Here is a 288,358-nt window from a genome sequence, read left to right as displayed (position 1 = left end):
TAGTTAATTTTTGATGGCATGGATGCGTTTTAGGACAGAAAAGAAATTTAGGAAAGGTGCAATGACAGTGTTATCTTCACTTTTTTTTCTCACCTATATGGCTGTATACACTGCATTGACATACAATGGAATGTTGTCCATGTAGCCCTAAAACCAAAAGACTCAAAGAAAGCAATTATATGATTCAAACGCTTGCATTTGGCATTTAATAAACAGGCATATTAACAAATAAAGTCAAAATTTATGCTGTATCCCTCACTCCTAGCCTACTATGAGCCTGAAACCATGCTTATTGAGTGCACAATTCAGCCTAACATTCAAATTACACAACACTTGTCAAAAATAGAATTTCACCATAGTTCATGCATTCCCTTTGGTTGGGTGAGGTTGCTTAGTCATTTCAGGCAAATATTTGCATTTCGTGAAGTATATTTTCACCTAAATTAGCAAGGAATTGTGGAACGTCTTTGAACAAATTCTTAACCCTAACCTAAGTAAATCCCAAGCTAGGGTTAGGGTTAGGATTCCCACAAAACGTAGTCAATTTTTCATGGCATGGATGCGTTTTAGGACAGAAAAGAAATTTAGGAAAGGTGCTATGACAGTGTTATCTTCACTTTTTTTTCTCACCTATATGGCTGTATACACTGCATTGACATACAATGGAATGTTGTCCATGTAGCCCGAAAACCAAAAGACTCAAAGAAAGCAATTATATGATTCAAACGCTTGCATTTGGCATTGAATACACAGGCATATTAACAAATAAAGTCAAAGCTTATGGGGTATCCCTCACTCCTAGCCTACTATAAGCCTGAAACCATGCTTATTGAGTGCACAATTCAGCCTAAAATTCCAATTACACAACACTTGTCAAAAATAGAATTTCACCATACTTCATGCATTCCCTTTTGTTAAGTGAGGTTGCTTAGTCATTTCAGGCAAATATTTGGATTCTGTGAAGTATATTTTTACCTAAATTAGCAAGGAATTGTGGAAAGTCTTTGAACAAATTCTTAACCCTAACCTAGGTAAATCCCAAGCTAGGGTTAGGGTTAGGATTCCCACAAAACGTAGTCAATTTTTGATGGCATGGATGCGTTTTAGGACAGAAAAGAAATTTAGGAAAGGTGCTATGACAGTGTTTTCTTCACTTTTTTTTCTCACCTATATGGCTGTATACACTGCATTGACATACAATGGAATGTTGTCCATGTAGCCCTAAAACCAAAAGACTCAAAGAAAGCAATTATATGATTCAAACGCTTACATTTGGCATTTAATAAACAGGCATATTAACAAATAAAGTCAAAATTTATGCGGTATCCCTCACTCCTAGCCTACTATGAACCTGAAACCATGCTTATTGAGTGCACAATTCAGCCTAAAATTCAAATTACACAACACTTGTCAAAAATAGAATTTCACCATAGTTCATGCGTTCCCTTTGGTTGGGCGAGGTTCCTTAGTCATTTCAGGCAAATATTTGCATTCCATGAAGTATATTTTCACCTAAATTAGCAAAGAATTGTGGAAAGTCTTTGAACAAATTCTTAACCCTAACCTAGGTAAATCCCAAGCTAGGGTTAGGGTTAGGATTCCCACAAAACATAGACAATTTTTGATGGCATGGATGCGTTTTAGGACAGAAAAGGAATTTAGGAAAGGTGCTATGACAGTGTTATCTTCACTTATTTTTCTCACCTATATGGCTGTATACACTGCATTGACATACAATGGAATGTTGTCCATGTAGCCCTAAAACCAAAAGACTGAAAGAAAGCAATTATATGATTCAAACGCTTGCATATGGCATTGAATACACAGGCATATTAACAAATAAAGTCAAAATTTATGCGGTATCCCTCACTCCTAGCCTACTATAAGCCTGAAACCATGCTTATTGAGTGCACAATTCAGCCTAAAATTCCAATTACACAACACTTGTCAAAAATAGAATTTCACCATACTTCATGCATTCCCTTTGGTTAGGTGAGGTTGCTTAGTCATTTCAGGCAAATATTTGGATTCTGTGAAGTATATTTTTACCTAAATTAGCAAGGAATTGTGGAAAGTCTTTGAACAAATTCTTAACCCTAACCTAGGTAAATCCCAAGCTAGGGTTAGGGTTAGGATTCCCACAAAACGTAGACAATTTTTGATGGCATGGATGCGTTTTAGGACAAAAAAGAAATTTAGGAAAGGTGCTATGACAGTGTTATCTTCACTTTTTTTTCTCACCTATATGGCTGTATACACTGCATTGACATACAATGGAATGTTGTCAATGTAGCCCTAAAACCAAAAGACTCAAAGAAAGCAATTATATGATTCAAACGCTTACATTTGGCTTTTTATAAACAGGCATATTAACAAATAAAGTCAAAATGTATGCGGTATCCCTCACTCCTAGCCTACTATAAGCCTGAAACCATGCTTATTGAGTGCACAATTCAGCCTAAAATTCAAATTACACAAGACTTGTCAAAAATAGAATTTCACCATAGTTCATGCATTCCCTTTGGTTGGGTGAGGTTGCTTAGTCATTTCAGGCAAATATTTGCATTTCGTGAAGTATATTTTCACCTAAATTAGCAAGGAATTGTGGAACGTCTTTGAACAAATTCTTAACCCTAACCTAGATAAATCCCAAGCTAGGGTTAGGGTTAGGATTCCCACAAAACATAGTCAATTTTTGATGGCATGGATGCGTTTTAGGACAGAAAAGAAATTTTGGAAAGGTGCTATGACAGTGTTATCTTCACTTTTTTTTCTCACCTATATGGCTGTATACACTGCATTGACATACAATGGAATGTTGTCCATGTAGCCCGAAAACCAAAAGACTCAAAGAAAGCAATTATATGATTCAAACGCTTGCATTTGGCATTGAATAAACAGGCATATTAACAAATAAAGTCAAAGCTTATGGGGTATCCCTCACTCCTAGCCTACTATAAGCCTGAAACCATGCTTATTGAGTGCACAATTCAGCCTAAAATTCAAATTACACAACACTTGTCAAAAATAGAATTTCACCATACTTCATGCATTCCCTTTGGTTAGGTGAGGTTGCTTAGTCATTTCAGGCAAATATTTGGATTCTGTGAAGTATATTTTTACCTAAATTAGCAAGGAATTGTGGAACGTCTTTGAACAAATTCTTAACCCTAACCTAGGTAAATCCCAAGCTAGGGTTAGGGTTAGGATTCCCACAAAACGTAGTCAATTTTTGATGGCATGGATGCGTTTTAGGACAGAAAAGAAATTTAGGAAAGGTGCTATGACAGTGTTATCTTCACTTTTTTCTCACCTATATGGCTGTATACACTGCATTGACATACAATGGAATGTTGTCCATGTAGCCCTAAAACCAAAAGACTCAAAGAAAGCAATTATATGATTCAAACGCTTGCATTTGGCATTGAATAAACAGGCATATTAACAAATAAAGTCAAAGCTTATGGGGTATCCCTCACTCCTAGCCTACTATAAGCCTGAAACCATGCTTATTGAGTGCACAATTCAGCCTAAAATTCCAATTACACAACACTTGTCAAAAATAGAATTTCACCATACTTCATGCATTCCCTTTGGTTGGGTGAGGTTGCTTAGTCATTTCAGGCAAATATTTGCATTCCGTGAAGTATATTTTCACCTAAATTAGCAAGGAATTGTGGAACGTCTTTGAACAAATTCTTAACCCTAACCTAGGTAAATCCCAAGCTAGGGTTAGGGTTAGGATTCCCACAAAACGTAGTCAATTTTTGATGGCATGGATGCGTTTTAGGACAGAAAAGAAATTTAGGAATGGTGCTATGACAGTGTTATCTTCACTTTTTTTTCTCACCTATATGGCTGTATACACTGCATTGACATACAATGGAATGTTGTCCATGTAGCCCGAAAACCAAAAGACTCAAAGAAAGCAATTATATGATTCAAACGCTTGCATTTGGCATTGAATAAACAGGCATATTAACAAATAAAGTCAAAGCTTATGGGGTATCTCTCACTCCTAGCCTACTATAAGCCTGAAACCATGCTTATTGAGTGCACAATTCAGCCTAAAATTCCAATTACACAACACTTGTCAAAAATAGAATTTCACCATACTTCATGCATTCCCTTTGGTTAGGTGAGGTTGCTTAGTCATTTCAGGAAAATATTTGGATTCTGTGAAGTATATTTTTACCTAAATTAGAAAGGAATTGTGGAAAGTCTTTGAACAAATTCTTAACCCTAACCTAGGTAAATCCCAAGCTAGGGTTAGGGTTAGGATTCCCACAAAACGTAGTCAATTTTTGATTGCATGGATGCGTTTTAGGACAGAAAAGGAATTTAGGAAAGGTGCTATGACAGTGTTATCTTCACTTTTTTTTCTCACCTATATGGCTGTATACACTGCATTGACATACAATGGAATGTTGTCCATGTAGCCCTAAAACCAAAAGACTCAAAGAAAGCAATTATATGATTCAAACGCTTGCATTTCGCATTGAATAAAGAGGCATATTAACAAATAAAGTCCAAGCTTATGGGGTATCCCTCACTCCTAGCCTACTATAAGCCTGAAACCATGCTTATTGAGTGCACAATTCAGCCTAAAATTCAAATTACACAACACTTGTCAAAAATAGAATTTCACCATAGTTCATGCATTCCCTTTGGTTGGGTGAGGTTGCTTAGTCATTTCAGGCAAATATTTGCATTCCGTGAAGTATATTTTCACCTAAATTAGCAAAGAATTGTGGAACGTCTTTGAACAAATTCTTAACCCTAACCTAGGTAAATCCCAAGCTAGGGTTAGGGTTAGGATTCCCACAAAACGTAGTCAAATTTTGATGGCATGGATGCGTTTTAGGACAGAAAAGAAATTTAGGAAAGGTGCTATGACAGTGTTATCTTCACTTTTTTTTCTCACCTATATGGCTGTATACACTGCATTGACATACAATGGAATGTTGTCCATGTAGCCCGAAAACCAAAAGACTCAAAGAAAGCAATTATATGATTCAAACGCTTGCATTTGGCATTGAATACACAGGTATATTAACAAATAAAGTCAAAGCTTATGGGGTATCCCTCACTCCTAGCCTACTATAAGCCTGAAACCATGCTTATTGAGTGCACAATTCAGCCTAAAATTCCAATTACACAACACTTGTCAAAAATAGAATTTCACCATACTTCATGCATTCCCTTTGGTTGGGTGAGGTTGCTTAGTCATTTCAGGCAAATATTTGCATTCCGTGAAGTATATTTTCACCTAAATTAGCAAAGAATTGTGGAACGTCTTTGAACAAATTCTTAACCCTAACCTAGGTAAATCCCAAGCTAGGGTTAGGGTTAGGATTCCCACAAAACGTAGTCAATTTTTGATGGCATGGATGCGTTTTAGGACAGAAAAGAAATTTAGGAAAGGTGCTATGACAGTGTTATCTTCACTTTTTTTTCTCACCTATATGTCTGTATACACTGCATTGACATACAATGGAATGATGTCGATGTAGCCCTAAAACCAAAAGACTCAAAGAAAGCAATTATATGATTCAAACGCTTGCATTTGGCATTTAATAAACAGGCATATTAACAAATAAAGTCAAAATTTATGCGATATCCCTCACTCCTAGCCTACTATGAGCCTGAAACCATGCTTATTGAGTGCACAATTCAGCCTAAAATTCAAATTACACAACACTTGTCAAAAATAGAATTTCACCATAGTTCATGCATTCCCTTTGGTTGGGTGAGGTTGCTTAGTCATTTCAGGCAAATATTTGCATTTCGTGAAGTATATTTTCACCTAAATTAGCAAGGAATTGTGGAACGTCTTTGAACAAATTCTTAACCCTAACCTAGGTAAATCCCAAGCTAGGGTTAGGGTTAGGATTCCCACAAAAGGTAGTCAATTTTTGATGGCATGGATGCGTTTTAGGACAGAAAAGAAATTTAGGAAATGTGCTATGACAGTGTTATCTTCACTTTTTTTTCTCACCTATATGGCTGTATATACTGCATTGACATACAATGGAATGTTGTCCATGTAGCCTGAAAACCAAAAGACTCAAAGAAAGCAATTATATGATTCAAACGCTTGCATTTGGCATTGAATACACAGGCATATTAACAAATAAAGTCAAAGCTTATGGGGTATCCCTCACTCCTAGCCTACTATAAGCCTGAAACCATGCTTATTGAGTGCACAATTCAGCCTAAAATTCCAATAACACAACACTTGTCAAAAATAGAATTTCACCATAGTTCATGCATTCCCTTTGGTTGGGTGAGGTAGCTTAGTCATTTCAGGCAAATATTTGCATTTCGTGAAGTATATTTTCACCTAAATTAGCAAGGAATTGTGGAACGTCTTTGAACAAATTCTTAACCCTAACCTAGATAAATCCCAAGCTAGGGTTAGGGTTAGGATTCCCACAAAACGTAGTTAATTTTTGATGGCATGGATGCGTTTTAGGACAGAAAAGAAATTTAGGAAAGGTGCAATGACAGTGTTATCTTCACTTTTTTTTCTCACCTATATGGCTGTATACACTGCATTGACATACAATGGAATGTTGTCCATGTAGCCCTAAAACCAAAAGACTCAAAGAAATCAATTATATGATTCAAACGCTTGCATTTGGCATTGAATAAACAGGCATATTAACAAATAAAGTCAAAGCTTATGGGGTATCCCTCACTCCTAGCCTACTATAAGCCTGAAACCATGCTTATTGAGTGCACAATTCAGCCTAAAATTCCAATAACACAACACTTGTCAAAAATAGAATTTCACCATAGTTCATGCATTCCCTTTGGTTGGGTGAGGTTGCTTAGTCATTTCAGGCAAATATTTGCATTCCGTGAAGTATATTTTCACCTAAATTAGCAAAGAATTGTGGAACGTCTTTGAACAAATTCTTAACCCTAACCTAGGTAAATCCCAAGCTAGGGTTAGGGTTAGGATTCCCACAAAACGTAGACAATTTTTGATGGCATGGATGCGTTTTAGGACAGAAAAGAAATTTAGGAAAGGTGCAATGACAGTGTTATCTTCACTTTTTTTTCTCACCTATATGGCTGTATACACTGCATTGACATACAATGGAATGTTGTCCATGTAGCCCTAAAACCAAAAGACTCAAAGAAAGCAATTATATGATTCAAACGCTTGCATTTGGCATTTAATAAACAGGCATATTAACAAATAAAGTCAAAATTTATGCTGTATCCCTCACTCCTAGCCTACTATGAGCCTGAAACCATGCTTATTGAGTGCACAATTCAGCCTAACATTCAAATTACACAACACTTGTCAAAAATAGAATTTCACCATAGTTCATGCATTCCCTTTGGTTGGGTGAGGTTGCTTAGTCATTTCAGGCAAATATTTGCATTTCGTGAAGTATATTTTCACCTAAATTAGCAAGGAATTGTGGAACGTCTTTGAACAAATTCTTAACCCTAACCTAGGTAAATCCCAAGCTAGGGTTAGGGTTAGGATTCCCACAAAACGTAGTCAATTTTTGATGGCATGGATGCGTTTTAGGACAGAAAAGAAATTTAGGAAAGGTGCTATGACAGTGTTATCTTCACTTTTTTTTCTCACCTATATGGCTGTATACACTGCATTGACATACAATGGAATGTTGTCCATGTAGCCCTAACACCAAAAGACTCAAATAAAGCAATTATATGATTAAAACGCTTGCATATGGCATTGAATACACAGGCATATTAACAAATAATGTCAAAACTTATGGGGTATCCCTCACTCCTAGCCTACTATAAGCCTGAAACCATGCTTATTGAGTGCACAATTCAGCCTAAAATTCCAATTACACAACACTTGTCAAAAATAGAATTTCACCATAGTTCATGCATTCCCTTTGGTTGGGTGAGGTTGCTTAGTCATTTCAGGCAAATATTTGCATTCCGTGAAGTATATTTTCACCTAAATTAGCAAGAGTTGTGGAACGTCTTTGAACAAATTCTTGACCCTAACCTAAGTAAATCCCAAGCTAGGGTTAGGGTTAGGATTCCCACAAAACGTAGACAATTTTTGATGGCATGGATGCGTTTTAGGACAGAAAAGAAATTTAGGAAAGGTGCAATGACAGCGTTATCTTCACTTTTTTTTCTCACCTATATGGCTGTATACACTGCATTGACATACAATGGAATGTTGTCCATGTAGCCCTAAAACCAAAAGACTCAAAGAAAGCAATTATATGATTCAAACGCTTGCATTTTGCATTTAATAAACAGGCATATTAACAAATAAAGTCAAAATTTATGCTGTATCCCTCACTCCTAGCCTACTATGAGCCTGAAACCATGCTTATTGAGTGCACAATTCAGCCTAACATTCAAATTACACAACACTTGTCAAAAATAGAATTTCACCATAGTTCATGCATTCCCTTTGGTTGGGTGAGGTTGCTTAGTCATTTCAGGCAAATATTTGCATTTCGTGAAGTATATTTTCACCTAAATTAGCAAGGAATTGTGGAACGTCTTTGAACAAATTCTTAACCCTAACCTAGATAAATCCCAAGCTAGGGTTAGGGTTAGGATTCCCACAAAACGTAGACAATTTTTGATGGCATGGATGCGTTTTAGGACAGAAAAGAAATTTAGGAAAGGTGCAATGACAGTGTTATCTTCACTTTTTTTCTCACCTATATGGCTGTATACACTGCATTGACATACAATGGAATGTTGTCCATGTAGCCCTAAAACCAAAAGACTCAAAGAAAGCAATTATATGATTCAAACGCTTGCATTTGGCATTTAATAAACAGGCATATTAACAAATAAAGTCAAAATTTATGCTGTATCCCTCACTCCTAGCCTACTATGAGCCTGAAACCAAGCTTATTGAGTGCACAATTCAGCCTAAAATTCAAATTACACAACACTTGTCAAAAATAGAATTTCACCATAGTTCATGCATTCCCTTTGGTTGGGTGAGGTTGCTTAGTCATTTCAGGCAAATATTTGCATTTCGTGAAGTATATTTTCACCTAAATTAGCAAGGAATTGTGGAACGTCTTTGAACAAATTCTTAACCCTAACCTAGGTAAATCCCAAGCTAGGGTTAGGGTTAGGATTCCCACAAAACGTAGTCAATTTTTGATGGCATGGATGCGTTTTAGGACAGAAAAGAAATTTAGGAAAGGTGCTATGACAGTGTTATCTTCACTTTTTTTTCTCACCTATATGGCTGTATACACTGCATTGACATACAATGGAATGTTGTCCATGTAGCCCGAAAAAAAAAAGACTCAAAGAAAGCAATTATATGATTCAAACGCTTGCATTTGGCATTGAATACACAGGCATATTAACAAATAAAGTCAAAGCTTATGGGGTATCCCTCACTCCTAGCCTACTATAAGACTGAAACCATGCTTATTGATTGCACAATTCAGCCTAAAATTCCAATTACACAACACTTGTCAAAAATAGAATTTCACCATACTTCATGCATTCCCTTTGGTTAGGTGAGGTTGCTTAGTCATTTCAGGCAAATATTTGGATTCTGTGAAGTATATTTTTACCTAAATTAGCAAGGAATTGTGAAAAGTCTTTGAACAAATTCTTAACCCTAACCTAGGTAAATCCCAAGCTAGGGTTAGGGTTAGGATTCCCACAAAACGTAGTCAATTTTTGATGGCATGGATGCGTTTTAGGACAGAAAAGAAATTTAGGAAAGGTGCAATGACAGCGTTATCTTCACTTTTTTTTCTCACCTATATGGCTGTATATACTGCATTGACATACAATGGAATGTTGTCCATGTAGCCTGAAAACCAAAATACTCAAAGAAAGCAATTATATGATTCAAACGCTTGCATTTGGCATTGAATACACAGGCATATTAACAAATAAAGTCAAAGCTTATGGGGTATCCCTCACTCCTAGCCTACTATAAGCCTGAAACCATGCTTATTGAGTGCACAATTCAGCCTAAAATTCCAATAACACAACACTTGTCAAAAATAGAATTTCACCATAGTTCATGCATTCCCTTTGGTTGGGTGAGGTTGCTTAGTCATTTCAGGCAAATATTTGCATTTCGTGAAGTATATTTTCACCTAAATTAGCAAGGAATTGTGGAACGTCTTTGAACAAATTCTTAACCCTAACCTAGATAAATCCCAAGCTAGGGTTAGGGTTAGGATTCCCACAAAACGTAGTCAATTTTTGATGGCATGGATGCGTTTTAGGACAGAAAAGAAATTTAGGAAAGTTGCTATGACAGTGTTATCTTCACTTTTTTTTCTCACCTATATGGCTGTATACACTGCATTGACATACAGTGGAATGTTGTCCATGTAGCCCTAACACCAAAAGACTCAAATAAAGCAATTATATGATTAAAACGCTTGCATATGGCATTGAATACACAGGCATATTAACAAATAATGTCAAAACTTATGGGGTATCCCTCACTCCTAGCCTACTATAAGCCTGAAACCATGCTTATTGAGTGCACAATTCAGCCTAAAATTCCAATTACACAACACTTGTCAAAAATAGAATTTCACCATAGTTCATGCATTCCCTTTGGTTGGGTGAGGTTGCTTAGTCATTTCAGGCAAATATTTGCATTCCGTGAAGTATATTTTCACCTAAATTAGCAAGAGTTGTGGAACGTCTTTGAACAAATTCTTGACCCTAACCTAAGTAAATCCCAAGCTAGGGTTAGGGTTAGGATTCCCACAAAACGTAGACAATTTTTGATGGCATGGATGCGTTTTAGGACAGAAAAGAAATTTAGGAAAGGTGCAATGACAGCGTTATCTTCACTTTTTTTTCTCACCTATATGGCTGTATATACTGCATTGACATACAATGGAATGTTGTCCATGTAGCCTGAAAACCAAAATACTCAAAGAAAGCAATTATATGATTCAAACGCTTGCATTTGGCATTGAATACACAGGCATATTAACAAATAAAGTCAAAGCTTATGGGGTATCCCTCACTCCTAGCCTACTATAAGCCTGAAACCATGCTTATTGAGTGCACAATTCAGCCTAAAATTCCAATAACACAACACTTGTCAAAAATAGAATTTCACCATAGTTCATGCATTCCCTTTGGTTGGGTGAGGTTGCTTAGTCATTTCAGGCAAATATTTGCATTTCGTGAAGTATATTTTCACCTAAATTAGCAAGGAATTGTGGAACGTCTTTGAACAAATTCTTAACCCTAACCTAGATAAATCCCAAGCTAGGGTTAGGGTTAGGATTCCCACAAAACGTAGTTAATTTTTGATGGCATGGATGCGTTTCTAGGACAGAAAAGAAATGTAGGAAAGGTGCAATGACAGTGTTATCTTCACTTTTTTTTCTCACCTATATGGCTGTATACACTGCATTGACATACAATGGAATGTTGTCCATGTAGCCCTAAAACCAAAAGACTCAAAGAAAGCAATTATATGATTCAAACGCTTGCATTTGGCATTGAATAAACAGGCATATTAACAAATAAAGTCAAAGCTTATGGGGTATCCCTCACTCCTAGCCTACTATAAGCCTGAAACCATGCTTATTGAGTGCACAATTCAGCCTAAAATTCCAATTACACAACACTTGTCAAAAATAGAATTTCACCATAGTTCATGCATTCCCTTTGGTTGGGTGAGGTTGCTTAGTCATTTCAGGCAAATATTTGCATTCCGTGAAGTATATTTTCACCTAAATTAGCAAGAGTTGTGGAACGTCTTTGAACAAATTCTTGACCCTAACCTAAGTAAATCCCAAGCTAGGGTTAGGGTTAGGATTCCCACAAAACGTAGACAATTTTTGATGGCATGGATGCGTTTTAGGACAGAAAAGAAATTTAGGAAAGGTGCAATGACAGCGTTATCTTCACTTTTTTTTCTCACCTATATGGCTGTATATACTGCATTGACATACAATGGAATGTTGTCCATGTAGCCTGAAAACCAAAATACTCAAAGAAAGCAATTATATGATTCAAACGCTTGCATTTGGCATTGAATACACAGGCATATTAACAAATAAAGTCAAAGCTTATGGGGTATCCCTCACTCCTAGCCTACTATAAGCCTGAAACCATGCTTATTGAGTGCACAATTCAGCCTAAAATTCCAATAACACAACACTTGTCAAAAATAGAATTTCACCATAGTTCATGCATTCCCTTTGGTTGGGTGAGGTTGCTTAGTCATTTCAGGCAAATATTTGCATTTCGTGAAGTATATTTTCACCTAAATTAGCAAGGAATTGTGGAACGTCTTTGAACAAATTCTTAACCCTAACCTAGATAAATCCCAAGCTAGGGTTAGGGTTAGGATTCCCACAAAACGTAGTTAATTTTTGATGGCATGGATGCGTTTCTAGGACAGAAAAGAAATGTAGGAAAGGTGCAATGACAGTGTTATCTTCACTTTTTTTTCTCACCTATATGGCTGTATACACTGCATTGACATACAATGGAATGTTGTCCATGTAGCCCTAAAACCAAAAGACTCAAAGAAAGCAATTATATGATTCAAACGCTTGCATTTGGCATTGAATAAACAGGCATATTAACAAATAAAGTCAAAGCTTATGGGGTATCCCTCACTCCTAGCCTACTATAAGCCTGAAACCATGCTTATTGAGTGCACAATTCAGCCTAAAATTCCAATAACACAACACTTGTCAAAAATAGAATTTCACCATAGTTCATGCATTCCCTTTGGTTGGGTGAGGTTGCTTAGTCATTTCAGGCAAATATTTGCATTCCGTGAAGTATATTTTCACGTAAATTAGCAAAGAATTGTGGAACGTCTTTGAACAAATTCTTAACCCTAACCTAGGTAAATCCCAAGCTAGGGTTAGGGTTAGGATTCCCACAAAACGTAGTTAATTTTTGATGGCATGGATGCGTTTTAGGACAGAAAAGAAATTTAGGAAAGGTGCAATGACAGTGTTATCTTCACTTTTTTTTCTCACTTATATGGCTGTATACACTGCATTGACATACAATGGAATGTTGTCCATGTAGCCCTAAAACCAAAAGACTCAAAGAAAGCAATTATATGATTCAAACGCTTGCATTTGGCATTTAATAAACAGGCATATTAACAAATAAAGTCAAAATTTATGCTGTATCCCTCACTCCTAGCCTACTATGAGCCTGAAACCATGCTTATTGAGTGCACAATTCAGCCTAACATTCAAATTACACAACACTTGTCAAAAATAGAATTTCACCATAGTTCATGCATTCCCTTTGGTTGGGTGAGGTTGCTTAGTCATTTCAGGCAAATATTTGCATTTCGTGAAGTATATTTTCACCTAAATTAGCAAGAAATTGTGGAACGTCTTTGAACAAATTCTTAACCCTAACCTAGGTAAATCCCAAGCTAGGGTTAGGGTTAGGATTCCCACAAAACGTAGTCAATTTTTGATGGCATGGATGCGTTTTAGGACAGAAAAGAAATTTAGGAAAGGTGCTATGACAGTGTTATCTTCACTTTTTTTTCTCACCTATATGGCTGTATACACTGCATTGACATACAATGGAATGTTGTCCATGTAGCCCGAAAACCAAAAGACTCAAAGAAAGCAATTATATGATTCAAACGCTTGCATTTGGCATTGAATACACAGGCATATTAACAAATAAAGTCAAAGCTTATGGGGTATCCCTCACTCCTAGCCTACTATAAGCCTGAAACCATGCTTATTGAGTGCACAATTCAGCCTAAAATTCCAATTACACAACACTTGTCAAAAATAGAATTTCACCATACTTCATGCATTCCCTTTGGTTAGGTGAGGTTGCTTAGTCATTTCAGGCAAATATTTGGATTCTGTGAAGTATATTTTTACCTAAATTAGCAAGGAATTGTGGAAAGTCTTTGAACAAATTCTTAACCCTAACCTAGGTAAATCCCAAGCTAGGGTTAGGGTTAGGATTCCCACAAAACGTAGTCAATTTTTGATGGCATGGATGCGTTTTAGGACAGAAAAGAAATTTAGGAAAGGTGCTATGACAGTGTTATCTTCACTTTTTTTTCTCACCTATATGGCTGTATACACTGCACTGACATACAATGGAATGTTGTCCATGTAGCCCTAACACCAAAAGACTCAAATAAAGCAATTATATGATTAAAACGCTTGCATATGGCATTGAATACACAGGCATATTAACAAATAATGTCAAAACTTATGGGGTATCCCTCACTCCTAGCCTACTATAAGCCTGAAACCATGCTTATTGAGTGCACAATTCAGCCTAAAATTCCAATTACACAACACTTGTCAAAAATAGAATTTCACCATAGTTCATGCATTCCCTTTGGTTGGGTGAGGTTGCTTAGTCATTTCAGGCAAATATTTGCATTCCGTGAAGTATATTTTCACCTAAATTAGCAAGAGTTGTGGAACGTCTTTGAACAAATTCTTGACCCTAACCTAAGTAAATCCCAAGCTAGGGTTAGGGTTAGGATTCCCACAAAACGTAGACAATTTTTGATGGCATGGATGCGTTTTAGGACAGAAAAGAAATTTAGGAAAGGTGCAATGACAGCGTTATCTTCACTTTTTTTTCTCACCTATATGGCTGTATATACTGCATTGACATACAATGGAATGTTGTCCATGTAGCCTGAAAACCAAAATACTCAAAGAAAGCAATTATATGATTCAAACGCTTGCATTTGGCATTGAATACACAGGCATATTAACAAATAAAGTCAAAGCTTATGGGGTATCCCTCACTCCTAGCCTACTATAAGCCTGAAACCATGCTTATTGAGTGCACAATTCAGCCTAAAATTCCAATAACACAACACTTGTCAAAAATAGAATTTCACCATAGTTCATGCATTCCCTTTGGTTGGGTGAGGTTGCTTAGTCATTTCAGGCAAATATTTGCATTTCGTGAAGTATATTTTCACCTAAATTAGCAAGGAATTGTGGAACGTCTTTGAACAAATTCTTAACCCTAACCTAGATAAATCCCAAGCTAGGGTTAGGGATAGGATTCCCACAAAACGTAGTTAATTTTTGATGGCATGGATGCGTTTTAGGACAGAAAAGAAATTTAGGAAAGGTGCAATGACAGTGTTATCTTCACTTTTTTTTCTCACCTATATGGCTGTATACACTGCATTGACATACAATGGAATGTTGTCCATGTAGCCTGAAAACCAAAATACTCAAAGAAAGCAATTATATGATTCAAACGCTTGCATTTGGCATTGAATAAACAGGCATATTAACAAATAAAGTCAAAGCTTATGGGGTATCCCTCACTCCTAGCCTACTATAAGCCTGAAACCATGCTTATTGAGTGCACAATTCAGCCTAAAATTCCAATAACACAACACTTGTCAAAAATAGAATTTCACCATAGTTCATGCATTCCCTTTGGTTGGGTGAGGTTGCTTAGTCATTTCAGGCAAATATTTGCATTCCGTGAAGTATATTTTCACCTAAATTAGCAAAGAATTGTGGAACGTCTTTGAACAAATTCTTAACCCTAACCTAGGTAAATCCCAAGCTAGGGTTAGGGTTAGGATTCCCACAAAACGTACTTAATTTTTGATGGCATGGATGCGTTTTAGGACAGAAAAGAAATTTAGGAAAGGTGCAATGACAGTGTTATCTTCACTTTTTTTTCTCACCTATATGGCTGTATACACTGCATTGACATACAATGGAATGTTGTCCATGTAGCCCTAAAACCAAAAGACTCAAAGAAAGCAATTATATGATTCAAACGCTTGCATTTGGCATTTAATAAACAGGCATATTAACAAATAAAGTCAAAATTTATGCTGTATCCCTCACTCCTAGCCTACTATGAGCCTGAAACCATGCTTATTGAGTGCACAATTCAGCCTAACATTCAAATTACACAACACTTGTCAAAAATAGAATTTCACCATAGTTCATGCATTCCCTTTGGTTGGGTGAGGTTGCTTAGTCATTTCAGGCAAATATTTGCATTTCGTGAAGTATATTTTCACCTAAATTAGCAAGGAATTGTGGAACGTCTTTGAACAAATTCTTAACCCTAACCTAGGTAAATCCCAAGCTAGGGTTAGGGTTAGGATTCCCACAAAACGTAGTCAATTTTTGATGGCATGGATGCGTTTTAGGACAGAAAAGAAATTTAGGAAAGGTGCTATGACAGTGTTATCTTCACTTTTTTTTCTCACCTATATGGCTGTATACACTGCATTGACATACAATGGAATGTTGTCCATGTAGCCCGAAAACCAAAAGACTCAAAGAAAGCAATTATATGATTCAAACGCTTGCATTTGGCATTGAATACACAGGCATATTAACAAATAAAGTCAAAGCTTATGGGGTATCCCTCACTCCTAGCCTACTATAAGCCTGAAACCATGCTTATTGAGTGCACAATTCAGCCTAAAATTCCAATTACACAACACTTGTCAAAAATAGAATTTCACCATAGTTCATGCATTCCCTTTGGTTGGGTGAGGTTGCTTAGTCATTTCAGGCAAATATTTGCATTCCGTGAAGTATATTTTCACCTAAATTAGCAAGAGTTGTGGAACGTCTTTGAACAAATTCTTGACCCTAACCTAAGTAAATCCCAAGCTAGGGTTAGGGTTAGGATTCCCACAAAACGTAGACAATTTTTGATGGCATGGATGCGTTTTAGGACAGAAAAGAAATTTAGGAAAGGTGCAATGACAGCGTTATCTTCACTTTTTTTTCTCACCTATATGGCTGTATATACTGCATTGACATACAATGGAATGTTGTCCATGTAGCCTGAAAACCAAAATACTCAAAGAAAGCAATTATATGATTCAAACGCTTGCATTTGGCATTGAATACACAGGCATATTAACAAATAAAGTCAAAGCTTATGGGGTATCCCTCACTCCTAGCCTACTATAAGCCTGAAACCATGCTTATTGAGTGCACAATTCAGCCTAAAATTCCAATAACACAACACTTGTCAAAAATAGAATTTCACCATAGTTCATGCATTCCCTTTGGTTGGGTGAGGTTGCTTAGTCATTTCAGGCAAATATTTGCATTCCGTGAAGTATATTTTCACGTAAATTAGCAAAGAATTGTGGAACGTCTTTGAACAAATTCTTAACCCTAACCTAGGTAAATCCCAAGCTAGGGTTAGGGTTAGGATTCCCACAAAACGTAGTTAATTTTTGATGGCATGGATGCGTTTTAGGACAGAAAAGAAATTTAGGAAAGGTGCAATGACAGTGTTATCTTCACTTTTTTTTCTCACTTATATGGCTGTATACACTGCATTGACATACAATGGAATGTTGTCCATGTAGCCCTAAAACCAAAAGACTCAAAGAAAGCAATTATATGATTCAAACGCTTGCATTTGGCATTTAATAAACAGGCATATTAACAAATAAAGTCAAAATTTATGCTGTATCCCTCACTCCTAGCCTACTATGAGCCTGAAACCATGCTTATTGAGTGCACAATTCAGCCTAACATTCAAATTACACAACACTTGTCAAAAATAGAATTTCACCATAGTTCATGCATTCCCTTTGGTTGGGTGAGGTTGCTTAGTCATTTCAGGCAAATATTTGCATTTCGTGAAGTATATTTTCACCTAAATTAGCAAGAAATTGTGGAACGTCTTTGAACAAATTCTTAACCCTAACCTAGGTAAATCCCAAGCTAGGGTTAGGGTTAGGATTCCCACAAAACGTAGTCAATTTTTGATGGCATGGATGCGTTTTAGGACAGAAAAGAAATTTAGGAAAGGTGCTATGACAGTGTTATCTTCACTTTTTTTTCTCACCTATATGGCTGTATACACTGCATTGACATACAATGGAATGTTGTCCATGTAGCCCGAAAACCAAAAGACTCAAAGAAAGCAATTATATGATTCAAACGCTTGCATTTGGCATTGAATACACAGGCATATTAACAAATAAAGTCAAAGCTTATGGGGTATCCCTCACTCCTAGCCTACTATAAGCCTGAAACCATGCTTATTGAGTGCACAATTCAGCCTAAAATTCCAATTACACAACACTTGTCAAAAATAGAATTTCACCATACTTCATGCATTCCCTTTGGTTAGGTGAGGTTGCTTAGTCATTTCAGGCAAATATTTGGATTCTGTGAAGTATATTTTTACCTAAATTAGCAAGGAATTGTGGAAAGTCTTTGAACAAATTCTTAACCCTAACCTAGGTAAATCCCAAGCTAGGGTTAGGGTTAGGATTCCCACAAAACGTAGTCAATTTTTGATGGCATGGATGCGTTTTAGGACAGAAAAGAAATTTAGGAAAGGTGCTATGACAGTGTTATCTTCACTTTTTTTTCTCACCTATATGGCTGTATACACTGCACTGACATACAATTGAATGTTGTCCATGTAGCCCTAACACCAAAAGACTCAAATAAAGCAATTATATGATTAAAACGCTTGCATATGGCATTGAATACACAGGCATATTAACAAATAATGTCAAAACTTATGGGGTATCCCTCACTCCTAGCCTACTATAAGCCTGAAACCATGCTTATTGAGTGCACAATTCAGCCTAAAATTCCAATTACACAACACTTGTCAAAAATAGAATTTCACCATAGTTCATGCATTCCCTTTGGTTGGGTGAGGTTGCTTAGTCATTTCAGGCAAATATTTGCATTCCGTGAAGTATATTTTCACCTAAATTAGCAAGAGTTGTGGAACGTCTTTGAACAAATTCTTGACCCTAACCTAAGTAAATCCCAAGCTAGGGTTAGGGTTAGGATTCCCACAAAACGTAGACAATTTTTGATGGCATGGATGCGTTTTAGGACAGAAAAGAAATTTAGGAAAGGTGCAATGACAGCGTTATCTTCACTTTTTTTTCTCACCTATATGGCTGTATATACTGCATTGACATACAATGGAATGTTGTCCATGTAGCCTGAAAACCAAAATACTCAAAGAAAGCAATTATATGATTCAAACGCTTGCATTTGGCATTGAATACACAGGCATATTAACAAATAAAGTCAAAGCTTATGGGGTATCCCTCACTCCTAGCCTACTATAAGCCTGAAACCATGCTTATTGAGTGCACAATTCAGCCTAAAATTCCAATAACACAACACTTGTCAAAAATAGAATTTCACCATAGTTCATGCATTCCCTTTGGTTGGGTGAGGTTGCTTAGTCATTTCAGGCAAATATTTGCATTTCGTGAAGTATATTTTCACCTAAATTAGCAAGGAATTGTGGAACGTCTTTGAACAAATTCTTAACCCTAACCTAGATAAATCCCAAGCTAGGGTTAGGGATAGGATTCCCACAAAACGTAGTTAATTTTTGATGGCATGGATGCGTTTTAGGACAGAAAAGAAATTTAGGAAAGGTGCAATGACAGTGTTATCTTCACTTTTTTTTCTCACCTATATGGCTGTATACACTGCATTGACATACAATGGAATGTTGTCCATGTAGCCTGAAAACCAAAATACTCAAAGAAAGCAATTATATGATTCAAACGCTTGCATTTGGCATTGAATAAACAGGCATATTAACAAATAAAGTCAAAGCTTATGGGGTATCCCTCACTCCTAGCCTACTATAAGCCTGAAACCATGCTTATTGAGTGCACAATTCAGCCTAAAATTCCAATAACACAACACTTGTCAAAAATAGAATTTCACCATAGTTCATGCATTCCCTTTGGTTGGGTGAGGTTGCTTAGTCATTTCAGGCAAATATTTGCATTCCGTGAAGTATATTTTCACCTAAATTAGCAAAGAATTGTGGAACGTCTTTGAACAAATTCTTAACCCTAACCTAGGTAAATCCCAAGCTAGGGTTAGGGTTAGGATTCCCACAAAACGTACTTAATTTTTGATGGCATGGATGCGTTTTAGGACAGAAAAGAAATTTAGGAAAGGTGCAATGACAGTGTTATCTTCACTTTTTTTTCTCACCTATATGGCTGTATACACTGCATTGACATACAATGGAATGTTGTCCATGTAGCCCTAAAACCAAAAGACTCAAAGAAAGCAATTATATGATTCAAACGCTTGCATTTGGCATTTAATAAACAGGCATATTAACAAATAAAGTCAAAATTTATGCTGTATCCCTCACTCCTAGCCTACTATGAGCCTGAAACCATGCTTATTGAGTGCACAATTCAGCCTAACATTCAAATTACACAACACTTGTCAAAAATAGAATTTCACCATAGTTCATGCATTCCCTTTGGTTGGGTGAGGTTGCTTAGTCATTTCAGGCAAATATTTGCATTTCGTGAAGTATATTTTCACCTAAATTAGCAAGGAATTGTGGAACGTCTTTGAACAAATTCTTAACCCTAACCTAGGTAAATCCCAAGCTAGGGTTAGGGTTAGGATTCCCACAAAACGTAGTCAATTTTTGATGGCATGGATGCGTTTTAGGACAGAAAAGAAATTTAGGAAAGGTGCTATGACAGTGTTATCTTCACTTTTTTTTCTCACCGATATGGCTGTATACACTGCATTGACATACAATGGAATGTTGTCCATGTAGCCCGAAAACCAAAAGACTCAAAGAAAGCAATTATATGATTCAAACGCTTGCATTTGGCATTGAATACACAGGCATATTAACAAATAAAGTCAAAGCTTATGGGGTATCCCTCACTCCTAGCCTACTATAAGCCTGAAACCATGCTTATTGAGTGCACAATTCAGCCTAAAATTCCAATTACACAACACTTGTCAAAAATAGAATTTCACCATACTTCATGCATTCCCTTTGGTTAGGTGAGGTTGCTTAGTCATTTCAGGCAAATATTTGGATTCTGTGAAGTATATTTTTACCTAAATTAGCAAGGAATTGTGGAAAGTCTTTGAACAAATTCTTAACCCTAACCTAGGTAAATCCCAAGCTAGGGTTAGGGTTAGGATTCCCACAAAACGTAGTCAATTTTTGATGGCATGGATGCGTTTTAGGACAGAAAAGAAATTTAGGAAAGGTGCTATGACAGTGTTATCTTCACTTTTTTTTCTCACCTATATGGCTGTATACACTGCATTGACATACAATGGAATGTTGTCCATGTAGCCCTAACACCAAAAGACTCAAATAAAGCAATTATATGATTAAAACGCTTGCATATGGCATTGAATACACAGGCATATTAACAAATAATGTCAAAACTTATGGGGTATCCCTCACTCCTAGCCTACTATAAGCCTGAAACCATGCTTATTGAGTGCACAATTCAGCCTAAAATTCCAATTACACAACACTTGTCAAAAATAGAATTTCACCATAGTTCATGCATTCCTTTTGGTTGGGTGAGGTTGCTTAGTCATTTCAGGCAAATATTTGCATTCCGTGAAGTATATTTTCACCTAAATTAGCAAGAGTTGTGGAACGTCTTTGAACAAATTCTTGACCCTAACCTAAGTAAATCCCAAGCTAGGGTTAGGGTTAGGATTCCCACAAAACGTAGACAATTTTTGATGGCATGGATGCGTTTTAGGACAGAAAAGAAATTTAGGAAAGGTGCAATGACAGCGTTATCTTCACTTTTTTTTCTCACCTATATGGCTGTATATACTGCATTGACATACAATGGAATGTTGTCCATGTAGCCTGAAAACCAAAATACTCAAAGAAAGCAATTATATGATTCAAAGGCTTGCATTTGGCATTGAATACACAGGCATATTAACAAATAAAGTCAAAGCTTATGGGGTATCCCTCACTCCTAGCCTACTATAAGCCTGAAACCATGCTTATTGAGTGCACAATTCAGCCTAAAATTCCAATAACACAACACTTGTCAAAAATAGAATTTCACCATAGTTCATGCATTCCCTTTGGTTGGGTGAGGTTGCTTAGTCATTTCAGGCAAATATTTGCATTTCGTGAAGTATATTTTCACCTAAATTAGCAAGGAATTGTGGAACGTCTTTGAACAAATTCTTAACCCTAACCTAGATAAATCCCAAGCTAGGGTTAGGGTTAGGATTCCCACAAAACGTAGTTAATTTTTGATGGCATGGATGCGTTTTAGGACAGAAAAGAAATTTAGGAAAGGTGCAATGACAGTGTTATCTTCACTTTTTTTTCTCACCTATATGGCTGTATACACTGCATTGACATACAATGGAATGTTGTCCATGTAGCCTGAAAACCAAAATACTCAAAGAAAGCAATTATATGATTCAAACGCTTGCATTTGGCATTGAATACACAGGCATATTAACAAATAAAGTCAAAGCTTATGGGGTATCCCTCACTCCTAGCCTACTATAAGCCTGAAACCATGCTTATTGAGTGCACAATTCAGCCTAAAATTCCAATAACACAACACTTGTCAAAAATAGAATTTCACCATAGTTCATGCATTCCCTTTGGTTGGGTGAGGTTGCTTAGTCATTTCAGGCAAATATTTGCATTCCGTGAAGTATATTTTCACCTAAATTAGCAAAGAATTGTGGAACGTCTTTGAACAAATTCTTAACCCTAACCTAGGTAAATCCCAAGCTAGGGTTAGGGTTAGGATTCCCACAAAACGTAGTTAATTTTTGATGGCATGGATGCGTTTTAGGACAGAAAAGAAATTTAGGAAAGGTGCAATGACAGTGTTATCTTCACTTTTTTTTCTCACCTATATGGCTGTATACACTGCATTGACATACAATGGAATGTTGTCCATGTAGCCCTAAAACCAAAAGACTCAAAGAAAGCAATTATATGATTCAAACGCTTGCATTTGGCATTTAATAAACAGGCATATTAACAAATAAAGTCAAAATTTATACTGTATCCCTCACTCCTAGCCTACTATGAGCCTGAAACCATGCTTATTGAGTGCACAATTCAGCCTAAAATTCCAATTACACAACACTTGTCAAAAATAGAATTTCACCATACTTCATGCATTCCCTTTGGTTAGGTGAGGTTGCTTAGTCATTTCAGGCAAATATTTGGATTCTGTGAAGTATATTTTTACCTAAATTAGCAAGGAATTGTGGAAAGTCTTTGAACAAATTCTTAACCCTAACCTAGGTAAATCCCAAGCTAGGGTTAGGGTTAGGATTCCCACAAAACGTAGTCAATTTTTGATGGCATGGATGCGTTTTAGGACAGAAAAGGAATTTAGGAAAGGTGCTATGACAGTGTTATCTTCACTTTTTTTTCTCACCTATATGGCTGTATACACTGCATTGACATACAATGGAATGTTGTCCATGTAGCCCGAAAACCAAAATACTCAAAGAAAGCAATTATATGATTCAAACGCTTGCATTTGGCATTGAATACACAGGCATATTAACAAATAAAGTCAAAGCTTATGGGGTATCCCTCACTCCTAGCCTACTATAAGCCTGAAACCATGCTTATTGAGTGCACAATTCAGCCTAAAATTCCAATAACACAACACTTGTCAAAAATAGAATTTCACCATAGTTCATGCATTCCCTTTGGTTGGGTGAGGTTGCTTAGTCATTTCAGGCAAATATTTGCATTTCGTGAAGTATATTTTCACCTAAATTAGCAAGGAATTGTGGAACGTCTTTGAACAAATTCTTAACCCTAACCTAGATAAATCCCAAGCTAGGGTTAGGGTTAGGATTCCCACAAAACGTAGTTAATTTTTGATGGCATGGATGCGTTTTAGGACAGAAAAGAAATTTAGGAAAGGTGCAATGACAGTGTTATCTTCACTTTTTTTTCTCACCTATATGGCTGTATACACTGCATTGACATACAATGGAATGTTGTCCATGTAGCCCTAAAACCAAAAGACTCAAAGAAAGCAATTATATGATTCAAACGCTTGCGTTTGGCATTGAATAAACAGGCATATTAACAAATAAAGTCAAAGCTTATGGGGTATCCCTCACTCCTAGCCTACTATAAGCCTGAAACCATGCTTATTGAGTGCACAATTCAGCCTAAAATTCCAATAACACAACACTTGTCAAAAATAGAATTTCACCATAGTTCATGCATTCCCTTTGGTTGGGTGAGGTTGCTTAGTCATTTCAGGCAAATATTTGCATTCCGTGAAGTATATTTTCACCTAAATTAGCAAAGAATTGTGGAACGTCTTTGAACAAATTCTTAACCCTAACCTAGGTAAATCCCAAGCTAGGGTTAGGGTTAGGATTCCCACAAAACGTAGTTAATTTTTGATGGGATGGATGCGTTTTAGGACAGAAAAGAAATTTAGGAAAGGTGCAATGACAGTGTTATCTTCACTTTTTTTTCTCACCTATATGGCTGTATACACTGCATTGACATACAATGGAATGTTGTCCATGTAGCCCGAAAAAAAAAAGACTCAAAGAAAGCAATTATATGATTCAAACGCTTGCATTTGGCATTGAATACACAGGCATATTAACAAATAAAGTCAAAGCTTATGGGGTATCCCTCACTCCTAGCCTACTATAAGCCTGAAACCATGCTTATTGATTGCACAATTCAGCCTAAAATTCCAATTACACAACACTTGTCAAAAATAGAATTTCACCATACTTCATGCATTCCCTTTGGTTAGGTGAGGTTGCTTAGTCATTTCAGGCAAATATTTGGATTCTGTGAAGTATATTTTTACCTAAATTAGCAAGGAATTGTGAAAAGTCTTTGAACAAATTCTTAACCCTAACCTAGGTAAATCCCAAGCTAGGGTTAGGGTTAGGATTCCCACAAAACGTAGTCAATTTTTGATGGCATGGATGCGTTTTAGGACAGAAAAGAAATTTAGGAAAGGTGCTATGACAGTGTTATCTTCACTTTTTTTTCTCACCTATATGGCTGTATACACTGCATTGACATACAATGGAATGTTGTCCATGTAGCCCTAACACCAAAAGACTCAAATAAAGCAATTATATGATTAAAACGCTTGCATATGGCATTGAATACACAGGCATATTAACAAATAATGTCAAAACTTATGGGGTATCCCTCACTCCTAGCCTACTATAAGCCTGAAACCATGCTTATTGAGTGCACAATTCAGCCTAAAATTCCAATTACACAACACTTGTCAAAAATAGAATTTCACCATAGTTCATGCATTCCCTTTGGTTGGGTGAGGTTGCTTAGTCATTTCAGGCAAATATTTGCATTCCGTGAAGTATATTTTCACCTAAATTAGCAAGAGTTGTGGAACGTCTTTGAACAAATTCTTGACCCTAACCTAAGTAAATCCCAAGCTAGGGTTAGGGTTAGGATTCCCACAAAACGTAGTTAATTTTTGATGGCATGGATGCGTTTTAGGACAGAAAAGAAATTTAGGAAAGGTGCAATGACAGCGTTATCTTCACTTTTTTTTCTCACCTATATGGCTGTATATACTGCATTGACATACAATGGAATGTTGTCCATGTAGCCTGAAAACCAAAATACTCAAAGAAAGCAATTATATGATTCAAACGCTTGCATTTGGCATTGAATACACAGGCATATTATCAAATAAAGTCAAAGCTTATGGGGTATCCCTCACTCCTAGCCTACTATAAGCCTGAAACCATGCTTATTGAGTGCACAATTCAGCCTAAAATTCCAATAACACAACACTTGTCAAAAATAGAATTTCACCATAGTTCATGCATTCCCTTTGGTTGGGTGAGGTTGCTTAGTCATTTCACGCAAATATTTGCATTTCGTGAAGTATATTTTCACCTAAATTAGCAAGGAATTGTGGAACGTCTTTGAACAAATTCTTAACCCTAACCTAGATAAATCCCAAGCTAGGGTTAGGGTTAGGATTCCAACAAAACGTAGTTAATTTTTGATGGCATGGATGCGTTTTAGGACAGAAAAGAAATTTAGGAAAGGTGCAATGACAGTGTTATCTTCACTTTTTTTTCTCACCTATATGGCTGTATACACTGCATTGACATACAATGGAATGTTGTCCATGTAGCCCTAAAACCAAAAGACTCAAAGAAAGCAATTATATGATTCAAACGCTTGCATTTGGCATTGAATAAACAGGCATATTAACAAATAAAGTCAAAGCTTATGGGGTATCCCTCACTCCTAGCCTACTATAAGCCTGAAACCATACTTATTGAGTGCACAATTCAGCCTAAAATTCCAATAACACAACACTTGTCAAAAATAGAATTTCACCATAGTTCATGCATTCCCTTTGGTTGGGTGAGGTTGCTTAGTCATTTCAGGCAAATATTTGCATTCCGTGAAGTATATTTTCACCTAAATTAGCAAAGAATTGTGGAACGTCTTTGAACAAATTCTTAACCCTAACCTAGGTAAATCCCAAGCTAGGGTTAGGGTTAGGATTCCCACAAAACGTAGTTAATTTTTGATGGCATGGATGCGTTTTAGGACAGAAAAGAAATTTAGGAAAGGTGCAATGACAGTGTTATCTTCACTTTTTTTTCTCACCTATATGGCTGTATACACTGCATTGACATACAATGGAATGTTGTCCATGTAGCCCTAAAACCAAAAGACTCAAAGAAAGCAATTATATGATTCAAACGCTTGCATTTGGCATTTAATAAACAGGCATATTAACAAATAAAGTCAAAATTTATGCTGTATCCCTCACTCCTAGCCTACTATGAGCCTGAAACCATGCTTATTGAGTGCACAATTCAGCCTAAAATTCAAATTACACAACACTTGTCAAAAATAGAATTTCACCATAGTTCATGCATTCCCTTTGGTTGGGTGAGGTTGCTTAGTCATTTCAGGCAAATATTTGCATTTCGTGAAGTATATTTTCACCTAAATTAGCAAGGAATTGTGGAACGTCTTTGAACAAATTCTTAACCCTAACCTAGGTAAATCCCAAGCTAGGGTTAGGGTTAGGATTCCCACAAAACGTAGTCAATTTTTGATGGCATGGATGCGTTTTAGGACAGAAAAGAAATTTAGGAAAGGTGCTATGACAGTGTTATCTTCACTTTTTTTTCTCACCTATATGGCTGTATACACTGCATTGACATACAATGGAATGTTGTCCATGTAGCCCGAAAAAAAAAAGACTCAAAGAAAGCAATTATATGATTCAAACGCTTGCATTTGGCATTGAATACACAGGCATATTAACAAATAAAGTCAAAGCTTATGGGGTATCCCTCACTCCTAGCCTACTATAAGCCTGAAACCATGCTTATTGATTGCACAATTCAGCCTAAAATTCCAATTACACAACACTTGTCAAAAATAGAATTTCACCATACTTCATGCATTCCCTTTGGTTAGGTGAGGTTGCTTAGTCATTTCAGGCAAATATTTGGATTCTGTGAAGTATATTTTTACCTAAATTAGCAAGGAATTGTGAAAAGTCTTTGAACAAATTCTTAACCCTAACCTAGGTAAATCCCAAGCTAGGGTTAGGGTTAGGATTCCCACAAAACGTAGTCAATTTTTGATGGCATGGATGCGTTTTAGGACAGAAAAGAAATTTAGGAAAGGTGCTATGACAGTGTTATCTTCACTTTTTTTTCTCACCTATATGGCTGTATACACTGCATTGACATACAATGGAATGTTGTCCATGTAGCCCTAACACCAAAAGACTCAAATAAAGCAATTATATGATTAAAACGCTTGCATATGGCATTGAATACACAGGCATATTAACAAATAATGTCAAAACTTATGGGGTATCCCTCACTCCTAGCCTACTATAAGCCTGAAACCATGCTTATTGAGTGCACAATTCAGCCTAAAATTCCAATTACACAACACTTGTCAAAAATAGAATTTCACCATAGTTCATGCATTCCCTTTGGTTGGGTGAGGTTGCTTAGTCATTTCAGGCAAATATTTGCATTCCGTGAAGTATATTTTCACCTAAATTAGCAAGAGTTGTGGAACGTCTTTGAACAAATTCTTGACCCTAACCTAAGTAAATCCCAAGCTAGGGTTAGGGTTAGGATTCCCACAAAACGTAGACAATTTTTGATGGCATGGATGCGTTTTAGGACAGAAAAGAAATTTAGGAAAGGTGCAATGACAGCGTTATCTTCACTTTTTTTTCTCACCTATATGGCTGTATACACTGCATTGACATACAATGGAATGTTGTCCATGTAGCCCTAAAACCAAAAGACTCAAAGAAAGCAATTATATGATTCAAACGCTTGCATTTGGCATTTAATAAACAGGCATTTTAACAAATAAAGTCAAAATTTATGCGGTATCCCTCACTCCTAGCCTACTATGAGCCTGAAACCATGCTTATTGAGTGCACAATTCAGCCTAAAATTCAAATTACACAACACTTGTCAAAAATAGAATTTCACCATAGTTCATGCATTCCCTTTGGTTGGGTGAGGTTGCTTAGTCATTTCAGGCAAATATTTGCATTCCGTGAAGTATATTTTCACCTAAATTAGCAAGAGTTGTGGAACGTCTTTGAACAAATTCTTAACCCTAACCTAAGTAAATCCCAAGCTAGGGTTAGGGTTAGGATTCCCACAAAACGTAGACAATTTTTGATGGCATGGATGCGTTTTAGGACAGAAAAGAAATTTAGGAAAGGTGCAATGACAGCGTTATCTTAACTTTTTTTTCTCACCTATATGGCTGTATATACTGCATTGACATACAATGGAATGTTGTCCATGTAGCCCTAAAACCAAAAGACTCAAAGAAAGCAATTATATGATTCAAACGCTTGCGTTTGGCATTGAATAAACAGGCATATTAACAAATAAAGTCAAAGCTTATGGGGTATCCCTCACTCCTAGCCTACTATAAGCCTGAAACCATGCTTATTGAGTGCACAATTCAGCCTAAAATTCCAATAACACAACACTTGTCAAAAATAGAATTTCACCATAGTTCATGCATTCCCTTTGGTTGGGTGAGGTTGCTTAGTCATTTCAGGCAAATATTTGCATTTCGTGAAGTATATTTTCACCTAAATTAGCAAGGAATTGTGGAACGTCTTTGAACAAATTCTTAACCCTAACCTAGGTAAATCCCAAGCTAGGGTTAGGGTTAGGATTCCCACAAAACGTAGTTAATTTTTGATGGCATGGATGCGTTTTAGGACAGAAAAGAAATTTAGGAAAGGTGCAATGACAGTGTTATCTTCACTTTTTTTTCTCACCTATATGGCTGTATACACTGCATTGACATACAATGGAATGTTGTCCATGTAGCCCGAAAAAAAAAAGACTCAAAGAAAGCAATTATATGATTCAAACGCTTGCATTTGGCATTGAATACACAGGCATATTAACAAATAAAGTCAAAGCTTATGGGGTATCCCTCACTCCTAGCCTACTATAAGCCTGAAACCATGCTTATTGAGTGCACAATTCAGCCTAAAATTCCAATTACACAACACTTGTCAAAAATAGAATTTCACCATACTTCATGCATTCCCTTTGGTTAGGTGAGGTTGCTTAGTCATTTCAGGCAAATATTTGGATTCTGTGAAGTATATTTTTACCTAAATTAGCAAGGAATTGTGGAAAGTCTTTGAACAAATTCTTAACCCTAACCTAGGTAAATCCCAAGCTAGGGTTAGGGTTAGGATTCCCACAAAACGTAGTCAATTTTTGATGGCATGGATGCGTTTTAGGACAGAAAAGAAATTTAGGAAAGGTGCTATGACAGTGTTATCTTCACTTTTTTTTCTCACCTATATGGCTGTATACACTGCATTGACATACAATGGAATGTTGTCCATGTAGCCCTAACACCAAAAGACTCAAATAAAGCAATTATATGATTAAAACGCTTGCATATGGCATTGAATACACAGGCATATTAACAAATAATGTCAAAACTTATGGGGTATCCCTCACTCCTAGCCTACTATAAGCCTGAAACCATGCTTATTGAGTGCACAATTCAGCCTAAATTTCCAATTACACAACACTTGTCAAAAATAGAATTTCACCATAGTTCATGCATTCCCTTTGGTTGGGTGAGGTTGCTTAGTCATTTCAGGCAAATATTTGCATTCCGTGAAGTATATTTTCACCTAAATTAGCAAGAGTTGTGGAACGTCTTTGAACAAATTCTTGACCCTAACCTAAGTAAATCCCAAGCTAGGGTTAGGGTTAGGATTCCCACAAAACGTAGACAATTTTTGATGGCATGGATGCGTTTTAGGACAGAAAAGAAATTTAGGAAAGGTGCAATGACAGCGTTATCTTCACTTTTTTTTCTCACCTATATGGCTGTATACACTGCATTGACATACAATGGAATGTTGTCCATGTAGCCCTAAAACCAAAAGACTCAAAGAAAGCAATTATATGATTCAAACGCTTGCATTTGGCATTTAATAAACAGGCATTTTAACAAATAAAGTCAAAATTTATGCGGTATCCCTCACTCGTAGCCTACTATGAGCCTGAAACCATGCTTATTGAGTGCACAATTCAGCCTAAAATTCAAATTACACAACACTTGTCAAAAATAGAATTTCACCATAGTTCATGCATTCCCTTTGGTTGGGTGAGGTTGCTTAGTCATTTCAGGCAAATATTTGCATTTCGTGAAGTATATTTTCACCTAAATTAGCAAGGAATTGTGGAACGTCTTTGAACAAATTCTTAACCCTAACCTAGATAAATCCCAAGCTAGGGTTAGGGTTAGGATTCCCACAAAACGTAGTTAATTTTTGATGGCATGGATGCGTTTTAGGACAGAAAAGAAATTTAGGAAAGGTGCTATGACAGTGTTATCTTCACTTTTTTTTCTCACCTATATGGCTGTATACACTGCATTGACATACAATGGAATGTTGTCCATGTAGCCCTAAAACCAAAAGACTCAAAGAAAGCAATTATATGATTCAAACGCTTGCATTTGGCATTGAATAAACAGGCATATTAACAAATAAAGTCAAAGCTTATGGGGTATCCCTCACTCCTAGCCTACTATAAGCCTGAAACCATGCTTATTGAGTGCACAATTCAGCCTAAAATTCCAATAACACAACACTTGTCAAAAATAGAATTTCACCATAGTTCATGCATTCCCTTTGGTTGGGTGAGGTTGCTTAGTCATTTCAGGCAAATATTTGCATTTCGTGAAGTATATTTTCACCTAAATTAGCAAGGAATTGTGGAACGTCTTTGAACAAATTCTTAACCCTAACCTAGGTAAATCCCAAGCTAGGGTTAGGGTTAGGATTCCCACAAAACGTAGTTAATTTTTGATGGCATGGATGCGTTTTAGGACAGAAAAGAAATTTAGGAAAGGTGCAATGACAGTGTTATCTTCACTTTTTTTTCTCACCTATATGGCTGTATACACTGCATTGACATACAATGGAATGTTGTCCATGTAGCCCGAAAAAAAAAAGACTCAAAGAAAGCAATTATATGATTCAAACGCTTGCATTTGGCATTGAATACACAGGCATATTAACAAATAAAGTCAAAGCTTATGGGGTATCCCTCACTCCTAGCCTACTATAAGCCTGAAACCATGCTTATTGAGTGCACAATTCAGCCTAAAATTCCAATTACACAACACTTGTCAAAAATAGAATTTCACCATACTTCATGCATTCCCTTTGGTTAGGTGAGGTTGCTTAGTCATTTCAGGCAAATATTTGGATTCTGTGAAGTATATTTTTACCTAAATTAGCAAGGAATTGTGGAAAGTCTTTGAACAAATTCTTAACCCTAACCTAGGTAAATCCCAAGCTAGGGTTAGGGTTAGGATTCCCACAAAACGTAGTCAATTTTTGATGGCATGGATGCGTTTTAGGACAGAAAAGAAATTTAGGAAAGGTGCTATGACAGTGTTATCTTCACTTTTTTTTCTCACCTATATGGCTGTATACACTGCATTGACATACAATGGAATGTTGTCCATGTAGCCCTAACACCAAAAGACTCAAATAAAGCAATTATATGATTAAAACGCTTGCATATGGCATTGAATACACAGGCATATTAACAAATAATGTCAAAACTTATGGGGTATCCCTCACTCCTAGCCTACTATAAGCCTGAAACCATGCTTATTGAGTGCACAATTCAGCCTAAATTTCCAATTACACAACACTTGTCAAAAATAGAATTTCACCATAGTTCATGCATTCCCTTTGGTTGGGTGAGGTTGCTTAGTCATTTCAGGCAAATATTTGCATTCCGTGAAGTATATTTTCACCTAAATTAGCAAGAGTTGTGGAACGTCTTTGAACAAATTCTTGACCCTAACCTAAGTAAATCCCAAGCTAGGGTTAGGGTTAGGATTCCCACAAAACGTAGACAATTTTTGATGGCATGGATGCGTTTTAGGACAGAAAAGAAATTTAGGAAAGGTGCAATGACAGCGTTATCTTCACTTTTTTTTCTCACCTATATGGCTGTATACACTGCATTGACATACAATGGAATGTTGTCCATGTAGCCCTAAAACCAAAAGACTCAAAGAAAGCAATTATATGATTCAAACGCTTGCATTTGTCATTTAATAAACAGGCATTTTAACAAATAAAGTCAAAATTTATGCGGTATCCCTCACTCCTAGCCTACTATGAGCCTGAAACCATGCTTATTGAGTGCACAATTCAGCCTAAAATTCAAATTACACAACACTTGTCAAAAATAGAATTTCACCATAGTTCATGCATTCCCTTTGGTTGGGTGAGGTTGCTTAGTCATTTCAGGCAAATATTTGCATTTCGTGAAGTATATTTTCACCTAAATTAGCAAGGAATTGTGGAACGTCTTTGAACAAATTCTTAACCCTAACCTAGGTAAATTCCAAGCTAGGGTTAGGGTTAGGATTCCCACAAAACGTAGTCAATTTTTGATGGCATGGATGCGTTTTAGGACAGAAAAGAAATTTAGGAAAGGTGCTATGACAGTGTTATCTTCACTTTTTTTTCTCACCTATATGGCTGTATACACTGCATTGACATACAATGGAATGTTGTCCATGTAGCCCTAAAACCAAAAGACTCAAAGAAAGCAATTATATGATTCAAACGCTTGCATTTGGCATTGAATAAACAGGCATATTAACAAATAAAGTCAAAGCTTATGGGGTATCCCTCACTCCTAGCCTACTATAAGCCTGAAACCATGCTTATTGAGAGCACAATTCAGCCTAAAATTCAAATTACACAACACTTGTCAAAAATAGAATTTCACCATAGTTCATGCATTCCCTTTGGTTGGGTGAGGTTGCTTAGTCATTTCAGGCAAATATTTGCATTCCGTGAAGTATATTTTCACCTAAATTAGCAAAGAATTGTGGAACGTCTTTGAACAAATTCTTAACCCTAACCTAGGTAAATCCCAAGCTAGGGTTAGGGTTAGGATTCCCACAAAACGTAGTCAATTTTTGATGGCATGGATGCGTTTTAGGACAGAAAAGAAATTTAGGAAAGGTGCTATGACAGTGTTATCTTCACTTTTTTTTCTCACCTATATGGCTGTATACACTGCATTGACATACAACGGAATGTTGTCCATGTAGCCCGAAAACCAAAAGACTCAAAGAAAGCAATTATATGATTCAAACGCTTGCATTTGGCATTGAATACACAGGCATATTAACAAATAAAGTCAAAGCTTATGGGGTATCCCTCACTCCTAGCCTACTATAAGCCTGAAACCATGCTTATTGAGTGCACAATTCAGCCTAAAATTCCAATTACACAACACTTGTCAAAAATAGAATTTCACCATACTTCATGCATTCCCTTTGGTTCGGTGAGGTTGCTTAGTCATTTCAGGCAAATATTTGCATTCCGTGAAGTATATTTTCACCTAAATTAGCAAAGAATTGTGGAACGTCTTTGAACAAATTCTTAACCCTAACCTAGGTAAATCCCAAGCTAGGGTTAGGGTTAGGATTCCCACAAAACGTAGTCAATTTTTGATGGCATGGATGCGTTTTAGGACAGAAAAGAAATTTAGGAAAGGTGCTATGACAGTGTTATCTTCACTTTTTTTTCTCACCTATATGGCTGTATACACTGCATTGACATACAATGGAATGTTGTCCATGTAGCCCTAAAACCAAAAGACTCAAAGAAAGCAATTATATGATTCAAACGCTTGCATTTGGCATTGAATACACAGGCATATTAACAAATAAAGTCAAAACTTATGGGGTATCCCTCACTCCTAGCCTACTATAAGCTTGAAACCATGCTTATTGAGTGCACAATTCAGCCTAAAATTCCAATTACACAACACTTGTCAAAAATAGAATTTCACCATAGTTCATGCATTCCCTTTGGTTGGGTGAGGTTGCTTAGTCATTTCAGGCAAATATTTGCATTCCGTGAAGTATATTTTCACCTAAATTAGCAAAGAATTGTGGAACGTCTTTGAACAAATTCTTAACCCTAACCTAGGTAAATCCCAAGCTAGGGTTAGGGTTAGGATTCCCACAAAACGTAGACAATTTTTGATGGCATGGATGCGTTTTAGGATAGAAAAGAAATTTAGGAAAGGTGCTATGACAGTGTTATCTTCACTTTTTTTTCTCACCTATATGGCTGTATACACTGCATTGACATACAATGGAATGTTGTCCATGTAGCCCTAAAACCAAAAGACTCAAAGAAAGCAATTATATGATTCAAACGCTTGCATTTGGCATTTAATAAACAGGCATATTAACAAATAAAGTCAAAATTTATGCGGTACCCCTCACTCCTAGCCTACTATGAACCTGAAACCATGCTTATTGAGTGCACAATTCAGCCTAAAATTCAAATTACACAACACTTGTCAAAAATAGAATTTCACCATAGTTCATGCGGTCCCTTTGGTTGGGTGAGGTTGCTTAGTCATTTCAGGCAAATATTTGCATTCCGTGAAGTATATTTTCACCTAAATTAGCAAAGAATTGTGGAAAGTCTTTGAACAAATTCTTAACCCTAACCTAGGTAAATCCCAAGCTAGGGTTAGGGTTAGGATTCCAACAAAACATAGACAATTTTTGATGGCATGGATGCGTTTTAGGACAGAAAACGAATTTAGGAAAGGTGCTATGACAGTGTTATCTACACTTATTTTTCTCACCTATATGGCTGTATACACTGCATTGACATACAATGGAATGTTGTCCATGTTGCCCTAAAACCAAAAGACTGAAAGAAAGCAATTATATGATTCAAACGCTTGCATATGGCATTGAATACACAGGCATATTAACAAATAAAGTCAAAATTTATGCTGTATCCCTCACTCCTAGCCTACTATGAGCCTGAAACCATGCTTATTGAGTGCACAATTCAGCCTAACATTCAAATTACACAACACTTGTCAAAAATAGAATTTCACCATAGTTCATGCATTCCCTTTGGTTGGGTGAGGTTGCTTAGTCATTTCAGGCAAATATTTGCATTTCGTGAAGTATATTTTCACCTAAATTAGCAAGGAATTGTGGAACGTCTTTGAACAAATTCTTAACCCTAACCTAGGTAAATCCCAAGCTAGGGTTAGGGTTAGGATTCCCACAAAACGTAGTCAATTTTTGATGGCATGCATGCGTTTTAGGACAGAAAAGAAATTTAGGAAAGGTGCTATGACAGTGTTATCTTCACTTTTTTTTCTCACCTATATGGCTGTATACACTGCATTGACATACAATGGAATGTTGTCCATGTAGCCCGAAAACCAAAAGACTCAAAGAAAGCAATTATATGATTCAAACGCTTGCATTTGGCATTGAATACACAGGCATATTAACAAATAAAGTCAAAGCTTATGGGGTATCCCTCACTCCTAGCCTACTATAAGCCTGAAACCATGCTTATTGAGTGCACAATTCAGCCTAAAATTCCAATTACACAACACTTGTCAAAAATAGAATTTCACCATACTTCATGCATTCCCTTTGGTTAGGTGAGGTTGCTTAGTCATTTCAGGCAAATATTTGGATTCTGTGAAGTATATTTTAACCTAAATTAGCAAGGAATTGTGGAAAGTCTTTGAACAAATTCTTAACCCTAACCTAGGTAAATCCCAAGCTAGGGTTAGGGTTAGGATTCCCACAAAACGTAGTCAATTTTTGATGGCATGGATGCGTTTTAGGACAGAAAAGAAATTTAGGAAAGGTGCTATGACAGTGTTATCTTCACTTTTTTTTCTCACCTATATGGCTGTATACACTGCATTGACATACAATGGAATGTTGTCCATGTAGCCCTAACACCAAAAGACTCAAATAAAGCAATTATATGATTAAAACGCTTGCATATGGCATTGAATACACAGGCATATTAACAAATAATGTCAAAACTTATGGGGTATCCCTCACTCCTAGCCTACTATAAGCCTGAAACCATGCTTATTGAGTGCACAATTCAGCCTAAAATTCCAATTACACAACACTTGTCAAAAATAGAATTTCACCATAGTTCATGCATTCCCTTTGGTTGGGTGAGGTTGCTTAGTCATTTCAGGCAAATATTTGCATTCCGTGAAGTATATTTTCACCTAAATTAGCAAGAGTTGTGGAACGTCTTTGAACAAATTCTTAACCCTAACCTAAGTAAATCCCAAGCTAGGGTTAGGGTTAGGATTCCCACAAAACGTAGACAATTTTTGATGGCATGGATGCGTTTTAGGACAGAAAAGAAATTTAGGAAAGGTGCAATGACAGCGTTATCTTAACTTTTTTTTCTCACCTATATGGCTGTATATACTGCATTGACATACAATGGAATGTTGTCCATGTAGCCTGAAAACCAAAATACTCAAAGAAAGCAATTATATGATTCAAACGCTTGCATTTGGCATTGAATACACAGGCATATTAACAAATAAAGTCAAAGCTTATGGGGTATCCCTCACTCCTAGCCTACTATAAGCCTGAAACCATGCTTATTGAGTGCACAATTCAGCCTAAAATTCCAATAACACAACACTTGTCAAAAATAGAATTTCACCATAGTTCATGCATTCCCTTTGGTTGGGTGAGGTTGCTTAGTCATTTCAGGCAAATATTTGCATTTCGTGAAGTATATTTTCACCTAAATTAGCAAGGAATTGTGGAACGTCTTTGAACAAATTCTTAACCCTAACCTAGATAAATCCCAAGCTAGGGTTAGGGTTAGGATTCCCACAAAACGTAATTAATTTTTGATGGCATGGATGCGTTTTAGGACAGAAAAGAAATTTAGGAAAGGTGCAATGACAGTGTTATCTTCACTTTTTTTTCTCACCTATATGGCTGTATACACTGCATTGACATACAATGGAATGTTGTCCATGTAGCCTGAAAACCAAAATACTCAAAGAAAGCAATTATATGATTCAAACGCTTGCATTTGGCATTGAATACACAGGCATATTAACAAATAAAGTCAAAGCTTATGGGGTATCCCTCACTCCTAGCCTACTATAAGCCTGAAACCATGCTTATTGAGTGCACAATTCAGCCTAAAATTCCAATAACACAACACTTGTCAAAAATAGAATTTCACCATAGTTCATGCATTCCCTTTGGTTGGGTGAGGTTGCTTAGTCATTTCAGGCAAATATTTGCATTCCGTGAAGTATATTTTCACCTAAATTAGCAAAGAATTGTGGAACGTCTTTGAACAAATTCTTAACCCTAACCTAGGTAAATCCCAAGCTAGGGTTAGGGTTAGGATTCCCACAAAACGTAGTTAATTTTTGATGGCATGGATGCGTTTTAGGACAGAAAAGAAATTTAGGAAAGGTGCAATGACAGTGTTATCTTCACTTTTTTTTCTCACCTATATGGCTGTATACACTGCATTGACATACAATGGAATGTTGTCCATGTAGCCCGAAAAAAAAAAGACTCAAAGAAAGCAATTATATGATTCAAACGCTTGCATTTGGCATTGAATACACAGGCATATTAACAAATAAAGTCAAAGCTTATGGGGTATCCCTCACTCCTAGCCTACTATAAGCCTGAAACCATGCTTATTGATTGCACAATTCAGCCTAAAATTCCAATTACACAACACTTGTCAAAAATAGAATTTCACCATACTTCATGCATTCCCTTTGGTTAGGTGAGGTTGCTTAGTCATTTCAGGCAAATATTTGGATTCTGTGAAGTATATTTTTACCTAAATTAGCAAGGAATTGTGAAAAGTCTTTGAACAAATTCTTAACCCTAACCTAGGTAAATCCCAAGCTAGGGTTAGGGTTAGGATTCCCACAAAACGTAGTCAATTTTTGATGGCATGGATGCGTTTTAGGACAGAAAAGAAATTTAGGAAAGGTGCTATGACAGTGTTATCTTCACTTTTTTTTCTCACCTATATGGCTGTATACACTGCATTGACATACAATGGAATGTTGTCCATGTAGCCCTAACACCAAAAGACTCAAATAAAGCAATTATATGATTAAAACGCTTGCATATGGCATTGAATACACAGGCATATTAACAAATAATGTCAAAACTTATGGGGTATCCCTCACTCCTAGCCTACTATAAGCCTGAAACCATGCTTATTGAGTGCACAATTCAGCCTAAAATTCCAATTACACAACACTTGTCAAAAGTAGAATTTCACCATAGTTCATGCATTCCCTTTGGTTGGGTGAGGTTGCTTAGTCATTTCAGGCAAATATTTGCATTTCGTGAAGTATATTTTCACCTAAATTAGCAAGGAATTGTGGAACGTCTTTGAACAAATTCTTAACCCTAACCTAGATAAATCCCAAGCTAGGGTTAGGGTTAGGATTCCAACAAAACGTAGTTAATTTTTGATGGCATGGATGCGTTTTAGGACAGAAAAGAAATTTAGGAAAGGTGCAATGACAGTGTTATCTTCACTTTTTTTTCTCACCTATATGGCTGTATACACTGCATTGACATACAATGGAATGTTGTCCATGTAGCCCTAAAACCAAAAGACTCAAAGAAAGCAATTATATGATTCAAACGCTTGCATTTGGCATTGAATAACCAGGCATATTAACAAATAAAGTCAAAGCTTATGGGGTATCCCTCACTCCTAGCCTACTATAAGCCTGAAACCATACTTATTGAGTGCACAATTCAGCCTAAAATTCCAATAACACAACACTTGTCAAAAATAGAATTTCACCATAGTTCATGCATTCCCTTTGGTTGGGTGAGGTTGCTTAGTCATTTCAGGCAAATATTTGCATTCCGTGAAGTATATTTTCACCTAAATTAGCAAAGAATTGTGGAACGTCTTTGAACAAATTCTTAACCCTAACCTAGGTAAATCCCAAGCTAGGGTTAGGGTTAGGATTCCCACAAAACGTAGTTAATTTTTGATGGCATGGATGCGTTTTAGGACAGAAAAGAAATTTAGGAAAGGTGCAATGACAGTGTTATCTTCACTTTTTTTTCTCACCTATATGGCTGTATACACTGCATTGACATACAATGGAATGTTGTCCATGTAGCCCTAAAACCAAAAGACTCAAAGAAAGCAATTATATGATTCAAACGCTTGCATTTGGCATTTAATAAACAGGCATATTAACAAATAAAGTCAAAATTTATGCTGTATCCCTCACTCCTAGCCTACTATGAGCCTGAAACCATGCTTATTGAGTGCACAATTCAGCCTAAAATTCAAATTACACAACACTTGTCAAAAATAGAATTTCACCATAGTTCATGCATTCCCTTTGGTTGGGTGAGGTTGCTTAGTCATTTCAGGCAAATATTTGCATTTCGTGAAGTATATTTTCACCTAAATTAGCAAGGAATTGTGGAACGTCTTTGAACAAATTCTTAACCCTAACCTAGGTAAATCCCAAGCTAGGGTTAGGGTTAGGATTCCCACAAAACGTAGTCAATTTTTGATGGCATGGATGCGTTTTAGGACAGAAAAGAAATTTAGGAAAGGTGCTATGACAGTGTTATCTTCACTTTTTTTTCTCACCTATATGGCTGTATACACTGCATTGACATACAATGGAATGTTGTCCATGTAGCCCGAAAAAAAAAAGACTCAAAGAAAGCAATTATATGATTCAAACGCTTGCATTTGGCATTGAATACACAGGCATATTAACAAATAAAGTCAAAGCTTATGGGGTATCCCTCACTCCTAGCCTACTATAAGCCTGAAACCATGCTTATTGATTGCACAATTCAGCCTAAAATTCCAATTACACAACACTTGTCAAAAATAGAATTTCACCATACTTCATGCATTCCCTTTGGTTAGGTGAGGTTGCTTAGTCATTTCAGGCAAATATTTGGATTCTGTGAAGTATATTTTTACCTAAATTAGCAAGGAATTGTGAAAAGTCTTTGAACAAATTCTTAACCCTAACCTAGGTAAATCCCAAGCTAGGGTTAGGGTTAGGATTCCCACAAAACGTAATTAATTTTTGATGGCATGGATGCGTTTTAGGACAGAAAAGAAATTTAGGAAAGGTGCTATGACAGTGTTATCTTCACTTTTTTTTCTCACCTATATGGCTGTATACACTGCATTGACATACAATGGAATGTTGTCCATGTAGCCCTAACACCAAAAGACTCAAATAAAGCAATTATATGATTAAAACGCTTGCATATGGCATTGAATACACAGGCATATTAACAAATAATGTCAAAACTTATGGGGTATCCCTCACTCCTAGCCTACTATAAGCCTGAAACCATGCTTATTGAGTGCACAATTCAGCCTAAAATTCCAATTACACAACACTTGTCAAAAATAGAATTTCACCATAGTTCATGCATTCCCTTTGGTTGGGTGAGGTTGCTTAGTCATTTCAGGCAAATATTTGCATTCCGTGAAGTATATTTTCACCTAAATTAGCAAGAGTTGTGGAACGTCTTTGAACAAATTCTTGACCCTAACCTAAGTAAATCCCAAGCTAGGGTTAGGGTTAGGATTCCCACAAAACGTAGACAATTTTTGATGGCATGGATGCGTTTTAGGACAGAAAAGAAATTTAGGAAAGGTGCAATGACAGCGTTATCTTCACTTTTTTTTCTCACCTATATGGCTGTATACACTGCATTGACATACAATGGAATGTTGTCCATGTAGCCCTAAAACCAAAAGACTCAAAGAAAGCAATTATATGATTCAAACGCTTGCATTTGGCATTTAATAAACAGGCATTTTAACAAATAAAGTCAAAATTTATGCGGTATCCCTCACTCCTAGCCTACTATGAGCCTGAAACCATGCTTATTGAGTGCACAATTCAGCCTAAAATTCAAATTACACAACACTTGTCAAAAATAGAATTTCACCATAGTTCATGCATTCCCTTTGGTTGGGTGAGGTTGCTTAGTCATTTCAGGCAAATATTTGCATTTCGTGAAGTATATTTTCACCTAAATTAGCAAGGAATTGTGGAACGTCTTTGAACAAATTCTTAACCCTAACCTAGATAAATCCCAAGCTAGGGTTAGGGTTAGGATTCCCACAAAACGTAGTTAATTTTTGATGGCATGGATGCGTTTTAGGACAGAAAAGAAATTTAGGAAAGGTGCTATGACAGTGTTATCTTCACTTTTTTTTCTCACCTATATGGCTGTATACACTGCATTGACATACAATGGAATGTTGTCCATGTAGCCCTAAAACCAAAAGACTCAAAGAAAGCAATTATATGATTCAAACGCTTGCATTTGGCATTGAATAAACAGGCATATTAACAAATAAAGTCAAAGCTTATGGGGTATCCCTCACTCCTAGCCTACTATAAGCCTGAAACCATGCTTATTGAGTGCACAATTCAGCCTAAAATTCCAATTACACAACACTTGTCAAAAATAGAATTTCACCATACTTCATGCATTCCCTTTGGTTGGGTGAGGTTGCTTAGTCATTTCAGGCAAATATTTGCATTCCGTGAAGTATATTTTCACCTAAATTAGCAAAGAATTGTGGAACGTCTTTGAACAAATTCTTAACCCTAACCTAGGTAAATCCCAAGCTAGGGTTAGGGTTAGGATTCCCACAAAACGTAGTCAATTTTTGATGGCATGGATGCGTTTTAGGACAGAAAAGAAATTTAGGAAAGGTGCTATGACAGTGTTATCTTCACTTTTTTTTCTCACCTATATGGCTGTATACACTGCATTGACATACAATGGAATGTTGTCCATGTAGCCCTAAAACCAAAAGACTCAAAGAAAGCAATTATATGATTCAAACGCTTGCATTTGGCATTGAATACACAGGCATATTAACAAATAAAGTCAAAACTTATGGGGTATCCCTCACTCCTAGCCTACTATAAGCCTGAAACCATGCTTATTGAGTGCACAATTCAGCCTAAAATTCCAATTACACAACACTTGTCAAAAATAGAATTTCACCATAGTTCATGCATTCCCTTTGGTTGGGTGAGGTTGCTTAGTCATTTCAGGCAAATATTTGCATTCCGTGAAGTATATTTTCACCTAAATTAGCAAAGAATTGTGGAACGTCTTTGAACAAATTCTTAACCCTAACCTAGGTAAATCCCAAGCTAGGGTTAGGGTTAGGATTCCCACAAAACGTAGACAATTTTTGATGGCATGGATGCGTTTTAGGATAGAAAAGAAATTTAGGAAAGGTGCTATGACAGTGTTATCTTCACTTTTTTTTCTCACCTATATGGCTGTATACACTGCATTGACATACAATGGAATGTTGTCCATGTAGCCCTAAAACCAAAAGACTCAAAGAAAGCAATTATATGATTCAAACGCTTGCATTTGGCATTTAATAAACAGGCATATTAACAAATAAAGTCAAAATTTATGCGGTATCCCTCACTCCTAGCCTACTATGAACCTGAAACCATGCTTATTGAGTGCACAATTCAGCCTAAAATTCAAATTACACAACACTTGTCAAAAATAAAATTTCACCATAGTTCATGCGTTCCCTTTGGTTGGGTGAGGTTGCTTAGTCATTTCAGGCAAATATTTGCATTCCATGAAGTATATTTTCACCTAAATTAGCAAAGAATTGTGGAAAGTCTTTGAACAAATTCTTAACCCTAACCTAGGTAAATCCCAAGCTAGGGTTAGGGTTAGGATTCCAACAAAACATAGACAATTTTTGATGGCATGGATGCGTTTTAGGACAGAAAACGAATTTAGGAAAGGTGCTATGACAGTGTTATCTACACTTATTTTTCTCACCTATATGGCTGTATACACTGCATTGACATACAATGGAATGTTGTCCATGTTGCCCTAAAACCAAAAGACTGAAAGAAAGCAATTATATGATTCAAACGCTTGCATATGGCATTGAATACACAGGCATATTAACAAATAAAGTCAAAATTTATGCGGTATCCCTCACTCCTAGCCTACTATAAGCCTGAAACCATGCTTATTGAGAGCACAATTCAGCCTAACATTCCAATTACACAACACTTGTCAAAAATAGAATTTCACCATACTTCATGCATTCCCTTTGGTTAGGTGAGGTTGCTTAGTCATTTCAGGCAAATATTTGGATTCTGTGAAGTATATTTTTACCTAAATTAGCAAGGAATTGTGGAAAGTCTTTGAACAAATTCTTAACCCTAACCTAGGTAAATCCCAAGCTAGGGTTAGGGTTAGGATTCCCACAAAACGTAGTCAATTTTTGATGGCATGGATGCGTTTTAGGACAGAAAAGAAATTTAGGAAAGGTGCTATGACAGTGTTATCTTCACTTTTTTTTCTCACCTATATGGCTGTATACACTGCATTGACATACAATGGAATGTTGTCCATGTAGCCCGAAAAAAAAAAGACTCAAAGAAAGCAATTATATGATTCAAACGCTTGCATTTGGCATTGAATACACAGGCATATTAACAAATAAAGTCAAAGCTTATGGGGTATCCCTCACTCCTAGCCTACTATAAGCCTGAAACCATGCTTATTGATTGCACAATTCAGCCTAAAATTCCAATTACACAACACTTGTCAAAAATAGAATTTCACCATACTTCATGCATTCCCTTTGGTTAGGTGAGGTTGCTTAGTCATTTCAGGCAAATATTTGGATTCTGTGAAGTATATTTTTACCTAAATTAGCAAGGAATTGTGAAAAGTCTTTGAACAAATTCTTAACCCTAACCTAGGTAAATCCCAAGCTAGGGTTAGGGTTAGGATTCCCACAAAACGTAATTAATTTTTGATGGCATGGATGCGTTTTAGGACAGAAAAGAAATTTAGGAAAGGTGCTATGACAGTGTTATCTTCACTTTTTTTTCTCACCTATATGGCTGTATACACTGCATTGACATACAATGGAATGTTGTCCATGTAGCCCTAACACCAAAAGACTCAAATAAAGCAATTATATGATTAAAACGCTTGCATATGGCATTGAATACACAGGCATATTAACAAATAATGTCAAAACTTATGGGGTATCCCTCACTCCTAGCCTACTATAAGCCTGAAACCATGCTTATTGAGTGCACAATTCAGCCTAAAATTCCAATTACACAACACTTGTCAAAAATAGAATTTCACCATAGTTCATGCATTCCCTTTGGTTGGGTGAGGTTGCTTAGTCATTTCAGGCAAATATTTGCATTCCGTGAAGTATATTTTCACCTAAATTAGCAAGAGTTGTGGAACGTCTTTGAACAAATTCTTGACCCTAACCTAAGTAAATCCCAAGCTAGGGTTAGGGTTAGGATTCCCACAAAACGTAGACAATTTTTGATGGCATGGATGCGTTTTAGGACAGAAAAGAAATTTAGGAAAGGTGCAATGACAGCGTTATCTTCACTTTTTTTTCTCACCTATATGGCTGTATACACTGCATTGACATACAATGGAATGTTGTCCATGTAGCCCTAAAACCAAAAGACTCAAAGAAAGCAATTATATGATTCAAACGCTTGCATTTGGCATTTAATAAACAGGCATTTTAACAAATAAAGTCAAAATTTATGCGGTATCCCTCACTCCTAGCCTACTATGAGCCTGAAACCATGCTTATTGAGTGCACAATTCAGCCTAAAATTCAAATTACACAACACTTGTCAAAAATAGAATTTCACCATAGTTCATGCATTCCCTTTGGTTGGGTGAGGTTGCTTAGTCATTTCAGGCAAATATTTGCATTTCGTGAAGTATATTTTCACCTAAATTAGCAAGGAATTGTGGAACGTCTTTGAACAAATTCTTAACCCTAACCTAGATAAATCCCAAGCTAGGGTTAGGGTTAGGATTCCCACAAAACGTAGTTAATTTTTGATGGCATGGATGCGTTTTAGGACAGAAAAGAAATTTAGGAAAGGTGCTATGACAGTGTTATCTTCACTTTTTTTTCTCACCTATATGGCTGTATACACTGCATTGACATACAATGGAATGTTGTCCATGTAGCCCTAAAACCAAAAGACTCAAAGAAAGCAATTATATGATTCAAACGCTTGCATTTGGCATTGAATAAACAGGCATATTAACAAATAAAGTCAAAGCTTATGGGGTATCCCTCACTCCTAGCCTACTATAAGCCTGAAACCATGCTTATTGAGTGCACAATTCAGCCTAAAATTCCAATTACACAACACTTGTCAAAAATAGAATTTCACCATACTTCATGCATTCCCTTTGGTTGGGTGAGGTTGCTTAGTCATTTCAGGCAAATATTTGCATTCCGTGAAGTATATTTTCACCTAAATTAGCAAAGAATTGTGGAACGTCTTTGAACAAATTCTTAACCCTAACCTAGGTAAATCCCAAGCTAGGGTTAGGGTTAGGATTCCCACAAAACGTAGTCAATTTTTGATGGCATGGATGCGTTTTAGGACAGAAAAGAAATTTAGGAAAGGTGCTATGACAGTGTTATCTTCACTTTTTTTTCTCACCTATATGGCTGTATACACTGCATTGACATACAATGGAATGTTGTCCATGTAGCCCTAAAACCAAAAGACTCAAAGAAAGCAATTATATGATTCAAACGCTTGCATTTGGCATTGAATACACAGGCATATTAACAAATAAAGTCAAAACTTATGGGGTATCCCTCACTCCTAGCCTACTATAAGCCTGAAACCATGCTTATTGAGTGCACAATTCAGCCTAAAATTCCAATTACACAACACTTGTCAAAAATAGAATTTCACCATAGTTCATGCATTCCCTTTGGTTGGGTGAGGTTGCTTAGTCATTTCAGGCAAATATTTGCATTCCGTGAAGTATATTTTCACCTAAATTAGCAAAGAATTGTGGAACGTCTTTGAACAAATTCTTAACCCTAACCTAGGTAAATCCCAAGCTAGGGTTAGGGTTAGGATTCCCACAAAACGTAGACAATTTTTGATGGCATGGATGCGTTTTAGGATAGAAAAGAAATTTAGGAAAGGTGCTATGACAGTGTTATCTTCACTTTTTTTTCTCACCTATATGGCTGTATACACTGCATTGACATACAATGGAATGTTGTCCATGTAGCCCTAAAACCAAAAGACTCAAAGAAAGCAATTATATGATTCAAACGCTTGCATTTGGCATTTAATAAACAGGCATATTAACAAATAAAGTCAAAATTTATGCGGTATCCCTCACTCCTAGCCTACTATGAACCTGAAACCATGCTTATTGAGTGCACAATTCAGCCTAAAATTCAAATTACACAACACTTGTCAAAAATAAAATTTCACTATAGTTCATGCGTTCCCTTTGGTTGGGTGAGGTTGCTTAGTCATTTCAGGCAAATATTTGCATTCCATGAAGTATATTTTCACCTAAATTAGCAAAGAATTGTGGAAAGTCTTTGAACAAATTCTTAACCCTAACCTAGGTAAATCCCAAGCTAGGGTTAGGGTTAGGATTCCAACAAAACATAGACAATTTTTGATGGCATGGATGCGTTTTAGGACAGAAAACGAATTTAGGAAAGGTGCTATGACAGTGTTATCTACACTTATTTTTCTCACCTATATGGCTGTATACACTGCATTGACATACAATGGAATGTTGTCCATGTTGCCCTAAAACCAAAAGACTGAAAGAAAGCAATTATATGATTCAAACGCTTGCATATGGCATTGAATACACAGGCATATTAACAAATAAAGTCAAAATTTATGCGGTATCCCTCACTCCTAGCCTACTATAAGCCTGAAACCATGCTTATTGAGAGCACAATTCAGCCTAACATTCCAATTACACAACACTTGTCAAAAATAGAATTTCACCATACTTCATGCATTCCCTTTGGTTAGGTGAGGTTGCTTAGTCATTTCAGGCAAATATTTGGATTCTGTGAAGTATATTTTTACCTAAATTAGCAAGGAATTGTGGAAAGTCTTTGAACAAATTCTTAACCCTAACCTAGGTAAATCCCAAGCTAGGGTTAGGGTTAGGATTCCCACAAAACGTAGTCAATTTTTGATGGCATGGATGCGTTTTAGGACAGAAAAGAAATTTAGGAAAGGTGCTATGACAGTGTTATCTTCACTTTTTTTTCTCACCTATATGGCTGTATACACTGCATTGACATACAATGGAATGTTGTCCATGTAGCCCTAAAACCAAAAGACTCAAAGAAAGCAATTATATGATTCAAACGCTTGCATTTGGCATTGAATAAACAGGCATATTAACAAATAAAGTCAAAGCTTATGGGGTATCCCTCACTCCTAGCCTACTATAAGCCTGAAACCATGCTTATTGAGTGCACAATTCAGCCTAAAATTCAAATTACACAACACTTGTCAAAAATAGAATTTCACCATAGTTCATGCATTCCCTTTGGTTGGGTGAGGTTGCTTAGTCATTTCAGGCAAATATTTGCATTCCGTGAAGTATATTTTCACCTAAATTAGCAAGGAATTGTGGAACGTCTTTGAACAAATTCTTAACCCTAACCTAGGTAAATCCCAAGCTAGGGTTAGGGTTAGGATTCCCACAAAACGTAGTCAATTTTTGATGGCATGGATGCGTTTTAGGACAGAAAAGAAATTTAGGAAAGGTGCTATGACAGTGTTATCTTCACTTTTTTTTCTCACCTATATGGCTGTATACACTGCATTGACATACAACGGAATGTTGTCCATGTAGCCCGAAAACCAAAAGACTCAAAGAAAGCAATTATATGATTCAAACGCTTGCATTTGGCATTGAATACACAGGCATATTAACAAATAAAGTCAAAGCTTATGGGGTATCCCTCACTCCTAGCCTACTATAAGCCTGAAACCATGCTTATTGAGTGCACAATTCAGCCTAAAATTCCAATTACACAACACTTGTCAAAAATAGAATTTCACCATACTTCATGCATTCCCTTTGGTTGGGTGAGGTTGCTTAGTCATTTCAGGCAAATATTTGCATTCCGTGAAGTATATTTTCACCTAAATTAGCAAAGAATTGTGGAACGTCTTTGAACAAATTCTTAACCCTAACCTAGGTAAATCCCAAGCTAGGGTTAGGGTTAGGATTCTCACAAAACGTAGTCAATTTTTGATGGCATGGATGCGTTTTAGGACAGAAAAGAAATTTAGGAAAGGTGCTATGACAGTGTTATCTTCACTTTTTTTTCTCACCTATATGGCTGTATACACTGCATTGACATACAATGGAATGTTGTCCATGTAGCCCTAAAACCAAAAGACTCAAAGAAAGCAATTATATGATTCAAACGCTTGCATTTGGCATTGAATACACAGGCATATTAACAAATAAAGTCAAAACTTATGGGGTATCCCTCACTCCTAGCCTACTATAAGCCTGAAACCATGCTTATTGAGTGTACAATTCAGCCTAAAATTCCAATTACACAACACTTGTCAAAAATAGAATTTCACCATAGTTCATGCATTCCCTTTGGTTGGGTGAGGTTGCTTAGTCATTTCAGGCAAATATTTGCATTCCGTGAAGTATATTTTCACCTAAATTAGCAAAGAATTGTGGAACGTCTTTGAACAAATTCTTAACCCTAACCTAGGTAAATCCCAAGCTAGGGTTAGGGTTAGGATTCCCACAAAACGTAGACAATTTTTGATGGCATGGATGCGTTTTAGGATAGAAAAGAAATTTAGGAAAGGTGCTATGACAGTGTTATCTTCACTTTTTTTTCTCACCTATATGGCTGTATACACTGCATTGACATACAATGGAATGTTGTCCATGTAGCCCTAAAACCAAAAGACTCAAAGAAAGCAATTATATGATTCAAACGCTTGCATTTGGCATTTAATAAACAGGCATATTAACAAATAAAGTCAAAGCTTATGGGGTATCCCTCACTCCTAGCCTACTATGAACCTGAAACCATGCTTATTGAGTGCACAATTCAGCCTAAAATTCAAATTACACAACACTTGTCAAAAATAGAATTTCACCATAGTTCATGCGTTCCCTTTGGTTGGGTGAGGTTGCTTAGTCATTTCAGGCAAATATTTGCATTCCATGAAGTATATTTTCACCTAAATTAGCAAAGAATTGTGGAAAGTCTTTGAACAAATTCATAACCCTAACCTAGGTAAATCCCAAGCTAGGGTTAGGGTTAGGATTCCAACAAAACATAGACAATTTTTGATGGCATGGATGCGTTTTAGGACAGAAAACGAATTTAGGAAAGGTGCTATGACAGTGTTATCTACACTTATTTTTCTCACCTATATGGCTGTATACACTGCATTGACATACAATGGAATGTTGTCCATGTTGCCCTAAAACCAAAAGACTGAAAGAAAGCAATTATATGATTCAAACGCTTGCATATGGCATTGAATACACAGGCATATTAACAAATAAAGTCAAAATTTATGCGGTATCCCTCACTCCTAGCCTACTATAAGCCTGAAACCATGCTTATTGAGAGCACAATTCAGCCTAACATTCCAATTACACAACACTTGTCAAAAATAGAATTTCACCATACTTCATGCATTCCCTTTGGTTAGGTGAGGTTGCTTAGTCATTTCAGGCAAATATTTGGATTCTGTGAAGTATATTTTTACCTAAATTAGCAAGGAATTGTGGAAAGTCTTTGAACAAATTCTTAACCCTAACCTAGGTAAAACCCAAGCTAGGGTTAGGGTTAGGATTCCCACAAAACGTAGTCAATTTTTGATGGCATGGATGCGTTTTAGGACAGAAAAGGAATTTAGGAAAGGTGCTATGACAGTGTTATCTTCACTTTTTTTTCTCACCTATATGGCTGTATACACTGCATTGACATACAATGGAATGTTGTCCATGTAGCCCTAAAACCAAAAGACTCAAAGAAAGCAATTATATGATTCAAACGCTTGCATTTGGCATTTAATAAACAGGCATATTAACAAATAAAGTCAAAATTTATGCGGTATCCCTCACTCCTAGCCTACTATGAGCCTGAAACCATGCTTATTAAGTGCACAATTCAGCCTAAAATTCAAATTACACAACACTTGTCAAAAATAGAATTTCACCATAGTTCATGCATTCCCTTTGGTTGGGTGAGGTTGCTTAGTCATTTCAGGCAAATATTTGCATTTCGTGAAGTATATTTTCACCTAAATTAGCAAGGAATTGTGGAACGTCTTTGAACAAATTCTTAACCCTAACCTAGGTAAATCCCAAGCTAGGGTTAGGGTTAGGATTCCCACAAAAGGTAGTCAATTTTTGATGGCATGGATGCGTTTTAGGACAGAAAAGAAATTTAGGAAAGGTGCTATGACAGTGTTATCTTCACTTTTTTTTCTCACCTATATGGCTGTATATACTGCATTGACATACAATGGAATGTTGTCCATGTAGCCCGAAAACCAAAAGACTCAAAGAAAGCAATTAAATGATTCAAACGCTTGCATTTGGCATTGAATACACAGGCATATTAACAAATAAAGTCAAAGCTTATGGGGTATCCCTCACTCCTAGCCTACTATAAGCCTGAAACCATTCTTATTGAGTGCACAATTCAGCCTAAAATTCCAATTACACAACACTTGTCAAAAATAGAATTTCACCATAGTTCCTGCATTCCCTTTGGTTGGGTGAGGTTGCTTAGTCATTTCAGGCAAATATTTGCATTTCGTGAAGTATATTTTCACCTAAATTAGCATGGAATTGTGGAACGTCTTTGAACAAATTCTTAACCCTAACCTAGATAAATCCCAAGCTAGGGTTAGGGTTAGGATTCCCACAAAACGTAGTTAATTTTTGATGGCATGGATGCGTTTTAGGACAGAAAAGAAATTTAGGAAAGGTGCTATGACAGTGTTATCTTCACTTTTTTTTCTCACCTATATGGCTGTATACACTGCATTGACATACAATGGAATGTTGTCCATGTAGCCCAAAAACCAAAAGACTCAAAGAAAGCAATTATATGATTCAAACGCTTGCATTTGGCATTGAATAAACAGGCATATTAACAAATAAAGTCAAAGCTTATGGGGTATCCCTCACTCCTAGCCTACTATAAGCCTGAAACCATGCTTATTGAGTGCACAATTCAGCCTAAAATTCCAATTACACAACACTTATCAAAAATAGAATTTCACCATACTTCATGCATTCCCTTTGGTTAGGTGAGGTTGCTTAGTCATTTCAGGCAAATATTTGGATTCTGTGAAGTATATTTTTACCTAAATTAGCAAGGAATTGTGGAAAGTCTTTGAACAAATTCTTAAACCTAACCTAGGTAAATCCCAAGCTAGGGTTAGGGTTAGGATTCCCACAAAACGTAGACAATTTTTGATGGCATGGATGCGTTTTAGGACAGAAAAGAAATTTAGGAAAGGTGCTATGACAGTGTTATCTTCACTTTTTTTTCTCACCTATATGGCTGTATACACTGCATTGACATACAATGGAATGTTGTCCATGTAGCCCTAAAACCAAAAGACTCAAAGAAAGCAATTATATGATTCAAACGCTTGCATTTGGCATTTAATAAACAGGCATATTAACAAATAAAGTCAAAATTTATGCGGTATCCCTCACTCCTAGCCTACTATGAGCCTGAAACCATGCTTATTGAGTGCACAATTCAGCCTAAAATTCCAATTACACAACACTTGTCAAAAATAGAATTTCACCATAGTTCATGCATTCCCTTTGGTTGGGTGAGGTTGCTTAGTCATTTCAGGCAAATATTTACATTTCGTGAAGAATATTTTCACCTAAATTAGCAAGGAATTGTGGAACGTCTTTGAACAAATTCTTAACCCTAACCTAGGTAAATCCCAAGCTAGGGTTAGGGTTAGGATTCCCACAAAACGTAGTCAATTTTTGATGGCATGGATGCGTTTTAGGACAGAAAAGAAATTTAGGAAAGGTGCTATGACAGTGTTATCTTCACTTTTTTTTCTCACCTATATGGCTGTATACACTGCATTGACATACAATGGAATGTTGTCCATGTAGCCCGAAAACCAAAAGACTCAAAGAAAGCAATTATATGATTCAAACGCTTGCATTTGGCATTGAATACACAGGCATATTAACAAATAAAGTCAAAGCTTATGGGGTATCCCTCACTCCTAGCCTACTATAAGCCTGAAACCATGCTTATTGAGTGCACAATTCAGCCTAAAATTCCAATTACACAACACTTGTCAAAAATAGAATTTCACCATAGTTCATGCATTCCCTTTGGTTGGGTGAGGTTGCTTAGTCATTTCAGGCAAATATTTGCATTCCGTGAAGTATATTTTCACCTAAATTAGCAAAGAATTGTGGAATGTCTTTGAACAAATTCTTAACCCTAACCTAGGTAAATCCCAAGCTAGGGTTAGGGTTAGGATTCCCACAAAATGTAGACAATTTTTGATGGCATGGATGCGTTTTAGGATAGAAAAGAAATTTAGGAAAGGTGCTATGACAGTGTTATCTTCACTTTTTTTTCTCACCTATATGGCTGTATACACTGCATTGACATACAATGGAATGTTATCCATGTAGCCCTAAAACCAAAAGACTCAAAGAAAGCAATTATATGATTCAAACGCTTGCATTTGGCATTTAATAAACAGGCATATTAACAAATAAAGTCAAAATTTATGCGGTATCCCTCACTCCTAGCCTACTATGAACCTGAAACCATGCTTATTGAGTGCACAATTCAGCCTAAAATTCAAATTACACAACACTTGTCAAAAATAGAATTTCACCATAGTTCATGCGTTCCCTTTGGTTGGGTGAGGTTGCTTAGTCATTTCAGGCAAATATTTGCATTCCATGAAGTATATTTTCACCTAAATTAGCAAAGAATTGTGGAAAGTCTTTGAACAAATTCTTAACCCTAACCTAGGTAAATCCCAAGCTAGGGTTAGGGTTAGGATTCCAACAAAACATAGACAATTTTTGATGGCATGGATGCGTTTTAGGACAGAAAACGAATTTAGGAAAGGTGCTATGACAGTGTTATCTTCACTTTTTTTTCTCACCTATATGGCTGTATACACTGCATTGACATACAATGGAATGTTGTCCATGTAGCCCTAAAACCAAAAGAGTCAAAGAAAGCAATTATATGATTCAAACGCTTGCATTTGGCATTTAATAAACTGGCATATTAACAAATAAAGTCAAAATTTATGCGGTATCCCTCACTCCTAGCCTACTATGAGCCTGAAACCATACTTATTGAGTGCACAATTCAGCCTAAAATTCCAATTACACAACACTTGTCAAAAATAGAATTTCACCATAGTTCATGCATTCCCTTTGGTTGGGTGAGGTTGCTTAGTCATTTCAGGCAAATATTTGCATTTCGTGAAGTATATTTTCACCTAAATTAGCAAGGAATTGTGGAACGTCTTTGAACAAATTCTTAACCCTAACCTAGGTAAATCCCAAGCTAGGGTTAGGGTTAGGATTCCCACAAAACGTAGTCAATTTTTGATGGCATGGATGCGTTTTAGGACAGAAAAGAAATTTAGAAAAAGTGCTATGACAGTGTTATCTTCACTTTTTTTTCTCACCTATATGGCTGTATACACTGCATTGACATACAATGGAATGTTGTCCATGTAGCCCTAAAACCAAAAGACTGAAAGAAAGCAATTATATGATTCAAACGCTTGCATATGGCATTGAATACACAGGCATATTAACAAATAAAGTCAAAATTTATGCGGTATCCCTCACTCCTAGCCTACTATAAGCCTGAAACCATGCTTATTGAGAGCACAATTCAGCCTAAAATTCCAATTACACAACACTTGTCAAAAATAGAATTTCACCATACTTCATGCATTCCCTTTGGTTGGGTGAGGTTGCTTAGTCATTTCAGGCAAATATTTGCATTCCGTGAAGTATATTTTCACCTAAATTAGCAAAGAATTGTGGAACGTCTTTGAACAAATTCTTAACCCTAACCTAGGTAAATCCCAAGCTAGGGTTAGGGTTAGGATTCCCACAAAACGTAGACAATTTTTGATGGCATGGATGCGTTTTAGGACAGAAAACGAATTTAGGAAAGGTGCAATGACAGTGTTATCTTCACTTTTTTTTCTCACCTATATGGCTGTATACACTGCATTGACATACAATGGAATGTTGTCCATGTAGCCCTAAAACCAAAAGAGTCAAAGAAAGCAATTATATGATTCAAACGCTTGCATTTGGCATTTAATAAACAGGCATATTAACAAATAAAGTCAAAATTTATGCGGTATCCCTCACTCCTAGCCTACTATGAGCCTGAAACCATACTTATTGAGTGCACAATTCAGCCTAAAATTCCAATTACACAACACTTGTCAAAAATAGAATTTCACCATAGTTCATGCATTCCCTTTGGTTGGGTGAGGTTGCTTAGTCATTTCAGGCAAATATTTGCATTTCGTGAAGTATATTTTCACCTAAATTAGCAAGGAATTGTGGAACGTCTTTGAACAAATTCTTAACCCTAACCTAGGTAAATCCCAAGCTAGGGTTAGGGTTAGGATTCCCACAAAACGTAGTCAATTTTTGATGGCATGGATGCGTTTTAGGACAGAAAAGAAATTTAGAAAAAGTGCTATGACAGTGTTATCTTCACTTTTTTTTCTCACCTATATGGCTGTATACACTGCATTGACATACAATGGAATGTTGTCCATGTAGCCCGAAAACCAAAAGACTCAAAGAAAGCAATTATATGATTCAAACGCTTGCATATGGCATTGAATACACAGGCATATTAACAAATAAAGTCAAAATTTATGCGGTATCCCTCACTCCTAGCCTACTATAAGCCTGAAACCATGCTTATTGAGAGCACAATTCAGCCTAAAATTCCAATTACACAACACTTGTCAAAAATAGAATTTCACCATACTTCATGCATTCCCTTTGGTTGGGTGAGGTTGCTTAGTCATTTCAGGCAAATATTTGCATTCCGTGAAGTATATTTTCACCTAAAATAGCAAAGAATTGTGGAAAGTCTTTGAACAAATTCTTAACCCTAACCTAGGTAAATCCCAAGCTAGGGTTAGGGTTAGGATTCCAACAAAACATAGACAATTTTTGATGGCATGGATGCGTTTTAGGACAGAAAACGAATTTAGGAAAGGTGCTATGACAGTGTTATCTACACTTATTTTTCTCACCTATATGGCTGTATACACTGCATTGACATACAATGGAATGTTGTCCATGTAGCCCTAAAACCAAAAGAGTCAAAGAAAGCAATTATATGATTCAAACGCTTGCATATGGCATTGAATACACAGGCATATTAACAAATAAAGTCAAAATTTATGCGGTATCCCTCACTCCTAGCCTACTATAAGCCTGAAACCATGCTTATTGAGAGCACAATTCAGCCTAAAATTCCAATTACACAACACTTGTCAAAAATAGAATTTCACCATACTTCATGCATTCCCTTTGGTTGGGTGAGGTTGCTTAGTCATTTCAGGCAAATATTTGCATTCCGTGAAGTATATTTTCACCTAAATTAGCAAAGAATTGTGGAACGTCTTTGAACAAATTCTTAACCCTAACCTAGGTAAATCCCAAGCTAGGGTTAGGGTTAGGATTCCCACAAAACGTAGACAATTTTTGATGGCATGGATGCGTTTTAGGACAGAAAAGAAATTTAGTGAAGGTGCAATGACAGTGTTATCTTCACTTTTTTTTCTCACCTATATGGCTGTATACACTGCATTGACATACAATGGAATGTTGTCCATGTAGCCCTAAAACCAAAAGACTGAAAGAAAGCAATTATATGATTCAAACGCTTGCATATGGCATTGAATACACAGGCATATTAACAAATAAAGTCAAAATTTATGCGGTATCCCTCACTCCTAGCCTACTATAAGCCTGAAACCATGCTTATTGAGAGCACAATTCAGCCTAAAATTCCAATTACACAACACTTGTCAAAAATAGAATTTCACCATACTTCATGCATTCCCTTTGGTTGGGTGAGGTTGCTTAGTCATTTCAGGCAATTATTTGCATTCCGTGAAGTATATTTTCACCTAAATTCGCAAAGAATTGTGGAACGTCTTTGAACAAATTCTTAACCCTAACCTAGGTAAATCCCAAGCTAGGGTTAGGGTTAGGATTCCCACAAAACGTAGACAATTTTTGATGGCATGGATGCGTTTTAGGACAGAAAAGAAATTTAGTGAAGGTGCAATGACAGTGTTATCTTCACTTTTTTTTCTCACCTATATGGCTGTATACACTGCATTGACATACAATGGAATGTTGTCCATGTAGCCCTAAAACCAAAAGACTCAAAGAAAGCAATTATATGATTCAAACGCTTGCATTTGGCATTTAATAAACAGGCATATTAACAAATAAAGTCAAAATTTATGCGGTATCCCTCACTCCTAGCCTACTATGAGCCTGAAACCATACTTATTGAGTGCACAATTCAGCCTAAAATTCAAATTACACAACACTTGTCAAAAATAGAATTTCACCATAGTTCATGCATTCCCTTTGGTTGGGTGAGGTTGCTTAGTCATTTCAGGCAAATATTTGCATTTCGTGAAGTATATTTTCACCTAAATTAGCAAGGAATTGTGGAACGTCTTTGAACAAATTCTTAACCCTAACCTAGGTAAATCCCAAGCTAGGGTTAGGGTTAGGATTCCCACAAAACGTAGTCAATTTTTGATGGCATGGATGCGTTTTAGGACAGAAAAGAAATTTAGAAAAACTGCTATGACAGTGTTATCTTCACTTTTTCTTCTCACCTATATGGCTGTATACACTGCATTGACATACAATGGAATGTTGTCCATGTAGCCCGAAAACCAAAAGACTCAAAGAAAGCAATTATGTGATTCAAACGCTTGCATTTGGCATTGAATACACAGGCATATTAACAAATAAAGTCAAAGCTTATGGGGTATCCCTCACTCCTAGCCTACTATAAGCTTGAAACCATGCTTATTGAGTGCACAATTCAGCCTAAAATTCCAATTACACAACACTTGTCAAAAATAGAATTTCACCATACTTCATGCATTCCCTTTGGTTAGGTGAGGTTGCTTAGTCATTTCAGGCAAATATTTGGATTCTGTGAAGTATATTTTTACCTAAATTAGCAAGGAATTGTGGAAAGTCTTTGAACAAATTCTTAACCCTAACCTAGGTAAATCCCAAGCTAGGGTTAGGGTTAGGATTCCCACAAAACGTAGTCAATTTTTAATAGCATGGATGCGTTTTAGGACAGAAAAGAAATTTAGGAAAGGTGCTATGACAGTGTTATCTTCACTTTTTTTTCTCACCTATATGGCTGTATACACTGCATTGACATACAATGGAATGTTGTCCATGTAGCCCTAAAACCAAAAGACTCAAAGAAAGCAATTATATGATTAAAACGCTTGCATATGGCATTGAATACACAGGCATATTAACAAATAATGTCAAAACTTATGGGGTATCCCTCACTCCTAGCCTACTATAAGCCTGAAACCATGCTTATTGAGTGCACAATTCAGCCTAAAATTCCAATTACACAACACTTGTCAAAAATAGAATTTCACCATAGTTCATGCATTCCCTTTGGTTGGGTGAGGTTGCTTAGTCATTTCAGGCAAATATTTGCATTCCGTGAAGTATATTTTCACCTAAATTAGCAAAGAATTGTGGAACGTCTTTGAACAAATTCTTAACCCTAACCTAGGTAAATCCCAAGCTAGGGTTAGGGTTAGGATTCCCACAAAACGTAGACAATTTTTGATGGCATGGATGCGTTTTAGGACAGAAAAGAAATTTAGGAAAGGTGCAATGACAGTGTTATCTTCACTTTTTTTTCTCACCTATATGGCTGTATACACTGCTTTGACATACAATGGAATGTTGTCCATGTAGCCCTAAAACCAAAAGACTCAAAGAAAGCAATTATATGATTCAAACGCTTGCATTTGGCATTTAATAAACAGGCATATTAACAAATAAAGTCAAAATTTATGCGGTATCCCTCACTCCTAGCCTACTATGAGCCTGAAACCATGCTTATTGAGTGCACAATTCAGCCTAAAATTCAAATTACACAACACTTGTCAAAAATAGAATTTCACCATAGTTCATGCATTCCCTTTGGTTGGGTGAGGTTGCTTAGTCATTTCAGGCAAATATTTGCATTTCGTGAAGTATATTTTCACCTAAATTAGCAAGGAATTGTGGAACGTCTTTGAACAAATTCTTAACCCTAACCTAGATAAATCCCAAGCTTGGGTTAGGGTTAGGATTCCCACAAAACGTAGTTAATTTTTGATGGCATGGATGCGTTTTAGGACAGAAAAGAAATTTAGGAAAGGTGCTATGACAGTGTTATCTTCACTTTTTTTTCTCACCTATATGGCTGTATACACTGCATTGACATACAATGGAATGTTGTCCATGTAGCCCGAAAACCAAAAGACTCAAAGAAAGCAATTATATGATTCAAATGCTTGCATTTGGCATTGAATAAACAGGCATATTAACAAATAAAGTCAAAGCTTATGGGGTATCCCTCACTCCTAGCCTACTATAAGCCTGAAACCATGCTTATTGAGTGCACAATTCAGCCTAAAATTCCAATTACACAACACTTGTCAAAAATAGAATTTCACCATACTTCATGCATTCCCTTTGGTTAGGTGAGGTTGCTTAGTCATTTCAGGCAAATATTTGGATTCTGTGAAGTATATTTTTACCTAAATTAGCAAAGAATTGTGGAACGTCTTTGAACAAATTCTTAACCCTAACCTAGGTAAATCCCAAGCTAGGGTTAGGGTTAGGATTCCCACAAAACGTAGACAATTTTTGATGGCATGGATGCGTTTTAGGACAGAAAAGAAATTTAGGAAAGGTGCTATGACAGTGTTATCTTCACTTTTTTTTCTCACCTATATGGCTGTATACACTGCATTGACATACAATGGAATGTTGTCCATGTAGCCCTAAAACCAAAAGACTCAAAGAAAGCAATTATATGATTCAAACGCTTGCATTTGGCATTTAATAAACAGGCATATTAACAAATAAAGTCAAAATTTATGCGGTATCCCTCACTCCTAGCCTACTATGAACCTGAAACCATGCTTATTGAGTGCACAATTCAGCCTAAAATTCAAATTACACAACACTTGTCAAAAATAGAATTTCACCATAGTTCATGCGTTCCCTTTGGTTGGGTGAGGTTGCTTAGTCATTTCAGGCAAATATTTGCATTCTATGAAGTATATTTTCACCTAAATTAGCAAAGAATTGTGGAAAGTCTTTGAACAAATTCTTAACCCTAACCTAGGTAAATCCCAAGCTAGGGTTAGGGTTAGGATTCCAACAAAACATAGACAATTTTTGATGGCATGGATGCGTTTTAGGACAGAAAAGGAATTAAGGAAAGGTGCTATGACAGTGCTATCTTCACTTTTTTTTCTCACCTATATGGCTGTATACACTGCATTGACATACAATGGAATGTTGTCCATGTAGCCCTAAAACCAAAAGACTCAAAAAAAGCAATTATATGATTCAAACGCTTGCATTTGGCATTGAATACACAGGCATATTAACAAAGTCAAAACTTATGGGGTATCCCTCACTCCTAGCCTACTATAAGCCTGAAACCATGCTTATTGAGTGCACAATTCAGCCTAAAATTCAAATTACACAACACTTGTCAAAAATAAAATTTCACCATAGTTCATGCATTCCCTTTGGTTGGGTGAGGTTGCTTAGTCATTTCAGGCAAATATTTGCATTCCGTGAAGTATATTTTCACCTAAAAAAGCAAAGAATTGTGGAACGTCTTTGAACAAATTCTTAACCCTAACCTAGGTAAATCCCAAGCTAGGGTTAGGGTTAGGATTCCCACAAAACGTAGTCAATTTTTGATGGCATGGATGCGTTTTAGGACAGAAAAGAAATTTAGGAAAGGTGCTATGACAGTGTTATCTTCACTTTTTTTTCTCACCTATATGGCTGTATACACTGCATTGACATACAATGGAATGTTGTCCATGTAGCCCTAAAACCAAAAGACTCAAAGAAAGCAATTATATGATTCAAACGCTTGCATTTGGCATTTAATAAACAGGCATATTAACAAACAAAGTCAAAATTTATGCGGTATCCCTCACTCCTAGTCTACTATGAGCCTGAAACCATGCTTATTGAGTGCACAATTCAGCCTAAAATTCAAATTACACAACACTTGTCAAAAATAGAATTTCACCATAGTTTATGCATTCCCTTTGGTTGGGTGAGGTTGCTTAGTCAATTCAGGCAAATATTTGCATTTTGTGAAGTATATTTTCACCTAAATTAGCAAGGAATTGTGGAACGTCTTTGAACAAATTCTTAACCCTAACCTAGGTAAATCCCAAGCTAGGGTTAGGGTTAGGATTCCCACAAAACATAGTCAATTTTTGATGGCATGGATGCGTTTTAGGACAGAAAAGAAATTTAGGAAAGGTGCTATGACAGTGTTATCTTCACTTTTTTTTCTCACCTATATGGCTGTATACACTGCATTGACATACAATGGAATGTTGTCCATGTAGCCCGAAAACCAAAAGACTCAAAGAAAGCAATTATATGATTCAAACGGTTGCATTTGGCATTGAATAAACAGGCATATTAACAAATAAAGTCAAAGCTTATGGGGTATCCCTCACTCCTAGCCTACTATAAGCCTGAAACCATGCTTATTGAGTGCACAATTCAGCCTAAAATTCCAATTACACAACACTTGTCAAAACTAGAATTTCACCATACTTCATGCATTCCCTTTGGTTAGGTGAGGTTGCTTAGTCATTTCAGGCAAATATTTGGATTCTGTGAAGTATATTTTTACCTAAATTATCAAAGAATTGTGGAACGTCTTTGAACAAATTCTTAACCCTAACCTAGGTAAATCCCAAGCTAGGGTTAGGGTTAGGATTCCCACAAAACGTAGACAATTTTTGATGGCATGGATGCGTTTTAGGACAGAAAAGAAATTTAGGAAAGGTGCAATGACAGTGTTATCTTCACTTCTTTTTCTCACCTATATGGCTGTATACACTGCATTGACATACAATGGAATGTTGTCCATGTAGCCCTAAAACCAAAAGACTCAAAGAAAGCAATTATATGATTCAAACGCTTGCATTTGGCATTTAATAAACAGGCATATTAACAAATAAAGTCAAAATTTATGCGGTATCCCTCACTCCTAGCCTACTATGAGCCTGAAACCATGCTTATTGAGTGCACAATTCAGCCTAAAATTCAAATTACACAACACTTGTCAAAAATAGAATTTCACCATAGTTCATGCATTCCCATTGGTTGGGTGAGGTTGCTTAGTCATTTCAGGCAAATATTTGCATTTCGTGAAGTATATTTTCACCTAAATTAGCAAGGAATTGTGGAACGTCTTTGAACAAATTCTTAACCCTAACCTAGATAAATCCCAAGCTAGGGTTAGGGTTAGGATTCCCACAAAACGTAGTTAATTTTTGATGGCATGGATGCGTTTTAGGACAGAAAAGAAATTTAGGAAAGGTGCTATGACAGTGTTATCTTCACTTTTTTTTCTCACCTATATGGCTGTATACACTGCATTGACATACAATGGAATGTTGTCCATGTAACCCGAAAACCAAAAGACTCAAAGAAAGCAATTATATGATTCAAACGCTTGCATTTGGCATTGAATAAACAGGCATATTAACAAATAAAGTCAATGCTTATGGGGTATCCCTCACTCCTAGCCTACTATAAGCCTGAAACCATGCTTATTGAGTGCACAATTCAGCCTAAAATTCAAATTACACAACACTTGTCAAAAATAGAATTTCACCATAGTTCATGCGTTCCCTTTGGTTGGGTGAGGTTGCTTAGTCATTTCAGGCAAATATTTGCATTCCATGAAGTATATTTTCACCTAAATTAGCAAAGAATTGTGGAAAGTCTTTGAACAAATTCTTAACCCTAACCTAGGTAAATCCCAAGCTAGGGTTAGGGTTAGGATTCCCACAAAACGTAGACAATTTTTGATGGCATGGATGCGTTTTAGGACAGAAAAGAAATTTAGGAAAGGTGCTATGACAGTGTTATCTTCACTTTTTTTTCTCACCTATATGGCTGTATACACTGCATTGACATACAATGGAATGTTGTCCATGTAGCCCTAACACCAAAAGACTCAAATAAAGCAATTATATGATTAAAACGCTTGCATATGGCATTGAATACACAGGCATATTAACAAATAAAGTCAAAGCTTATGGGGTATCCCTCACTCCTAGCCTACTATAAGCCTGAAACCATGCTTATTGAGTGCACAATTCAGCCTAAAATTCCAATTACACAACACTTGTCAAAAATAGAATTTCACCATACTTCATGCATTCCCTTTGGTTAGGTGAGGTTGCTTAGACATTTCAGGCAAATATTTGGATTCTGTGAAGTATATTTTTACCTAAATTAGCAAGGAATTGTGGAAAGTCTTTGAACAAATTCTTAACCCTAACCTAGGTAAATCCCAAGCTAGGGTTAGGGTTAGGATTCCCACAAAATGTAGTCAATTTTTGATGGCATGGATGCGTTTTAGGACAGAAAAGAAATTTAGGAAAGGTGCTATGACAGTGTTATCTTCACTTTTTTTTCTCACCTATATGGCTGTATACACTGCATTGACATACAATGGAATGTTGTCCATGTAGCCCTAAAACCAAAAGACTCAAAGAAAGCAATTATATGATTCAAACGCTTGCATATGGCATTGAATACACATGCATATTAACAAATAAAGTCAAAACTTATGGGGTATCCCTCACTCCTAGCCTACTATAAGCCTGAAACCATGCTTATTGAGTGCACAATTCAGCCTAAAATTCAAATTACACAACACTTGTCAAAAATAGAATTTCACCATAGTTCATGCATTCCCTTTGGTTGGGTGAGGTTGCTTAGTCATTTCAGGCAAATATTTGCATTCCGTGAAGTATATTTTCACCTAAATTAGCAAAGAATTGTGGAACGTCTTTGAACAAATTCTTAACCCTAACCTAGGTAAATCCCAAGCTAGGGTTAGGGTTAGGATTCCCACAAAACGTAGACAATTTTTGATGGCATGGATGCGTTTTAGGACAGAAAAGAAATTTAGGAAAGGTGCTATGACAGTGTTATCTTCACTTTTTTTTCTCACCTATATGGCTGTATACACTGCATTGACATACAATGGAATGTTGTCCATGTAGCCCGAAAACCAAAAGACTCAAAGAAAGCAATTATATGATTCAAACGCTTGCATTTGGCATTGAATAAACAGGCATATTAACAAATAAAGTCAATGCTTATGGGGTATCCCTCACTCCTAGCCTACTATAAGCCTGAAACCATGCTTATTGAGTGCACAATTCAGCCTAAAATTCAAATTACACAACACTTGTCAAAAATAGAATTTCACCATAGTTCATGCGTTCCCTTTGGTTGGGTGAGGTTGCTTAGTCATTTCAGGCAAATATTTGCATTCCATGAAGTATATTTTCACCTAAATTAGCAAAGAATTGTGGAAAGTCTTTGAACAAATTCTTAACCCTAACCTAGGTAAATCCCAAGCTAGGGTTAGGGTTAGGATTCCAACAAAACATAGACAATTTTTGATGGCATGGATGCGTTTTAGGACAGAAAACGAATTTAGGAAAGGTGCTATGACAGTGTTATCTACACTTATTTTTCTCACCTATATGGCTGTATACACTGCATTGACATACAATGGAATGTTGTCTATGTAGCCCTAAAACCAAAAGACTGAAAGAAAGCAATTATATGATTCAAACGCTTGCATATGGCATTGAATACACAGGCATATTAACAAATAAAGTCAAAATTTATGCGGTATCCCTCACTCCTAGCCTACTATAAGCCTGAAACCATGCTTATTGAGAGCACAATTCAGCCTAAAATTCCAATTACACAACACTTGTCAAAAATAGAATTTCACCATACTTCATGCATTCCCTTTGGTTAGGTGAGGTTGCTTAGTCATTTCAGGCAAATATTTGGATTCTGTGAAGTATATTTTTACCTAAATTAGAAAGGAATTGTGGAAAGTCTTTGAACAAATTCTTAACCCTAACCTAGGTAAATCCCAAGCTAGGGTTAGGGTTAGGATTCCCACAAAACATAGTCAATTTTTGATGGCATGGATGCGTTTTAGGACAGAAAAGAAATTTAGGAAAGGTGCTATGACAGTGTTATCTTCACTTTTTTTTCTCACCTATATGGCTGTATACACTGCATTGACATACAATGGAATGTTGTCCATGTAGCCCGAAAACCAAAAGACTCAAAGAAAGCAATTATATGATTCAAACGGTTGCATTTGGCATTGAATAAACAGGCATATTAACAAATAAAGTCAAAGCTTAGGGGGTATCCCTCACTCCTAGCCTACTATAAGCCTGAAACCATGCTTATTGAGTGCACAATTCAGCCTAAAATTCCAATTACACAACACTTGTCAAAAATAGAATTTCACCATACTTCATGCATTCCCTTTGGTTAGGTGAGGTTGCTTAGTCATTTCAGGCAAATATTTGGATTCTGTGAAGTATATTTTTACCTAAATTAGCAAGGAATTGTGGAAAGTCTTTGAACAAATTCTTAACCCTAACCTAGGTAAATCCCAAGCTAGGGTTAGGGTTAGGATTCCCACAAAATGTAGTCAATTTTTGATGGCATGGATGCGTTTTAGGACAGAAAAGAAATTTAGGAAAGGTGCTATGACAGTGTTATCTTCACTTTTTTTTCTCACCTATATGGCTGTATACACTGCATTGACATACAATGGAATGTTGTCCATGTAGCCCTAAAACCAAAAGACTCAAAGAAAGCAATTATATGATTCAAACGCTTGCATTTGGCATTTAATAAACAGGCATATTAACAAATAAAGTCAAAATTTATGCGGTATCCCTCACTCCTAGCCTACTATGATCCTGAAACCATGCTTATTGAGTGCACAATTCAGCCTAAAATTCAAATTACACAACACTTGTCAAAAATAGAATTTCACCATAGTTCATGCATTCCCTTTGGTTGGGTGAGGTTGCTTAGTCATTTCAGGCAAATATTTGCATTCCGTGAAGTATATTTTCACCTAAATTAGCAAAGAATTGTGGAACGTCTTTGAACAAATTCTTAACCCTAACCTAGGTAAATCCCAAGCTAGGGTTAGGGTTAGGATTCCCACAAAACGTAGACAATTTTTGATGGCATGGATGCGTTTTAGGATAGAAAAGAAATTTAGGAAAGGTGCTATGACAGTGTTATCTTCACTTTTTTTTCTCACCTATATGGCTGTATACACTGCATTGACATACAATGGAATGTTGTCCATGTAGCCCGAAAACCAAAAGACTCAAAGAAAGCAATTATATGATTCAAACGCTTGCATTTGGCATTGAATAAACAGGCATATTAACAAATAAAGTCAAAGCTTATGGGGTATCCCTCACTCCTAGCCTACTATAAGCCTGAAACCATGCTTATTGAGTGTACAATTCAGCCTAAAATTCCAATTACACAACACTTGTCAAAAATAGAATTTCACCATACTTCATGCATTCCCTTTGGTTAGGTGAGGTTGCTTAGTCATTTCAGGCAAATATTTGGATTCTGTGAAGTATATTTTTACCTAAATTAGAAAGGAATTGTGGAAAGTCTTTGAACAAATTCTTAACCCTAACCTAGGTAAATCCCAAGCTAGGGTTAGGGTTAGGATTCCCACAAAACGTAGTCAATTTTTGATGGCATGGATGCGTTTTAGGACAGAAAAGAGATTTAGGAAAGGTGCTATGACAGTGTTATCTTCACTTTTTTTCTCACCTATATGGCTGTATACACTGCATTGACATACAACGGAATGTTGTCCATGTAGCCCTAAAACCAAAAGACTCAAAGAAAGCAATTATATGATTCAAACGCTTGCATTTGGCATTTATTAAACAGGCATATTAACAAATAAAGTCAAAATTTATGCGGTATCCCTCACTCCTAGCCTACTATGAACCTGAAACCATGCTTATTGAGTGCACAATTCAGCCTAAAATTCCAATAACACAACACTTGTCAAAAATAGAATTTCACCATAGTTCATGCATTCCCTTTGGTTGGGTGAGTTTGCTTAGTCATTTCAGGCAAATATTTGCATTCCGTGAAGTATATTTTCACCTAAATTAGCAAAGAATTGTGGAACGTCTTTGAACAAATTCTTAACCCTAACCTAGGTAAATCCCAAGCTAGGGTTAGGGTTAGGATTCCCACAAAACGTAGACAATTTTTGATGGCATGGATGCGTTTTAGGACAGAAAAGAAATTTAGGAAAGGTGCAATGACAGTGTTATCTTCACTTTTTTTTCTCACCTATATGGCTGTATACACTACATTGACATACAATGGAATTTTGTCCATGTAGCCCTAAAACCAAAAGACTCAAAGAAAGCAATTATATGATTCAAACGCTTGCATTTGGCATTTAATAAACAGGCATATTAACAAATAAAGTCAAAATTTATGCGGTATCCCTCACTCCTAGCCTACTATGAGCCTGAAACCATGCTTATTGAGTGCACAATTCAGCCTAAAATTCAAATTACACAACACTTGTCAAAAATAGAATTTCACCATAGTTCATGCATTCCCTTTGGTTGGGTGAGGTTGCTTAGTCATTTCAGGCAAATATTTGCATTTCGTGAAGTATATTTTCACCTAAATTAGCAAGGAATTGTGGAACGTCTTTGAACAAATTCTTAACCCTAACCTAGGTAAATCCCAAGCTAGGGTTAGGGTTAGGATTCCCACAAAACGTAGTCAATTTTTGATGGCATGGATGCGTTTTAGGACAGAAAAGAAATTTAGAAAAGGTGCTATGACAGTGTTATCTTCACTTTTTCTTCTCACCTATATGGCTGTATACACTGCATTGACATACAATGGAATGTTGTCCATGTAGCCCGAAAACCAAAAGACTCAAAGAAAGCAATTATATGATTCAAACGCTTGCATTTGGCATTGAATACACAGGCATATTAACAAATAAAGTCAAAGCTTATGGGGTATCCCTCACTCCTAGCCTACTATAAGCCTGAAACCATGCTTATTGAGTGCACAATTCAGCCTAAAATTCCAATTACACAACACTTGTCAAAAATAGAATTTCACCATACTTCATGCATTCCCTTTGGTTAGGTGAGGTTGCTTAGTCATTTCAGGCAAATATTTGGATTCTGTGAAGTATATTTTTACCTAAATTAGCAAGGAATTGTGGAAAGTCTTTGAACAAATTCTTAACCCTAACCTAGGTAAATCCCAAGCTAGGGTTAGGGTTAGGATTCCCACAAAACGTAGTCAATTTTTGATGGCATGGATCCGTTTTAGGACAGAAAAGAAATTTAGGAAAGGTGCTATGACAGTGTTATCTTCACTTTTTTTTCTCACCTATATGGCTGTATACACTGCATTGACATACAATGGAATGTTGTCCATGTAGCCCTAACACCAAAAGACTCAAATAAAGCAATTATATGATTAAAACGCTTGCATATGGCATTGAATACACAGGCATATTAACAAATAATGTCAAAACTTATGGGGTATCCCTCACTCCTAGCCTACTATAAGCCTGAAACCATGCTTATTGAGTGCACAATTCAGCCTAAAATTCCAATTACACAACACTTGTCAAAAATAGAATTTCACCATAGTTCATGCATTCCCTTTGGTTGGGTGAGGTTGCTTAGTCATTTCAGGCAAATATTTGCATTCCGTGAAGTATATTTTCACCTAAATTAGCAAAGAATTGTGGAACGTCTTTGAACAAATTCTTAACCCTAACCTAGGTAAATCCCAAGCTAGGGTTAGGGTTAGGATTCCCACAAAACGTAGACAATTTTTGATGGCATGGATGCGTTTTAGGACAGAAAAGAAATTTAGGAAAGGTGCTATGACAGTGTTATCTTCACTTTTTTTTCTCACCTATATGGCTGTATACACTGCATTGACATACAATGGAATGTTGTCCATGTAGCCCTAACACCAAAAGACTCAAAGAAAGCAATTATATGATTCAAACGCTTGCATTTGGCATTGAATAAACAGGCATATTAACAAATAAAGTCAATGCTTATGGGGTATCCCTCACTCCTAGCCTACTATAAGCCTGAAACCATGCTTATTGAGTGCACAATTCAGCCTAAAATTCAAATTACACAACACTTGTCAAAAATAGAATTTCACCATAGTTCATGCATTCCCTTTGGTTGGGTGAGGTTGCTTAGTCATTTCAGGCAAATATTTGCATTCCGTGAAGTATATTTTCACCTAAATTAGCAAGAGTTGTGGAACGTCTTTGAACAAATTCTTAACCCTAACCTAAGTAAATCCCAAGCTAGAGTTAGGGTTAGGATTCCCACAAAACGTAGACAATTTTTGATGGCATGGATGCGTTTTAGGACAGAAAAGAAATTTAGGAAAGGTGCAATGACAGTGTTATCTTCACTTCTTTTTCTCACCTATATGGCTGTATACACTGCATTGACATACAATGGAATGTTGTCCATGTAGCCCGAAAACCAAAAGACTCAAAGAAAGCAATTATATGATTCAAACGGTTGCATTTGGCATTGAATAAACAGGCATATTAACAAATAAAGTCAAAGCTTATGGGGTATCCCTCACTCCTAGCCTACTATAAGCCTGAAACCATGCTTATTGAGTGCACAATTCAGCCTAAAATTCCAATTACACAACACTTGTCAAAAATAGAATTTCACCATACTTCATGCATTCCCTTTGGTTAGGTGAGGTTGCTTAGTCATTTCAGGCAAATATTTGGATTCTGTGAAGTATATTTTTACCTAAATTAGCAAGGAATTGTGGAAAGTCTTTGAACAAATTCTTAACCCTAACCTAGGTAAATCCCAAGCTAGGGTTAGGGTTAGGATTCCCACAAAATGTAGTCAATTTTTGATGGCATGGATGCGTTTTAGGACAGAAAAGAAATTTAGGAAAGGTGCTATGACAGTGTTATCTTCACTTTTTTTTCTCACCTATATGGCTGTATACACTGCATTGACATACAATGGAATGTTGTCCATGTAGCCCTAAAACCAAAAGACTCAAAGAAAGCAATTATATGATTCAAACGCTTGCATTTGGCATTTAATAAACAGGCATATTAACAAATAAAGTCAAAATTTATGCGGTATCCCTCACTCCTAGCCTACTACGATCCTGAAACCATGCTTATTGAGTGCACAATTCAGCCTAAAATTCCAATTACACAACACTTGTCAAAAATAGAATTTCACCATAGTTCATGCATTCCCTTTGGTTGGGTGAGGTTGCTTAGTCATTTCAGGCAAATATTTGCATTCCGTGAAGTATATTTTCACCTAAATTAGCAAAGAATTGTGGAAAGTCTTTGAACAAATTCTTAACCCTAACCTAGGTAAATCCCAAGCTAGGGTTAGGGTTAGGATTCCAACAAAACATAGACAATTTTTGATGGCATGGATGCGTTTTAGGACAGAAAACGAATTTAGGAAAGGTGCTATGACAGTGTTATCTACACTTATTTTTCTCACCTATATGGCTGTATACACTGCATTGACATACAATGGAATGTTGTCCATGTAGCCCTAAAACCAAAAGACTGAATGAAAGCAATTATATGATTCAAACGCTTGCATATGGCATTGAATACACAGGCATATTAACAAATAAAGTCAAAATTTATGCGGTATCCCTCACTCCTAGCCTACTATAAGCCTGAAACCATGCTTATTGAGAGCACAATTCAGCCTAAAATTCCAATTACACAACACTTGTCAAAAATAGAATTTCACCATACTTCATGCATTCCCTTTGGTTAGGTGAGGTTGCTTAGTCATTTCAGGCAAATATTTGGATTCTGTGAAGTACATTTTTACCTAAATTAGCAAGGAATTGTGGAAAGTCTTTGAACAAATTCTTAACCCTAAGCTAGGTAAATCCCAAGCTAGGGTTAGGGTTAGGATTCCCACAAAACGTAGTCAATTTTTGATGGCATGGATGCGTTTTAGGACAGAAAAGAAATTTAGGAAAGGTGCTATGACAGTGCTATCTTCACTTTTTTTTTCTCACCTATATGGCTGTATACACTGCATTGACATACAATGGAATGTTGTCCATGTAGCCCTAAAACCAAAAGACTCAAAGAAAGCAATTATATGATTCAAACGCTTGCATTTGGCATTGAATACACAGGCATATTAACAAAAAAAGTCAAAACTTATGGGGTATCCCTCACTCCTAGCCTACTATAAGCCTGAAACCATGCTTATTGAGTGCACAATTCAGCCTAAAATTCAAATTACACAACACTTGTCAAAAATAGAATTTCACCATAGTTCATGCATTCCCTTTGGTTGGGTGAGGTTGCTTAGTCATTTCAGGCAAATATTTGCATTCCGTGAAGTATATTGTCACCTAAATTAGCAAAGAATTGTGGAACGTCTTTGAACAAATTCTTAACCCTAACCTAGGTAAATCCCAAGCTAGGGTTAGGGTTAGGATTCCAACAAAACATAGACAATTTTTGATGGCATGGATGCGTTATAGGACAGAAAACGAATTTAGGAAAGGTGCTATGACAGTGTTATCTACACTTATTTTTCTCACCTATATGGCTGTATACACTGCATTGACATACAATGGAATGTTGTCTATGTAGCCCTAAAACCAAAAGACTGAAAGAAAGCAATTATATGATTCAAACGCTTGCATATGGCATTGAATACACAGGCATATTAACAAATAAAGTCAAAATTTATGCGGTATCCCTCACTCCTAGCCTACTATAAGCCTGAAACCATGCTTATTGAGAGCACAATTCAGCCTAAAATTCCAATTACACAACACTTGTCAAAAATAGAATTTCACCATACTTCATGCATTCCCTTTGGTTAGGTGAGGTTGCTTAGTCATTTCAGGCAAATATTTGGATTCTGTGAAGTATATTTTTACCTAAATTAGAAAGGAATTGTGGAAAGTCTTTGAACAAATTCTTAACCCTAACCTAGGTAAATCCCAAGCTAGGGTTAGGGTTAGGATTCCCACAAAACGTAGACAATTTTTGATGGCATGGATGCGTTTTAGGATAGAAAAGAAATTTAGGAAAGGTGCTATGACAGTGTTATCTTCACTTTTTTTTCTCACCTATATGGCTGTATACACTGCATTGACATACAATGGAATGTTGTCCATGTAGCCCTAAAACCAAAAGACTCAAAGAAAGCAATTATATGATTCAAACGCTTGCATTTGGCATTGAATAAACAGGCATATTAACAAATAAAGTCAATGCTTATGGGGTATCCCTCACTCCTAGCCTACTATAAGCCTGAAACCATGCTTATTGAGTGCACAATTCAGCCTAAAATTCAAATTACACAACACTTGTCAAAAATAGAATTTCACCATAGTTCATGCGTTCCCTTTGGTTGGGTGAGGTTGCTTAGTCATTTCAGGCAAATATTTGCATTCCATGAAGTATATTTTCACCTAAATTAGCAAAGAATTGTGGAAAGTCTTTGAACAAATTCTTAACCCTAACCTAGGTAAATCCCAAGCTAGGGTTAGGGTTAGGATTCCCACAAAACGTAGACAATTTTTGATGGCATGGATGCGTTTTAGGACAGAAAAGAAATTTAGGAAAGGTGCTATGACAGTGTTATCTTCACTTTTTTTTCTCACCTATATGGCTGTATACACTGCATTGACATACAATGGAATTTTGTCCATGTAGCCCTAACACCAAAAGACTCAAATAAAGCAATTATATGATTAAAACGCTTGCATATGGCATTGAATACACAGGCATATTAACAAATAATGTCAAAACTTATGGGGTATCCCTCACTCCTAGCCTACTATAAGCCTGAAACCATGCTTATTGAGTGCAAAATTCAGCCTAAAATTCCAATTACACAACACTTGTCAAAAATAGAATTTCACCATAGTTCATGCATTCCCTTTGGTTGGGTGAGGTTGCTTAGTCATTTCAGGCAAATATTTGCATTCCGTGAAGTATATTTTCACCTAAATTAGCAAGAGTTGTGGAACGTCTTTGAACAAATTCTTAACCCTAACCTAAGTAAATCCCAAGCTAGAGTTAGGGTTAGGATTCCCACAAAACGTAGACAATTTTTGATGGCATGGATGCGTTTTAGGACAGAAAAGAAATTTAGGAAAGGTGCAATGACAGTGTTATCTTCACTTCTTTTTCTCACCTATATGGCTGTATACACTGCATTGACATACAATGGAATGTTGTCCATGTAGCCCGAAAACCAAAAGACTCAAAGAAAGCAATTATATGATTCAAACGGTTGCATTTGGCATTGAATAAACAGGCATATTAACAAATAAAGTCAAAGCTTATGGGGTATCCCTCACTCCTAGCCTACTATAAGCCTGAAACCATGCTTATTGAGTGCACAATTCAGCCTAAAATTCCAATTACACAACACTTGTCAAAAATAGAATTTCACCATACTTCATGCATTCCCTTTGGTTGGGTGAGGTTGCTTAGTCATTTCAGGCAAATATTTGCATTCCGTGAAGTATATTTTCACCTAAATTAGCAAAGAATTGTGGAAAGTCTTTGAACAAATTCTTAACCCTAACCTAGGTAAATCCCAAGCTAGGGTTAGGGTTAGGATTCCAACAAAACATAGACAATTTTTGATGGCATGGATGCGTTTTAGGACAGAAAACGAATTTAGGAAAGGTGCTATGACAGTGTTATCTACACTTATTTTTCTCACCTATATGGCTGTATACACTGCATTGACATACAATGGAATGTTGTCCATGTAGCCCTAAAACCAAAAGACTGAAAGAAAGCAATTATATGATTCAAACGCTTGCATATGGCATTGAATACACAGGCATATTAACAAATAAAGTCAAAATTTATGCGGTATCCCTCACTCCTAGCCTACTATAAGCCTGAAACCATGCTTATTGAGAGCACAATTCAGCCTAAAATTCCAATTACACAACACTTGTCAAAAATAGAATTTCACCATACTTCATGCATTCCCTTTGGTTAGGTGAGGTTGCTTAGTCATTTCAGGCAAATATTTGGATTCTGTGAAGTATATTTTTACCTAAATTAGAAAGGAATTGTGGAAAGTCTTTGAACAAATTCTTAACCCTAACCTAGGTAAATCCCAAGCTAGGGTTAGGGTTAGGATTCCCACAAAACGTAGACAATTTTTGATGGCATGGATGCGTTTTAGGATAGAAAAGAAATTTAGGAAAGGTGCTATGACAGTGTTATCTTCACTTTTTTTTCTCACCTATATGGCTGTATACACTGCATTGACATACAATGGAATGTTGTCCATGTAGCCCTAAAACCAAAAGACTCAAAGAAAGCAATTATATGATTCAAACGCTTGCATTTGGCATTGAATAAACAGGCATATTAACAAATAAAGTCAATGCTTATGGGGTATCCCTCACTCCTAGCCTACTATAAGCCTGAAACCATGCTTATTGAGTGCAAAATTCAGCCTAAAATTCCAATTACACAACACTTGTCAAAAATAGAATTTCACCATAGTTCATGCATTCCCTTTGGTTGGGTGAGGTTGCTTAGTCATTTCAGGCAAATATTTGCATTCCGTGAAGTATATTTTCACCTAAATTAGCAAGAGTTGTGGAACGTCTTTGAACAAATTCTTAACCCTAACCTAAGTAAATCCCAAGCTAGAGTTAGGGTTAGGATTCCCACAAAACGTAGACAATTTTTGATGGCATGGATGCGTTTTAGGACAGAAAAGAAATTTAGGAAAGGTGCAATGACAGTGTTATCTTCACTTCTTTTTCTCACCTATATGGCTGTATACACTGCATTGACATACAATGGAATGTTGTCCATGTAGCCCGAAAACCAAAAGACTCAAAGAAAGCAATTATATGATTCAAACGGTTGCATTTGGCATTGAATAAACAGGCATATTAACAAATAAAGTCAAAGCTTATGGGGTATCCCTCACTCCTAGCCTACTATAAGCCTGAAACCATGCTTATTGAGTGCACAATTCAGCCTAAAATTCCAATTACACAACACTTGTCAAAAATAGAATTTCACCATACTTCATGCATTCCCTTTGGTTGGGTGAGGTTGCTTAGTCATTTCAGGCAAATATTTGCATTCCGTGAAGTATATTTTCACCTAAATTAGCAAAGAATTGTGGAAAGTCTTTGAACAAATTCTTAACCCTAACCTAGGTAAATCCCAAGCTAGGGTTAGGGTTAGGATTCCCACAAAACGTAGACAATTTTTGATGGCATGGATGCGTTTTAGGACAGAAAAGAAATTTAGGAAAGGTGCTATGACAGTGTTATCTTCACTTTTTTTTCTCACCTATATGGCTGTATACACTGCATTGACATACAATGGAATGTTGTCCATGTAGCCCGAAAACCAAAAGACTCAAAGAAAGCAATTATATGATTCAAACGCTTGCATTTGGCATTGAATAAACAGGCATATTAACAAATAAAGTCAATGCTTATGGGGTATCCCTCACTCCTAGCCTACTATAAGCCTGAAACCATGCTTATTGAGTGCACAATTCAGCCTAAAATTCAAATTACACAACACTTGTCAAAAATAGAATTTCACCATAGTTCATGCGTTCCCTTTGGTTGGGTGAGGTTGCTTAGTCATTTCAGGCAAATATTTGCATTCCATGAAGTATATTTTCACCTAAATTAGCAAAGAATTGTGGAAAATCTTTGAACAAATTCTTAACCCTAACCTAGGTAAATCCCAAGCTAGGGTTAGGGTTAGGATTCCAACAAAACATAGACAATTTTTGATGGTATGGATGCGTTTTAGGACAGAAAACGAATTTAGGAAAGGTGCTATGACAGTGTTATCTACACTTATTTTTCTCACCTATATGGCTGTATACACTGCATTGACATACAATGGAATGTTGTCCATGTAGCCCTAAAACCAAAAGACTCAAAGAAAGCAATTATATGATTCAAACGCTTGCATATGGCATTGAATACACAGGCATATTAACAAATAAAGTCAAAATTTATGCGGTATCCCTCACTCCTAGCCTACTATAAGCCTGAAACCATGCTTATTGAGAGCACAATTCAGCCTAAAATTCCAATTACACAACACTTGTCAAAAATAGAATTTCACCATACTTCATGCATTCCCTTTGGTTAGGGGAGGTTGCTTAGTCATTTCAGGCAAATATTTGGATTCTGTGAAGTATATTTTTACCTAAATTAGAAAGGAATTGTGGAAAGTCTTTGAACAAATTCTTAACCCTAACCTAGGTAAATCCCAAGCTAGGGTTAGGGTTAGGATTCCCACAAAACGTAGACAATTTTTGATGGCATGGATGCGTTTTAGGATAGAAAAGAAATTTAGGAAAGGTGCTATGACAGTGTTATCTTCACTTTTTTTTCTCACCTATATGGCTGTATACACTGCATTGACATACAATGGAATGTTGTCCATGTAGCCCTAAAACCAAAAGACTCAAAGAAAGCAATTATATGATTCAAACGCTTGCATTTGGCATTTAATAAACAGGCATATTAACAAATAAAGTCAAAATTTATGCGGTATCCCTCACTCCTAGCCTACTATGAACCTGAAACCATGCTTATTGAGTGCACAATTCAGTCTAAAATTCAAATTACACAACACTTGTCAAAAATAGAATTTCACCATAGTTCATGCGTTCCCTTTGGTTGGGTGAGGTTGCTTAGTCATTTCAGGCAAATATTTGCATTCCATGAAGTATATTTTCACCTAAATTAGCAAAAAATTGTGGAAAGTCTTTGAACAAATTCTTAACCCTAACCTAGGTAAATCCCAAGCTAGGGTTAGGGTTAGGATTCCAACAAAACATAGACAATTTTTGATGGCATGGATGCGTTTTAGGACAGAAAACGAATTTAGGAAAGGTGCTATGACAGTGTTATCTACACTTATTTTTCTCACCTATATGGCTGTATACACTGCATTGACATACAATGGAATGTTGTCCATGTAGCCCTAAAACCAAAAGACTCAAAGAAAGCAATTATATGATTCAAACGCTTGCATTTGGCATTTAATAAACAGGCATATTAAAAAATAAAGTCAAAATTTATGCGGTATCCCTCACTCCTAGCCTACTATAAGCCTGAAACCATGCTTATTGAGAGCACAATTCAGCCTAAAATTCCAACTACACAACACTTGTCAAAAATAGAATTTCACCATACTTCATGCATTCCCTTTGGTTAGGTGAGGTTGCTTAGTCATTTCAGGCAAATATTTGGATTCTGTGAAGTATATTTTTACCTAAATTAGCAAGGAATTGTGGAAAGTCTTTGAACAAATTCTTAACCCTAACCTAGGTAAATCCCAAGCTAGGGTTAGGGTTAGGATTCCCACAAAACGTAGTCAATTTTTGATGGCATGGATGCGTTTTAGGACAGAAAAGAAATTTAGGAAAGGTGCTATGACAGTGTTATCTTCACTTTTTTTTCTCACCTATATGGCTGTATACACTGCATTGACATACAATGGAATGTTGTCCATGTAGCCCTAAAACCAAAAGACTCAAAGAAAGCAATTATATGATTCAAACGCTTGCATTTGGCATTGAATAAACAGGCATATTAACAAATAAAGTCAAAGCTTATGGGGTATCCCTCACTCCTAGCCTACTATAAGCCTGAAACCATGCTTATTGAGTGCACAATTCAGCCTAAAATTCCAATAACACAACACTTGTCAAAAATAGAATTTCACCATAGTTCATGCATTCCCTTTGGTTGGGTGAGGTTGCTTAGTCATTTCAGGCAAATATTTGCATTCCGTGAAGTATATTTTCACCTAAATTAGCAAAGAATTGTGGAATGTCTTTGAACAAATTCTTAACCCTAACCTAGGTAAATCCCAAGCTAGGGTTAGGGTTAGGATTCCCACAAAACATAGACAAATTTTGATGGCATGGATGCGTTTTAGGACAGAAAAGAAATTTAGGAAAGGTGCAATGACAGTGTTATCTTCACTTTTTTTTCTCACCTATATGGCTGTATACACTGCATTGACATACAATGGAATGTTGTCCATGTAGCCCTAAAACCAAAAGACTCAAAGAAAGCAATTATATGATTCAAACGCTTGCATTTGGCATTTAATAAACAGGCATATTAACAAATAAAGTCAAAATTTATGCGGTATCCCTCACTCCTAGCCTACTATGAGCCTGAAACCATGCTTATTGAGTGCACAATTCAGCCTAAAATTCCAATTACACAACACTTGTCAAAAATAGAATTTCACCATAGTTCATGCATTCCCTTTGGTTGGGTGAGGTTGCTTAGTCATTTCAGGCAAATATTTGCATTTCGTTTAGTATATTTTCACCTAAATTAGCAAGGAATTGTGGAACGTCACTGAACAAATTCTTAACCCTAACCTAGGTAAATCCCAAGCTAGGGTTAGGGTTAGGATTCCCACAAAACGTAGTGAATTTTTGATGGCATGGATGCGTTTTAGGACAGAAAAGAAATTTAGAAAAGGTGCTATGACAGTGTTATCTTCACTTTTTCTTCTCACCTATATGGCTGTATACACTGCATTGACATACAATGGAATGTTGTCCATGTAGCCCGAAAACCAAAAGACTCAAAGAAAGCAATTATATGATTCAAACGCTTGCATTTGGCATTGAATACACAGGCATATTAACAAATAAAGTCAAAGCTTATGGGGTATCCCTCACTCCTAGCCTACTATAAGCCTGAAACCATGCTTATTGAGTGCACAATTCAGCCTAAAATTCCAATTACACAACACTTGTCAAAAATAGAATTTCACCATACTTCATGCATTCCCTTTGGTTAGCTGAGGTTGCTTAGTCATTTCAGGCAAATATTAGGATTCTGTGAAGTATATTTTTACATAAATTAGCAAGGAATTGTGGAAAGTCTTTGAACAAATTCTTAACCCTAACCTAGGTAAATCCCAAGCTAGGGTTAGGGTTAGGATTCCCACAAAACGTAGTCAATTTTTGATGGCATGGATGCGTTTTAGGACAGAAAAGAAATTTAGGAAAGGTGCTATGACAGTGTTATCTTCACTTTTTTTTCTCACCTATATGGCTGTATACACTGCATTGACATACAATGGAATGTTGTCCATGTAGCCCTAACACCAAAAGACTCAAATAAAGCAATTATATGATTAAAACGCTTGCATATGGCATTGAATACACAGGCATATTAACAAATAAAGTCAAAGCTTATGGGGTATCCCTCACTCCTAGCCTACTATAAGCCTGAAACCATGCTTATTGAGTGCACAATTCAGCCTAAAATTCCAATTACACAACACTTGTCAAAAATAGAATTTCACCATACTTCATGCATTCCCTTTGGTTAGGTGAGGTTGCTTAGTCATTTCAGGCAAATATTAGGATTCTGTGAAGTATATTTTTACATAAATTAGCAAGGAATTGTGGAAAGTCTTTGAACAAATTCTTAACCCTAACCTAGGTAAATCCCAAGCTAGGGTTAGGGTTAGGATTCCCACAAAACGTAGTTAATTTTTGATGGCATGGATGCGTTTTAGGACAGAAAAGAAATTTAGGAAAGGTGCTATGACAGTGTTATCTTCACTTTTTTTTCTCACCTATATGGCTGTATACACTGCATTGACATACAATGGAATGTTGTCCATTTAGCCCTAACACCAAAAGACTCAAATAAAGCAATTATATGATTAAAACGCTTGCATATGGCATTGAATACACAGGCATATTAACAAATAATGTCAAAACTTATGGGGTATCCCTCACTCCTAGCCTACTATAAGCCTGAAACCATGCTTATTGAGTGCACAATTCAGCCTAAAATTCCAATTACACAACACTTGTCAAAAATAGAATTTCACCATAGTTCATGCATTCCCTTTGGTTGGGTGAGGTTGCTTAGTCATTTCAGGCAAATATTTGCATTCCGTGAAGTATATTTTCACCTAAATTAGCAAGAGTTGTGGAACGTCTTTGAACAAATTCTTAACCCTAACCTAAGTAAATCCCAAGCTAGGGTTAGGGTTAGGATTCCCACAAAACGTAGACAATTTTTGATGGCATGGATGCGTTTTAGGACAGAAAAGAAATTTAGGAAAGGTGCAATGACAGTGTTATCTTCACTTTTTTTTCTCACCTATATGGCTGTATACACTGCATTGACATACAATGGAATGTTGTCCATGTAGCCCGAAAAAAAAAAAACTCAAAGAAAGCAATTATATGATTCAAACGCTTGCATTTGGCATTGAATACACAGGCATATTAACAAATAAAGTCAAAGCTTATGGGGTATCCCTCACTCCTAGCCTACTATAAGCCTGAAACCATGCTTATTGAGTGCACAATTCAGCCTAAAATTCAAATTACACAACACTTGTCAAAAATAGAATTTCACCATAGTTCATGCGTTCCCTTTGGTTGGGTGAGGTTGCTTAGTCATTTCAGGCAAATATTTGCATTCCATGAAGTATATTTTCACCTAAATTAGCAAAGAATTGTGGAAAGTCTTTGAACAAATTCTTAACCCTAACCTAGGTAAATCCCAAGCTAGGGTTAGGGTTAGGATTCCAACAAAACATAGACAATTTTTGATGGCATGGATGCGTTTTAGGACAGAAAACGAATTTAGGAAAGGTGCTATGACAGTGTTATCTACACTTATTTTTCTCACCTATATGGCTGTATACACTGCATTGACATACAATGGAATGTTGTCCATGTAGCCCGAAAACCAAAAGACTGAAAGAAAGCAATTATATGATTCAAACGCTTGCATATGGCATTGAATACACAGGCATATTAACAAATAAAGTCAAAATTTATGCGGTATCCCTCACTCCTAGCCTACTATAAGCCTGAAACCATGCTTATTGAGAGCACAATTCAGCCTAAAATTCCAATTACACAACACTTGTCAAAAATAGAATTTCACCATACTTCATGCATTCCCTTTGGTTAGGTGAGGTTGCTTAGTCATTTCAGGCAAATATTTGGATTCTGTGAAGTATATTTTTACCTAAATTAGCAAGGAATTGTGGAAAGTCTTTGAACAAATTCTTAACCCTAACCTAGGTAAATCCCAAGCTAGGGTTAGGGTTAGGATTCCCACAAAACATAGTCAATTTTTGATGGCATGGATGCGTTTTAGGATAGAAAAGAAATTTAGGAAAGGTGCTATGACAGTGCTATCTTCACTTTTTTTTCTCACCTATATGGCTGTATACACTGCATTGACATACAATGGAATGTTGTCCATGTAGCCCTAAAACCAAAAGACTCAAAGAAAGCAATTATATGATTCAAACGCTTGCATTTGGCATTTAATAAACAGGCATATTAACAAATAAAGTTCAAATTTATGCGGTATCCCTCACTCCTAGCCTACTATGAACCTGAAACCATGCTTATTGAGTGCACAATTCAGCCTAAAATTCAAATTACACAACACTTGTCAAAAATAGAATTTCACCATAGTTCATGCGTTCCCTTTGGTTGGGCGAGGTTGCTTTGTCATTTCAGGCAAATATTTGCATTCCATGAAGTATATTTTCACCTAAATTAGCAAAGAATTGGGGAAAGTCTTTGAACAAATTCTTAACCCTAACCTAGGTAAATCCCAAGCTAGGGTTAGGGTTAGGATTCCCACAAAACATAGACAATTTTTGATGGCATGGATGCGTTTTAGGATAGAAAAGAAATTTAGGAAAGGTGCTATGACAGTGTTATCTTCACTTTTTTTTCTCACCTATATGGCTGTATACACTGCATTGACATACAATGGAATGTTGTCCATGTAGCCCTAAAACCAAAAGACTCAAAGAAAGCAATTATATGATTCAAACGCTTGCATTTGGCATTTAATAAACAGGCATATTAACAAATAAAGTCAAAATTTATGCGGTATCCCTCACTCCTAGCCTACTATGAGCCTGAAACTATGCTTATTGAGTGCACAATTCAGCCTAATATTCAAATTACACAACACTTGTCAAAAATAGAATTTCACCATAGTTCATGCATTCCCTTTGGTTGGGTGAGGTTGCTTAGCCATTTCAGGCAAATATTTGCATTTCGTGAAGTATATTTTCACCTAAATTAGCAAGGAATTGTGGAACGTCTTTGAACAAATTCTTAACCCTAACCTAGGTAAATCCTAAGCTAGGGTTAGGGTTAGGATTCCCACAAAATGTAGTCAATTTTTGATGGCATGGATGCGTTTTAGGACAGAAAAGAAATTTAGGAAAGGTGCTATGACAGTGTTATCTTCACTTTTTTTTCTCACCTATATGGCTGTATACACTGCATTGACATACAATGGAATGTTGTCCATGTAGCCCGAAAACCAAAAGACTCAAAGAAAGCAATTATATGATTCAAACGCTTGCATTTGGCATTGAATACACAGGCATATTAACAAATAAAGTCAAAGCTTATGGGGTATCCCTCACTCCTAGCCTACTATAAGCCTGAAACCATGCTTATTGAGTGCACAATTCAGCCTAAAATTCCAATTACACAACACTTGTCAAAAATAGAATTTCACCATACTTCATGCATTCCCTTTGGTTAGGTGAGGTTGCTTAGTCATTTCAGGCAAATATTTGGATTCTGTGAAGTATATTTTTACCTAAATTAGCAAGGAATTGTGGAAAGTCTTTGAACAAATTCTTAACCCTAACCTAAGTAAATCCCAAGCTAGGGTTAGGGTTAGGATTCCCACAAAACGTAGTCAATTTTTGATGGCATGGATGCGTTTTAGGATAGAAAAGAAATTTAGGAAAGGTGCTATGACAGTGTTATCTTCACTTTTTTTTTCTCACCTATATGGCTGTATACACTGCATTGACATACAATGGAATGTTGTCCATGTAGCCCTAAAACCAAAAGACTCAGAGAAAGCAATTATATGATTCAAACGCTTGCATTTGGCATTGAATACACAGGCATATTAACAAATAAAGTCAAAACTTATGGGGTATCCCTCACTCCTAGCCTACTATAAGCCTGAAACCATGCTTATTGAGTGCACAATTCAGCCTAAAATTCCAATTACACAACACTTGTCAAAAATAGAATTTCACCATACTTCATGCATTCCCTTTGGTTGGGTGAGGTTGCTTAGTCATTTCAGGCAAATATTTGCATTTCGTGAAGTATATTTTCACCTAAATTAGCAAAGAATTGTGGAACGTCTTTGAACAAATTCTTAACCCTAACCTAGGTAAATCCCAAGCCAGGGTTAGGGTTAGGATTCCCACAAAACGTAGACAATTTTTGATGGCATGGATGCGTTTTAGGATAGAAAAGAAATTTAGGAAAGGTGCTATGACAGTGTTATCTTCACTTTTTTTTCTCACCTATATGGCTGTATACACTGCATTGACATACAATGGAATGTTGTCCATGTAGCCCTAAAACCAAAAGACTCAAAGAAAGCAATTATATAATTCAAATGCTTGCATTTGGCATTTAATAAACAGGCATATTAACAAATAAAGTCAAAATTTATGCGGTATCCCTCACTCCTAGCCTACTATGAACCTGAAACCATGCTTATTGAGTGCACAATTCAGCCTAAAATTCCAATTACACAACACTTGTCAAAAATAGAATTTCACCATAGTTCATGCATTCCCTTTGGTTGGGTGAGGTTGCTTAGTCATTTCAGGCAAATATTTGCATTTCGTTTAGTATATTTTCACCTAAATTAGCAAGGAATTGTGGAACGTCACTGAACAAATTCTTAACCCTAACCTAGGTAAATCCCAAGCTAGGGTTAGGGTTAGGATTCCCACAAAACGTAGTGAATTTTTGATGGCATGGATGCGTTTTAGGACATAAAAGAAATTTAGAAAAGGTGCTATGACAGTGTTATCTTCACTTTTTCTTCTCACCTATATGGCTGTATACACTGCATTGACATACAATGGAATGTTGTCCATGTAGCCCGAAAACCAAAAGACTCAAAGAAAGCAATTATATGATTCAAACGCTTGCATTTGGCATTGAATACACAGGCATATTAACAAATAAAGTCAAAGCTTATGGGGTATCCCTCACTCCTAGCCTACTATAAGCCTGAAACCATGCTTATTGAGTGCACAATTCAGCCTAAAATTCCAATTACACAACACTTGTCAAAAATAGAATTTCACCATACTTCATGCATTCCCTTTGGTTAGCTGAGGTTGCTTAGTCATTTCAGGCAAATATTAGGATTCTGTGAAGTATATTTTTACATAAATTAGCAAGGAATTGTGGAAAGTCTTTGAACAAATTCTTAACCCTAACCTAGGTAAATCCCAAGCTAGGGTTAGGGTTAGGATTCCCACAAAACGTAGTCAATTTTTGATGGCATGGATGCGTTTTAGGACAGAAAAGAAATTTAGGAAAGGTGCTATGACAGTGTTATCTTCACTTTTTTTTCTCACCTATATGGCTGTATACACTGCATTGACATACAATGGAATGTTGTCCATGTAGCCCTAACACCAAAAGACTCAAATAAAGCAATTATATGATTAAAACGCTTGCATATGGCATTGAATACACAGGCATATTAACAAATAAAGTCAAAGCTTATGGGGTATCCCTCACTCCTAGCCTACTATAAGCCTGAAACCATGCTTATTGAGTGCACAATTCAGCCTAAAATTCCAATTACACAACACTTGTCAAAAATAGAATTTCACCATACTTCATGCATTCCCTTTGGTTAGGTGAGGTTGCTTAGTCATTTCAGGCAAATATTAGGATTCTGTGAAGTATATTTTTACATAAATTAGCAAGGAATTGTGGAAAGTCTTTGAACAAATTCTTAACCCTAACCTAGGTAAATCCCAAGCTAGGGTTAGGGTTAGGATTCCCACAAAACGTAGTTAATTTTTGATGGCATGGATGCGTTTTAGGACAGAAAAGAAATTTAGGAAAGGTGCTATGACAGTGTTATCTTCACTTTTTTTTCTCACCTATATGGCTGTATACACTGCATTGACATACAATGGAATGTTGTCCATGTAGCCCTAACACCAAAAGACTCAAATAAAGCAATTATATGATTAAAACGCTTGCATATGGCATTGAATACACAGGCATATTAACAAATAATGTCAAAACTTATGGGGTATCCCTCACTCCTAGCCTACTATAAGCCTGAAACCATGCTTATTGAGTGCACAATTCAGCCTAAAATTCCAATTACACAACACTTGTCAAAAATAGAATTTCACCATAGTTCATGCATTCCCTTTGGTTGGGTGAGGTTGCTTAGTCATTTCAGGCAAATATTTGCATTCCGTGAAGTATATTTTCACCTAAATTAGCAAGAGTTGTGGAACGTCTTTGAACAAATTCTTAACCCTAACCTAAGTAAATCCCAAGCTAGGGTTAGGGTTAGGATTCCCACAAAACGTAGACAATTTTTGATGGCATGGATGCGTTTTAGGACAGAAAAGAAATTTAGGAAAGGTGCAATGACAGTGTTATCTTCACTTTTTTTTCTCACCTATATGGCTGTATACACTGCATTGACATACAATGGAATGTTGTCCATGTAGCCCTAAAACCAAAAGACTCAAAGAAAGCAATTATATGATTCAAACGCTTGCATTTGGCATTTAATAAACAGGCATATTAACAAATAAAGTCAAAATTTATGCGGTATCCCTCACTCCTAGCCTACTATAAGCCTGAAACCATGCTTATTGAGAGCACAATTCAGCCTAAAATTCCAATTACACAACACTTGTCAAAAATAGAATTTCACCATACTTCATGCATTCCCTTTGGTTAGGTGAGGTTGCTTAGTCATTTCAGGCAAATATTTGGATTCTGTGAAGTATATTTTTACCTAAATTAGCAAGGAATTGTGGAAAGTCTTTGAACAAATTCTTAACCCTAACCTAGGTAAATCCCAAGCTAGGGTTAGGGTTAGGATTCCCACAAAACATAGTCAATTTTTGATGGCATGGATGCGTTTTAGGACAGAAAAGAAATTTAGGAAAGCTGCTATGACAGTGCTATCTTCACTTTTTTTTCTCACCTATATGGCTGTATACACTGCATTGACATACAATGGAATGTTGTCCATGTAGCCCTAAAACCAAAAGACTCAAAGAAAGCAATTATATGATTCAAACGCTTGCATTTGGCATTTAATAAACAGGCATATTAACAAATAAAGTTCAAATTTATGCGGTATCCCTCACTCCTAGCCTACTATGAACCTGAAACCATGCTTATTGAGTGCACAATTCAGCCTAAAATTCAAATTACACAACACTTGTCAAAAATAGAATTTCACCATAGTTCATGCGTTCACTTTGGTTGGGCGAGGTTGCTTTGTCATTTCAGGCAAATATTTGCATTCCATGAAGTATATTTTCACCTAAATTAGCAAAGAATTGGGGAAAGTCTTTGAACAAATTCTTAACCCTAACCTAGGTAAATCCCAAGCTAGGGTTAGGGTTAGGATTCCCACAAAACATAGACAATTTTTGATGGCATGGATGCGTTTTAGGATAGAAAAGAAATTTAGGAAAGGTGCTATGACAGTGTTATCTTCACTTTTTTTTCTCACCTGTATGGCTGTATACACTGCATTGACATACAATGGAATGTTGTCCATGTAGCCCTAAAACCAAAAGACTCAAAGAAAGCAATTATATGATTCAAACGCTTGCATTTGGCATTTAATAAACAGGCATATTAACAAATAAAGTCAAAATTTATGCGGTATCCCTCACTCCTAGCCTACTATGAGCCTGAAACTATGCTTATTGAGTGCACAATTCAGCCTAATATTCAAATTACACAACACTTGTCAAAAATAGAATTTCACCATAGTTCATGCATTCCCTTTGGTTGGGTGAGGTTGCTTAGCCATTTCAGGCAAATATTTGCATTTCGTGAAGTATATTTTCACCTAAATTAGCAAGGAATTGTGGAACGTCTTTGAACAAATTCTTAACCCTAACCTAGGTAAATCCTAAGCTAGGGTTAGGGTTAGGATTCCCACAAAATGTAGTCAATTTTTGATGGCATGGATGCGTTTTAGGACAGAAAAGAAATTTAGGAAAGGTGCTATGACAGTGTTATCTTCACTTTTTTTTCTCACCTATATGGCTGTATACACTGCATTGACATACAATGGAATGTTGTCCATGTAGCCCGAAAACCAAAAGACTCAAAGAAAGCAATTATATGATTCAAACGCTTGCATTTGGCATTGAATACACAGGCATATTAACAAATAAAGTCAAAGCTTATGGGGTATCCCTCACTCCTAGCCTACTATAAGCCTGAAACCATGCTTATTGAGTGCACAATTCAGCCTAAAATTCCAATTACACAACACTTGTCAAAAATAGAATTTCACCATACTTCATGCATTCCCTTTGGTTAGGTGAGGTTGCTTAGTCATTTCAGGCAAATATTTGGATTCTGTGAAGTATATTTTTACCTAAATTAGCAAGGAATTGTGGAAAGTCTTTGAACAAATTCTTAACCCTAACCTAGGTAAATCCCAAGCTAGGGTTAGGGTTAGGATTCCCACAAAACGTAGTCAATTTTTGATGGCATGGATGCGTTTTAGGATAGAAAAGAAATTTAGGAAAGGTGCTATGACAGTGTTATCTTCACTTTTTTTTTCTCACCTATATGGCTGTATACACTGCATTGACATACAATGGAATGTTGTCCATGTAGCCCTAAAACCAAAAGACTCAGAGAAAGCAATTATATGATTCAAACGCTTGCATTTGGCATTGAATACACAGGCATATTAACAAATAAAGTCAAAACTTATGGGGTATCCCTCACTCCTAGCCTACTATAAGCCTGAAACCATGCTTATTGAGTGCACAATTCAGCCTAAAATTCCAATTACACAACACTTGTCAAAAATAGAATTTCACCATACTTCATGCATTCCCTTTGGTTGGGTGAGGTTGCTTAGTCATTTCAGGCAAATATTTGCATTTCGTGAAGTATATTTTCACCTAAATTAGCAAAGAATTGTGGAACGTCTTTGAACAAATTCTTAACCCTAACCTAGGTAAATCCCAAGCCAGGGTTAGGGTTAGGATTCCCACAAAACGTAGACAATTTTTGATGGCATGGATGCGTTTTAGGATAGAAAAGAAATTTAGGAAAGGTGCTATGACAGTGTTATCTTCACTTTTTTTTCTCACCTATATGGCTGTATACACTGCATTGACATACAATGGAATGTTGTCCATGTAGCCCTAAAACCAAAAGACTCAAAGAAAGCAATTATATAATTCAAATGCTTGCATTTGGCATTTAATAAACAGGCATATTAACAAATAAAGTCAAAATTTATGCGGTATCCCTCACTCCTAGCCTACTATGAACCTGAAACCATGCTTATTGAGTGCACAATTCAGCCTAAAATTCAAATTACACAACACTTGTCAAAAATAGAATTTCACCATAGTTTATGCATTCCCTTTGGTTGGGTGAGGTTGCTTAGTCAATTCAGGCAAATATTTGCATTTCGTGAAGTATATTTTCACCTAAATTAGCAAGGAATTGTGGAACGTCTTTGAACAAATTCTTAACCCTAACCTAGGTAAATCCCAAGCTAGGGTTAGGGTTAGGATTCCCACAAAACATAGTCAATTTTTGATGGCATGGATGCGTTTTAGGACAGAAAAGAAATTTAGGAAAGGTGCTATGACAGTGTTATCTTCACTTTTTTTTCTCACCTATATGGCTGTATATACTGCATTGACATACAATGGAATGTTGTCCATGTAGCCCGAAAACCAAAAGACTCAAAGAAAGCAATTATATGATTCAAACGGTTGCATTTGGCATTGAATAAACAGGCATATTAACAAATAAAGTCAAAGCTTATGGGGTATCCCTCACTCCTAGCCTACTATAAGCCTGAAACCATGCTTATTGAGTGCACAATTCAGCCTAAAATTCCAATTACACAACACTTGTCAAAAATAGAATTTCACCATACTTCATGCATTCCCTTTGGTTAGGTGAGGTTGCTTAGTCATTTCAGGCAAATATTTGGATTCTATGAAGTATATTTTCACCTAAATTAGCAAGGAATTGTGGAAAGTCTTTGAACAAATTCTTAACCCTAACCTAGGTAAATCCCAAGCTAGGGTTAGGATTAGGATTCCCACAAAACGTAGTCAATTTTTGATGGCATGGATGCGTTTTAGGACAGAAAAGGAATTTAGGAAAGGTGCTATGACAGTGCTATCTTCACTTTTTTTTCTCACCTATATGGCTGTATACACTGCTTTGACATACAATGGAATGTTGTCCATGTAGCCCTAAAACCAAAAGACTAAAAGAAAGCAATTATATGATTCAAACGCTTGCATTTGGCATTGAATACACAGGCATATTAACAAATAAAGTCAAAACTTATGGGGTATCCCTCACTCCTAGCCTACTATAAGCCTGAAACCATGCTTATTGAGTGCACAATTCAGCCTAAAATTCAAATTACACAACACTTGTCAAAAATAGAATTTCACCATACTTCATGCATTCCCTTTGGTTGGGTGAGGTTGCTTAGTCATTTCAGGCAAATATTTGCATTCCGTGAAGTATATTTTTACCTAAATTAGCAAAGAATTGTGGAACGTCTTTGAACAAATTCTTAACCCTAACCTAGGTAAATCCCAAGCTAGGGTTAGGGTTAGGATTCCCACAAAACGTAGACAATTTTTGATGGCATGGATGCGTTTTAGGACAGGAAAGAAATTTAGGAAAGGTGCTATGACAGTGTTATCTTCACTTTTTTTTCTCACCTATATGGCTGTATACACTGCATTGACATACAATGGAATGTTGTCCATGTAGCCCGAAAACCAAAAGACTCAAAGAAAGCAATTATATGATTCAAACGGTTGCATATGGCATTGAATACACAGGCATATTAACAAATAAAGTCAAAATTTATGCGGTATCCCTCACTCCTAGCCTACTATAAGCCTGAAACCATGCTTATTGAGAGCACAATTCAGCCTAAAATTCCAATTACACAACACTTGTCAAAAATAGAATTTCACCATACTTCATGCATTCCCTTTGGTTAGGTGAGGTTGCTTAGTCATTTCAGGCAAATATTTGGATTCTGTGAAGTATATTTTTACCTAAATTAGAAAGGAATTGTGGAAAGTCTTTGAACAAATTCTTAACCCTAACCTAGGTAAATCCCAAGCTAGGGTTAGGGTTAGGATTCCCACAAAACGTAGTCAATTTTTGATGGCATGGATGCGTTTTAGGACATAAAAGGAATTTAGGAAAGGTGCTATGACAGTGTTATCTTCACTTTTTTTTCTCACCTATATTGCTGTATACACTGCATTGACATACAATGGAATGTTGTCCATGTAGCCCTAAAACCAAAAGACTCTAAGAAAGCAATTATATGATTCAAACGCTTGCATTTGGCATTGAATACACAGGCATATTAACAAATAAAGTCAAAACTTATGGGGTATCCCTCACTCCTAGCCTACTATAAGCCTGAAACCATGCTTATTGAGTGCACAATTCAGCCTAAAATTCAAATTACACAACACTTGTCAAAAATAGAATTTCACCATAGTTCATGCATTCCGTTTGGTTGGGTGAGGTTGCTTAGTCATTTCAGGCAAATATTTGCATTCCGTGAAGTATATTTTCACCTAAATTAGCAAAGAATTGTGGAACGTCTTTGAACAAATTCTTAACCCTAACCTAGGTAAATCCCAAGCTAGGGTTAGGGTTAGGATTCCCACAAAACATAGTCAATGTTTGATGGCATGGATGCGTTTTAGGACAGAAAAGAAATTTAGGAAAGGTGCTATGACAGTGTTATCTTCACTTATTTTTCTCACCTATATGGCTGTATACACTGCATTGACATACAATGGAATGTTGTCCATGTAGCCCTAAAACCAAAAGACTGAAAGAAAGCAATTATATGATTCAAACGCTTGCATATGGCATTGAATACACAGGCATATTAACAAATAAAGTCAAAATTTATGCGGTATCCCTCACTCCTAGCCTACTATAAGCCTGAAACCATGCTTATTGAGTGCACAATTCAGCCTAAAATTCCAATTACACAACACTTGTCAAAAATAGAATTTCACCATACTTCATGCATTCCCTTTGGTTAGGTGAGGTTGCTTAGTCATTTCAGGCAAATATTTGGATTCTGTGAATTATATTTTTACCTAAATTAGCAAGGAATTGTGGAAAGTCTTTGAACAAATTCTTAACCCTAATCTAGGTAAATACCAAGCTAGGGTTAGGGTTAGGATTCCCACAAAACGTAGTCAATTTTTGATGGCATGGATGCGTTTTAGGACAGAAAAGGAATTTAGGAAAGGTGCTATGACAGTGCTATCTTCACTTTTTTTTCTCACCTATATGGCTGTATACACTGCTTTGACATACAATGGAATGTTGTCCATGTAGCCCTAAAACCAAAAGACTCAAAGAAAGCAATTATATGATTCAAACGCTTGCATTTGGCATTGAATACACAGGCATATTAACAAATAAAGTCAAAACTTATGGGGTATCCCTCACTCCTAGCCTACTATGAGCCTGAAACTATGCTTATTGAGTGCACAATTCAGCCTAAAATTCAAATGACACAACACTTGTCAAAAATAGAATTTCACCATAGTTTATGCATTCCCTTTGGTTGGGTGAGGTTGCTTAGTCAATTCAGGCAAATATTTGCATTTCGTGAAGTATATTTTCACCTAAATTAGCAAGGAATTGTGGAACGTCTTTAAACAAATTCTTAACCCTAACCTAGGTAAATCCCAAGCTAGGGTTAGGGTTAGGATTCCCACAAAACATAGTCAATTTTTGATGGCATGGATGCGTTTTAGGACAGAAAAGAAATTTAGGAAAGGTGCTATGACAGTGTTATCTTCACTTTTTTTTCTCACCTATATGGCTGTATACACTGCATTGACATACAATGGAATGTTGTCCATGTAGCCCTAAAACCAAAAGACTCAAAGAAAGCAATTATATAATTCAAATTCTTGCATTTGGCATTTAATAAACAGGCATATTAACAAATAAAGTCAAAATTTATGCGGTATCCCTCACTCCTAGCCTACTATGAACCTGAAACCATGCTTATTGAGTGCACAATTCAGCCTAAAATTCAAATTACACAACACTTGTCAAAAATAGAATTTCACCATAGTTCATGCGTTCCCTTTGGTTGGGCGAGATTACTTAGTCATTTCAGGCAAATATTTGCATTCCATGAAGTATATTTTCACCTAAATTAGCAAAGAATTGTGGAAAGTCTTTGAACAAATTCTTAACCCTAACCTAGGTAAATCCCAAGCTAGGGTTAGGGTTAGGATTCCCACAAAACATAGACAATTTTTGATGGCATGGATGCGTTTTAGGACAGAAAACGAATTTAGGAAAGGTGCTATGACAGTGTTATCTTCACTTATTTTTCTCACCTATATGGCTGTATACACTGCATTGACATACAATGGAATGTTGTCCATGTAGCCCTAAAACCAAAAGACTGAAAGAAAGCAATTATATGATTCAAACGCTTGCATATGGCATTGAATACACAGGCATATTAACAAATAAAGTCAAAATTTATGCGGTATCCCTCACTCCTAGCCTACTATAAGCCTGAAACCATGCTTATTGAGTGCACAATTCAGCCTAAAATTCCAATTACACAACACTTGTCAAAAATAGAATTTCACCATACTTCATGCATTCCCTTTGGTTAGGTGAGGTTGCTTAGTCATTTCAGGCAAATATTTGGATTCTGTGAATTATATTTTTACCTAAATTAGCAAGGAATTGTGGAAAGTCTTTGAACAAATTCTTAACCCTAACCTAGGTAAATACCAAGCTAGGGTTAGAGTTAGGATTCCCACAAAACGTAGTCAATTTTTGATGGCATGGATGCGTTTTAGGACAGAAAAGGAATTTAGGAAAGGTGCTATGACAGTGCTATCTTCACTTTTTTTTCTCACCTATATGGCTGTATACACTGCATTGACATACAATGGAATGTTGTCCATGTAGCCCTAAAACCAAAAGACTCAAAGAAAGCAATTATATGATTCAAACGCTTGCATTTGGCATTGAATACACAGGCATATTAACAAATAAAGTCAAAACTTATGGGGTATCCCTCACTCCTAGCCTACTATAAGCCTGAAACCATGCTTATTAAGTGCACAATTCAGCCTAAAATTCAAATTACACAACACTTGTCAAAAATAGAATTTCACCATAGTTCATGCATTCCCTTTGGTTGGGTGAGGTTGCTTAGTCATTTCAGGCAAATATTTGCATTCCGTGAAGTATATTTTCACCTAAATTAGCAAAGAATTGTGGAACGTCTTTGAACAAATTCTTAACCCTAACCTAGGTAAATCCCAAGCTAGGGTTAGGGTTAGGATTCCCACAAAACGTAGACAATTTTTGATGGCATGGATGCGTTTTAGGACAGAAAAGAAATTTAGGAAAGGTGCTATGACAGTGTTATCTTCACTTTTTTTTCTCACCTATATGGCTGTATACACTGCATTGACATACAATGGAATGTTGTCCATGTAGCCCTAAAACCAAAAGACTCAAAGAAAGCAATTATATGATTCAAACGCTTGCATTTGGCATTTAATAAACAGGCATATTAACAAACAAAGTCAAAATTTATGCGGTATCCCTCACTCCTAGCCTACTATGAGCCTGAAACTATGCTTATTGAGTGCACAATTCAGCCTAAAATTCAAATTACACAACACTTGTCAAAAATAGAATTTCACCATAGTTTATGCATTCCCTTTGGTTGGGTGAGGTTGCTTAGTCAATTCAGGCAAATATTTGCATTTCGTGAAGTATATTTTCACCTAAATTAGCAAGGAATTGTGGAACGTCTTTGAACAAATTCTTAACCCTAACCTAGGTAAATCCCAAGCTAGGGTTAGGGTTAGGATTCCCACAAAACATAGTCAATTTTTGATGGCATGGATGCGTTTTAGGACAGAAAAGAAATTTAGGAAAGGTGCTATGACAGTGTTATCTTCACTTTTTTTTCTCACCTATATGGCTGTATACACTGCATTGACATACAATGGAATGTTGTCCATGTAGCCCAAAAACCAAAAGACTCAAAGAAAGCAATTATATGATTCAAACGGTTGCATTTGGCATTGAATAAACAGGCATATTAACAAATAAAGTCAAAGCTTATGGGGTATCCCTCACTCCTAGCCTACTATAAGCCTGAAACCATGCTTATTGAGTGCACAATTCAGCCTAAAATTCCAATTACACAACACTTGTCAAAAATAGAATTTCACCATACTTCATGCATTCCCTTTGGTTAGGTGAGGTTGCTTAGTCATTTCAGGCAAATATTTGGATTCTGTGAATTATATTTTTACCTAAATTAGCAAGGAATTGTGGAAAGTCTTTGAACAAATTCTTAACCCTAACCTAGGTAAATCCCAAGCTAGGGTTAGGGTTAGGATTCCCACAAAACGTAGTCAATTTTTGATGGCATGGATGCGTTTTAGGACAGAAAAGAAATTTAGGAAAGGTGCTATGACAGTGCTATCTTCACTTTTTTTTCTCACCTATATGGCTGTATACACTGCATTGACATACAATGGAATGTTGTCCATGTAGCCCTAAATCCAAAAGACTCAAAGAAAGCAATTATATGATTCAAACGCTTGCATTTGGCATTGAATACACAGGCATATTAACAAATAAAGTCAAAACTTATGGGGTATCCCTCACTCCTAGCCTACTATAAGCCTGAAACCATGCTTATTGAGTGCACAATTCAGCCTAAAATTCAAATTACACAACACTTGTCAAAAATAGAATTTCACCATAGTTCATGCATTCCCTTTGGTTGGGTGAGGTTGCTTAGTCATTTCAGGCAAATATTTGCATTCCGTGAAGTATATTTTCACCTAAATTAGCAAAGAATTGTGGAACGTCCTATAACAAATTCTTAACCCTAACCTAGGTAAATCCCAAGCTAGGGTTAGGGTTAGGATTCCCACAAAACGTAGACAATTTTTGATGGCATGGATGCGTTTTAGGACAGGAAAGAAATTTAGGAAAGGTGCTATGACAGTGTTATCTTCACTTTTTTTTCTCACCTATATGGCTGTATACACTGCATTGACATACAATGGAATGTTGTCCATGTAGCCCGAAAACCAAAAGACTCAAAGAAAGCAATTATATGATTCAAACGGTTGAATATGGCATTGAATACACAGGCATATTAACAAATAAAGTCAAAATTTATGCGGTATCCCTCACTCCTAGCCTACTATAAGCCTGAAACCATGCTTATTGAGAGTACAATTCAGCCTAAAATTCCAATTACACAACACTTGTCAAAAATAGAATTTCACCATACTTCATGCATTCCCTTTGGTTAGGTGAGGTTGCTTAGTCATTTCAGGCAAATATTTGGATTCTGTGAAGTATATTTTTACCTAAATTAGCAAGGAATTGTGGAAAGTCTTTGAACAAATTCTTAACCCTAACCTAGGTAAATCCCAAGCTAGGGTTAGGGTTAGGATTCCCACAAAACGTAGTCAATTTTTGATGGCATGGATGCGTTTTAGGACATAAAAGGAATTTAGGAAAGGTGCTATGACAGTGCTATCTTCACTTTTTTTTCTCACCTATATGGCTGTATACACTGCATTGACATACAATGGAATGTTGTCCATGTAGCCCGAAAACCAAAAGACTCAAAGAAAGCAATTATATGATTCAAACGGTTGCATATGGCATTGAATACACAGGCATATTAACAAATAAAGTCAAAATTTATGCGGTATCCCTCACTCCTAGCCTACTATAAGCCTGAAACCATGCTTATTGAGAGCACAATTCAGCCTAAAATTCCAATTACACAACACTTGTCAAAAATAGAATTTCACCATACTTCATGCATTCCCTTTGGTTAGGTGAGGTTGCTTAGTCATTTCAGGCAAATATTTGGATTCTGTGAAGTATATTTTTACCTAAATTAGCAAGGAATTGTGGAAAGTCTTTGAACAAATTCTTAACCCTAACCTAGGTAAATCCCAAGCTAGGGTTAGGGTTAGGATTCCCACAAAACGTAGACAATTTTTGATGGCATGGATGCGTTTTAGTACAGGAAAGAAATTTAGGAAAGGTGCTATGACAGTGTTATCTTCACTTTTTTTTCTCACCTATATGGCTGTATACACTGCATTGACATACAATGGAATGTTGTCCATGTAGCCCTAAAACCAAAAGGCTCAAAGAAAGCAATTATATGATTCAAACGCTTGCATTTGGCATTTAATAAACAGGCATATTAACAAACAAAGTCAAAATTTATGCGGTATCCCTCACTCCTAGCCTACTATGAGCCTGAAACCATGCTTATTGAGTGCACAATTCAGCCTAAAATTCAAATTACACAACACTTGTCAAAAATAGAATTTCACCATAGTTTATGCATTCCCTTTGGTTGGGTGAGGTTGCTTAGTCAATTCAGGCAAATATTTGCATTTCGAGAAGTATATTTTCACCTAAATTAGCAAGGAATTATGGAACGTCTTTGAACAAATTCTTAACCCTAACCTAGGTAAATCCCAAGCTAGGGTTAGGGTTAGGATTCCCACAAAACATAGTCAATTTTTGATGGCATGGATGCGTTTTAGGACAGAAAAGAAATTTAGGAAAGGTGCTATGACAGTGTTATCTTCACTTTTTTTTCTCACCTATATGGCTGTATACACTGCATTGACATACAATGGAATGTTGTCCATGTAGCCCGAAAACCAAAAGACTCAAAGAAAGCAATTATATGATTCAAACGGTTGCATTTGGCATTGAATAAACAGGCATATTAACAAATAAAGTCAAAGCTTATGGGGTATCCCTCACTCCTAGCCTACTATAAGCCTGAAACCATGCTTATTGAGTGCACAATTCAGCCTAAAATTCCAATTACACAACACTTCTCAAAAATAGAATTTCACCATACTTCATGCATTCCCTTTGGTTAGGTGAGGTTGCTTAGTCATTTCAGGCAAATATTTGGATTCTGTGAAGTATATTTTTACCTAAATTAGCAAGGAATTGTGGAAAGTCTTTGAACAAATTCTTAACCCTAACCTAGGTAAATCCCAAGCTAAGGTTAGGGTTAGGATTCCCACAAAACGTAGTCAATTTTTGATGGCATGGATGCGTTTTAGGACAGAAAAGAAATTTAGGAAAGGTGCTATGACAGTGCTATCTTCACTTTTTTTTCTCACCTATATGGCTGTATACACTGCATTGACATACAATGGAATGTTGTCCATGTAGCCCTAAAACCAAAAGACTCAAAGAAAGCAATTATATGATTCAAACGCTTGCATTTGGCATTTAATAAACAGGCATATTAACAAATAAAGTTCAAATTTATGCGGTATCCCTCACTCCTAGCCTACTATGAACCTGAAACCATGCTTATTGAGTGCACAATTCAGCCTAAAATTCAAATTACACAACACTTGTCAAAAATAGAATTTCACCATAGTTCATGCGTTCCCTTTGGTTGGGCGAGGTTGCTTTGTCATTTCAGGCAAATATTTGCATTCCATGAAGTATATTTTCACCTAAATTAGCAAAGAATTGGGGAAAGTCTTTGAACAAATTCTTAACCCTAACCTAGGTAAATCCCAAGCTAGGGTTAGGGTTAGGATTCCCACAAAACATAGACAATTTTTGATGGCATGGATGCGTTTTAGGACAGAAAACGAATTTAGGAAAGGTGCTATGACAGTGTTATCTTCACTTATTTTTCTCACCTATATGGCTGTATACACTGCATTGACATACAATGGAATGTTGTCCATGTAGCCCGAAAACCAAAAGACTCAAAGAAAGCAATTATATGATTCAAACGGTTGCATTTGGCATTGAATAAACAGGCATATTAACAAATAAAGTCAAAGCTTATGGGGTATCCCTCACTCCTAGCCTACTATAAGCCTGAAACCATGCTTATTGAGTGCACAATTCAGCCTAAAATTCCAATTACACAACACTTCTCAAAAATAGAATTTCACCATACTTCATGCATTCCCTTTGGTTAGGTGAGGTTGCTTAGTCATTTCAGGCAAATATTTGGATTCTGTGAAGTATATTTTTACCTAAATTAGCAAGGAATTGTGGAAAGTCTTTGAACAAATTCTTAACCCTAACCTAGGTAAATCCCAAGCTAAGGTTAGGGTTAGGATTCCCACAAAACGTAGTCAATTTTTGATGGCATGGATGCGTTTTAGGACAGAAAAGGAATTTAGGAAAGGTGCTATGACAGTGCTATCTTCACTTTTTTTTCTCACCTATATGGCTGTATACACTGCATTGACATACAATGGAATGTTGTCCATGTAGCCCTAAAACCAAAAGACTCAAAGAAAGCAATTATATGATTCAAACGCTTGCATTTGGCATTGAATAAACAGGCATATTAACAAATAAAGTCAAAGCTTATGGGGTATCCCTCACTCCTAGCCTACTATAAGCCTGAAACCATGCTTATTGAGTGCACAATTCAGCCTAAAATTCAAATTACACAACACTTGTCAAAAATAGAATTTCACCATAGTTCATGCATTCCCTTTGGTTGGGTGAGGTTGCTTAGTCATTTCAGGCAAATATTTGCATTCCGTGAAGTATATTTTCACCTAAATTAGCAAAGAATTGTGGAACGTCTTTGAACAAATTCTTAACCCTAACCTAGGTAAATCCCAAGCTAGGGTTAGGGTTAGGATTCCCACAAAACGTAGACAATTGTTGATTACATGGATGCGTTTTAGGACAGAAAAGGAATTTAGGAAAGGTGCTATAACAGTGTTATCTTCACTTTTTTTTCTCACCTATATGGCTGTATACACTGCATTGACATACAATGGAATGTTGTCCATGTAGCCCTAAAACCAAAAGACTCAAAGAATGCAATTATATGATTCAAACGCTTGCATTTGGCATTTAATAAACAGGCATATTAACAAACAAAGTCAAAATTTATGCGGTATCCCTCACTCCTAGCCTACTATGAGCCTGAAACCATGCTTATTGAGTGCACAATTCAGCCTAAAATTCAAATTACACAACACTTGTCAAAAATAGAATTTCACCATAGTTTATGCATTCCCTTTGGTTGGGTGAGGTTGCTTAGTCAATTCAGGCAAATATTTGCATTTCGTGAAGTATATTTTCACCTAAATTAGCAAAGAATTGTGGAACGTCTTTGAACAAATCTTAACCCTAACCTAGGTAAATCCCAAGCTAGGGTTAGGGTTAGGATTCCCACAAAACATAGTCAATTTTTGATGGCATGGATGCGTTTTAGGACAGAAAAGAAATTTAGGAAAGGTGCAATGACAGTGTTATCTTCACTTTTTTTTCTCACCTATATGGCTGTATACACTGCATTGACATACAATGGAATGTTGTCCATGTAGCCCGAAAACCAAAAGACTCAAAGAAAGCAATTATATGATTCAAACGCTTGCATTTGGCATTGAATACACAGGCATATTAACAAATAAAGTCAAAGCTTATGGGGTATCCCTCACTCCTAGCCTACTATAAGCCTGAAACCATGCTTATTGAGTGCACAATTCAGCCTAAAATTCCAATTACACAACACTTGTCAAAAATAGAATTTCACCATACTTCATGCATTCCCTTTGGTTAGGTGAGGTTGCTTAGTCATTTCAGGCAAATATTTGGATTCTGTGAAGTATATTTTTACCTAAATTAGCAAGGAATTGTGGAAAGTCTTTGAACAAGTTCTTAACCCTAACCTAGGTAAATCCCAAGCTAGGGTTAGGGTTAGGATTCCCACAAAACGTAGTCAATTTTTGATGGCATGGATGCGTTTTAGGACAGAAAAGAAATTTAGGAAAGGTGCTATGACAGTGTTATCTTCACTTTTTTTTCTCACCTATATGGCTGTATACACTGCATTGACATACAATGGAATGTTGTCCATGTAGCCCTAAAACCAAAAGACTCAAAGAAAGCAATTATATGAGTCAAACGCTTGCATTTGGCATTGAATACACAGGCATATTAACAAATAAAGTCAAAACCTATGGGGTATCCCTCACTCCTAGCCTACTATAAGCCTGAAACCATGCTTATTGAGTGCACAATTCAGCCTAAAATTCCAATTACACAACACTTGTCAAAAATAGAATTTCACCATAGTTCATGCATTCCCTTTGGTTAGGCGAGGTTGCTTAGTCATTTCAGGCAAATATTTGGATTCTGTGAAGTATATTTTCACCTAAATTAGTGAAGAATTGTGGAACGTCTTTGAACAAATTCTTAACCCTAACCTAGGTAAATCCCAAGCTAGGGTTAGGGTTAGGATTCCCACAAAACATAGACAATTTTTGATGGCATGGATGCGTTTTCGGACAGAAAAGGAATTTAGGAAAGGTGCTATGACAGTGTTATCTTCACTTTTTTTTCTCACCTATATGGCTGTATACACTGCATTGACATACAATGGAATGTTGTCCATGTAGCCCGAAAACCAAAAGACTGAAAGATAGCAATTATATGATTCAAACGCTTGCATATGGCATTGAATACACAGGTATATTAACAAATAAAGTCAAAATTTGTGCGGTATCCCTCACTCCTAGCCTACTATGAGCCTGAAACCATGCTTATTGAGTGCACAATTCAGCCTAAAATTCAAATTACACAACACTTGTCAAAAATAGAATTTCACTATAGTTCATGCATTCCCTTTGGTTGGGTGAGGTTGCTTAGTCATTTCAGGCAAATATTTGCATTTCGTAAAGTATATTTTCACCTAAATTAGCAAGGAATTGTGTAACGTCTTTGAAGAAATTCTTAACCCTAACCTAGGTAAATCCCAAGCTAGGGTTAGGGTTAGGATTCCCACAAAACGTAGTCAATTTTTGATGGCATGGATGCGTTTTAGGACAGAAAAGAAATTTAGGAAAGGTGCTATGACAGTGCTATCTTCACTTTTTTTTCTCACCTATATGGCTGTATACACTGCATTGACATACAATGGAATGTTGTCCATGTAGCCCTAAAACCAAAAGACTCAAAGAAAGCAATTATATGATTCAAACGCTTGCATTTGGCATTGAATACACAGGCATATTAACAAATAATGTCAAAACTTATGGGGTATCCCTCACTCCTAGCCTACTATAAGCCTGAAACCATGCTTATTGAGTGCACAATTCAGCCTAAAATTCCAATTACACAACACTTGTCAAAAATAGAATTTCACCATAGTTCATGCATTCCCTTTGGTTGGGTGAGGTTGCTTAGTCATTTCAGGCAAATATTTGCATTCCGTGAAGTATATTTTCACCTAAATTAGCAAAGAATTGTGGAACGTCTTTGAACAAGTTCTTAACCCTAACCTAGGTAAATCCCAAGCTAGGGTTAGGGTTAGGATTCCCACAAAACGTAGTCAATGTTTGATGGCATGGATGCGTTTTAGGACAGAAAAGAAATTTAGGAAAGGTGCTATGACAGTGTTATCTTCACTTTTTTTTCTCACCTATATGGCTGTATACACTGCATTGACATACAATGGAATGTTGTCCATGTAGCCCTAAAACCAAAAGACTCAAAGAAAGCAATTATATGAGTCAAACGCTTGCATTTGGCATTGAATACACAGGCATATTAACAAATAAAGTCAAAACCTATGGGGTATCCCTCACTCCTAGCCTACTATAAGCCTGAAACCATGCTTATTGAGTGCACAATTCAGCCTAAAATTCCAATTACACAACACTTGTCAAAAATAGAATTTCACCATAGTTCATGCATTCCCTTTGGTTAGGCGAGGTTGCTTAGTCATTTCAGGCAAATATTTGGACTCTGTGAAGTATATTTTCACCTAAATTAGCAAAGAATTGTGGAACGTCTTTGAACAAATTCTTAACCCTAACCTAGGTAAATCCCAAGCTAGGGTTAGGGTTAGGATTCCCACAAAACGTAGTCAATTTTTGATGGCATGGATGCGTTTTAGGACAGAAAAGAAATTTAGGAAAGGTGCTATGACAGTGTTATCTTCACTTTTTTTTCTCACCTATATGGCTGTATACACTGGATTGACATACAATGGAATGTTGTCCATGTAGCCCTAAAACCAAAAGACTCAAAGAAAGCAATTATATGATTCAAACGCTTGCATTTGGCATTGAATACACAGGCATATTAACAAATAATGTCAAAACTTATGGGGTATCCCTCACTCCTAGCCTACTATAAGCCTGAAACCATGCTTATTGAGTGCACAATTCAGCCTAAAATTCCAATTACACAACACTTGTCAAAAATAGAATTTCACCATAGTTCATGCATTCCCTTTGGTTGGGTGAGGTTGCTTAGTCATTTCAGGCAAATATTTGCATTTCGTGAAGTATATTTTCACCGAAATTAGCAAGGAATTGTGGAACGTCTTTGAACAAATTCTTAACCCTAACCTAGGTAAATCCCAAGCTAGGGTTAGGGTTAGGATTCCCACAAAACGTAGTCAATTTTTGATGGCATGGATGCGTTTTAGGACAGAAAAGAAAATTAGGAAAGGTGCTATGACAGTGTTATCTTCACTTTTTTTTCTCACCTATATGGCTGTATACACTGCATTGACATACAATGGAATGTTGTCCATGTAGCCCTAAAACCAAAAGACTCAAAGTAAGCAATTATATGATTCAAACGCTTCCATTTGGCATTGAATACACAGGCATATTAACAAATAAAGTCAAAACTTATAGGGTGTCCGTCACTCCTAGCCTACTATAAGCCTGAAACCATGCTTATTGAGTGCACAATTCAGCCTAAAATTCAAATTACACAACACTTCTCAAAAATAGAATTTCACCATAGTTCATGCATTCCCTTTGGTTGGGTGAGGTTGCTTAGTCATTTCAGGCAAATATTTGGATTCTGTGAAGTATATTTTCACCTAAATTAGTGAAGAATTGTGGAACGTCTTTGAACAAATTCTTAACCCTAACCTAGGTAAATCCCAAGCTAGGGTTAGGGTTAGGATTCCCACAAAACATAGACAATTTTTGATGGCATGGATGCGTTTTCGGACAGAAAAGGAATTTAGGAAAGGTGCTATGACAGTGTTATCTTCACTTTTTTTTCTCACCTATATGGCTGTATACACTGCATTGACATACAATGGAATGTTGTCCATGTAGCCCGAAAACCAAAAGACTGAAAGATAGCAATTATATGATTCAAACGCTTGCATATGGCATTGAATACACAGGCATATTAACAAATAAAGTCAAAATTTGTGCGGTATCCCTCACTCCTAGCCTACTATGAGCCTGAAACCATGCTTATTGAGTGCACAATTCAGCCTAAAATTCAAATTACACAACACTTGTCAAAAATAGAATTTCACTATAGTTCATGGATTCCCTTTGGTTGGGTGAGGTTGCTTAGTCATTTCAGGCAAATATTTGCATTTCGTAAAGTATATTTTCACCTAAATTAGCAAGGAATTGTGTAACGTGTTTGAAGAAATTCTTAACCCTAACCTATGTAAATCCCAAGCTAGGGTTAGGGTTAGGATTCCCACAAAACGTAGTCAATTTTTGATGGCATGGATGCGTTTTAGGACAGAAAAGAAATTTAGGAAAGGTGCTATGACAGTGCTATCTTCACTTTTTTTTCTCACCTATGTAGTGTTTCATAGCCGTTCAGGGACGCCAAATATGTAATCATAGTGGCTCTCTGAAGGCACCAGTTCTGTAGGGTTTGGGCATTTACTGAGACAATTATCAATTGTAGCAGTAAATCACAAAGTTGATTCTTTTGATGGCTTTAGAATCCAACCACGCGACATAACTCAAACAACGCGCACACACAGGTACTAATACACGAGGATAAATTTATTAATACATAGAATATGCATATAAACCTAACAGATCTTATCGAGAGGGTTATCAGAATACAAAAGGTATATATTCAATCAGTTACGAAGTGTTACACATCAAGAGGACATACGTTCAGTATATCATTCATTAAGACCGTTTCGTAAATGAACTTGGTTATAACTTCTACATTAGATACTCAAAACAAGTACATAACTCTTAGGAATTAAATTGATATCAACTGGTTGGGATAACAATTGAATTCTCGAGCTGTAATGCATTGAAGTTGAATACTCATCCAATTTCTGGGGATTCAGATCTCCTGCAGGCACAAACAATCAGCTGCAGGCTTGTTGCTGTCCAATCCGCGCTCTCTGGCTCCGTGCCAGGCTGTGCTGTGCGGCTTGCGACGGTGCGCTGCTGATGCTCACTGACCGGCTAGTTAGTGTTGGCTTTAACTAGCAAAGTTTGTGCACAGGAGAAAAGATGACTGTGGATCCCAGCAAGTCAGGAAGAGGACCGGTTCGTTCCTGATGAAGAGCTAGTTCTGAATAGTGATTCAGCTGTCCACAGTTCTGACCTGTCCACGAGGCCTGCTGCTGGTTACTCTCTGGCAACCTCCACTCTAGACTCTTAGAACAAAGGAAAGTTCTGGCACTCGGACACACTGGCCGTTCCGTGGTTGTCCGGGCTGAGTCTCGGGATGGTCAGGAGGCGCGCTGCGAGAATGTCCTGCCCTTGGGAGCCTTCTGCTCCTGGGCCGTCCTGCCCTGGAATTCTCCTTTGAATTCCCTTTAGAACAGTCCACAGAATCCTCTCCAGAATCTTACTGAATCTCCCGAATCTGAATCTTGTTGAATCTCAATCTCCAGGCCTGTGTTGCCTGTTTTTACCTGGAGGAACTTCAGCTTGTTGATTGGCTGAAAGTTCCATGGGCATCAGAGTCCCACGTGGGTTACTCAGCCCTACCAGTCCCTGATTGGTTGATCAAGGTGAGATATGAGTCACTTAGTCCTGACACTTAGTAATGCAGTCCAGATGTCCATCCGGCACTCCCTAGACTGATAGGCGCCAGTGGATGACCATTGATCATGATAGCCAGACTTAGCTAAGTGCATCCCCCTTTGGGAGCTGTCCTAGGAAACCTTAAATCATCTTGCATGAATAGTTTCTCTGTGGCTGCACCACAGAGATGAACAGAGAAATGGGGCCTCATTTGGGAAGCTCAGAAACACTTAATTCTGCCTTATTATTAAGCCTCGCCGCTACATATCCCCCCTTTTTGAAGGTCACGAGGTCCTGAGGCGTTGTTGCCTTCAAAACAAAACAGAGTTAAGTGATGTCCCTTGCCATTAGAACATTAATCTTAAATGTCTACATTACTCCTCGAGAATTCATACCGGAACCAGCATTGGATACAAACAGGATGAATAACATCTGGAGTATGTATAAAAACGGTAGGAGACATTATCTAAGTCTAGGAATTACACATCAGGAAGTTCACTGTCAATATCTGATACCTCTGTGGTAGATATTTGGGGAGAAGTCACTTCCTTTCTTTTGGCATGCTACCTTTGACTCATTCATGCTACCCGGAGTACATCTTGATGTGAGAGTACAGCATTCAGAGTACATCCAGTCATGATCCAGCTACCCGGCAGTAGTGTTACAATAACAACAGTTCCTGTTCCCAGCCCCCCGATAAACCACAACACCTGTGTTGGGTATCTGCTAGGGTGGTTTGGAGGTTTGTTCCATTAAAGCAAACTAACTACCTGTACCTCTTCAGGGCTTACTGTTTCTTGGATTTCTATCCAATTCCTTAGTGTGGCACCTGAAGGCATCCATGACCTCAAGTTTGGTCTTATGTTGTCTGGTTCTAGACCGTACAGTGTTAAGTTACCATGCTGTACTATGGCCTCCTCAGGAACTTAAAGGAACTGTTTTATTAGGTAGCTGCATCATGCCTGTCACAAGTCACAGTGTCAGTTAAACGTGGTGTGCTGACCAGCCATTTACTTCCCACCTGCTCTTCATGGGGTTCATTAACCTTCCTCTGCTCGTTAGTAGCTTTACACCCTTCATTGGTGAATCGTTTAGACACAGCCAATGGATAGCTTTGGTAGCCATACCCATCTCAAGATTTGGAACCGAATTCAATCTTGGATTGCCTTCTGGGTGAGCTATGAGCGATGGGGTTAATGTCACATACTCCTCTACTGAGAAGAGTGGAATCAAGTGGGTTGGGATTTGTGCCGTGGCTAGACTGGCTACAGTGGCACTAAACTCCCTTAACAGGTCTTGTGTCAACATTCTGGCCTGTTGCACACAAGCATAAACCCACTGTATAACACCAACAATCATGTCCACTGGTTGGGGAATAAGGTTTAACCCTGTTGCATAGGAGGTTGCCTGTAGGATTTTCCCTAAGCTTTCCAACTTTTGCTGCTGTCGATACAGTCTGTCACTACCCTCTGGCCTCTCTGACACCTGCCTTCTTGGGGCAGTCAGGGTGAGAGTGCCAGTAGCACACAAACCTACCAAAAAGAGCAAATGCACAACAGTGGTGGCAGCAATCAGTCCTCCCAAAAGTCTTTTAGGGTGGCTGATCCCAGTCATCTCCTTCTGAGTGACTGTTGCCTTTCTAAGCTGGCGCAGCGTGTACATGGTGTCTTTCTCAGTATGCCATGTGGCATCTTGGGCACCAACATCCTGGAAATCTGGGGAGATCTGACACAGCTGCTGATGCTGCTCCTCCATTTCCAGGGCATCTGCTTTTTCGATTTGTTCATGCCGGTGCTCTAGGAACCCTGCAGGGGGCGGTGCAGCGGTGGACCATGCCTGACCCTCGGCTGAGTGGTCATCTGGAGCACCTGAGTGATCTGGGATTGTTACCCCATTCTCACTGTTCAGGTCCACCCTGCACACTTCCTGATTGAGGAATCCCTCTATCGGCATGTTTACAGTCGTTCGCTGGGGGTAGGTGTAGGACACCTGCTCGCTCCCCCCTTCCCTCGCTAGGGGTTCAGGGAGCTGCCCCAGCACTGGGATAGCTAGTTCATTGTCTTTGAACTTACTATCACCCACCAGGCCCATGTCAGTGCAGGCGGGGATTCTGACACCCCTCTTTGCGATGTCCTGCACTGGCAGGCGGGTGACTTGACCATCCAGCTCCAGTCTGGGTGAACCACTGTTGGTCAGACTCAGACTGACAGACTGAGCTGGTGGCTGTAAGAAAACCGGCTCGGCTTTCATTCCCTGTCCCTTCTGGGGGACTGGGTGTGTTGGCAACCCTGCTGTCGAGGCAGGAACAATCAGGTCAGTCTCACTCACTACCTGGTAGTTGTGAGAAATAATGTTACCTGACTGCAGGTTCCCTGGGTCACAGCAGAGGGAATCGGCATCTGGGATCAGGTGTGTCCACAGCGCAGTAGTCTCAGCGTCCAGCTGGACCTCCTGTCTAACCTGTGAATGTTGCACCAGGGGCACCTGGCGGTGGCCCTGTGACAGCTGCTCAAGCAGATCCTCACTAATAGAGGACCTCTCAGGGCTAAGGGCGAGGGCTACATCACCAACCTGCTCTCCTGCCATCTGGATCCCTTCCACCACTGCAGGGTGGTGGTCCTGACCCCTCTTGGGTGCCAGGGTGCACAGGGAAAGCTCCTTTTCATCGCCAGGTGGGGAGATCTGCTCCTCTTTAGGGATGTAAAAGGTGTGTGCTTTACCTGGTGGATCAGGCGGCTGCTCGGAGCACCGCTCCTGTGGCATGGAGGCTGTTGGGACCTTGGCCAGGGCACGACTTCCCTGTATATCCGGGGAACAAGAAAATATTTTTATTTCTTGTCCAGAGGGAACAGAAGGAATCTCCGCATAGGCTTCTGTGTTCGGTGGGCACTGTGTAAGCACAGTCTGCCTCTTGGCCCCCCTTTCCTTCTGTACAGAAGGCTTAGGAGCCTTGACCTGTTTCCACACTTTGCCTTTCTGGTGATCCACCAAAGGTTCCACTCTGAGTCGCATACCCTTTTCTTTTTCTACCCGTTTGAGCTTGCCGTGTGACATCAAACACCTTTCAACCTCAGTGTCAATCAGTGTCTCACTGGGTAAGACATCTCCCATGGCAGCCTTGAGGTAAAAGCTTCCTGCTTTTCCTCTGTGTTTTACTGCCTGCTCTGTGACTTCAGGGGTGGAGTCAGCACTCGCTTGGGAGTGGCTGACCTCATCCTGGCAGGAACCCTTCCGCTCAATCAGATAGACTGAGGGAGTGAGAGGGGGCGGGTCTCCGCCTCCTCCAGTGGAGAGTATCAGCTCATTCACGCTTCCGGCAGCCTTGGGGAGCGGTTGTCCCTGTCCTAATAAAGCTTGTTCAAGCCTGGCCAGGCGGGCGGCTACTGAATCCTTTTGTTCAGCCTTTTCTAGCCCTTTCCCTTCCCCGGTGTTCTCATGGCACTTAGGACGCTGGGTGCGGTCCTGTGTGAGTGCTTTGGAACGGGGCTTAGCCAGCTCAGGAGCCTGTGCTCCTTCGAGCAGGGGGGAATTAACCCTGCTGGCTCTGACGGCGAACACAGTCGCTTTAGCAGCTTTTTGCTCAGAGCGACTTTGGACATCATACTCCCAGGCTTTCTGCGCGAATCTCTTAATATCAGTCATTTTCATGGTCTGTGCATCTGTATGCATTAAGATCATCTTTCTGACTGACGGGTGGAGATTCGCAATGAATAAACCCTTGAAATGTGTGTTCTCTTCGCAACCCTCATAATTTCGCCCTGCAAAATAAGTTCGTCTAAGTCTCTCGTAATATTCGCGAGGGGACTCTGCTCTCTCGTGCTTAATGTTAAGGGCGGCGGCTATCGCGGCAGTCGGGTCAATAAACGCACTGTATTCTTCGATAAGTGCTTGACATAGCTGCTCAAAGTCATTACAGACTTCTTTCATCTGCCTAGCCATCCACTCATGTACAGCTCTGCTGGTAGTTTTCCTGACCAGAAACACTTTCTCCTGTTCTGTGGCGTTTGGCAGGAACTGCAGGTTATACCTGAGGTCTTGAATATAACTCTCGATATTATTCTCTGACACTGCGGGGTCAAATCTCTCTACGTCCTTCGCTAGCTCTCTCAGAGAATGGAGATTTATTCTCCTAGCTTCTCCGCTGACGGAGATATGACGGAGATCGTGGTCAGACTTGTCGCTGCTAGAGAGAGTGCTTAATAGCGACTCGAATTCAGACCTTTTAGCAACCATCGTTAAACTTAAAGAGTATTACTTTTAAGTACGAAATCACAGTTTTACCACAGAAAACCACAAGATCAAGTATGCAATCAACCCGGTAGATTGCAAAAGATCACAAAACAATCAAGCACTGCTTAAAGAGCAAGGGGAACTTTTTTCCTTTCGGCTTTCAGCACACTGTATTGTCGTGTATGAAACCCGCGGCGTTTTATATTGAATTATTCCGCTTGGTTGATTCATTTCAGTCTTGCCACGCCCACCCAGGGACGCCATAAATGTAGTGTTTCATAGCCGTTCAGGGACGCCAAATATGTAATCATAGTGGCTCTCTGAAGGCACCAGTTCTGTAGGGTTTGGGCATTTACTGAGACAATTATCAATTGTAGCAGTAAATCACAAAGTTGATTCTTTTGATGGCTTTAGAATCCAACCACGCGACATAACTCAAACAACGCGCACACACAGGTACTAATACACAAGGATAAATTTATTAATACATAGAATATGCATATAAACCTAACAGATCTTATCGAGAGGGTTATCAGAATACAAAAGGTATATATTCAATCAGTTACGAAGTGTTACACATCAAGAGGACATACGTTCAGTATATCATTCATTAAGACCGTTTCGTAAATGAACTTGGTTATAACTTCTACATTAGATACTCAAAACAAGTACATAACTCTTAGGAATTAAATTGATATCAACTGGTTGGGATAACAATTGAATTCTCGAGCTGTAATGCATTGAAGTTGAATACTCATCCAATTTCTGGGGATTCAGATCTCCTGCAGGCACAAACAATCAGCTGCAGGCTTGTTGCTGTCCAATCCGCGCTCTCTGGCTCCGTGCCAGGCTGTGCTGTGCGGCTTGCGACGGTGCGCTGCTGATGCTCACTGACCGGCTAGTTAGTGTTGGCTTTAACTAGCAAAGTTTGTGCACAGGAGAAAAGATGACTGTGGATCCCAGCAAGTCAGGAAGAGGACCGGTTCGTTCCTGATGAAGAGCTAGTTCTGAATAGTGATTCAGCTGTCCACAGTTCTGACCTGTCCACGAGGCCTGCTGCTGGTTACTCTCTGGCAACCTCCACTCTAGACTCTTAGAACAAAGGAAAGTTCTGGCACTCGGACACACTGGCCGTTCCGTGGTTGTCCGGGCTGAGTCTCGGGATGGTCAGGAGGCGCGCTGCGAGAATGTCCTGCCCTTGGGAGCCTTCTGCTCCTGGGCCGTCCTGCCCTAGAATTCTCCTTTGAATTCCCTTTAGAACAGTCCACAGAATCCTCTCCAGAATCTTACTGAATCTCCCGAATCTGAATCTTGTTGAATCTCAATCTCCAGGCCTGTGTTGCCTGTTTTTACCTGGAGGAACTTCAGCTTGTTGATTGGCTGAAAGTTCCATGGGCATCAGAGTCCCACGTGGGTTACTCAGCCCTACCAGTCCCTGATTGGTTGATCAAGGTGAGATATGAGTCACTTAGTCCTGACACTTAGTAATGCAGTCCAGATGTCCATCCGGCACTCCCTAGACTGATAGGCGCCAGTGGATGACCATTGATCATGATAGCCAGACTTAGCTAAGTGCATCCCCCTTTGGGAGCTGTCCTAGGAAACCTTAAATCATCTTGCATGAATAGTTTCTCTGTGGCTGCACCACAGAGATGAACAGAGAAATGGGGCCTCATTTGGGAAGCTCAGAAACACTTAATTCTGCCTTATTATTAAGCCTCGCCGCTACACCTATATGGCTGTATACACTGCATTGACATACAATGGAATGTTGTCCATGTAGCCCTAAAACCAAAAGACTCAAAGAAAGCAATTATATGATTCAAACGCTTGCATTTGGCATTGAATACACAGGCATATTAACAAATAATGTCAAAACTTATGGGGTATCCCTCACTCCTAGCCTACTATAAGCCTGAAACCATGCTTATTGAGTGCACAATTCAGCCTAAAATTCCAATTACACAACACTTGTCAAAAATAGAATTTCACCATAGTTCATGCATTCCCTTTGGTTGGGTGAGGTTGCTTAGTCATTTCAGGCAAATATTTGCATTCCGTAAAGTATATTTTCACCTAAATTAGCAAAGAATTGTGGAACGTCTTTGAACAAATTCTTAACCCTAACCTAGGTAAATCCCAAGCTAGGGTTAGGGTTAGGATTCCCACAAAACGTAGTCAATTTTTGATGGCATGGATGCGTTTTAGGACAGAAAAGAAATTTAGGAAAGGTGCTATGACAGTGTTATCTTCACTTTTTTTTCTCACCTATATGGCTGTATACACTGCATTGACATACAATGGAATGTTGTCCATGTAGCCCTAAAACCAAAAGACTCAAAGAAAGCAATTATATGATTCAAACGCTTCCATTTGGCATTGAATAAACAGGCATATTAACAAATAAAGTCAAAGCTTATGGGGTATCCCTCACTCCTAGCCTACTATAAGCCTGAAACCATGCTTATTGAGTGCACAATTCAGCCTAAAATTCCAATTACACAACACTTGTCAAAAATAGAATTTCACCATAGTTCATGCATTCCCTTTGGTTGGGTGAGGTTGCTTAGTCATTTCAGGCAAATATTTGGATTCTGTGAAGTATATTTTCACCTAAATTAGTGAAAAATTGTGGAACGTCTTTGAACAAATTCTTAACCCTAACCTAGGTAAATCCCAAGCTAGGGTTAGGGTTAGGATTCCCACAAAACGTAGTCAATTTTTGATGGCATGGATGCGTTTTAGGACAGAAAAGAAATTTAGGAAAGGTGCTATGACAGTGTTATCTTCACTTTTTTTTCTCACCTATATGGCTGTATACACTGCATTGACATACAATGGAATGTTGTCCATGTAGCCCTAAAACCAAAAGACTCAAAGAAAGCAATTATATGATTCAAACGCTTCCATTTGGCATTGAATAAACAGGCATATTAACAAATAAAGTCAAAGCTTATGGGGTATCCCTCACTCCTAGCCTACTATAAGCCTGAAACCATGCTTATTGAGTGCACAATTCAGCCTAAAATTCCAATTACACAACACTTGTTAAAAAATAGAATTTCACCATACTTCATGCATTCCCTTTGGTTAGGTGAGGTTGCTTAGTCATTTCAGGCAAATATTTGGATTCTGTGAAGTATATTTTCACCTAAATTAGCAAGGAATTGTGGAAAGTCTTTGAACAAATTCTTAACCCTAACCTACTGTAGATTAATCCCAAGCTAGGGTTAGGGTTAGGATTCCCACAAAACGTAGACAATTTTTGATGGCATGGATGCGTTTTAGGACAGAAAAGAAATTTAGGAAAGGTGCTATGACAGTGTTATCTTCACTTTTTTTTCTCACCTATATGGCTGTATACACTGCATTGACATACAATGGAATGTTGTCCATGTAGCCCGAAAACCAAAAGACTCAAAGAAAGCAATTATATGATTCAAACGCTTGCATTTGGCATTGAATACACAGGCATATTAACAAATAAAGTCAAAACTTATGGGGTGTCCGTCACTCCTAGCCTACTATAAGCCTGAAACCATGCTTATTGAGTGCACAATTCAGCCTAAAATTCCAATTACACAACACTTCTCAAAAATAGAATTTCACCATAGTTCATGCATTCCCTTTGGTTGGGTGAGGTTGCTTAGTCATTTCAGGCAAATATTTGGATTCTGTGAAGTATATTTTCACCTAAATTAGTGAAAAATTGTGGAACGTCTTTGAACAAATTCTTAACCCTAACCTAGGTAAATCCCAAGCTAGGGTTAGGGTTAGGATTCCCACAAAACATAGACAATTTTTGATGGCATGGATGCGTTTTCGGACAGAAAAGAAGTTTAGGAAAGGTGCTATGACAGTGTTATCTTCACTTTTTTTTCTCACCTATATGGCTGTATACACTGCATTGACATACAATGGAATGTTGTCCATGTAGCCCTAAAACCAAAAGACTGAAAGATAGCAATTATATGATTCAAACGCTTGCATATGGCATTGAATACACAGGCATATTAACAAATAAAGTCAAAATTTGTGCGGTATCCCTCACTCCTAGCCTACTATGAGCCTGAAACCATGCTTATTGAGTGCACAATTCAGCCTAAAATTCCAATTACACAACACTTGTCAAAAATAGAATTTCACCATAGTTCATGCATTCCCTTTGGTTGGGTGAGGTTGCTTAGTCATTTCAGGCAAATATTTGCATTTCGTAAAGTATATTTTCACCTAAATTAGCAAGGAATTGTGGAACGTCTTTGAACAAATTCTTAACCCTAACCTAGGTAAATCCCAAGCTAGGGTTAGGGTTAGGATTCCCACAAAACGTAGTCAATTTTTGATGGCATGGATGCGTTTTAGGACAGAAAAGAAATTTAGGAAAGGTGCTATGACAGTGCTATCTTCACTTTTTTTTCTCACCTATATGGCTGTATACACTGCATTGACATACAATGGAATGTTGTCCATGTAGCCCTAAAACCAAAAGACTCAAAGAAAGCAATTATATGATTCAAACGCTTGCATTTGGCATTGAATACACAGGCATATTAACAAATAATGTCAAAACTTATGGGGTATCCCTCACTCCTAGCCTACTATAAGCCTGAAACCATGCTTATTGAGTGCACAATTCAGCCTAAAATTCCAATTACACAACACTTGTCAAAAATAGAATTTCACCATAGTTCATGCATTCCCTTTGGTTGGGTGAGGTTGCTTTGTCATTTCAGGCAAATATTTGCATTTCGTAAAGTATATTTTCACCTAAATTAGCAAGGAATTGTGTAACGTCTTTGATGAAATTCTTAACCCTAACCTAGGTAAATCCCAAGCTAGGGTTAGGGTTAGGATTCCCACAAAACGTAGTCAATTTTTGATGGCATGGATGCGTTTTAGGACAGAAAAGAAATTTAGGAAAGGTGCTATGACAGTGCTATCTTCACTTTTTTTTCTCACCTATATGGCTGTATACACTGCATTGACATACAATGGAATGTTGTCCATGTAGCCCTAAAACCAAAAGACTCAAAGAAAGCAATTATATGATTCAAACGCTTGCATTTGGCATTTAATAAACAGGCATATTAACAAATAAAGTCAAAATTTATGCGGTATCCCTCACTCCTAGCCTACTATAAGCCTGAAACCATGCTTATTGAGTGCACAATTCAGCCTAAAATTCCAATTACACAACACTTGTTAAAAAATAGAATTTCACCATAGTTCATGCATTCCCTTTGGTTGGGTGAGGTTGCTTAGTCATTTCAGGCAAATATTTGGATTCTGTGAAGTATATTTTCACCTAAATTAGTGAAAAATTGTGGAACGTCTTTGAACAAATTCTTAACCCTAACCTAGGTAAATCCCAAGCTAGGGTTAGGGTTAGGATTCCCACAAAACGTAGTCAATTTTTGATGGCATGGATGCGTTTTAGGACAGAAAAGAAATTTAGGAAAGGTGCTATGACAGTGTTATCTTCACTTTTTTTTCTCACCTATATGGCTGTATACACTGCATTGACATACAATGGAATGTTGTCCATGTAGCCCTAAAACCAAAAGACTCAAAGAAAGCAATTATATGATTCAAACGCTTCCATTTGGCATTGAATAAACAGGCATATTAACAAATAAAGTCAAAGCTTATGGGGTATCCCTCACTCCTAGCCTACTATAAGCCTGAAACCATGCTTATTGAGTGCACAATTCAGCCTAAAATTCCAATTACACAACACTTGTTAAAAAATAGAATTTCACCATACTTCATGCATTCCCTTTGGTTAGGTGAGGTTGCTTAGTCATTTCAGGCAAATATTTGGATTCTGTGAAGTATATTTTCACCTAAATTAGCAAGGAATTGTGGAAAGTCTTTGAACAAATTCTTAACCCTAACCTAGATTAATCCCAAGCTAGGGTTAGGGTTAGGATTCCCACAAAACGTAGACAATTTTTGATGGCATGGATGCGTTTTAGGACAGAAAAGAAATTTAGGAAAGGTGCTATGACAGTGTTATCTTCACTTTTTTTTCTCACCTATATGGCTGTATACACTGCATTGACATACAATGGAATGTTGTCCATGTAGCCCGAAAACCAAAAGACTCAAAGAAAGCAATTATATGATTCAAACGCTTGCATTTGGCATTGAATACACAGGCATATTAACAAATAAAGTCAAAACTTATGGGGTGTCCGTCACTCCTAGCCTACTATAAGCCTGAAACCATGCTTATTGAGTGCACAATTCAGCCTAAAATTCCAATTACACAACACTTCTCAAAAATAGAATTTCACCATAGTTCATGCATTCCCTTTGGTTGGGTGAGGTTGCTTAGTCATTTCAGGCAAATATTTGGATTCTGTGAAGTATATTTTCACCTAAATTAGTGAAAAATTGTGGAACGTCTTTGAACAAATTCTTAACCCTAACCTAGGTAAATCCCAAGCTAGGGTTAGGGTTAGGATTCCCACAAAACATAGACAATTTTTGATGGCATGGATGCGTTTTCGGACAGAAAAGAAGTTTAGGAAAGGTGCTATGACAGTGTTATCTTCACTTTTTTTTCTCACCTATATGGCTGTATACACTGCATTGACATACAATGGAATGTTGTCCATGTAGCCCTAAAACCAAAAGACTGAAAGATAGCAATTATATGATTCAAACGCTTGCATATGGCATTGAATACACAGGCATATTAACAAATAAAGTCAAAATTTGTGCGGTATCCCTCACTCCTAGCCTACTATGAGCCTGAAACCATGCTTATTGAGTGCACAATTCAGCCTAAAATTCCAATTACACAACACTTGTCAAAAATAGAATTTCACCATAGTTCATGCATTCCCTTTGGTTGGGTGAGGTTGCTTAGTTAATTCAGGCAAATATTTGCATTTCGTAAAGTATATTTTCACCGAAATTAGCAAGGAATTGTGGAACGTCTTTGAACAAATTCTTAACCCTAACCTAGGTAAATCCCAAGCTAGGGTTGGGGTTAGGATTCCCACAAAACGTAGTCAATTTTTGATGGCATGGATGCGTTTTAGGACAGAAAAGAAATTTAGGAAAGGTGCTATGACAGTGTTATCTTCACTTTTTTTTCTCACCTATATGGCTGTATACACTGCATTGACATACAATGGAATGTTGTCCATGTAGCCCTAAAACCAAAAGACTCAAAGAAAGCAATTATATGATTCAAACGCTTCCATTTGGCATTGAATAAACAGGCATATTAACAAATAAAGTCAAAGCTTATGGGGTATCCCTCACTCCTAGCCTACTATAAGCCTGAAACCATGCTTATTGAGTGCACAATTCAGCATAAAATTCCAATTACACAACACTTGTCAAAAATAGAATTTCACCATAGTTCATGCATTCCCTTTGGTTGGGTTAGGTTGCTTAGTCATTTCAGGCAAATATTTGGATTCTGTGAAGTATATTTTCACCTAAATTAGCAAGGAATTGTGGAAAGTCTTTGAACAAATTCTTAACCCTAACCTAGGTAAATCCCAAGCTAGGGTTAGGGTTAGGATTCCCACAAAACGTAGATAATTTTTGATGGCATGGATGCGTTTTAGGACAGAAAAGAAATTTAGGAAAGGTGCTATGACAGTGTTATCTTCACTTTTTTTTCTCACCTATATGGCTGTATACACTGCATTGACATACAATGGAATGTTGTCCATGTAGCCCTAAAACCAAAAGACCCAAAGAAAGCAATTATATGATTCAAACGCTTGCATTTGGCATTGAATACACAGGCATATTAACAAATAAAGTCAAAATTTGTGCGGTATCCCTCACTCCTAGCCTACTATGAGCCTGAAACCATGCTTATTGAGTGCACAATTCAGCCTAAAATTCCAATTACACAACACTTGTCAAAAATAGAATTTCACCATAGTTCATGCATTCCCTTTGGTTGGGTGAGGTTGCTTAGTCATTTCAGGCAAATATTTGCATTCCGTGAAGTATATTTTCACCTAAATTAGTGAAAAATTGTGGAACGTCTTTGAACAAATTCTTAACCCTAACCTAGGTAAATCCCAAGCTAGGGTTAGGGTTAGGATTCCCACAAAACATAGACAATTTTTGATGGCATGGATGCGTTTTCGGACAGAAAAGAAGTTTAGGAAAGGTGCTATGACAGTGTTATCTTCACTTTTTTTTCTCACCTATATGGCTGTATACACTGCATTGACATACAATGGAATGTTGTCCATGTAGCCCTAAAACCAAAAGACTGAAAGATAGCAATTATATGATTCAAACGCTTGCATATGGCATTGAATACACAGGCATATTAACAAATAAAGTCAAAATTTGTGCGGTATCCCTCACTCCTAGCCTACTATGAGCCTGAAACCATGCTTATTGAGTGCACAATTCAGCCTAAAATTCCAATTACACAACACTTGTCAAAAATAGAATTTCACCATAGTTCATGCATTCCCTTTGGTTGGGTGAGGTTGCTTAGTCATTTCAGGCAAATATTTGCATTTCGTAAAGTATATTTTCACCTAAATTAGCAAGGAATTGTGGAACGTCTTTGAACAAATTCTTAACCCTAACCTAGGTAAATCCCAAGCTAGGGTTAGGGTTAGGATTCCCACAAAACGTAGTCAATTTTTGATGGCATGGATGCGTTTTAGGACAGAAAAGAAATTTAGGAAAGGTGCTATGACAGTGCTATCTTCACTTTTTTTTCTCACCTATATGGCTGTATACACTGCATTGACATACAATGGAATGTTGTCCATGTAGCCCTAAAACCAAAAGACTCAAAGAAAGCAATTATATGATTCAAACGCTTGCATTTGGCATTGAATACACAGGCATATTAACAAATAATGTCAAAACTTATGGGGTATCCCTCACTCCTAGCCTACTATAAGCCTGAAACCATGCTTATTGAGTGCACAATTCAGCCTAAAATTCCAATTACACAACACTTGTCAAAAATAGAATTTCACCATAGTTCATGCATTCCCTTTGGTTGGGTGAGGTTGCTTTGTCATTTCAGGCAAATATTTGCATTTCGTAAAGTATATTTTCACCTAAATTAGCAAGGAATTGTGTAACGTCTTTGATGAAATTCTTAACCCTAACCTAGGTAAATCCCAAGCTAGGGTTAGGGTTAGGATTCCCACAAAACGTAGTCAATTTTTGATGGCATGGATGCGTTTTAGGACAGAAAAGAAATTTAGGAAAGGTGCTATGACAGTGCTATCTTCACTTTTTTTTCTCACCTATATGGCTGTATACACTGCATTGACATACAATGGAATGTTGTCCATGTAGCCCTAAAACCAAAAGACTCAAAGAAAGCAATTATATGATTCAAACGCTTGCATTTGGCATTTAATAAACAGGCATATTAACAAATAAAGTCAAAATTTATGCGGTATCCCTCACTCCTAGCCTACTATAAGCCTGAAACCATGCTTATTGAGTGCACAATTCAGCCTAAAATTCCAATTACACAACACTTGTTAAAAAATAGAATTTCACCATAGTTCATGCATTCCCTTTGGTTGGGTGAGGTTGCTTAGTCATTTCAGGCAAATATTTGGATTCTGTGAAGTATATTTTCACCTAAATTAGTGAAAAATTGTGGAACGTCTTTGAACAAATTCTTAACCCTAACCTAGGTAAATCCCAAGCTAGGGTTAGGGTTAGGATTCCCACAAAACGTAGTCAATTTTTGATGGCATGGATGCGTTTTAGGACAGAAAAGAAATTTAGGAAAGGTGCTATGACAGTGTTATCTTCACTTTTTTTTCTCACCTATATGGCTGTATACACTGCATTGACATACAATGGAATGTTGTCCATGTAGCCCTAAAACCAAAAGACTCAAAGAAAGCAATTATATGATTCAAACGCTTCCATTTGGCATTGAATAAACAGGCATATTAACAAATAAAGTCAAAGCTTATGGGGTATCCCTCACTCCTAGCCTACTATAAGCCTGAAACCATGCTTATTGAGTGCACAATTCAGCCTAAAATTCCAATTACACAACACTTGTTAAAAAATAGAATTTCACCATACTTCATGCATTCCCTTTGGTTAGGTGAGGTTGCTTAGTCATTTCAGGCAAATATTTGGATTCTGTGAAGTATATTTTCACCTAAATTAGCAAGGAATTGTGGAAAGTCTTTGAACAAATTCTTAACCCTAACCTAGATTAATCCCAAGCTAGGGTTAGGGTTAGGATTCCCACAAAACGTAGACAATTTTTGATGGCATGGATGCGTTTTAGGACAGAAAAGAAATTTAGGAAAGGTGCTATGACAGTGTTATCTTCACTTTTTTTTCTCACCTATATGGCTGTATACACTGCATTGACATACAATGGAATGTTGTCCATGTAGCCCGAAAACCAAAAGACTCAAAGAAAGCAATTATATGATTCAAACGCTTGCATTTGGCATTGAATACACAGGCATATTAACAAATAAAGTCAAAACTTATGGGGTGTCCGTCACTCCTAGCCTACTATAAGCCTGAAACCATGCTTATTGAGTGCACAATTCAGCCTAAAATTCCAATTACACAACACTTCTCAAAAATAGAATTTCACCATAGTTCATGCATTCCCTTTGGTTGGGTGAGGTTGCTTAGTCATTTCAGGCAAATATTTGGATTCTGTGAAGTATATTTTCACCTAAATTAGTGAAAAATTGTGGAACGTCTTTGAACAAATTCTTAACCCTAACCTAGGTAAATCCCAAGCTAGGGTTAGGGTTAGGATTCCCACAAAACATAGACAATTTTTGATGGCATGGATGCGTTTTCGGACAGAAAAGAAGTTTAGGAAAGGTGCTATGACAGTGTTATCTTCACTTTTTTTTCTCACCTATATGGCTGTATACACTGCATTGACATACAATGGAATGTTGTCCATGTAGCCCTAAAACCAAAAGACTGAAAGATAGCAATTATATGATTCAAACGCTTGCATATGGCATTGAATACACAGGCATATTAACAAATAAAGTCAAAATTTGTGCGGTATCCCTCACTCCTAGCCTACTATGAGCCTGAAACCATGCTTATTGAGTGCACAATTCAGCCTAAAATTCCAATTACACAACACTTGTCAAAAATAGAATTTCACCATAGTTCATGCATTCCCTTTGGTTGGGTGAGGTTGCTTAGTCAATTCAGGCAAATATTTGCATTTCGTAAAGTATATTTTCACCGAAATTAGCAAGGAATTGTGGAACGTCTTTGAACAAATTCTTAACCCTAACCTAGGTAAATCCCAAGCTAGGGTTGGGGTTAGGATTCCCACAAAACGTAGTCAATTTTTGATGGCATGGATGCGTTTTAGGACAGAAAAGAAATTTAGGAAAGGTGCTATGACAGTGTTATCTTCACTTTTTTTTCTCACCTATATGGCTGTATACACTGCATTGACATACAATGGAATGTTGTCCATGTAGCCCTAAAACCAAAAGACTCAAAGAAAGCAATTATATGATTCAAACGCTTCCATTTGGCATTGAATAAACAGGCATATTAACAAATAAAGTCAAAGCTTATGGGGTATCCCTCACTCCTAGCCTACTATAAGCCTGAAACCATGCTTATTGAGTGCACAATTCAGCATAAAATTCCAATTACACAACACTTGTCAAAAATAGAATTTCACCATAGTTCATGCATTCCCTTTGGTTGGGTTAGGTTGCTTAGTCATTTCAGGCAAATATTTGGATTCTGTGAAGTATATTTTCACCTAAATTAGCAAGGAATTGTGGAAAGTCTTTGAACAAATTCTTAACCCTAACCTAGGTAAATCCCAAGCTAGGGTTAGGGTTAGGATTCCCACAAAACGTAGATAATTTTTGATGGCATGGATGCGTTTTAGGACAGAAAAGAAATTTAGGAAAGGTGCTATGACAGTGTTATCTTCACTTTTTTTTCTCACCTATATGGCTGTATACACTGCATTGACATACAATGGAATGTTGTCCATGTAGCCCTAAAACCAAAAGACCCAAAGAAAGCAATTATATGATTCAAACGCTTGCATTTGGCATTGAATACACAGGCATATTAACAAATAAAGTCAAAATTTGTGCGGTATCCCTCACTCCTAGCCTACTATGAGCCTGAAACCATGCTTATTGAGTGCACAATTCAGCCTAAAATTCCAATTACACAACACTTGTCAAAAATAGAATTTCACCATAGTTCATGCATTCCCTTTGGTTGGGTGAGGTTGCTTAGTCATTTCAGGCAAATATTTGCATTCCGTGAAGTATATTTTCACCTAAATTAGTGAAGAATTGTGGTCTTTTAACAACATTTTAACCCTAACCCTATGTTTCAAACTCTTGCATTTCGCATTTAAAACAAAAATATTTAGCACCTATCACTATTTGATTTTGAAATTGTTAAAGTACAGATGAAAGTGTTCTTGGAACCTTTTTCAATTCAGTTTTCAAAAATCCTAACCCTTGAAGGTTTCACTTAAATTTTCTTCACTTAACGTGCTTGACTTCTTATGTTTGTAGTCCCTAGTTGAGGAAAGTATTTCATATGATATTGTGACAAACAGGGTGTTACTAAAAATGAAATGCTGAAATATACAGGACATAAATAATTTCCCACAAATAGTAAAGATTATGCCAAGTGTTTCCTATACACCTTATATGGGAACCCAGTGCATCATGGGGAGCACAGACACACACAGGGGTATTTTAAAGACACTGTTTAACCCGGACCTATAAATATAACTTCGAATAAACAGGCAGCTGAGTTCTTTGTTTATGGCACAGCTTTGGCAAAAAGAGTAATAAATCAGGCACACTGGGTTAAACAAACTTTTAGTAATAATGACAAGAGCACACACTATAAAACACACAGTGCAACATACAGTACAACAAACTAGTTTCTCAATTTACAAACATGGAGTCTTCAAGGCCTGAATCTAGACCCTCCATCACATACAGTAGTACTTCCTTTGCCAATGTCTGACTAAATCTCGGGGGGGCTGTCACTGTTAGTGGATTGGGACAGGGCAAAAAAAGGGTGGTGTCTTATTTTTGTTCTGTTCTGTTTTTGGATAAATGGAAAATCCATTAATAAAAACTGGTGCAGAATCCAAAATAAGTGCTGGGCTGTGCTTCTGTGTCTGTCAGTGCACAAGTGTTTTCTGAATGGTCTGTAGTGTAGTGAATCTTCCATGCCTTCCAGCTACATTACATTTCCTTTCAATCTGACTGGCTTTCGGCAAGAAAACCTCATATTAGACAAAGAGGGCTTGTTTACTTCACTCCCTGACAAAACCACTTTGCAGCTGATTCCCAGGCAACATCCACAAGATCAAACGTTAACATGATAGAGGTGTTTCACAAACAGAGTGACTGAGGGAGCAATCAGGATGCAACTTCTTGACAGCTGCTTTCAATAGGAACTACTGTATTCTCAGACTGCTTGGATCTCGTTTTAAACAAGCGGCAGAGCTTATCTAGAAAATTACCATCTGCTTTCCATTTTTTAGGACATCTGGTGCTCGCATCAAATTGTAACCCAAAGCAAGATTTAATCCTAAATATAAAATGTGTCCTTGCTTCCAATGTTTCAGTCTTTAATTCTATAAAATACTGCATTGTGACAGAAATAGGAGGAGAGGGAACAGGACACTCTTATACTACTTTATTTCTATATTTGAGTAGAAAATAAAAGAATACATATTGTATTGCATGTCAAGTATGTACATAAGAGTCGCTGCAGCAACTAGATTTGGTGGTCCAGTTTGTGAAACCCCCCTTCCACAATTATGAAACCATTTCCCCAGTGTGGTGACAGGCAAGAGCTGTCCAATAGATGAGATGTTAACCTGAGCTTTTTGGACTTTAAAGATCCAACGGCACTGTCCATAAGAGCAAAGCTGTTAACCCTGAGGTCCTGGCTAGATCCAACTCTGGGCTCAAGCATTCTGGCCTCCCTTAAGTTCTCCAACATTCTGTCCCCTAATAAACTACCCCAAAAATGCTTCAATTCACCACTCTGTCCCATAAGATGCGGGGGTCATAATTAGAATGAGGGTTGAATTTTAAATATTTAAAACTTAAATACTGATTGATTTTTACATCGAAAATATTGCCCACAAAATGTGGAGAACACCCTAGACACAGTCCAGTGCACACTCAGTACACAAGCACAAGCATACAGTAACAATTTAGAGGACACCAATTTACCCACCCAGCCGGGACCAAGCTGGAAATATTCTGCTTAGACACAGAGATAACATGCAAGCTCCAGGCAGAGGATGTTACAGCTCAGAATTTAATCTAAGAGCCTCATGTTGAGAGACGGCAGCCCTAACCATCACAGCAATCAAAAACCAGTAAAACCTTTCACAAAGGAAAAGGAGAAATACATTTACTTACATTTCAATAGAACAGAAAATACAGACAACAGAATAATAGTCTCATTAGGTTTTTTCTTTTTGACTTCACACTTCCCTTATATGCAACATCCAGCAAAGAAAAGCTTGCATCATTAAAACGCAATTACAGTATGTACTGTATCAGACAATATCTCATAATGCCAGTATTGCGCCCAGTGTCCTGACTGTCCTTCCCTCCACATTTTATTCTTTCTGCTGATTTAAACAGCCCTCTTGGCTTGTGACCCAACAGTGAAACATAGCCAGCTAATTGATAAACCTGAGTCCCTTTGCGTACGAAACTCGAAAAGCAGCAGATAAGGAGAAAGAGACGAAGGAAAGGATAAAGAGAAAAAAAGAGAGGTGCAAAGGCAAGGAAAAGAAAAACAAGGGGAAAAACCCTTAAGCTCCCAGTGCCCTTATACTGATTGCATTTACAAATTGCATCTTTGATTAAAGAGCAGTGTGTGGGGATGACAAGTATTGATTTCCAATCTCCTTCCAAAATGACTCTATCATTGTGAGTAAGTCAGGCAATTTGCCTCACTTTACTCTTCAGGCCTTTGGGCTTAGATCACCCTGACAGACTTAGATCCCACAGAAGATGTTTAATTAGTAAGGAAATGAAAAAGAATTACTGTAAATCTTCACCATCAGTGTTTAGTTAGCAGAACAGGGAAATTTTAAAGGTTTTCTTATTTGTATGACTAAATTGGCTAATTTGTTCCGTTATCTTTACTATGCAGTTGCCATTGATATTCCAATAATTAAGATCTGTCTCCTCTTTGGATGACGTACTTGCTATTGTTCATTTAACAATTCACTTAGGCCACAAACAGTGCAGTTAGGCTTGTTCATTGAGTGTCATTAAGAGAGCTCAAGCATAAAGGCTGTAATAGATAATGGTGAAATAGCTGTGTGAGTCGGTAATAATACATTAAAGAAGATAGAAGCAGAGTGCACCCATAGGCACTAGATTCTTACTTCATTATAAATATGCGACCAAAGCAATCTTAAGCTTTTATCAAAATGCTCTGTGACAGTGTTTTCTCCTTAAATGCCCAACAAATATGTTGAGATTGGGAACAATGCACAAGCTAGCTTTGATGTTGTTGTATTGGTTTTTTTTTATCATTGTGGTTTAGGAAATAAAGGATGGTAAAAACACAAACTCAAATAATAGTTATGAATAAACGCGGTTTATTGAAAAAGACAAAAAAGTTGGAAATGCGGTGGAGAACAAATTATTTTCCACTTTCAATTCGTGCTAACAATTATGAAAATGAATAAATTAAAGCTATAGCAAAACTGACCATTTAAGCAACTTCGGTGAAATTCACCTTGAGATGTATTAATACATTTACACCCCTAGCCATCCTCAATTATGTCAGAAGACATGGTCAGTGTGGATGTGAACACATTGATAAATAAGTCTTAAGGGCAACCTCTCTTAGATCCCATCTCTTCATCTCTGTCCTCGTTGGTTAGTCCATGCTTTCTTTTCAATCCTCTCCTGTCCGAGATTCCTGGAAGAGCTTGTTGGGCATTCGCAACCGGAGAAGCCTTGGGCTCATTCAGGACCTCCGCTGGGTGGCTGTGAGCATCTACAGACCTTTCAACAGCCAGAGCTACGGGGCGGAAGAAATCCAAAGTGTCAAGATCAGATAAGTTCACCGTTTCCACTGCATGATCCGCAGACCCAGCTGGATCAAAACTAGAGTGGAAAAGCGCATCAGGGAGGGTCAGATCATCCCTGAAGTTGGCAAAGTCATCCACAGAAGGCGCAAATTCTTCCAAGAGACGGGCAAATTCATCTAGAGCCTCTTCAGTGCTGGGGATTTGAGAGTGCTCTTTGTTTGTCTCTGCTGTGTTTACCTTTGAACAGGATTCTTTGTCCTCCAGAGTTTGCTCAGCATGGGCTTCCAGGATTGCAGCCTGCGCTTTGTTATACTGTGATGTCTTTTTGAAGGCAAGTGCATCACTGCCTGTTCTCACAACATCCTCGATTAAGAAATCCAGGGATTTGGCCTGTTCAGGACCTTCAGTGGCATCTGGGGGCTCCACAGGGTTCTTCAATAGACCGGGACTAGTCTTTACGTCTATTCCATTTCCATTTTCATAGCTGGGAGCAACAACAACATTACCAGGTTCTAAGGCATGCTGAGTATTCACAGGAGAATGATCACTTGTAATACACTGATTTTCTTCGAATTGCTTAATGGCAGATGTGAGCTGTGAAGGATGAGAAAGGTTGACTGTTCCGATATATTTTAAAGATACTGGTTCCCTCACTGTGTTTGTGGAAGACCAGCTCTGATGGGGCAAGTGCTTCCCACTGAGCACAGGAAAGACCGCTGGTAATGTGCTTTGTTGCTGTAGGCTGGGATACAACACAAAGGCTGTCGGCGTTGCTTGGACAGTGTTTGGCTTATAATAAAATCGTTGTTGCATCCGATTTTGTGGTAAATGATAAATTAGAGTGTCACCGTTGGGCAGGTGTTGTTGATAAATTGGCTGTGGATATTGGACCAGAGCTGGTTGCCTTAGATCCGTCACTGGTGAACTGAAATACGAGTTCTGACAATAACCCATGGGAGGAATGCAGGAATGTGTTGAAGAGAGATTCACTCTTCGCACACTGGGATCACATTGCAGAACTGCAAAAAACAATTATGTTATTATTATCTGACTAACAAGAACAGATCATAAATTGTTATCTGTTTCATTTAGTCAAAAACCACATGTACATATGGTCTCACCTGCAGCCTCATAATTTGGTTGATCTTGGCAAAATGTTCCTGGAGTCCCAAGTGAGCTTTGCAATGCAGTTGGAGCTGCAAAAAAATGATCAGAGCAGTTAACATTTACAGTAGCTTGGCCAGAACACCAATATCACTTAAATAGGCAACAAAATTATCCTTTTTTTGTTATGCCTCTTCATAGACATTTTGTGCTGGACTCCAAATAAGTAATTGTTTATATAATAGTTATTTATATAATTGTATCAAATTGGTTTATTTTTTCAATGGAATATCATTTAATCATTTAATGGAACCATTAAAGTTAATTTAATAATGCTATAGAATACAGAATAAAACATGTTTATCATTTTTATTTAAAGGAAATTGAAAAATTAGTTCTTCTAAATGATCTCAATAATATTTATTTTCACAACATATTGTATTATAAATATAAAATCATATAATGGTAACGAGTATAAGACATCTTTCTATGGGACTTTTAAAGAATTATACATATGTTCTGCTTTACCTTGTAAGGGTCATGGCTTGAACACAAATAAATATGTTACAAAATTGCTTACCTTTTTGAGGAAAATTACACTGGTAGTTTCCTGAAAGCTCTTGGTAGGCTGGAAACTGAAGCTTATTTCCCTGTATCACTGTGGGTACAGAGTTCTGCAAGCTGCTAGCCGAAAATGTATTGTTCATTTAATCAATGAAGCAAAATGAATGTCTTGGATTGAATGTAAATCAGATAAACTGACCCTTGTCCAGCTTGTCACTTGAACTCTGTAACAAACATGCAGTAAACATTCTAATACTGTTGCTATGCTAATTGTGATGTCATCATTAATAAAAAATATACAATGTCTATAGTAGAAGAAACAAAGCTTCTTGCCTTTTCATGATACAAATCAGGGAAACTGGGAAACATTGAATTACTTGCAGAATACAACAACAAAAAAAACAACACAAAAACATGTACAGTACCAACTGACTCTAAAAGAGGAATTCATTTCACAAGTTAGTAATAAGAAAAAGCTTATGAACATGCTGCTTTTCCACTATCGAAACATAACCTGGCCATATTTCTTAATAAATGAGATTAATTCCAGGGAGAATATTGTATCTTTCATTTTCTTAGCATTACATATTACTACCTAATGGGTTACATGGACCAAATTGTGTAACTTTTCTTATGTTTTTATGATATGAAAACCAGTATTTATGGTTTTAATGTAAAAAAAAATCAGTACTGTACCACAAAAAAGAGAAAATATTTACATGCAAAACCATCAGTAAACCATCAGTCCACCCTGCACTTCCTATATAATTCATTGTATATACATAAACAATGTACAGTATATCAATTACAATTATTATATATACAGTAGCACTGTTTATTTTTACCTTTTTTTTTTTACCATTCCGCCTTATGTAACTTTGACATTGGGTTCATTATGAGAGTGTAACAGTTCTGCAGGGGCTAGCGTCACTGCCTTACTGGGAATTGAACCCAGGGCCCCAGCACTGCGCTGTCTGCATGGGGTTTTCTCCAGGTGCTCCAGTTTCCTCCCACAGTCCAGAGACATCCTGGTGCGTTACATTTCTTCTGGGATAACCGGTCCTGAACTGGCGTGTGTCTGTGTTTGTGTCCGTGTGATCCCGACAAAGGACTGGCATTCAATCCGGGGTGTACCCCACTTTCCGATAAAGCAGTGAGAAAATGGATGGATGGTCTATCATGGTAATTGTTTTCAAAGTAAGTCATCAGCTTAATGTATTTATATTACAGTAGCTCAGCTTATTTAGCTAGTAATCCAAAAAAGACATTAAATATAAATCTCAATGTTTTATGCTGCAGTTGCATTAAACGCAATATTTTATCCCTGAAAGCTTTCATCTAATGCACATTTAAGAATCTTTCTAAACCAAAAAAACACACACAGGTTCTTAACAATGTATAAAGAAGCAACAGTGTTTCTGAAAACACTGAACTATCAAAGGATACCAGGGCGTAGTAAAGACTGGCTTCCAGAAAGTGTAAAAGCAAAACCTATGGGAGTAAGTGTGTCTAAGAAGCAGAGGAAATATGGCCAAGTTCCTGTAACTGAGGCTGCCATGAGGGCTTCTGTATTCCCTTAAGTGAAAGAAGATCCATGAATCTATGCCTGTCTTTCAAAACAAATGACTGTAAAGGTTTATACCTACTGCTGATCTGAATATGTTGTACATATATACAAGATGGACAGCAAGTAAACATCGATGATTATTGTTAACATCTCCCTTGTGAATTTCATGCAATCAAACACATTTTAAGGAAGACAGATTCATAGTTATACTATTTGGATTAGCCAGATTATAAGAAATGGGAACACCTGTACAGGTTCACTGGTGTGTTTATAAGGCAAGTAAGATTTATGAGATAGTAACAATAAAAAGGTAACAACAGTAAAAATATATGGACACACTTCATATATACATACTCCAGTTTTACTTCGGGATAAACTACTGATGGGGATAATATTTAAGTTTTTTTCTATTTACATTTATAATACTTTGCCACATTGCTTAATGATACAGTACATCTTATTCATCTTCTGCCAAAGGACCATGTTCACACATGGAAAAAAAAATCACAAGGTCTTTCAATATTAATTTTTTATTTATAATAATTAATTCTAACAATAAAATACAATGTTTTGAACCAATACTTAAATTTAAGCTACAATACATTTCAGATAGGTTTTATTCAGTCATAAGATTAGGATGGGAATGTGAGGAAGATTAGAAAAAGACAGGAAAAACGTTGGCTTATCAATTAACCTTTGTAAAGAAAGTTTTTTATATAATAATAAAAACTAACTTACTCTTAAATTGTAAAATAAGCAAGTGAAATAACAGAAATAATATAAAATATCTAACATAAATGTCTGGTCACAGACTAAAATTTTATCAATTAACCTTTGTAAAGAAAGTTTTTTTTTATAATAATAAAAACTAACTTACTCTTAAATTGTAAAATAAGCAAGTTAAATAACAGAGATAATTTAAAATATCTAACATAAATGTTTGGTCACAGACTAAAATTTTTCAATCACATTTCCTCTGCTTCACAGCCTTCATTTGTATCCCTGGAAAGGCATTCACTCTATCATTCAGGTAGCTGGCACAGCTGGAAAATCCTCATGTGTAATAACCGTTTCTAATAGTTTTTGTCAACTTCCAGGCCACTACTCTTCTTTCCAGACCCGTTCACTGAGCCAAAGCCGGCAGAAGACGGAGGGTCAATGAAGTCATAGCTGTTTACATCCTGCAAGTGTCCCATTTCGACAGCCAGCTCTAAGACTCCAGGGATGGAAAACAGCTTCTCAAGTAGGTCATCAGGGAGGAGGAGCTCTGGATGTTTGGGTTTCTTGCACAAAGGGGGTTCTGAATCGGCTGTCGCACTTGCTTTGCGCTTCTTCTCCAGCTCTTCCTGAATGTGGACGTCAACCTGGGCAAGTGCTTCCTTGATCGTGATGTGCTCAGACTTCCTTTTCAGATGCTTGCGGTCGAGGGCCTGGTTCAACTTTTTCGCATCATCGGTTAAGGCCAGAAGTGTTGCATTCTTCTGGGGAGCTGGAAACCCCTCACCACCGCCGGCCTCCTCCCTCCTCTTCTCCGCGGACATTAAAGACTTGATGTCTTGAGCCTCGCTCTGCAGAGGAGCTCCGGATTTTGAGCTTTTCACTTGCTCCTTGCTCTCATTCCTCACAGAAGGGATGACAGGGGAATGAAAACTGGCCACTTCAGGCATAATTCCATTGGATGGAATGGGCTCGGTCAAGCCTTTTCCAACACTCGTAGTGGAACCTTCTGTAAGTTTAACGAAAGGAACGTGTGATTGTTGTGGGTTTGACGAGAGGCTGTGATCTTTCAAGCCTTTGTTAATTTTTTCTATAGGAGCACCCTGACCTTCTCCTCCCTCCTTCAGAATGACTTTAGGTTTCTTCGCTGGCAGATTCTCACCTAACAGAGGCTGTGCCTTCTGCTTGATATGTGGTGTAGACAGAGCCGACGCTGGTAGATTTACTGTTCCCACATATGTTAAAGTGATAGGCTCCTGCAGAGTGTTTGCCGAGGACTGATATGCTATATTCCTCCCATAGATGTCATGGAGTATTTGTTGGTTTCCTGGAATTTTGTTTGCTCTTGGGTAACTGCTGGGTAGGCCATGTTGGTGATGATTGGGAAAAGAGAGGATGGGTGCTGGAGCTTGTTGCACAGTGTTAGCCTGGTAATAAACAGTTGGCTGTGCATAATGCTGAGGTAGCTGGCATACTGACATTGGTTTGTAGGGCCAGGCATTTGTTTGTTGGGCAGCTGGTTGCTGTGCGAAATACATCCATGGTTGAGTACCATAGTAGCCATAGTAATAGCCATTGGCATTAATGCCAGGCTGATTTACAGGCATATTCAGGACCTGTCCATAAGGGTCACATTGTAGACCTGTAAACATAAAACCACAATAAACAAAAAGCACAAACCTTTATAAATTTAAATTATCTAACAAGCATATAAACACATGAATAGTACAACATATACTGTATCTTACAATGTACAGTATTGGCCCTATTTGCTATAAAGAGATTTTCAAAAGCTTACAAAACAGAAACATCGTTGTACAACATTTAATAATGAATGTTTTATTAAGCTTGTAAATTTGGAGCCATTAGTCTAAACAACAGAGCTAATGAATAATTGGTGTAACTTACACTTGCTTTATGACATCATTTCATTCTATATGCATCACGGCAAAGATGCAGAAGTAGCAATTTTTGAATTTACTGTTGCCATGGAGATGAAAATTTGATCAAATACAAATAATAAAAAACAATTAAAATTATATGGCTTTTTTCCATTTTATTAAAAAATAAATCATTATAAGTTTTAGCTCTTGTAATAAGTTGTAATACACAAAAATACAAAATAAAATAGATATCTAAAGGTCCTTGTCTATTGTATTTTTCGCAGTTCACCATAACATCTCTAGTAATTTCATTATTTTACTTTTTATGTAGTTATTTTCATATGTAAATATCATCATAGAATGACAATACATTACTGCTGAAATGATCATTACTGTAAAAATAACATTTTGAGTAATACAGTACTTAACACTTAAGTACATATGCAAGTTCTTACCCAGTTGGGTGAGACCAGAATTTCCTGAAGGTGCCACGTAGGGCTGAAACTGAAACTGAGTTCCTTGTGTCGTCATAGACACAGGTTGATAAAATCTTTGTGAATGGCTTCTCATTGGGAAGCTCATGGCGCTCATTTAATGGAAGAAAAAAATGAACGTCTTGCCTTGAGCTGAAAAACACAAGAACTGACCCTTGCTGAAGTTATCATTAGAATTTATGGACCAAATGTTTGATGTAAACATTCCAAGCTTGTTGCTAGAATGTATTATGATGTCATCATTTACATCAAATTAATATTTGATGCCTTCTGTTATAGATATTTATAGTGTTCATATATTTTATTAACTTTGGTAATATATGCAAATTTATGTCTACACTTTTAATGGCAAAACAAATTTCACTATTTAAATGGTTATCTACTGTCATTTTTTAATGCTAGTCAAAGACCCAACTATCCACACACAGCATACTGTATTTGTACTGCTTTTAATTTATTATGTGTATTATTTATTTTAGTAAATGTTAGATGCCATGGCCACCATCATAAAAAACCTTAATTACAACATAAAAATAAGACTGTTGGAGTTAACACTGTATTGTGTATCCTAAATTGTTTTCTGATGCTATTTGAATGGTGATGTTTCCTCTAACTGAGCTGCTGCTGGAAGAAAATTCCTCAATATGTCAAGATCATATTAGTTCCGGCTGATCTACAGTAGGTAGATCCAAAAGCACCAAGCTGCCTTTAACCAAAATAGGGTACTGAAATGTAATTTGAAGACAAAAACTACCAAGAGATTTGTTCTTGAATAACTTGACTTTTGAGAAATAAAAGTTCACAAAGCAATTTTTCCACACATAAATCAATAGGTTTACATTTCTTGTCTTTTAAAATATATGCACACAAGAAAATCTGCCGTGCAACAGTTAACTGAGCTTAACATAATTTATGTAATGGTTTACAACCACAGTGGATATCTCTGATCCCCTGAGAATGCTGCAAAAGCAGAAAGGAATTTCAAGTTTATATCACAGGTCTTCTTCTCCAGTGTCTCTCATTAAGAGCTGCATTGCAACTGTGACCCCACTGAGCTTATGTTAGTGCTACATTAATTACGTTGCACTCAATTATCTATACCAGGATTGAGCTCAGCACGGGAATGCTCTTCAAAAAGCATAACTCTGTGCAAACAGAATTACCTCCAGCAGTTGGAGAAAAATAAAGCCAGGATTATTCAAAACTTCAGCCCAACCCCCAATTACATACTGCAAACCCAATTCCTGATGGCAGGATTCTGTCAAACAAAAGGTCATTAATTGCTTTGTAGGTTTAGAATATTCATAATGGGTGAGTCACAGTTTTGATTTAAAGCTGGGCACAAGCAGAATAGTCAAAAATATTATGCTTGGAAAACCAAATCACCTTAAGTAAACACAAATCATGTTATCTGTATGGTTTATAGTCATCCATCCATTACATATTTCATACGACTTAAGAAACATGTAAAAAATAAATTACAAAAGTACGCAGATGTTTTGTAGAGTTCTTGTTTTTGTCATTTGTTTACATTTCTTTCAACTTGCTTCCATAAGCTGAAGTATTCCGTTTGACTTTTCACAGTAGCAATCATTTTTCGCTTTGCATGTCCTTCAAGCTGCTAAGCCTGCATTTCAATTTGTCCTAATTCAGAATTTAATTGTGCTGGGCTACCAGCTAATTAAATGTTCAGAGAAGTGATAAATTAGTTGGGTCGATCATAACAACTTGAGTAATTAGTCAGATGTGCTTAATCCAGGTCTTACACCCAGTGCATATAAATTTAACAGCAACAGGAGGAGTTCATTAAATCCTCACTCAGTCCTACCGTCAGACTTCAGACACACTTCCAAAATTCCTGGTAAGAATAGATCCATCATCTCCCACTTTTTCATAAAACAATTCTGTCTAGGATCTCTAAGCTGAGAGATATTAACTTTACATTCTTTGTGAGAATAAAAATAACAGGCATTTTGGTAACCAAATTCAAATATCACATGCAAAAGCAGTTCTCATTATACCCTTTCTAAGAGCTCCACAACAGGGCTTTATGTATTGTATGTGAGATGTCATTGTGAAAAAATTGTATTATCAATAGTACTGGCTGCAGGATTCTCCCCTTATTATTAGTAAGCAATGCAATTGCTTTTGCAGAGAATATATTGGCTACCATCAACCCCATCTTCACCACATAAGGAATTTGGTGTAGTACATAACATTATTAGAAGAAATGATGCAAACAAAACATTTTTAGGTGCACAAACTCATTTGAAGTCCAAAGCTTATATTTATTAACATATTCCAGGGGAAAAAAACAAACATTATTCTAATAACAGGCAATTCTACTGTTTCTTAAACAGGTTCAAGCCATATAGGCGAAGCATTATCTTCTGTTAAATGTACCTTATGTTAAAGGGTAAACAGCAAAAATATTGTACAGCCACAAATATTTATTTGACTAGAATTGTCAATTTGCTCCAAGAATGTTTTATTAGAACATAACTCAAGTTAGTGCCGTTACTTTACAGAGAGTGGTCATATATCTTTATATCAGCTTCAGCCTGCATCAGCGAGTGAGTATAATGATGACGGGTGGCATGAATCTTTTGTAGTCTGATGAAATAATGGCCTTTTGCCACCTTCTGTCACTAACTCAAATCTGACTAAATTTTAACAGCATTCTTTTACAGAAAGACAGGCATAAAAAAATCCGTACAAAAACGGTTGATGCAGGGACATAACTTAATAAATTTATGTAAGGATCCTGTACAGTAAATCATCCACAGGACTTATTTAAAGAGTAACAGGTAGGCTTTGGATTTAGTTGAAGGAATACAGAAAAAACAAACAATTTTGGACAAAAAAAATTAGAAACCAATACAGCTGTTGAGTCAGGCTCACGGTATCTGCATTGTTTTTCCATCATATTAAAATAAGGCTCAGTAGACGGCATTTTCTTCCACATGACTGTTTACAATTCTCCACTGTTACTCACCCCACACAGGATGTACTCTGTTTTGAGAGCACCATCCATCTCCTGGGTCATCTCTTCATCGGTGTGCTCCTAACAGCCTGAATCTAAATGCAAATTTGGTTCCTTAGCTGTTAGGGAGTCCTCGTCAGTTGCTGAATTTCCATCAGGTAACTGCCTTGATGAAGCCTTCACATCAACAGGCTCAACTCCTTTCGGGGTTGACGGTGCTTGTCCATTTTCTTCGCACGGTGACTTATGACCAAAGCTCTCTGCTTCCACCCTGGACGTCTCGTCTGGACTTTCTTTACCTGTCCCATCCAAGAATGTCTTTGGGTCAGCTGAAGAATGCTGCGTGTAGTTTTCTGATGTTTTTGGTTTATGAGAAGCCAACTCTTCAGAAACATATTCTTCAAAGGTTTCTAAGTGTTCTTCTAGTGACCGTGAATGGATACCACCTATGCAGCAAATTCATCATATATTAAAAGGCAAGTTGTTGTAATTTACATGTCAGCTACAAAACATACAATATGTGCATTTTCTCAATGCTTGCTGTCTAGACATTGTGCAACAAATGAAAGACTGAATTCACAAACAGTCCTATTCTTCACCTAATAACTGCTTAACCAGTCCTTTTGCCTTGTACAGCTCGAACCAAACAATCACTGGGAATTAGTATGCACGAGCTACAGTATAGCCTTTTTGTGGTAGGTATTATAATTTAGCTCAACAAAGGCTCTTCATCCACAGAGAAAAGCTTGCTGAGTTTTAATTGAGTTAATCACTTTATTAATGTTCAGAGACAAAAGAAGAATAAGCTCTTATCTGTTAACAGCAAAATAATATATGCTCTGCCAAACACATAATAACTGGTTTTTGTTCAAAGAAAAAAAAAATGTTAAGATAGAGGTCTGTAGGGGAATCTGTTCTTCAAATACAATCAGTATCAAAGTTGATCTAACACAAAAAAAATGTTCCTTAATGACTGCTAAATCTTTCATTTAATGTGACACTTCAGATTTTGAGAGATACACAATTCAGGGCAACAAAAAATGTCCCCAGATACATAAACCATTGTTTTTTCATCAAGACAAAGACACACTTTGCAAAAAGTAATTTAGGAAATCATTAAAAGTTCATTAAAGATGGACTCTTGCTTTTAACCTAAACATAACTTACAGTATATTCCAACTTTCTTTTATAAGCCTCCATTCTCTTTCTATCAGCTGTAAGATTTAAGAATCATTTAGTATCCTTACCATTACCATAAACAATTTTAATTATGGGCTTTCATAGACTTGATCAAACTTATAGAGTCATTGTCTATAGACTCAAACCTAGATATTACTTTTTTTCTGTTTTGCAAATGTTTATGTGCTGGTATGTTTTTCAAGAGTTTATATCCCTCCACAAATGTTGTCAAAACGTCACTACTATGAGTTAAAAATCATCATAAAGAATGAGTTACAGTAGGTTGTTTTCTTATTTTTAAGGTCGTGGTTTGTATTGGTATATGGATCTATGGGGATACTAGATCATATTCAATAAAAATTCTGTTCAGGATGAAGCACTTCCTTTTTACTTCAGTCTTTCTGTTCATTAGTCTGCAGACTAATGTTTGTGCTGCTGCAGTCCCTCATGGTTATCAAATTATCCTGTGTTCTCAGATTTAAAAAAAGTAATTTATAAATGAGAAGTGTTTTGGGTGGAACTGTGTACAATAGGAGGTGACTTAAGTGACGTTTTGATGGATAGCCTGTCCTTGTTATAAAAAATGATTACAGGGAAAAAAACAACCCTTTCTTCAGAATGCCACTACTTATTGCCTCCTGGCGTATCCTGGAATGGCTGTATGCAGAATACTGATAGATCCTGCGATGACAGGCCAGCTTTGCTCCCAAACTACTAATCCTCAATGCTTCTCATTAAAACAGCAGAAGTGCTAACACACACTTCACAGAACCTGTCACAGTATCAGCAAAGTCACTGTGCACGGCCCTGGTTTTTCTAGGTCTAGGCCTGTTCGTCAAACTACAAACTTTTGTGAGTGGATGTAAATCACCTCTGTTAAAAGTCCCAAGAAACTTACCAATTTCTGCCAGCTGACTGGATATTCTGCTTGGATTTGAAGTTTTATAAATCTGGGCAGGGATGTTCCTCAATGAACTGAAATAAAATTATTTTATAATACAATTATATAAAAGATGTCCGAGTTATACTGTAAATGCACACATACTGTAGGTACTAAAACATGATCTAAAAATAGTTAATTGTTGCATATTGGGGAAAAAAAACACAAGTAAATTCGTATAATTTGTATAGCTAATAGCTAGTTGGATAAACAGAAATAATAAGAAATGTCAAAGTTAAGGAGAGGCAGAGCCATACTTCACTTTACAAAAAGTGTATCTGTAGGCAAGTGTTTCGCATTATTGAACAATGACTGGCTGCACATCAGAGAAAAACAAGACTAAGCATGTACGTGTGTGGACCATAGTTTTATATCATTTTTGTAGTATTCTTGTTTACAAGAATTGGAGTCTATTTTCAAGAAATGAGGAAAGGCCGCCTTTATTATTTTTTCCCGAGACATATTAGACTTGAAGGCAATAGACTTACGGCAGAGGTGAAAGAGATGAAAGCCTTTTCTGGTTTCTTCTGGCAGCCCATTGGAGCCAAGCCAAGGGTGAGACGTATGGGTAAGTCTTACAATCCAGAATGACTGCTGCTTTTTTTAGATGCCAATACTGAGCAGGCTTGGTGCTTCGGAGAGGCAGCTTCAGAAGGCAACTCTGAAAATCAGTCAAAGGGACAACACAGACAATGTTTCAAGGGTATAATCAAATTAGAAATAAAATGCATATCTGATCTCATGATTTCATATGGATATAGTCCTTTAAGTCCTGTGTTCTAAGCATCCCATGCACAGACGCTTGCAGGGCTGAAGGATATATGGAGGATACTACCATTATTTTCTCCGGGAACTCCTCATTGACCTCTTACAAGGAAAAAACTATTTTTTTTGACAAACAAAACAGTGCTTTCATCAGCCTGTTACATGCCTCGTTTCACTGGGGTTAAAAAAAAAAAAGATTTTGTGTTCAGTGGAGCATCAAGACAAAGAAACTGAAAAATGGAGGCTAAATTCTTTGTGGACTTTTATAATCAAGCTTTCAATGTAAAGAAAAATACTTCTTCAGCTTAGACAAGCAAAAAGTCAGTAACATTGCCAAAGCGAGAGAACAATGACAAATTGAAAAAAGGAGTTTGTGTATTTGTAATACAATTCAAAATGCCCTTTAAAATCACTGTTTATTTTTCAGCCATCAGATTTAATAATAAATCTGTTTGGAGGCTTGACCTTTAAAGTGCTCTTTAAATTTGTCTGACTGCCACTGTTTCATACATCTCTCTTGCTACAGTTCCATTCTCTACAATAAATTAAAACACATGGCACTGATTGAAAGAACAACCAGCAAGAAACACTACCGCTCGGAATTGCCCCAGTGGCTATTTATTTACACAAAGCTTATCTCCTCTCCATTAATCCAAAGTGTAAAAAAAAAAAAACACTACTGGGGAGATTTTCATAACGCAGCATTTTTACAAGCAACATAGGAGTCTTCAAACAATGAATATTCACAGGTTGATAACGCTTTGAAAATAAGTTAATGAGGATAAAATGAATGAATAAATACAGTACTTGTATTTTCACAGGTTATTTACCTTTGTCACACACAATACAACAGGAATTAGGTTCTGGGGTACATAATAGGTAAATTCCCCTGATCATGTTGAATAGATTTTTCTCTCTGGCACTCAGCTCAGTTGGATCATTGCAAACAATAAACTCAGCATTACTAGACTGAGTGTTTTCTGTATTAACACTGTATATGCATTCAGGTGAATGATTATACCTACAAATACATGTCAAATCTGCAAACACCTGCAAATACATAATCCATTTTTATTGTTTTCAATAATTTGCTGAACTGATATCTTAACCAGGGTGACATACAATATAGCTTATTTTATATAGCTAAATTTTAATTTAATTGCAAACTACTGGAGATGCTGCAGTGTATGCAATCCACATTTCAGATAACATTGGTATATTAAAATGTATTAGTATTACAACTAAAATAAGGGAAACAAATCTCATTCAAAACAACAATAGAATAAGCAAGTGTTTTCACACTTTCAACTGCATATACAGAATTTTCTCGGCATTACCTCGACACTTATCTGTTAATAAATTAAAGTATTTAGTCACTGAAAATGATTGAACACAGACAAATCTGAGAACCATGGCAGGAGTCAGGGAATAGTTCACATATGTTTTCTTCCAAATGCTATTCAAATACTGTATGAAGCATAGCGTGCCATTTGCACATTTAGAGAGTGGAATCTTTTCCTGTTTATAGACGTACTCGCATGTTCGAGAGGCTTTTTGAGTGCAGTGTGTGTGCAGCCAATGTCTGCAAATCCAGAAACGGCATAAAACTAGCTTCTGATATATTGACGCTACTCCTTATAAGGTCAAAGACTGATAAGGCAGCTAAACCCTTTTTATCAAGGACACCGTAACCTCATGGATGGTGGAATGGGTGGCAGATCTCTGCCATCATATCACCTGTGACCCCCTGCACTGACACAGAATCACAAGAAGGTGCAAGACCTGAATATGTTGGGCAACACCATGCCCCCTTTCTGAAGCAGAGCCATGAATTTCCTGCAACTTTGCTCAAGTCAACAGCAGCTTCCTTGCCTGGCTGAAATCAAGATTTCCAGTCATCTGGTAAAGCATGCCCTGTTTTGCACGTCCTCTGGCTGGTCACTCTCACCGTCGTGATGAGTTAAATTATTACAGATGCTATTGTAGAAAGGCTGTTATTTTATACACCAAAATTATTACTGCTAGAAAATCTCCCTCTATACTCTTCATTTGTTAATTAGATAACTTTACAGTACTGACCAAGGTCCTATTAAAACATAAGTGCACATCTGAGAGGAGCAATAAAAAAATCCAAACAAGCCCACTCTGATAAAATCATTTCCACACAGGTTAAATACGGAGTAGCTTTGGGCAGATACGCCGGCTGCCTACAGGCTGTTGTCAACTTCCTAAGCTCCATCCCTTCAGAGCAGGGTATAATGTTCCCCGGGGGCTTAAAAGTAACTTTCAAATCAGAGAGACAGTAAAGTCTGTCTAGGCAAAGCCTTAGATCTCCTCCCCGAGAGCCTTACATTGCCCTGGTGTTTGAAGTCTCATTCATTTCCTCAGGCATCATTCTCACCATCACCAAAAACACACAGGTAGTGCACACAAAGCACAAAGCATTGCCTCTGGCTGACATTCTGAATTAGGTGCGAGATAAGCGATATTGACATACCGTAGTTAAAATTACGTGAATACAATTATTTTAATTTTATGTGCCCAAAGGTTACTATAATTAATTCTGTTCACCCTACCTGTGAAATATGTTAAGACACACTGCTGAGTCTGTTGAATTGCTTTTATGTTTCAGTTTACCCTGTACACAGTGCATTACTTATCCATAATCATGATATTACAAGGTTCAGCTTTAGTAAAATACAGCTTAATTCTTTTTCTTAATAAAATGTCTTCGTGAAAAAAATATCCTGTGAGTTCTCAGCTTGTGTGTGCCTTACATTTTTCCTCAAAGACTGCATTTGCTGTTTTAAATTTCTTTAGAAAAACAGTTCTATCTAATTGTTATTTGATTAATTCTGGGATATTTTCCCCAGAACCTTTCTACACAGTGGTCTCACTAAAATTCCGTCCAGCTGTAGATCTTGTTAATGGTTTCTGTAGAAGAACTCCAGGGATTCAAAAATCCAAATCCCATGAACAATAATGAAATGTAGGAAGGATGTAACATCACTTGTGACAACTCCAGAGTCTATCACTGTTCTAGGTATTAAAGTTAAATCAATTTAACCTGGACAAAAGCCAGTAGCTGTGGCATTCACTATGGGCTAATCCACCTTTCATTATTCAGTGTCACTCTGCTACAAGGAATAAAAGAGTTCGCAATCAGATTATACCTGGTACAGGTTCCAGATAACAGCATTATTTGGGTAGGGGATTCTATTTCACAAACCTTTTTTTTTCTGGGATACATGACACCATACAACAAGGTTTTTATTTAAAGAGAGCATGCACAGAGGTAAATTGTGACCGATATCTACAATATAATCATAGAATCTTGACTCTCCTCTTCATGTGACATAAGTTAAGAGGGAAAGTTAATGGTAATTCTTGTCATACCATTTCTAATGCCCATGCATCGGACACAGAGCTTTTGTCATGCTACTACAGTTTGGCAAAATTAAAGATTTCCTCAGAAGTTTTGTTCTATTAAATTAAGCAGAACACAAAATTATTTTTTAACAATAGCAGTTGGGGTTCCTAGCCAGAAATTCACTACTGCTGATCCATTTCACTTCACCATAAAGGAGGATAACCCTTTAATAAAGGAGATAAAGTTGAAATAAATGCTGCTATAACAGATTATAAATTTGCAAAATGCCTGAAAGGATCATTTGTATAACAACTTTAAAATGTTTTAATGAAGAATGGCAAGTTAATTATGGCAAAAGCATCCAAAAGAATGAATAGGTCAAGATCTTGTTTAAACCTTAAGAAACAAAATAACATTTGGAATCCTTTTTCACCTCAGAGAAGATGCTTCCCACAAGTTAGATGTGTGGCTTCCAGTCATATACTGTAGATCAAACAACAGTTATTCTAGTGGACAAGAAACTATGGCTACAGATAAGTCTGTAGACGTGTTTAAAACTCCAGCATTATCTGGAGGGACAAGATGCAATTGAATCTGATCATTTCTGGCATTTCTGGCAAAAAAAAAGCTCTTAAGGCAGCTACAGCAGCAAGTAACTGAAAACTTAAGCTGCTAAATAAAAGCAAAATTGTAACCTTTTTTACTGCTGATCCATTCAAGTATAAAGAGAATCCATTCAGTTTGTACGTGTAGCAGTGTTTATTTTTCATGTTATTTTTATGTATGTGCATACAGTGTAAAACAGGTGGACTTTAACTCTTATTACAGTTGTAGATCAGGAAGCTAATTAGTATTTGTAATTCCAATAGACCTGAATGGCATCTTGATGTTCTCACATGTTTATCTATCTTGTACTAATACTCTATACTATTGTGTGGTACACTTGTCCTTGATAACACCAATTTGGCACAGTTAATCATTTTAACTGTACCCAATACTGCGGTGTGCTTCAACACCTACTGTAACACAGACTCCAATGAAAGCAACATGTTTAATGGAGATTACCAATAAATTAACAGGACAACAATTTGATTAGATTTAGACCAGTCATTTTGCAAGAATGTGATACTTGTTATGGGGTTAGGAAGCCTGTGGAAAACAAAAAGCCACTATCAAGCCCCAGGTGTAAAATACAGTATGTGGGCCAATATACTGATTTTTTTACCAAGGTTTAGATTGACCAGGCTTGTACAGTATATATGTATTTATCAGTCCATCATTGCTGTTTCCAAGAGCCCAGGGTGCAGAATTATTATTTTTTTGCCTTTATTTTTCATAATAGGTGCTAGTGTTGGTTTTGATTGTGTGGACTGTGTTTTTTATTTGTTAGTAATGATCTAATTACTTTGCATGTTTTCATATTAATGCTTAAGTAGTGCCACAATAACATACCACTACAGAATGGAAAGAATTTCTGGCACAATTCAGCTCTGCTGTGGTTCTAAATTGTTGATATTCATTTTCTATATACTGTATACTATATACTATATAGAGTAAATGTAGTCAGAGAACTAGATGTAGTGTAAAGTTTTGTAAAAAAACGGATAACATCATTAGTGCCTATACTGTAGGACATCAGACTAAGCATGGGGCACCCCCTAATTTTAATTGCTTCTAAATTGCCCTCAATGAAATGTAACACTGTTATTTGATGATGATGATGCAATGGTTTACAGGAACTATTACAGCATTTACCCGTACATTTAAAAGGTGATCATACAGTGAGATTTAACACTTGCAGCACCACTGTTTTGTGTGTTGTTAGCACTGAAAAAACATCTCATTCCATTAAAAATAAAAATATTTTTTTCAGTCATGGAAATACCACTTCTTTTTCTTCTTAACATAGGCAAAGAATGTGCCAAAATTATGAGTTGAAGCTATTATTTGGAAGGTTAAAAAAAACCCTGTCAAAGTAATTCATCCTCATTCAACAAATACATTATTCTTATAATTAAAGACCATTTTTTAGCTCTCTTTGTATAAGGCATGTCGTACAATCTGAAACTTAATTAATTTAATTGTATTCTCAGGTTCTGAGGCAACAATTCATAGAGATGCTTGCACAAATAATTCTGACTGTGCTGCCACTGAACACTGATTAAAAAAAAACTTGATGGGGCAAAGAACAGAACTATTGGTGAAAATACTGCTGGCAATGCTGTCTTGTACAAAGAAGACAACAGTTGCACTGTTTTTGTGCATTGTGTAATTTCAATATACAGTAGTTCTGAAATTTGATTTAGTTGTACAGTGCAGTAGTCGTACAACTACTCCATAGCTCCATAGTAAGGAATAAGTAAATGGTTAAATCTGGTCCTGAATTTGTCCTTCAGCCACTCAGAACCTGACTGCAGACACCCTGCCCAGTGTACTAAACAGGGTGGTTAGATTAGGGCTGACATAAGGATGTTGGATAGGTCTTCACAATCTTTGTCCTTGTACGGTGTTTAAGATAAGGAGCACAGCCAGCTATACTGGCCCCAAACATTATTAGCAGTAAACAAATACACATCAGAAGATATTGAATTTTTGCAATTTTAACCCACCACCAGTGTTGATATGACAGCCATATAGTATGACAGGATTTTGGTGTTAAATGATGCAGATCAAAAGCTTTCACACAGAAGGAATCACTAACCTTTCTAGCAGGGGTCATATAAACAGGGCACTCAAAGAGGTCAGCTCTGTCTCCTTCACATACAGCAGCTTTATGCAGGATTGGCCTGACAGTGACGTAGGGAAGGTGTACAAACTCTTCACTGAAAAAATACAAGTCTGGTTATTCATTGGTTATTTGTCTCTGAGTCAGAATGGACACTAATAGGTGCAGGTCACAGCTAAAGGAATTGAAACATTCGACTGAAACAAGGGTACTTTAAATCCTTCAGACTCTTAAATATTATTATAAAGCACTTTTCTAACCATTCTTCCAGTAAGTGCTGCATTAAATTACAAATTTACGATACTTGCAGGCTGTGGGAAGATATCATTCAAGAAAGTATACAAGGTATCAAGCAGTTATTGATTCATGAGACCTACTATATTAGGAGATTATTTTTACAATAAAGTAAATATGTAAAACTAATATCCACATAAAAACAAGACAATGATTTATTTTAAACAGGCAGCTACAGGCTACACATATTGTGCAGAATTCTTTTGCAAAGACAGCAAATAGGATGAAATATGAAATCAGTCTAGAATTCCATTTCATTTCACTCAGGCCCTTAAATTATATGAGATATCTACTTTAGCTAGCTCTTGTGCAGTAAATAGAGCTGAAAGGAAAAAAAATGATGATGCAGTTTCAAGAACCACAAGGATACCCTTGAATATCTACAGTACCATGAGTGGCTTTAAGAAGAAAAATCTACGCGAACAGCACTGTTCACTCCATTTACTGTGAAACAGATTACATAATCAGAAAAAGAACTGTTCAATGTCTTTGGCTCAAAGAATTAAAGGAAGTCTTATATACAGAAGACCTGAATACAGCCAGGCTCTGTCCATGTAAGTTTAGGCTTTATAAAAAAAAATTACACTCAGCAGTATTCTGAACCTTTCGTTAGTGACAAATGTTAAAGATAAAGTAATAAGAAATAGATACATTCTCTCAAAATTAAATTTGTGCAAGGAGATAATGAAAACAGCAGGGGTATGTAGATATAATTATACATTTTTCTAATATTTTATTGTACAATTATATCTTCATCAAAAGATTTTCAACCTATCTGCCTCTAATTGTCCTCTGTGAACTGTATGCTGATATGGATTTTTGAAAGTGCGTGCCTAAAATGATGGAGTAATAGACAAAGAGAAAAAATAACTTAGTATTCCCACTATAATGCATTAGCAAGTTCTAGTGATTAAAAAAGCCTGAAGGAATCTGATGCATGAACCTTGTGACAAGGCAACACCTGTCACTGTCATTCAAAGCTGCAGGTGAGTGTAAATAATAAGAAACACGTCACAACACACATATCAGGAACTGAATACGCTGGAATATATTAAGGAGATGTACCTTGACTCTACAAGAACATTGTTACTGAAGTCCCAAGATGCTCCCTGAAGACAAAGTCCCTCCAGAGTCAAACAATGTGGCTGTATGTCATACTGGTCTGACGGTTCTCGGCTTCTGGAGACATGACAGCGAATTGCAGTCTAAAATCAAAAAGACACACTGGTTTTCTTTTGCAAGCACAGACAAACTTGTGCCCTGACTATCCACTTACAAGGTAGGGAATGATACTGTACTGTATATGGGGAGTGCAAAACTATCTAGCTGCACTTAGTTGAGGGAACAATTAATTGCAAAGAAGGCAGATATTATGATTAAATAAAATCCATGTATTTTTTATCCCTTAGTATAGATATTAATAAAATTTATTTTGAGACTTAAAACAATACTGACAGTTTTACATACATTTACAACCACTTTTTATGCACAACACATTTGGGAAGAGTGACTCCTGCACTGCTCAGAGAAGACACATAGACAGACTCCTTCAACATGTGGTGCCATTCACTATTTGACATACTGGAGCTCCGGGAGCCATATGCCTCTTACCAACGTCAACCTAAAGCGATTCGCAGGTGTCTGTTTTCCGAGAAGCTGAGAGAGCCCTAGCCAACTAACTGTTGGCATACCTCGTTACATACTGTATCTTAAAATATACCAACCTCATCAAGTAAACACATGTTGGCTATTGCATATTCATGCCTCAGGGCCAGGATCAGGCCAGCTGGATTGACCAGGCCCCCAAGCCACACTGAGGTGACTTCATTACTAACTGAGCCCTGAGCTTTGGTTCTTCCACTCTCTTCCACCCACTGTTTTAACTGACTGTGTTTCTTCTTTAAATCTGTGTTAGGGAATAAAATCAGACAGACAGCAACTCAGTACAGTTTTAGATTTCAATAGAGTAAGAGACAAAAGGTTAATTAAGTAAAATGCTGCACCTTCTTTGCGCTATGATTTAATCCCATATGATGACCAAGTGTACGAGTTTGATGACTATCATTTAACCCTAGGCTGACATTAAATAAACTGTTAATAAAGACTGCAGACGACACATTGAGATAGCTCAAGTAAGTGTTCTGAAGCCTAATAAACTGCTAAATGGTAACTATTTATCAAACAGTGAAGGCCAGGCACACAACAGCATTCAGAAAATGGTGCAGTGAGAAAAAACCCTTTTTAAGTCTTTTAGTTCTACAGATTCAATTAAATGGAGGAGAGTGAATTCCTCATCTAGATCCCAACCAATTATTACAAAAAACTAGTTAATTGTTTTGATTTTAAAACGTTAACAGCCAATGAAGGAGTCTGTAAGAGGCCTCTGAAATGCTAGACAACTTGTGACTCCATAAAACAGCCATCACAACATTGTTAAACCATAACAGATGTATTCCTGGTTCACTCACCTTCCAGCCACGTCTGAAGAGATGTGACGCTTGGCTGACAGTTAGGAGGGAGCCAGGGGTGTGGTGCTCTCCCCTTCTCCAGTGCTTGTGAAACCTCAGCAAGATGAGGGGGGAAGGCACAGCCCTCTCTCAGCGTGCAGCTGAAGAGCTCAGTGACCTGCTGTCTGATGTGACACAGCAGACGGTTCATCCATAAGCACTCCTGAAACCAGCATCCACAAAGAAGGAGAATAAAGAGTTTCTAAACTGCACATGCCCTCCTTTTAATACTAGGGAACAACCTTTTGCACAGCAGAAACTAGTTGGCATAATAAATATTAAAACATTTTTTTTAGTGGATAAGAAAGGTTCAACAGAATTTACACTCTTCTTTATTCTTTTTTCCAACAAAAATGTTCACTCACAATTCCATTTTATTTCATTTATTTCTAATTGCAGAAAAATACAAAAATACATTAGCATACACCTGTAAACTTGGAGAAGCAATTTGTCAGTCAGTGAACAACTCGCAAAGAGTGAAATGATTTATCTGGGAAGAGAAAATTAAAGCTGCAGAGCAAAATTAGCAATTGTTTTCAAATCACTGGTTCTAAAACTCATTGCAACACTAACCTTCAAATTATTGTTAAAGTTTTTTTTTTCCAGTGTGAAGTACACTGTGCTGATTTTTTATTCAGAAACAACTCCAATGGAACTGTGAATTTACCTTTAAAAAAGTCAACTGCATACAGTACATGTATGTTTCCCAAAGAACACCTCAATATAATTTAAAACTGTAAGTATTGATACACTGGCAGGAAACTATTGAGAATTCAAACACACTGGTGTGGAAGGAACCCAATTTAAATGCCTACTGTATATCTACTTACAAATGGGACAAAGCCCGAACAAATTGAGGAACTCAAGAGCAAGTTTGCACTATTTAGTGTCCAGAGGAATTATGGTATACAGGTTTCTCTGGTGCACAGGCCTACTGATGAAGGCCCCCTAAGACTACCAGGGAAATGTCCAGTTCAGGGGTCAGCCACTTCAGCCCCAGGTTGTCTCATGGGGAAACGGTGACCATTGCTAATTTAGAATGGGCAGCCATTGATTCTCCTCTACCTCCAACCTACATAAAGCTCACTACCACAAGCCCCGTACTGACATTGGATGATTAAGGGTTGTAAATGCTGTCTCCCAGAATGGCCCTTCTGGAGCCATGTACAGTAGCACTGCCACACTGCAGTCTCCACAGGGCAGTGCAGGAAAGTCAGCACCACCTGCTGAAGCAGCATGCATCTCAATGGCAGCACTGTAAGGTCACAGAATTGGTAAGTCCCAGACACGGTTGCACTGCATGTACTATTAAACCAGGGATACCTGACAGACCTGAGCTTCCCCAAACCTGGTGGCACACAGCCAAAGCTCAGCCCAACAACAGGTTAAATAATAAACGACAAACCTCACACTTCACTCTGATCAAGAACTGCATTAGATTTCATTGTACCGTATGCTCAATGCTAAAGGCCAAAAAGTCAGTCCTTAAACAGAGTAGCAGTCACAGAAAATAATGAACTGACCAAAACCACATGTATCCATGTTTCAGCAGACAGGCCAGAAAAAATACAATTATTTTCCTAGGTTATTTCCCTTAATTATGTCAGTCTGCAGGAGCAGCTCAGGAAGAAAAATGTATCGCATCTATGAGACACGATTCTGACATGCTCCGTAACCCACAATAAGCGACAGAGACATGAGCAACTACAGCTGTTTAAATTATACAGTAGGCTGACACAATACAAGAATGTAAAACACACAAAGTACAGTATGTATTGCATAGTAAATGAACAAGAAAGTTCCTTGTACCTGTAGGTTTATGGTTTTATTTGTCATTTAATAAATTGTAGCACCACTTCACAACATCCTTATTTCAGAGGATTTTCTGTCTATCCTTTTTATCCATATGCTAATTAACAGAATTCTGTTCTGTAGTACGGTGATACTGTTATTGTGTTAGCATCATGTTGCTCAATAGTTCATATTTATAAATCTAAACTGCATTGCATATTTGTGTTCTCTAAAAATTATTAAAAACACATCACATTTTTCTAACTTATTCCATTGCAAACTTTTTGTTTGTAATTGTCGTGTGTCATCATACTGCAGCAGAGTAGGTTAAATCTAATTTGTTACTGTCATAATCAGGCTGGAGTATATGATAATATGGTCTTATAGAATTAATATAATATTATACAAATAGCATTAGAAACAGGCTACAGTATTAGATATCTAAAACTAGTAAAAATAGTAAAAGTTACTGCCACAGAATTATTTGAATAGGACTCATCTATATAGTTGTTTCTTACAGGTTGGGTTATTAAACTGTCTGCTTTTAAAACATATACAGGTACAAATCTCTGTAAGGAACCCAGTGTGCATCCACAAACAAACAAGCCCCAACACTTTCAGAGAACCAGTTCTGATTTACATATATTGCTGTGTACAGAGAAAGAAAAAGAGGACACATCGAACACTACACAGTATATTAAAATGCCCAGATTGTGCCTTGCGTTAATGTAAAAAATAGCAAAACTGATTTTCGTAAAGTACAAACCAAGATTTAAAAAATACAGATGAAGTCTGTTGAATGAAAAATGTCCTTGTCAGATGTGGATAAATAAAGGGGTTCCAGTTGGCTGCAAAAGTACTGGAAGCTCATGGTGAATTAATTTAGGGTGGTTGTCACTACTTGTGTACAATGGTTTAGGGATATAACAACATTCCAGGTAAGAAGCTTGAAATGTTGAAGTACAATCTAAATTCTAATGCAAAAACAATTCAAGGGACTAAAAGGCAAATGTTTCCTTTTATAATCATGTATCATTTGCAGGTATAAAGTGAAAAGACCAGACCCAATTAAGTATTGCTTAATATTAACTGAAACTGAAAATCACGGTTAATTGCTATCGAATCATGAAGCATCAAGACTGACAGGATACAGTGTCTCTACAGAGCTGTATTTTGACAACGTACAGCACTTTCTCAGTATACACAAAGAGAACGGCGTGGTACGGTGATAATCTCTCAAAGGGACATACAATGAGTGCAGTGGAAGTCAAGGCTCTGTTAGAATAAAGTGGTTGACAAAGTAGCATCACTGCACTTTGTACGAGCTTATCTAAATAGAGATATACACCAGGCAGTTCTCTTTTTAACCACTGCAATCTACAACTGATACAGTTTCAATTTATGCCATACAAAGAGCCTTGGCCTGTGATGTCCTCTGCTACAGATGATTAATGGTTTGAGTGCCCACAAGGGTCCTCCAAGAAAACTGCCAAGGGAAGCAGATGCAGCCAGTTTTACATTATCCTGACTGCAACAAACTAATTCCGTGGTGTCAGCGCAACCGCGACGCTCCTGATTATGAAATATGATGCGTGTTGAATTTAATGGCTTTCCTCTGCCCTTCGAGCAAGTTCATTGCTTTCCAATGTCGTTGCCTGCTCTTGTCTGAGTGGTAATAAGAGAGAGAATCATATGGTGTTCCATTGAGTGTGGTGGCTCTATAACCACTGTGTGTTTTACAATAAATTGCGTTACAAGTCTTCGCTTCCCCTGAGAGTATTCAGGGGTGCCAGGAGGTAAACTCTTACTTCTATTATCTAAATATAATATCCTTCTGGAAGAAAAATGATGGGGAAATTACGTAAGGTTTTTACCAAACAATTCTTCGTCACGCAAACCAGGCTTCCTTCTGGAAAATGTGAAAGAATCAATTTGTTTTTCCTGTGCATGAAACTACAAACTACTGCTGTTAAGTGTATTTCTTTTTCAAAGTAGTGGTTTAACTTCAACTGCAACTGACAGACGAGGCTGTGATGAAAATTGTCCAGCAGTTAGATGGTCTCTCAATATGAATTTGAATAATTTGATGCTTAATATGAAAGAAAAACAGATATATATCATGGAAAATTGTCAGTGTATATTCAAAATATACAGTTTTTAAAATAAGTCAGTATAAAATTCACAATTTAGAAGTCTGGCCACATGGCCATATGGACCAGGAAGTTGGATCCCCCCCATGATAAATCAAAGTGGTGCTATATTGGTAGTGGCCCTAGGGATGGAGGAAGGGTGTCAGCATGAAATATCAGGAAAAAATAATCCCATATCCCCTATACCATAGGGAATTACAGACTGGTAGGAATTGGGATTTATTCTTCTCCTTAACGTTTTGTTATGTTTTGTAACACAATAGTAAAATGAAATGTGAAATTGCAAATACTATACAGTTAAAAAGCAAAAACACCTTTGCTATTTGAAATAGAATGTGGAACATTTAAAAGAGATGTATAAACTGATAGAAAGACTAATTACAAAACAATTTCTGTGCTGAATTCATCGTAATGTAATAAACTGTCAGTACATAAGTCAGATTGTGATGGCAATTATCTAAGCTAGCAGGATAAAGACAATACTAATAAATACATTCGGATAGAAACTACCAAAGCAATTAGATGAGAATTATACTGTATATAACAGTATATGCGACTACATTTTTTTTGATTACCTTTTCTCATCAAAGGAAACTAAAAAGATGGTTTTTGTCATTAACTAATTAAATAAGGTAATAATGAGCAAAACAAAAGGGACGAATGTATCCAAATACTTTTCAGCAAAAGACCTTCCAACATCTACAGGTTCAAAAGAAGGTATTTTTCTCATGCTGTTATTTGATTTTAGTACTTTATACACGACCTTCTCATATTCTGACCACATGTAAAAACATATTCCCAGCAAAATACAGTGAAGGCTGCCCATTGTTACAGTACTGTTTAAATTAATGATTATTTATTGCAACGTGATAAAAAATCTTCATGGGCTTATTAAGAAACTTGGTTTTGGTTTACAAAGATGAGAGGAGTATGCACTAGTGAGATCCATAACCTTCAATAGCTTAGTGCAAGCAGAAGCCAATACCATTGTATTACATAATTTACCCAGTATTTTCAGTGAAGATCTCTAACAAGTATAAAAACTCCAAATACCAACCCAATAAATTATTCTTGTTGCTCTTTGAGTGTTACCAGATATGCAAGCAGCGTGATTTCAAAGCAATTTCTTGAATAAAATAAATACTTAGGAGTAACAAAAAAAAGGACCTTAACTACATTGGACATCTAAGGAGGACCATGGGATTGTGCAGAATAAAGCAAAGGTATATCTTACCTCCAGCAAAGCATACCCCACTGTTTTCATCACAGCGCTATCTTCAGCCTTGGCCAAACTGGAAACTAAAGGCCAAGGCAATGGGCCATGGTCCACCTTAAATAAAAAAATAACAGAAAAGGAGTTAAGTCCAAATTGTGACTTGCACATCATAGTGTGCCTAAGTTAACTGCTTTCAAGAGGAAAAAAAAAGACCCATTCTTAGATATCATGTTGGTATTATGAAAACGGCTCAGGAATCAAGCAAGTGTGACTTAAAGCATTCGTCTTAGTTTACAACTCAATCCACACTGATTAAAAACCCTCCCTTGCACACATTACCTCCAGGAGGCCAGGGAGTTGTTCCAACACTAGATCCAGAGAAAGGCTTAGTGCTGAGACCCCCAGGGGAGCTATGGAGTCTTCATGGTCCGCTGATGGCAGACCACACTGCAAGACCTCATAAACCTCAGATAAATTGTGCAGCAACCCAGCAACCCTTAGCATGCGGAAGATAAGGAACAAAGTGCATTACTGGTCTCAAGCTACTGAAAACTGCAGCATGGATTACAGTAGGTAGTAGTAATAATAGTTTAATATATGTTTAATAAATAAATACATTCTTATTATTACACTATATTATACACTTATATAGCACTTTTCTGCACACATCACTCAAAGCCTTTTTCAGGTAATGGGGATCCCCTCCACCACCACCAATGTGCAGCCCCCACCTGGATGATACGACGGCAGCCAGAGTGCGCCAGTATGCTGCCTAAAACAGCAGCTCTCAGTGGGGAGGAGAGCAGAGTGATGAAGCCAGTTCAGAGATGGGGATTATTAGGAGGCCATGACTGGTAATGGTTGAGAAACACCCTGGAATTTTTAATGACTACGGAGAGTCAGAATCTCAGCTTTATGTTTCATCCGAAGGACGGCGCCTTTTTTACAGTACAGGTTTTCCATCACTGTACTGGGGCATTAGCACCTAAACAGACCGCAGGGTGAGTGATTTGTAATGTACTGTATATTCAATAGTGTTGATAGTCTCATAAACACAAAACACAATTCCACGATTTTAATGGCAGTAAACACAACAAACTAGAAAATAACATTTAGAAACTTACAAGTGCTGTGAGTCATTTAAGAGGAATTAAGTAAGAAGTAGCGGTGAGGTTTAACGAACCCAATTAATCATCAACCCCTTATTGTAACAGTGGGACTATAAGAAATTATTTCAAACTCTTATGAACTGGGGTTAATTTTTTAATTTAAAAAAGCAGACATTTTATGCTTCATTTAAGTTTTTTAAAGAGTGACATAAAAACCATTCCATTTTAGTCAAATCGGTTTCCTAACCTGTGGTGATTCGCTTCACTAAAGTGTGATTAAAATGAATGCTAATTAACTGTGCTGTATTTATAGAATTAGCAGTGAATTAATCTGACTTAAGTGACAAATTGTAATACATGCTGATGCAATGTAAACAAATGCACCTATCACAAGACTGTAAACATCTTTTATCAACCATTAGACTCTTGCCATTATCAACTCACTCAAGGCTGGCGGCAAGGAGGAGGGGTTACAATCACATTAAGGAGGCAGATTAATACATTGCACCTTCCAGTCCCTCAGGTCAAAAAACACACAAGCATCTAGTTCGCAAGCACAAGTCTACCAGCTTCCAGCACACTGAAAGAATTTACAGGTCGGCTTTACGGTTTAGGCAGCCTGCCAAGAAAGATTCAACACCAATAAAGGCATTCATATTAAGGCACCTCATGTGTAAAATTCATTCAACAGCAACAAAAGCTAAATGAACGATAATTACTTCATGCACAATGTGGTGGCAGTAAAGGAAGTTTGGATCTTATATTTTTAAATGGCAGCAGTATAAACATGCTCATTCTGGCTTGGAATGGGAAAGAGTCGTTTGCACCTGGCCTTCTTTAATAGATATATGATTTTAAAGTAATCCTTACTCGTTTATGAACATCCGTGTGTTTCATTAAAAGAAATACACTTATTACATGAATTGCTCATAGTGGCATTCCTTTAGGAACATGTTCACAGTGAGGGTCACCCACTGAAAGCTAAATAAAATGCAACAAATATTCCACTGGCTACAGTACATCAGGGAATTCTTATGAAAAGCTCCTATTAAGTGTATAAAGAACTGCATGTTTGGTAAAGCACAGAGGAACAATTCTCAAATGCACAATTAAAACCGCAAAACAAGAATATGAAGTACCGATCAAAACCAACTGCTCTAAATAAATGTTTCTTTTGTGTCGCTGCTTGTACAGTATATCTTTTCCTTTCTTTTCTTTAGGCAAATTTCTATGGGCAAATTTGATTCTTTGTTTTGAGGGTAGCCTTAATTTGAAATTAGGACTGTTTTCTCATAACATTAAAATAAAAGATGATAAACATATCACAAAAGGCATCTGTGATCTAGACAGACCTATTACTGTATAGTAGATATAGTAGAAACTAGTACAGTTGAATACCAACCTGCACAAACAAGCAAAGTCCTTATCAGAGCCACAGAGGCACACAGGACCAGTGCTGATCCTGTTTTTTGTCGTGTTCACTGACTAGAGAGCATCTTATTCTCTCCCTGGATAGGATTCTGGCCCATTGCAGGGATTACACCCTGATTTCAGCAAAGTTGGTCCCCACTTATACCTCTGTAGTAAAGCATCTCGCTCAAAGGTACTTCAACAGTAGGGTTCGCAGTGGGAACGTGAACCCACAACCTACTACACTATGTCACCCCCAAATCTGCACAGTGTAATCTTAATTTCACCACCCATGTAATCCACCTCTAAGGGGAATGGTGATGCAAGCCAGCCATTTGGCACCAGTAACCCCACTACACAGATGAGGTAGAAAAATAAATTGCTTCACAAATTCCATCAAGGGTGAACTTTAGGTAGGCCAGATTCAGCATGAAATCTCGGACTATTCTAATTTTCATTGTTCTGACTATTATTATAGTCCATGTATAGGAGCAAAACTAAACCCAGCTTCATACTCAATTCTTACACCAGGAAGAGTCTAGAGTTACTGTCACAAAATGAGTTCCCCGTATAACTGTAATATACAAAATTATCTATTTTCCCATACAGTTAGAATAAACTGGAGTATAAATTAAACACTGGCAATTTGAATCAAATGTTAAAATCCTGCTGCAAGTAGACTTCACTTTACCCTTATCTGTCAATACAGAGTTCACATGACTCTCAGTGAAGGTCACGCGTTTAGGAGGGGATTGCTGGTATGTCAACATAGAACAGTGAAAAAAGGGCAACAGTCTGAGACGTTCCACATCAGATATATTGAATGGATGTTTCTGATAATAATGCATGTTTGATTACTCATCATCTAGAGGAGTGTGTCACCCTCAATCACTACACCAAGTGTATAATTGTAACTGCACAACCTGGGATTAACACCTTCACTGTATTGACAGTTTCATCAATGGAGAAATAATCGAGTCACTTGTACTGTACGTATTATTGGTCTTGTATGCTCAAGGTCATTTAATATCTGAGGACAGCAGTACATGGAGGGATAATGCTTTTATTGGCTTAAGCAAGGTCAGGCTAAAAAAATGCCATTACAGCAGTCTCGCTGGATTTTATTTTGTTCTGAGAAATTCACTGTTCCTACACTAGAGTGCTGCCGATAAAACTGTCAGTTTAAAGAAGAAAGTATTGATTTGGGCAAAAGGTGCAATATCTGTTCTTTACTGTATTATGAAGACTATTTCATTTAGCAGGGAGAAACCTGGTGAAAACTGTCTTAAAACTGGGTAGAGAACCACTTAGACATCACACAGTAAATGACAAAAAAATGAATTTGCTTTCACAAAAATACCTTGATTGATTTTGCAGCTTTTGAGTGCTCTTGTGCAGTGCTAGCCCAGGGCAGGAGTCAAATTCAGACAGATGTCTACACAGCCAGCGGGAGTACTGAACAGGCTCAATGTTTGCTGCTGGAATAGGAACTACAAACTCACCAATTGCTATTTTTCCTAAAAAAAGAAACCGCATAAACAAGGAGATGGTAAATTATTTTTCTGTGGTAGCAAATATAATACACTAAAATATATTTTGGGTAGCAGAAAGATACCTTCACAGTGCATTAGCATGGTCAAATGAGCAATATGCCAATGTTCAGTAGTTACAGGCGAGACAATTATTAATGCTTTATGATGAGGTCGAGTTAGTAAGGATATCTCATGTACAGTATAATAGCACTCAAAATGCAGTTGAGCAAATAATGGATCTAGTCAGAGGATAGTAGATGCTGCAGGGCTACAAGTCAGATGAATTCAGCTTTAAGACGGATTTGAAGAAAACATGACTGGCTAATATGAGCTGCCAGAGAAAAAATACATCTTCAATTAACCTAAAAAATGTACAGGCTTTTTCAGCATTAATATTCTGATAGCAAACATGCCATTATAAAGGAAGGAGTTCTCATTTATATGCTAAAAAAGTCAGTGTTCCCAAAAAGAAAGTGAAATTGAAAAATTAAACAACCAAAAATCTATCTGTAGTTTTGATCCATGTTTTTGTCTGAAAATTATACAGACAAAAGACCAAGAAGAGTTTAGTACAAATGGAAATGACTGGAGTGTGTGTGAGATGTGAGAAGGTCAGGCTGTCCAAGACTCTAAAATGCCCTTCAGGATGTTTAATACTATATAAACTAATGTAGGCTTGCCAGGCTGTGTGCTTACCATGTGGTTGAAGACACTGCAGTAACATTTCCTGAGCTAACGCTTCAATGTACAGGGCATCTTCAGAGACAGTGACTGTGTTCAAATAGATTTCAGTGATCTTCTCAATGAGAACTTGGATGAAAGAGTTGCTGATAACTCCACCTTCTCCATGGCTGGAGATTACTGCATCCATAGCCTAAAAAGGAGAAACAGAATTGTTAATTGCACAAGAAGTTTAACTATCTGGTAGAAATAATATCAGGCATACTTTAGTTTAGGAAGATGATTGGCGATAACAGTCTCTTGACATGTAAGGCTCATATAAACAGTTTTAAAGTTCTAAATATATTCTATAAATTAGGGGTGTAGTTAAGGCTATGATCTGATTAGAGTTTTTTTTTTACTAACAAGCAATTAATGTATAGCAGAGATTGGTTATTATCACATTATGTCAGGCTATTGATACTTTATCAACGTTTAATCTATAAAACCTCTGGAAGAATAGCCCATTTTAAAGAATAAAGCAATTCATACAATTTCAAGTCTTTAACTGTGTATATTACAAGTTCACAATCATAAAAAATGTTTAGTAACTATAGTCATCTATAGAAAAAGATCTACAAATCATTTATCCTTAAGGAGAGAAAAACTTACAAAGGAGAATGGTGACATTTTTATCCCATGCAAATTAAGTGACAGTAAATGAGAACCAGAATCCTTGTTTAGTGTGTAAAAAGCACTTTCCTAATCAACATGATTAAAGAAGTTGTTTTTTTTCCAAACCCAACAATGTGAATCATTAAAGCACTGGTTTTATAGAATAAAAGAAGCCTTTATTGTTTGATGTTTTGAGGTGGCACAGTGTTTAGCATTGCTGCCTTGCAGCGCTGGGGTCCCGGGTTCAATTTTGGACCTGGAGTGCTATCTTCATGAAGTTTGTACAGTATGTTCTTCATCCGTTTGTGTGGGTTTCGTCTGGGTGCTCCCGTTTCCTCCCACACACCAAAAACACACTGGTAGGCGAATTGGCTTCTGGGAACTTTGGCTCTGGTGTGGGTGTGTGCATTTTGTGTTTGCATCTCTCTGCCCTGAGATGGACTGGCGTCCTGTCCAGGGTGTACCCTGCCTTGCGCCCATTGCTTGCCAGGATAGCCTCTGGCTCCCCAGCAACCCTGAATTGGAAGAAGCGGTTAGATAATGGATGGAGGGATGTTTTGACTTAATGCTGCAGAATCTCTAGCTCACCTGCAGCAGCTGTGTGTCGTTCAGTGGATACACCTGGCTCAGCCCAGATCCAGGAACAAACTGAGACCCGACTATCAGGCCATGAAGAACACCGGTACCGAAGCAGAGGCCGCGCCATTCCGCTGGGAGGTCAAGCACCCTCTTCCACACCTTCTCATGGACTTGCTCCAGAGCCAGCACTACTGCTGCAGAGATGAGCAACTCGAGGATTAAAAATGTATTATGAGCACTGTTTGACTGAATATTCCTTTTGTAATGTACTATGTCTAAAATCTTTTTAAAAAATAATTGTATTACTGTCTCTTACATTACAAGCAAATTAAATAAGCATTAGCGTCTGACTTACTGTCTCAATGTCATTTTATTTAGGTTTTAATTTCTCACCTGTTATCGTTCCATCATGTGTGGTTGTAATATTGCTGAAGCCTTGACATTTCTTTTTGCGATTATTATCCTTTTTAATTATTTCTCCAAAAAGTATTTCTGACTTAAGCAATTATATTCTTTAACTGCATCACTGCTGGAGATGGTAGCACTGACACCAGCAAATCTGCACAGAACTGTTGCTCGCTGTTGATATTAAGGTTGTTTTTACAAAAGGAGATTCTAATATTGAATTATTGTTCCCCACTTACCCATTGGCAGCGGTTCACCCCGAAGACCATGAAATAAATCACTCCCCATCAAGCAGTGAGTCATCAGTGCATGCCATGAGACCTTGCAAAACAAAACATATTTTAAAAAATTATGTACAAGAAATACTTTGGGTACTTACTGTAAATGTTTGGAATTATAATAAGTGTTTTTTTACTTCGCTATGAACAGAAAAAAAATATCATGGTTGACTTCTTGCACAAGAATCAAAACAAATGCAAGGCATAATGAGAAATTAAACATGCTAAATAAAGAATGCTGGCTTTACATTTATGAAATGTACTGGGCACAATTCAGTTTTAATAGTAATTAATTTTCCCAGAATTATGTCATGTGCAACTGAACAATTCCTGTTACCCAATGTTTTAATCTGTTTTTTTAACTGTACAGTACAAACACTTTTCCTCATCTGCCATAAAAATACTTTCCTTTTGCATATTCAGTGCTGAAACATACAGTGTATAGACCTGAGGTGACATTTACTCTGTAACATCTAATCATGTCTGAAAAACAATGCATACAGTACAGCATGTGTTTAAATAAATCATGCTCTTACTCTTCTACAGTGGGCATAAGTAGTGTTTTTACTGAGTATCTGAATGATTAAGCACACCAATCTTACATACAGTTCTAATAAAACAGAATAAAAGCTACTGAACTAAACTAATTGCTCTGAACTGCATGTTATTAGAGCCTCTTGAATCTCCACATAGATTCATTAAAGATTCTTATCAAGAGAGGAAGCTGTTTTACTAACAACCCAATTGAGATTGTACATAATTTTGAATTGGAACCAATTTGTTTTTAACTGATTCTACATTATCCTCCCTGAGAAGCTACACACACTTTTTATGGTCAATACAAAGGAATCGGATGTGCATAATCTGTCAGAGAGTAAAACAAAAAGACAAAGGCCACCGTCCAATTATATGCAATGCAAACCTCTTAAATGTCAAGCTATTTGCATTAACAAAAGCATGGCCGCACTCAACACACATTAGCTATACACAGTACATCTGTCACATCGCCTAACCCATGTCTTGAGCCAAGAAGGCAGGTCCTCATTCCCCAAGCCTGTGTGTATTGGACAAAATGTCTATTAAAAGGGAAGTGTTAAATTGCTGTGGATCTTTCCTGCACATACTGTACTGTATGTCTATTACTGTTTTTCTAATGCAATGGGGATAAGATAAGTAAAGCAATATATCTTTATTTTCATTACCTTCTATGATATGTTTTTTCAGATAATTGCATTTCAGAAATAACACCCTTGTAAACTTTCAATCCCATTCAGCTGAATCAGTACCCGAAGCCCCTATCAGTTCCATTATAAACTCTGCAGGCTTGCCAACACCAAGTCCCTCAATTGCTTTTGCCTTAAACTAATGCTTCCCAACACTAATTAAAACCTTGATTAGAAAATTGTTTTACTGCTTTATGTCAAAGCCTCACACTGCGCTCCGCTGTAATAAAACTCTGCTATTACAACTGGCATGTAAGGGCACATCTGTTTGTACAGTGCAGCAGAAATGAAGGCAGATACACAAGGCTTTAGAGCTGTTAACTATCACTTGACGGGACAAGCTCTGATTTTCCTATGACCCCGAAATGAAAGAAGCAGTTAGAACATGGATAGCTGGTCATTAAACTACACTTTCTTATTTCGATATAAACAAAAAAGGCAAGGTAAGTGAAGAGCTAAGATACTATGCAAAGACACACATTTACAGTACCTTGTGGATTTCCGACAGGAAGTCTTCAGGAAATGGGGCTCCAGGTTCTGCAGTGAGCCACAGTCTGAACTGGTTGTTGCTCTGCTTGGCTGCAACAGCAGACATACAGTAAGTGTGTCAGTTCAATGAAGACGTCTGCCAAATTCATTCTGATAGTGCTGAACTGGTAAATCTGGTAACTAAGATGGCTCAGTTTTGACAATCTCCCATTTCGACGTTTCAAAACTAAGATCAAGCATCTTAAAGCATCTGCTTGAAGCTCCTTGCATTACATTATGAAGTCTAAGTTAACACACGACAAACCTGTACAGTACATTCAAGGAAAGGAACTCAGCTATTCAGTTATAACCTGGTATATATTCAATTTATACGAGTATATAATCTCTTAGTGATAAATATAATGTATTGCATAGAACAATCACATTATTGCATTATAGATGTTTATAAAATATAAAAAAGTAATTTCCTGCACATACTGTATAATAAAGTGAAAAGGGCACAATTGTCACACTGAAATGATAAAATAGCACAAAAAATAGAAATTCAATATTTTATAATTGAAACTGTAATTATTACAACATTTAATTATCAATTCCAATATTAAAACAGAACAATGATAACTTAAGGAGATTATATCTATCGAACCACTGTAATGCAACCATTTGTCCCAGCACATTCCACCAATGAATAGTTTGTCCACTTTGTGGCTATGTTTTCAAACCTGCAAGGTTCATCATGTGATGGATTTTCTTGAGCGAGGACATTGATGCCAAGTGTACATTCTCAACAACCAACCAGCCCCCACACTCCATCATGTCACCCAGAGCTTTTTCAACACCGCTTAGGCAGTCTTCCCTCGTAGACACCACAGAAACAGAGATGTCCATTTCCTATGAAGAGACACACAGCCCATCACAGCTGACAAATGCAACCAAGGACTGCAGAACCAACACGTGCCAAAAATTAAAATCGCCTTCTAAAACAACACTTACTAATTCAACGATTTGAGGAGATTTTGTGATGCAAAAGGAGTATATACAGTAGTCTGAAAAATCATACATATCTGGATACATTTTGTCATTGCAGTGGCTAAAAATGTGTAGTTAACTACTGTTTTGTTAGAAGCAAACAGGGCCTCTGCAAGAATTAATGAGAATGATCTGAGCAGATGCAATAAAACAAACCTCTGTAAATCCGAGGTTATTTTGTAATCTCTACAAGATTACAAGGCCTTCAGATTTTACAGCTTTGCTTGTTCATGGCTCTTTGAACACAGCTGTGAAATGTTTTCATTATTTGGGCATCAGACAAACAAAACAGTCTGAGCCTGGCGAAAAAGAAAAGATTGGAAGGCTTTGTTCCATGAATTTGTAACCAGCCCTCTTTAGAGTGATACGTTCAAGGCCCTTTCCATCTCCTCCTCACAGAATGGTCTCCCCTAGCACGGTGAGAATGTAGTTAGAGGATGTTAAATTGCTTGGTTTTACAATGCAGTTTGTTATAGGATTTTTGTTCTAACAGGCGTCGCAAATGTAACAGAGCTTCACACTGTAAACGTCTCGTTCTGGTCCGTAACGCTGTTTTCTCAATGGACATATTCACTTGAAAAATATAATTGCAGTAAAATCATCTTGCACTTAACAGGCGCTATTAATTTGCTCTTTCCAAGAACTCAGACATACATGGACTCAAAATACACATATAGAATTATTAATGTTACTTACAGACACAGATGGAGGTAGTAGTTCTTCAATATACTGTATATGAACATACAATTTTACTGATATTATAAACTGTACATAGTGTAAGACCTTGATAAAATGTGCCTTATGTCCACACAGGAGAGTGAATATTCCTTTGAGGTTTGGGATGACTGTACTGATGGGCGATAAATGTATCCCTGCCAACCTGTTTGACACTGTTTAGCTCACTGAGTACAAGGAATTATAGGGGTCTCATTATGAACATCACAATGGATTTGAGGGGAACAAATGCTCAGGAAAAGAAAATGAGCTGCTACATTTCATTTGTGAAGTCATTAAACTTTATCTAATTAAATACACAATCTCATAAATTATGTCTACCATTCTATCCACGCAAATGCTCTCTCTAGACATTTCACTGTTCAGTGCATACAGTATTTATGATAAGCCATCTTGTTTCCAGCTGATATCCGAAGACCATTTCCTCCTGTGCATACACCTTATCTGACGTGCTTTGTCTTCAGATGTATGTTAACGGTGCTGTATTGAAATTCAGTGAACACCAGAGGAAGATATCAGTACCTTGGCAGCACTACATATGACAGTTGTAGGTTGGACACTCATGACTGAACACACATTAGAGGGTCCATTAGTCTGAGATAAGCCCGCTGGAAGAAGAACTAGAATTCCAACAGAGTCTTCCACAAGACCTGGAAAGACAAATAACACCATTTTCTTCACTTTCAGTTTGGAATTGTTAGTGAAGCCGCAGCATCGCCATTAAGGGCTTTTGAATTCCTTGGCTGAGAAGCAGCAGTTTTTCATACATTGTGTGCGTTTTACTTTTTAAAAAAAAGGCGATTTATCACGGTATATGTGTGCTGCTAGACCTGAGAAATTAAAAAGCAAAGATGAGGACAAAGTGCAACATAGCTTAAGAAGTTAACAAAAGTTTTTTTTTAAGTGTTTAAATCATCTAATTAAAGCATTCAAGAGACCCAAAAGCAAACAAACCTTAAATCGCCGTTTTGTTTAATTTCACTCTTATTTTCCAGAGAAATAAGACTATGCTTCGTAAAGACAGTGGAAACGAATTGCTAATTGCTGGTCCAACTAATTGCTGATCGTTGGTCCAATTTAGTCCAAATCGGACAGTGGAAACGAATTGCAATTTGCTGGTCCAATTAGGAAACGTGACAGAAAATTCCCCATGTTATAGAACCAAACTGTCGCATCCTTACTTTTAACATCGGCAGCTTGAGGGCCTGAGCCTCCCCATGTGCAGACGCTGTCATGCTGGAGGAGGTAGCGAGGCAGTGCGGAGATCAGGCGATCGGGCCGCAGAGCCTGCAGGAGCAGGAGCTTGTGCATGCCTGAGACCGAGGGGGTATTCGGGCTCTCTGGGGCTCCGTTCATCTCCACCGGTTCTCCTTCTGCGTGGAGAAAGTCACTTTTATTTTATTGTTAAGCTAAGCCAGGAACCAATCAAACTCACAGTTGACTGGTCAGTCTTAAAAAAGAGGCCTTCCATACCAACCACAGCAAACTGACAGAATTCAGCAAAGAAGACACTGATGCAAAATAACCTCATTATTACGAAGGATGGAAAAGTATTTAAGAAATAAAGGAGTAACTGCTGAAGTAATCTCAGAGTAAATGCAATTGATCTGGTTTAGCTGCTTTCTTCATGTTCAACAGTGAAACAGAGGACACAACTGGAAGCTTCAGGAAGGTTAATTTAAAACTGAGAACAGATGGAATTTTGTAAGCCAAGGGCTGCTGGAGTCTGAAACCAACTACCCAGCCATTTTGTTGAAGCCGATACCCTGGCTTCAACAGGAAATGGCTTCTTTCAAGAAATAACTGGATGAGATCAGATCAATTAGCAAGTAAAACCCAAATGAGCTACTGAGCTGAGCCCCCCTTGTTTATTAATAATGTTTTTATGTCAGTTTGAAATGTTTATACCTTTTTTATTAATATGTATGCCTAACTATCACCTGAAATGACAGATTCATTTTATTGCTACTACAACCCTATTGAAGCCTCTTTGAAAAGCTTTCGTCTCAGGGGGAAATGAACTGCATGTAGACAGCCTGAAAAAAATATTATTTTGCTCAATACAAAAGTAAAAAAGCAATTTACAGCATGTCTTAAAGTGACAGAAAACATGTAGATTGAATGCTTTTCTTGAATATAAAAGGTTTGTTAAGTACCACCTCTTGTTTACCACAAACAATTGCCACTACTACTTTGTTTCTGTTAAACCACAATATTCCTTCTATTTTAAACATTATTGGGTTACAGGAAAGAAGGACTGAAGTTATTATTACCAAACTAATTTCTTTTTTAAATGACTTGTCTATTGAAAATAGTTCAAAATGAACTTATTCTGTATACATACAGTATGTAATAAATTGAGGAGCAGTAATTATGTAGTTTTTTTTTTCAGAAAAATACTTGGTTCTATTACGTTAATGATTTATTTACTGATAATATAAATAAGGTAGGGAGGTTTAGAGAACTGGCTTAAAAAGCAGTATATATTGCAAATTTCACATTTATAAGAATTTTAGAAAGATTTATCACCACTGAGCTTTGTAAACAGTGTTATTTAAATATCTTATTACAAGCCTCAGAGGTGTTAAATCTTCTTGAGACCTCTTTTATTACAGGTTTGTGTTTGATTTATGACTGCTCTCTGCCCATTAAATGCTGTTTGGGAAAGCACAAATTGTTACTATGGGGCATCGTGGCTGGAACCAGAACAGTTTATTTACAAGGGTCTGGAGGCCTAAAAGTAAGACAACTGTTTTGCTGCTGAACTCTGTGCATACTGCCATTTATTAAAGGGCCAACTAAGAAGGATGAACATCTATCGAGCTATCAGTGTGGTTTTTAATAACATTTCATATCCATCTACGTGCTACACTGAGATCAGCAGGATCTTATTATTTGTTTGACCTCAAAAGATGAAAAAAGTTGCTGACTTAGTTCCAGAGTTATCAAACTCTCATGTATTGTGTTTAATTTTTTCTTCCCTATCTTCTTGGTGACAAGGGAAAATTGCCTTTTAACAGCGTCTGGTTACTGCTGGTTTAGTCTAGCTTTTGTTAGACACAGAACGTCATCTTCAGTGCACACTGGGTGGTATTCACAGAGTAGTTTTTTTTTAAGAATTAAAACAAAATGAAGGGCACTTCTTGAGAGGCACTCATTAGAATCTTGGAGTTGGGTAAAAGCATGCCCTTCTCTAGTTGCAAATACCACACCTATAATGATCCACACAGTCTGATCACAGCTGGTGATCTTAAAAACAAGAGAATCTTCGACATGCTCTTTCCTCTAAAGTGTTGCCGTTGCACAATGTGGTGCATAGGGAACGTGAAAGCTATAACAATTACTTCAAATAATGAGCTCAACAACTTACCTCCATAAAAAATAATAGTCCCTTGTAATATGTTTAGCTTTATTACATAAAGCAGTCAAGTTGCTATTTTCCCATAAAACAGATGAATTGGAAGAAATACATTAACAAACCCCCACAGGCGAATGCTAATGTTGCTGCGATATACAGTACTCCGTCTCACGTTATGCCATATGGTGCATTTGCTGTGGCCCCAGAGTGCAGATTATGCCGAGGAGTAAAGTAATTGTTTCCCTAATAATGTGTGACAGCAGAAAAATGTGCAACACAATCATATAAAAAATGTAAAGGTTTGCAGACTTGAAGTAAGCATTATGCCAACCGAATAAATACATTTTCTTTTAGGAAAATATTTTCCCCATTGAAATCTGTTCAACGGGCACTTTGCTGAGTAGATATATGCTGTGAATTTTGTCCCTTAAAACATTTAACTGCTGTTTAACTGGCCCACAAGGATAGTGTGTTATCTGGACACATCAATCCATTTATTTTCAGTAACTGCTTTATCCTTAGGGGGGTCGTGGTGAGCCAGAGTCTAACTCGGGAAGCACACAGTGTAAGGCGGGATTATTCCCTGACTGGGACGCCAGTCTACCAGAAAGCTCACACAAATACAACACAGCAATTAAGAGACACCACTTAATCTGGACAGCCTGTCCCCAATCTGTGGGAGGAAAATCAATTGCAGGATAGACACACACAGGTTTTCACTCACACAAGCAAGTATAAAAGCAAAGGTGGAAAAAATACATTTTGAGTTCTGTGAAATTAGCATACCTAAGAGTAGCTCCGGAGACAGATACCTGTTCATCTCTGAGTTAAAGAAATCAGTGCAGTCGCTTGTTTACTCAGGCTACTGGTCAAGATTCCAAATTTCTACAGTCATAAACAGGGTTGTGGAAGTGTGAAACAAGCTGCTGTACACAGCCATGTGGTTGAAGACGATACCCTTCCTTTAAGAAACAGCTGGATGAGATCCTTGGAACTGTACTAACTACCAGACGGGCCAGAATGACTGAATGGCTTCCTCTTGTTTGCTGCCTTACTTGTGTTCTTCTATAAACACAAGGAAAAGCAACACTGTTTTGATGGTTCTGATCTGTGCCAATGTGCTACAGAGTTGGAAGCCTGTCAGCAGCAAGTAGGAGCTGGGATAAAGGGTCTCCTGTTTAAAGCAACACAAGCAGAAATCCTGCAAATATGAAAATATACAGTAAGAAAATACATTTCCCAGCAATATGTTTGCATTTCTGGGAAACTTACCTAATGGTAGTCGTTCTAGTTCTGGATAATCCAAGTTAAACCATCTTTCCCACTCAGTCGAATGCTCAGCAATCTGAAATAAAAAAAACAAAGCTGGAAGTATGTGATCATTGTTTTTGAAACATCCTCCAGAGCAAGTTCACATATTGACTGATTGACTGATTGACTGATTGACTGATTGACTGATTGACTGATTGACTGATAAAACAGGTTGGACAACATTAAATCCTCTTTTGAATGCTTAGTCAAGTTGCCCTGGTTTAATGTACTTTTTCAACTTGCTGACCTGGTGTGGTTGTTTCTGAACAGATACTGTGTTTTAAACTTCTGCCTGTCCCGATATTCACAACAAATCACCCATAATAGCCAGCACAAGTTTGGGAGGCTCTGATCTTTCTGAACTGAGCCATTAAGACGGACACGTCTTTAAAGAAACTGCTTTCACTTATTGCCCTCAATTAACACCTTGCTCAACACAGTCCCACTCCAGCTCCTCAGCAGTGCACCAGAAAGGCAAGGTCGAAGTGATGAAGCAGGGCAGCTCTGCTCCTGCACTGAAGGCAGAAGTGCAACCAGCGTCTTCTCTGACGTTAACGTACTTGTTAGGAAGGCTTTGAATTTGCCAGAATGCAGTGGTGTAGCATTGACATGGAAAGAGCTTGCATTTAAAGAATTTCCACATCTTCCCCCATTAAACACTATTCAAGCTGACTGATATCTTTCTAGAGCAAACAATATTTATCATGGACATTTTATAAACTGACAGCCTTTTCAATTTAAGTTAACAACAACAACTGAAAATGGGAAAGGCATCTTCTTTAAAACCTCAATACCCCCAACTTACTCGTAGACTTCTGTGTATTTTCATTTTCTAACCACACAGACATTTCTGTCACCTGTCTTAAGGTACCTTATCGTCAACTCTTCGCAAAATTAGTATTTGTACGCATCTCTGGACTTTTAACTACATGGAGTCTTAAACATAAGAACAGTTACAGACAGGACATTCAACCCCTCTGGCCCAAAGTCTGGGGGATGGTTTAATCATAATCTTGGCCGATTCTACTCATTCATATCCACATATCACGATTCTTGAGCACAGACACTGTGCATCACTCCCTCCACCCCATCATCACCCTTGCTCAGAAGAGGGGGAGTAAGAGGGTTTTCTGAAAGCCTTATCCTCACGGTCAGGTAGCTGTAAAGTTCCCTATCCAATTCACACCTCTACATCATCTTAATTAGGGTTTGGCCAAACTACTGAAATGGGATCAACTTCCCTCACATTCATAATATAAACACACAATTTACACATTGTTAGCTCCTGGTGCTGGATACACAGATGTATTCTGATACAGTATAAATCACATCTCTAAACAAGAAAAAGCAAAACTCAATGTAACCTGTATTTAGTCAAAAGCAACCCTTTCATTGCTACTTTGTGAATACATGCAGAATTACCATTCATGATATTTAAACACAAAATGCAGTACATGACTAAAAACACACAGTAATAAATTAATCATTGGAGAGAGAATTTTCTTCAAATTAATTTATCAGTTGTGTACACTTCATTACCTAACGCTGTGCTGCTCAGGAATTAAACAAAATAAAACAAAGTAAAAAAATCACTTGGGTGTTTGCCCGACATGATTGTAATAGAGGCAATACATTTTTCAGCAAAAAAAGGCAACGAACATCAATGGAAGTAATTCTCAGCACTACTTGCTCTCTACGCATGTGACATTAACTTTCAGTAGCTCTTTTCCACAGATTTCACAACAGAAACCATGGAGGAAGTTTTTTAGGTAAATTCAAATTTACATATGTTGAGTCTGGCGTAAACCAAAATTAAGGACAGATGATGTAATGTAACAGGTAGCTTACAGTGACTGAACTTCTCTTTGCTCCCAAAAGAATGAATCCTTTGTCGGTGTCTACTCCTGGCTTTCTGGTGTGGCTTAGCTGTCATTCATCTGGGAGGAATGTATCTCAGAAGTGTGTTCTGGCCCAATGTACTGTACACGTTACACTTGGACCATGGGAAAGTATTGTACCTTTGTTCACAGACTTTGCAGAAAATAAACGTTTGTCAATCACACACCTGAAGAAGGCTCCGTGGCTGAAACCTTGTGTTTTCTTTCTTTTCAGCATGGAATAAAGCTATTACATGTTAGATGGATTGATGTCACTTCTAATTGCATTATCAAACATGCAGATAAAATGATACTATATCCAACCACAAGTCCCTTTTTGGGGGGGGGGGGGGGGGGGGCTAACAGTACCACTGAGGAATTAAGAAATCTTGGTAAATGGGGCTCTCTCACAGTAAAATTAATCGTTTAGATCAATTTTCAAAATGCAGTGGCTGTCAACTTTGGTTTAAATGCACAGTAATAGGTTTGCTCTAACGTAGCAAGGGAGGATAATTTACAGTACTGTATGTGGCTTGAAACAAGTGAGTGGGAGTGCTGAGGCTGACCTGTACACAGACACCCTCCAGAGGGCCAGGAAGAAGAGAGAGGGCCAGCAAGCACTCCCACTGCTCGGCTGGTATCCAGGCAGGTGGCAGCCCCTCAGAGCCAAGGTCTCGCAGGGACGGAGGAACTCCATTGTAATCTTGAAAGCCTTGAGAAGTGGGAAAGAAAGACATTGAATGAGTTTGGGATATACTACAGCAGCCAAGGTGCAAAACAGTACAGGAAGTCTTTGTTTATTGCATGAAACAATCCAGAGTGAGAGTACGTGTTTATATTATTATTATTATTATTACTGCAGTTCAATTTTGATGAAGGAAAAGACATGTACAGTTTGTTCCAGCATATTTTATAGCCTAATATATGACTGACCGCAGTCATAAAGAAAGCAAACAGCTTGCAACTTTCCATAGATGTAAGCAGAAATGAGACATCAGTCATTTATATAGTTTCTTTAGAAAAAAATGAAACTGCAGAAACTCTTAGAGGATCATTTTACTTGCACTCAAAAGTACTCACTATCACATCTTCTCTGTGTATTTATACACTGTATCTGTGCTGCTGCATAACCAATATATAAAATTGTTTAATTGACCCAGGATTGTATGGGTCAGGAAAAGACTGTTTATGTCATCCATTCTTTTCAACTTTACTAGTTGAAACTCAGGGTGAAGGAGATATAGCGTAATCCAATAATGATCTATTTGATATGTACTGTCAATAAAAACTGCAGGGTCAATTTTCCATGTGATTTAAGTCCATCAAAAGAAGGAAACAGAAGTATTTAAATGCAGCAAAAGCCAACAGTAACTTTTTTTTTTGCAGAAGCCATCATTCCTGGCATGCCATTAAGCAGAAGCAAAATCTTTAAACAGCACAGTTGCCATGGGAAATTTACTGAACTATTTATAATGGCGGCTCAAATGAAATAAAGAAACAAATAAGGTTAAAAGAAAACCATACGAAATAAGAAACCCAAACATGATGCACTGCCAGGCTATGTATCCACAGCTCATCAGGCGCTGTGATCTTTGCAGTGAACGAATAAAGACGGACTTATGTATGTCAAGCACATACTGTGTTCTGTTTAATTAGAAGAACTCCATGAGGACCTGCACATGCTTTGTATCTGCTTCACTTTGTGCTTGGTATTTTGTTGCACACATATTATCAATATGCCAAGGTACTTGTAGTTAATTTCACTCACTATTTATGAAGGCAGTGAGTGCTCTTTATAAGAAGCAAGAGCAACAGAGACTATGAAGTAACTGGTATTTTAAGGAAAGGATCAGATTAAGTTCAAAACTGCCAACTGGTGCAAGATTATATTGAATATAAACATGACCTTTCCTCTGAGCTATAGGCAAGCCTGCTGTATTTATTGCCTGAAGAAGTGCTGTAAAACACTACAGACCGAAGGTTAAGTCAAGTGCTCCCGCTGATGCTGTGTCATATCATCCCACAGATGTGTTATTCCAATTATTTAATATTTCCTGTAATTTTATATTTCACATTGCATGTACATGTTTAACATACATTAAATATAAATTTTTACATAATTTAGCCTAATGATTCAATTGCACATTAAAGTAAAAGGTTAAGAGAGTTCTGTTCTGTTCTAAAGCTATAGTCTACAAAGCCCATGACTGAGTTTTTGAAACCATGGGTTGGTGATAAAACTAGATTAGTACGTTTCTCTACTACTCCATTCAACAACAAATTATTTTCATGAGGAAATTTATGCTAAACAGAGAACATTCTTCTTCTTTATGAGGTTCGGATAAATTAGCTACAATACTACATGACACCTCTATGTTATAGCAAAGATAAAAACAACCTTCAAAACATATTGAGTGCTTTGATGGTCTGTAAGGTCTCCACTACACCCTTAAGCACTATGATTAAGGAATGTATTGAATGGACTCCAGTGTGCTAACGTTGTCAAAAGGTTATTACATTCGTGCAGATAAGTTACAGCCATCATAACCAGTTCTGGCTAACTCAGCATGACATTAATGGAGACAAAGCAATCTCTAAAACAGGGCAGATATTTGCTAAAGCTGTAAAGGTTTGTGTCATTTTCTACTTTCTTCTGCTGCACACTGTTCAAATTACTTGAAAGAAAATGCAGTTAACATCTTAAGTGGATGCTGCCAAGAAGATCTGTAGTCTTCCTTTGAACCATCTAAGCAAATCCATTTTAAACCAGGGACAATGGGTGGTAATCTGAAGGCAAACAAAAAGGTAAGGAACTTAAGCAATGTATCTTGGAGATGGAGAATGAATATCGGTAAAAAAAATGATTGTGAAAGGCTATTTAAGGCTATCTCTTGCTATTACATGCTAGAGTAGAAAGGTGGCAGATGGGATAACGATGAACTCCCAGGGACAGTAACAGAATACCAAGTCTTCGTGAGAAAGCCAGTAACAGGATAAGCCATGAAACTGTAGTCCACTGTTAAATGATCCTAAAGGCAAACAAACTGGAACAAGAGGTTTAAGCATCATATGAAAGAGAAAGGGAGTAATCTCTGAGAACCCCTGAGAAGAAGTTACAGTACTTAAAAGGATAGGGGGAATAGGATTCAGAATATGTGGCATGCTGGGCACAAAAACTGACAAGCTATATTCTATCTGATTTTAGGCTTTAAGGTGGTGCAGCCCATTCCATCAGAAAGAAGGATTAGACATCATATTCTCTGAGCAGGCTCTCAAAACAATCTCATAGAAAGCAGCCCCTCAGCAATAACCATAAGAAACAGCTGTCACCCTTACTGTGGATGGGCAGCTTCTGCTCCATTTCTTGTTGCTTAATATTGATCTGATTCGACCATGGCTGGCACAAAATGATCCTGTACCCCCCTGAGCAATTTGAGGAAACGGTCCTCAATGGTTAAAAAAGTAATTGACTTTTGCAGAACCAGCACTTCATAAATCCAGCTTATTTTAATGTGCTCCTCACAAGCCATAATAAGTTTGTAACAAATGGTAATGCCGTATGAAAGAAACTATACAGAAGACGGAATGGTCTTGGTAATGTTGCTGGGTCTCCTGCTTTTCAAGAAAGGCAACTGAGAACAGAGCTGGATGTAAAAGGCATCAGAAACTGCTGATGTCTCTACTACTAAAGTGCAAAATTCTAAAAAGGCTCAACCACTGACAAGATAAAAGAGATTCTATAATGTACTCTATTTACCTTTTAAGAGAAAGGATACCTCTTCCTCTGTGAGTGCTCCTTCACTCTCCATCTGGATGTACAAAGAAAGCATACAGGAAAACACCAGGCTATGTTCGGGATGCAGGCTCCTACAAACAAACAAGGAGTGAGTCAAAAATGTTATCACTGACCTGGAGCTCAGTGGTGGTACAAATGCATGCTTTTTATTTATAAAGGTTAGAATGATTGCAGTGCATTCCTATCAAGAGACGTCAAGTACCAAGAACACAACAATTTGAACTGGATGGACTCACATCACAGTGGCACATCCACTGCACATCACGTGTCTCAGAAATTGAATACAAAATTATTCAAAACCCTATATTATAGTACTATATATACTTTAATGACTCAATGGTTTAGAAAACCAAAATGTAAGAATGCAACACGATCTTAGAAAGCGAATTAATTTCTCAGACAAGCAGCAGTATAATTCTCACCACATTATGCCACAGGCCCAGGTGCAGGCTTGTATGGAAATACTGGTCAATCTTACTTTGAAGCCCTTGAAGAAAGCATGCTATTTACTTATTTAAAAGGGTCTTATTAAAATAAACAAAACTCTTTTCCTTGTTTTTTGTCATTTCGGACCTCAGACCAGCTCCTGAGGGAACACCGTCTCTGCCGGTTTTCAACTTCAGTGGTTCTCACCTACAGCACTGTTTCAGTGCTCGGGCCTTGATTCCACACCTAGCCTGGATAAAGTACATTATTTCCAACATCAGCGTACAGAACGTTATCTGTATCTACAGTATCTGACTCTGCATGCTAATGAAGAATTTGCTCACTAAATTCTGAATAAAAAGGTTTTAATTGGTGACCAGTTTATGAAGTACAGCCATAGAAGGGAAGGACAATAAACCACAGCAAGCGAGTGTTTATCCTTCTGCTGAGGTCCTGTTGGTCACTTTTCAGCTACAGTACCCTACATGAATGAGAGCAGCTCTGGAGCTCACTGATTAACACAGGGATCATACAGTACCACTTGCACATTCTGATCAGCTTTTTAAGAGCTGAGAGCAAATTTAAAAATGGTCTCAGTTGGAGCAAAACTCAATTGGCACTGGGACTCCATGACAGAACAATGATTGAGCACCACTGATTTGGGCAACCAGGGGGAAAAATGCCTATATTATGACCAGGTATGCATACCGACAGTCAGATCCAGAAAAGTATGATATTTATTCCTGTAACCCATGTCTTAATATTTCTGTGGCCTTTCTGTTCAACAAACCTCCCACCCACGTCTGCAATTAGGCAGATGTGACCCAAGTGTCAAACTGACCTCCGTCAGATTTTACTTGCTAATATCCCAGCTAACGAAAAAGTCAAACCGTGACACGACTTTGTAATGCAGAAGCATGCATTCCCGTTCTGCAATAACGCAATGAAAGCTAATCAATGTGTTGCCAAAAAAAAAATTTAAGTAACCCCCGACAGCAACAAAGCAATTGAAAAATGACATCAAAGCGCACAGACTGCAAACATAAAGATGACGAACTGGTTTATCGACTGGTGGACAGTTTCTGTGAGGTGATCCACAAGCTGTCTGATCTCATTGGTGGATAGGCTGAGGCTGTCAGCTGCAGGTGATGGAGATTTGCGTTTCCTCGATATATTGGCTGTGTCCATGGGCAAGCCCAACTGTGACGATGGAGATTCTTCTGAGACGTGGGGGTCCATAACTGGTTCATCGCGGTTCCTTTCTAAAGCTTCTGCATCTAAAAAAAAAAGACAAAACGCTTGACATCACAAAAAAGGAGATTATTTTGTTTTTATAACACAAATTCCTTTACTTGTATTGACGTCAGCATGGTAGGGCACTTTTAGAATGTATTCACAAAGGTACAAGCCTGAACATCCATCAAGAAAGATTTGAGTATGTGTGCTATACTTTCTAACATAAAAGATATTCCTGATTTTTTTTGCTCGTTTTGATTTATGATAATTTGATATATATTTATTTCCAGGTGCAGTGTATTTTAGGAGATCGGGGAAATGGAAACCAGAAATGTCCTTGTATTCAGAAGAATGTATGAATCTCACCATTCAGCTGAATGGGATAACAGCTGGATAAGATCCCTACATCACTCAGCTACTTCATTGTATTCTTATAAATACAGCTGGTTGGTCATTAGTAGTGTAACAATAACTATTCCATGCTGAAAAGAGAATATTAATACAACAAAGTGGCTGTGGAGCCACAACTGATTCTAATTACTGCATGAAATAACAATTCTCACTTTCGCAACTCAAAAAATAATGAGTCCATCAACAAGTTCAAAAGAGCAGGTGTTTCTTCTCTCCTTCCACTTTCAATAAGGAAAGGGGAATTTCAAGAACATTATACAAAAAAAAAAAGGACACACATTCCTGGTCGTGTAAGTGTAAATTGCAGATCCTCTCTGACCAGCTTTCCCAAATAGTAGAAAACAAAGTTCTCCTTCGTGTTCAATGTTCAGTATTCCAGTGAGTGTTTAAAACATCATACATTTCAAAATCAAAGTCCTTGGAGTTGAAGGTTCCTTAGCATAGACAAGCTTTTCTATCAGCACAGGACCTTGTTAAAGAAATCTTTCTCAGACAACAGAAAGAACTGGCCTGTCTCATTGGGCTTTTCTCCTTGCTCTTTTCTGCTTTCTATCCCCCTCTCCTGTCCAGGTTCCAGCCTTCTCTTTAAAAAGAGTCAGGCTGATTCCTCCTCACCTGGGCTCAGTAATAATTAATACATCTCTGGTGCAACTAGAACAACCAAATGACCTTTCTTAATTAACTAAAATGTCTTATTACTGATAACTGAACTGAAATTATGGGAAGATAATTAAATCCATCAATGAAACACTAATTTTTCGTGTCAAAAGATTCTTTTTAGTGGCTAGTGTCACAGTAGGGCCAGCGTACTAAAAATGTCTAACTTGGTCATTGCACGCAATGATGATTTTCACTGCATAAAGCTTTTTATCTGCCTCATGTCGTAAAAAAAAAAAAATCCATCTTTTTTGTTTCTGTCTTGGTTGTGAATTGCTGGAATTAACTTTAATCTTTAATCCAAATCAATTCAACAGCTCACAGCCAAAAGAGATGAAAGATAAAAATAAGAGGAAAAGAGTGCACTGCCTTTGAGCTAATAGAATCACAAATTAAAAATTAAACCTTTTACTCTGTTCAGAAACAGCAGGACATTTTGACCTCTGCTTGACATATCTAAATGGAAGTGAGGTCAGATTAGCTGCTTTTGTCATGAAAATAAATCCGGTCTCTAAATCCTTTTGTACAGCATGGCTGGTTGTGTATATGTGGCTCTAAGACGCCAATTAGCCTCACAGTAGTGTAACTATGTTAATATTTTGATAATCCATCATCAGAAAGCCACATATTCCTGCATAGGTAATGTAAATTTAGTGACTCTAACATGTGAGAATGATTCAGACTATAAACAAAGAAGACACCCAAGTTTGGAATTAAATTCACTACCTAAGAGCTGTGACACAGCACTGCTAACCACCAATAAAATGCGCCACTATTTATCACCTCTCCTGAAAAATATGAATCGCCAGGAATCCAAGAACAAATGGGTATGAATCAGACTACAAAACCAAACTAAACTGACATTCTGATAAACTGTATTCTTTTTATCCCAATCATCCTTTGCAAGTCCTCAGATATAATCATAATCTTCATGCACATCTCACAAAGACACATGAAACAGAAATACACTATAGTGACAACTGCACCTCTACCCTACAAAATGTCAATCCAGTAATATAAGGTAATAAAGTATATATATATAAAGTACAAAATAGGAGGTCTGAGAAGAAAATAAGCAGGCTGGATGCATCACTTTAAAATAATGTACAAGGAACAGCCATCCAGCATCTGTCAGCAAAAGCTTGACAATATATAAATATCTGGAAGGTCTAGTTTCTTCTGCATCACTGCCGTTTCAAAAAATACTTTTTATTATACCTCTACCTTATTTGAAATTGTTTGAAGAGTTGTTGTTTTTTTATCAGGCAATGGGCGATAACTCCTGTGCCCACTTGGGAGGGCATGCTGCAGCTTAGCACATACTGGAGGGGGGTCACATCTCTCACTGACGCCCACACAAGCTCTCACCTTTGCACCAAGAACTGAGGGTCTCCAAGCAGGCTATTTACAGCCTGCTGGCCTGGTTCCATAACCTGGATACCACAACTGACTGAGAATCCCAGTTGTAGTCAGCTGTTGACATGACTAGATCAATGGTTCCCAGTCCTGGTCCTGGTGACCCACATACCCGTTATTGCTTCGGCCGAGCCCTCAGTTATACAATCGAACCCTTCAGTGACTAAATGAGAAGAAGTAGATTAATTTGAACTGCTTTGTTCCCAGCTCTCAAACATGTAGGAGCTTTAACCGTTGTATTTTGAAAGAGAAGTAAAATTCCAAACTTGTGACTAGAAACAAAATGCAGATATTCAATTGAAGCAACTTCTTAGATCAATTAAGGCTTAAACAATCTAATGAGGTTGGGATGGAATGAAAACCAGCACCAGGGTGGGTCATTAAGACCAGGACTGGGAACCACTGTATGCTGTAGGTCATAGGGTTCAGCCACCACTCTGAGCTAAAGCCTTTTCTGGCTTGGTCACTCAAAAACCCGTTTCACCTTTTTCAATGTGTTGTGGTGCACTGGAAACCAATAGGAAACACGTTCATTCTATTAGCTGCGGAAAATCTATGATCTTTGCGTCTCCGACAGATTAAAACAACGACTTAAAAGCAATCCATTAAGGTTATTTTCTATTCTGTCCATCCCCCACTGCCAAACTGCTAGTGAGAGATTACTAGGGAAGCATGTGACAAACGATGTTCAGGAAATGTTTCCCTTCTTGCCCTGAGGTAGCACAGAGATCAGTGCAAAATCAGTCTTCTTTGTGTGTTCTAATGTAACACCGAACTTGGTATAACATGGTGTAAAAAAAGAACTGAGGCTCATAATATTTAAATTAAGTGTTATTATCCACGTTATACCATCTTAAGCTTATAAAACAAACGCCATTAACCCAGGAATTTTCATTTTTACAAAATCATGCTTTCAGCCTTTTGAATAAACAGCTAATAATCCTTCAGGAAAAACATCATGTCTCTGTGAATCTAATCTTATTGTGAAGGAATACGGCTTTGACAAACTTACTTCAGCTGCAACAATGTATGAGATCCATCATCGCTAACAGCATTTTTGAAGCTTCACCACAAATGGAACAGAAGGTTAATGAAAAAAAAATCAGTGATAATATGGAGGCCGGTGGAAAACAGCATTCTACTGCCCCCATGTGAAGACTGAAGAAGAAATGTCTGCGGCCGAGCAGACAGCCGAGCAGATTCATTGTCTCACTGCTCAAGGTAAGAAGTAAGAGTTGTTGTTTCTGTAGAGCTTTAACAAAAGCAAAAAAACATTACAAAATATGATTTAGATCCAGATTAGATCCAGCGTCCTGGTTTGTTTTATGCTTCTTGCTGTATTTTGCCACAGAAGAACGCTTGCCTTTTCAGTTGAAATATGAGACTAGCTTAAGTGCTTTTGAGTAGATTTGCTACCTTAAAACTATTAATGGTCCATTTCTCTGTTTTTACATTTTTCAGACTCAAAATTGTTATGTAATTAAATGGCAGCATGTCAGTTCTTATTTAGTACTTTCATATTATTTGGAGAACAGACGTACAGTAATAGTAAACTCAGACTCAACATGTTTATATTTTGCTGTAGATGTATAGACAGGAAGATGTCAACATATACAGATAATATGCCAATGTAAGATATATTTAATAAGATGAAGCAGACCGCAACAGCAGAAGCAGAAGCAACAGATAAACGAACATGTCTGCAATGTTTAAAAATGCTAATGGTTACGAAGGCAACACAAGGACTCCCAGTGCTACAGTCAGTCAATACCATATGATTTTTTCTTAGAAAAGGCTTTTTTTGCTACCCCTTGCAAAGCCCATCCAAATCGCTTCCCAATTTCAAAATAAAAAAAAAATTGCCTGTTAAAAGCGATACATTAAAGAACATGTTGCTGCACTATGGATTATTCTTTTGTCAGTTTTCAAAGACATCTGTTTTCAAAATCTACCTGCCTTGTTGTTTACCATAGGCTATCTATCTGTTTTAACAACCTCCAGAGGGACTTCACACAGCTCATTGTGCAGGAGTACTGCTAATGCATTCTCTCCAGCACTTCCCTGACTAATGTACACTTACACAGTGAGTGCATGTAACAGCCAGTAATAAACATCAGGAAAAAAGATGACTGTTTACAGTGTGAGGAAAAAGCAAAATTTTTAATCTTTAAACAGACAGTTCAAGAGCTTCTGGCGGCTCACAGAAGCTTTCTTTGTCCACAAGAAACAAGTGGTTTGCATTCAAACTAACAAAATAAAGCAGACTGGTGGCTGCTTATGTGCATCATAGCAAGCTTCTATTCTATAGCGTCCTCTGTAATAGGAGACACTTGTGGTGTCAAAGCAGAGCAAATTGTGGAATTACAACATGTCAGGTTTACGCAAGTCAGACACCAAATGTAGCAGTAATACAATTGTCTTAAATAAACTTTAGCCTGAGAAACACAATCAATTCTTGACATGTTTTAGGACTATTTAGACAAGAACAGTTTGTTTCCTACACTTCACACAGTTGTTTAACGGTTAGACATGCGAACAGAAAATGTGTGTTGGCATTTCATCAGTTTTATCATTTGTTCTACGGAAAATTTGATTTCAGAAAAGGCACTAGGGAGTATTTACAGATGTTACACCTGACATCAAAGAAGAAAGACTGAAATTTACTTTAATGTGCTCTATTATATGGAATGGTCTGACCTTTTTTTGCTGACACTTTTGTGCCATTTTGAAAAGGGCAAAAAAACCTCCTGGATTCCATTATGTGATGAAATATGTGAATAAGGGATAACATTCGCCTTGCAGAAAGAAAAAAAAACAATCTTTAATAGGCACACTGGAGACATTTCAAAGTTATTTGGCTCAGTACTGGTATGAAAATTATCTTTTGCTCATATAAATTTTTAAACCACTCTTGCTCTATATGAAAAATCAGAATGGAAGCAAATGAGAATATTTGGATAGTTTTATATGTCCATGAATATCTCAGTTGAAAAATTACAGTCCTGTTTGATCAGTTAACTGCGATAAAAGTCAGTATTATATTAATCTATGCTTTATCAGTCCTTGAGCTTGCTGTGTTTTAGGCTCTCATCACTACAAACTGTACACCCTTTACTTAAAAATCTACATAAAATTTAAAATGCCTGTGTAATCTGAAAGAAATTTAGTTTTGTGTTTGTCTAATATGTTCAGCACGACCACGCTAATTAATGTAGTTCATGTTAGCCTGCTAATAATAATGTTTATATAGTACCAATTACCACCTTAACATGACCGGGTCTGCAAACCCATAGAAATTCAAAGAGACCTGCCATCTGCACTTCACACTCCTGGAGATGAACAGAGATGTCAAATCCAATTAGAATTTTCCTGTTTCTCAGTGCATTGAAATTTCAGTGCTGTAAAATCTTTCAAGTAAACAGGCCAATACTTAGCAGTGTAGAAGTCTGCAGTCACAATGTTCTTGATAATTGAATCAATGTAATTATCGAGTGCTTTAAGAGGCCAGAAATCTCAGATGTAGATGTGGCTTTAACCTGCACAGCTGAGGTAATGACAGCCTGGACACAAGGGTGAGTTTACCTGGACCCACTGACTAGGTGAAAGAAGTCAAGGAGTGTCTACAAAGGCAGTGAGGAGGGGGGTTACAAAACTATCAACTCTGGGAAAGGGGTATCTGTTAACCAGACTTAACTGAGCGGTACTAGGAGCTAGCCACTTGGTCTCAAGTTTTGGTTAGGAACTATATTATAATATCTCAGCTCTTGTGTTCTGAATTTGTGGTACACATGCAGTAGGTAATTACACTGTTGAGGAGAAATGTAATGCCTTTGTTGGAGCTTGTGTTCCTAGAGACAGCTCAAAGGCTTCCACAGGCAGTAAAACAGAAGCAGAAATGCCTTCATTTTATGCATCATTTTTTCGGTCATTTAACTTTCATTTGTTTAGACATTAAGAAAATAGCAATTTGCTGGATTACCTCTTCCAGGAAGATCACCACCATGCTGTCTGTCATCGGAATCATCGTCTTCTGTGACTTCAGGGTCTGTTACAGAATTAGCTTGATTGAATGTATTTTTCCGAGCATCTTCAACCTGTAACCATGGCAACATCGCTTACCCGTCAAATTACAGTACCCACAAATCATTAAATGTTTTTGCTCCATTAAAAGAAAGAGAAATTAACGACACCAAATAATAAGTTGGACATTAAAATATATGCGAGGAAAACGACGAGTCATTACCTTCCAAATAGAGCAACACTTGTGCCCAGTTACGCTACGTGAAGCTATAAATTGGTTGCTTTATTGAGGTCACCAGGACGCCCTGGCAGTGATCATTAGAAAAAAGTTCGCATGTTCTTTTTTATTTCCAGAAAGACTTTGATTTATATCAATCTAGTAGCATTTACATTCACATCGGGATGTTGATCTTTGCCAGGCTAGAAAACAAACTTGAAATAACACATTTTTAGCCAACACATGTATGTCAGGAACATAGTTAGTTAAAGTACAAACAGGACTGGGTCCCAGCTGTCGGTTCATTACTGTACCATTCATTGTGAGCATCAACTCACAGACTAGAGGACAGACTTACAGCCCTTTGGTTTGCCACCAGGAAGCACATTTTGTTTAAAATGGGTTCACCCATTATTTTGTTTTTTTATCTTCTATTTTTGTGCTAAATTTTTCTGCCAAGTAAACAGTAGTTTACTGCGCTAGTAGCTAAGAGATCTAGACCCCCTGTATGTATAGGTTCTAAAATTAAACCTAGAACTTAATAAGTGGTAAAGAGAAAGTGTGCCACAAGGTATAAAACACAAGCCTCACATGTTCACAAGTTGAGCTATAATTTTAAGCCTAAATGGATAAAGACAAACAGGAATTTTATTCCTATTTCCTAATAATCATTACGACGTTACAAGTGTCCATTATTAAAGCCACCAACATTTGGAGGTCATGACAATGTTATATCTTCCTCTCCATCCCCATATTTCAGAAGTTCCTACATCGTTTAAGGCTCATCCACTATCTTAAGGCTACTCCTTTTAAACATCTGATACTGTTCAGTATAAAGCCACAAACTTCTGTATGGGAAGCCCTTAATTTCAGATGTAGTAAAGGGGCAATCAATCCTCATTTTATCACTGTTTTTAACATTTTTAACAATATATGCAAAGATGTTACTGAACTAATACACGCATAGCATGAGACAATACGGTACTGACTAGCTCTCATAATGCAGTGTCAATCAGCCAGGACTTCAATAATAATACACTACACAGCATGGGAAGTGTCAGAGTAAACTACACAAGTTGATTTCATAAATGTGTTGCCGTTCTGCTTTCTCATGCTGTGAACACGTTCATATTCGTTAATCATATCATTTATAAATGCCATGAACCTGAGTAGTATTTCTTACGAGATCCATATTAAGTATTAAAATAGGGTTATAACATCATCCCTAATGAGAGTGAAACAGCAGTCTATTGTTGCTTGCTTTGGCTAAATATACACAGAGCACAATTAGAAGCCTCTATTTAACTACCTAATTAATATGCATATAATTGCAAGATAACAGATAGACGGCTAGATATCCAGATATGGATTATGGGAATGTGATTGTTAATTAGCTCTGCTTAACCAGTACATATGCAAAGTACACATCTCTTTAGCTGTTCCTGCTTTCTAGAGTTTTGAAATAGCCAGAGCTAATTAATATTTACATTTTTGTAATTCAGAGATGATCTCTCTGTCTGCACGGCTATCTCTAAGTGGGAATTATGTGCTTTTGCACTATAAAAAATGATGGAATTGAGAATTACCTGAACAATAAGCATGCAGTTTCCCTCTTTCAAAAATGAAAATATAGCCCTGCATGTACAGTACTCTAAGATGACGAGAGGAAGGGTCTCTTTTTGTTGTTGTATAGCTGCACCCTGTCGCTAGGTAACAGAGATAGGAAGCATGACAATGTAATGATTCTCTTCGGACTGTGAAATAGTCTCAGGCTGCTAAAGAATCATCATTATTTGGATGATGAACTGCAAGGTATTAATTTCTTTACAAATGAATAATAAATTGCACATAATCAATTTGGGTTAAGTTTGGATATGAACTGATATGGTGTGAATATCAATTTGGTTATGAATTGACTGTATCTGGAATGGGAGCAGCCCGATTAAAAATGAATGGAAAAATCAATTGACAAACAGCCACAGCGAAAGGAAAAAAAATACCTATATCGGCTGCTGTTATTGCTCTTTTGTATTAAAGGTATTTTCAAGGACATTCACAAAGCCTAGCAAATGGTAACATTTCTGCACTTTATGATGGGTATCTAATTGAAAGATCCAAAGACAAATCATCTTACTATGTGCGCTCGGTTAGGGGACAAAATTCATGGAACGTGCATAAAATTGTTCCTTTCGGTTAACACGTCATTAGCTCGGTTTTTCTGTCAGGTCCCATTATCAGAAAGACACCCATTCCTGGTAAAAGTCATGTTATCCCAAACAACCAGAGAGTAAGGAGGGACGACGCTGCGGGCAGCACGCCAGTCCATCGCAGGGCACACAAAGAATTTATGACAATTTCGAGTCTTTAAAAGGGGGAAGGAAAATGGAGCAGTCAGAGAAGCCCGACACCAACCTGAGATAACATGCAGGCTCTGTACAGACAGTGCCCCAGTCCAGAACTGATCCCAGGGCGAAAGAGATGTGAGGGAGCTCAGCTGACTGCCATGCCTCAGTGCTCCTCCTGACTGAGCACTTTCATCACTAAACCACTGGAAGACACTGCATCATGGCGAGGTTCGGTCAATGAGCCTCATCCTTAGGGTGTTACACAGAGCACTATAAAATAATAACTTAAGACAGTGTGAATCTGCCTAAGTCACTGTTTACTCTCCTCTTGCCCCCTTCTCCTGTTTTTATTACCTTTCTTATTTTGCCCTTACAAAGCTCATGAAGGCAAGCTGACTGCAGGGATCTGCTTGGCACCAGATTTTTGTGTTAGTGCAGCTGACATTGCTCCCCAGCTGGGTCTTCTCAACCCAGATTGGTTTTGTCTTCTAATCCTTTGTGACACTTCCGTGTTATTACTGCTGACACCCCCAGTGGTAATGGGACTGATGCTAGCTGTCAGATTTTATAGTTCTTTTCCCCCTTGGAAAGACTACCAAAGTACTTAGGAGCTATTTTCATGTTAGCAGATCCCTCAGGGTTAGCACTGTCTTTACTCTTCATCAATTAATTTGTTCAACTCAGTGTAACTTTATTGGAATCACTTAGGGGCCTTAATTAGTCCTAAAAACTTGTTCTTTGTTGTAGCTGTCACTTGTCACTGTGAGTACTTGCAGACTTCCCTGGCAAAGTGAGGTCTGGCACTCTGTTACCATCAAGGCAGAATGTCCTAGCTTCTATCCAAATGGCATGCTGAGGACATGTAGGGTAGAAGCTGCCGAATAACAGTGAAGACCACCACTGAACGTCATAGTATGGCAATATGTTACTCTCCTGGCTTCTACCTCCAAGATTTTCTTTTTTAAAAAATCATAATCAGCTGGAAAACACTCTGCTAATAAAATACCATGTTATTTAAATGATTGAATGCCCTTTTCAATTAAAACAGCTAAGGAATTCTACTGGAGTTGTGATTTTCTGTTATTTGTTATTTTAGAAATCGCTTTCGCCAGTCTGCAGTCTGCTGCTTACATTAACACAAACCTCAGAATAAACTGGATAATTATACAGTACTTCACACTATAAACTATAAACTATAAACGCTTCCACCTTGGCATGCAGAAAGGGTTAAATATATTCTCATTTTTTCCCCTTACTTTTATATCTATTTCCTCCTTTTCGTCTTCTTTATCTTCTGTGAAAGTGTTTCCAACAGCTTTGTCAAAGAGGCGCAGGAAATAGCTCAAGGGGAACTTGTATTCCCTCGCCAGCATCCTCAGGGCCTGCAGTACTGAGAAAAGCTGGGCTCCGCGCTGGGCTATAGGAAGCAGCTTGTTTCTCAGCTCAAAGAGCCTGGACTCAAGTGATTTAGCCCTCTCCAGCTTTTCAGACAGCTGGAAGAAAAGGAAATGAGAGCAGTGTAAAAGATCAAGCAAATATATTTTCTTTTTCCCTAGTCATATTCTCACATTCCAACCACAATGACCATTAAAGTGATTTAAGTGGTCAGAAAGCTACAATTAAAGTTGATAATTTTTTAATGACTCTTTTTATTCTTAGAATAAACATAAAACACTTGTGCCTAATGTGGTGGCACAAGTTACCAAGGTGTAGAGAGACTTGTAATTATATTAAGCAATTAAAATCCAAATGTGTGTATCTGAAGTGATTAAAAACTATGCTGATTTTGTCACTAGTGGATATTTTAAAAGGCTGAAAATCTTACTTGTTTTCTGTTGTTAAAGATGGCAGTCACAGCTTCAATGTCTTGAGGTGAGGAATTTAAAGACTCTTGAAACTTTTGCTCCAGTTTCTTGAGCAAACATTGGACTTGGTGAACATTCTTGGATGCTTTCTGTTTTGGGAATACATACAGAAGAACACTGACTAGGAGGAAGAGTGCAAATGACCAACATACTAAAAGAACTACCTCTAAAACATTGAGTAAGAAAATCAATCAGTAATGTCCATCGATTCACATATCTGATGTCAACCAGCATAACACTTAAGAAAACAACAACATAACACCTGTGCCTGTAAGGTCAGTATTTTTTATGCCAAAATACCAATATTCTATTAAAGCCCACCATACATTTTCTCCTTAATCTTCATAAATGTTTATACTTTCAGAGGTTTAAAGGGCACATACCATTGTGCAGTACACAGAAATGCTCACTGAATCCAGTGGCCCATTAAAAGGACGAATTCAGGCATAGAAGGGACCTGCAAATTCCTCCACTTGCAAACCTTTAGTTGCCTATGAAGATCCTGCTGGGTTCCAGCAAAAAGTCGGTGAAGCAGGAAGTCTCGTATTGTATCCTCATCCTCGCTGCAGTTTACAAGAGTGGCTCCAGAGCTGATGTCTGCAGGCAAAGGTCTTTGCGCTTGAGATGTGGCGAGGTAGAGTTTAAACTGGTCTGAGCCAAGCAGTCTGCGTCCTTCCAAGCAGACGATGCTGGAACAATTGTCTAATAACACATTGAAGATGTAAAAACATCAGATCCATCGTCTTGATTTTTGAGAATACAGTACAGAAGTATAAATGACAGAAATTTACACCAAACTTAATTTTCAACAATGTTATGGTAAAGCTTCATGAAATTTAAAGAGCACTATGGGTGGAGAATTAATGGAACCGTATTGTCGGAGCCAGTTTCTTGAGTCAAGAAACAGCTGGATGAGTTAGCTCCTAGCAACCAAAGAAGCTGGGTGGCCTCTCTTTTTGTTATTACCGTAAGTCTAGAATCACTCAATTGCAGTAAAAAGTAATTTTAGTATGTGATTTCATTGGATTGCGTTTTAAATGGCAACTCAGGAGTACTGTGGTTAGTATTGCTGCCTCACAGCACTGGGACCCTGGGTTCAATTCTGGACTTAGGGTGCTCTATTCATGAAGTTTGTATAGTATGTTCTCCATGTTCACTTGGGTTTCCTTTGGGTGCTCCGGTTTCCTCCCACAGCCCAAAGACATCCTGGTAAGTCAACTGGCTTCGGGGAAAATTGTTCCTGGTGTGAGTGTGTGTCTGTGTGTGCCCTTTGATGGACTGGTGTCCTGTCCAGGGTGTGTGAGTGTGTCTGTGTGTCCCCTGCAATGGACTGGTGTCCTGTCCAGGGTGTGTGAGTGTGTGTCTGTGTGTGCCCTGCAATGGACTGGTGTCCTGTCCAGGGTGTGTGAGTGTGTCTGTGTGTGCCCTGCAATGGACTGGTGTCCTGTCCAGGGTGTGTGAGTGTGTCTGTGTGTGCCCTGCAATGGACTGGTGTCCTGTCCAGGGTGTGTGAGTGTGTCTGTGTGTGCCCTGCAATGGACTGGTGTCCTGTCCAGGGTGTGTGAGTGTGTGTCTGTGTGTGCCCTGCAATGGACTGGTGTCCTGTCCAGGGTGTGTGAGTGTGTGTCTGTGTGTGCCCTGCAATGGACTGGTGTCCTGTCCAGGGTGTGTGAGTGTGTGTCTGTGTGTGCCCTGCAATGGACTGGTGTCCTGTCCAGGGTGTGTGAGTGTGTCTGTGTGTGCCCTGCAATGGACTGGTGTCCTGTCCAGGGTGTGTGAGTGTGTGTCTGTGTGTGCCCTGCAATGGACTGGTGTCCTGTCCAGGGTGTGTGAGTGTGTGTCTGTGTGTGCCCTGCAATGGACTGGTGTCCTGTCCAGGGTGTGTGAGTGTGTGTCTGTGTGTGCCCTGCAATGGACTGGTGTCCTGTCCAGGGTGTGTGAGTGTGTCTGTGTGTGCCCTGCAATGGACTGGTGTCCTGTCCAGGGTGTGTGAGTGTGTGTCTGTGTGTGCCCTGCAATGGACTGGTGTCCTGTCCAGGGTGTGTGAGTGTGTGTCTGTGTGTGCCCTGCAATGGACTGGTGTCCTGTCCAGGGTGTGTGAGTGTGTGTCTGTGTGTGCCCTGCAATGGACTGGTGTCCTGTCCAGGGTGTGTGAGTGTGTGTCTGTGTGTGCCCTGCAATGGACTGGTGTCCTGTCCAGGGTGTGTGAGTGTGTGTCTGTGTGTGCCCTGCAATGGACTGGTGTCCTGTCCAGGGTGTGTGAGTGTGTGTCTGTGTGTGCCCTGCAATGGACTGGTGTCCTGTCCAGGGTGTGTGAGTGTGTGTCTGTGTGTGCCCTGCAATGGACTGGTGTCCTGTCCAGGGTGTATCCCGCCTTGCACCTGTTGCTTTCCTGGATAGGTTCCAGCTTCCCAGTGATGCCAAATTGGAAGAAGCAATGAGCAAAATGCATGGATGCATTTTAAATGCAAATAAAATAACTCATGATAGTGTATGTACACTGAACCTTTAAGTTCAGTTCATCTTAAACCACTATCCAAATTCCAAAGATATACTTGTGTAGCAACTGAACTAGCAAAATAAGGAAAGAGCCCCACTGTTTGACTTCTGGCACGTACCGCTTTGAGGCTCAGTCTCAGTGACCGTGTTGCAGTGCTCAATAAGAGGCCGAATCAGGCTAGCCCAGAGCTGGGTGTAGTTATATATAAACAAGCTGTGACCAGAGTGGAGAGCCTTCTCAATGGCTTGAGAGATACTGCCGTCTGGCCTAGGTAAAACGGAGCAGAAAAGATTTTAGTAAGTAACATTTCTAATCACGCCTTTGCAACATGCTTGCCGTATACTCACTTAAAATCCTGAAATTCTACTGTGGTGATTTGATAGTGATTCTACAATTTCCCTCACGGGATTAATAAAGTATCTATCGATCTAATCTTAAAAACAATGCAAAAAGAAGCCCCCAATATATATTAAAATTATGCCAATTTAACACTGAAAAGAAATCATCTTGAATAATCAGAAATATTCATTCATCTACACAACAGAAATGACAAGCACAGTACTACTGTATGTGTATAGTAGCAGGATGGTCTAACCCTTCACCAAGCCTGAGACTCGTGGCTGACACGGGGGGTGAAGTCTCCTGCAGCTCTTTGAACCATTTTTCTGCTTCATTGCTGGGGTGCATCAGAAATGGGGGCCTCTGCCAAGAACAGAACAGAATCACAGCATTCTGCATCTGCTGAAGGGTCCAGTCTGGAACAAGAGATCGTGTGTGAACACAAGGAAAACAGAATGCAGAGATGTTAAAGCAAGATCCCAGAAGATTCAACGGACAAAGTGATTTTGCAAATAAGTCTACGACAGCATTACCTTGTTAAACTAAGGCAGCCTGAAATGTTTGATGTAGCTAGAATAATTAGTTGGAATCTTCAAACATCTAATTAATTCAATTTAGAATCTGTTTTTTTTTCCAAATGCAAACATGTTAATGTAGCTAATTAAAGATATCTTGCAAATCCTGTACAAAACACTAAACCCTACAAAAATGATTCAATTAATAATACATTTGCTACAAAAATTGACAAAATAATTTAATACAGCATTGCTACTGCTTATTATTACTTTTTATTTCCAGGTGAATTTAGAATCATAAGTGATCTATATTGATTTACAAGAAACACAGTCAAACACATATCTTGACACCAATTTTATACAAGATTCAAATATCAGGAACTATTTTAGTTTAGGGGCTGCAAATTCCAGTTGTACCTTTTCTGATGTTAACCTGCTAGGAGTTAAAGCTTTCTTGGTTAAATGTGATACTTTACCTCTAATACAAAGTAAACTGTTACATATGATACATATAGATTAATCCTAGCTAGTGTATACTGTATACCTATAGAAAAAGGTCCAGGAGAAAACAGATTTACAGTACCTGATGTACTTTTCAAAACTTAGTCTTGTTAACCACAAATCATTAAATTCTCTTGGACCCCTGGAAAGTATGGATTACCACATTTACATGTACAATATACTGTTTGTCCAGCACTACTGTCAAATAATAAAACGGACACAACCACCTTTCAGAACCCAGTGGTGAATCTTCTCGTCTCCAGCCACTATTTTCAGCAATGCTTTAACAAAGTCGCGGTAGTGCTCCGAAGCAATGACAGGTGCAGAGAGGTCCGTGGAGGAAGACCCAGCATCAGCAGGCCTTTCAGCTTCCTGACCACCTTCTTCTGCAAACCCTGTATAGCAGAACAAGAAAACGCTTATACAGTACACTAAAAAAGTACTTCTACAGGCCCTTCTGTGAGCGAGATAATAATTAGAGTTTAAAAAACAGGTGAACAACTTCTTAATTGAGCTTGCCTTAGGCGTACTGAATTGGAAACACTGCACAGCATACGTCTCACTATTAATGAGGGGCTAGGTTAAGTTTTCCTTGTGAAAAACACAGTCTTGTTACAATTTCTTTCAGTTCGGCTTATTTAATAATGGAGGAGTGCGAGAGCTAAGACAGTGAAAACGTAAGAAAATAATCTTCTCACTTCCCCAAAAAGGGAGGAGTTGGTATGTTTGTCTAGAAACCCTGTGCTACCCATCTAACAATTCCTTTCAATAAAGCTGATCAATGGGGGGCAAAATAGACATGATGAGCATGATGGAATCTGCAGTACAGACAACAAAGGTTTTGTTAGCATAAAGTCACCATTAAAGCAAAAAGAATGCTTTTTTTCCTTTTCAGTTGGACTGTGAAGAGTATGCAATGCTAGGGAAATTAGAACAAATGGCACAGCTCTCCTTGGGGAACTCTTTGTACCTTGGCAGTTCTGTTCTTCTTGTTTGCTATCTGCCATCACATTTGTTTCCTTCTCTGTCTCCTCACCCTCTCTCTTGAAGAATTCTACAGAGAAATCAATTACTCTCCCTGCAGCACAGAGAAACGACAGAGGGGACATTTTTTTTTTTCAATGGTTTAATCATCTCCATCAATACAGCTCTGAAAACATCAGCCATCACAGCCCCGAATATTGATCGGGACATTAAAATAATTTCCCAGATTCTGCAGCCAACATAAAAGTGACAGGGAGCCCCATTTTAATCGGGTACGAAAATCTTGTTCTCCTGAGCGGTTGAAAAGATTAGTGATAACATGTCAGTAGACAGAGATAAAAATCAATGCCAGCTTCTATCGGTGCTTATCATATGTGAAGTTACACGGAAAAGGGAAAAAATGTAAAGACCTGATATCAATCATTAACTGTGCAAAGTAAATAAGAGCAAAGGTCAGATTTGAAAACTGCTCAATTGATGTAATAACACCACAAAGCATGGCATAGTTGGAGTAATTAGTGTAATTCCATGAAGTGTGCTGTATGTTACAGACATACCTTATTTAAGCATTGCAGCTAAAGGAACTGGGTCACAGAAAAACATTTCTTTTGTCTTTGTCTAATTCTCATTCCACATTGCGACTACTGAAAAATCACCTTTCTTGACAGTGCATGGAGCTAATCATTAACGTACCTTTAACAGGGTCAAACGAGTCAATTAAGAATGAAAGCCCCCTATCCCTCAGGCACCTGGGCCACTCCAGACTCAACAGCAGTTGACAGAACAGGTGTTCGTATGGCCCAAGGTAACACAGGAGACCTGCTGCCATGGCTGTGCTCCCGGGGAGACCCTGGAGTCGCTCTGCCATGCAGCAGGAAATCAAAGAGTATTTCCTGCGCTCAAGTTGAAGAACCTAAAATTGCAAAACAAAGAGGTACGCTTGAAAGAGCATTTCACAAGCAGAAGACTGTGAAGCCTTGAGGCAAGCAAAGGAGCCAGTAAGTAAATTATCAGGCGATCTTGGATATCTCTTGAACTTTTCCTTGCCAGTTGAGCAGTTTAAATTAACACATTCTTAAAGATGATTGCTTTCATAGCCTATGTTATATTACGTCTGAAAGTACACCGATTGGTTTGTAGGGAGACCTTTTTTAATTTAGTCCATAGCCAGGTACAAAAGGTTCAACTGATTTCTAAGGTTATGCAGCACCACAGATGATACACAAAGGGTTTTCAGTATAATAAAACAGCAAAACAAAAAAACAGCTAGACAAAGGAACCCTCTTACCTGCTCTACAGTGCTTAGGTAAGCCAACTTCTTTGAAATCTCAGCACTCTTCCTCTCCTGCTCATTCTTGTCAATGGAGGCTTCTTCAAAGCCCTTCTCGAGCTCTTCCAGTCGCCTCAGCAGGGTGGCCTTCCTGGTCTGCTGGCTCTTTAGTCTCTGTACAGACTCCTCCAGCGCAGCACTCATCTCAGCCACCTTACTCTGCAAGGGCCTGACCTTTAAAAGAGACCAACATGACTGACTGAGGAGCGCATCTTCTGGGGATGGGTGGTGATCTTGTCAAAAAGCTGGTATCGCTGTCCAGAGTAATCCAGGATGTCCATGACAACAGCTGTCTTCATATGATACAGCCAAAGTAAAAATATTAACTGCTAGAAAAAGAGCTAAATGACCTCACAGGGACATGCTTTGGATGGTAAACATACCTGTATAGTACATATGGAAAAGTACAATAAATACCTTAAATCAAAGAGCAAAAATCATGCAGAATCACCATGAACTAAACACATTATTAAAAATAATACCTTATTGTAGCAAAACTAATGTTCATGTCCCCATTGTACACCTTGTTACATTAAATGGGTCACACTGCATCTGAATGTTTGCCTATGAGTTCAAATTAAGGATGTTTTTCAATCTCTCAGATCTTGTAGTGAAACACCAATTAAAGGACTGCTTTAAGATTTTCCTCTGTTCATTATAAGACTGGAATGAATTCAGCGCACAGCAATTAGACTAATCCCCTGGTTCAAGGGCATCACTCACTTAGATCATTTAAGGGATTTAACCCTTCTGCAGGAAAAAGGAAGTGCTTTTTTAAATCCTAAAGGAGGATGACAGAGTCATCTTGAGTCACTTCTAAATCAGCAGAAAGACAACCATGCACATGAAGGACAAATCAACTATTCTTTGACCTCCACATTACCACAAGGGGAAATCTTCATCTACAGTTTGAGATTCCATTATACTGTACATTATAAGTCAAAAAGCAGATTTAACATTTTCTGCTCAGTGTAAATACAAAAATATCCTTTCTTACTAACAAGTTTAAACAGTGTCATCAACATATCGGTGTAATATTATCAGCATCAGTAAAATCCAGATGCTGTAACCCTGTTGATTGTCTTTGCTCTCTTCTAAAGGCCTGGGAAGGGAATGCATAATCGTCACAACTAATATATAGCTCAATACAACTGTCAGATGAGATTTAGATTCATTTGTGTAGGATTTTGTCCGCTTGTGTTCCATCTGTTAAAAGGTTCGCATGACAAATTGCTTGAATTAATGAATTTTAGCTTAGCCTAACTGAAAGAGAAATCAAAGCGAGTTTCCTACTGCTGCACTGCTACTTGTGTTGAATAAACCCACTTAAGTACAGCTGTCAAGAAAAAAAACATACTGTATCTCTACATTAATCTGAAAAGCTGCAGATTTTGCTTTATTAATGGCATAAACTTAATTACTGTATAAACCGCCAAAGGGTATGAATTAGTATTTTGATATTAAAAGCATAGAGTATTAAGATTTTGCACCATACTGTAATTGCCTAATCATTCCCTTAATATGTCACGTTTTCTTTTACGCAGTTTGAAAAAAGCGGCTTTTGCCAGGGCTTCTACAGAGCAATCAGTTGTCCAAAAAGAAGCAAAGCATCATCTCCTACCCATTAAACATGAGGTATTTTGGAGAGCTTCAAATCTTTTATATATACAAAATATTATTTATACTCTGTAAAATACATTCAAGGTATTATCAATGAAGGGAAGAGCTGCTGAGTAAAGCCAGTCTAATAATCTGGTGTTTTCTACATCAATAGAATATACAGTATCAGGCAGAGGGAGATAAATAATAGACAGGAATACAGTCCTCATACTGCACAGGTTACAGGTGTTATGACCTCTGACATATGAGACATGGAGCAAGGATACAGAGGGAGGATATTATAGGCCAAGAGTATTGAGAAGCATCGAGCCGCTGTAGCTCTGCTCGCTGAAACGTTTGTCAATTGAGGTCGTACCTCAGTACCATACATAAAAGAGTATGGGATGGCATTTTCATTGAGACCTGACTACGGGTTGGACATTTTGTTTGCCACACAAACGTGTTGCTTGGAAGAATGAGTGTTGGGATAAAGGAAAAAAAAAATAGTGTTAGAGCTTGTTTATGAGCTGACATGTGCTTTACCCATGCAATCCTTCAGGGAAGCATGTCAGACTGTAGCCAGGGCACCACAAAGAAAGCTTTTTGTTTTCATGTGTTGTGCTCTATATCTTTATACTTGAAGGCAAAGCTGCAAGACCCCTGCCAGCGTGCAGTAGCACTCATAACTGTTTTGCTTAAGGTTTTTCTCCCTGGTTCTCATGGTTTCCAGCAATTCCATGTACTTGTTCCAGTAAAACTTTTTTTTCTAAACCCTGTTAGAAGATAAACCTGGCTATCACAATGTGGGGTAATTCTTTAACTACACCTTCAACACCTACTTATTTTTGTCATGGAAAGACACAGCCTGCAGTGCATTCTGATAGCAAACACTGGAGAAGGAATGTGACAGTGGAACCCCTTTCTCTCTCACAAGAAATCATGGGTATGCTTTGGTAAAACTAACCACAGGCACTGAAGACATCCCAGATAAGCACAGATATAGAAAGCATCCTTATTTTTGGTATCACGGTATAGTATGTCTGCCTGACTATTAAGAGTAAAGGGAAATTGTCCAGAATTGTTAATATTGCTCATAAAATTATTGCTCAAACACAGAAATGGCTTAAAGAGCTGTATTATATTCAGTTCAAATAAAGCTTATCTTATCATAGATGACCCCTCCTATCCTCTTCATTCCCATTTCCAACTGCTGCTTTCAGGGAGGTGTTTTAGAATGCCTGTGGCCAAGAAAAATGTCTACCAGAAATCTTTTGTTTCCTGTGCAATCGATACAGTATATTAAACACAGCTAAGTTCCTGTCGGATTATATATAATGGTAGTAAGATATGGGCAGAGCGAGATCTATGGGTATACATTGTTGCAGTCTAAAACTACTGTTTATTTTTAATGTGTATTTATTTTATTGCTGTGTTGTTTTTTTTATAGTTTTGTATGAAGATGCAAAGACAGATTTTCCACTCTTTTGGATGGACAATAAAGTTAGATCGTATCTTAAGAGCTATGGGCAGCTTCAGCGGAAGTGTCACAGAAATGCACTGTTATCCACAGGAGCTGTAGCGTTGGGGTTAACACCGAACCCAAGGGTGTAATGATTCAATTCCTGCCACAACACTATTTTTCAAGTGTTCCCCATGTGGTCTCATAAGCATCCATTCTGGTATTGATTTCACAAGCGTCTCTCTCCAGGACTTGAATTTCCAGCCTCTTAGGTTAACACTGGGAAAGAAGGGATGTCTTCAGTCCTTCTCTCCAAGCGATGATTATACCAAGAACTGTTGATTTACACACAGACCTTTCTTCTCAGAACTGAGACTTTGATCTACAGCAAAATTGCTAGACTGAAACCTATATATTATTCATCATAAGGGAAGTGTAGGATTCCTTTATCCAAAGGAAGCAAGATATCCCAGTGGATAATCTCCGGGCTTTCTTTCTCCATTCTCTCCATTAGTTTCCAATATCTATCAGCATATATGACATGCCAAGAGTCTGGAATAGTGCAGGTCTTTTTGGTGGCACTGCTTAGTCAGTTCAAGGGAGTCAGAGATCCATCTTGCAGGGGAAGAGTATTCCATAAGGAACATTTTGTATATTCAATATATGACAATTTCTGTTTCATTAGCTTGCCATTTCTTAACTGCAGTCCATCATTAATGATTTTAGGGAGAGTTATTATTACGACTGCTATAAGCAGAATAAAATACTTTATTATTTGCTTGAATTAAGTGATATTAAGTGATACCAGACCTACCAGCCTTGTATTTTCATAATTCACAATCTTAAATACAAGATAAATAATACAGCTTCAGTTGTTCGACTGTTCTCTTCCTGATTCTATTAATCAATAATGCTCCAGGAAGTGGGTTAGATTACATTTAGGAAAACGCTAAAGGTAATCTTTTCATCTCTTAACTCACATTATACATGGAAAGACTGCTGTAAACCAACAGCATGTAATTCAAGGCTTTGGGGAACTGCCTTCCAGCAATGTCCTCTTCATACACAGCTAATAGCTAGTTTGTTTTTTAACACACTGTAGGCTGTAATGAGTGTAGTGCATTTTCTGCATTTATTTGTGTCATAATCATAGACAGACTTTGCCAGTTTAAGTGAAACCTTAAATTCCTTAAACAACCGATCTTGTTTCGCAAAAAAGAAGGATGTAATCACGGCACTACACTGCAGGGTTCATGAAAATGAACACTTTCCTTCTGGGGACACACCTGCTGTTAAACTAAGTAAATTACAAAAAATCTAGAGGTAGTTTAAAAAGTAGACATAATGAATAAGTGTGCTTAGACTGAAACATCATGACAGTAAGCCAGTCTAGCGAAGTGATGAAGTGTGTGGTGTGTGCAAGGGGACTTTGTTGGAAACCCACCCATAAAGCACATTTAGTGGATAAGTAATTTGGTTTAATGATATTGATTTTGTAATCATTCGATATGATTTTGCAATCATTGAACTACCACCTTTATACATTGAGATTTCAACCATCTGAACTACAGATTCTGGTGTTTGTCGCAATTTAGGAAAACAGGCTCATTTAAAATAAATGTACCAGTAGGTAAAAAAAAACAAGCACTATTGGTTGCCATTAAAAGAAAAGTATCAATACTGCCAGCTGTCCTGTCAAATAAAATGTTCCAAAAAGGAACATGAGGAAATCAAAGCCGTTTCAAGTTGTAGATCAAATTGCTTATTTGAGGAAAGAATACAATTTCAGTCCGAAACAGCACATACAGTTTTAGTTAACCACCAGGAAGCACTGGGAAGGCGGGATACACTGCTGCCTCAATGCTTGGTTCAATTTCAGACTGGGTACAAGTTTGTACCACATCTGAGTAGGTGTGTGGGGTTTCTTTGCATTCTCTGGTTTCCTCCTACTTCACAGGGTCATGCTGGTGAGGTTAATTGGTTTGTCTAAACTCCCTCCCTGTGTGTTGACACTCGGAATCCTGAGTTGGGATGACTAATAGAAGTCAGGATCCTGTCTCTCTTGCTGCCACAATAGTTATCAAGTTCCCACAACCCTTAGAAGAAATAAGAGATTTTCTGGAGATGGATAGACCATAACCACCTACACATGCATATTTACCGACTATATATATATTGTTTTGTGAATAAGGTCATTCAGAATCGTTCTGGTTAAACAAAGCTTAACATTTCAAACACAAATAAAAAAACCAGAACAAGAAAACTGTCTCCCACTCAAAATGTAAAAAAAATATATAATTATGATTGAATTCCCTCACTTTCTCCCTTTAAAGGGCTACTCAAAACAACAACTGATGCCCTGTGCGGTTTTCTAACATACACTGCACTGGATTTCTTTAATTCAGAGCCAGTAAATTTCCACTCGTTCAATCTCAATTAGCTAGTGGGGAATTGATTTCAAAGAATGACAGGAATTATGTGGGGGATTAATGATCACTGATTTATGAGTACTGAGTAGCATATCAATAAACCCAAAGAGATTAATCACTTGTAGATGGAGCAGGCACTCTGATCCATTACATTTCAAAGTAATCACTCAAAAAGCTGTTAAATGATTCTGATTGATGACCTTAACCTACAGGACCCAATGCATTTGCAGAAGCAGGGTGCACATTTTTGCAATGTGTTTCCATCTTCGCTCAATAGTGGAGGTTTAAAATGACATGGGGCATGGAGGGAACATGCTGCAATTCTCATGTCTCTTATTGAAATCATTAAAGTTTCACCAGCCAGTCTGCCAATTAAATTTACATTTCCTGTTCTGGAAACTGGGTATGAATCTGCTTTGAAAATGCATAGAGGATAGTGGCCATAAATAAGGCAATCGGACTTGTACATTACTATCATTTTCATTTTCAATAATATTATAAATATTTTACCATAATAATAAATGAAGTAAATTGTTTCAAATACAATAGAAACAAAGCACACCAGGCTGAAACAAATAAAGGTTAATAAGAATAAGTTGTTGCATTGTCATTGTTCATCAGTATTCTAGGCTAGACGTACAACTTCAGACTCAATCACTAATTAATTAGCAGCAACTATGCCTGTTCCTAGTTAGCTTGTGCAACCTTTCTGCACTTGACTTGCACAATCAAATCCGTTTGGGCTTTGGACATCAAAGCCTTCTTCAGGTCTTCAGCTATTATGCTGATCTTATTAATTAGCATGCCAATAACAACAATGCAGACAGACTGCTTTTTTTTTTCCTCTGGTGCCTTACACATCAAAAGGAGACATGCAGCTTTTATTAGCCACACACAAAAGGTTTCATTTCAGCACTTGTATTTTGTTTCAAGTTAAAAAAGCACAACAGGAGTCGGTGAAATAAACCTTCAGCGTAAGGAAAGGGAAATAAAAGATCTAATTGCACACAGCAAAAGGTAAAAAGGTAACGGTAAAGTAACTGAATCCCCCTCTGGCTCTTCTTGATCTCATCTGGTCTGCTTTTAAAGCTGCTGCTCTTTGCTCATTGATGGAAAAGCATGCTTACATATATTTTACACTTTTCTTGTTTGTCCAAAAAAAGACTCAAGTATTTCAGACCCCAAAAAATACCATGCTTTTAAGCACCTTGGCAATAAAAGTTGTAGACAATCTGCACACATTTAAAGATACTCTTCTTCTCTCGTAGACAATGTACTGTATTTAATCAACCAGATTGTTAAGCTTCTGCCTGTTTTACAGGATACCCAGCATATCAAAGAGATTTGCAATGTTGGTCCCTCATGAGAAACCTACCAGAAATGAACCATAATCTGAACGATTATTCCTGCTGTTAATATAAAAAAAAATAACTTTCGTTGTCCATCTTTCTTAGTTCCAAGGATTCATCATCAAGGTACATTTTAATGCTGAAAATCGATGTAAATTTAAGTTTTATTAGTAAATATCCTTCAGGGAAAAAGCAGGTGGCTTGTGAAGAGCCTGGCAAGTCTTTTCTGTCCCCCAGTCCATCTGGCTGTCTCTCATATTCTCTGAAGTGCTTTCAACAGTCAGTAAAATTCATACACTATAATTAGAGCAAAATAATACCCCTGACACTGTGATTAAACGTTAAACAACAATTCTGGTCCAGAAGAGTAGAAAAACATGCTAGAATGTTTTCTTTGTCAACCACAGTGAAATCATAAGACTACAGCATTTGTGAGAAGGAAAATGAAGGAAAGATTCTCCTGCCAAGAGAGATTATAGTCAAGCAAACTGCAGGCACATTATTACACTTGCCAGAAGTAAGCTTGAAGAAACAGACGCAAACCTTCCGACTAGTAACAAATGCACCATTTCTGTTTGTATTTAACGGGAAACTTAACAACCTCAGACGATAAACCAGTGTGACATTTGTGACATTATAAATGTCAACGTTGCGATAGGAAGATAGAAATGGGTTGGGATTTGGATTGTAGTTTGTCTGAAAACTGGTAAAACCAGTACCTTCTGAAGTTGGCCCTAGAGCTTTGCCATGTAGTCCTAACAGGTCAGATTCACTTTCAAACCAGACAGTGACCTCCTACCTTGGACATCATTACTCTGTGGTAGGAGACTGCACCTTGCAACCATTTTAGCAAGGAGCTGGCTGCGCTGTTCCCACCAGTGTTCCTCTCCATGTTTTCTGCTGTAAAGGATGGCTTCTGCAGATACTTTTCCAGGACACCCAGGGTAGCCTCTGACAGCTACAGAAAATGACACCAGCATTTCGTCATAGTCCAACCATAAGTATATTGGTTATCCTCTGCTATTACGGTTATTTTTGTGGTTTAAAATCTTGCCAGATATTAATTAGCATTCCCCCTTTAAAATATACGTTATTGCACATCATTATCATTGCTAATTATTATTGTACTGTATATCATTAATACATATTGTTGATTGTTGAAGTTATACAGTATGTATTATCAGTAATACATATTACTTCATCATGATTTTCTGCTCCCTCATTTTAGTCTTAAAGGGACTGTTAAAAGCAAAAATATATTTGAAATTCTGAAGATGGATATGACATGGGTTTGCATTAAAACTTACATATTAACAAAACGGATTCAAATTCAAAGACAGGAGTGGGGATGATATTACAGTACATATCAATTACATAGGGCGATGCTGTATTAAACACCATGATAGTCTGAGGATGCTGTCAGTCGTCAGCTGAAGAGGCAGTGAATTATTATTTATTGTGGATTTAGTAGGATTAAGAAGCACTGAACGTTATCTTTTCTCCTTAAATTGTGCGCAGTAAAATGTGTCCTTTCTTTACATATGAATGTCTGTGTCACAAATCAAGGGTTATGGATAATTCAAATGAAAAGACATTTTAGCCTTAGAGAATTTTTCAGGCTGTGTTGTTTGAAGAATCAGAAGCAGTAAATGAAGTACCCCTGCAACGACATGGTTAATTGACTTTCTGACGGTCTGCTCTCTCCTTCCAAGACAAACTCGGTGAATGCCAAGACAAGCAGAGACAAACAGCTCCTCTTTAGTACTGAACTCAGCTTTTTATCACTCTTTAACCTTTGGCATGTTAAGAGCCGTTCTTTCAGTAATAATCACTTCACTCTGCGCTTTCTTTTCCAGACACGTGTTTTCTTTTCTGTTATAAAGTATTGATGAAGACGAGGGGGGGTAAGGAAAATAGCAAAAGGACAAACTTTCGGCACAAAGTCATGAAGCTTACTTGAATTTCATCGAAAGTACTGAGCTCATCCAGGAAGCGTTCCAGGTTGGCCATCTGTCGCTTGGCTCCTTTTGACCAAGTCAGATCAGCAGTTGGAGATTTCAGGATTGTGATTATTGATGCCATCAAGTCTTCCGTATCAACATCTGGTTGTTGCATCGCACGCAACTCTCCTGAAAGAACATCGAAATGGAAGACATGTGTCTGTGCTCTGCGATGACTGAGAATGGACATTTGGACTTTATTAGCACCATTATTGCTATTTAAAATAGCATCTTCAAAAATCAAAGAGCTGATTGACTAAGATTACAGTTAATAAAGAATAATCAAGAAAAGCTTCTAAAGTATGAAGTGCTTTTCAAAGATCTGTCTTAAAAAAGTGCATGTACAGCTGTAAGCTGGGTTTAGTCACTACAAAGTCTGATAAAGCTACACGTGAATGCTATTGGGAACAGGTAAAGGTTTATTGCTTACTGAAAGGAAAAGAAAAGAGACAACATTTTGTTGCCTACGCATGCTGACGCAGCTCCCTACGTGAATTCTATTCAACATTTCTGGGAGGGTTGAAAATGTCACCTCAAACTAGAGTACCATTCCTGTTTGTGATGGTGCTAGAATTGATGATATAGTTATACTTTGTGTTCCATAATTGGATCTATGGACATGTATGTTCATATGTAGTTTTTTCCTTTCTTGAAGCAGCAAATGTTCACAGTCCATTGAACTGAAATTATTTGAAAATGACCCGGCTATTTATATTAGGTTAATCTCGTACAAAAACAGCACAAGACTACAAAGAGGTCTTATAGGGTAGTGTTGATAAATACAGCATGTTTTATGCCACAGCAGTAACTTACCTAAGGCCTCAATGTCTATCTCTCCAACCAGCTTCTTTATATCAGATGCCATAGCTGTACACCTATAGACGGACCTGGCATGAGCCAGCTGATACTCTGGCAGAAGCCTCTGGAGCTTCCCGATTCTTCCCATCTGCTCACGAACTGTCCGAACCTGCTGTTCGGCCACGGCCCTGTCCTGACCGATCTGGGTCAGTATCTGCTTTGCTCCTTTTTTGTGCTCTTCCAGAATGACCTCCGCCTGCTGGCTGGCCTTCCTCAGCCCTGCGGAAGCCTTCAAGACGCCATCGATGTTCCCGAGGGTCTCATCGATACGTCGGTGTTCGGCCACGAGCTCGGAGTGCCTCTTGTTAAACAGCCTCACAAACGTGCGGGCGAAGCTCTCGTAGGTGCTGTTTGTGAGGTGGCCAAATCTGCCCATACCTTTGCCACGGCCATCACTCTTACCAACAGCCAGGTGCATGGAGGCCAGTAGGTGGCAGATGTTCTCTCTCTCTTGAGCCGTTAACATCTTAAGGCGACCAACGTGGTACAATGCGTGTTCAACTAGACGAGACCTGAAAAAGCCAAGGAGGAGAAGGCAAACAGCTCGTTGCAGAAAGCCAAGAAAACAATAGCGCAGCCGCTACACGATTCGCATTTCATCAACAGCATCACAAGCATCTACTTGCTGATGGAAATAGGCCAGTGTGATTCATCATTATGTTGTAGTGCTACCATTTCATACTGGAAGAAACCACCACTAAAATTTAAAAATTATTTTAGATTACTTCAGATATTCTGTAATCAGTCAAAATGTATTACAGAGTATCTGAATTAAAACAGAAATACTCCAATATTAATCTTTACCAGAAGGTAATGAAGAATAATACACTAACAGTTCCATTCAGCTTTGATTTTACTGGGCCATAAGTGAAAGAATTTGATTTAATTTGCAGTATGTCTTAGTCAGAAACAAGGGATTATAGTGAATAGTTTATTTTACCTTGACCAGTGTGGCACAAAATAAATATTGACAGTATTAGTAAATATTGGAAACTCCTGGCAATTCTGGGAAAAACTGCATCCCGTGGAAGGGCAAATTAACACACAACGGAGGTTTTGAGCGACACGTTGCACAAAAAACTCCAATACAGCCTCTTTGGTGGAGCTTATATTTTCAGTCAGTGCCTAAAAAACAGAAAATAATGTCAATAACTGTCAGGCGAATACATCTCTGCTTCATACATTTCATATACAGAATGTAAATATTTTAAAAAGAAAAGGCTGTGGACCGTGCTTCTGTATGAAGATATGTGAACTGCTTTAAGATTTGCTTGGGTCACAGACTTGATGTGGGATTTGCACAATATTTAAAATTCATTAAATAATTATGCACAGATAGATAATACGTCAAACAATGTGAAAGTAAAACGTATACAGCTGCAGCAGTCACAGAAGAACACAATGATTAAACAGACTGCTGGTTTCAGCAAAATCGGGGGATCTGTGCGACTGTAATTGTGCAAACAGATTGTTGTTCTTTTCCTGTGTTCTTTCATTGATTTTCTGGGGTGAGCCATTAAGAGTGAGGTGAGATTTAGGACCAAGACTCTTTGTGCCATCGAGCTGTCATTACCTCACTGCGAACTTCGTTAATTATGCTGCTTAGCTGCTCTGATGAAAACAGGTGAGTTATTGACCCAGGAACTACAAGATGTGTGAAGTAAACCATTGTAGCCTTATCCAAGCGCTCCTCGCTCATCAGGCACAGCACTTTCTTCCCCTGGGAAAGGAACAAAAGATAAATTAGCAAATTGACAAAACTGACAGGTTTACAGGTACCAATTACATATACATGTATTTCTTACCGTTTTTAAGTGAACATCCACCAGAAATACCATATGGTGTGGAACTCCATTACAACTACATTGTCTATTTTTCCCCCCACTCCTATCCAGAGTGTCAAGGGGTCATTTATTGATAAACAGTGCCATCTGCTGGCTTAAGTACCTTTCCTAAATTTTAATGCAAGACACGGTTGTGCCACAGCTACAAGACTAGATTAAAATTTAATGTTAAAGCTTTGTCTTAAGCCTCAGAGCTCATTTTTAATTTAAACCCACCTGCTAAGTTTTACTTTACACTCGTGTCTTAGCTATCTGACAAATCTTTTCTTATGCTTGTCGTGGGAAATCTAAATGCTGAAGTATTCACAATAAAGGAGTCGGAGCAACTCAAAATACTTTGTCATGTAATTTTTTAGATTGTAGTTCATGAACGCAGAAAACAAAAATGGTAACACTCAGGATTGTAGAGTGCTACCTTATTCAGAAAAAAAACATTTTCTTATTACTTACTGCATTTAAGAGTTTTTAATGCACTGTAAACCCCTTTGCAACAGTTAAACAGTGTAATGATTTTAAATATAAATGCAATTACAGCGGTTTATTGGGATAAATGTAACAGGAAAAAAATGAGATCTGTTCATAATTTAAACTGTGACAAAGCAAAAGAAAAATTAAATGCTCCGTGCCATCACTTTATCCCCACCATTATTCCCAACTAAGAACTATTAGAAGCCATTCACAATAATGAGCCTTGACAATTATAAGGTTAATAAAGAAAAATCTTGACAGCCTTTATTGATATGGCATGGAATTAAATGATTAACTATCTAATTAAAATTAAGAACCTTGAAGTGCAATTAGTCGTGAAATGAACTGACCTTCACAACTAAAATGTGGCATGATACACTTTTACATTCATTTCATCAGTGACAGGAACAGCCAGCTGAGCCAGTCTTTCCATTTGTGACAGTGCTTTACATTCTGACAGAACTTTTAATTTTTCATTTTTTACCTTTAAGCATCATAATGTTATACAGCACCCAAACATGTTGCAAACCTAGTATAGGCATATGGTGTTAATTTAACCAACAAAGATAATTGAGTTGCACTGTATCACACATTTTATACCTAACTACCTCAAACCTGACACTAGCTATCTTTACGAAGCAGAGGCATAGCAGCTGTTTATGAAAGAGAAGGTGTACATATTTAATTGATTGAGCAATATGGAGTTCATTATGGGCCTCCTTTAGGTTACCCCACTAAACTGCCTCATAAATCTGGTATGTCTGGCAGAATATAGCATTCCCTTACTCCCAACAGGAAAACCTAGAATCAAGAGAAATTAATTAACAGATTCCCGTGTAGGAATGGGTGTCTACTTTGACATTTTTCTTCAACACCTGACGGGGAACTGGGGCTGACCGTTGCCTGCTCAGGGCATTCTGCTCTCAAAGACTTTAGGAATGTGAGCGTGACCTGCAGCCCTCTTCGAAATAAAATATTTTGCAAACCGACCCTGAATACATTACTTAATTAAACAAAATGGTCCTTAAGCAAGCTTTTGAATAAAGTATGAGATCATTTCCCAAGTAGACTGCAGGAACCCATTTACAAAAGGCACCCTGTTGATAGCAGTTTCTGCCGTATATTTTATTAAACCATAACTTATCTTAAGGAAAAAAGGGAATAGCTTGGGCTGGATGTGAACTATAATGCTTCCCGAGACACAGTGACGGCTATAACTTTCATTTTTGCAAATATGCTACCCATTGATACCCCATTTGACAATAAATGAGACATACCCTTATAACGTACCATCTGATTTCAAGTTCAAGTTCAAGTTCAAGTTCAAGTTCAAGTTCAAGTTCAAGTTTATTGTCATTATACTCATATACAGGTATATGGTATAACGAAATGCTATTTAGCTAGCTCTCGGACTTAAGTAGTACAAAGAAAAAAAAACAATACAATTGTATAACAGAAGAAAGACAGAGACAACAGGCAATGTGCAAAACAACAAAAAGGTAACAGGTAATGTGCAAAAACAACACCAGATGTGCAAAAACATGCATCAACAGAATGAAATAAAGGGATAGAAATTATGGGCAGTGAGCTTTTTGACATGTGAGGTAGAGGTAGATTTCAATGTGTGTTTGAGTTTTTGGTAAGAAAGAAGGCACTGTGAGGTTCAGATCATAGGTGAGAGAGGCTGGGAGTTTAATAGTTTGATAATGGGAGTTACACACATATTATTAAATATGTTAAGGCAAATGATTATATGTATCTTAGAACTTCAATATAAGTAACGCTAATGGGGCAGATCTAAAACAGTCCACAAATACCATGAAAAGCCAATGGACGAATGGATTCCTCCTTTTACAAAAACATGGTAGCAGCCCTGGAATTGGGAGGGCAAAATCAAGTACAAGCACACTGCTAAATTCTAAAGGACTGTCCTCAAAAACATAACACATGAGCTTTACCTTGATCCCCGCTTGAACACAGCAATCAACCAGCTGTGATTTAAAGGAGTCGATGGACTGGGCATCCCTGCTAAAGGAGTGGATCCGAACAAGAGAAAACCCACATAAATGGGCAGCAAGTTTTGTCACAGGTACAGCCATCCCAGGACACCCTTCACCGCAGAGCAGAGTGTGGGCAACTTCATGTGGACTCAGGAGGTTACGGGTCAGACGGCACACTAATTCAATTGTGCTCTACAAATAAATAAAGCCAAGTTAGAGAAAGCCTTGAAACGTTTTGTCGGTCTCGTTTGTGCATAAAAATGATATACTCTATGTTAAGGTCCAATTCAGTAAATAATACTGAACATACAATGTGATCAATTAAATTAGTTGCTATTCATTTGTGATTATTGTCAAGACCAATGAGATATAAAGGGAAAAAATCAACAGGATTATAAAGCACTTTAAGGAAGGGATAACTTTAAGAATGAACCAATGCACCTCAAAAGCAATAAAATAAAACATCCTAATTATTCATGACAAGCTGTACTCAGCTGCTGAAAGATTGTTTTTTTAATTGCTAAAATAGTATATGTTTTGCCATTTCTTAGATCACTTGGAAGTATAACGTTTAATGAAAAATATTCAACAAAATAAAATGCATATTATTCTTCTCAATGATGCAGAACAAAGAAAAGCTTCAATGCTTCTCCGTCATCTGTCACTTACATTTTGTCAGTGATCTCTTGAAAATTACCAATTCATGGGTAGTGTTAAAATACGGCTTGCATTTAGTTGGAACGAGGTGTGAGCTCACTATCAACTACATTGAAAGGAATGCCTTACCCTGTAAAAGGAAATAGCTATCCTGGGATTAGTCTTGTTATGCTCTTGCACTGATTCCTCGAGCAATTTCCGAACAAGGTCTTCATCAAAGTTGTGCCGATAGCCATCACCACTCATATCTTGGTTTGACAGCTTCATTTGATTTCCTGATCTCAGCTGCCATTGAGTGGGGCTAGCTGTGACCAGCCCACCTTCAAGATTAATGACATTGCTGAACAATGGCTGTGTGGGGCTAGTGATTAATTCAACCTGTTATGGACAGAGACAAGGAGACTGTAAGCCTTCTTTAAGAATTCACAAAGACCAGCAGGTGACAGTTATCAATGCAGGATGCAAGTCCAACACAAAAAAATGCCTCTATTTGAAAAGGATAGGTCATCTTGGTCTCATCAGTAATCTATTATCCTCTAAAGGTACATTTTCAATACATACAAGTTAATCTCTAATTATCTCTCAGTGTCCTTTATCAATAAACCCTGTTTCACGACTGTTGAATCTTAAATCTTGAATCTCACCGTCTGCATTTCTAAATATTGAGAACGTCAGAGAGCAAAGGACTGTATCCTGACTTTTATTACGTTGTTAATTTATTACATTACATTTTTTTCAGTTTTACTGGGTGGTTAATGTCACCCAAAATAGAAAGAACAAAAGGCAATTCTATTACTTACATACTGTATATAGTAAACTGTGTAATATATCTCAGAACATTAAGGTTTGTCATCCACTGTTACCTGCTCATTATCAGCAAACACTTTCTTGACTGCTACATTGAATTCCTGCTTGTAGCGAGCATAATCCACATAACTGGCCAGTCTGTGACCATACACCCAATCACACTCATGTCTCCACAAGTAGAGGAGGGCTTTAGATGAACCGTTCATATTCAGAGACAAACAGAGGTTCCTAAATATAAAGAGAAGTGTGAACAGTAGAAGCAGTAAAAGAGTTCTTGCAGAACCTCATCCATTAAAGAAGCCTTCAAAATGCCACAACCATAATTCTTGTACATAAAAACGACATTAAAATATTACAAAATTTGTGCAAAGTGTGTTTTTTAGTTATGTTAATATTAGCAGTAGAGCGATATTTTGTACGGCACAGACACAAGGTGTAATAACATTTTATCCTCAATTACTGTTGCTCTTTAGTTGCTCAGGACTGGAATTATTTACCACTGTGCTTAGTACCTACATTCTGCAAGTGAATTGCTATAGGACTTAAGAGACTAGAGACTTAATTTATAGCCTACAGCATCAGGATTTTCCCACTCAAATTTCATGTCATTATACAAATACTTTATATTTATTCTCTTGCTGCACAAATAAACAGCTGAAGCACTTCTTTATGGCTCATTATAGTGACATTGGGTTTTTCCTTTACTTTAAGCTACGCTAGATATGTGTTTTACTGCTAAATGAAGTATTCAAAGACTGAAAGTCTTTTGAAAGCACGAGTCACAGTCTAAGCACTGTAAAAACTCCCTGTTATTTTCTCCTTTTAATGCATTTCCATCATGCATTCATTTGAGTGCTGCCTGCTGTATAGAGCTTAGCATCAGCCATAAATCCTTTCTCTCTGCATTGAGCCCGTTTGTATTCCCATGCAGTAATAGACTGCATTGCCAAGATCCTTGACTGGAAACATTTTCTTGAATGGCAGCAAGAGAACAAGGAAACTGTGAGGTATGGTGAACCACTATAAAATATACATGTATATAAAGTCAGCGACAAATACTATTCCTCAGAAAGCCAACACATTATTTTCTGTCCGATGGATTTTACAGCATCAGCATTCAGGGCCTTTAAACCAGTCTTATAAGAAAACGGCAGCCCCTGACAGCTCATTGTTTGGTGGTGTGACTAAAAAGAGTCACGCTGAAAGACTTAACCACCTTCTATTCACTGTCCCGTCTCTTCCTACTGCCCGCCACAGAGTCTGGATTCAAAGCCATTTCATTTTTATTACGATGTTAATGTCTCCCCTTGTCATAATGCAATAGGCTGATGGCCAAGGGGTCTGCGATTAAAACTATAAAAGCACAAATGTTGAGGAAAAAACGAATTTACAGAGTGAAATATTATTCTGGCCTCCTTTACCTGAATATTTTCACCAGGTCCCTGAGAGTGAACATGTAGTGGCCCCTCTGGGATATTCTCAGGAACATGGTTCTCAGGCGGTCTTGTGTTTCTACAGTAACGAGGGTGACAGCTGACAGTAGCTCTCTGTGGATAGGATCAGCTGAGGCGGTGAAGTTGTCCTTCTAAAGGAATCAACAAGACAGTGGCAAATCACTAACATTCCCTTCCTGTTGTCGTTAACGTGGTCTCAAAGAAGATTGCTACTAAAAGCCCATCGCATCAGTGTCCTGAACGGCTCAGGTATGAAAGTCTATGAAAGTGCTACTGCACTCAGAAATGGACTCAACGTTGCAGGAAAGAAACCAATTCAAAAGACTTGCACAAATATAGCATTCTGTATTGACAGCACATATATGGCTGGAACACAGTAGGTAGACATGAATGGTGAAAACTGCAAACGTTTAGTCTCATTGTGGTTATCCATAAAAAGCAAATTAATTTTGCCTTTTTTTTAACTGTTTCCTTTTCCTACACTTCCACAGAGTGTCCATTTCCATGTGAGTGCAATATTTTTTTGAATATGCCTTTACAGTCACGCAGCATCCCTAAAGGTCAAAACAGCAGCCTGGGAGAAACCTGAGCATTTTCTTAATAAAAAAAAAGACCAGTGATATTAATGAGCACAGAATTCGCCTTCAGTGGTGCAAGCAAGTCCAGTCACAGGGAAATGAAAATTAAAAAAAAATGGATGACCTACAGTATAAAAGACATAACCTTCTGAGTTTTTTGTAAAATAAATAAAACAAAGTAACAGATCCTAGTGATGAATTAAAGAGCCCATGTAAAACACATTAGTAAAATAACAATGCCAAAAAAGGCTTTTAAAACATACTCTTTTTAGACTCATTTAAAGCTACTACAGTAAGTATTTGTTCAGGTCTAACACAGACTCCTCTAGCCTTCCCTCAGATTACAGAGGTATGGATAAACCACAATTCACAACAGGCTTCTTACCTTCAGTGCAGGTGAGGACTGAAGAAAAGAGGAATTCAACAGAGTACTAAAAATTCTGTATTGATCATCACAACTGTAAGAAAGCAGGAAGAATGAGTAGAAATATCAATGCCGTGCAGTACTGCTTACTAACATACTTCAGACCAGATTACATGTGAAGTCACTGGTGAAAGGGTTTCCTTCATACACTTCCCCACAGGATTTTTCCACTTCTTCCATGGTTTTCTCATCGTTGCAACATAACTTCCCAGTTCTTTATTACACTGGACCATGAGAATACCACAGTGTGCTTTTGGTAAACAAAACATTTGACTGGAAAGAAAATCTGGGCATTAAAACAGTTGCAAAGGGAACAAGAAATAATTAACATGAGAAAATGAAATGACTAAAAGCTCTTCCTTGCAGCTAGAGGTCATCTATTGGCCCAGATGTCACACCTTCGGGCCTAGGTCATGTCACTAGTCGACTGTGACTCCTCGGGTAGGGGGATAAATGGATCTTAATTGCCCAAAGTCCTCTCAGCTCTCAGTGAAAGCAGCAACTCCTACAACTCAAATTGCCGCTAACTCAGTCGTAAGGCACTGTGGAGTTTGAATGTGTTGGAAGACTGGTGGGGCTGATAGGCAGCCATGTTGCACGAGCTGGTCTGCACATCTTTTATTTGTCTCTGTACAGCGACAGGACTCGATGCTGGAAAGCCAGATCTTAAACAGGCAGCGATTCCAAAATGGGCAAGTTTATAACAGGCAATTGCTGAATTGAGAAAAATAATCATTCTTACATGGAGGAAAAATATAGATTGCGAACTAAGTGAAATGGGCACCAGGAGGCGAGGTAGTTATACCAGATGCTTAGGGAAACTAAAATTTTAAGTGGAGACTAATGTGAAGCACAGGGGTCTTTGCAGCGGCAATAAAAGTCAGAGTAAATTGTGAGAAGAAAACAGACTAAATTCCTGATGCCATGAATCCTGACAAAGGAGCCAACAGGCTCGCTGCATGCTGGGGCCTGGCAGATGTGTGCACCTTGGGTAGGAGCAGCGGAAGATGGCGAAGTGTCTCAGCAGGCGTGGGCTGCTCGGGCAGCTCGTGTTGACGGTGGCCAGGAAGGCGACGTTCTTCACTGTCCTCCACTCAAAGGAAACTGGGTCAAAGCCACCCCCACAGTCAAGCAGCTGTCGCATCAACTCACAAGCTGGCTGGCTGCCGTGCCCATCAACCTGGAACAGGAAGCAAGGAGCGCTAGAATGGATTAGTATCAAGTCTGGAGAGAGGAGAGGAGCGTCACTTCAGCTTGCGAATAATTAATAATTTACAGACATGGGAAGTCTCTGCCCAGTTGGGGGGGGGGGGGGGGACATAATTAATTACACAGACCCAGGTTCTCAGAACAATTCATATCTTGTCCAGACAGTCTTCAGGAAAGGTTATTGTCTAAGGTGTGACTGAGAAATTAAAATCATTTTCAAACCCTCTTTTTCTGCATTCAAGATATTCAATTAGCATTTGCTTCTTGTAATATTTCGGGAATTTATCCAGATTTTCTAAACATGGGTGTTAATAAAAGTTGGAGAGTTTTTAGTAGTCATTTATTGACCAGATGGGTGCAGTTTCAAAAAATGTTTCCTGGCTAAAACAAACATACAGGGAAAGTGCATTACGTTGTTCAGTTTTCTGTTTGAAATCCTCTACTCCCTGATTTATGTTCTGTTTTATGACCTTCTACATTAATTCCAGATTTCTATGGTTTTCAAATTAGTGTCTCCCAGTGGATTAAGTATATTTTAATTCCCTGCTAATAAAGGGGTCCGTGCAAGTTTCATCTGTTGATATTAAAGCAATAAAAAAGAAACCTTCATTATTCAAAGATCTGCAGGCTTATGTTGAAATCATTTGAGTAATACAGGCCTAATTAAAAAAAAAAACTAGAAGCCTTTACTTAACCTTTAACATTATTAAATGAAAATGTTAACCTATATAAGTCATTATGTAAAAACACAAAAAGAAACATTAAAATAAAATTGCATTAAATTCATGGTTACTTAATAATCTTCCAGATTACACCGATTAATTCTTTATTAAGCAGTAAATTAAATAGTTTTATATTTATATTTTCATTGCTGAGCTGGTAACCTTGTATGTTTCTGCAGCACGTGTCGTCATTCCTGGTTATGAATAGTTTGGAGTTGGGTTATTTTAAAAGAAACAATAATATTAAAACATTCCAGAAGCAACATTTTTATATAAATTACTTAAAACTGTAGTCATTAAACCGCTCCTGTACCCTTATTTTACACAATTATGTCAATGTTTAAAAAATAAAAGTATACCTACTGTACATGATATATATAAATGGGAAAACAGTTTTTTTCAACTTTTCACATGAAATAATACTTAATTTTGATGATCAAGTGCAATGAATTTGAATGGTTAATGTTTATCATACTCTGGAAACGAACAATTCCTCTCTAGCACTTATCAGAATTGATATGAAATTATGAAGGTATTTCTTGATATTTTACATTTTGTTATGTGTGATCCTTTACTTAACCAGATAATTTCTCCTTTACAATGATGTCCACATGGGACCGCTTGCATGGAAAACAACATTCGGAAGGTCATGCGATAATATTAACAATAAGGTTAAACCTGAATATCAATACATTGATAGCAGATGCAAAGGAACACTGGGAAAGAGCATGCACTACACTTTAATTCATATCATTTTCATCCTACAGACCTTAAAGACATTACACACAAAACTTAGGAGGAGGAGGAGGATGATGATGATGATGATGATGATGATGATGATGATGATGATGATGAGAACAGGCCATGGCAGGACATTCAGGAATAACAGACAGATTTTTCATCGCATTGACCCCTGAGTCAACATCATTACCTGTGCCGAATTGAGGTCGTCCACAAAGCACATCAGCTTCTTCTTTCTAAAAGGGGTGTACAGTGTCCCATACTGCCATTCCAGTTTATCAAAGAGGCTTCCCCAGAGCATCCTGGAGCTGGTGGACCTACACATCCACGAGAAATACAGTATGTTACAACGCATCACACCACGCAGAGTGCAACTCAAACAAGTAAGGTTTAGAAAGCATTCAATAAAATATATAAAGTACATTATATTGTTAAAATAATTTACATATTTATTACAGTATGATACAGTATATCAAACCTTCTTTTACTTAGGAAAATGATTTAAACTCAGAATGGCCTAAATTAGACATCAGTACATGCTTACAGATTACCATGGTAAAACGCTTATTTACCATGGTAAATCGATTCTTTGATATCGCTTTATTTGATGTATTGCTTTTTGTTTTGATTTAAAACATCAAGCAATAATCCCAATTCAGGGATTAGTCATAAGATAAGGCATGCCGAACAGAGCCTAACGGCTGAGCGCATCACAGTAAAAACCAGTGATTTCCAGCAATGTAACAAATCAATCTTTGCTGAAAGAGGCATATTAGCTTGTTATTCTAGGTATTTGTAAAATCTGAAAGTATGGATTTCATTTCCACCTTTCCAGTTGGTGGGGTATTTTAAAAAGCATTATCCAGTAAACAACAATATCAGTGTTGGATAGGAGGCTTAAGAAAATCAATGTAATGAAGATCAATATACTCAATCAATGGCTACCTGTTCACATGGATCTTCAGCTTCAGTACTTCCACCACATCCCCTGAGAAATGGGCCTGCATGTATTCATTCAGAATTGCGCTTTTTCCACAGCCTGTCTCTCCTGCAAGCACTACGGGATGGCCAGCATCTGACAGGAGGTTCGTCAAATAGAAAAGTTGCTGCAGGGAAAATTTAAAAAAAAATCAATATAAAAACATGAATGCACACCAGTGTTTAGATAAAATGCAATTTGTGCTCTATATGGTCGGCGAAGCAGAGCCTCTGCAATCAGAACTAAGACTCCAGAGCAAGACAAATCAAAATCCTATTCACGCAAGATATGTCAGTGTACCTGAGCTTCAGACAAAGAGATAGGCTTTTGTATTGAACCATCTAACAGCTGCAAAATCACTAGAAAGCAATCCACAGAGTTTAGAGAGTTCATCATCACAATGCAACATTTACCTCGCTTTCAATGGTGTGGACAAATGCCTGTGATGAAATTCCCTGGCCACAGGGAAAGGACTGAGGGGGGACATTGTCACTCCATCTCACAAACTGACACGTCTCAGGGTCAATGTAATAGTCCCAGATCTGCATAAGAAAACAGTGCCAGATGCAAGCAACAACATTCTATTAAATATCTGCCCTGTCAACATGCCATATTATAAGGGACTGCTACAAATGTCTGAACATAGTGCCCTTTTCAATAACCCATTCTGCTGACAGAGATGCATTTTTTGTGTAACAGGAAAGTCCAGGCTGAAATGAAAGAGATTTGATCAGGATGCACTTGAGTGGCAATACGTCGCAGCTTTATTGCTTGTATTACCAACAGAGAGCTGTAAAATTAATATTTATATGAAATGATATATAAGAGTGATACAAAGAGCCAACTATAGGTGATGGTTAGACATCACAGCCCAAGAGAAAACTTTAACTGTCTTAGCGAATGCAATTTTCTGCAAGGCTTGTTTTTATTTGCTTTGATTTTCCGGGCCTCCTAAGAAAAGTCCGTTTAAACGAATACCATGACCTTGACTTTTTAACACATATATTGATCTTAGACTCTAAAATGCCATGTTCATTTAACTGCATATGAGTTTTTCATTCTATATGTAAATTAAAGTTTTTTAACAGTTCACCAAATACATACATTCAGCACAATCGTTAATAATGTGTTTCACGCCTGACTGAAAACAACAGAAGAGAAATATTGCTTCAGAGATGTCACGCCAATGTGGAACATATGTATAAATCCACAAGTAGACCCACCAGTCTGATGCAAGAATCATGACACCTGGACTATTGTACAGAAAGAGCAGATTTTGGGTTAAAGTTTTAATTACTTGTATGCACACATATCAAGACCAGATAAACACAATTTTCTCGCATGACCTTGTCCAGGGATTGGCAACCTTTCAGGAGCTTTCCTGTTCATAAAGACAGACAGGCCCCACTTAGCATTACATCATAGTTTTTTTTATAATTTCCCCCACTTTGTTTCTTCAGCGATACTGAGACTTTCCAATGCCAGCTCCTGCGCTTGCGCACCGTGCAGCTCTGCCTGGATTTGCGCACACAGCACCACCCCCTAGACACCAGACTGCGCTGCCGCTCAAAGAGCAGGGCCTCTACTGCAGCGGTCTTGCGCTGTCTGGCTTGCAGACAGTTGGTGACGTCACTCCCGTACCCGGCTCAGTGTGCTAGTCAAGCTCAGGCAAGCAGCTATGGAATAATAGAGGCGAGGAAAATTCGTGAACCTGTACCTGATGTTCTTCAGGAATAACGCAGCTATTTCTGAACCGTTCTCGCCACCAAAGGTCAAATGCAGCTTTGTGTTCAGACTCCAGAGTGCCCCCGAAGGCCCAGACACATGAAAAAAGAAAACACTTCTTCACATCTTCAGGAGGTATTTCAACACCCCACAGCCCCAGAGCCTAGCAGGGAACAGACCAAAGGAGAAAATCTTTGGTAAACAGCTTTCTTAGCAGGTTGTATTATGCCTGATTAATGTTATTGAATACACCGTAATATCGACTTAATGGAAACCATAATTTCACATTAATGTATTGGGTTACCTCATGACTACCACATTATTTGCCAATAGTAGTGTGCAAATGTAAACCTTTTGCTTGTATTCCACTCATAAATATTTTATTTTTTTTATGTTGCAATTCCACATCTTTTGTATAATGAATAAAATGCTGAGAAGAGAAGAGTTAAGGTGAATCAAAACCGCCAACCTCAAATATGCAACAGAAGGTTTGAACCATGTTTTCGACACGGACGCTAGCTGCACATATGGATGCTGTAACGTCCTTATCTGCAGAACAGTTCGCCCTCATCCATGTGACAACAGGATCTGAAATGAGATGAAAAGGCAGACCTTTGTAAGAAGCAACAGATTAAGAAGATTCTCTGTGCCCGTTTGTAAGTGCCACAGAAAGAAAGCGGCATGGTGGTGCGGTACTTAGCATTGCTGCCTTGCAGCACTGAGGCCCTGGATTCAATTCCAGACATGAGGTGCTATGTGCATGGAGGTTCTAAATTGTTCTTATGTTTGTGTGAGGTTCCTCCAGGTGTTCCGGTTTGCTCTCTTAGTACAAAAACATACTGGTAGGTTAACTGGCTTTTGGGAAAAATTGGCCCTGGTATGAGTGTGTGTGCCCTGTGATGGACTGGTGTCCTATCCAGGGTGTACCCTGCCTTATACCTGTAGCTCGTTGGGATAGGCTATGGCTCCCATTGCAACCCTTAAATGGAAGAAGCTGATAGAAAATAGATGGATGGATAGCACAAAAAGATTGGTGAGAAGCAAATGGATCCTCTCACTCTTAGCCTTACAACAAATATATGTTATAGATACTCTGGGACTCTTTGAAGAGCTGATTCCTAGTTTATTTAACAGTTATTAATGTACATCTATTTAAACTGCCCTGGAGTGCCCATTGAAACCTTGCATTCACAAGCAGAAGCAAGATAATCGAGAAACAACTGCTTCAACAGTACAGCAAGTACACAAGAGAGAAACACTGAAATGTGATGCAGAATGTTGTCTGTGATGTTCACCTAACAGTCTGACCAGAACAAATCTAAGAAAACAAGATGATCAGTTCAGTTTTTACATTTTATTAAGGGCTATTTAAAGATTATATCATCTTACCGGAAAGATTTCCGGTTTAATTTAAGAAAAAATAGTTGAGCTACAGCCAAAACTCCTGTGTGGAATGCTCAGATTCTCCAAAGAGCCGGCACTATTTCTCGGATCTCCACCAGCAAAAGAAATTGCTCACACAAAAATATCTCTTTCAATTTCTTGTCAATGTAAGCTCCCTCCCTGGGAAAGACGGTTGTCATCTTGATCTACAGCCCCTAGCCAGCACAGTAATGTACGCTAAATTGCCTGAGTCGCTCGCAATGATGGAGTCATTGTGGAGGAAATTGGAAATCAATTCTTGTCATCACTGAACATAACTCTTTTATCAGAGCTACAGTTCATGGAGTGTAATGCGAGTGACAGGAGCTTAGAGATGACAATCATGATAGCTCCCTGACGGCATGGTGTGGGGGTGGGGATTTACGAAACACAGAAATTCATTCATTTACAAACAGATGTGGTTTTTACTAGCCACTGAATGCTCAGTACTGATACTGCCATTAGTAGACATGGGGGTAGAGGAAGGAAGTGCAGCAGATTTTTGTATAACACTGAGCTAGCACGAAAGACAAAGAAAATGCATGGCTACTCATGGTTTGTGTAGATACTTGACAAAACTCATATCCACAAAGAGGAATTGAGTACAGTGAGTGTGAGCCCGGCCCACAATAAGCCTGCAAGAAATGGAAGTTATGCTGTGAAGAGGTTAAGTGAAAAATCAAAAATACAAAACAACTCCCCAGAGGTTTCCTCACATCGCCTTAGATTTTGAACTAATCATAACTACCATAATTAGTTAGTCTATTTTCACATGCTATATTCATTAGCATGATGGTCCTCTCTGTCCAATCTCAACTCCCTAAACTTCAAGTATTATTTAAAAACTTATCACGTAATATTTAAAAATTGACTGCAGGAATCATAAGCTTTCACTACCAAGTTCTGACATTCTGATAAATAGAGTATGAGATTGCCAATTTGTTTCAGGAGTTCTCAATGAGCCCCTAATCAAGTTTAAAGAAAGAAAGTAGCAGGCTTATGTTGCACTTTACCTGTGAAACAATAAGTGAACCATGTAACAGCCAGAAGATTTGTTGGCTTGCGGTAGTGTAAAATTATATTTTGGTGTGTTTTACTTCTTACAAGAAAGCAGAATTATATTTCATGGTTAACTGAAACACCATTTCTTAGTTTAGCCAGAGGGATTTTACTAATCCAGATAAGCTCCTTACCCAAGAACTCTTCAGTGAGTTGCTGGAGGAGATGCCTGTGAGTTGTGGGGTGAGCCAGCAGCCATTTAGAGAGACACAGCTTCCAGCTTTCAGTATCGGTGGGAATGTTCAGAATCCCCATGCAGCAGATAACCGCAGGACTGACATTCTCTAAAGATGCAAGCTGAGGAAATACAAGAGCAGGAAATGTACAACAGCAAAATACATTGTGGTCTTAAATACCCTTGTGGCTCAACTACTATAATAGAAAACGAATGTTACCAGCATTAATATTAATGGTATTAAGAATGCTCCTTCCCCCCCCATTTTAAAATGCAACTGTGTTTATTAAGTTGAAATGACTTAAGAAAGATGTATTAAGGCTTCTTCAGAGATGTACAGCTTTAATGCTTTGAATAACAAGATGTAACATTTCAATGGTTTAGATTTAGACTGGGACTGAAGAAGCTTTACAAAGCTGTGAAAAACTAAAAGCACAAATATTTTTCATACATCAGCGAAATAGCAAAGGCAGTTGGGCAGTTGGGTTTTTTTCTTTTCAAATGCCACTGCCCATAAGACTCAAATCAATATAAGCAGGTTTGCATAGTTAAGAATTAGAATCAGCATTAACTCTAAAGGTCTATCCAGGGCCTTTAATTTGTCTTGACCCTTCACCTTTGGGGTTCCTAATCTGAAGTTCAATCAGTATCCTAGCTGCACGCACTCTAATCCCAGCATCCATTATAGGAAATGTGATTAATTTTACAATTAGAAAGAATTATAATGAGTTCATTAGTCCCAATTAATAAATTAATACAATTAAAGGAAAGCATAACAAAATTTCAAATAGAGACACGAACTACATCAAAAATCATTTCGATTGAGTGAACCAGTACAATACTGGTGTACTGTACACTGACGGAAGTAACTTCTTTTATAAAACCTGCAATTTATCATTGGACAACACTCAATGGATAACAACCAGCTGTCACGTAAAATCACTTAAACACACAAAAAGAAAGACTGAGACTGACACTGCTAAGAGGGAGCCATGTGTAAAGAAAATACAGAAAGGAAAATGTTTGGCATGTCGGTAGGCTATAATTTACAGTTTGACACAGGCGTTGGTCTGCACTAATATTCCCACTGGAAAAAGTCGGCAATCCGAAGATGCATTTCTCAGCAAACATGCAATGAACACTGGCCAGTTCCTACTGCAAGCCAAATGAGAAAAGTGTATTCACTACAGAGAGCTGATGTGAACAGAAGCAAACTTAAATAACTGATTAAAGCACCTGAGAGTGAATCTGCAGCTCCTGGTGAAACTAGAGGTATAAAAGATCACCGCTTTACTGCTTCAAAATGTATGCTTTACACATTTAATTTGTCTTACAAGGACAATCAAGTACTGAGGAAGTGAGAATTATTCTTGCAGAATTTATCTGCACTCTGTGGAGTGTGAATTATTCCTCTGTGGCATAGAGTACTGTGAAATGTTTAAACATATTTGAAGGGTTTGTTATTGCTGTGACTGGATTGGTTTCAGATAATGAGTAAACCAGCTGACAATGATCAAATTTAACAGTAAAATATAACGCACTGGATGCATTCTTTCAATGATCAGTAAGTGACATTTATGTTCTCCTTGTGAATTATATTCTTATTGTATCACTTCACAATGTTTTTATATACTCCACTGCAGCATATTTGTTTCTGTACTCAATTCCTGATTTCATTATTTTTTATCTCTACAAAGCAAACTATTCTGCTATTACTTTGTAAGCATATTCCAAATGATCATTTTGATTAGCACATTGTCCGTGATATTGCTGAATAAAATGGGTGTAAGTGCCAACTCTCATATGCATGCCACCGTTAATCATAATTATGCAAGTATGTTGTAGCAAACAATAACTACTATAATTGAGATGATTAAGGTCCCTCAATGGGTCGATTGTAATTGGTAACTGTATTTTGACCTCTTAGTGCCGACGTGAAAAATTCCAGGTCCTGCTTACAACCATCGAGCACTGCAAAGACAATCACACCATTCGTTTACTTGTATTTTATCCTTAGTCTGCGTTCCCATGACTTTACGCTGTCCTCATCTTGTTGTTCCCCACTATGAAGTTAATGTTCTCTGGTTCCAGCAGCTTTTCTACTGACATCTATTAGATGTTCACTTACAGTCTAGTGAAGCATCTGTTAAAACCAAGCCACAGCACCTTTAACGGACACACACAACCAACACCTATAAAACTGTGCTGATGCTCACAACACAATGGCATTCAAGTGCGGAATTACTCCAGTCCAGCTAAACACTAAAAGACATTTAAAAACCCGTCACAACAGAAATATGTCCTCGAGGCATGTTTTGATAATAAAAAGGTTTCATTAAAAAAAAATGAGTGTGAAATATGTATTCAAGTTATTTTTAAGCCAAACAATTAATGAAGAAATGAAGAAGAGAGAAAAAAACAGCATATATAACAAAATGTGAACATATAGAAAAGAACACTAAACCTCCAACATGAGCTAGGGAGCTAATAAAAGCTTCCACCAAAACAACTAATATATTCCAAATACTCATTTACATGAAAAAGCAGGGGGAAGTTAAAACATCTGAAATAAATATGGACCACTGTACAGAAATTAGAGTTAAAACTGTCAAAATTCCCTGTTATTTCATTTAAATGCATTTCCCAGGAAGAGGCAATGGAATTGCAAACTATGGTCTTGTAGCCCAAAGCTGTGATTTACACAGTAAATAGAAAACAGGCACTTGAGAAATTAAAATTAGGAAATAAATATTAACACATACACATGTGTAATTTAAACAATAATGCTCTAGTGATGTATTACACTGCCATTCACTTTAATTATTATCTCGTTTTACTTCTCGACTACTAAATTGTATAGCCTCAGTGTTTTCTTGGGCAAGAATTTTTTTTTATGTATCCTCTGGCTATGTGCTCCATGGCGGGTTTTCTTTACAAGCAATTTTAATTTTAGTTTTCTCAAGAAAGCCAGCGTATGAAATATTGAGGCTAAGGTACTCAAAGAACTTATAAAACATAGCCTGCAAAAAGATAGGAAGACATAGCAATGCTCTGACCTACACTGTAGATGTATTCTGGAAAAAAATGTTTCTCTGTAAACTCTCTAAGCCAAGAAGTATTTTATAATGTGCTTGGTTTCCTCAATATAAGTGGGAAACAAACAACTTGGCAGACATTAACTCAGAGTTAGCTACATGTTGCCATTAGAGGACAGTAAAGTGACAGCAAAAAAAACTTAGAAAAAGCTAGTGAGAGTTGATCAATAGGTAGGGACGTATAGACTAAGGCTTTCTGGAACAGAACCGATTGCCTCTAAGCTGTGGCAATTAATCAAAGATATTGATCTAACTTGCTTATTGTTTCCTCTCGTCTCTTACCGATTTAATATTAACTCGAACATCAGGTGTAAATTGTAAAATCATACCGACTCCAGAAACATTTTAACATACTTAAAATGCATTTTGTTTTTTTTTGTAGACTACCCTCTACTGCAAAGGAACAAGTAATGGGTTTATTCCATGCTGGAAAAAAAGAAAAAAAGAGAACACAACGTTTCGGCCGTGGAGCCTTCTTCAGGTGTGAAGACCCTCTACTGCGTCCACTGAATATTTTTTTTCATATATTTTAATAATAAGAAACTATTTTATGTAACACCTTTAAAAGTAGCTTCTCAAAGCGCTTTACAGTCCGAAAAAAATAAAGACTGGAGATAACAAAACACGTACAAATAAACAAGGGTTTAAAACACAGCAGAAGATTCAAGGATGCAGATACAGACACAAACACCAATTCACTAAAAGCCTTTCTGAAGAAGAAGGTTTTGAACATGGATTTGAAAGGAAACCTCTCAGGGAAGGTGACTCTCTGATATCCTTGGGGACAGAATTCTGGAGCTGTGGCACAAAGCAAGAGAAGACCCTGTCACCCATAGAAGGAAAGTTGCGAGGTGGAGAGTAGGAAGATAAATCAGACAGGTACTGAGGTGCCAAGCCATGCAGAGCATTAAAGATGTGTGGATTTTAATGTCGACACGAAACCTGATAGGAAGCCAATGCAATTTCCCTTGTGGGATCGATAAAGTATCTATCAATGCAAGGACTCCAGGACAGGAGTAATATGATCACTTGCATGCAACCTGGTCAAGATTCTGGCTGGCGGATGCTGGAAGTTTGTCCATGCTGAAGTTAATTCAGTGTGGATTTAAATACCCCAGACAGTAGGGCAGTATTACAGTAATTGATTCTGGAAAAGACAAATGGAAATAATCCATTAGTGTTTTTCTTACTTCTTTGGTACAGAGGGAACCTGGAAAGTTAAATTAACTAGAAAACTGAGTTTCAGCAGACAAATATGAGGAAAACACCGATATCAATTTACCAGGTACCTGTCACTTAGATTTAATACGTCTAAACTACTGAGTCCTGTCGGGTCTATCAGAGGAAAAAAGTTGAATGTTCAGTCAGTTAAATCCCTCAGGCAGCTGTGTTCAATAAGAAGCAATCAACAGAGCACAATTGTCTAGAGTTGATTTCTGTCATCCTGTGAGATATGCTTTTCAGCTGGCATCCATTATGCATCAAAATCTAGCAACAGATCTTCTGAAACAGAACAAAGTGTCAGGAATGATAAAGGACATAGGCTGAAGAAAAAACAGAAATTCTTGGCTGAAAGATCTTGTGCTGTACTTTATTCAGGACAGTGACCAATGCAGACATTATCTGTCATTCTAATTGGAGTCTGAAAAACACCGGCCTCCGCTGTAATAGCTAGTTTCTCTTTAGTGGTCGAACAAGCTAGAGTATCCAAAAAACTCAATATTAACAATATTATAAAAAAAGGGAAGTGAGATACAGCATAGGCTCCTAACAAGTTATAGATGGCCTTTTGGTTTGCTTGCGCATTGCTGTTACTTTATTTTTAAAAATCCGTCTAATCCAACTGCTGAAAAGACCTTTTTTGTCCTATTGTTTGTTTTGCTCATTAAAGCTCATGGAAAAACTGGTGATGCAGCCAGAAATTCAATTTTATGAGCTTGGGTGAAAACCTTAAACTACATTTGGTTGCCTTACTGTTTTTTTTTTGTGGAGAGAGGCACAACTAGATGAGACTGTGCTGGTGCAAAAACTGGGAGAGAAGTGTGGTCTGAAGTTTTTCTCACCTTCAGAACACATCTAATTAGCCTCAATTTCACCTTTTTTGTGGCAGCTCACCACATGTTGTGGGGAAAAAAAAAATTTAAAATATTTAATGGGCTGTTAGTGCCAAGAATCAAAGAACATAGCCTTTTTCCATAACGTCTTAAGATCTCGGAAGCAGAGTTTGGCACTACCTTCTTATCACCATTTTAAGTTTGAAAGTTCATCAGTATTGCAATCTGGTAGAAATGACTTTTGTAAGGAAAGTATTAGCTTACAGGGAAAAATTTATCAATAGAGACAATTGTCTGAATTTACTTTAGACTATGTCTTTATTCTTAAACATCAGTCATACAACCCTGGTCCTGAGGCAGATGGAACTTCTTTGATCTATTATTTCCTCATTATTAATTTATACATCATCTCATGGCAGATAATTCAAAGTTCAGTGCATTTTTTTTCGGTCACCAATTATGAATTGACTCCAGCAACTGACGTGTAAATTATTTTTCTCTAAGAAAGTCACATTAACCTTGATCTTTTTTCAGGTGACTTTGCGAGATGTGTGTTGGTCTCTGTTTAATCAGGAAATAATTGTAGTGATATATAGGCAAGCATCAACTACATTTCTTTAGCAGATTTATATTTTCAATGGAATGATTGTATGTTATTGTAATTCTTTTTCCTTTCTCGGTGAAGGTGGAAATTCTTTAACAAAAACATTAATAAAGATACAGTGTAAAGTGCCAACTGTAATTAATCACACCATTTTTTGATATGATCACATATGTTGGAAAGAATAATTTGACAACATGCTTAAATATGTGAATCGTACATAGCAGAATACTGTACCTCCCAAAATAGTTTCACAGAACCAGGCAGCTTGAACTGTTCACTGTGTGGGAGAATGAATGAACCTGTTAAGAAATGTAAGGTTATTAATTTGATGTGGATATGAAAAAGTGTACCATGTATTATTAAAGCAGGGAATATATATTCTTAAAGCTTTCAGAACTACGTAGAATGTACAATGTGCAAGTCTATTTATATGCATCAGTTCAAGTTACACTGTTCGCACGATGGGAAATCCAAATGAGATCCTGTGTCTGCACATTTAAAAACATTATTTATTTAGTAAAAAAAATTAATACAAAAAATTCTATAACCGTATTTAATTAGGGTGGGTATATTAATAAGGGTGGGCATGGGAATAAAATGAATTATAGTTATTAACTGCAAAATATAACATGAATATCAATTATCAGAGTGCCGAAGAGCTTTCAAACTGATTATATGAAAATGAACAGTCTAGGAGTTGGTAACCACCATTAATTAAAAGCACAGCTTTATGCAAAGCAGAACATCTGGTGTGCGATTACTGCAGTCCAGGCTCTTTCTGCAAGTACAATCCTCCTGCAGGTGTTAATGGCGAGGCAGAAGGCACGTTCTCAGGCCACTTGAGTATTATATGGGGAAATGATAAGGAAGAGAGACCCACTCACCATTGTTTCTGAGAATTGCCTGCATGCATTCCATCTGTTGTGCATCAATCTAGAGAGAGAAAACAAAACAGCATATGTTAGTGTTTGAATAAGTAAGGGAACGTACTGCAAGCTTTCATCTTTCCGTCTTTGATGAACCAGCGACGACTATGGTGTTTTTTTTTTGTTCTTTTTCTAAATACTAGATACAGTACATTTGCAATGCCTCGGGTGTCAGCCAAACATTCCAGAAGCAGAGTCATGTCCTGCATCACTCCAACTAGACTAAAACTCAGCTGAAGACCCTGCCAAGTCAAAGTGTTGTAAATTCCTGTTTAATATTTTCTCTTACAGTTTCACTGGCTGACGTTATCACTGTCTTTTTTCTAGACAGGTGTCATATATTATTAAACTGGTCAGTCCCAGAAGTTATTTATGAGGACAATAATATATTACTTTGGCTTAAGCCCTGTGCTGCTTAGAGTTAGTATTTCATTTCACACCAATGGGTGCATTTCATTTTTATACACATGTGGCTTAAAGAGCTGCATATACAATAAAAAAATTTTAATCCAATATAAAGCCAGTAAAATCTGTACAATCAATAACCATCCACCTATCCCTTTTCTAACTGTTTTATCTAGTACAATCAATAACCCTGTTAAGATTATTCTTTATTCATGTGCTATTTCATACAGTATATGTGACAAAAAGTATATGTGACAAAAAATGAATACTTTTGTCAAAGAAAGTTAAGTGAGCAGCTTATAACCACTGAACTCACTTCCCCATCAAGGTGAAAGGCTTTCAGAATGATGTTTGACTCCAAATCACTGCAGTGCTGCAACCAGTGGAGTCTCAGCAATTCTGGAAGCAGACCATCCATGCATCTAGGAACAATTCATACATACATGTACAGTATGTGTGATTAGAACAGCAAGACATACTTATAACATCATTGGTTGCCAGGACACATTGGGACGGGAAGATCTGCTACAGTATTTCTTGAATATGCAGAAAAGAACAGAAATCCTCTCTAAAAACTCTAAGGCATAAGGAAAATAAATTAAGCAGTTGACTGATTACCTTTTTAAATGCTAAAAACAAATTACCCATTTCTCTTTATCTCGATGAGGATGTACAGGTCACAAACTGAGGCAGTGTTGTCTAAACATTGATGTTTACAAATGCATTTTAATTTAATTTAATTTCGGATTTAGTCACAGTTTTAAGATTGATGTGAAATTATTTTCTCATGTGCAGACAACAGAGTCTCCAGAAAAGGTGTGGGTTCTGAATATTGAAGAGGTGTGGGTTTAAAGATCAGTTATTATTGTAAAGAAATAATCAGTGTATTTTAATAAGATTAACTAAAATGCAGTGCAGGCTGTGCATTGATAGCATGTGATTAAGCATATGTTTGATTAAGCTTATGTGGAAATTTGGCATCTGCTCATCTGTCCTCAGGGGAATTTAAGTCAACATCCTTCAGTGTGTGTGATTCTGAAGTCACTTTATGACAGAAAATAACATCTGGATCACAATGCTTCATTGGTTCTGGCAGATCAGTGTACAGTAAACTGGAACTGAAGGAGCAAAAAATGAAACCTTTTTTTATAAAATAATTACAGCCATTGACAACCTGGGATGATGTATTTTTGTCCTTAGCCTCTCATTCAGCAAGAGACTCCCGTCTAAAAACACTGATGTGCGTTTTATTTGGAATTGCCATTTTAATCAATTCAGCTCGATGTAAGATCACAGGGGAGAGATGACCCTCCAAAGCCGACACCCCAGATAAGAGCTGCCTACCAACATTCCCATAATTTTGAAACAATGCCGACACAGCATCAGCTTGATGAGCAAACAATTGGTCTCTGAAACACTGCAGGTTCATCAAAGCACAATGCCTGCTGCATGGATACCTTGACCTACTGAAAACCACTTGACCTCAGTGGCATACAACTGCTTGTGCACTGCCATGGAGAAAAAAAAATCAGTTGCAGTCAACTAATGGCAAAACCCAAAGTGCAGCCTGACGTTTTTGGACTACAGTGTCCAGTCTGCAGGACCATGTAGTTTTAAATATTTTGAAAGGAACTATTTACCCTGTTTCCATGTTCACATGACCTAGGAGCTGCTGTGAGTCCAGAGCCTGAGTGAATATTGTGCGCAGGTCAACACGATATCCCAGCTCCCTGAAGACCTGGAGGCTCGTCTGAAGGGATTCACTCTTTCCACAGCCCGTCTGCCCTACTATGGCAATCTACAACAAAGAACCTTCAATGACAAGATCGCTCTCCATTTTCCTGAGTTTCTCACATGTTTAAATCTCCCATTTTTGTCTTACCTGCCCTGATCTGGCAAGTTCACCAGACTTCCAAAACACATTAAGCAAAGGGGATGTATCACTTTTTAAGACATTACCTCAGACCTTTTAGAAAAGCATTACTTTAAAAATACACATTGGTGCTGCTGACAGGTCAATGGGTTTTAATTACGATTTTAATTTTATTTGAGTATCATACAACAGAAAAAATAGTATACAGTACCCATTATTTACTGTATATACATACAGTAGATAATAGTTCATATTTAATAATTCCTTACACTTACATAGTGCTTTTCTGGACACTTCACTCAAAGTGCTTTACAGGTAATGGGGATCCCCTCCACCACCACCAATGTGCAGCCCCACCTGGACGTTTCAACAGCAGCCATAGTGCGCCAGTATGCTCACCACACACCAGCTATCAGTATGGAAGTAAAAAGAGTGATGAAACCAATTCATAGGTGAGGATTGTTTTGAGGACATGATGGGAAAAGGCCAGGATACCAGGGTAACACCTCTACCCTTTTTGAAAAATCTCATAGGATTTTTAAGGACCATGGGGAGTCAAGAACTCATGTCTCATCCAAGGCATGGTGCCTTTTTTTGGCAGTATAGTGTCGCCATCATTATAATGGGGCATTAGGACGTGTACAGACTGGACATTGAGCACCCACTACCGGTCCCACTAACACCTCTTCCAGCAGAAACCTTAGCTTTTCCCATCCAGGTACTAGCCAGGTTCACACCTGCATAGCTTCAGTGGGCTGCCAGTTGTGAGTTGCAGGGTGATGTACAGTAACTGCTGGCTAAATGTCTTCTAGTTGGAAAATATGTCATTTAAAAAGCTGAGAGTTGGTTTAGTAAGACCCTCAATGACCTGTAGATGCTAGCAAATGCTTCAGTTCAATTCAATTGACCTGATGAGGGTAACTCACAGTCTGGTAAGTAGGGATAAGATGAGTCAGTTGCTGGACTACAGAGGTGAAGCCTTCAGAAGCAGACAGCTGACGGAGTTTGATTGCCTTTGCAATCACCTCCTTCTCATCAGTAGTCTGAGCTACTTTTACACTGCAGAGCTCAGGGTCGGCAGAGGTCTCCTCTGAACTGCTTAATGACAGAGATGCTTCACAAACACCTGAAAAACATGGAACAGACAGTTTAGAATATGACATAAAACAAGGTAAACACTACAGAAAAATTCATTAAGCAATTCCTTATTACCACACCTATAATATCTGGATTATATATTGTGTATATATTCACAATATAGTTTTCTGAAGTGCACATAAAAAACTATTCAGAGCTTTTTGTAGGTTTAATTATTATTATTTCTTTGCTTAACAGACATCCTTGTCCACGGCAACCTAACACGTCAGTTTACAAATAGACAGCAGTAGGTGTGGACGAGGGTTTTGAATCAGATGTGTGAGTCAAGAAAGGGCCAGTGGACAGGCTGGCGTAACGGAGCAGCATGAGACAAGCAGGGAAGAGACAGGACAAGGTGAGCCACAGACATCTGGATGAGTCAGAACGTGCGGATGTTAGTTAGCGTCTAGGTCTAGGCAGGAGAGCACAGGGCTTCGACCACAGGATGTGGTGGGTAGAAAGCAGCTGGCAAGGAAAGGACAGGTTCTGCAAATGTTGCTCAAGAAGAGGGAACAGGAACTTGCCAGATGAGAAATGTGTTGGGAATAGGAGAAGGAGGGGTAGAGTACGATCCTGCTGAACGGTGCTGGCATATAAAATTCCCAAGCCTCACAGGTTTGTTAGAACTGTGTATACATTTACATACATTAATGTAAGCAAACAAATGTGAAAGCAACACGCATGGATATCAAAGTGGGTTTTTTTGTTTAAAAAGAAGAGTATCACTCGGGTTTAACTTACCTCCGTCATCCCTTGGACTGCCACAAGGCACAGGCAGTGATCCAGGCTGCCACAGAGTTCTTATCAGTGAACACATCAGGGTCAGCCCAGTGCCGGTCAGCCTGGGGACCACACTGCGATGCAACGCCATGACCAAGGCCCTGTCTTCCAATGCATCGATACCTTCACCTGAACACACAGAGGATGCCAGAAGAGGAAACCTAATTTGCTTTTCTGCCTCAAAGAAATACAGACTCTTCCGAAAACGGAGATGCAAGATGACAAGTCAATATGGTAAAAAAAAACAACGATGTGAGCCCACTTTGTAGAAGCATTTCCAGCGAATTCTAATTAAAAACTGTGGGCCACCAGGCATCCCCTGCCTTCTCTGAAGAGAAGATACAGACAGCAAACTTAATTTTACCTGTGGATTAGGAGATGTTAAAAAATGTTTTTCATCTACGCTGAAAGGTTGAAGCTGTCTAATTTAAATGCTGCTCGTAAAACACCGCGGCACACGCCTTGATCACTCAGAAATTGGGACAATTTGGAAATGTCAGACTCTAGTTAGCAATTCAAATGACCTAAGTGGTAATTATGCCCTTTTCATGTTTCCAGCATGTTCCACTGCATCAAAGCTGACACTAGCACCCAGTATTTTAATATCAGGCCGTGGAAATAAAGGTTTGAAACGATATGAAAATGTAGCTGTAAGAGATTAATAAGGGCTCTCTGTAGAGGACAGAAAGTATTTTTTCAGGCAGTCTATAATTTATAAAAACGCTTGTGTGATTGCAACTCTGCTTGAGGGAGAGCTGAATTATATTATCACTCTCAGGTCCATAATCAATTCTGTCAGTAACAGACGTGGTGAGAGGAAAGAAAAGAACAGGCAATTGTTATAAAGCCCTTTGGAATAATATTGGAGGGTTCTATCTGTTTTCCGTCCCCCTATTGGATTATTCTCGAAGAAACAGCTCTTAGACTGCACTTGTGAAACTGGCGGCTTTATTACCCAGAGTTATACAGCTAAAAGTTTAACCTTCTTCTACAGACCATTTAACTCAACGTGTCTGTTAGACAGGATCGCTCTGCTGTCACATTCCTCTGCTTTTGCTGACTGAGCTCGAGCTTTGCGGTTTGAGTCAATCTGTGCTATTTTAATGTTTGTTCATTATTCCAATTCCACGTGGAAACCAATTTCAATTCGTTGAGATCTAAGATCATGAAACGTAGGGTAACTGGAAGGTGTAAAGACGCACTTCACTACACTTACAGTTTTCGGTTCCTGTAATTCAAACACCACACTTTGATTCTCAATGCTGCATTACCGTTGATAAACCTTTACACACTGTCCAATTCTACCATGAAAACACACCATGTAATCAGAGTACTGAACTCCCATAGCTTTCTTTGAATGTATTCACACACTAAGATGAAATGTACTTTAAATGTAATGGGTCAGCAACCAGTGCTTATATTCTATTAAATAGAATTTGAAAATGGAAAAACACATTACTTTAGTTCACTTTTCATAGGGCTTCATGACCACATATAAACTCAGGGTGTTTTTTTCCTGTCTTGTTAAACGTTATACATACTTGCAGTGCTTTCTTGTTGTTCCCCAATCTGAAGTGAACATAAAAGTACACCTGCTTTAGAGATCAGATGTCTCAGGCTTGACAGTGTCCAGGGAAAACCATGTGCTGCAAAGCCACAGAAAAATCAGATGTCACACCAGGGAATTAATTATAATGATCTCAATATGAGGAAGAAGCAGGGGGATATCAAACAGGACGATGAAGGTCAGAGGAAGATTAAGTAGATGCATATTACCAAACAGAAGTGTCAACCTTGAAAGAACAACAACTGTGAGCCAGAGAGCAGAGATCTCATCTTCTTTGCCTTTTCTATATAGACTGTCTCATTATTGTAGACAAGCCCTTATCTGTAGCCTGCTTAACAGTTCCTATTGACATGCTGTTTGTTGAGGCCTTTGAGAAAAAGGGATAAAAGGATGCACATTCCACTCCATTAAGTAATGTGGTCATTCATATACAATTAGCACACATTTCAAAATCTTTCATGTCTTTTGTGAAGACTACAAAAATGACATTCTGTACAATAAAAGTGAGTAGAAGTAGAGACAATGCACATTTCTACCATGACACCATGTACTGGTAAAGCTCTAATTAAAGTATGAATTACAAGGAACAGCAAATAAAATCTGAAGACTTTGCTTTTGAATTATCTTCTTTTAAAAAATGTAGTTCCAATAGGTATTTTTTAGGCTTTTACAATAAACTGATGCCCCATATTAGATTCTCAAACATGCAAACAAATGTAAAGTAGCAAGCCAATCCTTATGAAAAATAAAAATCAATTTTATTTGCCTCAATCAGAAATCCTGCTGAGCTCATCACAGACATTCATACTGTGATTTGTTGTAATTAATCAACAGTGGCTGAAAACATCAAATAAATCACAGTTGCTTGGCGACATTAAATTTATGCAAAAGAGAGTATATATATATTTCCTGGTTGCTTAGCAAAAGTTAAAATAATGATGAAGAGCATTTTAATAAACCCGCGAAGGACTGTTGGAATATTTTAGACTAACTTTATAATTCCATAAGAACACGATTAATTATGATTTCCAGAGACACCTCGTTAACCACAAATCCACACAGCATATGCTCACCAGTCCCACAATGCTCACCAGTCCCACAATGCTTGGAAGAAGCTGCCGCCGTGGCCGAGACTGCCGAGAAGATCTCAAACAGTGCCAGGAGTTTCCTTCTCTGCAGTCTGGCCCCCCGAAAACCTGCACACCCGCAAAGTAACAAATATGAAACCAAAAAGCAAAACAGCATGAATGAAATCCAAAATCTTAATCATGGGACGTGGGAAGGGGGTTGGAAATTTTGCATTTTCCTTTTCACTAAGTTAACTCTCAGTTGACACAAGGTACCAAATATTGACATGCTCCGTAACATAGATTTAAGAACGAGTAATATATAATAGGTTTATTCCAGGCTGAAAAGAGAAGGAAGATAACAACGCTTCGGCCACGGAGTCTTCTTCAGGTGTGAACCCATCTCACACCTGAAGAAGGCTCCACGGCTGAAACGTTGTGTTTTCTTCCTTCTCTTTTCAGCCTGGAATAAACCTATTGTTTGTTCTTGCAGGCTACGCATGCTGACGCAACTACCCACCTGATAGATTTAAGAATATGTATATTATGCAGCGTGCTTTTTATTTATGTAAAACACAATAAAAATTCATGTAAAATATCTATTTTTTTTCTATTTTCCACCTGTCTCACACTATTCTGTTTTTTGCTGTACTAGGTCTTGAATGCTACCTTCTGTAGGACTGGACAAGGACAGTTTGTGAAATTTCTGTCATTTCAATCATAGACACTAAAGAGGACCCCACACTAAATCATATTCATAACATTTTTGGAATAGACAAATGATTTTGCTGTACTTAAAACTCACTGTGAACCCATCTATTGTTGTCAAATTCTGAATCACTGCCAATAAAGTTCATAAAACTTACCGCATGTTTTCATTAAAACATTTCACATTTAAAAGCCTGTGTACTGACAAAATCCTGGCAATAGAACACACACTGTGTGCGAGAAACAAAAATACTGCAATATAATTACAGGTTTATAATTTGTAATAGAGCCTTATTTTTGTATAAGATAGTTTGCACTTTATTTTAAAAATTTGAGTTAACTTGCATACATAAGAATTATTCTGACATGTCATTGTGATTTTGGCTGCCTGAATTAATTAAATGTGCATTTGTTGAATCACTGTCCCCTCATGCACCTGACCGGTCAGTCTTTTAGCAAACAGCATGGCCAACCTAAGGACAGTACCGGAATTAAACTTGCTGTTGATATTTGTGACTGGATGCCAATCTAACTTATTTTATGCACTTATTCTGTGTTTTATTATACCCCAAAGGGACACAGGAGTTTCACGTCACTTGCACAAGAGGTAATAACAAGGGCGGGTGTGTTACCTGCTGCTTTAAAGAGAGATTCGACGATGAGGTCTGTGCTGGATTTTGTTATACTGACAATTCGAAAACACTTGAGAAGTCTGTGGGGAATAGCAGCTGCTGGAGAGACACAGCCTGGCAACATTCCCTCTCCTCTTTGTTCTGCAGGATGGCTGCCACAGGAGAAACACAAACATTTTTTCTAATTGCACCGGTTGTGCAATATACTATGTATTGATTTTCACCAAGTGTTTTTTAAATCCAGTCAAAAATGCTTAGCCGGATCAAGTCTCCTGCAACACAGCGTTAACAGATGTCTAAAGAAGTCATGAGAGCTCAGCATTTTGTCCCCAAGGTGCCAAAGAATTTGGAATTTACAAATGCAAAAATGTATTTTATTTTTTTATAAAAAAGATTTTGCTAGACTTGAAGGCATCCAGTAAATGCATGTACAGTAAATATAATTACCTTAATGAAGTTGCAAAGTAGCCACCTAATGAATTAAGCGGAATCTCCTGAAATTGAATGCGAACGAAGCCTTTCAGGGCTTTCATGGCTTCGTGAATCTGGCCAAGCAAATGTGCTGCTTCAGAGAGGACAATGGGCCTCATCCTGTCGATCGAGTCAAAGCACACTAAACAGCCTAAATGCAAGGAAGGGAGACAGTAAAAATCGTATTCTACCTTTTCAATATCAAATATTAATTAGAATATACACAACTCTGATTGTAATTTTCTAATGTCAACAAAGTTCTTGGAAGGAAAGATTTGTGAATCAGGATGATCTTTGACTCCCAGTGAGAAATGTTTTTATAAAAGAAAAGATGGCCATGCTAAGAGACACTTGCCAGACGCAGCTACACCCTTGCACATGTCAGAAAGGGTTTTGTGATCCAGGGCTTCTGAACAGCAGATGAAATATAGCGCACGTCCCAAGACCAGGCTCAGCTCTTTAATCGTGGTCTTCTTCCCAATTCTCTGTAATAGACGATTAAATAAATAAATAATTGTCGTCTCCAATTGAAGTGCCTTTATTTTTGCACAAGACCAAGAAAGTCTGTGCTGATCCTCAAGGAAGTAGGCTTTTTTCCCTTAACAAATATGCAGAGTAAAGCTGGACTAAATCTTCCAAATCTTCCATAAGCCTTAAATTAATGCAATACCTTTTTTTAAATAAACTTAAAAAATAGACATGGAGCTGCAAGGAACACCTGGAAAAGCTCCCAAGCTGTATTACCTCTGGACCTGTGCAAAAGCCTCCAGTTCGAACAGCCAGCGCAGCCAACATGTGGAACATGGCTCTCTCAGACAGAGGGGTCATGACACTGTTCTGCACCGAGCCCTGGTATTCATAACCGTAGGTGAATTGATTCTGCCCAGTCTAAAACACAAAGTGAGAAATCATCCTTTGAAATATGAAAGTTATAAGTTTTATTATGCATTTCTGAAAGAGGGGAAGACAAATTTACAAATAAAGGAAAGGGGGGCTTTTTTTCTCCTCCTACTTACTGATCAAGTCCAAAGAGGTATCTTTATCAACACTGACACCCTCAAAGATTTGCAGAGCCTATGACATGGATATGAGCCGAGGAATTCACAATAAAATAGATCATACTTCAATGAAGTGTTTTTACATTTGCGTATGGAGGAGCCACGCTACTTTAAAAAAAAAACTTGGAGAATATGCAACTAGTTCTTTTGCACATCTTTAGCAGTGCTGATAAATGCACAATCCCTTACCACATTCATGGGCTGTTAGCTGCTACAGGCAAAACCGGCTTGGCATATTTACTGTACGCTTTTTAAAAGCCAATATGTTTCAGGCAGATTTCTCTGCCAGAGAGCTCTCCAGCAATCTGCTAGACCTTGGTAGACAGCGGAAACTAAAATTGTCTTCAGGGTGAAGCACAGGTGGCAAAGGGCGATGACCATATGGAAGGAAAGCATTTATTTTTATACTCGGTATGGTAGAGGTGGGTGAAAGTTACGTCAGCTCACATATGCTGAAACTGCAGCATGCACTGAAGTGTCCTCCGAACAAAGTTTTGTTCTAATACACCACGATAAACTAAGTGCGCTACATTCAATACGAAAAGGGTAGAAGAATAAGTCTAGAAAAAACACTAACATTTAGGAATTACCATCCTATGCACACATGCACTGAAGATTGTCACTTGAAAAGTACAGAAAATGCTGAAAGCATAGCAAATTCGGTTTGTGCATATCTACCTTGACAATGATATCCCTGCGGTTCTCATCATACTGGTAGAAAAAAGGCAGGTTGAGCAGCTTTAGCTCATGACTGCTGGCACTTGTCTTGACTTGGTCCATCACTCTTCTGAGAATGTCACACTGGAGAACGAAATCAAGTAGAGAAACACTGTGTTGAAATGCTTAGAGGATGTCGTAATTAATAGCTGGCTGACTGGTAAGAAGCCATTTTGACAGACTGGAAAAAAAAAGGGATTTGTGTTCATGAAATGTTTTCGTTGCTCTTTCCAAATGGAACCAGAGATTTATGTTCATTTTTACAGCAGTCCATAAACTTTGGAAAACCGCATAGTCTCACTCTCGGGCTGTTTTGCCGATTGCCTGCACCCATAAATTCAAACACTAAATTATGCAAGTTTGCCTCAGAAAATCACATTTAGCATCCAGACACAGCTAGGAGACAAACACTATTGTGCTTTAAATAACAAGTCAGATAGGGTGGTAAAATTTATACTGGGTAAAAAAAAAAGGCTACATGCACATAAAATATTTTAAGCTGCTAGAGAAAAAAAAACAGAAAGGGCACCTGGTATGACAAGAGCTGAATATGGCTGCTTAATTTTTCTATGCAACTTGAATTTTCAGACTTTTTAGATGATGGTGCGAGTCGTAGGGCTAAATTTTCACTCTGGTCTTCGCTATTAGGATGAGGGGATTTCACATCTAAAAAATAATTAGAAGATACAGAGGTGAAGTTAGCACAACCAATCAGAACCAAAATTAACAATGACATTTTCTAAACCTCACAGAAGACACTTTTATATAAATATTTATCAGCTTTCAAAACATACTATATTAGCTGACCAGTATAACAAAATTACATGTATTTTCCATTACTTTATTTTTAGAAAAAGATTTTCGTCTTAGGCTATGATATCGGCCATCTAATTCAAGTATTTGGTTCCTAAAAGGTACTGGCAGAGGTTACTGACATTTACTTCACAGATATTAGCTGCTTTCCTATGAGGACATTCAGAATAAAATGGCCTTTGTCACATTATACAATTTTCCTTTTTTCTCCCATACCTTGGTTTAAAACATGTTGGGTATCTTCCACTAATCCAAACTGACTGTCCTTTAGCATTCTTGCTGCACATTCTACTGATTCTGTCAATACGCTGTGATATTCCTTTGAAACAATCAGACATTTTGAATTAATTATAAAAGATTTTTAAAAAAAAACAGCTATTTGGATGAAATATATATTTTAAAAAGGTCATTTGAAAATTCAATTCAACACTTTTAACTACACTTTGTCAGTACACAGGTAAAAACTATGTCTAAAAGGGAAGGAGGCAGGTGCTACATAAACAGAAAGGCAGAAGCCCTAAATATGAGCAAATTCTATAGGGGAGCCAATAGTATAAAGACAGAATGTTCACGAAGTTAATCAATAGAGGTACAGAAAATAAATGTGCATTATTTCTAAAAATAGAAGGTATATGCAATCTGGAGGCTTGTTATCTCACAGTGTTCATGAGCGAAAAGCATAAACACAACAGTTTAAAAAAAGCACAGAAGGGTGATACAACCCAAGGTAACCGACGGTTTTTGAGTGACTACAACAGATCTGCAGTACCTGCAAGGCTTCTCGCTGGCCATTCGCCAAGTCAGTCAAACCCCTCTCCAGGGAACGTGTGAAATTAATTTGTGTGGCAATACGAGCAACCTGACTAAAAGAGTCCAGAATCCAGGTCAGTGGCCACCTTTCAGCATTGGACACACCAGACTGCTGAGCCCTGCCTGACCCATTTCTGCCTCTCTCAGTTGCAGTCCGCTGAGAGCCACTACTCCTACCTGGAAGTAAACAATTCTAAAGGTTAAATAAAGGACAGATCTGTCTGAGCAGATACTATCATTGCTGTTCATAAATAATTATGCAAATGCTTTGCTATCTAATTAAGTGTCACTCACCGAGGACTATCAAACAAGAGCATCTTTCAGTGAGGAAATCAATCTACAATTTAAGCCTAGAGGCTATGAACATTGTATTAAAGATGGTGATGATTATTAAAAATGATAATGGTTTTTTAAATCACAATGTTAATGACAAGTTTTTATGTACCGCGTTGTAATTAAGCTATTAATATGGAGATCATTACAGAGTGTAAGCCATCTGTCGAAACAAATGTAAAGCTTTTTTTTTTATTCTGTGTTCAGTATAATCATTTTTACCTTCAGCAACAGCATTCTAGCACCATAGCCTGAATTTTGCATAGGCAAATGCAATAATTTTGAACACCCTTCCCTTCCGAGCCATCCTGCAGAAGACCAATTTAGTATGCCTTCTGCAAAGAAGAGGGCGACGAGCAGAGAACAAAAGCTTTGACGTACTGTCCCTGTCCTCGTTCTGCTGCTGCTGGGATGGGGGTCGGCTGACAGTCACTCGTCTCGCCCCGGCACTGTGGATCTCCCTCTGGGGGCGCTGTCCGTATCCCAGAGCCGCGTGGAGCTGACTCTGCAGGGCAGATCTGATCCTGCCCTGCAGGAGCTGCAGCCCCTGCTCGGCCAGACCTCCGCATTCCAAGGGCTTCATTCACACAATGGCATCAACAAACATTCAAGCCCAAGGTCAACACACAAGTCTTTGGAGGCTTTTTTTGTTCAGAACAGCGAGCTGCCAATTCATGATCAACTCTGCTCTTCCCACCCATCCCCTACTTCCCCACAATTCTGAGCTAACGTGACTGACACTATGTCCTTTCATTATGCTTATTAGCAGCCTAAAAGTGTGTAATTTTCACAGCAGAAGACAAAAGACACACTAACACTGACTCACTGAAACAACACTTGAATCCAAACGCTCTCCATTTCTGAGCCCCTGATATGAATTGGGATGCTCACAGCACCAAACGCCCCTTAAGGACTTTAAAGGCCATCTATAATAAAATCTAACCATAACAAAAACATATGAAAATGAACCAGAAAAATGGAGCAGTGACCTGATATTCTTTACAGCTTCAGTGATTCTCTCTTTCACATTCTCTCATGACTAATGCCTTTGAATTCAACAATAAAGAGTCCTGGAACTGCTTTTGAAAATAAAAATCACTTCAGCATGTCAAGAGATTTAAATTTAAATTCCCGTACCTGTTTATTGTCAATACAATGCATTTGCAGTGTTTGATTTATTCCCCATTTGCACATATGCTTGAACTCACTCATCACTGTTAGTTTGTTGACAATAAGAGGACATTTTTGGTCTGTTTGACAATTACTAGCAATTTATCCTGATCAAACTGCTATTGAGCAGAAAGTAAAGTTTTTAGACATCACAGGAACAGGACGCAGCACATTAATGAAGTCTTTAACGTACCTCGGTGAGATACAGTTGTTCTCCAGCAAAGCTTTTCACTGCAACTATTCTTTGGCTCCTGGCTTCATGAATCTCATTATTTTCCACAAAGATCAGACTTTCCATGTGTTCAAACACTTTATAGAGATAGTGATGTTGTACTTCTGGATTGCAAGCTATAAAAAAAAATGTTCAATAGAATACATTTGCATGAAAATGATGTGTCGCTGAAATAAAGAAAATCAGTTGAAAAACATTGTCATTTTGAAATGACGTTCTCTACAGCAAAAAAGATCAAGTTATTTTTGTAGCTCGGCTGCAAAGGTAAAGTATAATGTGATGCATCAAATCACTTCAAAAATTAGATTTCATTCAGTCTTTATTTTATCTTAAATGCATAATAAGAATAATTTTTAGAAGTGTCACTCCTCACCACAGCAAATGAGTTTGAGTGTATCTTGTAAAGGCAAAAAGAATAATCTTGGAAAAGCATGCCGTCGAGACTCCAGATAGACAAGAAGAGAATGCTGGCATTTTTCTAATTTCTCCTTCATTTCGCAAAGCATGCCCTGCAGGCCTAAAAAGCAGAAAAGAAAAACTTCATCATAGCAGTTCAAATGTTTTTAAAGCATTGAGCACTTTTAAAGTAAGGCCACACACAAATTGAGAATGTGCAAACTAAATGTTAAGTGGGATCGGATGTAAAGTTTGATTATTTGGATTGATAAAATAACTACGGATACGATGACTTTCCTAGTACGTTTGCTACCTTCAGTTACAGTTCTGAAAAATTAAACCCATGAAAACAAATCTACACTGACTAAAGAATATTCGCTAATGTGGTCCCTCTCAAGTTTCCCCATGAGGACTCTCACCTTGTCTTGTACAGATTTGTAGAATATTTGGGTTTTCTTCAGCTGCTTTCATTAGAGAGCACAGGTCCTGCTGAACAGAAGCAAAGACTGCAGCTTCCATGGGCAGATCTCCACAGACACTACTGGTTGAAAAAACCTGCAAGAACAAACCGGAAGTCCATCTAAAAAAAATCAGTATTACATACTGAAAATGGATTTCTCAGAGATGGGTAACTCCACTCCTTAAGGGTTCAAAGGTCCCTTGGTTTTCATTCCACAACGGTCTTGAAATATTTGGACAAAAGTCATTTTTATGTCTTAATCTGTTGCTAACTAGAAAGAACATGTGAAGCTTGCAAGACTCCAGGCCAACACTGCGACCACGTTTTTCAAGATCTATACAGTATTGGGCATTCTTCCAGTTCCAATAGGAACAAAAAGGAAAACATGGTCATATAATTTATAATTTGCAGCATTAATAGATTTTATGCACACATTAAATGTTTTTACAACTTGTTTATGAGGATACATAGCAATACAATGAAATAATGACAGACCTCTGTTAGATGAAACTGGTCTGAAACTACTAAATGATTCAACTGCTTGTTTACCTTGGAAGATACCATAAAATAACACAAACTCTCTTGGTTTAATACCCAATTTCTCGTGTATTTCTTCACTGTGTCCATTAAATATTTAGCAGTGTATGCATAAATGTGTTTGTGGATTTGACAAAAATAGAGCAGATGCACATACAGTATAAATTCCATATAAAAATGTACCTCTTCCAAATTGACCCACTTGTCTTGAACTTGAAGCATTAAGCGCACAATAGATTCAATAATTTGGAGCTTCTTCTGCCATTTTGTCACTTCATCTAAGAATGTTCCTGCTTCACTGCTGTCCTTCATGGTGTCTAAAGCCATCTGGTGATGTTCCAATTCCTCAAAGATGGCCTCTGTGTTGGTCACTAGCATGAATACCCCAGCCTCGGTGGACAAGAACATTAAAGTAATAAACTTTAGACTTAAATATGTGAGGTCAGAATACAGGATCACATACTGTATTTGAAATGCCAAATGGCAATAAAAATGCAATTGAACCAAAAAATTGTTTATAATAAAATTATAGTAATTCCTTGCATATATAGAGCTCTCATCCCCAAAGGTTCCCAAAGAACTTTATACATAAAAAGGGACCAACTTCATTCACCATTGAAGTGAACTGTCCACCTGGGAGAGACACAACAGTAGCCTCACCACACAATAAACCAGGTGGAGAAGCTTCACCATTGTACTGAAAGGGAGTTGTAGTGAAGGCAGATTGCAGAAGTCTAGAAAGAAATTTAGGCAGGAGATAGGGTGCCACCTATACTCTTGAGAGTCTTTTTAAATGGATGGTACCTCCTACAGCACAGTGTCCCTGGTCATTATACTGAGGCATTGGAAATTCATGTCAGGATGGAAGACTACTACCTACTGGTCTAACACCACTTAGAGCAGCAACCTGGCTTTTCCCATCACTGTACTGGCTATACCTAACCTTGTTTAGCTTCTTTAATCTGACCAGATCAGTCTGGATGCTGGTAAACTGGTTAAGATATTCCCACACCACCTACAATACCCAACAGTTTAATAAAACACACCAAGGCAGACTGAAGAAATTTTTAATAGAACGAACATATTTGGTTTTAAAACAGATTAATTGCGATATAACTCACTTCACCCTGCCTTGTGGCTGACATCGCCCTGTTGTGTGGCTGGAGGTCAAATATTCTGCTAAGCCACACTTCTTCACAGTTCTTCAAACCAGTTTCGATGGCAATATCGTTGCATGCCCGTTCCACTATAGCCTTCACGTTATCTGCATGCTCTGGTTAAAAAAGAAATGTGAAAGAACAATTAACATACTGTACCTATCCCCAGCAATTGATACTATATATCCTGCCTGAGTGACCAGGAGCAAACTGGGATAGAGTACAGCACCTGGCTCAAGAACACAGCTGCAACAGTAAACAAAATCCTATTCTGAAGGAAGAGTAACAACCTATTGCCAGTTTCCATTGGAACAAATATGAATCATTTATTGACTACTATACTTTGCAACATTAAGTTCTTAAATAGTTTCACAAGCATTCCATCTATGACTGTAAGTACTTTTCTGTAAAACAGTGGAGCACTGGCTGCACCTGTCAATGAACACGCATTTCTTAAGATACCAGCTATTATTATTCTATTATTATTCAACTTTATTTGTCATTATACTTACACGGGTGCATAGTATAGTGAAAAGTGTTTCTCATTAGTCTCTCAGGTACAGTATATAAATAGAACAGCAGACAGGACAATAGACAGAAATACAATAACAGTGTAAACAACAGTATGGTGACAGTGCAAAATTGTCACAAACCGTGCAAATACACAAACAGAGAAAAGTATACAAACAGGACAAAAACAGTGCAAAAGTAATCCGGCGAAAGAGGTGAAGACTCACTCTGCAGCCCCAGTGCCAGCAGGTCTCCGAGGGTCATTCCTCTCAGGCTCTGAGGGGAGATGAGAAGCTGTCCCCCTGTCACCCTTACCAGCTGCTTCCAGTGCCGAGTCCTCATGGCTGGATTGAGGAGGTCTTCAATCAGGGGTAATGTTAACTAAATATAGGAAAGAGGGGAAAGGAGGGATAAAAACAACCCATCTTCAGTAGCGCTTGCCCGTGCTAGAAAACATGTTTCTAAAGACCCAGCCTTCAGTTAGCCCCTATCCAGAGCCATTTTATCCCACAGAGGCCTGCTGTGAGCCGAAGCCGATCCTGGCGGGCACAGGAGATACATCCTGGCAGGAACGCCTGTCCATCTCAGGGTGGGCAATTTAGAGATGCCCATTTGCGCAGTCCACGTGGCGTCGCGCAGTGCGGAGAAACTGGAGCCCCACGTGAATGCAGGAAGATCATGCCAGCTGCCCACAGAAGGCCTCCCAGCCCAGATTCAAACCGAGGACACAAGGGCTGTGAATCACTGACACAGACCTGTGCTGCACCTGTATCTCAAACATGCCCAGTTCAATAATCTGGAACCCCATCAGTTCATGAAATTCAGTTTTCCTTCAATCCAGTCTTTGTGGGTTAAGGACATTAAAAGTTAGATTATAACTTAAAAATGTTTATGTCATTACAGAGAAAAGGGGTATCAAAATTTTCCTCACTCCCTGGTAATAACTTCCTGCACAAAAGATAGTATTTGTACCGAAGCAGTTTACATTGTACACTTTTACCTCATTTATTTTTTGTTTGTGGTTTCATAGGCAAGCCCATACACCACCCCCCTCAGAGCACAGAAATCTAGGGAAACTCATAGTGCTGTATCTCTCCTCAGATTTCTTCAACTGTTGTAATTAATCACGTCTTTAAAAGAACAAAATGTAAATATGCTTCTGATGCACTGCCAATTAATTCCCTCTCTGTTTACATCTAATGCTTTCTGCAACTTAGGGGTTTCAATTAAAAGTTTAGAAGATCTTTAAAATGATTAATGGCAGCACTCTTTTTTGCTAAACTGGATCATGAAAAATGCATTCAAATCGTAAAAACTACATGTGCCACAAAATCAATTCCCCAAGCCTTACTTCAGTCTGAAATGAAGTTTTAATAGTAATTAGTTACTGAAACGGTTATTGGTCCTGTGTTACCCAAAAAGAATACCACATGTGACATCCCTTCTGTTAACGTCATTAGTACCCAAGTGCAAAACACTGGCACAAAAGGATAAGACATATAGCAAAGAGAAGGTGTACAAATTGCATAATTAATTTCCTGATTGACCTGCATTTAAGGGTTAAAAGAGAGATTTTGACAGTTTTCCAGTATTGCAGTGTTTGCGATACTTGATAAGTATCTTATAGAAGATGATGCACATAAATTTCACAGCAGCCCCTCCAAAGGTTGAAGGCTCTACCTGTATGACATTAACAGACTCCAGGGTCCCAGCGTAGACATCCCAGCCATGTACCTCCCGAGCCAGGGATTTAATTAGCTCTAGCTGCTGGCTGGTGCTGCTAACGAGCTGCACAGTGTCAATATCTTGCCAGGGCTGTGTCTTCCACTCGCTTTGCTGCTTGCGAATCACTTCTACAGCTTGCCACATCAGAGTAAGGTTTCTCACTGTGCGGCGACATCTAAAATTGAACAGAGCAGTTAAGCGCGCACCAAAACCAAAATCCGCAAATTCATGTCAGCAGCCTTTGTACATTTCCTGTCACCAATACCAGTTCATTTTTTCCCTGAATTAATCCTGTTGGCATGATCTCAACTTACAGTATTATTTAGACAGAATGAGCAATTATTTACAGGATGTAGGTGGAGTTTCAAAAAAACATCTTGTGCTAAACCCTGAAAAGAAAAGCCTTTGGTGCTTGATATTACAAGATTACATATTACAAGAACTGAAATGATTTTTAAAAAATCAGGTTTTTAAGTATGCCTTTAAGTATGTTGCATTTCCAACCTTCTTCAGAATTAATGAAAAGTTCCCTGTACAAGAATATGGTGCGCTATTACATGAAGGAGCTCACTCATTCAGAATCCTGAAGTCCACTACTACGGTTTCTAGGAGGCCTTGCAATTCCTTCAGGTATTTGGCCTCTGTCTGGAGGGTTTTCACCTCTTTGCTCAACCTCTTGAGGACATGGTGAGCAGTCTCCACCGAACAGTCCCTCATATACACATCGGATTCCTCGATGCTCTCTTTCAGCTGGTAAAGTCTGTCCCCAAACTGGGCCAGGTCCTGCAGAGAACCAAAAACTCAGCTTTACATTTTCACCCAGCGATGCATTGCCCAAGTTCATTTCACACCGAAAACATGGTTGTTTCTCTTTTAACCTGTGTCTTCTTTATACAGTATGCCATCTACGTTCAGCCACTAGGATCACTGAGAATTTTTAATTATGCATTTCCTTTACTTTTTATTGGGCTTGCCATGACTCATCTCGCACAATAAAGGAAGAAATGTAGGTATGGTGGTCACCTTAGTGATGCTTTCTGACTCCTGTTGGATCTTGGGGCTGAGTCTCTGTTTGGCCAGGGAGACCCTGGTTTTCAGGTTGTTCCAGCGTCCTGGGATCCCAGTTAAGAGTTTTTCACTTTCTGCTGGGAGCCTAAATTCATATTTCTCCAAAACTTTAACAGCTTTCTGCATAACAATAAACTGCCCTTCCATGTCCATTTGTCTTGCAGATACCTTTTAAGAAAGGCAGAAAAAAAAATTCAAGATCAATACATACTGTATAGATGCATAGATGCTTACAGCATATAAACGTTAAATGCATCTCTCAGAAAAGAACCGTTTATAACAGATATTCTGCACTGAAATGTCTTGCACATTTCATTTTAGCTGAGCGGATTCTGACCGCATTTGTTGCGAAATAAAATCTGACAAATGTAATCTAATTTACCTCATTGAAGAGACGCATCATTTTCATAAAAAACTCTGTATCTTTCTCTTCCCCTGTGATTCCTTCTAACTGAGGTTCTGTTCTTTTTAAAAATATATCCAGATTCTCCAATGTGTCCGTCATCTGTAGAAGATGAAACAAGCTTTTAGCAAATGTAGATCCCTATCCCAAAATATATAAAGCTGATTAGAGTACATAATGTTCATGTCTTTCATTTTACAAATGTCCTGCAGAGTTTGTCAGAAAAATGCACAAAAAAAATTCCAAACATATAAAACATTTTGGATTTTCAGTATTAAAGTATGAAGCTTATTTGAAGAAATGCTAGAAAATTTAAACGTTTTTAAAAGCTGTGCAGAATGGAGATATAGTGACATTTAATGTCAAAGATATCAGAAATGAATAAATATTCTGCGGACAATAATCACATTGCCTTTTATATATATAAGCAATGAAAAGATATTTCAAGCAAAACATACATAGGTATTTCACTATAATCATACCAGGTTATTATTATAAATAAAATGCAGCTATTCTCCATTCTCCTTAAAATGGATTCAATTCATATAGCTAGTATGATTTTATCTTGTGTGTGAAAATGATGGTTATTAAAGTGCTAAAAATTCTTCAGCACTTTTTTCACCCTCCAGCAATGGAAATGTGTTTTTTATTTTACCTTGTCGATCAGATATTTTGCAAAGGTCCACATCCACTTGAATGCACAGGCCGCTAAAACCTGTTTTATTGGTTGAAAATCCACTTTAATCCAGCCAACATGAACTGAACTTTGTAGACGCAATATGTCATCCCTGTCCATCTGAAAACAATAAATTCACACTGAATTTGAAAGAGGTTTGTAGTATCCAACCCAATTAAATTTGAAGCAGCATTTGAAATGTGATACAAGACAAAGTTATAAATGTTGTATGTATTGTTTACCATAAGTAAAATAATATCTTGTTATCCTGAGTTAACACCTAGTAAGACAAAAAAAAACAATAAAAGGGCAAAATCCACTAGGTATTTTTTGACTTTTTTCAGCTATACGAGAAGTTGTTGAAATAATTAAAAGATCGCTTCCAGGATACAGCACAGTCTGGGAATCATTTCTCAACAGCTTGTCTAACTCTATTACAATATTAGAGTTCACTTTAAAAAGTGGCAACCTTATCTTGAAATAATACCACATTTTAATGCATTCAAGCACCAAATTATTTATACCTTAATGCAGAGTTAAGGCTTTGAGCGTTCAGTGTCACAAGGGCTTAATTTACTGTAAGCAATCAAAACACTATGCCTTATGTTCCCACTGATAGAAACATTCTGATCCCAGACCAATATTTTTTCACTATAATGTGATATCGCATACACACCAACAGAAAACGTCTAGAGATCTAACATTCCCTGCAGCTGATTAGGTTCATACCCGGTATGTAGAAATCTCAGCATCAAAATCCTCAAGTGACGGCACGTCTGTATTGGGCTTCACATCTTCGGGCATCAGAAAGGCCCTTTCAGCTTCAATCAAAAGTGTGCTCTGGGATCTCAAAGTGGTGCTCTGCCTGCTTGGAGATCTAAACCAGACATGATTGAAAGGCCATTAGAGTAATCAAAGATTCACCAGGCAGATGTTCTCCACGCATTTATTGGGTGCAACACTCTAACATTTCCACATTAGTATTTAGGGATCCTTTCAGCTTAACTTTTTGCACATGAACAGAAAATGGAAAGGGCTTTCATTTACAGACTACGCAACTCCAGAATCATAAATATGACTGTAATGGTGCCAGTATTAAAAAACAGGCCTGTTTTATAATCTTGTAGTGCAGATTCTGCTCATTTGCAGCTAATAACAATACTTATTAAAACTGTCAGATTAAATATCACAAACCAGTTTTTATAGATGTCATGTAACACTGCAATTATTTTTTTAGGTTTATATTTATGAAATCAAATTAAAATCTGTAAGAATATAAATTTGAATCTTGTAGCACATGTGAGTGTGCTATCATCCATTAAGTGATGATTCCCTTTTCAGCGGTTTTTCAGAAATGAAATTTTGAAATGTGTATTTCTTCTTGTCGATCTTACCTAAAGAAAAGTCCTCATTCATTTTTTCCAGCCTGAGAATATTACCTGTCACTCAGGGTATCCATTAATTCCATGAGGTAGCCAGACCCATCAAACCAGCCCTGACTGTCACACTTCACCCTGCCCACGCCACTCAGGAAGTCCTGGAACGCTTTGTTCACATCTTTCCTCCAAAGGTATGCATACGGACTTAAAACCTCCAGAGTCGTCTAGGGAAAAAGGGAATGTTTGGGAAGCTGGCACTACAAATTCCCTTTGCAGTGCTTGAGTTAATGCAAGAGGAAGCAAGAGGAAAATGACAAACATTCAGCCAGAAGTTGAAACTAGAAGGTTTCTTTTTTATATTGTTCGTGTGGGATTGCCTCATTACCTATAGCTTCTTCTACATCTCAGATTTTAGCAATGACTCCTGTACTACAGAAGGAGAGCAAAGATGGGCAGACATGCTCCTCTGATTCTCTTCTACGCCACTCATCTGTTGATGCTTTCTAAACCTGGACATCCCTGACAGGAGAAGCAGAGCCGACAGGAGGAGTGACACGTCCTTCACCAACGCCAATGCATATCTGCAGGCATTCAGGAAATTGCCAAAGTTAGCATGTATTGATATCCAAGAGAGAATTGCCTGTTGAACTGAATGACTGACTGATCAATCCCAGCCCACTCCTGGAGACACTGCACTTGTGGGTGAGACAAAGCCTAGCCTCAATGATTTAAAATTCTGAAAAAAAAAATTGACAAATATAAACCCATTTGGCTCAGTAAACCCAAAGGGACCTACTTAGTTTGTCAGAGGGCATTATCTCACTGAACGCTTGAAGTTGAATGTACTGTACCTCCTGTGCAAAAAAAACAACAAACACCAACTGCTACATTAATGTTTCAGCAGTTTCCTTCCATAGTAAACCCCAATGGTCAGTACTACACAAAGAATGATGAAGTACAGGAAAGAACAAATCAGGAAGAGAAAGCTTCAGCAATGGTTTGCTAAGAAAGATCGTAATACTTTAATGATATACGACTTACCTGGCAGCCAGCAGTACCCTCCTGTACTTTTTCCAAGATGAGCCCCGTTAATTCAATAACTTCTTTGTCAGCAGCAAGATAATCAAGATAGCTTCCCTGTAACGTGAAGCAAACAGGTTCTTTTTACGTGTGAAGTACAAAATGAATCCCTGTTTCAGTTCCTTGATCACTGTTACTGCTGTTGTTATTGTTTGAAACCTCCAACAGAACAAGAAAAAAAACTGCTACAGAAGTCTTAAACCAGAGTTTTCCACAAAAACAGTTTTGTGATCTCTCTCCAATAGCCTGGGGCATGTTCCACAGAATCAGTGAGATAAAGCAGCTATAAACTGTACAAAAAACAGGACTTTTATAAGGCTTACGGCTATATTCATACTATTGAAGGAAAAATGTTCTAACTTCCTGAGTTCAATTTTCATTGACTCTCAATATTTACTTCTCAAATAGGATTACTATTAATTTGCAGTTAGCAATTAAACTAATGTGAATACATTAAAATATTAATTTCCTATATAAATGATTAAAGTAAGAAGAAACAGCAAAGGATCACACATTTTTTAATAGCTAAATAACAACGAAGAGAACATATACAGTGCTGGTTTATCTCACTGCCCTTTATTCAATCCATCTCAGTAGCTATCCTATAACATTTCTAAATTCTTTACCAAGATGGAAAAATGGCAATGCTTGTCATTATCCAGGGCTCTCATTTCTGTATTCAAGAAATAAACAACATTGATACACAAGCACAGTAAGTGTTTGTTTAACTGGCCGACCTGCGTCATGCTGATATACCTGATCCAGACGTACTGTATACAGAGACCTACAGCAAGTAGGCCAGGGCCTGCAATGGCCTCTGCTGGCGTCTTTTAGGCATTAACTCAAGTAACGTCTACTGGAGTGCATCTACTGGCAGTGGTGACCACTGTGGCAAACAAGGGGGGGAAAGCAGTCGCCAGAGAGGGCTCTCCTTGCACAAATATTGATGGAAGGGATCCCCATTTGTAAATACACATATGGAGGGGGTACCCCTTGTTCTGGCCAACGATGTCATGGTTACCAGCATGTCTCCACCCTGGTCAAACCTCCTACAATTCTAAATTACAAACCGGGAGATTAGTTGTCAAACGGTTTCAAAGAAACTACTCAATAAGACCGTGCAAAAAGGAACCAGGAAACCCTAAGATCTCCCATTGTATTTTATCTTAAAAAAAATTAAAAATGGGGCGGTGGCTCTGTGGCTAAGGATCTGCGCCTGTGGCTGGAAGGTTGCCGATTCGTATCCCGCAGCCAGCAGAGGAATCCTACTCTGTTGGGCCCCTGAGCAAGGCCCTTAACCCCAACTGCTCCAGGGGCGCTGTATAAATGGCTGACCCTGCGCTCTGACCCCAAGCTTCTCTCTCCCTGTCTGTGTGTCTCATGGAGAGCAAGCTGGGGTATGTGAAAAGACAAATTCCTAATACAAGAAATTGTATATGGCCAATAAAGTGATCCTGTCTTATCTTATTGTTTAGGATTATGAAAGACAGTGTGAACTGATTTCCCCACAGTCACTTTTTACTCCTACCTGTGCTTGCTGGCAATGCGTCACGAGCAGGGACGCTCTGAGCAGGAAGGTGTCGACACAGTGGCGGGCGTGCTCCAGCAGGCTCCTCTCCACAGAGCTTTCCTCCAAAGGGGGGGAGAAGCCGACCTCCCCCCCGACCAGCTCCACACTGATGCCCAGCACCGGAGCCTGTGGGGAATGATTAATGGGACCTGCTGAGGCTGCCACGCCAGAGCTCCGCAGCAAATAAAGTTTGCGATAACATCTTTAATGGAGCTCATTAGTTCCTGTTATGATCTTTGCGTGAAAAAGATGAAGGGACTGCCAGAGTAAACCCCCTCCCCCCCCCCCACATTTCTTACTCAGGCACAACTCCGGTCATGTTGCTGGGGTTTGGACAGTTTCGGCGTTTGACAGTAAAAAATATTTCTTAATTTAAAAAAGCATGCTGTAAAAACTAGAAACATAAACACACAGTAATGTGTTTCTCTGTTGACCTGACACAATGGCACAATGGCAGAGTATGTGAAAATATTTGAACTGGGCACTCATTTCGCGTGCATTTATTATAGATGGCTGAAAGTATTTTAATGGTATGCACAGTACGTGTCCTACAAATCTGAATTGATATCCAGCCAATGCTCTCAGTCTTACACAGCAAAAACATTTTTTCTATGAGGCAAGAGTGCCTCCTTGTGGTTTTAAGAGAAAAAGTTTTTAAAAAAATATTTTAGTCCTGTCCTAAAATTTTCCAATTTCCACACCTCTGCTGCTTCTTAAAGTCAAGAAGGAAAACCAGAGATAACTGAAAGTTTCTCCTGAACACTAAATTACCGTTCGATCAAGTCGCTCAAGTTCTTCGCACACAGTGTGGCATTAACCAAACAAAATAAAGAAGTAAAGGTGTATTCCATGCTGGAAACATCTCTTTTCAGGATGGAATAAACCTTTACTTGTTCCTTTGCAGCCTACACATGCTGACACAGCTCATGTTTAGAAACTTTAGAAAACAGAAAAACAAAAGGCAGGATGTTTTTGTTCAAAGCAATGACTTCTCAATACACCAACAGTAGTTTAGTATGGAATCTCTTAAAAATAAAGATCTACATTTTAAAAAGCTTTAATAATTCAACTATTTCTCCTTTTGACCTGCAACCTTGTTAGCACAATATAAATTAATCTTAACTAAAGATCTTCTGGTTTATTTTGCACCGTTCGTGGTGGTGCTCAGTGCATGATTTTTTCCCCCACTTCAAAATAAGATCCATGCATTTTATTAAATTACTGAACTTTACAACAAATGCAACCATAAATTATATAAAAAGGATGGAAGTTAAGCTTCATGCTCATGAAATTTTTGTGTCAAATAATGATTAATGAACTCTCAGTTATGCAGGGTTCTCACCTTCTCCTCCAGCACAGTGTTCAGCATGGAGGCCAGGCTACTGAGGGCGACCTGTTTCAGGCCCTTGAGGAGGAGAACGTCGATGTACTCCATGTAGTCCTGCCAGGCAGGGGAGGCCTCACTGATCCCCAAGACAATCAGAGACTCCTGGACCAGACACTGGATCCTGTGGCCATCGCTGAAAATCTGTCTCCCAAGGCTGAGTTCCAGGAGTCTTCTCAAAACCATTTGAGATGACAAAAAAGAAGCAAAATACACACATAAAACATTTAGAAAAAAAAACCAAAATGCTTGAAATGGTTTGAAAGACTGTACAGCTCCCTTCCGTTAAGTAGGTTGCAAACATGATGATGGATGACTGAACGTTTCTCTTGCCTACTATCCTAAAAAGCACAGCAAAACCCTTTCCAGCATCCAGCTAAATCAATGTGATCCTCAACCTGGCTGCAGAGATACTCTCTCCATAGTGGTATTAAATATCCAATGACTATGGCAATCTGTTTTCATAGCTCTTCCATTTCACTTAAAGAAATAGGAAGCAACAGCACATTATCTTTAGAGCCTGAAGGAACACAGCTCCAATGTTCCGCAGAATCGCTATACAAAGGCTGACTCACTCCTGTTGTTGCAGCAGCTCTTGTACAGAGTAAATCCTCTTTGCCTCCCTGTTGGAGAAGACGTCAAGGCACCCACTGGACCAGGCGCTGGCCCGGCGTCCGATTTCATTGCGGTTATTTCTCACTGCGCTGAAGGCGCTATACAGCTGTGAGCACACCAGGGAGGTGGCGAGCTCTACAAAGTCAGCCGTCTCTTCTGTACTCCAGGTGTAGGAGCTCAACCCACTCCTCAGCAGCTGAAACAAATAAACATGCAAGACGTTCTTTGTTCCAGAGTTCCGAAGACATAATGCAAATAATCTAAAACCAGTGGAGGGCAAAAAAAGATTTAAAAGTTTTAGAAAGTTAATATTTTTCATCACAACTTGAATGTTCAGACTCATTGCTCTCACCTCCTCTGCAGCCACCAAGCTCCCTTCCAGCAGTTTTCTTTCAAACTCATTGATGGTCCTCAAGATTTCATTGTATTTACAAACCACAGCCTCCAGCCTGGTGGCCAGGGTTCGGAGTCCATGTGCATCTACGCTCCTCAGCATGGTCCTTACGGGTTCCGACAGCTACAGTTTGCACCAGACCAGAGGGACAAATTTTTCCATTAGCTTTCAATGTTCATCACCGCAAATGACTTAGTTCTCCAGCTACTTACCCAGCCAAACAAAAAAATATTATGTTAATAAAACTGATGATCTATAGAGTGCACATTTTTAATTCTATTGATAATAGAAATGAACAAGATATGACCTTCGGTCAGCAGGTTAGAGCTCCGCTATTTCCAAAAGTTAAATTTTGACAAGAGCAGCGTCTTTTCTTTCAACGTCTGTGTCTATTGGAATGAAAGAGTTACTGTATGTGAGTATAAAGACAAATGACATGAAAGACAGAGGGGCAGAGAGAAGGAAAGCTTTTTTGCAGACATGCAACTGAATTCTGCGTTACACAGAAAGCATTGAAAATAGGGCTGAGACGTACTTTTATGTTAAACGGAGCCTTGCGGAGGAGTGAGGCTTCACTGAGAAGACGAATAAAGTCAGGGTCCAGATTCACCTCCATTGGCTTGAGGTTGTGTTCCAGTTCTCCATGCTGGCTGGAGACAACCTTCAAGAAAATTGTTTAATGAATTTAATTTGCATCAAATCTGAATGCAAAGAACAGCCACCTGAGTCCATGTTATTAGACAGCACGCAACAGTTTAACTTGCAAATCTTGCACAGCTAAGGTAAGGTAAACTGGCTAAACCATATTCCCCCAGATGACACAAGACCATTAAGGAAAAATCTGATATTCTGCATTTTAATCATTCCTTTGAGTCACAATTTGTTAATTTGGATAAGAACAAAAACCTCCCTAAATATATTATAATAATTTATATTTATGCATCTTGCATTGACATAAAATCGTAATTACCAATAATGGCATCTTTGTGGCATTACTAAGGTTAGCTTCAGCAGTTGTCAGCCATGACTCCACTGCATCTCTTTCACACCTGTTGTGAAGATGGAGCAAACAAAATAATGCTTTTTATTATAGTGGACTGTCCCATACAGAGAATATATATATATATCAACAGGTAGATACCTCTCAAGTTTCTCTATGACTTCAGTGTACAAATGTCTCAGTTTCCAGCCTATGTCTCCTTTCAGTGCAAGAGGGAAAACTTCCTTTAACTTCATCATTGGTTCCTGATGAGGAAATCAAAATGTTCTATAGTTAGTTCTAATTCTATGCTCAGCACTACCAATTCTGCTTTTAATGAAAAAAAAGATTACGTCATTCAACACAGCGCAGGATATAGACTCTCCATTTAGCAAAAACAATAAAAAGTTCAAATCCCCCGATACTAAAAGATGGTGAAATGGAATAGTTTTAACAGTGGGTGATTTCTCCTATGCATTTTCAGGGTTTTATCAGTTTTACAGATTTTACAGAACATATCCCAAAGAAATATTGCATCTGCTGATGGCTAACCATGACATCTCTTCATTACTTCTATGAAATGAACCTAATCTGATTTAGATGTTTTACAAAGTTTATGAACAAAATAGAAGCTCAAAATTGAGCTCAAGTCTGTGATGTACTTACAGAGATTCTAGACTGCAGGCCTTTCACCCACAGAAGCCTATTCACAATGGGAGGGGTGTGAGCACTCATGTGTGGGGTCTGGTCTTTCATCTGGTATAAAGTCTTGACATGGTTCACCTCCTCAATAAGCATGTATAGGAGTCCCTCAGCTTGGTCTTTCAGCTGTTCCTGCGAAAGTTTAATAAATTACTGGGGAAACACATCATAACATACAGCAGCAACTATGTTACCTCACCTAGAAGCCTACAGCTACAGACCAAAATGGGGTTTTGATGTCTGTGCAAACTGCTGCAACAAATACTAGTAAAGTTTAGATTTCTGTCCACAGTGATTTTACATTTTTTTAATTCAGCGATCCTGAAATGGAAGCACAGGGCACAAAGCTGATGGCAGGCCAAGATGGGCTCTGGGTGGCTGCACACCCTACCAGGAATTAGAGGATTTCAATGATCAATGGACATTTTTTAGAGATCACTTACAAGGTGAATTGGATTCACAAGTCACAGGTCGTACGTTCATCATGCCCTTTCAAAGTTCTGAGTTTTTAAAAAGAGACACGACAATCAAGTGCTTAAACAAAGACTCCCAGAAATACGAAGGAATGTGACTGGGTTGATCTGAGGTTGACCTGAAGTCTAAGCAACAGTCTAATCTCCCTGCTTTGGGAGATCTTACTACTTAATTTGTAAAGCAAGGGTGAGTTTTCAAGGACTCTCAGCTAGCATCCTGTTTGTTACCTGGACACACTCCCTGCTGATGACCCCCTGAAACACCTCAAGCAGTCTGAGTTGAGAATTTATATTGGGACACTGCTGGAAGCAGACCTTGAGAACGCCAGCAATCTGATGCTCCAACTCCTAAACACCATGTAAATAAAAGCACATATGTTAAACCATTATTTTTACTGGATTTAACTGAACTTTGCAATAGTTAAGGCATGAGACAAAATGTTTTGATAAGAAGATGCTCCTGAAGGGCAAACATCACAACATAAAAAGACAACTGATTATGAGGGTTAGTCTGCTTTTACCTTTATGGTTATTCTGAAGTCAAAGAAGGACTTCTCGAAAGCTTGGTCCTGGGAAGTGGAGAGCATGTGCATGTTCTTGCTGGTGAAGCTGGTGATGGCTCTCCTGTAGGTCTCCTGTATGTCCTTCACCACTGCATCCAGACTGGCCGTCCCAGCTCCCCCAATCTCCGCCACCGTCTCCAGCAGCTGGAAATGATGAATTGTCTCCACAAGCTCCAAAACATCATTACATCTAGGCATAGAAGAAAATGACATTCTAAAAATGTCTATCATGATATTAGAATGGGATTCTAAGGTTCAGAAAGAAAATGAGGTGAGCTAGGTCTTATAGACATAAAATACAGTACCGTCACACAGTAGACAAGAGAGAATAAATACAATTACTGTATAATTATTGTGGCACTACACACAAGGGGCATGGTCGTCTCCACAAAGACGCAATTTTTGTATTTTTTCCTTTTTGTTTTCTTTCGGTTCTCGCTAACCTTACACCGGCACCTCCGCCCCCTCAGACGGGGCGTCGACTTATACCAGTACTCACCATGGCTCCTCCCACTGCCACATTGCTACATTATACGGTGTAAATACACAGGATATACGTTTCTTAAAATGGTTCACTATGAAGTTGTTTCCTATGCTCTATGAAAATGGGTAACAGCCTTTGCTTAAGGCCTTGTAAGTTAAAAAGGTATATGACTGGAAAACAAATAGAGACCTCTCCATGAATAAGTTCATGCTCTGAAAGCAAGGTGCACCATGGGATGGCCAAGGACTGCTGATCCATTCCTCGAATCCCTCCTCTCTCTCTTGGCCCGGGAACTGCCATCCCCGCGTTGTGAACTTGGCCGACAGCGGTCCATAGAGCTTGGCACTCCACAAGGAATCAGACGGCTTCCTTGGCCTGTTTCATGTTAATGAAGAAATTGGGACCCATGTCCTGGTCACACCATATTCTCCAAGAAAATCTACCACTTCACTGTCTTGATAAATTCAATTTATTAAGCCAGTCTTTAGTCTTTTTGGGTCACAGACCTTTAATCTGATCAGCACACCAAAAGGGCTGAATGACTGCATAATGTGAAAAGTAATATGTATTTAATTCAGGATGCAGATGCCAAAATAAGTGAAATGTTTTATATAATGGTAGTTTCCTATTTTTTTTAAAAGCTCCCAGCATTGAAACAGTAAGAGACACAAAGAGATACTGAAGCAGGTGTTACTCAGCTTCATCAGAAATCATCACTAACATTTAAATCTGATGGCGCAATTGTACTTTTACAAAAAGTGCATGGTCCATATTGATAAAATCACCAGAGTCAAATTGCTCAGGTTTGAGGTAACAACTATCTTTCCAGGAGCAGAGGAAGTCATCTTACTTGAATTTTCTGTTGGATAAACAGGTGGATGTACAGTAATTGAATTACTGCATGTTTGTGGACATGCAAATTGATTATACTCTTTAGAATAGTTTGAGACAAAACTGACATGTTTGCTTAGAAAATAATCTTCATCCCTGCCATTTTATTTTTAATTTCTTACATAATGGATGAACTTGCCTTCTTATTGTACAGCACCAGGATGGAGGGATTAAACAATCTGTTTCAATGTGTGAGATAAACCACAAACCACATCTGCGTTAAAGGTATAGGATTCACCCCTTCTAAATCAGTCATAGTACAAATATTGCAACAGAGCCTTACATTTTGTGCAGGGTTTCTTCAGCCTTCTTGGTATTGATTTCATCTGCCTTAGCTTTCACATCTAGGTAACAACCCCGAAACGTAGCACACGCTTTAAGGGCACCTTTCAGCTGATGAAAAGACTGAAGAAAATAGTATGTTTTAGTTACGACATTTGAATGACTCTGCCTAATCATCATAACTTCAAGCACTGCATACATGAAAAAAGTGTTACTTCATACAATTTCAATACTCAAATGTACACAAAGGACCATAAGGGATGACTGCCTATTTGTTTAAATTTTAAACATCTGCTTTACTTACACTTGATGGGTCCTTCAGAACATCATATCCAATGATTCTGACTGCCACGTTCGTGATTTCAGTCGCCACTGAATTCAGCAGGCTCACAAAAACCTTCGGCTGATGGTAGTATCTTCAAAACAATTGCAATCCAATTTTAGTTTCCATATTCAAATTGTACAAAAAGCATTTCTTAAAAAAAGGTTTTAATAATCAGTTTTGCTAACTTTGTACTTTCCACTGACATTGACCAATTGAACTTCTCGCATCAGCACGACTTTGTGAAGGGCTTTGAAATGGTGCTCAGTCTGAAAAGGTTTTTCCCTGAAGTCCTGTGAAATAAAAGCTGATTGACATAAATGTAAGGTTTAGTGCCCGTATACTGATCTTCTTTACTGACTGTGCACACACAACAGCAGTACACTGGCAAGCTCTTAATACCTTGAATGAGTCCACACCAGGAGCAATGTGTGAACCAGAGGAGGAATATATTTCATCATCTCCGGTAAAGGATCAGCAGACCTCAGGAGCTCAAACCAGCGCAGCAATGAACCAAGAAACTGCATGTTTTCTTCTGCTTGAGAAAGGGCCTAGATGTAGAGACAGAGAAGTCACAGTACTTAAAGGACTGTAAAGGCGACAGTTATCTATTATACTCTTTGCCAAATCTGCTCTTCAAAGAAAAAACAGACGTACAGAAATATATTCAAAAGACGAATGCACAGACAGCTGATATAATTCCCTACTTTAAGCTGAAATTATTCACTCAAAAACACTGATACACTACAAATGCAGCATCCTTAAAAAATGCAATTTTACTTAACTGGCAGTAATAAAAAAGTAGGTTTGACATTCGAACAGATAAATAAAGTTGTCGGAACAAACTGGTCTGACCTTATCAATGTCTTTGCACATCGTTTTCAACGCAGGGACATATGTGCTGTTAGCTTGCTCCAGGGTGGTGAGGATTTCCCTGGCTGCATCGGAGTCGAGCTGAACATTGAGGTAGTGCAGGTTCTGTATGTGTCTCTCCCACAGTGCTTCCTCCTGACAGACACTCGCTTCTGAACCTTGATGTGCAAGCAGAGCCGTGGGATCGTGCTTCAGCACCTCCTGTCACAACACAACTGGATTAAGACACGGGCTTCTCCTTTTTCCATTCTGCGCCTGCCTGATTTTGGGGCATTTTCTAACAGCTTTATCCAATTTAGGGTCACGGGGAACCCAAATCGGGACCCCTGCTGGGATGAAACCCACATGAATATGGGGAAAACATACAAACTCAGATAGCAGAGAGTATCCCAGCTCCAAAACTAAACCCAGGACCCCAGCCCTGTCAGGTAGCAATGTTAACCACCACACCCTGTGCCTCCTGATTCTAGAGTAATTCTAGAGCAATCCGAGTTTATTGCTTTTCATTCTTTTAGTTTATTGTTTTTTTTTTCCCCTGCTATGAACCTACTGTGATATAATGGATCATTAATAAATCCTTATCCATACCTCAATGGAAAGCTTGGGCTTGGCTTTTATACGGTATGCCCTCTAACACAAAAGATATCTGCCCCTCGTGATTATTGCCACACGAGTAAAAAAATTGATTCACAAAAAATTAAAAACCTACTTTGGACTATGGAAATAGGTCAGTTTGTTACATATAAAAATAAGATGTTTAAGACTACCAACTTTCACATCTGATGACTTCTAATTTATGCAAATAAAGCAAACAATAAAGAATGAAAATAATAGAGTGGGGTCTTAACAAAATGTACCACTTCAAGAATCAATACTAAAGCATTACCTTAACCTGTTTGATCCATCCAATGACAGTAGACTCGAGCAGGTGAATGAAGGCAGCATGACTGACTGGGGACACTCTTGCCTTTGTCATCACTTTCATAGGAGGAATGGGAAGTACAACAGAGCCCTGCAGGGTGTCAGATAATATCTCAGGGGATGTGGAGAAGAAAAGCCAGCTATGTTCTGACTGACATGCAGCTAATGCATCCTCTGCCCTCTCTGTGCAAGATCCCTCCTGATGACTCAAGGTCTCACATTCACACAGCCATAGGGAAGGTCATCCATGAGCAGACTTTCCTTTTAATTATGTGAGCGCTAATGAAGGCTCATACTGTTCAACTAAATGTATGGTAACATTTGTTTTCTATATTACTGTTTAACTGACTGAATGCACGACTGTGCTTGCTATAAAAGAAACAAGGTAATAACAGCAGGTTAAACGATGTAGTCAAATTAATTTAAAATGGTTCTTAGCAACATGTTAAAACAACCAATTATGTTTCCTAGATACTGTAAACTGCAGTAATATCAGTTAAGAGTAAACACAAAAACAATAGAAGCCTTTTTTATTTTTGCAGGCTTCATTAACATATGATCTCTAATGCATAACGCCTGGTAAGAGAAGCTGTCTATAATGATATTGTCTATCTAGTTACAGCTAGAAAGTAAAAAAGTGGATTCCTCTGTGGATGCTTTATTTAAGAAGATCTGCAAGTTTTAAAAAATAATGCGGTGCCTAACATCCCATAAACCCTGTTCATGGTATTTCAGAAACATTTAATTTTTATACAGTATCTAAAATTAACCATGGAAATTCACAGATTAACAGATGGAGCTTACCTTAATATGACCTCTAATCATCTCAAGCTGTCCCATGAATCTGTGCGACACGCCCAGGAGCCCAGCTGTGTTCAGATTGAGAGACCTGACCACTGAAGACTCCCCCCTGCACAGCAGAGGCATATACACCTGGTGCAGCAACAGATCCAGGTGTTTAAGGGGGTTTTTGCTGGTGTCCAATACAGTTACATTGTCAGCTAAGGAGAAGAAAAACAAGCTCTTTCATAACTACTGAAGAAAGTGATTGTTCATTGTTGGGAGAGCCCACATCTATGTCCCTGGGAAACAATTGATAGACCAAACAAATCTATTCTTTATTTCTGCTGACTTTAGTCATGGAATAAACTGAGAGATTAAATATTTGTATGGGTGATTTACAAATAATTTACATAATTAAATCAGACTCGGTGATTTAATTATGCTATTCAAAAATGCATTAAAGCAATACAGAATGTTTCGGACGTGCCAGTTCTTAAATGAGATTTGACTGAACCTCTGCGTGTCATTCTATCAATGACCCTTCATTTTTATTAAGATTTTGGACAGCCTCGGGCTTCAAACTAAAAGCATCAGAGTGCACGATTTCAGTACTTACCTATATTTTCAATGGTTAGCTGTGTGGCAGTTTTGGATTTCACAAAGACAACGCATTTGCCCTGGAGAGCAGAAGGTGGGGTAGGAGTTGCTGCAAGAGGCCCTTTTGTAGATGTGCTGAACACAAACAAGCTGTGGATATCTTCATTCTTCAAGAATTCGGAGATGTTTGCCCTGTCATAGATCACAAAATAAGACAAACACAACAACGTAAAATGATTCAGGTGGGTAGCTGCGTCAGCATGCGTAGGCTGCAATGGAACAAGAAAAAGGTTTATTCCCTGCTAAAAAGAGAAGAAAGAAAACGCAACGTTTCAGCCGTGGAGCCGAGAAGGCTCCACGGCTGAAACGTTGCGTTTTCTTACTTCTCTTTTCAGCCTGGAATAAACCTATTATTTGTTCCCTAAAGTAAAATGGACTGTATCAGAAGCATACAGCACTGTCTCAAGATGGCAGCACTCTACCCATTTTGTAAGAATTTAATTTGACTGGCCATTTTCTCACAGTCTTAAACTGTTTTTTTTATGTTGGTTAGGGCTATAATTCACTGCTTCCCAAACGTTCCATCACAACACCTTCAATTAGCTGCTTCTGTAATTACACAACCATTTTTTAAAAATCACTGTGGATTTAAAAACTAAATAAACACGTGAACCCGCTTCTCTCGGTGTAAGAGCTTATTTATGATATACGTTACACAATTACGAGCTGTTAAGGAATCTTGTTAATCCTTAACAAGACAACGGTCTAAGACGTTAATTACCTATATTCAGAATGGCTGAGGAGCGCTTTGATTTCCTCCGACTTCGGCTTCAGAGACGACGTAATTCTCAGCTGCAGCCAATAGATTATCTCATCCATTTCAACTTTTACAACAAACAAGAAAATCATTTATATTAATTAAAGGAGGCAAATGCATCAGACAATACAATCTGGCGGTATGTGATATTCAAAAAGTACAATTGTATTTTCTGAAGGTCCGTGTAACTGCCTTAGTTTTTACTTTGCAATAGATCAAAAGCTCGCGTCACTTACTTCCCAAATTATTTTAGCAGATTTTATCTGGGCGCTCGACGGTCGGCTTTCTCTCGTACAAATGCTAATCTGAACTCGAAATGATTTCGGAATCAGATGTGTCTTTTCTGTCCAGCTGAACACAATGGGAAAACTTGTTTGGGAACTGCAAACATGTTAAGGTGCGTCGCGTAGCAACTGACACTAAACTGACAGCTTGGGATTTGCTTTACTTGACTTCTGTTGAGGTTTTCAGAGAAGCATTTGCAGCCGAAACATTTCAACCTATATTTTTTTTATTAATGTCCTTGAAGATGTCGCCGCAACATGATTCCTGCAGGTAATCTGTTTTACAAATGTGCAGAGCGTTTATCGGAGTTTTTTAAAGCACGTTTATACACTAAAGTATAACGCCTGAAGACGCAGTCCTTGGTGGGGACATTCAAACGATAGCCAGTTCAAATAATCCTTGAAAGTAGTCGGAAGACCTTGATTTGTAAAAACATGTTCCAGACGTTTGCAGTAGTATTATGTCATTTGCTGTCATCGGAAATATAAGGAGATATCTAATAAAATAAGAGTATTAAATCCAAAACTAAGCCTAGTGCCTAGCTAGACGCTTATCATGCAGGAGTTTGTCACGGTATCCGTAGCGTTAATTGAGAGTAGTTTACACCACGCTGATTGGGATAGAGTCCCAGTTTTAGCGTTAACTCGAGCAATACTGGAGTACTCCTTTGGAACACTGGGATGGCCTGGAGCAACTAATAGTGTCTCACTCACTCATGATAGCATTATATATCATTATGCAATATGTATACTGCAACGATATTGTGACCTTGCAGATATAAGCCCATAGCCCTTAACCTATTAATAACATTATTATTATTACTTATGATAATAATACCTTACACTTATATAGCACTTTTCTGGACACTCCACTCAAAGAGCTGTACAAGTAATGGATAATCCCACTGTCACCACCAATGTGTAACCCCCACCTTGATGATGCGACAGAAGCCATAGTGCGCCAGTACACTCCCCACAAACCAGCTATCAGTGGGGAGGAGAACAGAGTGATTCCTAGAACCAATTCATAGATGGGGATTATTAGGATGCCATGATTAGTAAAGGCCTGGGGCAAATTTGGCCACCCTACCCCTACTTCTCTGTTATAGGTAAAAGAATTGGTTCCTGTTCTAGCACACTTCCAGCTGGTGCTAGACTATTATTAGTGCAACAGATTGCAAAATGTCCCTGAATCTTCATTTAAGTACTGTGCTTCCTTCTGTCAACATTTTTGTGAGCATGCATTTTGTATTTTTGCCCACTGGGAAACAGCTAGGAAGATGTCAAACAATATTTCCCGATATCAGTTTTAATTATCGCTATTGCCAAGATCACTAATAAATGCAAAGACAAAACGCAGACATGTATTGTTTGATACAAGCGTGTACATATTCATTCTCACATACAGTAAAAGCACTTACACTGAAGGAGGCTCAAAGTAATTTATGAATGTTTATTTTTTTTGCAGCAGCTACTAAGAATCAATGCATTTTATTCTTAGTCAACAAAGAGACAAAGGACTGGCAAGGACATAATAAGGAGCCCTTTGAGTAAATGAAGAGGAATAAATGTTGAGTTTCTGACTTTTTTAAAAATCATGATCATCTAACAAAGGTGAACCCCTTTCTTCCGGATTTCAGTCCCGCCCGATGTCGTGGGTGATCTTAGGCCGGTCGATGCGGTACACGAGCTCGGCAGGCAGGAAGTAGCCCAGATACTCCACTGTATCTGGGGTGGTGTCAGTGTAGTAGTGCCCTCCTTCTCCATGATGACTAAAGCAGTGGGTGTGTTCAAGTCGCAGGTCCAGTCCCTGCAGAGATGGGAGAAAGAGTCTGAATATAGGGGGCGTGAACATGGGAGGCACAAGTCTGTCTGTTCTTGGCCAGTGAAGTAGTAGGGAGACCAGTTAGCTTCCTTGTGGTTACGATGTGACAACACCTTGGAGGATGCAGAGCACTCAAAAGAAAATTCTCATGAACACAGCAATCTTCACACAGGCAGGCACCCAAGATAGAAATCAAATGTTGAGCTGCTCTTTGATTGTTTTGTCTTAAAAATTATTTCTACACATTTTTTTTTCAAATACACCTTTTCAGGTGGACTCTAAATAGAGCAAGAATGCTATATCAGAATACAGATATTTGCTGTGTAATGTTTGCAGTGACAAATCTTTGGTGAGGTCTTATATGCCTACAGAAAAGAACTGTATTGCAGAATAGATGTGGTCAAGATCTACATACATATACTGCAAATGCACATTTGCATTAAGCATTCTGCTGCTTCTACTTTCCTAAAGCACAGCTAATTAAAATGCTACTAACTTTTCACATTTTTAGAAACCTCATGGACAGGTTTTACTCACGGGATCCTGGGACACGAGCACCGACTGGCAGATGAGCGGGGCGCTCATTTCGAAATGTTTCAGCCACTTGTTCACCTCCTCGCCCGTGTGGAGAGGGCACGCGGAGAATTCTCGGGGCTGCAAGCATCAAGCAGGACAGAAAATCACAGCCAGCCTGCGCTGTTGGTGGGCTGCTCCTTTTATTTCCACAAACAGAAAAGCACTCGTTCCGTGTCGGCGCTCTGAACTTCTTGACAAGCGCTCGTGGGTGAAATTGTTTAATCAGCAGCGCTACAAGCTGCAGCAGAATGTTTGAGCTGCAGGAAAAAAAAATCTCTCTTTTTAAGAATGTTTTTGGAACAGACAAAACACACTGTTAGCCTCAAAAAACTGCGCAAAACATTCTGACGTGAAGGCAAAGCTCAGATTCATAAAATGAGAAATTCTAGATGGAATGGCTAACTGGAATTTTTACCATAACATGAGTCTTGGCTTTCCCTTTCTGAATCACAAAGGTTCCTCCCATTGCAATATATTTGTCATTGTAATGCATCTCTAGTGTCTTCCTCATACTGGTCACGAGACTGATCGCTCCAGTTCTCCTGCTGGCTTTTACTTCTATAACCTGTTAAAAAAAAAACATGGTTTAAAGATTGCCAAAGCTGTTCATTAATGATTGTCTGGAGTAACTCATGTTTAGTTTCTGCTACAGAAAACAAAAAGGATCTTTGACCGTGAACTCATCCTCATCTGCAATAATATTGCAATAATTCTATCCTTCTTAACCACAAAAATCATTATGCAAGAGCGATGTGAATTATGCCTGACAGTAAATATCAGGCAAGCAATTTTCATCTTGGTCCTCTCTCTTCCAGAAATACCTTATCAAATATACACACATGTATCAGTGACAACTCTGAGTCTGTCGAATACAATGCTGTCTTCATCCTTATTTCTTCTCATTTCTACCTCACCCCACAGAATCTGTCACTTAAGCTAATGGAACTCCTACTTTCTAACCCCAACACTGTTCGTAGATTCAATGGGATTCTGTATTGCATGATCACATGCCCATGACACAATACTAAAATAGAAGATCAAATTCAAAGTGTTAAGTGGGCAGTGCAAAGCTCAGGTCCCACTTGTATTAAGACAGAATAGCATTGCTTAAAACTAGGTGCCTAACCACTAACCAATAAACAGTGGTCATTGCATCATATTGAGAACAACACCTGCCATGCTCCTTAGCACCTCATACAGCCTTCAACAGTTCTTGCCTTTCCAGATTTCCCTTCGCATGCGTAAAGATTAGCAAGGAGTCCAAAATCACAATCCTTGAACTTATCGCTGTATTTCTCCAGCAGGCATTTGTCATCAACCGGATTGATAGATGCGTAGTAGCTCCTGTTCACTGCTGACATCCCATCATTTTCTGTTCGAACCAGAGGTATCAGCTGGAAGAGGAGACAGAACCTTAGAATACAGAATTGTGGGACATTGCAGAACGGCTTTGCAGAATTCATAGCTCCATCTCACCATCACATTCTCCACTTAATAGTGCTTTATAAAATGTGTTATTGTTTTATCCGACTAATAGGTTTCTTTGTGAGTAGATTTCTCTAGTTAGTAAATTTCATCTTCAGCAAAAACAAACTGAACCAAATCCCACACCTTCTTATTTGTTTGGGTACATTACTCTTACAAAACAGTGCAGCTGCTTTATTTCCAGATTATTTAAAAGCTTTGTGCCTCTTTATCATATGTTCTTTTGTTCCTTTGAGGGATTCTCATGTGATTATAAAATTGCTCAGAAAGGGGTTTTAAATTAGAGCTACAGAACAGGACCACTCGACCTGTGGCCTTTTCATTTCCCTGGTGTGACAGAATTTTGCTTCAGCCAGAACCGAAGGTATCAGATTGCGAATCAACCAGACTGCAGTAACAGCCTGGGTGCTGGCTGCAGTAGAATTCTGCAATGGAGTGGAGCGGAAGTAGCACAGCTCTAGAATCATGTCAACAAACATTACCTCAGCGTTCATTCCTACACTTTTAGATGAAGTGGCCCCTGCCCCAAGAATGAACGCTCCAGGTAGTTCTACTTCCTTAGCAACAGTGTCCATGTCATAGACCTAGGAGAGAAAGAAAGCCTACAGTTCACTCCGCGTACAGTCTTTCCTGAACTACACAAAACCGAAGCGCCCTGGTCTCAAAACACAACTCACCAGCATGGGCAATAATCTTACACGGTATCTGTTTTTAGGCAATGAGTCAGCAGGGTTGGCTTAATTGAACCTTTTGTACTGCAGATGAAAACAACATTCTTGAAACTTCTTTCCATCATAAAAGAGAGAACAAGCCAGCCACTTTGCATTGGTTTTGATATCTGAAGCAATGCACTTGCCATATAGAATTCCTTTCGTAGGTGAATGAAGCACCCTGCCGTTATAACAGATATTTTAGACTCTAACCTTATCCAGCTGTGCCACGGGAATCAGATATGGCACACCTCCTACATCGGTTATCCGAGGTTTACCACAAATTCCTGTCGGGGAGAACATACCAGACTCTGAATGTTTAATTTTTGTATTGATTCTTGCATTCAAGAAGAAGAAATAAGATTAAAAGCACACGAAGTGTTTCAGTAACAGGTGACAAAGCATTTCTTGTCTCACATTGCTTCGGGTGTTAAACTAACTAAACAATAAGGAGCTGAATCCCAGCAAACAAACTGGAGAGATTACTGACTTACCCTTGGCTGGAAACCTAAATGGATCCTGGGAAAGATCTGGACATTCAACCACAGAAACGTGCACATCAGCGAAGTTTTCCTTCAGTCCATTCTGCAACACTGAAAACCCCAAAATATGGGATGATATTCTGTCAGCTCAATTTGCAAAGAAAACAAGACATGCTTATGCATTGTTCAGATATCCCGTTAGATAAAAGCTAAAAGGGAATAATTATGCAACTGAAGTAGTAGAATATGCACAATATACAATCTAGTTGTTATGATGATATGAAACGATTCCTTAAGGAGGAACAATGAAAGTTTTAAAAGGAACTGCATACCTTCAGATAATTCCTCTAGTTTTGGGACAAAGAGCTCAAACTTTTCGGTCATTTTGAATTCAGCCGTTCTTCTTGCTAAATCAGCAGAGGTTGAAGTCCTGAACTAGGGATGGCCAACTGTAAATTGTGATTGGTTGTCTTTTTCCCTTATTTTGACTCCGAGTACTCTTTCTTTAATATCCAGCAGGTGGCGCGAAACACTAAGAAAATAATTTTACAGGCTGCGTCTCATTGACACGCATTTGCTGAGACCCATCACTTTTCACAGAAAGAAACAGCTGTCTCGGGTTTGTATGTAGTTTTGCAACTGCTATAAACTCGGTTACATTATAACACCATTCTTTTGCATACGCTTTTGAATTCGTTCGATTGAAAAAAACTTCATACAACAATGTGTGGAATTCTCATTCCAAAAAGACTGTATTAAAACTAATAGTATTTTCTCTTTAAGATTTGTATATTAAGTTATTTGATCAGTTCCTTCTCGAGCAGGTTTTAACAAAATCAAAATAACCTGGGCGTTGGAAAGCAACTCGGTTTATGTTATATCCAGATGAGTTTAGTTTGTAAAATAATTATTTTAAATCAGAACTCGGATCTTAAAAACCACGCACGCTTTGAAGGAAACGGATTGCTAATGGAAAATGTTGCAATATCACCTGATATTCAAACTCATGAATGGTATTGTCAAAATGAAATTAGAGGACAGATGCAGAGTCAACACTGGTGAAACACGAACGAAACATGAACCACAGGTGGAAATTAAAAGTCCATTAAAGAGCATGAAGCATTTCTTTTCATACTGGAAGAAACGCCCCACGCATAGTAAACCGTCAAACGACTGGATGAGATTTTGGTATCAAAACGTAACTCAAAAGAAACAATATGGGCCGAATGGAATCTTTCTGCGATATTTATGTTCTTTTGAAGTATGTCTTTGGTTTACTTATTTAATTTAAACACGTTTCAGTTCATTAAATATTCATTGGTGCCTGTCTTAATTTGCTCCTAGTTCAATGCGCAAAACAAGCTTTTAATAATGCGTTTTGGTTTCATGAAACTGTTATCTACACCCAAGTATATGTACTGAAACGTAACGTAACGACGACAGTCACCGATAGATGGAGTTGAACTCATGAGAAGTGTTTTTGTGCTTGCAGAATGAAACTCTGAACTCATAGTTTGTGTATGGTTGTCCATCAGACGATATCATAGAATCCCCGGGTTGCGTTCAAGATAAGTTTCTTACTAACTTAATAACTCAAAGTTTCTTCTGATTCAAGTTTCTGATGCTGTACAGTGTGCATTAGTGTGATAATTAAGACGCAACTCCAACAGGGTAATAAAAGCTAATGAAAGTTAAACTTTTTTATATATCAGCAAATAAACACAACGGATCTCCAAAAATGACGCAGGTTGAAACTTTCCAATATTAAAATTTTCCACCAGGTTTGAGTGTCTAATATTTTGGATGTGACCATGAGTACTCATTGTGCCATCTGTTGTGTCAATGGTAGAATGAATACTGAAGTACTATAATGGTTGCATTGCAGTGCAAATGTTTCTACATATTATTTCACCCATCTTTGGATTTTTCATCCGGTAGTGTGATTGGGTAGCTTCTCAACTTAATTCATGTTTTACTATTAGATAATATTTTTCACGAGTAGGTCTTTTTTATTTCATGTCGCAAAGTTTAGGGGTTAAACGATGTGAACGAATTATGTTCATTTACAATTATTTTGGAATCTACGTTAAACTCCTGCTTTGTCCAAAATGTACCCGTTTGTCCTTGTAAGTACAATGTGTGACTGTATTTTATACCTGGAAATTAATCTGTCATTGTACCTACTGTAGCTCACATGCACGTTGTAGCACAACTATATTAATAGCGGGCATTCCACACCTCCTAAGTAGGTGGCGCTAGCAGATAAAATGAGCAATAGTTCTGCTATAGTTACACATTGTCAACCATAGCTCTTCTGTTTTGAATTCGCAGATGCCCCCATAGTCGAGTCGATTTGCAGAGATTATTTCTCTTTCAGCAGCGATTACAGAAACGGTTCGCTGAAACTCTCCTAAATTCCATCATGCTCATCGTGATAAACCGAGTCAAGGTACAATAATATGCGTGTATATGCATATGTAGCGCCAGGTGTCGGAGATTCACGTGTGTTAATACAGAGCTTATCCTGTCTTGCTTCAGTGCTTTTAAAGTTTCTTCACCCTGCGTAGACACAGTGTTGCAGGTTTTACTGTCTGCTGTGGGTAGAGTTTTCCTGAAAGGCTGAAGTGCGTTTAGTTGAAACTGCTGTTTCGTGCGGGGTGGGGTGGGGTATAGGTTTTCCAAAATAAATTCAGATCGGAGGCTTGCAATCATAATAGACACGGAGGGGGGGGCAGGTTCCTAGTGTGAAGCGCTTTATCCATGTTTATTTTCATTCCTAGAACGGCACACTTACATCATAATGCGTAGATATTTTAAGAAGCATTAATGCCCTTTTTTGGTCCAGAAATCCTCGTTTTTTTAACCGGGTTATACGGTAGAGTAATGTACATACAGGCTGCATGTGCATTTTGTCAAGTTCTGTTTTGTTTCATTTTCAGGGACAACTTCCTGACGCGGCATAACCCCCCGAAATGGGCTACGTGCTTTTTTTTCAGACCAGAAGGAATTGAAGGGCGTTAGGAAATGGAAGGGGATTGTAAGAACATGTCTATGTAACGCGACACCGCCCGTCAGACATGGCCGCTTCTGACAGCGACGTGACCTATGTGTCGGACATGGAGAATCCCGCAGAGCACTCCCAGGATGGCATTGTGCCTGAGACGGAAGAGATCGTTATGGACACTGAGCCAGAGCTTGGAGCCATCTCGGGCATGATGCCATGTCACACCAGAGACAATGGAGCGGCAGAGTCCACAACATGTGTCACGAGTGCCCCTCAGAAACCACCTGCAGTGTCATCAGATAGGTGAGAGCAAGCTGGCATGATAATAATAATTGCTTACACTTATATAGCTTTTTTCTGGACACTCCACTCAAAGCGCTTTAAAGGTAATGGGGATCCCCTCCACCATCACCAGTGTGCAGCCCCCACCTGGATGATGCGACGGCAGCCATAGTGCGCCAGAACGCTCCCCACACATCAGCTACATCACATGATGTTGGCAGTCTTGTATTTAAACCCCAGTTAGCTTCTATAACAATAACAGCCTTGTTTATTGGAGCACAAATAAAGATACAGAGGCAGTGGGTGAAAAAAACACAACCAAGTCACTGGTGCAAGGATAGGACTGTACAACGCATCCACCTTGCGTGTTGGCAGAGGCAACCTCGACAGTGACCTGTTTCTGGACTAAACGCATCTACACATCTACTGCTACATCTGTTCTCTTTCTTTTTCTTTTTCTTTTTCCCGTTTACAACCACTTTTTGTGCAATATATGCCAGGGACCTGTGCAATACATTTATATTTATATCTATAGTTACATCTATATTTATATTCATATGTGTGATATGAGTGTGATACGATTTTCTGTGTACTGTTCTGTTCTAGTTTGTTCTTGTGAGTCCGGACTGTGAGTAACTCTTGTATTGTATTGTATGTATTGTACTATTATTATATAATTCGTTACACTGTGGCTGTGTTGTGTGTGTTAAGCTGCTGTTGCACTGCAATTTCCCTCACGGGATCAATAAAGTATCTATCTATCTATAGTCAAATACTGTGTACTGGACCTTCTGATCTGTTCCAATGCAGGATAAGTGTCCAGTTACTTCTAATTAAGTAGCTTGTTGTGTCAAAGACCTATGCTGGGATTGTTTGTTGTTGTAATACTTTTCTCTTTGTACAACCAAATGTCTGAACAACAAGAAAAGATTGAGCCAAATCTAAAAAACAGATACCTCCACTCCACTGCCTTTATGTGTCTCTGTGTGTTTTGACGTTGCCTGTAGGTATCTGTGAAACGAGCCCCTGTCTGTTGGGCGGGAGGGTGTTGACGTCTTCATCCTGTCTTTCAGCGAGTCCGATGACAGCCTGTTTCAAACGCAGTGCAGTCCGGGGGTCTTGAGGAGGGGGAGACGGGAGCGCCCACAGAAGGACCGCGACCTCGGCGATGGGCGAGGGGGGACGGGGGCCCTGGGCGGGGGCGAGAGCGATGAGAGGGAGAGCCGAAGCCCAGACGGGACGCTGCACAAACAGAGGGCCTTACACAAGAGGCCTGCCAAGACCAGCCCTAGGCCAAAGCAGAGAAGGGAGAAGGTCAGGAAGGTGATGATCTGGAAAGGGCTGGAATTCCCTTTCCTCGGAGAGTTTTACAGAATGAAGCACCTGCCCAAAAGCAAGATCTTAACCTACGAGGTAAAAAAAAAAACGGTCATTTCCTCTCGATCTGTTGATTGTCTTTAATAGCTGTAAAAAAATTAACAGTCAGTGCTGATAGAACAGGACAAAGGTCTTTTTCTTTGAATTGCCAGAATTGTCTCATTGCACCTATTCTTTTGTCACTTTTAGTCTGTCAGATGTAACAGAATTCATGTCATTGTGAACGGGTTTTTTATGTTGTGTCTGAACATTGATCAGATACAGAACAGTCCCCTCCCCCCCCCCAGTTTTCTTTATTACACTGTTCTGATGGAAAAGTGGATTCATTATTATGATAAAAAATTAGATGCAGATCAAAGAGAGACTTACACAATTGTCCTACCAGTCATTGTTACATTCTGAGTGATCACCACCCTTAATATAGAGTAGATAATGTATTTTGGTGAATTCATTGTTTATATTTTTGAAGTGATGTTTAGTTTTTTTATCCAAATGCCATTCAAATTGTCATGAGAATGTAAAGGCCAACAATCTATAAAAGAGAGGAGACCAATCTATCCTAGTTAATCAATAAGTAGTTAATCTGACAAATCTCAACAATTTCTTGAAAGAAGCCAGCGTATTGGCTTCAACACCGTGGCTGTGCAGCTTGTTCCACAGTCCCACTACCCTTAGTGTAAAGGCCTGACTCCTGTTCTTTGTTTAAAGAGCGCTTCTTTGTAGGTTTTGCTTGCACCCTCAGGTTTGTGTTTCACTGTTTATTCGGAAGAAATTATTTGGGAATGGATTTTGAATATTGGGTTTAGGTCACCTCTTAATCTTCTGTGTTCAAGACTAAAAAGGTTCAGTTCCTTCAGCCTGTCGGTTTAGGGACATACGAGAGGAGGCCATCTATCTCCTTTGGAAACAGTTAATTAGTTGAAGGATGTTATCCACCCTTTTCCTGAAAGAAGCCAGGGAATCTCTGCATCAGCTTGCCTGTACGATATCCTGACCAATAAGCACAATGACATAAGATCACCTCCCAGGCATTACAAAACGGGTGTCAAATTTCACGATATTTTGACATTTAGTATTATTTTTCCACTATTGTTGAACAGCAAGCGGCACTCGGAGGATTTCTGAAGTGCGTGATAAAAGTCAAGGGTCGGAGGTGTCTCAGCAGTCTGATCAATTCGCCGAGTACGGTCTGCGCCGCGGATGGTTACAGTGGCCTGGAAGAGAAGAGAGCAATCTCTCCCACGCCGGAGCCGGAGTAAGTCCGTTTTGTGTGAACTGGGGAAAAATGCAGCAAGTGTGATCCCCGTGTCTTCTAAGTTGTACATGCTCCGTTTTTTATTTCAATAAAAAAAAAATCTTATTGTATTGTGACGCTAAGCGCTGGAATTCTGTTGCCTTCTTTGGGACACTCGGAGGTAGACAGTTTAATATCTAGCTTTGGGGAAGTGCTTCCTAAGTGATACTGTAAATTTCCTTTTGCTAGGAAGTGTTTTTTATTTTTGGAATGAAGTACCTGATCTTGATGGGTGGCTTAATTGTGGTTTGTGCTCTCTCCTTCCTGTGTGTGTTTGTGAATATCCAGAGCAAGAGATCAGTCTGAGGATGACCACAGAGATGATGTCAAACTAGTGGTAACGTTCTCTTTATTATTGTCTTACATGACATTTATTTACACTGCCTTAAACTAAAGCAGTACCGTCCTGTATAGTAAATCATGACATGGCGTGATCTGTAGGATTAATTGCTTTTTTCCTTATGTCATTTTTAGTTGTGTAACACCTAATGTTTCTTTTCATGGGTTTCCCACAGCTAGATACACGCGCTGTTTGGAGTACAAAAGATGTAAAGAGTTGTTTGGCTGATCTGCAGAATAATTGAGAATTATGATTATCTATTATGTATTTCTTTGTAACACTGCACGTTTTAACGTTTTGACTTTAGTTAACCAGGATTATACACAATAGTCTATAAACCTTAACACTTAAACACTTATTCTTTAACTTTGAATATTTTATAGATTTAAAAAAAGCTTAGACCAAAATAATAAAATATCTGTAATGTTGTGTTATTATATAATATTTGTTACATAACATTTGTGTCTTGGTTACGTTTAATGCGGTATTCATGCTCTTTATACAGAACAACCCTGTGCATAAAAAGTGCAATAAGCAAACTTCAGGTGCAATTGCTACTATGAATAGGAATTACAGTAAACCTTTTGTTAAACTGTTTAAATGCAATGGCATAGTACACACTTTCTTTTTCTATTCAACAAACATAAAGGCCGACGCATTTATTTCTTCATTAAAATTTGAAATTGGAAAGAGGTCAATACCCATCGGATTAATTAAAATGGCTTTTAATTGTTTCATTCCAGGACCTGAGCTGTTTTATTCAGAAGAGGAAAAAGAAAAAGTGCTCTGGGTCACAACACGGGGACAGGGAGCAGAAGGGAGGTGTGAAAGAAAGGCTGGATGGGGCTGTAGAGCTGGATTCTACAGGCACAGAACAGTCGAGGAGCAAGAAGGAGAAGAGGGAAAGTAAAAGGTGCTTGAGTGAGGCCGCAGACGACTTTGGACTGCCACCTGACCCGAGAGAGAAGGCACAGAGTAAGGGCAGGGTTTCGGCACCTGAGGCCCAGTTGCTAGATCCCGGAGAGCAAGAGGAACTGATGGCGAAGTGGAAGAAAAGGAAAAGGGAAAAGCACAGCAGAGAGTCAAAGAGAAAAAATAGGTACAAAAACAGAAAAGAGGCTGTAGAAAGAGCTGAAAATGGATTGATCATTGAGCCATTAATTGGTGAGGCGCAGACAGCCATGCGTGTGAACTCAGGCCAGCAGGAAGCTGCTCCTCGGGACTGTGACATAGCCGGCGATGAAGCTCAGCACGTCTCTCAGAGCAGCAGTTCAGACATCGGAGACATGTTTGCAGCTTGTCGCAACGCCTTTGGGCCACGGAAGGGCGAGAGGTCATCGTCAGATGCCTGTGGGTTTGGAGAACTGGGGCTTGAAGGCGCCAGTGACGTGTTGCAGGACACGACGCCTGAAGCGGTGTGTGATGAGAAAGGAAGGAAGAAGAAGAAGAAAAGAAAACGCCACAAAGGTGAGGAAGCGAGTGGGAGTGGCCCCCTCCCTGAGCCATCGGCTCACACTGTGAGCAGTGAAAACCTGCGGGAAATCAGGCATGAACTTCGCACAAGTGCGGTGGGGAGCAGGACTACTGTAAGCGGACGCTGTGCACAGAATCCAGACGTTGCATTAGAAACAATCCAAGTGGAAGACGCAGAGCCCATGCAGGTTACTGTGACCAAGACTAAAAGCGATGAAGAGGAACGAAAAAAGAAAAAGAAGAAAACAGTGAGAGAGGAGGGTGGAGACGTACAGGAACCCTTAAGCCAGAGAACAGAAAATTCAGACAGCGTCCGTTCTGAGAGCAGTCTTGCGGCAGACGGCCCTGATACTTTAGAGCAGAGGAACGAAGGTGGTCCGTCTGATACTTCGCCACGTCATCTAGAGATGACTAGAAGGATGAAAAGCAAGGACGATGATCCCGACGCTGCGAGAGAAGAGAAGGGGGAGAAGAAAAAAGAAAAAAGGGCAAAGAGAAAGGGAGAAGGGAGACGAAAAGCCGAGATGCTTTCTGAGAACACGGACGGAACGCCGACTGGCGAGAGTGCTGACGATCCGGCTGGACTCTCAGCTTCTGAGAGCAGGGGAGACGAGAACACCGTGGAGGTCACAGTGCTTGATTCCAGGGACACGGCAGAGCTGCAGAGGAAGAAGAAAAGGCAGAAGACGGCGTATAGCGAGTCTTTATCTGAAGGAATAAGAGCAGATGGAAACGAGATCATGGAGACACTTCGAGGAGGGAGTGTAATGGAAGGAACCGAGTTGACAGGCAATGGCAGTAGGTGGACATGCAAAATGAGGCTGTCCAAAAAGATGAAACGAACATCTGTAGGGTTAGGCTCCAGATCCCATCTGAGTTCTTCAGAAGACCTCGTGAGCAGCTATGAGAACAGCAGAGAGGCTTCTCTTGTAACTCGCAATGAGTTATCTTCTTCCCAAGAGCAGGAGATTGAAGAGTCCAATCTATCTGGGCTTGGTTTGCAAGACCTGAACATGAACCTAGCAAATGACAGGAAGCAGCATAGAAAACATAAGAAAAGGAAAAAGGAACAAAAAAACACCAGTCCACATGCGCTTAGCCTGTTTTCCTTAAACCCTTCCGCAGCAGAAGTGACTCAAGGTGAGGTGTGTTTGGGAAAACAGTGTCCGGAAGTACTGTCCATGGCAGATGACCGCACAACCAACGCATCTGATGAGGCTCCACCAGATGATCCAGCACGGACTGTGACTTCAAAAGATGAGGGAGTTTCAAAGAGACGGGCTAAAAGAAAACTGTTCAATGTAACATCATTTGACATGTTTGATGCTTCGTCACCTACCTGAGTTGAGGCTTTAAGCAGTATTCAGAAAGAAGACCAAGGCTGCTGCTATTCGCACACTTCTATTGTGACAAAGTGAGAATTTTCAGAGCTCTTTGATGCAAATCGGAATTTGTCCCCCCCCCCCCAAAAAAAAACTAAGAATTTTATTTAACCTTTTTAAATTTAGGACGTGGCACTATGCGAATGTGAAACAAATCGGTTTTGTAAAAAAAAAAATGGGTTAGAAAAATTGAGAAATATCATTTTGTCCCTTTAGACCACACAATGCATTGCACTGGAGTCCCAGTTTTTTTGTTCATCGGAGGTCTTAGTTTAACCTTTATTTGAAAATATCAAAGTTTCTTACATTTGGAACATTTGCAATTATTTTCTGCTGGAAGATATAACATTTTAGGTTGCTTATGATGAGCAGAGGTTAAAATGAAAACTATCCAAGGTCAATTGAAAGTTCGCCACCGTAACGGAGTTCAGCTGGGTCAGAAACTCACAGGTGTGTTGGTACTCGCAGCTATGACCGTTTCTCCTGGGTGAACAATACAAAAAGCAAAGAGAATGTTGTTTTTATTGCATATGCAGGATTTATTGTTAATAATGTAGACCCTAAAGCACGGGCTCATATGTTAAAATGTTCAATCTTATGTCAATGTCATTTAGAATTGTTTTTACAATATCTTGAGCACTCCAATCAATAGCCCAAGTCAAACGAAAGGACTTCTTCAGGATCAACAGCGAAGCACCAATCCGAACACAAAGCAGAAATGATGGGGAAGGACTGAGGCATTATTCTATATAAAGGGCCTGGACCACTGGACCATGCATGCCTTTCCAGCTGTGAAGAAAAACATGCCTATTCCTAAACAAGGATTCAATGAAATGACAATGAAAAACAGAAAACATGGTTTTAAATACACAGATCTCTTAAACAATGAAGTAAAGGGGAAAGTGTATTTTTTATTTAATGGAAGAACTCTGTAAAGATGTCAGTATTATCAGTATTTAATTATTTAATTTGCAAAATATATAGTAAAGGCTTTGTATATACTGTATACATATGTAACTGTACATATGTGTGTTACTGGCTTGCTGAAAGCAAACATTGTTCTCATGTAATGTATTTAATATTAGTATACCATTATTGGACAGCATAGGATATTTTACAGCATGGACGTCTGCAGTTCTCAACGTGAAGGAATACAAATGAAAATCAACCAATTTGCCTAATCCCATTTGGTGGTATTAGCCAAAGTGTGTTAATGCTTTCTTTTCAAGTTAATAACTTCGATTATGTTTTATTTCACTAATGACGTGGCAGCGGAGAGTTTCTTTTTTTTTCCGTGTGTGAACGATGACCCAGACCGTTTGAAAATGGAGTTATTGCAACGTTTTATGAATTTGTTTATTTTACAAATAGTTCATTCCGGGTGCGTGTCGTCCACAAGGTGGCAATGCAGCGCCTCAGGCGGATTGATGCTGCCGACATATTAGCATGACGTAATTAACATGCGACAGACCGAGTTTTAGATGCGAACTACCGGAAGCGGAGGAGAGGCTACTACTAAGTTGTAGCCTGTAGCAAGAGCAGTTAGGGTGACTTTGGACACCGATCCATTATAATAAATTACAGTCTAACCTCACGTAATACTGGGACGTTATCGTCAGTCCCGACGCAATGTTTTTGTAATATACATCTCTTAAATAGCAGTAGATGGAATAATGATGCAATATTTTAAAGCGTGGAAGTCAGCAGTCTGTTACTCGGAGAAAATACAATTCCCAGTTTTAGGAGTGATGTCCCAGGGAATTTGACATGATTGTATTAAAACATAGAAGGACCTCACTGGGAAAACACGGTTGCCGCAGTACGTTGGTAGTGCACACCGTGTTTTAAATGGAGAAACGACGCAGCTTGTGCGATTCGGAAAAACTGCCGATTTTCCAACATAAGGACAAGTTAGTCCGGGCAGTGAAAAGCAATACTTTCCTGGTCGTCACGGGAGAAACCGGCAGTGGAAAAACAACCCAGCTCCCGAAATACCTGTATGAAGCAGGTAAAACGCTTCCCGAGAAACCTGTTACCTCAAGGAGAGTATTACAAGAACGCCTGTGACCTGTCTCAACGGCTTGCACCGATTTTGAAATGGCAACACAGGCGTGTCTGTTCTCTTTTGCATTGAGCTTAATCGTGAAAATGCCCGGAATGGACAAATACACGTTTTTACAGTTGCCCAAATGTATTTGTTGCCCACTGGTACCAATTCAGCCGTCGAATAACAAAATAGGTACAAATGCTAAATCACAATGATAACGATAGAACATAAATATCGTAATAAGCATACATTTATTTCCATTAAAAATGTGTTTTACGTTGGACCGCATTTTTTGCTTCAGGTCTGTTTTGTCTTTTCTTTTCTTTTTTTAACCCTGTAGGGTTTGGGAAAACAGGTAGGATTTGTGTCACTCAGCCGCGGAGAGTGGCTGCTATCTCGGTTGCTCAGCGAGTGTCCGAGGAGCTGAGCTGCTCTCTGGGACGGGAGGTTGGTTACCAGGTGCGCTTTGACGACTGCACTTCCAAGGTGAGGAGGCCTACGTATACGCGCGGCCTACTGTAGGTGGGGAAAACACGTGTGCCGGGGATGTGTAACTCAGATGCAATGAAAGACGGAAATAATTTCGCACTTCTTGGAAAGGTAGAATGTGATGCAGCCCTGCCAACCGAATGTCTCTGACCTGGGTAATAGTTCAGCTTCTGTATTAGTTATTGGCTGTTTTGTCATTTTTACAAGTGATCACATTAATGATTTACGTGAACGAACTGGTAGTTATGGTACCTTTACCTTGGCAGTCATATGCATACATGTTCTTTTTATTTTTGAGTAAAATGTGTGGCTTTTTTTCTTATTAATTATTTAACGTTTCAGTATTGAAATTCCAATACTTTTCAGAAAAAATCACTTCTGATGGGAGTACAGTTGTACATTGCATTCCAAGATTAGGGGAAAGTGATATTTTAAATGCAGGTGTATCACGCAAAGTATCCTTTTGTTAACCCTTGTTAAGAACAGAATTTCAGGCACACTGCTGATTTATAAAAAAATATGAAAATAGGTACATGAATTTTGTGATCTGCAGGAAGGAAGGGTATAAATATGTACATATTTGTTTGAAACAACTGAATCCTTATAGATCTGTATTTTGTAATACAAAATGTAGCCTTTTAGCCTCATTGATGTGTACAGAGGATCTAATGAAGAGGAGTAGATTACAATGAGTCCTTCCTTTAGGTTTGGTTGGTAAATGTGGTGTACCCCTGCAAGGGTATAAGTAATACATAGATCTTTTATATTATAATAATGTCTGTTGTGTTTGTGTAGATCCTGAACATAACTGCATGCTTTTCTGGTGCTTTCCACTGGCCAGAGGGAGCAAAGAACATTAAACCAGTATGGCATAGTAAATGAGTAACCTCCCCATGCATTTTCAGACCAAAGATTGCTCCGTGCCAGCTTGAAATGAGGAATGGAGAAAAATAAATGACACCAGCAAGTGCAGGATTTAAGCAGGCTTTCTTCTGCAATTTCAGTTCTTTTGCAAGTGGTAATTGCAAAATGTGCCCAAACAGATGGGAAACCGAGCTTTTTCCTTCCTCTCGTGGAGTCAAGTGAACAGATCGATATAATCACACAGGGGTGATAGAGAGAGTGTATTGTATAACTGTACAGTTAGATTATGGGTCAAGGACAGGATATCTTGCTTGATATACAGTAAATGTAACCATTTACTCCTGCAGTTAATTATTTTAGGACAGTTTCTCCCAAGAATGTGCATATCGTGTGCATATTCCGAGTTTTTTATTCCTTCTTAATAGAACCTCTCTCACTGCTCCTTTAAACCCTGCTTTAAAAAGTGCCTGTGTTGATGGCTGGGCAATGACACCTTCTGTCAGCTCTGATCTCAGCTCAGTGCTGGTGTTCTTTCTGTTGTGTAAGGGTATTATCTTCAAGTATTGTCCTTTCTTGGTAGACAGCTGTTAGGGATTTTAAGACCTGGTTTTGTCAAATGCAGTGGTTCTCTGCAGTACTTTATGGTTGAACTTTACAATGAGTTCTCAGGAGCGTGGTGAGACATTCCGCTTAAGACTTTTCCTTCTTTATGAAGATGTATAATTCTGTGGCAATCTTCTGCTGAAACGTTTTCTTTTGCAACAACTGAATCCTTATAGATCTGTATTTTTTTCATACAAAAGGTGGTCTTTTAGCTTCATTGATGTTTACAGAGGATCTAATGATGTGGTGTAGATTACAGTGAGTCTTCCATTAGGTGTGATTGGTAAATGTGATGGATTAGCCACCACAACATTTTATTTTAGATTCTCACAGTTTAGCTTATATCATGAGCAGGTATTTGAAGATTTTGATCAATGTGAAGTAAAGGTCAGTGTGGATTAAAGCAGTACATTTTTTGAAGCATATGCAATGCAATAAGCAATGATGGGATGAAGTAATAGATTGTAGTCTTCCTCTGTCAGCCTTTCCAAAGAAATTATGTCAACTTTTTTTGGAACAAAAAAAAAACATTAACCTGTTGAATGTAAAGCTACTTAGTCTTAGTGTACTAAAACTGTGTGTAAGCTTGTAAGAATCTTGTATGTTTTGACAGGACACTGCTATTAAGTACATGACAGATGGCTGTTTGCTAAGGGAGATTCTGTCGGACCCCAGTCTGCGCCAGTACAGTGTCATTATTCTGGATGAGGCTCACGAAAGAAGCCTGAACACGGTGAGTACAGCCTTGAGTTAGTCTGGCCTTGAAAGCTCTACTGGAACTGTAGGCCAGGGACACTAACCATGGTTACACATATGTCGAAACGTTTTGAGTTCAGCTGGGCTCAAGCCCTGCACCCCTCACATCTCACTCAAACAGCTGAACATGTGTGATGTCAAAGATGATATTTCACAAGGAGGTAGCAGAACTTGGAGATGTTTCTAGGAGATATAGTGGTCTACAAGGATTATTGGAATGGTTAAGTGACCTTGTGCAAGCCCAGAGTAACAGAACTTTGAATGATCCTAGAATGGAATCGAGCTTTTTTTTGGGGGGGGGGGGGGGGGGGGCAGTTTGCTTCACGTCTCCCGTTTGATGTGTACATACTGTATAATGGACCTCATGGGGAAAAAAAAATTTTGTTTTTGTGTTTCTCTTCTTGCTTGAGGCCTGTCTTACGAGTTTGAAAGAAAATGTCTTTGTGTTTTTAAATGTGCTAGTGTTGCATTGTAGACCGTCTTAGAAATGTACTTTTTTCCCCCCTCAGACAGTAATAGTAATAAAGCAGTAATAAATAGTAATAATAGTAATAAAGGAGGGTCTAAGTAGCGTTGTGTCTTGCAGGACATCTTGCTGGGGCTGTTGAAGAAACAGTGTCAGACAGGTGAGGGGTCTGAAGGCCGGCCAGCCCCTCTGAAGGTAGTGGTGATGTCTGCCACTCTGGAAACAGACAAGCTCTCCTCTTTCTTGGGTCATTGTCCTGTTTTCACCATCCCGGGCCGCACATTCCCAGTCACCGAGATATTCTGCAACCTCATTGGTCCCAAAGACACAGAAAGCTCTGCCTATATAAAGGAGGTAACCTGCTGCTCTTCATAAGAACTCTTAACTTAATAAGACTTAAAACTGCTGATTTCATATGAGTCCAAGGGACTAAAGAATGATGGCTTTGTTCTGCTCTTCATACTCAACAAGTGGTCGTGAAATGTCTGGGACACAAATGTGGGTTAAGAGAATTTCTGCCTGCCCTATTGAATAAGACAGCTGTATGACGAAAGAACTCCCATAACATTTCCTGCCTTGGCCAAACATTTTTTTTTATCAGAGCTTTATAAAGAACAGTCAATCTTTTAACTGGCTACTCTGTGCTGCCGTTATCTGGGGGTGTTAGCATTGCTGCCTTGTAGATCCTGAGTCTTGCATTTTTGCATTTATCGTGGTCACGTAGGTGCTCAGGTTTCCTTCCACAATCCAATCCAATGAGCAAGCCATGCTGACTAGATTAATTGATGTGCTTAAATTATCTACCATATGAGTGCATGTGTGCCCTGTAATGAACTGGTGTCTCACCTGGGGCGTACCCTACCTGGATCCGTTTGTTTTCCAGGTTAGGTCCTGGTGCACAGCCACTCCACGTGCTTGCTGAAAATGGATGGATGACATTCTCGTTGAGCATTTTATAACTAGAAAAATAGGATAGGAAAAGGCATTACCATAGCTCCTGGAGAGGTTATTAATGCTTTGTTTCAGCTATCAGTTTGACTTTGACTCTTTAAAAAACACACTCAATCTTGAACAGTCCTTGACTCCCAGTGGTTTACGGTTCCCCTGTCGTGGTTTGTGTTTCTGGTCAGGTTGTGAACGTGGCTCTGGATGTACACACCGGTGAGCGAGCAGGGGACATGCTTGTTTTTCTGACTGGTAAGCCCTACATGTGTCTCGTCACTGATGTTTAAGAACGCTGTCAGGAGCCTCTTCTTAATGCTTCCTGGAGGAAGTGGTGAACTATATTCTGTGAGGCCCGGGGGACTCATCAAGCCGTCCACCTGCTCTTCAGTCTTGATGTGTGGTGCTTCACAGCTTGCATGTGCAGCTTGGGTTCCTTCCAGGTGACTCATAGTGGGACTGTTGACAAGGTCTTGGTAGTTGACGCCGTTTCCCATTTCACACACCTCTCTTTTTTTATACATAGTACAAAACATTGCAAACAGAATCCTGACAGACTGGTTTGAAAGTATAGTTTGGATGAAATAAAGAGCTACTATGAACAGTTCTTTTTAGCAAAAGACACCTTTTAGACACCTCCTTTTTTTTTTTTAGCAAAAGCTACTTTGAGTTGCTATCTTTACTCAAAGATTGTAACAGCTCAGTGGAACCATAGTGGATTATAAGAATTCAACATTTTAGATCACATAAGAGCCGTAGAGCGATAGAAGCTGAATGCTGTTGTGTTTCTGTGCTTCAGGGCAGTCCGAGATTGAGAAAGCCTGCGATATTCTCTACCAGAAGGCCGAGTCCATAGACTATCGTTACGACGTGCGAGACGGATCTGTGGAAGGACTGCTGATTCTGCCTCTGTATGGATCTATGCCAACTGGTACTTCTCCGGAGAAAATCAATTTATAAATGAGCTGTCAGTGGGGTCTGCGTGATCTGGTTCCTTCCCTCCGATAATGGCTGAGCTGCATTCTTGTTTTTCCTCACCAGATCAGCAAAGGCAAATATTTCAGCCACCTCCAGCGGGCATCAGGAAGTGTGTGGTGGCAACAAATATTGCCGCTACATCTTTGACAATAAATGGAATAAGGTAAATGGGAAATGAACTACCGGTAACACACACACCTGTGCTTGTCTTTAATTCTAGGAGAATAGATTTGGCGCTACAGTATGAGACTTGAGTAAGAATTCAAAAGCCCCAACTTCCCTACAGTTTATGTCCAAAGCATTGTTTCTGCTCCGCAGGTATGTTGTTGACAGTGGGTTTGTCAAACAGCTGAACCACAACTCCAGAGTCAGGCTGGATGTTCTGGAAGTGGTACCAATTTCAAAGTAAGTTCTGGAAGTGTAACAGACAAAGCAGACATGAAAAATCACACGGCTGTTTATATAAAATCCCAGGGGAGTTAATCTCCTGAAACAGCCATTGGAGCGCTAATCATGTAAGCTTCACCCCTGATCCTACCTTCCCAGAAATGAGCTAGAACAGTTTACCTTATGGATCTTAAGTGAATTCCTACGTAGAAGGTTTATGCTTTGGAATTTAAAGTAATAAAATTCATGTTGGTTCTATTATAAACAGCTTCAAAAGATATGATTTTTTTTCTTCAATGAACTCATGGTTTATACATTTTAAAAAATCAACCAAACATAGCTAGCCTTTCTAGCTTTTCCTATAGCCTCCATTTCAATAGACATTACAGCAAAGCTTTTGTGAACATATCTCTGCGTGTGTGTTGGTTTCTCTTGGCTGTGAAGGAGTGAAGCTCGGCAGAGGGCAGGCAGAGCAGGGAGGACGTGCGCTGGGAAGTGTTACAGGATCTACAGCAGGGACTTCTGGGAGAAGTGCATGTCAGAATACACTGTTCCAGAGATACAGAGGACCAGTCTGACTGCTGTCGTCCTCACTCTCAAGTGTCTGGGAATCGACGATGTTATCAGGTATCCCCAAGATAAAGACCGAAGAAGTCCTCCCCGTTATGGAATGATTTCTGGGACCCTTCACTGATCTATTTAACTGATGCGCTGTGCACACTACAGGTTAATTCACTATGCCACCATTGCCCATCTCATTTTTGCTTATTCTGGAATTGAACTGATATTGTGCTAAATGTTAAGGGCCAAAAAACAACTGATAGGTTTTTGCGTCTCACATTCTTGCTGGTGGTGTGACTACATGAGGCCAGGAATTTGACATGCCAAGAGGGCAAGGTGAAGTCATTCAGAAGGCAACATGCCTGAATCTGCCTGCCACATTAAAATGATACTAACATTCAACCTCAGCTTGACAAGACCTCTAACAGGACTTAAACACACAACACACAAAAGAAGAAGGATGCAAACGAGACAAGATATCTCTGGTTTACATGTGCTATTTTTGTGTATTTAAAACTGTTAGAATGTGTTGGATTTCCCTTTGCGTTCCCTTTTGTGCCTTTGAAAAGCTGTTGCTTTTGGTTTCAGGTTCCCTTATCTGGACCGTCCTGAAGAGAGGTTCCTTCTGGAGGCCCTGAAGCAGCTGTACCAGTGCGATGCCATTGACAGGTGACTGGGGTTCCCGGGCCTGCAGTCGAGTAGCATCGTGCCCTAGATGTCCGTCTGCAGGGACAGACCTCTTCCATTTCATCACAGTGCTTACGGCTGTGATCACAGAGCCCCGCGTGGAGCAAACAGTACGACAGTACAGCTCCTGCAGCCGCGTAAAGCTCTTGTGGCAGTTGGAGTAGAAAGGGTGAGAGTGTAGAAGATAGCATCTTGAATCACAAAGGTCCAGAAAAAATCTAGGCAGCTGAAGAGCTAGCTGAATTGTCTTCCCCCTTGCGGTTTCCACCCAAATATTAGTTTGAGACAATCTCACTTCCTGTTTAAGGAAAGTATAAAGTATATGCTTATAAGGATACACCCTTTATGTTTATATAATCCAAGGGTATCCCATTAACAGCAGGAGATAGAATCTGTATTTTAAATAATAATAAGTGGACACAAACCTATTAGAATGGTTTAATTGCCAGATGTGTTTGAATACTTTTTCATTATGTTGTTCATTTGAGGTGCAGAGTGAACAAAATTGTCATGAGAACCCACTTTTTGAGAACAGTTTTACCCACTTTGTTTGCACATACAGTAGTATAGTAAATGACAGTGTTGTATTTTAGTTAAATAATACAGAATGCGTACAGCCACACCAATAGAAATTAATTCCATAAATATCTGCTGTTGCTGACCTAATTTACTAGAAATTGTGGCAGCTGCCATACATCTGATATAAAATAAATTTCACTTTCTATGTTACCTGACCATCAGACACATCTGAGGGATGTATTTAGACTATTAATGACACTTTATCAAAAAAAATCTGAATTATAACTTGCTGAAATGGCAGTGATTTCTAGTAGCTCTGATCAAAGAACATTTTTTCAGTAAGATTGTGATTGAAGTGATCTCTGTCAGTGTCAATCCTTTTAAAGGAGCAATCGGGAAGGAGAAAGATTGGGGAAAGACAGGGGCAGGTAAACACCCGTGACGTTGAGCCGTGGAGAGAGACAGTCCTTGGTGTCTTTTCTGTGCTGCTGCTGTAGGAGAGGCCGAGTGACGAGGCTGGGCCAGATGATGGTGGAGTTCCCCCTTCCCCCGGGTCTGACCCGGGCCCTGATCAAAGCAGCAGCGCTGGGCTGTGAGAATCTGCTGCTCCCTGTGGCCGCCATGCTCTCCGTTGAGAACGTCTTCATTCGACCAGGTCAGACCCAAATCAGACAACAACTCCCTTCAGCGATAATTCTGTCTCTCAAGCACATTGGATACAATGGAGAACCTTACACTGTTTATAATCCTTTTGGTTTTCTTTGAATGTGTACTTATAAGGAGCTTTTAATAACTGACCAATTCAAGCTTTAAGGGCTCCCAATGTAAATTTATCTCAGGCTTTTATAAATGTATCTCTTTGTAATTCACGAATGCCTTCTTGGTGGTCCTGACTACTCAGGACGTCCAGTTCAGAACGTCCAGTGGTCATTTTCATGGGGGACATTAGGAGCCCTTAACACAGAACATGAATGACAAATCAGATATCGATCAGAGGCTCTACAGACTCTCAGTGACACCCATACCAGTAGACAGGTATTACCTTTTATTGTTGTTCATACGTCTTCAATTAGAATGAGAATTGCTAAAAAAAAATCTTGGTAAACCATAGGAAAAAGGACTTCATTCTCGCATCTTAAAACCATAAACAATCGATGCTCTTTTGAAACTGCTCAGGAACAAAGTCTTTGCAGCAGAGTCGCTCAAAGTATATCTGACAAGGGTCATCTGTATTTGAAAGGCTAGATCCTCAGACTAACCTGGCCTTTTTCTTCCTTTTCAGTCAAGTGTGGGCAACTTGCCTTTCTACCTCATCTGCAGCAAAGTGAGCAGTTGTGCCCCACAGCACAAATAAAGACTTGAAGAATAGATCAGTATTTGTGCAAATCCATTACTGTGTGCATTCACTTGCAGGAAAATAAAACAGCTCTGTACTGTATCTTGTATCTGCTTATGTGGCAGAACTATCCGAACAAGTGTTCATTTGTTAACTGTTCAAACATTTTTTAGGTATTTATTCATTATTGCACAAAGATAGGTTTGTATTTTTGGAGCCGGCACCTGATGCTGAAATTCTTTTGGAGAAACGTTATCGATAAATACTGGTATTGACAGACATAAGAGAAAGGAAATATCTTAGAATGCGTGGCAAGCAAGTGTTTGTTAATTTTAGAAGGCTTGCAAATAGGTGTTGAACTGTGTGATTCTCTCTGTCTATAAAGTGTTGGAAGGCCACAGAATTATTTAGTATTCTAGAACGGTAATTCTGCTGAGCCTCATGAGGGACGCCTTGTAGGAAAGGCTTGATATATTCCTGTGTAAACTGAGGCCTGTTATAGTTCACCTGTTGATCAACAGAGCATAGGAGGAACTGGATCTCTGACTCACAGAATACTAACATGGCTGTTTTGGGTCACATAGGTCAGTCGGAAAAACAGCAAGAATCAGAAGTGAAGCACAGGCAGCTAGCGACTCAAGCAGGCAGCGGGAGTGACTTTGCAGTTCTGCTCCACATCTTTGAACAATATACAGCCAGGTATTTCAGCACTTCGGTCCTGGGAGAATTGTTAAGCCGCAAGAAATGCGAGGCGATTTCCCCCTTGATTTTTAAAATGGTTCATTGATATATCTTACAGTATTAAGACATGCCCAATGGTCTATTCCAATTCATTCATTACGCCAATTATATACAGTATAACCTCCTCACAGAATCCAATAGCTCTTGCTCTGTCCATGAAACCCTGACATTTTTCAGTTTAGTCCCGTAACTTTTTCAGCTTTGAAAACCCAGACCTGTAAGCCAACGCAGTGAGCATCAGTTCAGCTCACACTTCCTTAAGATAGCTAAAATTATTCCTTTCCTTAAAGGCGGCATGCGGTTCTCATTATTCCGTAACGAAGCACTTTTTAAAACATCGATCCGAGTTCTCATTAAAGATAATATCGTTTGTGCTGCAGTGAAAGTCATTCTCTACAGGCCCAGCCGAGAAGGAATGCATTTCCTGCCTTAGTTGAGCAAGAGCGGTGAGCACAGGGAGGAAGCATCACCCGGGCGGCAGTCTGTAATGAGTGTCGTCTTCCCAGCAGCGTTGTAAATGGTCTGGGGATGGGAGGGTGGCTGAGGGCTGTGCTCTGTGTTTGCAGCGCCTCTCCTGCCTCGTGGTGCCGAGAGCACTGGATCCACTGGAGAGCCCTGAAGTCTGCCCTCAGCGTGGAAGCACAGCTGCAAGAAACCCTCCTTCGCCTCAAGCAGGTGACCCGCACTGCCGGCTCGAGCGCCTACAGCTCGGATTCCACTGTTCTGACCGGAGCGAGCGGCGTGAACTACCCTTGCCAGGATGGCTTCGTTACGGAGCGCTACCAAAAGCTATTTCTGTTTGCCAAATGACTGGGGCATTCTTCTGAATTGAGAATTATTATTTCAATATCTTTGTGAATCCTGTCTCTTAACAGGTCATGGATGATGGATCTAAAGTAACTTGGCATCTATGCAGTAGCCATGATTTCTTTTTTGTTGTCGTGGACTTAATTTTAGATTTTTTTTCCCCAGCTAAAGGATTTTCCGACTGAGAAGTTTGACGGCTCTAGGAGCGAGCTACTGCAAAGGTGTCTGTGTGCTGGATATTTCACCAATGTTGCTAGAAGGTAGGCCTTTGTTGTTTAGATTTCCAAGCTGGGCAGGCGCGTTTTCTTGGACAGATCTGTTGAACTTTATTTAAAAAAGTGACTTTGCTCTAGGTGAATTGAGAAGCATTGAAACTCAAAAGTTATGATAAATGAAGCTTTTATTTTTTGGATTGTCTTTTATTTTTCTGTGATGGCCTTTTATTTTTGCTGAGTAATGGAGGAATCGATCAACAGAATTTCAAAATTCTTTTTTGCAGGTCAGTTGGGAGGACATTCTGCACAATGGATGGACATGGGTCTGTTGTTCACATTCACCCATCATCATCGGTAAAGAACATGTCAGCTTGTTAAGTTAATAGGGCTGTTAGCTTGGTGGACATCAAAGGTTTAATATAAAAAGCGCTGTCTGCTGCTACATGTCTGGAATCGTGCTTTTGGACATGTTTTAAAGACTCCTCATTCATCATTTTTCTCTACAATAACATTACAGATATGCTACAGCTATACTACACTATGGCTGCAGTTATGCAGTGTGTTCATTTTTATTTAATTCTTAAATGTATTGGTTTGTTAAGTGCTTTCTGGAAAAAGAAGGCTTCCCACAGATTTACCTAAACTGTTTTCCAGCTATTTGATTGCACAGCCCAGCTGGACTGGATCATTTTCCACGACATGCTGGTCACGTCCAAGGTGTACGTGCGAACTGTGTGTCCCATCCGCTACGAGTGGGTCAGGGACCTGCTGCCCAAGCTCCATGAGGTGGACGCGTACGAGCTGAGCAGCGTGGCCAGGGAGGAGGTCACGGAGGAGGAGGTGGCCAAGTGGGAACGGAAAGAAATGGCTAAAAGACAGACAGGTGTGGTCAGATTCCAATGGCAGGACAGGTTTTACATCTCTCAAGAGATTTGTGGTATTAAGTTGTAGAACAGTCTTCCTTCACAGTGCTTTTTCATTTCGGCAATTAGCCAGGCAAGAAGAACAATTTTCCTAAATACTGTAGTATTGATACAGTGTCCTGTAGCACTGGTTTTTAACACAGAGTGCACTTATTCCAGAAAGGACTATTTATTTCTATTTATTACATGTTTATCATCTTCTTGGCCTTGAATTTCTGTGGCTTTGTGGCTGAGAGCAAAGGTAATGACACAGCCAGCTTTTATTCTTCTTAGAAATGGTGCACTCTTTGTCCACATTTCACACCTTGCTGTCCTTCTTCAGAAGAGGCGGCAGAAGAGATGATGAAGAAACTGAAGAGGAGGAACGACGAGAGCTCTGTGGCGGAGGCGCGGGCACGATACCTGCAGCGCAAGCAGGAGAGACAGCAGGGAAAAGCGCAGTGAAGGAGGAAGTGCTGGGACCGGGGTCCCCAGCTCTGAAGAGGGCAGCAAGAGGCCCTGGAATGCCGTTCTTCACATTCCTGTCCCAGCTGACGCAACACAACAGGAAAAGGGGAGAGTTCAGAGCAGTGTGAGCACAGAGCACAGGACAGGAGGCCGTCATGGCGGAAATCGCCCCTCTCAATCAGCTTTGCAGGAAATGTTGCAAATACAATTGCACAACGCGAATAACTGGGGAAAAACAAAGAAAAGAGAAATCAGCGCAGCTCTGAAAGGAGTCAAGGACTGTTACTTGCTTTGTCAGCTTTCCCTCTTGGCTTCATAAAGATAAAATGTCCTAATGACAATCATGGAGGCGTTTTCAAGACAAGTGCTTTTTAATCCCGTTGAAATACAGTGGTTTTTATTGCTGTGTCAACAATAAAAAGGTCTACTGAGTTATTGTCCGTCTTATTCGAACATTTCAGATGTTAACCTCTATTGTTTGGGTTATATCCTGTGAGTATATCATTCAGATTGTGGTACTTCTCTCTGATTTTGATCAAACTTAACTAATTCAAGACTACCTGATTATTGCATATACCTGTATGCCCTAAACTTGATTTATAAGTATTAGTGTAAGTATTATCTGTAATCCAGCAACATTTTGAAAACTTTCTACTCAAAAAGGGTATAAATACTTTTGCCAGGCACTGTATAACTGTACAAGTAAAAGGTTTATTCCATGCTGAAAAGAGAAGAAAGAAAACACAGTTTCGGCCGTGGAGCCTTCTTCTTCTTTCTTTCTTCTCTTTTCAGCATGGAATAAACCTATTACTTGTTCCTTTGCAGCCTACGCACGCTGACGCAGCTCCCCACCTGAACTACTGTATAACTGTATATTCTTTATGCCATCCATGCATAAATTCACACGTGTGACCGCATGCATTTTAGAAATTAACAGCTCACTTCTGGGAGGTTATACCCAGTTTTCTATACCGTACATTTGATTTTCAGTTGTTCGACGGCATTCTTGAAAAAAGATCATCTCTGTGGACTAGGCTCTGCGAAAGAGCTGATAAGTATCTGATGCGCGGTGTGGGTCAAGTTTTGTTTCGATAACCGCATTAGGGTGTGATTCTAAAGCTTTTGAAATGGTGCTTTGCTGAAATAACAAGGCAGTTCTATTCCCTTGGATTCATGCATCAAGAATAATTCCCATAGGCTGTTGCTGTTAGAAGGCCAGGGTCTCTTTCACTGAGCCAAACTACCACACTGCTTACAAAACACCCTATTCACAATCCCACTTTTGTGTGAGCTATTCCATTTTAGTTCATTTGGGCACATTTAATTATAAACCTGACCTCGTCTGCCCGATGTACTCTACTGTATTTTTAAACAATGCTACAATGAAGGGCACTGTCCTTACTATTCATATATGCTTAATTTCACATATCCAGCATCATTCATATTAAAACTGCATGCACTAAACATGAAATTAAAATCACTTCTTTTCACAA

The 288,358-nt window shown here is 38.2% G+C and overlaps 6 protein-coding genes across 9 annotated transcripts; 2 read left to right on the top strand and 4 right to left on the bottom strand.

The window, feature by feature from the left end:
- Positions 1-128,963: 128,963 nt before the first annotated feature.
- LOC148814237 (uncharacterized) lies at positions 128,964-131,081 on the bottom strand. Its single transcript, XM_088906862.1, has 2 exons — positions 130,946-131,081; positions 128,964-130,249 (listed from the first exon to the last, which is right to left on the bottom strand). The coding sequence occupies exons 1-2, from the start codon at positions 131,079-131,081 to the stop codon at positions 128,964-128,966; spliced, it is 1,422 nt and encodes a 473-aa protein (XP_088762988.1).
- A 2,173-nt stretch (positions 131,082-133,254) lies between these two features.
- Positions 133,255-231,528, bottom strand: LOC148814236 (uncharacterized). The gene is made up of 58 exons (XM_088906861.1): positions 231,386-231,528; positions 230,939-231,090; positions 229,605-229,727; positions 228,506-228,610; positions 226,926-227,093; positions 225,974-226,173; positions 224,815-224,972; positions 223,491-223,596; positions 222,728-222,776; positions 222,078-222,142; positions 216,050-216,212; positions 213,904-214,022; positions 213,427-213,597; positions 212,123-212,251; positions 211,676-211,836; positions 210,921-211,047; positions 209,045-209,238; positions 208,020-208,092; positions 207,024-207,187; positions 205,659-205,830; positions 204,925-205,173; positions 204,097-204,330; positions 201,400-201,546; positions 200,767-200,951; positions 199,782-200,338; positions 198,925-199,097; positions 197,768-197,926; positions 190,091-190,306; positions 189,496-189,715; positions 188,789-188,896; positions 188,046-188,213; positions 187,059-187,218; positions 186,582-186,730; positions 184,445-184,665; positions 183,924-184,052; positions 183,355-183,591; positions 179,496-179,610; positions 172,854-173,067; positions 171,332-171,441; positions 168,141-168,286; positions 165,659-165,731; positions 162,210-162,401; positions 161,551-161,678; positions 159,987-160,155; positions 159,266-159,354; positions 157,514-157,595; positions 156,879-157,063; positions 155,652-155,829; positions 154,784-154,940; positions 151,244-151,400; positions 150,923-151,018; positions 145,709-145,910; positions 144,965-145,146; positions 144,306-144,445; positions 142,923-143,043; positions 136,575-136,747; positions 136,045-136,121; positions 133,255-134,413 (listed from the first exon to the last, which is right to left on the bottom strand). The coding sequence occupies exons 1-58, from the start codon at positions 231,526-231,528 to the stop codon at positions 134,049-134,051; spliced, it is 9,405 nt and encodes a 3,134-aa protein (XP_088762987.1). The 3' UTR covers positions 133,255-134,048.
- A 23-nt stretch (positions 231,529-231,551) lies between these two features.
- LOC148814235 (uncharacterized) lies at positions 231,552-258,645 on the bottom strand. Its single transcript, XM_088907219.1, has 31 exons — positions 258,548-258,645; positions 257,786-257,958; positions 257,191-257,387; positions 256,352-256,477; positions 255,448-255,666; positions 254,995-255,143; positions 252,572-252,803; positions 251,542-251,709; positions 250,432-250,557; positions 249,855-250,019; positions 249,463-249,698; positions 248,846-249,059; positions 247,462-247,629; positions 245,895-245,990; positions 244,914-245,077; positions 244,204-244,351; positions 243,454-243,594; positions 242,778-242,900; positions 242,351-242,563; positions 241,899-242,110; positions 241,283-241,502; positions 239,830-239,983; positions 239,057-239,208; positions 238,119-238,325; positions 237,358-237,493; positions 236,504-236,658; positions 235,522-235,717; positions 234,767-234,984; positions 233,146-233,268; positions 232,154-232,297; positions 231,552-231,560 (listed from the first exon to the last, which is right to left on the bottom strand). The coding sequence occupies exons 1-31, from the start codon at positions 258,643-258,645 to the stop codon at positions 231,552-231,554; spliced, it is 5,082 nt and encodes a 1,693-aa protein (XP_088763345.1).
- Positions 258,646-260,305: 1,660 nt separating this feature from the next.
- Positions 260,306-264,399, bottom strand: bkgd (beta-keto-L-gulonate decarboxylase). Of its 2 annotated transcripts, XM_088907211.1 has the most exons (8): positions 264,278-264,399; positions 263,958-264,056; positions 263,677-263,750; positions 263,236-263,337; positions 262,486-262,662; positions 261,684-261,833; positions 261,230-261,346; positions 260,306-260,677 (listed from the first exon to the last, which is right to left on the bottom strand). In XM_088907211.1, exons 1-8 carry the CDS (start codon positions 264,327-264,329, stop codon positions 260,504-260,506), a joined length of 945 nt encoding a protein of 314 aa, XP_088763337.1. In that variant the 5' UTR covers positions 264,330-264,399; the 3' UTR covers positions 260,306-260,503. The 2 variants fall into 2 exon arrangements, with proteins under 2 accessions (XP_088763337.1, XP_088763338.1); XM_088907212.1 differs by lacking the exon at positions 263,677-263,750 and having other exon boundaries at positions 264,278-264,386.
- A 1,841-nt stretch (positions 264,400-266,240) lies between these two features.
- Positions 266,241-274,263, top strand: LOC148814233 (uncharacterized). The gene is made up of 6 exons (XM_088906769.1): positions 266,241-266,394; positions 266,885-267,252; positions 268,305-268,644; positions 269,709-269,863; positions 270,191-270,239; positions 270,986-274,263. The coding sequence occupies exons 2-6, from the start codon at positions 267,023-267,025 to the stop codon at positions 273,056-273,058; spliced, it is 2,847 nt and encodes a 948-aa protein (XP_088762895.1). The 5' UTR covers positions 266,241-266,394; positions 266,885-267,022; the 3' UTR covers positions 273,059-274,263.
- Positions 274,264-274,554: 291 nt separating this feature from the next.
- On the top strand, positions 274,555-287,295 carry dhx40 (DEAH-box helicase 40). 3 transcript variants are annotated; one of them, XM_088906771.1, is made up of 17 exons: positions 274,555-275,105; positions 275,485-275,630; positions 277,714-277,833; positions 278,443-278,676; positions 279,453-279,519; positions 280,064-280,195; positions 280,306-280,405; positions 280,561-280,647; positions 281,074-281,256; positions 281,779-281,859; positions 282,894-283,051; positions 284,317-284,431; positions 285,040-285,148; positions 285,446-285,540; positions 285,780-285,849; positions 286,150-286,378; positions 286,744-287,295. In XM_088906771.1, the coding sequence occupies exons 1-17, from the start codon at positions 274,946-274,948 to the stop codon at positions 286,860-286,862; spliced, it is 2,205 nt and encodes a 734-aa protein (XP_088762897.1). In that variant the 5' UTR covers positions 274,555-274,945; the 3' UTR covers positions 286,863-287,295. The 3 variants fall into 3 exon arrangements, with proteins under 3 accessions (XP_088762897.1, XP_088762896.1, XP_088762898.1); XM_088906770.1 differs by having other exon boundaries at positions 286,741-287,295; XM_088906772.1 differs by lacking the exon at positions 280,561-280,647 and having other exon boundaries at positions 286,741-287,295.
- The last annotated feature ends 1,063 nt before the right edge of the window (positions 287,296-288,358 follow it).

The sequence above is a fragment of the Atractosteus spatula genome, chromosome 27 (genome assembly GCF_055471065.1).
Source record: "Atractosteus spatula isolate fAtrSpa1 chromosome 27, fAtrSpa1.hap1, whole genome shotgun sequence".
NCBI classification, from domain to species: Eukaryota; Metazoa; Chordata; class Actinopteri; order Semionotiformes; family Lepisosteidae; genus Atractosteus; species Atractosteus spatula.
This window is presented reverse-complemented; position numbering and strand designations above follow the sequence as displayed.

Coding starts and splice junctions, on each gene's coding strand:
- LOC148814237 (XM_088906862.1), bottom strand. CDS start 131,081: ATGAGCGCCATGAGCTTCCCAATGAGAAGCCATTCACAAAGATTTTAT. Junction 130,250..130,945: donor TTCTGGTCTCACCCAACTGG/GTAAGAACTTGC, acceptor TTATGTTTACAG/GTCTACAATGTGACCCTTAT.
- LOC148814236 (XM_088906861.1), bottom strand. CDS start 231,528: ATGAGGCCCATTGTCCTCTCTGAAGCAGCACATTTGCTTGGCCAGATT. Junction 184,666..186,581: donor TGAGACTGAGCCTCAAAGCG/GTACGTGCCAGA, acceptor ATGTGTTATTAG/ACAATTGTTCCAGCATCGTC. Junction 145,911..150,922: donor TGGGGTATGCTTTGCTGGAG/GTAAGATATACC, acceptor TGCTGGTTTCAG/GAGTGCTTATGGATGAACCG.
- LOC148814235 (XM_088907219.1), bottom strand. CDS start 258,645: ATGGATGAGATAATCTATTGGCTGCAGCTGAGAATTACGTCGTCTCTG. Junction 242,901..243,453: donor CAAAATATCTGATCGACAAG/GTAAAATAAAAA, acceptor CATCTTCTACAG/ATGACGGACACATTGGAGAA. Junction 239,209..239,829: donor GCTGGCACTGGGGCTGCAGA/GTGAGTCTTCAC, acceptor TTTTTTAACCAG/AGCATGCAGATAACGTGAAG.
- bkgd (XM_088907211.1), bottom strand. CDS start 264,329: ATGACCGAAAAGTTTGAGCTCTTTGTCCCAAAACTAGAGGAATTATCT. Junction 263,338..263,676: donor CCGTGGCACAGCTGGATAAG/GTTAGAGTCTAA, acceptor TTTCTCTCCTAG/GTCTATGACATGGACACTGT. Junction 261,347..261,683: donor AAGCCAAGACTCATGTTATG/GTAAAAATTCCA, acceptor TGATGCTTGCAG/CCCCGAGAATTCTCCGCGTG.
- LOC148814233 (XM_088906769.1), top strand. CDS start 267,023: ATGGCCGCTTCTGACAGCGACGTGACCTATGTGTCGGACATGGAGAAT. Junction 267,253..268,304: donor CCTGCAGTGTCATCAGATAG/GTGAGAGCAAGC, acceptor CCTGTCTTTCAG/CGAGTCCGATGACAGCCTGT. Junction 268,645..269,708: donor GCAAGATCTTAACCTACGAG/GTAAAAAAAAAA, acceptor ATTGTTGAACAG/CAAGCGGCACTCGGAGGATT.
- dhx40 (XM_088906770.1), top strand. CDS start 274,946: ATGGAGAAACGACGCAGCTTGTGCGATTCGGAAAAACTGCCGATTTTC. Junction 275,106..275,484: donor GAAATACCTGTATGAAGCAG/GTAAAACGCTTC, acceptor TTAACCCTGTAG/GGTTTGGGAAAACAGGTAGG. Junction 285,850..286,149: donor ACATTCACCCATCATCATCG/GTAAAGAACATG, acceptor ACTGTTTTCCAG/CTATTTGATTGCACAGCCCA.